At 43.6% G+C, this 284,331-nt stretch overlaps 13 protein-coding genes, 1 long non-coding RNA gene, 1 other non-coding gene and 1 pseudogene across 28 annotated transcripts; 8 read left to right on the forward strand and 8 right to left on the reverse strand.

Annotated features, from left to right (window-relative positions):
* Positions 1–1,253: 1,253 nt before the first annotated feature.
* LOC115193849 (uncharacterized) lies at positions 1,254–5,768 on the forward strand. The gene is made up of 2 exons (XR_003878245.1): positions 1,254–1,613; positions 4,659–5,768. It is a non-coding gene; the product is annotated as an uncharacterized LOC115193849 (long non-coding RNA).
* Positions 5,769–21,254: 15,486 nt separating this feature from the next.
* LOC115193851 (uncharacterized) lies at positions 21,255–26,794 on the reverse strand. Its single transcript, XM_029752935.1, has 5 exons — positions 26,662–26,794; positions 22,542–22,820; positions 22,316–22,410; positions 21,512–21,719; positions 21,255–21,422 (listed from the first exon to the last, which is right to left on the reverse strand). Exons 2-5 carry the CDS (start codon positions 22,817–22,819, stop codon positions 21,272–21,274), a joined length of 732 nt encoding a protein of 243 aa, XP_029608795.1. The 5' UTR covers position 22,820; positions 26,662–26,794; the 3' UTR covers positions 21,255–21,271.
* Positions 26,795–26,962: 168 nt separating this feature from the next.
* Positions 26,963–51,009, forward strand: LOC115193850 (lymphoid-specific helicase). Of its 4 annotated transcripts, XM_029752933.1 has the most exons (24): positions 37,904–38,135; positions 38,436–38,586; positions 40,150–40,250; positions 41,748–41,869; positions 41,969–42,091; positions 43,655–43,696; positions 43,798–43,822; positions 43,944–44,005; positions 44,109–44,150; positions 44,291–44,515; positions 44,598–44,780; positions 44,932–45,075; positions 45,214–45,410; positions 45,517–45,613; positions 45,710–45,871; positions 46,017–46,159; positions 46,291–46,435; positions 46,645–46,728; positions 46,847–46,966; positions 48,577–48,693; positions 48,809–48,968; positions 49,698–49,794; positions 49,901–49,977; positions 50,231–51,009. In XM_029752933.1, exons 3-24 carry the CDS (start codon positions 40,226–40,228, stop codon positions 50,323–50,325), a joined length of 2,487 nt encoding a protein of 828 aa, XP_029608793.1. In that variant the 5' UTR covers positions 37,904–38,135; positions 38,436–38,586; positions 40,150–40,225; the 3' UTR covers positions 50,326–51,009. The 4 variants fall into 4 exon arrangements, with proteins under 4 accessions (XP_029608794.1, XP_029608793.1, XP_029608791.1 ...); XM_029752934.1 differs by lacking the exons at positions 37,904–38,135; positions 38,436–38,586 and adding an exon at positions 26,963–27,051 and having other exon boundaries at positions 50,231–51,005; XM_029752931.1 differs by lacking the exons at positions 37,904–38,135; positions 38,436–38,586 and adding an exon at positions 39,732–39,913.
* Positions 51,010–55,906: 4,897 nt separating this feature from the next.
* LOC115193467 (calcium homeostasis modulator protein 3-like) lies at positions 55,907–56,691 on the forward strand (annotated as a pseudogene).
* Positions 56,692–57,310: 619 nt separating this feature from the next.
* calhm2.1 (calcium homeostasis modulator family member 2, tandem duplicate 1) lies at positions 57,311–59,548 on the forward strand. Its single transcript, XM_029752936.1, has 3 exons — positions 57,311–57,511; positions 57,832–58,460; positions 58,689–59,548. The coding sequence occupies exons 2-3, from the start codon at positions 57,915–57,917 to the stop codon at positions 59,100–59,102; spliced, it is 960 nt and encodes a 319-aa protein (XP_029608796.1). The 5' UTR covers positions 57,311–57,511; positions 57,832–57,914; the 3' UTR covers positions 59,103–59,548.
* Positions 59,549–60,442: 894 nt separating this feature from the next.
* Positions 60,443–74,562, forward strand: LOC115193853 (RING finger protein 122). The gene is made up of 6 exons (XM_029752937.1): positions 60,443–61,613; positions 68,833–68,989; positions 71,222–71,264; positions 71,673–71,714; positions 71,876–71,958; positions 73,017–74,562. Exons 1-6 carry the CDS (start codon positions 61,589–61,591, stop codon positions 73,135–73,137), a joined length of 471 nt encoding a protein of 156 aa, XP_029608797.1. The 5' UTR covers positions 60,443–61,588; the 3' UTR covers positions 73,138–74,562.
* Positions 67,406–67,462, reverse strand: LOC115195023 (U7 small nuclear RNA). The gene has a single exon (XR_003878564.1). It is a non-coding gene; the product is annotated as a U7 small nuclear RNA (small nuclear RNA).
* A 3,431-nt stretch (positions 74,563–77,993) lies between the features above and the next one.
* pcgf6 (polycomb group ring finger 6) lies at positions 77,994–85,555 on the forward strand. Of its 2 annotated transcripts, none has more exons than XM_029752940.1 (11): positions 77,994–78,057; positions 78,306–78,490; positions 78,664–78,763; positions 78,869–78,965; positions 80,918–80,973; positions 81,074–81,133; positions 81,347–81,467; positions 81,721–81,748; positions 81,963–82,061; positions 84,738–84,824; positions 84,940–85,555. In XM_029752940.1, exons 2-11 carry the CDS (start codon positions 78,329–78,331, stop codon positions 84,988–84,990), a joined length of 861 nt encoding a protein of 286 aa, XP_029608800.1. In that variant the 5' UTR covers positions 77,994–78,057; positions 78,306–78,328; the 3' UTR covers positions 84,991–85,555. The 2 variants fall into 2 exon arrangements, with proteins under 2 accessions (XP_029608800.1, XP_029608798.1); XM_029752938.1 differs by having other exon boundaries at positions 77,995–78,155.
* A 534-nt stretch (positions 85,556–86,089) lies between these two features.
* inaa (internexin neuronal intermediate filament protein, alpha a) lies at positions 86,090–89,928 on the reverse strand. Its single transcript, XM_029752946.1, has 3 exons — positions 88,139–89,928; positions 86,887–87,011; positions 86,090–86,701 (listed from the first exon to the last, which is right to left on the reverse strand). Exons 1-3 carry the CDS (start codon positions 89,207–89,209, stop codon positions 86,485–86,487), a joined length of 1,413 nt encoding a protein of 470 aa, XP_029608806.1. The 5' UTR covers positions 89,210–89,928; the 3' UTR covers positions 86,090–86,484.
* On the forward strand, positions 89,112–115,959 carry nt5c2a (5'-nucleotidase, cytosolic IIa). Of its 5 annotated transcripts, none has more exons than XM_029752942.1 (20): positions 89,112–89,136; positions 93,145–93,263; positions 93,924–93,962; positions 101,187–101,260; positions 102,670–102,787; positions 103,105–103,200; positions 103,337–103,428; positions 105,447–105,504; positions 105,593–105,686; positions 106,331–106,384; positions 106,509–106,592; positions 106,677–106,718; positions 106,855–106,962; positions 107,083–107,149; positions 109,070–109,240; positions 109,360–109,411; positions 111,831–111,891; positions 112,017–112,193; positions 112,389–112,621; positions 112,906–115,959. In XM_029752942.1, the coding sequence occupies exons 2-20, from the start codon at positions 93,166–93,168 to the stop codon at positions 112,955–112,957; spliced, it is 1,770 nt and encodes a 589-aa protein (XP_029608802.1). In that variant the 5' UTR covers positions 89,112–89,136; positions 93,145–93,165; the 3' UTR covers positions 112,958–115,959. The 5 variants fall into 5 exon arrangements, with proteins under 5 accessions (XP_029608802.1, XP_029608803.1, XP_029608801.1 ...); XM_029752943.1 differs by lacking the exon at positions 89,112–89,136 and adding an exon at positions 89,160–89,183; XM_029752941.1 differs by lacking the exon at positions 89,112–89,136 and adding an exon at positions 90,019–90,099.
* Positions 115,960–118,314: 2,355 nt separating this feature from the next.
* Positions 118,315–120,778, reverse strand: borcs7 (BLOC-1 related complex subunit 7). The gene is made up of 5 exons (XM_029752947.1): positions 120,606–120,778; positions 119,593–119,655; positions 119,427–119,470; positions 119,228–119,248; positions 118,315–119,117 (listed from the first exon to the last, which is right to left on the reverse strand). Exons 1-5 carry the CDS (start codon positions 120,735–120,737, stop codon positions 119,066–119,068), a joined length of 312 nt encoding a protein of 103 aa, XP_029608807.1. The 5' UTR covers positions 120,738–120,778; the 3' UTR covers positions 118,315–119,065.
* Positions 120,779–121,509: 731 nt separating this feature from the next.
* On the forward strand, positions 121,510–124,757 carry cyp17a1 (cytochrome P450, family 17, subfamily A, polypeptide 1). Its single transcript, XM_029752949.1, has 7 exons — positions 121,510–121,903; positions 122,173–122,311; positions 122,493–122,722; positions 122,826–122,912; positions 123,084–123,472; positions 123,567–123,670; positions 123,789–124,757. The coding sequence occupies exons 1-7, from the start codon at positions 121,589–121,591 to the stop codon at positions 124,067–124,069; spliced, it is 1,545 nt and encodes a 514-aa protein (XP_029608809.1). The 5' UTR covers positions 121,510–121,588; the 3' UTR covers positions 124,070–124,757.
* Positions 124,758–130,652: 5,895 nt separating this feature from the next.
* On the reverse strand, positions 130,653–147,029 carry wbp1la (WW domain binding protein 1-like a). 2 transcript variants are annotated; one of them, XM_029752951.1, is made up of 4 exons: positions 146,694–147,029; positions 133,726–133,823; positions 133,082–133,246; positions 130,653–131,448 (listed from the first exon to the last, which is right to left on the reverse strand). In XM_029752951.1, exons 1-4 carry the CDS (start codon positions 146,726–146,728, stop codon positions 131,333–131,335), a joined length of 414 nt encoding a protein of 137 aa, XP_029608811.1. In that variant the 5' UTR covers positions 146,729–147,029; the 3' UTR covers positions 130,653–131,332. The 2 variants fall into 2 exon arrangements, with proteins under 2 accessions (XP_029608811.1, XP_029608810.1); XM_029752950.1 differs by having other exon boundaries at positions 133,726–133,828; positions 146,694–147,022.
* Positions 147,030–168,297: 21,268 nt separating this feature from the next.
* fbxw4 (F-box and WD repeat domain containing 4) lies at positions 168,298–192,696 on the reverse strand. The gene is made up of 9 exons (XM_029752952.1): positions 192,338–192,696; positions 191,236–191,331; positions 189,044–189,229; positions 188,663–188,795; positions 188,159–188,244; positions 178,310–178,375; positions 171,395–171,535; positions 168,587–168,728; positions 168,298–168,490 (listed from the first exon to the last, which is right to left on the reverse strand). The coding sequence occupies exons 1-9, from the start codon at positions 192,520–192,522 to the stop codon at positions 168,359–168,361; spliced, it is 1,167 nt and encodes a 388-aa protein (XP_029608812.1). The 5' UTR covers positions 192,523–192,696; the 3' UTR covers positions 168,298–168,358.
* A 21,634-nt stretch (positions 192,697–214,330) lies between these two features.
* On the reverse strand, positions 214,331–220,200 carry fgf8a (fibroblast growth factor 8a). Of its 4 annotated transcripts, none has more exons than XM_029752955.1 (6): positions 219,856–220,200; positions 219,350–219,505; positions 219,212–219,248; positions 217,976–218,156; positions 216,097–216,203; positions 214,331–214,750 (listed from the first exon to the last, which is right to left on the reverse strand). In XM_029752955.1, exons 2-6 carry the CDS (start codon positions 219,379–219,381, stop codon positions 214,466–214,468), a joined length of 642 nt encoding a protein of 213 aa, XP_029608815.1. In that variant the 5' UTR covers positions 219,382–219,505; positions 219,856–220,200; the 3' UTR covers positions 214,331–214,465. The 4 variants fall into 4 exon arrangements, with proteins under 4 accessions (XP_029608815.1, XP_029608813.1, XP_029608814.1 ...); XM_029752953.1 differs by having other exon boundaries at positions 219,350–219,472; positions 219,788–220,200; XM_029752954.1 differs by having other exon boundaries at positions 219,350–219,514; positions 219,788–220,200.
* Positions 220,201–241,626: 21,426 nt separating this feature from the next.
* On the reverse strand, positions 241,627–262,009 carry slc2a15a (solute carrier family 2 member 15a). Of its 2 annotated transcripts, XM_029752958.1 has the most exons (13): positions 261,699–262,009; positions 258,201–258,263; positions 257,900–257,998; positions 249,798–249,958; positions 248,620–248,744; positions 248,201–248,346; positions 247,734–247,866; positions 247,319–247,506; positions 246,239–246,349; positions 245,956–246,057; positions 245,451–245,526; positions 243,942–244,069; positions 241,627–243,460 (listed from the first exon to the last, which is right to left on the reverse strand). In XM_029752958.1, exons 1-13 carry the CDS (start codon positions 261,756–261,758, stop codon positions 243,206–243,208), a joined length of 1,647 nt encoding a protein of 548 aa, XP_029608818.1. In that variant the 5' UTR covers positions 261,759–262,009; the 3' UTR covers positions 241,627–243,205. The 2 variants fall into 2 exon arrangements, with proteins under 2 accessions (XP_029608818.1, XP_029608819.1); XM_029752959.1 differs by lacking the exon at positions 258,201–258,263 and having other exon boundaries at positions 261,699–262,007.
* Positions 262,010–284,331: the final 22,322 nt, after the last annotated feature.

A 284,331-nucleotide genomic window follows, 5' to 3' on the forward strand; every position in this document is an offset into this window, starting at 1 on the left:
TCTTACCGGACGTAGCTATTCTGTCTTGTCAATGCACGAAAAACCCAGCCAACTGTATATTATCTGTGTTGTCGTTCAGCCACGACTCGGTGAAACATAAGATATTCCATTTTTTTATGTCCGGTTGGTAGGATAGTCTCGAACGGAGCTCATCCAGTTTATTCTGCAGTGATTGCTCGTTGACCAATAGAACGGATGGTAGAGGTGTGTTACCCACTCGCTGACAGACTCATTAAAGAACAAATCTTTGTCCAGTTCGAGATGAGTAATCACTGTTCTGATATCCAGAAGCTCTTTTGGGTCATAAGAGACGGTAGCATCAACATTATGTACAAAATAAGTTAGAAACAATTTGAAAAAACACCCAAAATAGCACAATTGGTTAGGAGCCCATAAAATGGCAGCCATTCTTGAAAGGAACATCACCGTGCACTTTCACCTCCCTGTGAAGTTCATCGTAATTTATTTCATCTGTAGCCTAATAACCCAATGTCTATTCCACGTTGGTTCGATGTACTTTCGTTGAAATTACATGGAAACAATGTTGATTCAAGCAGTGTGTGCCCAATGGGAAACTGCATGCCTTCCCGACGAGTCGTAGTGGGAGGACCACACAGCATGTTATCATGTGACTCCAAGTTTACTTTGATATGATGGTTATTATATCAATATTTGCGCATAAAAGCATTTCCACTGACATTTATTGTATAATTAATTTTACAGACACAAAGAGATCCCACCTTGTCTATCCTATTTTGTTTGATCAACGTTTGGAAGGTTTACCGACAGATTTCCTGTTTCCATCAGGCCTGTCATGACATTTTTTATCCAACATGTACTTTACTCACATAAGAAGGTTGAATGGAAAGCTGGTTAATGTTAAAGCCAGACTGTATTGATATCCGCTGACATATAACATCTCAACAAAACAATGGATCCGTAAATATTTTACTACACTTCTAGCCTGCTACTGTACCATTGTTAATCAATGATCAAGTGAGACATTTGAAAACATTCCAGAAATATATGTATGAATTTCCAGTCTTGTCGTTTGTTGCTCCTGTCCTGATGTTATTAGATTATCATATTACTTAGAAATATTATTGACACATTTGGATACCATCCAGTCTCCCCTTATTAAAACAAGTCTTATCCTGTTTTTCTTCTATCGGAAAACGAAACAAGGTGATGGAATTCAGACACACCCATACACTTGCTGCAGTCAGCTAGGCCACAATACAAGACTTATCCTTTAAACTTTTCTCTCTCTTTCGCTCTCTCTGCAGAGGGATGAGGGGGTGGATTAGCTTTTTGTCTGTTGAGACACTAATGATACTTACCATGAAGCTTTTCTTTGTTCTGGGTTGAACAAACTAAAGGCTTGTAGTTGTTGGGATAAATAAGCCAAGCATTTGAGTGATTGTTGGGAGGGAAATGTTGAGTAGATTCTAAATATACTAAATTCCTTTTAGAGACAGATTAGGCCTTTGTGTTTTGACATTTTTGCTCCAGTGCTGGCCATTAACAGTGTTTTGGTAAGGGACAGGTGGAGAGGTTAGAGGAGAGACAACACAGGGGTGAAATCCCTCCAGGGTGTGGATGGAAATGAGTGGGTGAGTACTGATAAAGCTTGTATTACTGGATAAGGATAGCCCATCCTTTTCCACCCTTTACCATACCTTCTCAGAAGCTGTGATTTGCATCAGATGTTAAGGAAGGGGATGCAATGCAATCTATATCCTACAGTAGGCTAAGTACTCATTGACCTTATAGCATTTACACACCGGGGTCACCTACATAACTTCTGAAGTCACACTGTCATCAGTATAAACCATGTAATTGCTGGGCAGATTTCTTATGATGATGTAATTGATGACTTTGCATCAGGAAAGGCAGAAAGGTCAGGGTTTAGATGGCAGTTGTGCAATTTAGTTTGTGTGTTTCTTGTTTGAAGTGCAATAGTGTAATAATCAGGTTCTCTTCTTTATAAGTGTGTTATTCTATTTGTGTATTTGTGTGACATAGGATTTGTGCAATTTAGTTGTATTTGTGTGTTTTTTTGTTAGCAACAGGGTAATAGTGTAATAAGTAGTGCCTAAACAGGAATACTTTCCCACATACATTATTGTGATGGGAAATCAGACATACCCATCTTTCCCATGTCCTCGTCTATCCTCTGTGATATTTTTTAACACGTGGAAAAACAAAAGCGCTCCACTCACTGTTGGGGACATTGTCACAAGTGAAATAATGAGATGTACAAGCGAGTGTTGGAGCCAATACAAATAAGATTTTGTTCATGGTGTCCACAAGATAAAACTATTTATGCATACTGATGCAGAGTTAGCAAAAAAAATGTTTGCTTGGGATTTTCTCGACTGGACTTGTGCGAACGGTCTTGTTGGTCTTGGATCTGAATGGGAACTTTCTCTGCAGGCTCGATACTGATCCTTTCCATGTGTTATATAATATAGACTTTTAAGAATTTGCACAGGCTCATCGCATGCTGTTTTGGACAATCTTATGCATTATTTTGAAATGTCATAACAGGGGTTCCTTTTCAGTCAGCAGATGAAGAAAAATACAAACAACATCAACCTGGGGCCTCAATAACACCTCAGAGCCAAGTACAGAGCAAGGGCCATGTTCAGTCCACCTACAGTATATTAGACATGATTTTTTTTATTTCACCACTGTTGATACGTGTGCTACTACAGATGTAGGATCTTAATTTGATCACCCTGTTGCAGGAGAACTTGTAGTGTATTCGAGATTTCAAAAGGTGTCTGAAGTTTGTAATTTCCCCTTTGACATTTCAGACTTAATTTCCCCTTACGAAAAATGTATCAACCCCCTACAAAAATGTTAATCAATAATAATACACATAATGCTGCAGGATCATTTTTCTGCTGTAGCAAACCGGCTCAAATTAAGATTTTCCATCTGTAGGCAATCACATGGCGTCTGGATATTATAGGTGAATGCACCAATTTGTAAGTCGCTCTGGATAAGAGCGTCTGCTAAATGACTTAAATGTAAATGTAATGTTATTGTTCTGATAGCCTACAGTTACTATATTAGTCACGTGTCGAATTCTGATGACACGTGCTAAAGGAAATGAAGACTAATTATCCAAAGCAGAGGTTAATAATATTCAGGTTTCAGCAGTGACACATTCAACTGTTGTTTCTTCCTGCCAGTTTCATTCCAACCATGACATCACACGGATCAGGTTTACTCAAGCATTAAAACATATATCTCACTCCATTCCCTCAGACTCTTCTATCCTGAAGAGCTCAGACAGGTCTCTCTGTTACTTTTGGCTAAATGTTGTACCATGTGGGTTTGGTTATCACTGTTACTGTTATATAAAGTTCAAGACACTTGCTTTACGGTATGAAATGGCCTGATTAAAAAATGTAAGGGGGAAGAATTGTCAGATTCACACTTCCGAAATATTCCTAGTGCTGTTTTTAATACAATAACATGAGAAGGGATGAATAATATACAATTTGAATACAAAACACGTTTCCCGTATTTGCAGACTCAGTTGGAGCCATTGAGCATGCCACTCTCCAGACATGACTTATCTGAAGGGCTTGTCAGAGCTACAATGTGGGCCACTGATAAACTACACTGACGGTCAATGGAAGTTGGGGTAACATTGTAGATACTGAGAGTCTATTGAAGAAAGACCTCCTGTTATAAGAGAATTGACTTTCCAGGAGAAAATCTGTTCCTTCACTATATTGGCGCAGGGAATTAATGGGCAACAAAGTACAAAGGTGAAGACAACGTTCTACTTTTAAATTGCATGAGCTTGTCTGGCCAGGTATTCTGTAATTAGGTGTTGAACCCCGGGAACTGAAGATGTCTGAGGGGATGCCAGATATCTGAGAGGATGCCAGATATCTGAGGGGTTCCAACAGAGATGTGATTCCAGGAAAGAGGATCTAAATGAAAGAGTAGAAGAGCGCAGCCCCTAAATGTCGGGTCTTGACGAATCACATTCTCAGAAATGCTGCCATCGTGCTTATCTTCATAATGAGCCGCCAAAAATGGTGGCATCTCTAAACTGTCTATCTCTAGCCTTATTTTGCTGTTTTCCTCCAACTAGTCAGCTTTAACAGTCTGTCCTCTGGTAACACTAGCCCACGAATAAATAGTTTTCATTAAGGTTGGCGTGAGAGGACGACAGGGCAAAGGTTCTGTAATATTGTTCCAGTTAATCCGTACTTCTGAGAATCCTACTTCTGAGAAAACACTAGAGACACTAAAGTTTAGAAGCTGTATATCTTGGCGTTTCTATAAAATGATTACAGTCGGAGAAGATTCTTGGATAAATAAAACCACATGGGTCTCTAAATGTGCCCTGTTCTTTTGAATGAATACTTCTTTAGCTGATGAAATAATACAGGCCCATCTGGGTCGGATCAAAAGGGATGATTTATTCAATTAGACCTGTCTCCACCTTTTTTCCAATCTTTTTGTTTCTGTGTTGTCCCTGAGTTTGGTGTAGGACTCTGAAGCACACGCCATGAAGAGGATACACAGTGTTCACAGGTGGCATGGTTGAAACTTGTACACATTTAGTCCCACAAGACCCTGCCATTGTTTCACTGTGTTGCTCTTATTGTATAATTTCCTTTTTTCCTCAGATCTTTCCTACATGAGGTCAGCACAACAGCTACTGCGGAAACGTATGGTGGACAGCACGTTCACTGTTCCAGACCCCCGGCTGCCCTTTTCATCACGAGCAGAGAGCCGTCCTCCCACCTGATCCACTGCTTTTGTCTATATTTCCTTTGATTGAAAGACTTTGACAAAGACATCAATGGGACAGACACCAAGTGAAAGCATAAGGGCACACTCATCCACCTCCACTCCTGCAGTATGCCAATGACATGGCCTTCCCCACACACATCTAAGCCTTTCGCTTTGTCACTAACATTTTGTTTCCCCCCCCCCCCCTCGTGTTTGGAGGACGAGGGAGAGACATCATCTGTGATCATATCTGCTTGTTAGAGTCCGACTGATTTTCTTGGGAGCGCTTTTGGACAATTACTGGATGGACATAAAAGGATCTGAATGCTGACTAACCTAAGAATGACCCATTTTAGGGTAATTTGCTTCTGGTGGTCAGAGGATCAAAGAGAAGGGCCATTGAGTTGTTTTAACGAGCCCCCACCCCATCAACGTTTCCACATAAACTATGTTTATTTCAATTTACTGTCAATCCCCGATTACCTTCTTGGATGTCCTTTTTTTTTTTTGGTGTTGACTTAACTTACTATGTTTGGCAGAAACTTACCGGAACTGGGTCAAAGAGGGGGGGTTTGGGGGAGAGGGAGGGTTGGTTTTATTCCAGATCACGCTCTCTTGAGTAGGGGGATGACCTCAGTAATCTGATTATTGTCTCTGTTATCATAAGGCATTCCGACTACTTTTAATAAATCTGACTGCGTGCCTGCAATGGCTTTGCAGCTAAACAAACGTATTAGGTGTGCCTGAACTCTAGTAAAGTCATAGAGGCTAAAAGCACTGGGGTGCATTGTTGGACAGTGACGCACCTTTAACCTGAAGCAACAGGATATGGGCGTATTATTGTAGATGTCAGTCTAATATGTGACAATTCATTGTCAGGGTAATGGTATTGGCAAATCATCACTAAAGCGGTATGACTCATATGTCAATCAAGGCAACAACCTTAATCAGATAATATACTGTGTGTTGTTTGATTCATGATTTTATGTGAACAAAATGAGAAATGGTCATAATAGCGCCCACATATTCTTTAGTGGAAATGAAAAAGGTCTCTCTTTTTGACAGCACACTTGGAATTGGACACAGTTTTGTATTTAATACCCACTGATAAAAGTGTGTGTTGATTTGGAATTATAGCCGCTTCTGCCCAAATACCAGTTCAAGTTCTGATCCAGCCCTATTTTGTCTTGAACTTTACACGGCATTTTGAACTGCATGTGGCCTTTATGAGATTAGGTTATGCACACATGATAAAGATTACAAATGTCAACAAAAAAATGGTTGTACTTGTTAAGGCGTGTGTGACTTGTGCTGTGTCTTTCAAAGTACTTATAGTGCAGTGTTTTCCACATGTGGACAGTTGTAATTCATCATTGTCACTACCATTATCATTATCACTGGGAAATAATTGGTGGTCTGACACTCAAAAAAACAAAAGTCCTCAGCTTTATCAATGAATGATAGGGCAACATTTTGATCTCTGGCCGTCTGTGGCCAAGAGAACATGGTCTTAGTTCAATTCTATGAAATGATTTAGTATTTTGTCATGTTGAGAGCTCTAGAATATCACAGCGAGATGAAACTAGTATTGCTGCATCCGTTTCATGAGTTTCACAGACACAGGAAATTGTTTATTTGTCTAGATAAGCCAGAAAATGTGACGTGTCATTCCCTATGCAAATGTGGGGTCTGAAACCTGACACTTCAAGTCAGCCCAGCTGGGAGAGTGGGAGTGGAGAGCAGCTGGGAGAGTGGGAGTGGAGAGCAGCGAGATGGGGCTTTCTTGTACTATAAGACACGAGACCCTACGATGTTCACAGAGCGCTTTGTACCAAAATGTCAGTCGGTACCAGTCCAGAACCGCTCAATGTCTCCCAAACAGGGAACATAACATCTAAGAGCTTTTAAAGTCTTTATAAGCATAAATAATTTGACCTAGCTAAACATTTTAATGCATTAACAGCTAGCACTCTCTTCGATACATTTATTGTTTTATTCAGATTTTGTGAGACATTAACGATATGACCTGAGAAATCCTTCAACATGACATATTTCAGGAGATATCCCATCAGAGAAACAAACAGTGACTGAGGAAGCAATTGTAATAATTCGCCAGGGTACACCAAGGTCAACCCCCATGATTCACACAGTGAGACACTGGCAAGGAGTCTTATGTAATACTGTCATGTATAGATTACAGTGTATTTACTCCTCACACCTTGAATATCACATCGCCACATGAACACTCTCCCCTGTAATTTGAGCCTGCTCGACTCTCCGACAGTGTCTCTCAGACAGTCTATACTTACTGTGGTTGACTTGATGGAGGAGGCTTGCTTCTTAGCCTCTAGATTTATGATGAGGAGGGATGGCCTTGATGTGTCCACAACAAAGACCCAGACAAGTCGTTTCTTGCATGTTGCTCTCTTGGTTGAGTGTACAGCGAGAACAACTATGTCAAAATGAATGCACAATGAGCCTTTGATGAAAGTCATTGCAACATGACGGGTTGTAGGAAACTTGGTGTTAACGACATTTGGTTCTATTTTTAACAGTAAAGCTGAGAAACAGTAGCTCCATACGTCTCAAAGGGTATAGGAACATGTACAGGCCTTTTCTTTATAAAGCACAAAACGTCCCACACTAAGGAACAAAAAGAAAACATAGTTGAGGAGCCTTTTGCTAAACTAACAGATGGCAAGATGAAATGGAGGAAATGGGTTAATGGGTAGTTTCCATATGTTTACAGCTAGCAGAGTCTCATTGATAACCTCACAGATAACCCAGGCATATTTGTGTGGGCCTGAAGCCTACACGTGCTGACCCAAGGTTAACGTGGGGATTGTAGTCTAAAACTGCCAAGTCATCCTGGGGTTATAGTATTGTTTCACAGTTGATTTCTTGTCCTTATCCCACACTGGCATGACTCACCCCGTGATATGAATATAGGCCAGGGTGTGATGTGGGGGATTGTGTATTTTCTGATATCTTACCAAAGGTCTATTTGTGGTTGAATGGGGTGCCCACTGTGTCGATAGACCACAAACCACAGTTAATAATGCAGAGCCCGTATAACATTACTAAACATACCCTTCCTTATGCACTTTTCTTTCCCTTGGATATCAGATAATCTATGCCTTTTCACCTTTGAAAATCCTTTTAGATTGAGCAACATCAGGGATTGTACAAACATGGGCATACCAAACTCAAACAAAAAGAGTTTTGCTCTTGAGGACCTCTTCACCACAGATTTTCACAACATCGTTAGCTAAGCCTGGGCCCAACACCGAGGAACACAGCAGCAGCTAGTTTACACCATTTACAAGTTTCCACAAACATTCTCCTTGTCAAGTAGCCTATCACCTGAAGTCTAACTGTCAGTGATTGAACAATCGACTGATAAGGTTAACGACCAGAAATAACAATAACTGTAGCGACCCTGTGTTTATAAACGTGAATATTCACTTTGCTTTTGTGGCAGAGCCGGTGCCACACAGGGCTACGGGAGAGAAGGCTCCACAGAGGAGCTCACTCTCCTTGCCTGTTTCGTTAGTTCACTGATCAAAGCCGGTTGCAGACAATGATCAGTTAAGGGGAAATGGGATTTTCAACATTTTAATGCCATATTTATAATGATATAAAATATATGCAATGAGTTTTCCACCAACAGGTATCTGTGCCAATGCACCACACAACTAATAAACAAAACATACTGACACGGTTTGCGTTTTTAACACCACAATAAATAGACTATGTCAATCTCGACAAACAGAAAATACATCCCTCCCTACCTTGTAGGCTTACCCAGTATTGAAGGCTTGGCTTGACATTCTCCTGTCACGTCCTGACCAGTATAGAGGATTATTTGTATTATTTGGTCAGGGCGTGGCAGAGGTATGTTTGTTTTGTATGGTGTTTTTTTGTGTGTATAGCTTAGAGGAGTGTGTTATTTATGTGTTCCGGGGTTTTGTGGTGTATGTTTTAGTATGAGTAGGTTCTAGGTTAAGTTTTCTATGTGCAGATTTGGTTGCTGGACTCTCAATTGGAGGCAGGTGTTTCTAGTCGCCTCTGATTGGGAGTCCTATAAGTAGGTGTGTGTTTTGTTTGTCACTTGTGGGTAGTTGTATGTTAGCACTGCTTTTGTTTAGCCTGCTAAACTGTTCCTGTCGTGAGTTTTGTTTGTTTTTTCCTCGTGTTCTCATTTAAAATAAAAGATGAGCACGCGATCCGCTGCATATTGGTCCACTTTGTCCGACAGCGATTTCAACATATCTTCTGACGAAGAGGTTTGTGACATCTCCGAATGTCATGAAACTTTGTGGTGTTTTGTAACAGATGTCTCTTTCCATTCATCAAATTTGCCTCTGCACTGTTTTGATTGATTGATTTTATTTGTCAGTTAAGAAAATACTATACACAAATAATTTTTACAGTGACCGGGATTGCACATTAAAATCAGTATCAGGTATGTAGTAAGACCCTGATGCAGACAACGTTGAATTAACAATGGTTTAGTAATCCAACAGGGGCAGGCAATAGACAGGACAAGGGAGTCAGGGGTCAGTAAACCATACTGTCTACTGTCTGAGTCAGTTGAAGCACACTACCTTCATATCGTAGGCTAAAGCTTAGTAATGGCCACACCAAACCTTCAAAGATTTCTAAACTTTATTAGGGTAATAGCAGAAGTAAGTCAAGCCGTTGTTTATAGTGAAAATAGGAGCAGACTATTATATTGCGGCAAACGCAACATTTCATTTGGAACTTAATTTGTCCGAAGAAAAATGGCTCAACAGAATTAAACAAAACGACTGGCGAACTGGTTTAAAACTTCAAAGGTTTAGAACAGCCTATATTGCAGCAATTGCCTACCATTCCCAACAAATGGCAGAAGTAGGGTAATGTTATTTATTTTATAACAGACCTACTTATATATATGTATATAAATAAGTAGCTGTCATGTCCTGACCAGCAGAGGGAGTAATTGTATTGGTTTTGGTCAGGACATGGCAGAGGTTTTGTGTTGTGTGTAGGTTGGGTGCTGGACTCTCAATTGGAGGCAGGTGTTTCTAGTTGCCTCTGATTGGGAGTCCTATAAACAGGTGTGTGTTTTTCTTTGTGTTTGTGGGTAGTTGTTTTTGCACTGCGTTTTTTTAGCCTGCAAAACTGTTCCTGTCGTGTTGCTGTATTTTCTTGTTTTCCGTGGTCAAGGTCCTTTAATAAATATGTTGTTGAACACGCAACCCTTGGTCCATTCCTGACGACAGATGTGACAGTAGCACACAAATAAAAAGACAGATCAAATTTAATTTTGCCAATGGAAATGCCTTAACAGAATTAAACAAAACAGGTTTTGTATATTTAAAGACCTGGTTTTGACTAATAAGTAGGCTTACAATAATAACAATGATAAAATAATAATAATGATAAAACAAATTACTATAAATGTAAGTTCCAAAATTGCATCCTACCTGAATAGAGTAGCACAGTAGCCTGCATTCTTCTCATCTTAGTCCACTACAATATTAAAACTTATATTAAATTCCCCCTGTAGGCTTTTCACTTTAGGCATACTCTTTTTCCTAACTTTTGTTTTACTTCAATGAAAAAGGCCTCCATCTTCTCAATCAACAGTTTCCTAGGCCAAGGCTCCTCTGTTGCTCTCTCTGTCCTCAGCAGCAGGCGCACGTGAGCGCAAGGCATGAGAGAATGGTGCTGATGCGCAAATTCAGGTTGTAGGTTATGATAGACAGCCTCTCCTTGTCACGGTTGTCGTAAGAACGGGACCAAGGCGCAGCGTGTGTAAAGTTCCACATCTTTATTCCAAAGTGAAACTTCGCAAAACAAAATATATCAATAAACAAACAACGAAACGTGACTTCGTGGTGCACATGCACAAACACAAAACAATATCCCACAAACACAGGTGGGGAAAATTGCTACTTAAATATGATCCCCAATTAGAGGCAACGATTACCAGCTGCCTCTAATTGGGAACCATACCAAAACACCAACATAGAAATGTTAAACTAGAACGCCCCCTAGTCACGCCCTGACCTACTACACCATAGAGAAACAAGGGATCTCTATGGTCAGGGTGTGACACTCCTGGACAATTTGGTCTGCTGCAATTTTAGTTATTGGCTTTTCATTTTAAAAAATTGGACAAATGTAGGCAATTACCAGCTAAGGAAAACTCGGCATGTGTTAAGCTTTCCTGAATAACTGGGCCTGCCTGGAGCATATGTGGCCACATTATTATAGGACAACTTGGGAGAATGACAATCTGCAACAGACAGTGCATTCAGTATCAGAAGAAAAAATACAGCCCGACTGCCTTTTTAGACCTTCTAAACTGTTGAGAGTAAACCCACAACTAATCAAAATCGAATGAAACATTCAAATCACAGGGCTTTTGCGCCGTTATTCAAATTACATTTTCACCGCAGCCTAGTAGGCTAGAATGTTGCACTCACTTGAAAACAATAATGCATTTATTCATTGTATTGTTGTGTTGTAGGTTATTCTGGGTAGGATCATTGTATTGTATGTAAACACGATCAATAGGGGAGATTTTTGAGTCGTGTGTCTCATGTCTTCACTTCTTTTATGTGCAACTATGCACCTGGCCTCTCTGCTGCCTATCAGCTATTCCAATTTGTTCTGGTTGATTCATATAAAAAAAATTATGCAGCTTTGAATGTTTTCATGTTTGGTATGATTGCTAGTTAGCCTATTGCAGAACTGGACAAATGATTAACCTACTACTATTGTCACTATGAATGGTGGATGCAGGGCAGAATAGTCCATTAGACTGGTAGACTATACTGACCTCTGGTATAGTAAAAGTTAGCATGTGGAAAAGCGTAGTTCACAAGGGATGTACCAAAACTGTCACGGAATTCGTCGTGGTGTTGAAGGGAAGACCAAAATGCAGCGGGTATATGGATACTCATTCTTTTAATGGGAAAAAAACGAACAGCATCCACAGGAAAAAAAAAACTAAACAATAAACCGTACTCACGACTAACAACAGTGTGGCAGGCTCAACAAGCAGTGCTCACAAACAATTCCCCACAAACACAGACAAACACACCCAACTAATATAGGACTTCCAATCAAAGGCAACACCACACAGCTGCCTTCAATTGGAAGTCCACCCCAATTAACTCTACATAGAAACACCCAACCTAGACAGAACATAGAAAACACAACTCCTTCTGCCACGCCCTGACCAAAACTTATACACCTACTCCACCTGCTGGTCAGGACGTGACACCAAAACATCTTGATATATGGGAGGCGCATGCAGGCAGATGGGGAAATTTGGCTAGGATAGAATAAATTAGTAAAACCTGCAAAAGAGCGAATGTACACTACCTGTCACAGGCGTCGTAAGGGACAGACCAAGGCGCAGCGGGTATAGTGCTCATCTTCTTTTATTTTATTTTGAGTGAACACTTAAACAAAACAATAAACGACACGACAAACAACAGTTCTGTAAGGTACATAGACTATACAGAAAGCAACCACCCACAAAACACAAGTGAAACGAACACAACTAGATATGGCCTCCAATTAAAGACAACAACAACCAGCTTCCTCTAATTGGAGGTCATTGCCACAAACCAACATAGAACTAGAACACTAGAATAAACATAGAAATATAAAGCATAGAACAAAAACCCAAAAACATCAAAACACGCAATACAAACACCCCCTGCCACGCCCTGACCAACTACAATGACAAATAACCCCTTTTACTGGTCAGGACGTGACAGTACCCCCCCCCCCCCCCCCCCAAAGGTGCAGACCACGAATGCACCTCAAAACAAAACCCACAAAAACAACCCCAAACCTAAAGGGAGGGAAGGGAGGGTGGCCACCGTCAACGACGGTTCCTGTGCTACACCCCCCCTTCCCAATCCTCCCACCACGGAGGTGGCTCTGGCCGTAGCTCCCGTTCAGCAGACTCTGGGCTGCACGGCATCGCTGGACGCCCCGGGCTGAGAGGCGTCGCTGGAGGCCCCGGGCTGAGAGGCGTCGCTGGAGGCTCCTGGCTGAGGAGCGTCGCTGGAGGCTCCGGGCTGAGGAGCATCGCTGGAGGCTCCTGACTGGGGAGCGTCGCTGGAGGCTCCGGGCTGAGGAGCGTCGCTGGAGGCTCCTGACTGGGAAGCGACGCTCCCCAGTCTGGCGGATGTCTTTTACCTATCCTTACCACCTGTGGGCGGCCCGTCAGGAAGTCCAGGATCCAGTTGCAGAGGGAGGTGTTTAGTCCCAGGGTCTGATTTGAGGGCTCTATGGTGTTGAACGCTGAGCTGTAGTCAATGAATAGCATTCTCACATAGGTGTTTCTTTTGTCCAGGTGGGAAAGGGCAGTGTGGAGTGTGAGCCATGACTAGCCTTTCAAAGCACTTCATGCTACAGACGGGAGTGCTATGGGTCGGTAGTCATTTAGGCAGGTTAACTTAGTGTTCTTGGGCACAGGGACTATGGTGGTCTGCTTAATACATGTTAGTATTACAGACTCGGACAGGGAGAGTTTGAAAATGTCAGTGAAGACACTTGCCAGTTGGTCAGCGCATGCTCGCAATACATGTCCTGGTAATCCGTCTGGCCCTGCGGCCTTGTGAATGTTGACCTGTTTAAAGGTCTTACTCACATCGGCTGCAGAGAGCATGATCACACAGTCTTCCGGAACAGCTGGTGCTTTCATGCATGTTTCAGTGTTATTTGCCTCAAAGCGAGCATATAAGTAGTTTAGCTCGTCTGGTAGGCTCATGTCACTGGGCAGCTCTTGGCTGTGCTTCCCCTTGTAGTCTGTAAGGGTTTGCAAGCCCTGCCACATCCAACGAGTGTCAGAGCCGGTGTAGTACGATTCGATCCTAGTCCTGTGTTGGCGCTTTGCCTGTTCGATGGTTCATCAGAGGGCATAACGGGATTTCTTATAAGCTTCCGGGTTAGAGTCCCACTCCTTTAATGCGGCAGCTCTAGCCTTTAGCTCAGTCCAGATGCTGCCTGTAATCCATGGCTTCTGGTTGGGGTTTGTACGTACGGTCACTGTGGGGACGACGTCATCTATGCACTTATTGATGAAGCCAATGACTGATGTGGTAAACTCCTCAATGCCATCGGAGGAATCCCGGGACATATTCCAGTAAGTGCTATCAAAATAGTCCTGTAGCTTAGCATCTGCCTCATCTGACCACTTTTTTACTGATCTAGTCACTGGTGCTTCCTGCTTTAATTTTTGCTTGTATGCAGGAATCAGGAGGATATAATTATGGTCAGATTTGCCAAATGGATGGCGAGGGAGAGCTTTGTGTGCATCTCTGTGTGTGGAGTATAGGTGGTTCAGAGTTCCTCTTCCTCCGGTTGCACATTTAACATTTGGTCAAACGGATTTAAGCTTCCCTGCATTCAAGTCCCCGGCTACTAGGAGCGCCGCCTCTGGGTGAGCGTTTTCTTGTTTGCTTATGGTGGAATACAGCTCATTCAATGCTGTCTTAGTGCCAGCCTCTGACTGTGGTGGTATGCAAACAGCTACAAAGAATACAGATGAAAACTCTCTCAGTAGGTAGTGTGGTCTACAGCTTATCATAAGATACTCTACCTCAGGCGAGCAATAGCTCGAGACTTCCTTAGAGATCGTGCACCAGCTGTTGTTTACAAAAATACATACACCGCCGCCCCTTGTCTTATCAGACGCCGCTGTTCTATCCTGCCGGTACATCGTATAACCAGCCAGCTGTATGTTGATGTTGTCGTCGTTCAGCCACGACTCCGTGAAGCATAAGATGTTACAGTTTTTAATGTCCCGTTGGTAGTTTAATCTTCCGCGTAACTCGTCGATTTTATTGTCCAAAGATTGCACGTTTTCTAGCAGAATGGAGGGAAGTGGGAGTTTATTCGATCGCCTACGAATTCTCAGAAGGCAGCTCGACCTTCGGCCCCTCTTTCTCCGCCTCTTCTTCACGCAGATCACGGGGATCGGGGCCTGTTCTCGAGGAAACAGTGCATCCTTCGTGTCGGGCTCGTCAGAGTCGTGAAAGGAAAAAGAGGATTCTGCTCTACTGGTAATCGCAGTCCTGATATCTAGAAGTTATTTTCGGTCATAAGAGACGATAGCGGCAACATTATGTACAAAAGAAGTTTAAAAAAGAAGTTACAAACAATGCAAATAAACAAACAAACAAAAAACAATCGGCTGGGGGCACGTAAAACATCTGCCATCTTCTCCGCCGCCATCTTACATTCTATCCTATTCTACTGTATCTTAGTCTATGCCGCTCTGACATTGCTCGTCCAAATATTTATATATACTTAATTCCATTCCTTTACTTTAGATTGTGTGTATTGTCAGATATTACTTGTTAGATATTACTGCACTGTTGGAGCTAGAAACACAAGCATTTCACTACTCCCGCAATAACATCTGCTAAACACATGTATGTGACAAATGAAATTCGATTTGATTTAACTTAAATGAGTTTCTTAATGACACGTTTGCTGTAAATGGTGTATTTTATTTATTTTTTATTTTTATTTAACCTTAATTTAACTAGGCAAGTCAGTTAAGAACAAATTCTTATTTACAATGACGGCCTACGGTGGTGTAGATTTAAAGACAATAGACTTCTCTTTGAGATGCTCAGCTATATAGAACTAATAACTAATAATAATATTAATAATTAAGTAGGTATTGGATATGTGGCCATAATTCGTGCTCAGGGGAAAATCCTTCAGATTCCCATCTTTCAATGAGAAACTGATTTTAATTATATCTGATAGGTGTGTTGTAACTGTTACCAAATAATTAAATTAACATATTTTGCTAAGACTGTGGTAGTAGGGTGACTGCGCTAGTCTCAAACACAGGCCACCAGTACCAATGACAAATGTCCTAACCACTGTCCCAATAAGGGACATCTCTAGGATGTGCTTGTTGGGCCAGTCTAATTAGGCCCTGCTCTGTCCTGTCCAGAAAAAACCCTACCCCCTTCTCCCTAGGTACTTGTGTAACAATAGGGTGAATGTACTTTGAAATAAATCTCAGCTCATTTAAAAGTGCACTCAGAAAGCCTTCATTAATTATAGTGATTCAGGAGTATCATTAAAATAGGTTAAAATGCCCCACAAACATTAGACAACTATACTGAAAGCCCTTAAATTGCTGAAATAATTAGCCCTAAATCATGTCAATGATAAGAATATTCAGATTAACCGCTACATGATACAGACATGGTGGTGTTGCAGGAACGTCGGACTACTGTGAACCAAGAAGTTGAGTTTAAATCTCAGGTGAGGACATGTTGAATAATAATTATTGTATTAACGAATACGAACAATGTAATCATCTATGTCAAACTGTGTGAAATATGTGCTGTATGTTGAAAACAATTTATGTTGAAAGCACTGTGTGTGAGTGTCTCTAACCTTACCAACAGACAGAGAACTAAGACTAGATAAGTGGTTCACCAATTAGGGCCTTGATTGACTTGGCAACAGTAACAAGGCGTGATGTGTAATGAAACAAACTTTTTTGGGGAGAACGTTTCTTTGGCAGGCAAAGTCCTGACCGATACGCAGAAATGTTCTTGCAACGTTCACATGAAACGTGTCTTGAAAATTAATATCTTATGTTCTGAGAACATTACAACCATGTTCTGTGTATGTTTTGTGGGACTTTGATGGAATATTCTCCTAACCCTCAGAAAACTGGACACATGAATGTTCTTGCAACGTCCCATGAAACGTGTCTAGAACATTAATATTCGATATTCTGAGAAAATTGTAACCGCATTCTGGGTATTATTCTGTTTGACATTAAGGGAATGTTTTCCTAACTCTAACCCCAAAACATGCTAAAAAGGTTCTCAGAAGGTTTTTGCTAACATAGATAGAATGTTCCCTTAACTAACAGAATACTGTACACTCAAACATTAGGGGAACATTACAAAAATATTCTCTCTCCTTAAAATTGTTAGCTGGGGCTCCATTACAGCCCCATCGATGTGGATGGGGGAATCGTCTCCCCTCCCCTGTAGTCCACGATCAACTCCTTGGTCTTACTGACGTTGAGGGAGAGGTTGTTGTCCTGTAGGATGTCTCATCGCCGTCGGTGATCAGGCCTACTGCCGTCGTGTCGTCAGCAAACTTGATGATGGTGTTGGAGTCATGTGTGGGAGTACAGGGACTAAGCACGCACCCCTGAGGGGCCCCCATGTTGAGGGGTCAGTGTCACAGAATCCCCCTGTAGAACTAATTTCCAGTGTGTGTGTTGCTTGTTTACATCTGGCTGGCACCATGTAGTCTAGCTCTCCCAATCACGTGAGAGATATCAATCCCCCCTAGCTCGTGTCTTCAGCCAATCAGACACTCCCCAACCCACACTCTGCAGATGCAACTCAATATTAGGATGGTGTTCTTAATGTCTTGTGCAATTAGTCCTTCCTATTGTGCTATTGTAGTTTTATGCTGTAATGTTTAGACACGACAGTCAGTCAATCACTGAACGTGTGTGTGAGCCATGCAACGCTACTAGATAAACAACCATCAACTCAATCTGTGTCTGAACATTACTTTATAATTCATATTGAACATATGGAATATTACAATGGCGAGATGGATTACAGCAAGAAAATGAATGTTTGGCTGACTTTTTCTTCGAGGCAAGGAAAGGATTTTCCCTTGTGAGTAGAAAGCTAGAGGACATTCTATTTAATTCAAGGTGATGTCTAGTCCCGGTTAAGAAATAGCTGAGGAGCTAGGCCTGATCAAGATAATCAACTCGGTGTCTCCCCCAACTGTCAAGCGCACGGTCACAGATGAACTTGTTGACAGCCATCCAGAGCTGTTCAATGGAATCAAAAAGCTGAAATATTTCCAGGTAAAACATCACATCACACCCACCATGGATGACATCATCCACGAGCTCATCGGAGCCACAGTGTTTTCCAAGCTGAACCTAAAAGCTGGATATCACCAACTTGAACTACACCCCAGAAGCAGGTACATCACCACATTCACCACTTATCTAGGCCTCAGGAGGTATAAATGTTTGAACTTTGGTATCTCATCTGCTGCAGAGGGATTCCAGTATGCTATCTGTCAGACTCTCCAAGGCATTGCAGGTGTGAAAAACCTCAGCGCCAACCTCTTTGTGTATGGAGCAACACAAGCTAACCACGGTAACAGCCTGAGAGCACTGTTCCTGAGGCTCGAGGAAAGCGGACTGACTCTCAACCCGCAAGAAGTGTGAATACAATAAATCCAGACTGGAGTTCTTTGGGTTCATCTTCTCTGCTGGCGGCATCTCAGCTGTCCCGAAAAAAGTCACTGTTATTCACCAGGCCAGCAATCTCCAAAATGCAAGTGAAATCAAGAGTCTTCTCGGCATGGCCAACTACTGCTCAGGTGTTTCATCCAGGATTATGCCACCATCACTGCACCAGTACGGCAGCTCACAAAGAAGGAAGTTCTGTGGCAGTGGGTTGAGGAGCAGGAAATAGCGCTGAAAAAGCTAAATGAAGGTTTAACCAGCAACACCACCATGTCATACTTTGATCCACAGAAAAAAACAGAGCTCATTGTGAACACCAGCCCGGTCGGACTGGGTGCCAGTCCGACCGGAAACACAGGGGAGAGAGACGCGCCATAACATACGCCGGCACGCTCAGTAACGTGGAGAGATGCTACTTGCAAACACTATCCATTGAATGGAGTTGTGAACACTTCCATCTGTACATATATGGCAACCCATTCACTCTGGTAAGGATCACAAACCACTGGAGATGATCTGGAACAACCTGAGGTCAAAGCCACTTGCTCGGATCGAAAGGTGGGGACAACGGCTTTATCCATACAACTACAGAGTTGAGTACAGAATAGTAGCCGACAACCCACATGTCCCGTCACCCACTCCCAGCAAAGACAGCTGACAGCACACAAGCAGAGAAAGTGGCAGAAGAATGTCAACTTCATGGCACAGCACACCACACCCAAAGCAATGACACCAGAGGAAATCAAAACAGACTCAGAAAGACCCTACAAAAGGTCAATGCCCCTATCAGAGAAAATACATGGCACACAATCACAAATGACACACCGCACGCTGCTATACTGACACAATACCAACAAGTCAGTAGTGAGCTCACTGTGTCAACCAACGATGACAGCATCCTGCGAGGCAACAGGATCGCCACAACCACAATATTATCATTTGGATAGTGTTATGATAAGGGGTCATATGTCTTGTCCAAACAAAGTACATACTAATTACATGCAGATGTCTTCAGTTACTAATAGGTTATAGTATCATGAACGTAGCCTATGATGAACATTTACTATGGAATATTTACAATAATAACCAACAACCTAATATATTTTGCTTGTATATACTGCACCTCAGTAGATCAGGAATTTTTATACAGAATGCACTTCACAAAGCTCTTTAGATATTACTTTATGGTTTGTTGTTCACAGAAATGTGCATTACGTAGAGAAAGTACAATGCGTTAAAAAAAGCATGCATAACAAAAAAGAGAGACTTAGAACTTCTTACACAATCTCAGAATGGTAAATTAGATGAATGCTGAACCAAGTGGTGTCACAGTAGAACAAATATTGAACAGTGTCCACAGCAGGTGAAGTCCCTAGTGGTTCAGCCAAATCAAATGCAACTTTCAACACCCACCTTGTGGTACCATCTTGTGGTAAAGAGAAGACATTACAGTTTTTTTTTAAAAACTGCCTATGAGTATTCAGCACTAGTCCCATTGTGATTTTGTAAAAACAGTAGGCTACTACTGTATTGGAATAGTTATTCTGTGTTGGAATAATTATTTCACAAACAATATGCTAATACAGAGTTGACCTGTAGCTACTAAATTTTCTTTGAGAGCTGCAGTGGGCTACACATTATTAGGCAAGTGGTGTGATATGGTGATTGGTATCATCATTGTAGACTTCTAAACCCTAAGGGAAGTGTGGAACTCTAATGGCTACTTGAAATACACAAATATATACAGTGCCTTCAGAAAGTATTCACACCCCTTGACTTTTTCTATATTTTGTTGTGCTACAGCCTTTAAAATGGATTAAATTGAGATGTATCATTGGTCGACACATAATACCCCATGTCAAAGTGGAATTGTTTTTTCTCAAAACGTTCAAAATTTTTGCTAATTAATAAAAAATGAAAAGCTGAAATGTCTTGAGTCAATAAGTATTTGTTATGTCAAGCTTAAATAAGTTCAGAAGTAAACAAGTCACATAATAAGTTGGAGGTTTTCCAATGCCTCGCAAAGAAAGGCACCTATTGGTAGATTGGTAAAAATGTGAAAGACAGATATTGAATATACCTTTGAGTATGGTAAAGTTATTCATTACAGTTTGGATGGTGAATCAATACACCCAGTCACTACAAAGAGACAGGCGTCCTTCCTAACTCAGTTGCCGGAGAGGAAGGAAACCACTCAGGGATTTCACCATGACGCCAATGGTGACTTTGAAACAGTTATAAAGTTTAATGACTGTGATAGGCGAAAACTGATGGATCAACAACATTGTAGTTACTCCACAATAATAACCTAAATTACAGAGTGAAAAGAAAAAATAATATTTTATTTTGTACAAGAACTAATGGGGAAACTAGAGGGTTAAATAGGGAACAATAATTATGAAATGGAAATCAGGTGTGTACAATGAAGACAAAACAAATGGAAAAAGAAAACATGGATCAGTAGCAACTAGAAAACCGGCGACGACGACCACTGAACGCCGCCCGAACAAGGAGAGGGACCAACTTCGGCGGAAGTCGTGACAGCACAGGCAAAATCCTAGAGGAAAAGCTGGTTCAGTCTGCTTTCCATAAGACTCGGGGACAAATTCACCTTTCAGCAGGACACTAACCTAAAACACAATGCAAAATATACACTGGAGTTGCTTACCAAAACGACCTTGAATGTTCCTGAGTGGCCTTGTTACAGTTTTAACTTAAATTGGCTTAAAACCTATGGCAAGACATGAAAATGGCTGTCTAGCAACGATCAACAACCTACTTGACAGAGCTTGAAGAATGAAAATAAGAATAACGTGCAAATATTGTATAATCCAGGTGTGCAAAGCTCTTAAGAGATTTACCCAGAAACTCACAGCTGTAATTGCTGCCATAAGTTATTAACATGTATCGATTCAGGGGGTTGAATACTTATGCAATCAAGATATATTAATGTTGTATTTGTCATGTATTTTTTTATACAAAAGTTAGAATTGTTCCTCCACTTTGACACTACAGAGGATTGTGTGTAGGTCACTGACAAAAAAAATGACAAATCAATTTTAATCCCACCTTGTAATACAACTAAATGTGGAAAAAGTTAAGAGGTGTGAATACTTTCTGAAGGCACTGTATTTACATAATGTAGGCTAGGTAGTTAATGAATTGTCTCTGGTCTGGTCAGTAGGTCACCCTTAAAATGTCCATTCTAGTTTTTTTTAAATGTGTTTATTCTTTTTCATCAGCAGTGGGTTCCATCTTTGTAGTCTTTTTGACTCTTGTGAAAGTCAATTCGGATTTGTTTGTGAACTTTATCCCCTCTCGGAACTTGGTAATTCCAAGTTTCTCGAATGAGATTCTCTTCAACTTTACAGAAGACCTGGAAGAAAACACACAAAAAGATACTCAATATTACACCTGCACTATAAACCAGACCTTATAAAGCTTATCATACTTTGTTTGACTTACCCTCTCTTCGCTGCTCCTACAAAGTTATTTCGTTTATCTAGATCGAAAACGAGAATGTCCATGGGCCCATCCTCTTGGTTTAGAACAGCTTGGAAGTATTTCCCCCCCATCTTCCCCATCTTCATCTCAGAAACGTCTTTGATGGTTCCACACGCAGTGGTACCTCTCCGGTTTGTCTTTTTCACAGGAGTAGTTGGAATGTTTGAACCTAATAAAAACAACAACACATATCATTTTCCCCAGATGCCATATCGGTTTATGATTTAGCTCCATTCCACTCATAGCAGTTTTAAATTGCAGGTTTTGCCTCAAAGTTTTTTTGGGGCTGTTCTACATATTAGGTTCACTTTAAATGGGACATTGAGTCCTCTAGTTTACATTAGGCTATTCATTACATGATGTGTATTCTCTTCTGGTGGACAGATGCACATAACATAAAAGGTCGACAGACTGGGATGCGACGACTAACAAGCAACTCTGTTCTGGTACTGAATAGAACTTAATCAAGCATCTGATGCAATTACGTGATATTTATAGTTCTGGTTGTCTGAAATGACTTGATCTGTAACCCTTTACAAATTAAAATGACAAGCTAAAGGTGTGTATATCCATCTTGGGGCTTCCAAGCGCAGAATATTGGTGTCAGACATTTGAACTACAATTCCTCTAACGGTGGTGGGGTTGGAGTAGGAACATGAGTGAATAGATAGATCATTAGAAAGGATTTATTCATAGAATACATAGACCATGATTCAATCGATCTGTGCAAAAATAATGGAAATGTATGCTTTAAAATGGTTCTACCTGATGTGGTTGGGCCACGGGTGTGGACTGTGGACGAGGCAGAGGTTGGGACAGCGTCTGGGGGTGCTGGGCTACTGGGTGCCGGAGCTATGTCACTGTTGTCATTAGATTAGATTAGCAAACGTTATTATGCTTTAATTAGGAGATCCCAACCATCGTACATACAAAAAACAGGGCTACATTGTATAAAAATGTGCTTAATAGTGCATAATATTGTGCATAATACATGTCTTTGATTTCTCCCAGTCTGGAGAAGTTTAATCTGATGTCTGGCTTCTGCAACAGGGTCAGGAATCTAGTGCATTTCTCATCTCCTCCTTTCAATATGAGTGTATCCAGCAGACTGATGATGGATTCTTCTGGATTTAATTTACTGCCATTTTTAAGGTTCCTGTATTCGCGTTGAGTCACCAGGCCCTCCTGGTCTACATACTGAAGGATGAAACTGGCTTCCGCTGACAAGATTTCTGTCAGAACTGTCTTTATTTTTCTCAATTTATCCATGCTGGATGAGAGAGAGAGAGAGAGAGAGAGAGAGAGAGAGAGAGAGAGAGAGAGTTTATTTTAGAATCTCCTGTTTAGTCAACGAAATGGGAAGAAACTAAATTGAAGAATTTAACTTAATAAAACCAACATTTGCTATATGATTGGAATCTGTCCCTGACTGAGTCTGTAATACCAACATGTTTCAAGCAGACCACCATCGTCCCTGTGCCCAAGAACCCTAAGGTAACCTGCCTAAATGACTACCGACCCGTAGCACTCAAGTCTGTAGCCATGAAGTATTTTGAAATGATGGTCATGGTTCACAACACCATTATCCCAGAAACGAATTTGCATACCGCCCAAACAGATCCACAGATGATGCAATCTCTATTGCACTCCACACTGCCCTTTCCCACCTGGACAAAAGGAACACCTATGTGAGAATGCTATTCTTTGACTACAGCTCAGTGTTCAACACCATAGTGCCCTCAAAGCTAATCACTAAGCTAAGGACCCTGGGACTGAACACCTCCCTCTGCAACTGGATCCTGGACTTCCTGACGGGCCGCCCCCAGGTGGTAAGGGTAGGGAAGAACACATCCGCCACGCTGATCCTCAAAAAGGGGGACCCTCAGGTGTGCGTGGTCAGTCGTTTCTGATATTGCTTTATAACCCAACCCTGATCTGTACTTCTCCACAACTTTGTCCCTGACCTGTTTGGAGAGCTCCTTGGTCTTCATGGTGCCGCTTGCTTGGTGGTGCCCCTTGCTTAGTGGTGTTGCAGACTCTGGGGCCTTTCAGAACAGGTGTGTATATATATACTGAGATCATATGACACTTAGATTGCACACAGGTGGACTTTATTTAACTAATTATGTGACTTCTGAAGGTAATTGTTTGCAGCAGATTAAGGGGCTTCATTGCAAAGGGGGTGAATACATATGTACGCACCACTTTTCAGTTGATTTATTATTCTTTTTTTTTTAAACAAGTCATTTTTTTCATTTCACTTCACCAATTTGGAGAATGTCCATTACATGAAATCAAAATAAAAATCAATTTAAATTAAAGATTGGAATGCAACAAAATAGGAAAAACGCCAAAGGGGATGAATGCTTTTGCAAGGCACTGTACATTGACACCCCCCCTCCATTTGTTTTGTACACTGCTGCTACTCGCTGTTTATTATCTATGCATAGTCACTTCCCCCCTACCTAATGTAGAATTTACCTCGACTAACCTGTACCACCACACATTCACTTGGTACTGGTACCCCTTGTATATAGCCTCGTTATTGTTATTTTATTGTGTTACTTTTTATAATTTTTTACTTTTGTTTATTTGGTAAATATTTTCTTAACTCTTTCTTGAACTGCACTGTTGGTTAAGGGCTTGTAAGTAAGCATTTCACGGGCCTACAGAGTGGTTAGGTGGTCTAAGGCACTGCATCACAGTGCTAGCTATGCCACTAGAGATCCTGGTTCGAGTCCAGGCTCGGCCGCGACCGGGAAACCCATGTGGCGGCGCAAAATTGGACCAGCGTCGTCCAGCTTAGGAGGGTTTGGGAGGATTTGGCTGGCAGGGGTGTTCTTACACCTGGCTTCCGGGTTAAGCGGGCATTGTGTCAAGAAGCAGTGCGGCTCGGCTGAGTTGTGTTGCGGGGGGTGCACGGCTCTCGACCTTCGCCTCTCCCGAGTCCATACGGGAGTTGCAGTGATGGGACAAGACTGTAACTACCAATTGGATACCACGAAATAGGGGAGAAAAAGGGGTAAAAAAATGAATAATAATAATACAATTTTGAAAAGTAAGCATTTCACGGTAAGGTCTACACTTGTTGTATTCGGCGCATGTGGCAAATAAAGTTTGATCTGATTACTTCGTGGATAAATTTTCAATTCAGAAAGGATGTTTACGAGAAAAAAAATATTTGACACTTCTATGTTTTCTCAATGACATTCAAATCAGCATTGAAAAAAGGCACAAGTTTAAGTTTGTTCCACCTGAGCGAATCTGACCACAAGTCAGAGACCACTATGATGGCACACCAAATGTGTTTGATGGATTGTGGGAAAAGAACATGAATAGGCTTTTGTAGGCTACAGTTCAAGCTATGGCTTCCAATCGTACCTCTGCTGTCGTTATCCAAAGATTATCCAACATGAATAAACGGTTGGAGGTAAGGATGACAGCAGTGATATCTACGGCAATACGGATATCACTTATTATTGATCAAAGCATGCCATTCCATGAGCGCAGCATTTATTTTCAACTCGAATCAATGAGCCCAATCAGTCATCCATAACAACAAAATCATAAACAACAGAGTAGGGATGTCTAATAAGTCCTTAGTTTTGGGGTCATGCTCAGGTAAAACAATTTAGCTAATCTATACTTCCATATTTCCAAGTCTTGTTTTTGAAGATCAAGGGGTATAACATTTATTGGAATGACTGGGATTCTGATAGACTTTGGTTTTTAATGTAAAGATATAATTTAATCGTATTATTATATGTAGTAGAAAGCAAAGGATTAGAAGAAGCCTACATAACCAACCCATAAAGTAACATCCATATATGGCCAGCAATGTAAACGTTAACATTGATTTATCCTGCAATAGATGTCGTTCAATTGGTAACATACATGTTTGTCTCCTTCTAATGCCTCTTAAGGGGAAAGTAACAGAATGTAATCAGATTACATTACTGAGTTTGGGTAATCCAAAAGTTACATTTACATTTTAGTCATTTAGCAGACGCTCTTATCCAGAGCGACTTACAGTAGTGAATGCATACATTTCATTTCATGCATTTTTCTTTGTATTTTTTTATATTTTTTTGTACTTTTTTTGTACTGTAGTTACGTTACTAATTACAATTTTGGACAGGTAACTATTAACTTTAACAGATTACATTTAGAAAGTAACCTTCCCAACCCTGCATGTAGGTAGGGGTAAAAAAACAACCAGTTGAGAGCTGCACGCTCTTGCTGAGTGCAGATGATATTCCACTGAAACTAGGCTGTATACAGCTTGCATGTGAATACATTTCACATGCTTTGCGATTGTGTAGGCTACTTTGTGCATGATTTCTCTATTGTACTACACAATTAATATGTCGTATACCTCCACTGCACTTGATACACAACAGAAGGGATTATTAAGAAGTGAGTATAGGCAATGCCCACTGAAAAAAAGTGGGCATATAGCTTCCACTACACCACCGGCCCTTTGTGTTTTACAAAAAGCACTCTCCTCCATGAATGAATTAGTGCACTGTTATTACAGTTGCTGTCCTTTCAGCATCACGACTCTGTCACATACTGAAGGCCTAGGTACAATAGGTTCGCCACTGCGCAAACATGTCTACAATAGATATAAAGACTGTTACAATTTCCCCGTCTCACCTTTACTAATAGTGAGCATGCAACTTTCCAACAATCCCCCCACTCTTCCCTGCCAGCAAGTCAAGGAAATTGGGAGAAAGTTTGAGGATATTTTTCAATGAAAGTAAAGGACAATGATGTTATGACTAAAGCTGGAATCCCATGTCTCAATAGGTGATAATACATAAATGTTTCCAGAAAGGAGTGTGGCCTTTATATTTGGCCTGACGATGCGCTTTTATGCACTGACTGAATGGAAGCTGATAATTATGAGTTTTTTACTGTGCTGGTCTCTGGGAGAATTTACAAATCCTCACTAACACCAAGTAAAAATGTATCCGACACCGAGACAAGACCGTGACATCAATATGTGGCCTTGAGACCGGACTCAAGGAATACTACAACACTGCCGAGAAATGTATTATGCTATATTGGATAATATGTTGGCCTATTGGAGAAATATTAGGGGGTCTTACCTTGAAGAAAACGTATAGGGACTGCAGAACGATATGCTGTGTAGGTTATCCTATCTTGCCTTTGTGTGACAATACCCTTTTACTTTCATTATCTTTGAAACGGCGCCTAACCGGAAATAGCCTATTCGTTTTTTTTCGTGCTCATGAGTAGAATGGTGCACCCCGTACAATAACAGCAATCAGTCGATATAATCTAGAACTATCATCAGAAATCACGCGATATGAATCAGACAGTGGGTCGCCGCCTGACCCACTAGTTGGTCAGAAGGTTCAAATCAGTGTTTCATATCGTGGTGTTGATGTACTGTATTGACAATGACACAACGCAAGATCACATTTCCAGCATGGGCGACAACCAGACCTCCCGTGCCCGCCATAGGAAGCAAAATGGTAACGTCTATGAATCAATTATAAGTGAGCATTGCATTTAAAGCTCTGTAATGAATAAAAACATTTAAAACGTAGTTTTAAAAGTCAACTCTGAATGAGCTCCAGCCAGTGACGGTTCTAGATCATTTCAACTGGGGGGGCCAAGCTGGGGCCAGTTGTACTGTTAGAGGGGCCAGTTACATTAGACGTTATTGTTGTCCTATCGTTTTCTTCACTGCATTGCAGGCATTAGCAGGCAAAAGACCATGTTCATAATCTCATTCAACAAGTTATTTGCATTTTCTGTCTAATAACGGATGTAAAAAAAGAAAGATAGCAAAAATGTGTTATGTAAAAATTATTTCATACTCCACACAAGGGGGTCCAAAATCGTTGTCACAGGGGCACTTTAGTATTGCCAGTGTAACAGTATAGCTTCCGTCCCTCTCCTCGCTCCTACCTGGGCTCAAACCAAGAACACATCGACAACAGCCACCCTCGAAGCAGCGTTACCCATGCAGAGCAAGGGTAACAACTACTCCAAGTCTCAGAGCGAGTGACGTTTGAAACGCTATTAGCGCGCACCCCGCTAACTATAGCCATTTCACATCGGTTACACCAGCCTAATCTTGGGCGTTGACAAGCTTGAAGTCATAAATAGATCAATGCATTACGAAGGGCTGTTTGAATGAAAGCTTACGAGCCTGCTGCTGCCTACCATCGCTCAGTCAGACTGCTCTATCAAATCATAGACTTAATTATGATATAATAACACAAAGAAATACGAGCCTTAGGTCATTAATATGGTCGAATCCGGAAACTATCATCTCGAAAACAAAACGTTATTCCTGTTAAATTGCACAACCTTCAATGTCATAATTACGTAGAATTTTGGCAAATTAGTTCGCAACGAGCCAGGCGGCCCAAACTGTTGCATATACCCTGACTGCTTGCAATGAACGCAAAATGACACAATTTCACCTGGTTAATATTGCCTGCAAACCTGGATTTCTTTTAGCTAAATATGCAGGTTTAAAAATATATACTTCTGTGTATTGATCTTAAGAAAGGCATTGATGTTTATGGTTAGGTACAGTCGTGCAACGATTGTGCTTTTTTCGCAAATGCGCTTTTGTTAAATCATCCCCCATTTGGCGAAGTCGGCTGTCTTTGTTAGGAAGAAATAGTCTTTACAGTTCGCAACGAGCCAGCCGGCCCAAACTGCTGCATATACCCTGACTCTGTTTGCAAGAGAAGTGACACATTTTCCCTAGTTAAAATAAATCCATGTTAGCAAGCAATATTAACTAAATATGCAGGTTTAAAAATATATACTTGTGTATTGATTTTAAGAAAGGCATTGATGTTTATGGTTGGAGCAACGTGTACCTAAGCGATTATATGCAACGCAGGACAGGCTAGATCAACTAGTAATATCATCAACCATGTGTAGTTAACTAGTGATTATGATTGATTGATTGTTTGTTATGAGATAAGTTTAATGCCAGCTAGCAACTTAACTTGGCTTCTTACTGCATTCGCGTAACAGGCAGGCTCCTCGTGGAGTGCAATGTAAAGCAGGTGGTTAGAGCGTTGGACTAGTTAACCGTAAGGTTGCAAGATTGAATCCCTGCGCTGACAAGGTAAAAATCTGTCGTTCTGCCCCTGAACGAGGCAGTTAACCCACCGTTCCTAGGCCGTCATTGAAAATAAAGGTCAAATTTTTTTTTTTTAAATCGGCCAAATCGGCATCCAAAAATACCGATTTCCGATTGTTATGAAAACTTGAAATTGGCCCTAATTAAATCGGCCATTCCGATTAAATTGGTCGACCTCTAGTCTACTGACATTTTCAACATGTCCCTGATTGAGTCTGTAATACCAACATGTTTCAAGCAGACCACCATAGTCCCTGTGCCCAAGAACACAAAGACAACCTGCCTAAATGACTACAGGCCCATAGCACTCACGTCCGTAGCCATGAAGTGCTTTGAAAGGTTGGTAATGGCTCACATCAACACCATTATCCCAGAAACCCTAGACCCACTCCAATTTGCATACCGCCCAAATAGATCCACAGATGATGCAATCTCTATTGCACTCCACGCTGCCCTTTCCCACCTGGACAAAAGGAACACTTATGTGAGAATGCTATTCATTGACTACAGCTCAGCGTTCAACACCATAGTACCCTCAATACTCATCACTAAGCTAAGGATCCTGGGACTAAACACCTCCCTCTGCAACTGGATCCTGGACTTCCTGACGGGCCGCCCCCAGGTGGTGAGGGTAGGTAGCAACACATCTGCCACGCTGATCCTACACACTGGGTGGGTGCTCAGTCCCCTCCTGTACTCGCTGTTCACCCACGACTGCAAGGCCAGGCACGACTCCAACACCATCAATAAGTTTGCAGACGACACAACAGTGATAGTCCTGATCACCGACAATGACGAGACAACCTATAGGGAGGAGGTCAGAGACCTGGCCAGGTGGTGCCAGAATTACAACCTATCCCTCAACGTAACCAAGACTAAGGAGATGATTATGGACTACAGGAAAAGGAGGACCGAGCACGCCCCTGTTCTCATCGAGGGGGCTGTAGTGGAGCAGGTTGAGAGCTTCAAGTTCCTTGGTGTCCACATCAACAACAAACTAGAATGGTCCAAACACACCAAGACAGTCGTGAAGAGGGCACGACAAAGCCTATTCCCCCTCAGGAAACTGAAAAGATTTGGCATGTGTCCTGAGATCCTCAAAAGGTTCTACAGCTGCAACATCGAGAGCATCCTGACTGGTTGCATCACTGCCTGGTATGGCAATTGCTCGGCCTCAAGGCACTACAGAGGGTACTGCGTATGGCCCAGTCCATCACTGGGGCTAAGCTGCCTGCCATCCAGGACCTCTACACCAGGCGGTGTCAGAGGAAGGCCATAAAAATTGTCAAAGACCCCAGCCACCCCAGCCATAGACTGTTCTCTCTACTACCGCATGGCAAGCGGTACCGGAGTGCCAAGTCTAGTACAAAAATACTTCTCAACAGTTTTTACCCCCAAGCCATACGACTCCTGAACAGGTAATCAAATGGCTACCTGGACTATTTGCATTGTGTGCCCCCCCCCACCCCAACCCCTCTTTTTATGCTGCTGCTACTCTCTGTTTATCATATATGCGTAGTCACTTTAACTATACATTCATGTACATACTACCTCAATTGGGCCGACCAACCAGTGCTCCCGCACATTGGCTAACCGGGCTATGCATTGTGTCCAACCCACCACCCGCCAACCCCTCTTTTACGCTACTGCTACTCTCTGTTCATCATATATGCATAGTCACTTTAACCATATCCACATGTACATACTACTTCAATCAGCCTGACTAACCGGTGTCTGTATGTAGCCTCGCTACCGTTATAGCCTCGCTACTGTATATAGCCTGTCTTTATACTCTTGTTTTATTTCTTTACCTACCTATTGTTCACCTAATACCTTTTTTTGCGCTATTGGTTAGTACCTGTAAGTAAGCATTTCACTGTAAGGTGAAATGCCTGTTGTATTCGGCGCATGTGACAAATAAACTTTGATTTGATTTGATTTATTTAACAGTCTGATGGCCTTGAGATAGAAACAGTTTTTCAGTCTCTCGGTCCCAGCCTTGATGCACCTGTACTGACCTCACCTTCTGGATGATAGCGGGGTGAACAGGCAGTGGCTCGGGTGTTTCCTATCCTTGATAATCTTTTTGGCCTTCCTGTGACATCGGGTGCTCTAGGTGTCCTGGAGGGCAGGTAGTTTGCCCCCGGTGATGCGTTTTGCAGACTGCACCACCCTCTGGAGAGCCCTGTGGTTGTGGGCGGTGCAGTTGCCGTAACAGGCCGACAGGATGCTCTCAATTGTGCATCTGTAAAGTTTGTGAGGGTTTTAGGTGGCAAGCCAAATTTCTTCAGCCTCCTGAGGTTGAAAAGGCGCTGTTGCGCCTTCTTCACCACACTGTCCGTGTGGGTGGACCATTTCAGTTTGTAAGTGACGTGTACGCCGAGGAACTTAAAACTTTCCACCTTCTCGGCTGCTGTTTCCTGACGTTCACGATCATCTCCTTTGTTTTGTTGACGTTGAGTGAGAGGTTATTTTCCTGGAACCACATTCCCAGAGCCCTCACCTCCTCCCTGTAGGCTGTCCGATGTTGTTGGTAATCAAGCTGACTATTTTTGTGTCGTCTGCAAACTTGATGATTGAGTTGGAGGCGTGCTTGGCCATGCAGTCATGGGTGAACAGGGAGTACAGGAGGGGGCTGAGTAGGCACCCTTCTGGGGCTCCAGTGTTGAGGATCAGCGAAGTGGAGGTGTTGTTTCCTATCTTCACCTGGGGGCGGCCCGTCAAGAAGTCCAGGACCCAATTGCACCGGGCGGGGTGTTGAATGCCTTGGTGTTGAATGCTGAGCTGTAGTCAATTAACAGCATTCTTACATAGGTATTCCTCTTGTCCAGATGGGATAGGGCAGTATACTGTGTGATGGCGCTTGCATTGTCTGTGGACCTATTGGGGCGGTAAGCAAATTGAAGTGGGTCTAGGGTGACAGGTAAGATGGAGGTGATATGATCCTTGACTAGTCTCTCAAAGCACTTCATGATGACAGAGGTGCGTGCTACGGAGAAATAATCATTTAGTTCAGTTACCTTTGCTTTCTTGGGTACAGGAACAATGGTGGACATCTTGAAGCATGTGGGGACAACAGACTGGGATAAGGAGAGATTGAATGCTCTGTGGACGCAGCTAGGGATGCCGTCTGGGCCGGCAGCCTTGCGAGGGTTAACATGCTTAAATGTCTTACTCACATCGGCCACGGGGAAGGAGAGCCCACAGTTTTTGGTAGAGGGCCGCATTCGTGGCACTGTGTTATCCTGAAATTGGGTGAAGAAGGTGTTTAGCTGGTCCAGAAGCAAGACGTCGGTGTCCGCGACATGGCTGGTTTTCCCTTTGTAGTCCGTGATTGTCTGTAGACCCTGCCACATATGTCTCATGTCTGAGCCGTTGATTTGCGACACCACTTTGTCTCTATACTGATGTTTGCCTGTTTAATTGCGGTACGGAGGGAATAACTACACTGTTTGTATTCGGCCATATTCCCAGTCACATTGCCATGGTTTAATGCGATGGTTCGTACTTTCAGTTTTGCCCGAATGCTGCCATCTATCCACGGTTTCTGGTTATGGTAGGTTTTAATAGTCACAGTGGGTACAACATCTCCAATACACTTCCTGATAAACTCAGTTAGCGTTTCAGTATATTCGTCAGTTTTATTCTCGGAAGCTACCCAGAACATATCCCACTCTGCGTAATCATGAAGCGTGGATTCTGATTGGTCAGATCAGCGTTGAATAGTGTTTAGCACGGGTACTTCCTGTTTGAGTTTCTGCCTATAGGAAGGGAGGAGGAAAATGGAGTTGTGGTCAGATTTGCCGAAAGCAGGGCAGGGGAGGGCCTTGTATGCATCCCGGAAGTTGGAGTAACAGTGGTCTAGTGTTTTAGCATTGAAAATGTTTGCTGGAACTTTAAAATGTTCTGCATTTTATTTGGGAGCAGCACAGAGGCACCCAGGTGAAAGCGTGTTGTCTTGGCCTCACACTGCCCAAGAAAAGCAAGGGCCTCTTCAAAAAGCCCCAGCTCTCGCTGGCAATACAATCAGTCAATCAATCAAATGTATTTATAAAGCCCTTTTTACATCAGCCGATGTCACAAAGTGCTATACAGATACCCAGCCTAAAACCCCAAACAGCAAGCAATGCAGATGTAGAAGCACCGTGGCTAGGAAAAACTCCCTAGAAAGGCTGGAACCAAGGAATAAACCTAGAGAGGAACCAGGCTCTGAGGGGTGGCCAGTCCTCTTCTGGCTGTGCCGGGTGGAGATTATAACATAAAGAGATGGCCAAGATGTTCAAACGTTCATAGATGATCAGCAGGTTCAAATAATAATAATCACAGTGGTTGTAGAGGGTGCAACAGGTCAGCACCTCAGGAGTAAATATCAGTTGGCTTTTCATAGCCGATCATTCAGAGTTAGAGACAGCAGGTGCGGTAGAGAGAGAGAGTCCTTCCTAATACAAAAGGCCATTGTGTAGATCTGCCTGTATAAGGTGCCTCTCCTCCGCTGCCCTAAGGCACATGTTATGCAGCATCACTGCATGCTGCTTTGCCCGGAGCAGACTGTCCCCCATGCTGTTGGACACCTGGGACCAGACTGGATGGTCTTGCTGGAAACTCTTAACACATTCAAAAAGTGAATACTGGAACATAAGAATGTGGGGAATGGTCAGAGACGATCTGTAGAACACTAATGTCATATGGGTTGCTATTTTGTGATGTCATTAAAAACGTTATAGAGGAAAAACTGTAACTTGAAAAGTATACACACTATATGTATAAAGTTATCATCCAATATGTTGTGCATATAATGTGAAAAATGGTGAAAGTATTTTTAAGATAGGGACATGATTTTAGGAGCCATAAGAGATAATAGTGTTACATAACTTTGTACAAGTAAGTAGCCACACCCCGAGTGAGGTCAGAGAGCGTGTCAGCCTGAAGGAACGAGCCCCTTTTGACCAGAGTGCATAAAGGCTTGGAAAAGAAATCAACCTCCAGACCAGAACATCGCCAGGCTGCAGCTGCCCGTGTAAAGTGGTTTGAACCCATAATACCAACATGAGGGGGTGAACAAAACTACCCTCTCAAACAATCACTGGTACAGCTGATTAGCTGTCCTGTGTCAAGTTTTTTAAATATATATATATATATATATATATTTATTTTTGTCACCTTTATTTAACCAGGTAAGCTAGTTGAGAACAAGTTCTCATTTACAACTGCGACCTGGGCAAGGTAAAGCAAAGCAGTGCGACACAAAAAACAACACAGTGTTACACATGGAATAAACAAGCGTACGGTCAATAACACAATAGAAAAAAAGAAAGTCTATATACAGTGTGTGCAAATGGCGTGAGGAGGTAAGGCAATAAATAGGCCATAATAGCTAAGTAATTACAATTTAGCAGATTAACACCGGAGTGATAGATGAGCAGATGATGATGTGCAAGTAGTGATACTGGTGTGCAAAAGAGCAGAAAAGTAAATAAAAACAGTATGGGGATGAAGTAGGTAGATTGGGTGGGCTATTTACAGATGGACTATGTACAGGTGCAGCGATCGGTTAGCTGCTCAGATAGCTGATGTTTAAAGTTAGTGAGGGAAATGTAAGTCTCCAGCTTCAGCGATTTTTGCAATTCGTTCCAGTCACTGGCAGCATAGAACTGGAAGGAAAGGCGGCCAAAGTAGGTGCTGGCTTTGGGGTTGACCAGTGAGATATACCTGCTGGAGCACGTGCTACGGGTGGGTATTGTTATCGTGACCAGTGAACTGAGGTAAGGCGGAGCTTTTACTAGCATAGATTTATAGATGACCTGGAGCCAGTGCATCTGGCGACGAATATGTAATGAGGGCCAGCCGACTAGAGCATACAGGTCGCAGTGGTGGGTGGTATAAGGGGCTTTGGTGACAAAACGGATGGCACTGTGATAGACTGCATCCAGTTTGCTGAGTAGAGTATTGGAAGCTATTTTGTAGATGACATCGCCGAAGTCGAGGATCGGTAGGATAGTCAGTTTTACTAGGGTAAGTTTGGCGGCGTGAGTGAAGGAGGCTTTGTTGCGAAATAGAAAGCCGATTCTATATTTGATTTTGGATTGGAGATGTTTGATATGAGTCTGGAAGGAGAGTTTACAGTCTAGCCAGACCCCTAGGTATTTGTAGTTGTCCACATATTCTAAGTCAGAACCGTCCAGAGTAGTGATGCTAGTCGGGCGGGCGGATGCGGGCAGCGAACGGTTGAAAAGCATGCATTTGGTTTTACTAGCGTTTAAGAGCAGTTGGAGGCCACGGAAGGAGTGTTATATGGCATTGAAGCTTGTTTGGAGGTTAGTTAACACAGTGTCCAAAGAAGGGCCAGATGTATTCAGAATGGTGTCGTCTGCGTAGAGGTGGATCAAAGAATCACCCGCAGCAAGAGTGACATCTTTGATATATACAGAGAAAAGAGTCGGCATGAGAATTGAACCCTGTGGTACCCCCATAGAGACTGCCAGAGGTCCGGACAACAGGCTCTCCGATTTGACACACTGAACTCTATCTGCGAAGTAGTTGGTGAACCAGGCGAGGCAGTCATTTGAGAAACCAAGACTATTGAGTCTGCCGATAAGAATACGCTGATTGACAGAGGCGAAAGCCTTGACCAGGTCGAGGAAGACGGCTGCACAGTACTGTCTTTTATCGATGCCGATTATGATATCGTTTAGTACCTTGTTGAGCATGGCTGAGGTGCACCCATGACCAGCTCGGAAACCGGATTGCACAGCGGAAAAGGTATGGTGGGATTCGAAATGGTCAGTGATCTGTTTATTAACTTGGCTTTCGAAGACTTTAGAAAGGCAGGGCAGAATGGATATAGTTCTTTAACAGTTTGGGTCTAGAGTGTCACCCCCTTTGAAGAGGGGGATGACCGCGGCAGCATTCCAATCTTTAGGGATCTCGGACGATACGAAAGAGAGGTTGAACAGACTGGTCATAGGGGTTGCAACAATGGCGGCGGATAATTTTAGAAAGAGAGTGTCCAGATTGTCTAGCCCAGCTGATTTGTACGGGTCCAGGTTTTGCAGCTCTTTCAGAACATCTGGTATCTGGATTTTGGTGAAGGAGAAGCTGGGGAGGCTTGGGCAAGTAGCTGTGGGGGGTGCGGAGCTGTTGGCCGGGGTTGAGGTAGCCAGGAGGAAAGCATGGCCAGCCATAGAGAAATGCTTATTGAAATTTTCGATTATCATGGATTTATCGGTGGTGACCGTGTTACCTAGCCTCAGTGCAGTGGGCAGCTGGGAGGAGGTGCTCTTGTTCTCCATGGACTTTACAGTGTCCCAAAACTTTTTGGAGTTAGAGCTACAGGATGCAAATTTCTGTTTGAAAAAGCTAGCCTTTGCTTTCCTGACTGACTGCGTGTATTGGTTCCTGACTTTCCTCAACAGTTGCATATCGCGGGGACTATTCGATGCTATTGCAGTCCGCCACAGGGTGTTTTTGTGCTGGTCAAGGGCAGTCAGGTCTGGAGTGAACCAAGGGCTATATCTGTTCTTAGTTCTACAGTTTTTGAAAGGGGCATGCTTTTTTAAGATGGTGAGGAAATTACTTTTAAAGAACGACCAGGCATCCTCGACTGACGGGATGAGGTCAATATCCTTCCAGGATACCCGGGCCAGGTGGATTAGAAAGGCCTGCTCGCAGAAGTGATTTAGGGAGCGTTTGACAGTGATGAGGGGTGGTCGTTTGACCGCGGACCCATAGCTGATGCAGGCAATGAGGCAGTGATCGCTGAGATCCTGATTGAAAACAGCAGAGGTGTATTTGGAGGGCAAGTTGGTCAGGATAATATCTATGAGGGTGCCCATGTTTACGGATTTAGGGTTGTTCCTGCTGGGAGGAAGCTTCTGATGTTAACAAGTATATAGAAAAGCTCATTTAAGAGCGACGGGAAGAATAATCTATTCTGTAGTTCTGTTCAAGGCTACATGACAAGTCATTGGAAATGACTACATGACAACTAAGGAAATTGTGACCTCTTGTGGACAATCAGAGCCATACAACGGGCCGCGGAAAGGCCCAGCCAACCCCTTTTCCAAGAAGCCTTGGCTCCGACAAGTAAACGGAGAACCAAGGCATTCTCACGTAAATACATTCACGATTTCTTACTCCATGTGTGCAGCGGTTTGTGTAGAAAACATATGGTTACTGTGAGAGTAGTTTCTAAATGTACCAAAGTATTGTGTCTCTGTCCCTCTCTGCCCCCCCCCCCATATATTTTGTGACAAGCCGTCATATTGTGTTTCTATCATATTAAGTTTCTAGTCAATAACTTATACAGTGTCTCTGTGTTTATCCTGTGTTATTATTTAGTTAGCTAGTAAATAAATCATTTTTACCAATTTGTGTAGTGCTGAATCATAAGTAAGGCTTGGGTTTTTGCAGATGCAAGGAGGATACAGCGTTGGCGCCGCCAAGGGATGGCCAGGGGGGGCCATGGCCATCCTGATACAATCGCTGGCCCCCCACTGGCCCCCCCTCGCCAGTCGCATATGCATAATATGCTTCTGAGTATGCATAATATGCTTCTATCTGATATTTTACATGAGATACTATTAATTTAAATCAATAATGTATATTTTTCATAATAGTCCAGATGGCAGTCTGCCTCATGGACAGCAGCAGCTGAGCTCAGCTTTGTGTCTCTGGTGGCATCATCAGAAGCTAGCCTAGCTGGCAGCTGCCTGCAGAGTTGAGTTGAGACGGGTAAGTAAGTCATACAATACTACATATAGTAAAAAAAAAAGTATGTATTCAGTAAACTGTTCGTTTTTTGACGATGTCGAATTACCCAGCTAGCTAGTATATGTTAGTTAGCTAATTAAATTAGGTATTGTGGGGGGGGGGGGGGGGGGGGGCTTAGCTAGTTAGTTTATGCCTGGCTTAAGGTTACTCTGCAGCATAGTGAGTGTTAGCTAACTATAGTTAGAGTTATCACAGCTTTCTAGAACGATTTTCAAACCTCTTGATGAATTTAGGACTGGCAGATCATCTAGCTAGCTGACATTATGGGCTGGTATAGCGTTAGCTTACTAGCTACGATTAGTCACTGTAGCTATGTCAATTTCCAGACAATGAAGAGAAAGTCCACAGATATCTCTTATTTCTTTTAAGAAGAAAAGTAGTACAGGGGAGACGCAGCCGACAGGGGAGCAGCAGCAGAGGGTTAACGTTAGTGAGGATGCAGTTGAAGATGACGATAACATCATTGAGCAAGCCAATGAACAGGTAGAGGCAGCGAGTGAGCATGACAGAACAGAGGCAGAACATGACAGGCAGCATCAGTGACAGAGCACAGTAAAGAACAACAGACCGCAGCATGGCACGAAAGTGCGGAACAGGCAGCAACAACAGTCACAGAGGTTGACAACCATGCGAGGCAGGACTCAGCTTGAGCTATTCAACCCGTTCCTGGACCAACAGGTGAAGTTGTGACAGTGCCCCTGATATTGAAATGGATGGCTAGAGAGTAACGTTATCTGGATAAATGTATGGTTATAGCGTGTCTACATTGAGTTATGAGTCATACATAATCACATTAAGCCTTCTGATTCATGTTTATTAGTAGTTGAGTTTGAATAGTCTGAATAGAATTGTCTATAGGCCGATATTACAAATGTAATCGGTAATTACTATGGAGAGGGGCTAGCTACTTATATTATTATTATTGTTATTATTATTTTAAAATCAGAATAACAGATTTTGCCTCTTCTTTCATCCTAGATATCTCCCAGTCAAGAGCAGAGGGGCCCAAACAGCCACATCTGAAGTTTTTCCCGCAGACGGTACAGTACGCATAAATGGCTGGAAAACGCTCAGAGTAAAGACTCTGCCTACTGCTATGCCTGCCGGCACTTCAGTCTCCCCTCCTCAGGTGATTCAGTGTTTACATCTGAAGAGGGGTTAAAAAATGGGGGAAAAGCAACTTACAAAGATGGGGATTTGTAGGCCATGCTAAATCAGAATCACATACTAATGCTATGTTAAGTGTAGAGTCAAGACAGGCTAGGGCCATAAATCTTTATGATTTTGTGGATGTGTTTGCCAAAAGACACAGCAACAGGCGAATAAAGCTGTATTGAAAAGAATGTAGCCTAATAAAGCAGGGATATGAGTAGGTTGTGAGTAGGCTATAGTAAAATGTACATTGTCCATTGATAATGCTTTTTTTGGTTTTGTTTTTCATTTTTGGCCATAGCCTACAACATATTTGTTAACAAAAAGACACAGCAACAGGTGAATAAAGCTGTATTATTTTTTTTTAGCCTAATAAAGCAGGAATATGAATAGGTTGTGAGTAGGCCATAGTCAAATGTATATTGTTGTCCATGATTATGCTTTTTTGTTTTGTTTTCCATTTTGGACTTTATTTTTATGCCTTTATATAATATTTTTGTTTACAAAACACCTAAATAAAGCTGTATTGAAAATAATTTCAGGCCTCTGTGTGGTGTTTTTAAACTTTTTAAACATTAACTGTAAAATAAGAAACCAAAGTATATCAGTATGCGATTCCTTAATAACTCTCATATTGGCATAGTTTTCAACTAGCCTATATACTACAACAGCATAATGGAATTACTGTGAAATTCATTTATGGCTTTTGGTTTTGGTGTGCCACCCCAAGATTTTCAGTGGCCCCATCTGGCCACCCCATGAAACATTTCTGGGGGCGCCACTGCAGATAGAACAATGGGTTAGTTATTTAAAAAAAACTTTGACCGTACTCTGCGGAACCGGTATCTTTGGTCAGTCGTGTCAGAGTTCGCGGGAAATATTAATACATTGGATTTTAGATATATGATCCTAAGGGGTAGATGTTTCATGAAGCGATTTCATATCTCAATTCTGAACAATTTTATTGCGAGTGAAAATGTAATATGATCTTACTCATGATCATATAATCAAGTCTTCTCTCTTTCGATGTTCTGCAAACCAAAAATAGAAATACTGTTGGGTTTTGCAATATATCCGATCCCCCTGTCTTTAACATTAGTTTCATCCTCTTTGGCGCGAAATTATGAAGCCCCGCCTCCTTAATTCTACAGTCAGTCATCACACACAGACAGATTGCTGCATGCTTGTGTAACTTGTTTTTATAACTTGCTATATCTAGCTAATTCTTCCTAAAATAAATATCCCAGGGAAATAGTTTATTTTGCGACATATCTAGTTTGGCAGTTTTTCCCCAATATGAGTTGGTAAGTCCTGTTTTGTTTCAAAACGGTCTTTGTGCATGCAGCTACCGTTAGATTTAACCTAGGGCTTGGCTAACGTTAGTAGCCCTAGCTAGCTAACGTTAAATCGCTATGACGTCGGTAACGTTAGTGGTGTTTCGTAGCTTCAAGGCTAGCTCGCTGAACTTCTTACTTGCCATACAATTTACACATGCACGGTTATTTGTATCACTCTCATTCATGTAATATTTAATCAACAGCGTACAGGAAGAAACCCGAAGCACGTCTCCTCATTGTCCGAAGCCTAACGAATCTGAAGAACCGCTGGGTACAGCTATGGAGGAGACTTTGCCTGAAAATGGTAAGTGAAGACACTCATTCATTGGCCATCGGTGGCTTACTAACTTGTAGTAGCTACTACCCCTTAAAGGTTGCCTCCTAATGACAATTCTTCCCTTTAATATAAATTATAACCATATACGATTTATATAGAAAAGTATGTGGACACCCCTTCAAATTAGCCGATTCGTCTATTTCCACCACACCGTTGCTGAAAGGTGTATAAAATCGAGCACACAGCCATGCAATCCCCATAGCCCAACATTGGCAGTAGAATGGCCTTAGTGAATAGCTGTGACTTTCAATGTGGCACCATCATAGGATGCCACCAAGTCAGTTCATCAAATGTTTTGCCCTGGTCAACTGTAAGTGCTGTTATTGTGAAGTGGAAAAGTGTAGGAGCAACAACGTCTCAGCTGTGAAGTGGTAGGCCACACAAGCTCACAGAACGGAACCACAGAGTGCTGAAGCGTGTAAAAATCACCTGTCCTCGGTTGCAACACTCACTACTGAGTTCCAAACAGCCTCTGGAAGCAATGTCAGCATAAGAACTGTTTGTCAGGAGCTTGTCAAAGGAGGCGTTTACATGTCAAAGGAGGCATGCACAAGCCTAAGATCACAATGCGCAATGCCAAGCTTGGCCTGGAGTGGTGTAAAGCACGCCGCCATTGGACTCTGGAGCAGTGGAGTGATGAATCACTCTTCATCATCTGGCAGTCCGCCATTCGAATGTGGATTTGGCAGATGCCAGGAAAACGCTTCCTGCCCCAATGGATAGTGCCAACTGAAGCTTGGTGATGGAGGAATAATGGTCTGGGGCTGTTTTTCATGGTTCGGCCTAGGCTCCTTAGTTGCAGTGAAGGGAAATCTGAATGCTATAGCATACAGTGACACTCCAAATAAAATTGTATTTGCCACGTGCCGAGTACAGTAGGTGTTACCGTGAAATGCTTACATACAAGCCCTTAACTAACAATGCAGTTCAAGAAAGAGTTAAGAAAATATTTACTAAATAAAGGTAAAAAGTAATGCAATAAAATGACAAGGCTGTATGCAGGGGGTTCCGGTGCGGTGGGACATTCTAGAAGATTCTGTATTTTGTGGCAACGGTTTGGGAAGGCCCTTTCCTGTTTCAGCATGACAATGCCCCGTGCACAAAGCGAGGTCCATACAGAAATGGTTTGTCGATCATGTGGAAGAACTTGACTGGCCTGCACATAGCCCTGACCTCAACCCCATCGAACACCTTTTGGATGAATTGGAATGCTGACTGCATGCTAAGCTTAATGGGCCAACATCATTGCCGACCTCACTAATGCTCTTGTGGCTCAATGGAAGCAAGTCCCTGCAATTTTACAACATCTAGTGGAAAGCCTTCCCAGGAGAGTGGAGGTTGTTATAGCAGCAAAGGGGGGACCAACTCAATATTAATGCCCATGATTTTGGAATGCGATGATCGACAAGCAGGTGTCCACATACTTTTGGTCATGTAGTGTACTTTAACCATATCCCCACTCAGCAGCTGCAAGTGTGGAAGCTGAAGCTGTAGTGTCTGCAGTTGTCATCACAAAAGAGATGGAGGAAGAGGAGAAGCAGTTGATGGAGAAAGGAGAGAAACAAGAAGAGGAGATGATGAAAAAGGTTAGTTTTTTTGCTGTTGAAAAACAACATCTGAACAACTGTAGTGATGTTGGGGTAATGTTTTCAATGGCCAACATTTGCTTTCCCCCCCCCCCCAAGGCTCGAGAAACTCGGGAGAAGGAATCTCATGACATTCGCTTCAAGAGACTGCAACACTTGCTGGAGAAAAGTAACATCTATTCTAAATTCCTTCTTACCAAGATGGAGCAACAGCAGCAGGAGGTAAGTCCTAATACCAGTGGAGTGGAATATTAGCAGTACCTCTTGCACAGCTTATTGTACAACTACTACCTATCCATAGATGTGATTTGATCATGTGACAGGTGAACAAATACGAATGAGAACAGGAATCTAGGCAGTCACTACCTAAGCTCCTTAGCTTTGCCGTTTCCAGGCCTCCTTTGTGGTCATGTTCATGCATAACTCTGCTGTAGCTATCCTTAATTGGTGCATAATTGCTTTCCAACTCGTGTGATTGTCTGAAAATGCATAGAAACCCATACAGTACCAGTCAAAAGTTTGAACACACCTACTCATTCAAAGGTTTTTCTTTATTCTTACTATTTTCTACATTGTAGAATAATAGTGAAGACATCAAAACTATGAACGAACACATGGAATCATGTACTAACCAAAAAAGTGTTAAACCAAAATATATTTTAAATTTGACATTCTTCAAATTAGCCTTGACAGCTTTACACATTCTCTCAACCAGCTTCACCTGGAATGCTTTTCCAACAGTCTTGAAGGAGTTGCTGAGCACTTGTTGGCTGCTTTTCCTTCACTGCGGTCCAACTCATCTTAAACCATCTCAATTGGGTTGAGGTTGGGTGATTGTGGAGGCCAGGTTATCTGATGCAGCACCATCACTGTCCTTGGTCAAATAGCCATTACACAGCCTGGAGGTGTGTCGGGTCATTGTCCTGTTGAAAATCAAATGATAGTCCCACTAAGCGCAAACCAGATGGGATGGCGTATCACTGCAGAATGCTGTGGTAGCCATGCTGGTTAAGTGTGCCTTGAATTCTAAATAAATTACTGACAGTGTCACCAGCAAAGCACCATCACACCACCTCCTCCTTCATGGTGGGAACCACATGTGGAGATCATCCGTTCACCTACTCAGCATCTCACAAAGACACAGCGGTTGGAACCTAAAAAATCTAATTTGGGCTCATCAGACCAAAGAACAGATTTCCACCAGTCTAATGTCCATTGCCTGTGTTTTTTGGCCCGAGCAAGTCTCTTCTTATTATTGCTGTCCTATAGTGGTTTGCAGCAATTTGACCATGATGGCCTGATTCATGCAGTCTCCTCTGAACAGTTGATGTTGAGATGTCTGTTACTTTAACTCTGAAGCATTTATTTGGGCTGCAATCTGAGGTGCAGTTAACTCTAATGAACTTGTCCTCTGTAGCAGAGGTAACTCTGGGTCTTCCTTTCCTGTGGCGGTCCCTGTGAGAGTCAACATAGTGCTTGATGGTTTTTGCGACTGCATTTGAAGAAACTTTCAGTGTTCTTGAAGTGTTCCGTATTGACTGACCTTCATGTCTTAAAGTAATGATACTGTCGTTTCTCTTTGCTTAGTTGAGCTGTTCTTGTCATATGTTATTTCATAGTTTTGATGTCTTCACTATTCTACAGTGTAGAAAACAGTAAAAATAAAGAAACCCTGCGCAATGAGTAGGTGTCCAAACTTCTCACTGGTACTGTATATTTACCCAAGTAGTCTGAATAGTATTTGAAAAAGCCGTGTCTAACTGTACATTTTCCCTATAAACCCAGGAAATGCTGAAGAAAGAGAGACTGGAAAAGAAGACACAAAAGGTGAGTGAGTTTTCCATTCCTATGAGTGTTTTTTGTTATGTTTCTGTGATTTACTGCTGCCAGCAGCTCCTTAATAAACATATACCATTTTCTTGTCACAGGGCACTGGCAAAAAGACTGGGAGAGGTAGGCAGCACTTGTGTCCTGTTACGTTGCGTCATGAACACTGAAATCCTCTAGTTGATGTAGAAAGCACAATTTTATATTGACGATATCCGACTCTTGAATTTGTCTTTGTTTCTTTCAGTTGAAAGAAAGAAAAGGGAGAGGGAGGAAGATTACAAAATTGCTGATGTCATGTCTAAAGAGGTAAGGGTGTCCGTCTCTTTTTGAAATGTAGACGAATGCCTTTTTCACGCTATTCAACCTTTTTTTTTTTGCATATGTCATTATTTTTTACTTTTTGTTTCAGGAAATTATGTCCAAGGCCAAGAAACCTAAAGTGGAGGACGAGGTAAAGGACTTTTGTTTATACACCGCAAGGAGCATTTTTGAACTGAATGTTACTCTTAGACTCAAGAACTTGGGAGAGAGTTGATGAGTCCTAGATGTCCCAGATGCTCTAATGTCAATATATCTGTCCGTGAATAACAGGAGGTCCTTGGGAAGAAGAAACTAGAAGCGGAGGTCATTGAAAAGATGAGTGACTCAAATGCTGACATCAAGGGCCGTCTGTCGGAGGCTGTGAGAGACAATGCCAAACAACTGCTGGACCCAGACAGGAAAGTGAACGGGCAGGCCGTGCCCGCCCAGCAGCCCCTGCTCTTCACTGGGGGAGTCATGAGGTCGTACCAGATAGAGGGCGTGGAGTGGCTCAGGGTAAGTGGGCTGTTGATTATGCCCATTTTGTTTGATCATAGAGATATTTCGTTATTACCTTGGTGTATTTTGTTTTCTCCAGATGTTGTGGGAGAATGGTATCAATGGGATCCTGGCAGATGAGATGGGTCTGGGGAAGACCATCCAGTGCATTGCCCATGTGGCCATGATGCTGGAGAGAAAGGTGATGGGACCCTTCTTGGTGGTGGCCCCCCTGTCCACTCTGCCCAACTGGATCAATGAGTTCAAGCGCTTCACACCAGAGGTAAAAAGAGAAAAGAACACTCCTCTAAAAAAAGAACTATTCAAAGTATTACAGAAGTTGTGCAATTGATACCATTTGAAAGTGAATATGCCAATCAATTACTTTTTTATTTTTTTAACTGTTCAATTCCTTGTTCATCTTGAATTGTCAGGTGTCAGTACAGCTGTACCATGGGCCTGCTAAGGAGAGGATGTTGTTGTTAAAGCAGATTCATAAGCCTCAGGGGCCTCACAAAATGTGCCCTGTGGTGGTGACCTCCTTTGAGATTGCCATGATAGACAGGAAGTTTCTGCAGGTAGGCTCAACTCCCCTACTCATATCATGTAAGAGTTGCATGTAAGTTGCATGTCTAAATTTGCCTTCCTCAAGTTGTGCAACCTATTTAACCCATTCAGCATCTCACTGATAACCCCCTCTTGCTGTTCCTCCCCAGCGCTTCCAGTGGAAGTACCTGATCGTGGACGAGGGCCACAGGATCAAGAACCTGAACTGCCGACTGGTGAGGGAACTGAAGATGCTGCCCACGGACAACAAACTGCTCCTGACAGGCACACCACTGCAGAACAACCTGGCTGAGCTCTGGTCACTGCTCAACTTCCTCCTGCCTGAGGTTTTTGACGACCTCAAGAGGTAAGGGACATGTCTGTCTATGTTTGCCTCTACTGTTGGAATGGGACTATACAGTATGTTTTTATTTAGCCTTGTAAACTTAATTGCACTTTACTTATCTCTACAGCTTTGAGTCGTGGTTTGACATCGACACCATCGGATCGAATGCAAAAAAAGTTGTGGCTAACGAACGAGAGCAGAACATCCTGCACATGCTCCACCAGGTAAGCCCTCTGACTGACTAGCTCTGCAATTCACTGGGAAAGGTAAAACGGTTAAACCAGTAGGGAGATTGTTCATAAACTCTCTTTCATTTGCAGATTCTGACGCCGTTCCTGCTAAGAAGACTGAAGTCTGACGTGGCGTTGGAGGTGCCGCCCAAGAAAGAGATTGTTGTGTACGCCCCACTCACTGCCAAACAGGAGTCTTTTTACACTGCTGTGGTCAACAAGACCATTGCCAAAATGCTGGGCCGGGAGAAGGTAAGACCTTCAGTTCACTGCTACACTGTCATATGGTTAAACTATAGAAAAACAAGGGTATAGAATGGGGGAAAAATATTGCCGACATCTTCTGAGGCCATGCTTTGTTTTGAAAGATGTTTCTAAGAGACGTGTCCCCTTTCAGGTGGAGGCCCCAGTGGTGCTGACGACCGATGGCAGGCCTAAGCGTAGGACCAGGAGGCCTGTGGACTACAAAGAGACTGATGGTGACACGCCCTATGACCTGGAGAAATACCTGGAGATGGTTCAGAAGGAGGCAGAGCTGAGGTCAGAATCTGTATAATTTCTACATTTTTGTCAATGTCAACCGCATTTTAATGTCACATCTTAATATAAATGAATCATAAAGAGATTCTCCCCAACAGTGGTGTAACGTGCTGCCTATCTCTCCTCTCCAGCCCCACCCCGGTGGTGGACGTGCAGATGCCCCTGGACTCCCAGATCAACCTGAAACTGCAGAACATCCTCATGGTGCTGAAGAGGTGCTGTAACCACCCCTACCTCATAGAGTACCCACTGGATCCGGCCACTCAGGAGTTCAAGGTAGAGGCCCCGCTGGATTTCAATGGCTACTGGCACAAAATTATGTAGAAATGACACGGCCTATGAATGTTGTGGGTGCATTCATGACTTCTCATCGTAGCTAAGTAGAGACTTTTGTCAGAGCGTTTAGGGAGTTGGCCTGCCATCTGGTGTAGCTCATTTGTAAATGCGTTGTCTTGTGTTTCACCCTCAATCTCTTTCCCCTGCAGGTTGATGAGCAACTGGTGCAGACCTCTGGGAAGTTCCTCATTCTAGACAGAATGCTGCCAGAGCTGAAGAGGAGGGGACACAAGGTAAACTGAAAAATTCTTTGTCAAGTGTTGGATTTTAATACCCCAACCTTTTTGCTTGAATATGTATTTATTGAGAGATGTTTGTGACCACTTCTGACTCAACATTGCGGACGAACAGGTGCTGATTTTCAGCCAGATGACGTCCATCTTGGATATCCTAATGGACTACTGCTACCTGCGTGGTTACCAGTACAGCCGACTGGACGGGACAATGGCTTATGCCGACAGAGAGGAGAACGTGAGTAGCGGCAGGGTCTACTCCCCACAAAGGAATTACCCTTAACCTCTCTCGGGTATGTGGGACGATTTCGTCCCACCTACGTAACAGCTACTGAAATTCCAGTGGCGCGATTTTTGAATCGTTAGAAATACTATTACTTCAATTTCTCAAACATATGACTATTTTACAGCTATTTAAAGACAAGAATCTCGTTAATCTAACCCCACTGTCCGATTTCAAAAAGGCTTTACAACGAAAGCAAAACATTAGATTATGTCAGCAGAGTGCCCAGCCAGAAATAATCAGACAGCCATTTTTCAAGCTAGCATATCATGTCACATAAACCCAAACCACAGCTAAATGCAGCACTAACCTTTGATGATCTTCATCAGATGACACACCTAGGACATTGTGTTATACAATACATGCATGTCTGTTCAATCAAGTTCATATTTATATCAAAAAACAGCTTTTTGCATTAGCATGTGACGTTCAGAAAAAGCATAACCCCCGCAAACTTCCGTTGAATTTACTAACAGTTTGCTAAATTACTCACGATAAACGTTCACAAAAAGCATAACAATTATTTTAAGAATTATAGATACATTACTCCTCTATGCACTCGATATGTCCGATTTTAAAATAGCTTTTCGGATGAAGCACATTTTGCAATAATCTAAGTACATAGCCCGGCATTACAGGGCTAGCTATTTAGATACCCACCCAGGTCAGCCTCCACCAAAATCACATTTCCTATAAGAAAAATGTTCTTACCTTGCTTGTTCTTCATCAGAATACACTGCCAGGACTTCTACTTCAATAACAAATGTTGGTTTGGTCCCAAATAATCCATCGTTATATCCAAACAGCGACGTTTTGTTCGTGAGTTCTAGACACTATCAGAATGCTTCTTCACGGTCCCGCGCATGGCGCATTGGCGTGTCAAAAATGTCTAAATATTCCATTACCGTACTTCGAAGCATGTCAACCGCTGTTTAAAACCAATTTTTATGCCATTCAACTCGTAGATTAGTGATAATATTCCGACCGGGAGTATGCATTGAGCCTAAACAGCCGAATAAAATTTCTCCTCAGAAGCGACTCATGCACGCGCCTCATTCAAAGGTCCTCGGAGCAGCCACTTACAAAAGGTGATAATGTGTTTCAGCCTGAGGCTCCCTCGTAAACCTTCAGTTATTTCCCGGGCTCTGAGAGCCTATCGGAGCCCTGGGAATTGTCACGTTACAGCTAAGATCCTTACTTTTCAATAAAAAGATGCAAGACGCACGACTCCTTGTCAGACAGGGTACTTCCTGCTTGAAACCTTGTCAGGTTTTTGCCTGCCATAGGAGTTCTGTTATACTCACAGACACCATTCAAACAGTTTTAGAAAATTCAGAGTGTTTTCTATCCAAACCTGAACAATAATATGCATATTCTAGCTTCTGAGTTGGTGTAGGAGGCAGTTAAAAATGGGAACATATTTTTTCCAAAATTCTCAATACTGCCCCCTAGCCCAGACAGGTTAAAGCACTCTGCCATGAAGCAGTCATATAGCTCTTATAATCATGTGGCAGTCTCTCTCCTTTCTTGTGCTGTGCAATTATCCCTCCATATTTTCTTTGCAGATGACAAAGTTCTCGTCTGACCCAGAGGTGTTCCTCTTCCTACTGAGCACCAGAGCAGGTGGCCTGGGCATCAACCTGACTGCTGCTGACACGGTCATCATCTTTGACAGTGACTGGGTAGGTGTAGAACTCTTGCTCTCTGGATGAGCGCAACAAACGTTGCCTACTACTATTTGTTTGGTACTGACTGGTCTTGTGCCATACGATAATGAATGGACTCTTCTTCTGTCAGAACCCCCAGGCAGACCTGCAGGCCCAGGATAGGTGCCACCGTATCGGGCAGACCAAACCCGTGGTGGTGTATCGCCTGGTCACGGCCAACACCATCGACCAGAAGATCCTGGAGAGAGCCTCCGCCAAGAGGAAACTGGAGAAGATGGTCATTCACAAGAGTGCGTAGAGTACCACATCCAGGACACAACTATTACACTGAGGGAAATCTAAAACCCACATGAATGGAAGATGTATTAAAGCAGGGATGGGCAACTGGTGGTCTGGCCCCCCTTTTGTAGGCCCATGGACCAAGTTAAAATGGTAGAATACACATGGTGCAATTTAGAAATTTGGTTTTGAATCAGCAGGTTCTCTTGTCAGTCACTAACGGTCACTCACCCTTGTCAGCGAACATTTTTTAGCTGGCAAGACTAATTTACCAACCTATCTAAACTTATAGTAATCATGGTCAAATACCAACCAGGGGGCCCCCATTGATTTGGTTAGTCACACTCACTCAGATGTCATATTAAAAACTGCAGACATTTCTCCACCCTATGGCAAAATTTGTAGAATTGCAGGAAATGAACTCAAACTTAATGTTTATATCTGCTGTCAAGAGGGGCCGCTAAAATGTTTTGCTAACAAGGGGTGGGCGGGCAATAATTTTGCTATGGGCACCCAAAATGCTAGGGCCGGCTCTGACTGCACACGTGGCTATGCAGACCCGCGAGCCACTGCTGCCGCTCATGAGGAGTTCAGATTTTTATTGGCGGCCCCCACCCCCATCAGTTGCCCCTCCCTGCATTAGAGATGCTAAATATTTCAGAACTGAGTATTGTAGCGGTGATGTTTATTATTTTTATGTGCATGTGTTCATATTTTTGTACTTTTATTATTTTTTTCAGACAAATTCAAAGGAGGAAAAGCTGAGCTCAAACAGACGAAGAGCTGCGTTGACTTGTCCGAGCTGATGGATCTTCTCAGCGCAAGAGATTACGAGAAGTACGAGATTGTCGATCAATGTTCATTTTGAAACTCGCTAGAGGAAATGTCAAATGTATAGTAAGTTGGTCGAAGTCTATTGTTATTTAATGACCGTCTTCCTCAGGGAGGTGAAAAGCACCAAGGGGAAGGTCATTAGTGACAGGGACCTGGAGTTTCTGCTGGACCGCAGTGACCTACTAGGTGAGTTCTATTAAAAACACCTACTGTCATGGAATGGGATGTCGTTGTGCTTTCTAGAATGTAACGTTGTCATACATGCTTCACAATATACTCAGATCCTGTGTCCTTTGTCAGCATGCTTTACCACTGTAGAGCTCCAGTGCCGTCCCCTGTAGAATGGCCCCCCGACGAGCCCTCAACATCTATTGTCAATATAAACCTAGCTTTTGTTTGGGCTCAATTGTATGAAATGTAATCATTTGGCTCCTTCCAGATAAGGCCAAGAGGAGCTCAAAACAGGAGAAGGTTGGAGTCTTCAAGGTTATCGAAGCCAAGGAATCATCTGAGATCAACTTGACCAGTGTTTGAAAGAAGTCGAGCTACTCCTAAAGGCATAACCAAAAAGCTCTTGAGCTAGATCCTAATGGTCCACAACACTGCTGTTGGTTATAATACTGAGACTGAAACCAGAGGACTTACTCAAGCCGTCCTCCTAAAACAACTGTTTTTATACTAGAAGAAAGAGTATTTCACTGTAAAGTTTATGCGTCTGTTATTAACTGCCTTTTTGTTGGAAGTTTATTTTTGTTGTAGAGTTTGTCAAATACTGTTGGTTATAGTGGAGTCTGTAACCAGGGAGACTGAAACCAGTCTTCCAGAAGCTGTTTATATGTAACAAAGTATTCTTGCAGCTTTGACATCTTTCTTACCTGCCATTGTTATTATTTTTGTTGTGGAGTTGGATACTGTTTGGACTTTTTTTTTTAACCACTTTAGGTGCAGTGATTCATTCACTTGGAAGTCATTTTTTTTTTGTAAAAACCCCATTTTTGCATTGGAACCAATTTACTTTTCACAATACATGCTAAAGTAAATGCTGTACTCATATCTTATTCAGTTCACAAAATGGGTTAATTGATACTGTATGTTGGACCAGAACTCCAAGCACTTTTATGTAAGGAAAGGTATTTCTTTACAAGCTGAGACCGTTCCCTTTTAATTGTTTTGTATGCAACCCCTCTTCTAAAAAATAAACAGTATCTCCTGAATGGGTTATGGTCATGCGAGTTCTATTCCTTATAATAGTGGAACGTGGTGCCGCTTACTTAGACGGTCTGTCAGTAGGCGTGTGCCAAAAAATATGAATGTGCCTTTTGAAAAGGCTATGCATGTTTTCACATACACGTACAGTGAGGGGGAAAAAGTATTTGATCCCCTGCTGATTTTGTACGTTTGCCCACTGACAGAGAAATGATCCGTCTATAATTCTAATGGTAGGTTTATTTGAACAAACCCAGAAAAATGCATGTCAAAAATGTTATAAAATGATTTGCATTTTAATGAGGGAAATAAGTATTTGACCCCTCTGCAAAACATGACTTAGTACTTGGTGACAAAACCCCTTGTTGGCAATCACAGAGGTCAGACGTTTCTTGTAGTTGGCCACCGGGTTTGCACACATCTCAGGAGGGATTTTGTCCCACTTCTCTTTGCAGATCTTCTCCAAGTCATTAAGGTTTCGAGGCTGACGTTTGGCAACTCGAACCTTCAGCTCCCTCCACAGATTTTCTATGGGATTAAGGTCTGGAGACTGGCTAGGCCACTCCAGGACCTTAATGTGCTGCTTCTTGAGCCACTCCATTGTTGCCTTGGCCGTGTGTTTTGGGTCATTGTCATGCTGGAATACCCATCCACGACCCATTTTCAATGCCCTGGGTGAGGGAAGGAGGTTCTCACCCAAGATTTGATGGTACATGGCCCCGTCTATCGTCCCTTTGATGCGGTGAAGTTGTCCTGTCCCCTTAGCAGAAAAACACCCCCAAAGCATAATGTTTCCACCTCCATGTTTGACGGTGGGGATGGTGTTCTTGGGGTCATAGGCAGCATTCCTCCTCCTCCAAACACAGCGAGTTGAGTTGACGCCAAAGAGCTCCCTTTTGGTCTCATCTATATAGCCCTACTTACATCAGCTGATATCTCAAAGTGCTGTACAGAAACCCAGCCTAAAACCCCAAACAGCAAGCAATGCAGGTGTAGAAGCATGGTGGCTAGGAAAAACTCCCTAGAAAGGCCGAAACCTAGAGAGGAACCAGGCTATGAGGGGTGGCCAGTCCTCATCTGGCTGTGCCGGGGGGAGATTATAACAGCACATGGCCTAGATGTTCAAATGTTCATAAATGACCAGCATAATAATAATCATAGTAGTTGTCGAGGGTGCAACAAGTCAGTAACACAAGAGTAAGTCAGTTGGCTTTTTCATAGCCGATCTTTGAGAGTATCTCTACCGCTCCTGCTGTCTCTAGAGAATTGAAAACAGCAGGTCTGGGACAGGTAGTACGTCCGGTGAATAGGTCAGGGTTCCAGCAGGTCTGGGACAGGTAGCACGTCCGGTGAACAGGTCAGGGTTCCATAGCTGCAGGCAGAACAGTTGGAACTGGAGCAGCAGCACGGCCAGGTGAACTGGGGACAGCAAGGAGTCATCAAGCCAGGTAGTCCTGAGGCATGGTCCTAGGGCTCAGGTCCTCCGAGAGAGAGAAAGAAAGAAAGAGAGAATATTTAAATTCACACAGGACACCGGAAAAGACAAGAGAAATACTCCAGACTGACCCTAGCCCCCCGACACATAAACTACTGCAGCATAAATACTGGAGGCTGAGACAGGAAGGGTCAGGAGACACTGTGGCCCCATCCGATGAAACCCCCGGACAAGGCCAAACAGGTAGGATATAACCCCACCCACTTTGCCAAAGCACAGCCTCCACACCACTAAAGGGATATCTCCAACCACCAACGTTCCATCCCGGGACAAGGCCGAGTATAGCCCACAAAGACCACAACACTTTCACCCAGTTGTCCTCTGAATCATTCAGATGTTCATTGGCAAACTTCAGACGGGCATGTATATGTGTTTTCTTGAGAAGGGGGACCTTGCGGGCGATGCAGGATTTCAGTCCTTCACGGCGTAGTGTGTTAACAATTGTTTTCTTGGTGACTATGGTCCCAGCTGCCTTGAGATCATTGACAAGATCCTCCCGTGTAGTTCTGGGCTGATTCCTCACCGTTCTCATGATCATTGCAACTCCACGAGGTGAGATCTTGCATGGAGCCCCAGGCCGAGGGAGATTGACAGTTATTTTGTGTTTCTTCCATTTGCGAATAATCGCACCAACTGTTGTCACCTTCTCACCAAGCTTCTTGGCGATGGTCTTGTAGCCCATTCCAGCCTTGTGTAGGTCTACAATCTTGTCCCTGACATGCTTGGAGAGCTCTTTGGTCTTGGCCATGGTGGAGAGTTTGGAATCTGATTGATTGATTGCTTCTGTGGACAGATGTCTTTTATACAGGTAACAAGCTGAGATTAGGAGCACTCCCTTTAAGAGCGTGCTCCTAATCTCAGCTCGTTACCTGTATAAAAGACACCTGGGAGCCAGAAATCTTTCTGATTGAGAGGGGGTCAAATACTTATTTCCCTCATTAAAATGCAAATCAATTTATAACATTTTTGACATGCGTTTTTCAGGATTTTTGTTGTTATTCTGTCTCTCACTGTTCAAATAAACCTTCCATTAAAATTATAGACTGATCATTTCTTTGTCAGTGGGCAAACATACAAAATCAGCAGGGGATCAAATACTTTTTTCCCTCACTGTGTAAAAACAATGTTTGATACATATGTCATGGTTGGGGATCAATAAGTGACCCACCAAACAGTTCACATACTTAATCAGAGTAAAACAGCTGTAGAAAAGACCAGTGATGGAAAACGTACTCACTTGTCATGCTTGAGTAAAAGTAAACATGCTTAATTGAAAGTGACTCAAGTAAAAGTGAGTCATCCATTAAAATACTACTTTAATAAAAGTATTTGGTTTTAAATATACTTAAGTATCAAAAGTAAAAGTATACATTACAAATTCCTTATATTAGCCAAACCAGATGGCACCATTTTCTTATTTTAATGTACGGATAGCCAGGGGCCATTTGTGTTTAGTGAGCCCGCCAGATCAGACCAGGGATGTTCTCTTGATAAGTGCATGAGTAAAAAGTACATTATTTTCATTAGGAATGTAGTGAAGTAAACGTCAAATATAAAGAGTGAAATACAGATCCGACTTATAAATAGTAAAGTACAGATACGACTTAAGTACTACTTTAAAGTATTTTTACTTAAGTACTTTACACCACTGGAAAATACTGGACCTGACAAGAGCACAGCAGTCATTAAAAGCACGTTCTGTCATTCAAAGGTCAGTAATTGTTAAACAGTGTTGAATTCGCTTGCACCTGCTCAGTAGGAGCTAGTGAACACACCCTCCATTCTCTCCTAAAGCCTCTGGTGTCAGGGTGCTCAGCCTTGCACATTACTGGGGTGTGGTCAAAGAGGACACTAACCTGGCTGGTGCATTTTCAACCTCTCTGCTCGGACACTTAAGACTACCTCTAAAAAAGCACCCAAAAAATACTAGTACGGCACTGACATTTTGATTCAACACTGGAATTCAGTTGATTCTTTAGTAAGGACTATTTTGTGGTAGGGCAAATCTTACCTACTTGTTTTTAAAATAAGGTGTTTACGGTTACTTTCGTACAGTATCTCTGTTCTAGTGCCTATTTTGACAGTGTTAACCTAGTTGGACCACTTTGCCGGATCATTGTCATACGTGTCCCATAAGCCTTCGGTCTACCTAAACCATGGAACGTCTGAAGTTAGTTCTGCAGTATTTTCAGTCCAACTCTGCGTCGTACTGGCCCTGATCTGCATCGTACTGGCCCTGATCTGCATCGTACTGGTCCTGATCTGCATCGTACTGGCCCTGATCTGCATCGTACTGGTCCTGATCTGCATCGTACTGGCCCTGATCTGCATCGTACTGGTCCTGATCTGCATCGTACTGGCCCTGATCTGCATCGTACTGGCCCTGATCTGCATCGTACTGGCCCTGATCTGCGTCGTACTGGCCCTGATCTGCGTCATACTGGCCCTGATCTGCATCGTACTGGCCCTGATCTGCATCGTACTGGCCCTGATCTGCATCGTACTGGGCCTGATCTGCATCGTACTGGCCCTGATCTGCATCGTACTGGTCCTGATCTGCATCGTACTGGGCCTGATCTGCATCGTACTGGCCCTGATCTGCATCGTACTGGTCCTGATCTGCGTCATACTGGCCCTGATCTGCGTCATACTGGCCCTGATCTGCATCGTACTGGCCCTGATCTGCATCGTACTGGCCCTGATCTGCATCGTACTGGCCCTAATCAGTGTGAACCTCTAAACCAGCTTTGACTTCAACTGCCCCTGTATTCCACAATATAACAAACTCTACACACTGGGGGTGATGTTTGTCCCACCTTTAATATTCTTCTTCCTGGGAATCTTGGTCAGTCGACACACGGGAATCATGATGGAAGAATGGTTGAGACCCATTGGGAAGAGAAGCAAAGATCATGCCATTGTCAAGGGAGTTTTCAAGTGCTGCTGTCAAACCACCTCATGTTCCTGTGTTTACTACCACCATTACCACTACCATCACAGCTTTTAGTCCAAAAACTACAACTACTTCCTGTAATTATTGGGACGTTATAACCCTCTGCAGGTACATGTTCTTTGCCATGATGCATAGGGCTCTACTGGCGCCAATGGTGTGGATTCTGGTCACTCTGCTGGATGGGAAAATCTTCATCTGTGCTTTCAGCATGAGTGTAGACCCCAAACAGTTCTCTGGTAGCTATAACCACAACACCTTTTAATGACAGTATAACCTTAACTAATAGCACTGACTGTATCTCTAACTCTGTCTGACCCAAGCCCTCACCCAGAGTAAAACTAGTCTTGTCCAGTCTAGTCTTGTAACATTCTAACTTGGACTCAAACACTAACTTTAACTTAGTTGTACTCTATTTTTCCACAGGCATGCCCGACAACACTGGCCTGGACCTGGTCTAGCTCATGGCCAAGGTGCCTTGCAAAGAGGACATGGTCTTCAGGAATATCACATTCCGTAAAGCTGTTTCACGCTACGCGCACTGCTACTCCCAAGTGAGTGTACTCCCATTTTTAAATAACCCTGAAACTCATGTCTTTACTTTGCGTATTTGAGTTGATGGGTTTAATATTAAAATCAGCAAAAATGTGGTTGCACTGTTCAGGTAGGTAGGCTTTTGTTAGTTACTTGCACACTCAAATCCTACTCCTAAATGCGGTGGTGTCCAAAACAATCGTCCTGATGACTAATGTCCTCCATTCTCTATTCCGAATGCCAACGCTTTATACTATACTTCCCTGACAGGCGATTGGATGGTCTATCCTCCTCTTCTTCATTCTTTTGGGTGCACTGGGCCGTCTCATCAAGCCCTGCTTCGATGACCATGCCACCAACCTCCAGACACGCTACTGGAGCAACTACCTGGACATCGAGCAGAAGCCGTTCGACGTGACGTGCGCGCTGCGGTTTTGCCCGCAAGTGCGTGGTGCAGTTCTTCGAGGGCATGCGGGAAGACGCAGTGCTAAGACTGCCTCTCTCACCCGAAGTCAGGTACAGGAGGAAAGGAGATATGGTGGAAGAGGAGGAGGAGAGACTCCATGGGATTACCACACAGGAACAGATGGATCAGCTGCTTCAAACATGGTTCCAGTGTAAGCCTGAGCTGGATGTCACTAGAATGGCCTACAGGCCTAGAGTGTGTGTCACCTGGGAGGACCACAATGGAAAAACCCTCTACTCAGACGTTTAGACGTGTGTGTGTGTGTGTGTGTGTGTGTGTGTGTGTGTGTGTGTGGGTGTGTGTGATTGTGTAAATAGTACTTATTCGCTTATTACTGTTTTCCACGGGCTGCATACTATACATTCAACACAATTATGTCTAAACTATTCATTAGAGAGTGGACCTTGAAACTATATGCCTGGGCGTATTTGAATGTGCTGGGATTTAGACTGACTTGTTCTGCATAGTTCGTTTTACATACTGCTCAACTCCATGGATATCAGACAGATACAAATTAGAGATGGACTGAGTTATTCAACACTTTACATTCTGCTATTTATTCTTCAAAAGGTACCTGGTACTAATGGTGATAGAGTTAATGAATCCCAAAGTAATTCATTGGTTACTACTGTGTAATTATCATTTTACCATACATGTGTTTTGGTAAACAACTGGTCATTTCTGTACTGTAAAATAAAGTGCAATTGAATGTTGTTTATATTTTATGTGTAGTTTCTTAGATGTAGTCAGTTGCTCTGAGATAGTAGTCAGCTTGCAGCCACCGTGTTGCTCTGTGATCATTCAACACATGTTTTCAGTTTAAAAAAAGAAAGTTTTTTTCCACTGGGAGAGGAAACCAGAGGGCAGATCCTGACGATGAGTCACCACTGAACATGCCCAGACCCCAGACAACACACACGAAGAGTAATGTTTCTCCCCCCGAACCTACCAGCGTGGACTCTTTGGTACTTTAGAAAATCATATACCCATTTTTGCTTTTACTCACAGATTTTGTTTTTCAACCGTTCTACACAAAGAATGTACCTCAGATACCTCCCGGCTATAGAATGTAAGTTTGCATGACTTCATTGATTCCAGATTTTCTTCTCTGTTCTTTTCCTGTGGAATCACATGGCTTGTTTTAAGGCTTTAGCTCTATACGGCTTGTGCTAGTATGAACCAATGCTAAAGTTATGCAGTTGATCTGAGTCAGTTTCCCAGGAAATAATGTTATGTTCTTCGATAAAATGAAATCCATTAGTCAAGGAAGTAGGCATTCCCAGTTGTTGCATCCTCAATGACCAATGCATGGAATGCTCTTATCACCAGATTATCTTACTGGGCAGCTCAAATTACAAAGATCTCATGTATCTCCCTCACTTTCTATAGCGTGACTCCCCAGTGTGCAAGCTCCAAAATAGGAAAACCCTCCATTGCTCTCCAGTGTCAGACAACACACCAAACATTTCAAAATGGCTGCTCTCATCACAGAGAACTTCAAGTTTGTCTCGCTCTTCTTCAAGAGCAAGGACGTAATGATCTTCAATGGCCTGATAGCCCTGGGCACGGTGGCCAGTCAGACCATGTACAACATATTTGCCTTCGACTGCCCGTGCTCCTCCGGGCGGAACTATCTCTATGGCCTGGCAGCCATCGGGGTGCCCGCCCTGGCATTCTACCTTGTTGGCATCATGCTGAATAAGAGTACCTGGGATCTGGTGTCTGAGTGCCGCCTCAGGAGGTGCCGGAAACTATCGGGGGCGGCTGCCTTTGCCGTCCTGGGCACTATCATTGGCAGAGCGGCCGTGGCTCCCGTGACGTGGACTGTCATCTCACTGTTACGTGGGGAGGCCTATGTCTGTGCCCTCAGTGAGTTTGTGGACCCTTCAACCTTGGAGGGTTTTCCCTCTGGACAGGGGTTAGAGGTCATGGCCAGGTTTCCCTGTAAGGCCACGGTCCCACAGGAGATGCAGGGTTTCTGGGCGGAGATTGAACGCCGGCTGAAGTACGAGTCTCAGGTATTTAATTTGATCTAAATCCACTATTCCATTTTCTTTTCCTGTGTGTTTGATAACACTATGTTTGTGGCATTATAGCTGGTGGAAAGAGGAAGTACAAATTCAAATGATTTATCACAGTGTCATTACATTAAAAGGCTTATCATTGCCCTTATGTTTCCTGAATTTGTTTCTTGGCTGTTTGGCTTCTCTTCCTGTGGTGATTTGTCATGGTGTTGTTCCTTTCAGCTGCTAGGGTGGCTGATGGTGGCGGGGATGGCAGTGGTTCTGTTCCTCCTGCTGTGCATGAAGCGCTGCTGCTCTCCCCTGGGCTACCAACAGGAGGCGTACTGGTCCCAGTTCCGCTCCAACGAGCACGACCTCTTCCAGCGCACGGCCGACGTGCACTCCCGCATCCTGGCTGTTGAGAGTGTGAAGAGCTACTTTGGCTTCGTGGCCCTGGAGAAAGAGGAGAAACAGCAGCTGGAGGAGCACCAGAATGCCAGCCCCATCTCTAGTACAGAGTGGAACCGGATCACTGGGATCTGCTTGTACAGAGAGAAAAAAGGATTGCCCCTCTATAGCCGCCTCAACAAGTGGGCCCAGTACAGTATGGAGAACAACATAGACGCCATGGAGAAAGAGATGGACACTCTGAGCTGACTGGCACTGGACACCCCAGTGTTCTTCAGCCCTGATCCCGGGAACCCACTGGGAGTGCAGGCTTTTGTTCCAGCCCAGCACTGACACATTCAACTAATTAACTTAATAGTCAAGTCCTCGATTAGTTGAATGAATCAGGTGTGTAAGCACAGGGCTGGAGCAAAAGCATGCCCACCTGATGTGTCCCCAGGACCAGAGTTGAAGAACACTGACCTAGATAGATTAGTCTTTTACTTGTATTATCCCACATTTATATTTATAACACCCTTCGGCTAGTGATGGCACATGATAACTATTGGAAGTAAATTGGAATGGACTCAAATATGGATTGAACGAATGTTCTCAACGTTACACTGTCATTGTTCCCCGTTTACTTCTGTTCTCTTCCCATTTTCAAATGGTTGTAATGGTTGATAAAGGACGATAGTCCAAACTATTTTTTCTGAGTTTGTGTTTATATGCTTATTGTGTCTAGTTCAGGGTCCATGTTTAACAGAACATTTTATGCAGGTGTTTTACCCTCCCTCTCAATAAGAGACAAGCTCTCAGACTAGATGGCCTATTATTGTAACATCCTGCACTTCCAAACATCAGCTCGCAGACAGAGCACCTTTTTCTCTGTCAGGATTCAGTTCTGTTGCTTTTGTCTTCGTAATTTTCCATAAAAACGACCTATTGTGCCTGTCGTCCTGAGTATCTCTAAGATAGTCGCTAAATCTGTCTGTCTCTGTCTGTGTGTGTGTATTTATCTCTTTGTTTATCTGCTTGTCTGTCTGACTATCAGATTCACTGGCTGCCTGATTGTCCGACTGTCAAACCCATCTGAATGTCTGCTTATCTGTATAGGACAGTTATCTGAACTCATCATGAGAGGCCTCAGTTGCTCGTGGGGCTACCCACATCCCCTCCCCACCCCCCCGGCCCATCCCTTGTCTAGGAGCTGTTCATGTGTACCTATCTGTTTGCCTGTTTGTCCTCGTGTCTGTCTGTCTGTCTATGTTACCGTGGTCGAGTTCCTGCCCAACTGCATTGCATCAACCGATAGTTGCGTGCCACCACTGCCACGTCATTGACTGTGCAGTCAAGCATCAGATTGCTATATCGTATGATGTGGTTAGCTGATATGTTGAATATGTATCCATGCGTTGTAAGCTCTGGCATGGCGTCCGCAATGTAGTCGGCCAGGAACTCAACCCATCTGTCTCCCCTGCTTGCCTTCCTGCCTGTCCGCCTATACGGCCCCTGCTCTGTTGTCACCTAGTAATAGCATATAGCTGGAAAGAGGGCGGGGGAGGGAGGGAAGTAAAATGAGAGGGAAAGTGAGCAAGGCAGAGAGAAAGGAGGGGGCGGGTGAAAGCGGAGCTGTGATGCAGACAGCGAATCACATGAGCAGGGATATGTTTACAAACGGAGCTGAGGAGGCGTGCTCACTGGCTCCTTTATGAGGAAGCAGGACTGAGAGCCAAGAGAGAAAAAGAGAGACTGGGACCAGAGGAGAGGTGCTGCCTGGGTTAAACTTAGGCTCATTTTCTCTCTCTCTTTTTTTTCACCTCCTCTTTGTCTGTTTTGAAGGAGGGGGGGGGGGAGCAGATGGCTGGGGCTGACAGAGCAGAGAGCACAACGCCAGTGCGGGCATGAGGAGCTGCTTTCACAGGAACACTGGGCACTGCAGGGAGCCATTCACGTCTTTCCTTTGTTTCCCATAATTGGCAGAGGCAGGTTTCAACAGCAAGAGAGGAAATCTATGTCGAGAGGAAGGAGGAAGGAGGAGGCAGAGAGAAAGAGAGAGAAGGAGAGTAAAACTGAGGACTTCAGAGGAGCAGGGGAGGTAGGGGTAAGCCTTGTGACAATGTTTCTCTCCTTTTGGACTATTAACAATGACATTGACGTGTCTTTAACCTGCCAGGTTTGGATGTTTATATCCTAATATAAACAACGCTATGATCCGGATATCGTTTTGTTTAATTGAAGAGTGGAGCCATTGCAATACGGCTATATTTGATTCCACAATACCTTGTTTTGAGCTTGATTTGGATTTTAAAAAGTAGCTATCAATTCCTGATGACATTGTTGCTTGATTATTCACATCATGCTTACCTAAATCATCACAAAGGAGAGTGGATTTCAACAATGAGTGACTTGTTTTTGTAATGTTTTACTGGAAACAGACCATCATCCACAAGAGAGTTTCTTGAGGAACTGAGAGTTTTATCCCAAAGGGATTGACTCATAGCCTACAAACACAACAAGGATTGAGTAATCAGTCCTTTTCATTGGGGACAGGAGAGTTTGAATTCACGTCATTGTCTGGAAGCCAGTGACTTATCTGGGGACAATATCCTCGATCTGTCTGCACCCCAACAAACAAAGACCTAGGACTGGTTGTGACCGCAGACACAGTGACCCTAGTGGTCGTGAGTGACTTCAGACGTTTTGACCCCAATCCACTGATTCCCTGGGTCTCTGGCCATCTGGAAGCTGATTTCATGCACCCGGTCCGGTGGTGTAACGGTGAGTATGTCCTTCCAATGTTTCATCGCGTAACAATGACCTTTGTGTTTGCGGTGTAACAATGTATCGTCACGTTACAATTGGTTTGCATCTGAGTGGATACGACTCTTATGGTCCTGCCTGTTTTGTGTGCCTTTCTTTTTAACGCTGAGCCCTAAACACTCTCCCAGACATCATGTGTTCACAGAGTGGCCTACCTCTTAGAGCTTGACTATCAATGATTTACTAACATCCTCCTAAGATTACAGATGCCCCCCACCCGTCTAACCCAAACCCAGCACTCCACCCCCCTCAGAGACAGAGCCGGTGGAATGGCCCTTCTGGCCTGACCTTCACACAGGCAAAGAGGGACCTTTGACCCAGAAAGTACTCTACTCATTGTGGGACTATGGGTGGCATTAGACCTTAGGGTTGCTGTCTGACGGTTCTGCTGATGACGGTCTGAAATGGCTGCATGGACTGAAAGAACCCAATTCCCCATCTCCTCACACACACACACACACACACACACACACACACACACACACACACACACACACACGCACACGCGCACACACACACACACACACACACACACACACATCTAAACGTCTGAGTAGAGGGTTTTTCCATTGTGGTCCTCCCAGGTGACACACACTCTAGGCCTGTAGGGCACTCTAGTGACATCCAGCTCTCACACACACACACACACACACACACACACACACACACACACACACACACACACACACACACACACACACACACACACACACGTCTAAACGTCTGAGTAGAGGGTTTTTCCATTGTGGTCCTCCCAGGTGACACACACTCTAGGCCTGTAGGGCACAAATTATGCAAAGGAGGTGGCAAACAAGTCAGACTGCTCAGTTGATTGGTTGACATACTGTAAATTGAGAAAAGTTGTGACTAAACTTTTAAAAAAAAGAAATAAATTATATTACCGAACAAAGATAAATAACATAAAACACAATGTAAAAAAACGTTGGAGTACCTTAAATGATATCATGGGCAGAAAACCCAATTAATCTCCATCGTTCATTGAAGTTGATGGGTCATTTATAACAAAACTTTTCGATTTTGCCAATCATTTTGATGCCTATTTCACTAGTAAAGTGGAAAAACTTAGAAGTGAAAAGACAACATTGAATAGTGAACTATCATATTAAGATCTAATAATGAAATAGAAGGAATGCTGTTTTGAATTTGGTCAAGTTAGTGTGGGAGAGGTGGGAAAACTACTGTTATCCATCAATAATGATCAGCCACCAGGTATAGACAACCTTGATGGGAAACTATTGAGAATGCTAGCAGACTATATTGCCACGCATATTTGCTATGTCTTTAACCAAAGCCTAAAAGGAGTGTGTCTGTCCACAGGCATGGAAGGAAGCTAAATTAATTCCTTTGTCTAAAAATAGTAAAGCTCCCTTTGCTGGTGCTAACAGCCACACAATCAGTGTGCTGCCTGATCTCAACATGTACTGCACTAACTTAGATGATTGATGATTGGTTAAAAGACATTGATAATAAGATGATAGTTGGAGCTGTATTGTTAGATTTCAATGTAACCTTTGATGTTATTGATCATAAACTGTTATTGAAAAATCTCACTTGCTAACAGGAAGTCCCATTGAGACCAAGATCTCCTTGTCACGCCCTGACCTTAGAGAGCCTTTTTTATTCTCCATTTTGTTAGGTCAGGGTGTGACTTGGGTGGGCAAATCTATGTTTATATTTCTTTGTTGGCCTAGTATGGTTCCCAATCAGAGGCAGCTGTTTATTGTTGTCTCTGATTGGGGATCATACTTAGGCAGCCTTTTTTCCCACCTGAGATTGTGGGATCTTGTTTTTGTATAGCTGCTGTGAAGCCTGCAGAATGTTACTTTCAGTTTTGTATTTTGTTGTTTTGTTGGTGTCCATCTAATAAAAGAAAGATGTATGCTTACCACGCTGCACCTTGGTCTAATTCTTCAATCTATGGAAGCAGGCGGAGGCAGCGAGAGGAACGGCGACGAGATCATGAATCAAGGAGACGCCGGAAACCCGAGAGGCGGGGGGGGGGGGGGGGGGGGGGGGGCACACGGGGTGGCGAGCGGAGCAAAGGTGGGAACAAGAACCAACTCCCTGTAATTACGATGAGGAGTTGGTCATGGTTCAGATACCATGCTTTGCGGAGATACGCAATGTGTCTCCAGTGCGCATCCAGCGACGATCTACGGTCTGGTTCCACCGGCAACGATCCACGGTCCGGAGCCTCCGGCGACGATCCACGGTCCGGTTCCACGGAAGTGGGGGGAGCCTCAAGCGGAGCGGGGTCTGCGTCCCACACTGGAGCCTCCACTGAGAGGAGATGCCCACCCGGACCCTCCCCTATAGGTTCAGGTTTGCGGCCGGAGTCCGCACCTTTGGGGGGGGGGGGTACTGTCATGCCCTGACCTTAGAGACCCTTTTTTATTCTCTATTTTGTTAGGTCAGGGTGTAACTTGGGTGGGCAAATCTATGTTTATTTCTTTGTTGGCCTAGTATGGTTCCCAATCAGGCAGCTGTTTATCGTTGTCTCTGATTGGGGATCATACTTAGGCAGCCCTTTTTCCCACCTGAGATTGTGGGATCTTGTTTTTGTATAGCTGCTGTGAAGCCTGCAGAACGTTACGTTCGGTTTTGTATTTTGTTGTTTTGTTGGTGTTCATCTAATAAAAGAAAGATGTACGCTTACCACGCTGCACCTTGGTCTAATTCTTCAATCGACGAGCGTAACACTCCTTTACAAGGGTGCCCTGCATTTTACAATTTACACGTTTTATAGAATACAAGCAACAGTTAAAATACACAATCTCAAACACAATCATAGTTAACATCTACATCTCTCAGCTACCAGGTCTTCAATTAATACTCTAAACTGCCTGAGCGGCTATAAAACATTTAATTTCAACAAGATCTGCAGATTGTTCCAGCAGTGGGGTGTATCAACACGGATCTACATCACCTGCCATCACATGGTTGGAGAGTTATTTATCCAATAGAACCCAGAGAGTGTTCTTCAATGGAAGCTTCTCTAACATCAGATATGTACAGTGAGGTGTCTCTCATGGAAGTTTCCTTGGGCCAGTACTCTTCTCTATTTTTACAAATGATTCCACACTCTATATGTCAGCACCCAAAGCCAGTGAGCTCCCTGAAATTCTAAGTAAGGACTTAAAGTCAGTATCAGAATGGGTGATTAATAATAAACTGGTCTTACATCTAAAACTAAAAGCGATGTATTTGTTTCAAAACATTCTCTAAGACCTGAACCTCAACTGGAGTTGTATATTAAAGGGTGTGACTATTGATCAAGTTGAGGAAGCTAAACTCCTAGGTATAACATTGGATGGTCAATTATCATGGGCAAGTCATATTGACATACAGTTGAAGTCAGAAGTTTACATACACTTAGGTTGGAGTCATTACAACTAGGTTTTCAACCACTCCACACATTTCTTGTTAACAAACTATAGTTTTGGCAAATCTACTTTGTGCATGACACAAGTAATTTTTCCAACAATTGTTTACATACAGATTATTTCACTAATAATTCACTGTATCACAATTTCAGTGGGTCAGAAGTTTACATACACTAAGTTGACTGTGCCTTTAAACAGCTTATAAAATTCCAGAAAATTATGTCATGGCTTTCGAAGCTTCTGATAGGCTAATTGACATCATTTGAGTCAATTGGAGGTGTACCTGTGGATGTATTTCAAGGCCTACCTTCAAACTCAGTGCCTTTTTGCTTGACATCACGGGAAAATCAAAAGAAATCAGCCAAGACCTCAGAAAAAAAATTGTAGACCACAAGTCTGGTTCATCCTTGGGAGCAATTTCCAACGCCTGAAGGTACCACATTCATCTGTACAAACAATAGTACGCAAGTATAAACACCATGGTACCATGCAGCCGTCATACCGCTCAGGAAGGAGACGCTTTCTGTCTCCTAGAGGTGAACATACTTTGGTGCGAAAAGTACAAATCAATCCCAGAACAACAGCAAAGGATCTTTTGAAGATGCTTGAGGAAACAGTTACAAAAGTATCTATATCCACAGTAAAACGAGTCCTATATCGACATAACCTGAAAGGCCGCTCAGCAAGGAAGAAGCCACTGCTCCAAAACCACCATAAAAAAGCCAGACTACGGTTTGCAACTGTACAAGGGGACAAAGATCGTACTTTTTGGAGAAATGTCCTTTTGTCTGATGAAACAAAAATAGAACTGTTTGGCCATAATGACCATCGTTATGTTTGTAGGAAAAAGGGGGAGGCTTGCAAGCCGAAGAACACCATCCCAACCATGAAGCACGGAGTTGGCAGCATCATGTTGTGAGGGTGCTTTGTTGCAGGAGGGACTGGTGCACTTCACAAAATAGATGGCATCATGAGGGTGGAAAATGATGTGGATATTTTGAAGCAACATCTCAAGACATCACTCAGGAAGTTAAAGCTTGGTCACAAATGGGTCTTCCAAATGGACAATGACCCCAAGCATATTTCCAAAGTTGTGGCAAAATGGCTTAAGGACAACAAAGTCAAGGTATTGGAGTGGCCATCACAAAGCCCTGACCTCAATCCTATAGAACATTTTTGGGCAGAACTGAAAAAGCGTGTGCGAGCAAGGAGGCCTGCAAACCTGACTCTGTTACACCAGCTCTGTCAGGAGGAATGGACCAAAATTCACCCAACTTATTGTGGGAAGCTTGTGGAAGGCAACCCAAAACGTTTGACCCAAGTTAAACAATTTAAAGGCAATGCTACCAAATACTAATTGAGTGTATGTAAACTTCTGACCCACTGGGAATGTGATGAAAGAAATAAAAGCTGAAATAAATCATTCTCTCTACTATTATTCTGACATTTCACATTCTTAAAATAAAGTGGTGATCCTAACTGACCTAAAACAGGGAATTTTTACTAGGATTAAATGTCAGGGATTGTGAAAAACTGAGTTTAAATGTATTTGGCTAAGGTGTATGTAAACTGCTGATTTCAACTGTAGTTGTTGTGAAGATGGGGGAGGGGTATGTATGTTATAAAAATATGTGTTTTTGACACAAACATCAACTGTACTAGCTGTTCAGGCTCTGGTCTTGTCCCATCTTGATTACTGTCCAGTAATATGGTCAAGTGCAGCACAGACAGACCTAGCAAAGCTGCAGCTGGCTCAAAACAGAGCAGCACGTCTTGCTCTTAAAGGAAAACTCCAGCCAAAAACGATCTTTTGGTATTTGCTTCATTAGTCCATTGTTGATATATTCCCAAACTGTTTTGCATGTCAGCAATGAAGTATTCAAGATGCATACCCCACAAGACATGACACCAGGGGTCTCTTCAAAGTTCCAAAGCAAAAATGTCTAAAAACATGTTTTTACTTTTTCATTATGGGTTATTGTGTGTTGAAGTGGGAGAGAAAAAATATATATTTAATCCATTTTGAATTCAGACTGTAACAACAAAATGTGGATTAAGGCAAGAGGTATGAATACTTTCTGAATGCACTATACACACACTCACATCCCCAGGCCGATGAACAATCCACATGAAAAAAGACTATAGTATAATATGGCATAAATACTGTAGTGTTGCTATCTTTGTATACAATAGTATTCACTGTAGTGTTTTGGTGGACTTTACTGCACTGTAGTGTTTTTACAGACATGACTGTAGTATTTTACTATAGTGTTTTTGTGGACATGACTGTAGTATACTGTAGTATTTACTATAGTGTTTCTGTTTTACTATATTTGACATAGAAGTGGGGGCTTTCTCCTTGATGAAACCTACTGGACAAATACTAAAAGAGCAAATGTACCATAACCTGTTGGGAACACAATATATCGTCTATTCTTGGCATGTAGGTTTCTTACTAATGGGTGGCACAAATTGGGATATGGGGGCGGAGATTGGGAGGGGTATATGCAAATCAAATACTGTAGTATTACTATAATTTTAAAAAATATAATGTTTTTGTGGACACTAGTGCTTTTGCAGGCATTACTGTAGTATTTACTATAGTATTCTACAGTATACTATAAAATGATATAGTAAGTACTACACATGCTCTATGGATACTATAGTGTGTAGTATGGTATTCTACAGTATACTACAAAATTATATAGTAAGTACTACACATGATTGAGGGAATCTACAGTGTGGAGTATAGTATTCTTCAGTATACTACCGTTTACTACAGAATTCTATAGTAAGTTCTATAATAAACTGTAGTATTTTTGTATGTGGGATGTGTAACACATTCCAGTCCAACAAAAAGGAGGTTGTATTTCCTATGTAATTGCTTTTAGATGTTTAATTATAGGGATAGAGTTTGTGTTTAAAGGACCATGAATGGAGAGAATATGTGGTTGTGGAATATTTCTGTGCTGGAGACATTGGTTATGGAAATGTTTCGTAACAGATTAGCCTCCAAGGAATGTTACTAAAGTGTTTTTCTTGTTGTCATTATGGAGTGCCTGGCTGCTGGGGTGGCCTTCAGACATGGGACACACACACACACACACACACACACACACACACACACACACACACACACTGGAGCTGGTCCAACACACACCCCACTCCCACTGACAGCTCACTTTTCAGTTGAAGTAACTTAGTACTTTGTGTAAAGTTTGTGCAACTCAATGAAGTTCAACAATGGAAGTAGTGTTATATTGATATTTGAAACAAGAAGCTGCTGAGTGGCTAACAGTATGCAATATGCATGCCCAGCCTTGGGAGCACACATGCAATAAGATTAACCACAAGTCCAGTGCTGGCCAGACAGACAATGTGCAGCCTACTTCACAGTATAAAATAATACAAAACATGTATGCTAATAAGACATTCCAAATTCCATATTTCATTTGATTCAGTCTGTTTCAGATGTAAAACATCCTCTGTGCACTTAGTATATGAACACACCAACACACACACACACACACACCACTTAGTGTTTTGAAATGCCACATGTAAAACATACTAATTCCTCCAATGTAAAACCTCCTCTCTACATTTTAAATGAAACACACAGTCACTGGAATGTGCTTCAGAATCCATTATTGAGAATGACGCACGCACTGAACTCCTCTTGTCTTTTGTGTGTGAGGACAGAGGGGCCTGTAGAGTTTGGTCATGTAGACTCAAGGCTCTCTGTCTTCTTCCTCTCTCTGTCTTCCTCCTCTCAGGATGTCTGTGCGGTTTAAGATCGCAGATCTCAGACCCTTACGGCAAGATGCCATCGGAAGACATCTACAACCTGCCCCTCAATGTGTACGTCATCATCCTGGGCATCGGCCTCTTCATCTTCATGCTCAGCCTGATCTTCTGCTGCTACATGTTCAGGTGAGGCTTACTGCACGGCAGTGATCACCTACACTCTTGGGGAAAAAAGGGTTCAAAAAAGGTTCTACGGCTGTCCCCAGATGAGAAGCCTTTTTGTTCCAGGTAAAACCCCTTTTTGGTTCCAAGTAGAACCATTTGGGTTCCATGTAGAACCCTCTGGGGAAAGGGTTATACAGGGAACCCAAACAGTTCTACCTGGAAGCAAAACGGTTCTAGCTGGAGCCAACAAGGATTCTTCAAAGGGTTCTCCTATGGGGACAGCTGGAGAACCCGTATAGGTTCTAGATAGCACCTTTTTTTCTGAGACTGTAGGGGCAATATCATTAAGCAAGGTCAATGAATTATGGGCTTGGTACTCTCAGTAACCCATAGTCAGCTGTAGTTTTCTTTATAGACCACAACGTTAAAGAGCTATGTTTTTGTCAATGTTTGCTCAGCTGGCTAAATTATTGATCCTTCTTTGGGAAGTACAACCCTGAGGCAGACACAATTATTATATTTTTATTTTACCTTTATTTAACTAGGCAAGTCAGTTAAGAACAAATTCTTATTTTCAATGACGGCCTAGGAACAGTGGGTTAACTGCCTTGTTCAGGGGCAGAACGACAGATTTTTACCTTGTCAGCTCGGGGATTCAATTTTGCAACCTTTTGGTTACTAGTCCAACGCTCTAACCACTAGGCTACCTGCCGCCCCAATCAGGTAGTACAATAGGTTTTAAATAACAATGTGACCAATGCTAGGTGTTGAACAACCTCATGACATCATCAGCTGCCAGGCTTTTTGCTAAGACTGTGTTTCCACCTGGAGCAAAATGTGTTTTTTGGCCAAGTCTGAGGCAATGTTTTCTATACTTTCTTGTTGTCCAGATAAAGAACCAAAAATACATATGGAAATTTGCTCCTAATCAAGTACTTTGCAGCTGTAGCACAGCTAAGTGTAGACACATTGTGACTTGCATTTGACATTCATGTGAATACTATAGGGAAAACTGGTCTCCATCCTGACACATTGGGCAAGATGAGACATGATATGATAGAGAGATGAGATATACTGAAGAAAAATATAAAAGCAACATGCAACAATTTGAAATATTTTACTGAGTTACAGTTTATATAAGGAAATCAGTCAATTGAAATCTAATCTATGGATGTCACAACTATGAATACAGATATGCATCTGTTGGTCACAGATACCTTAAAATAAGGTAGTGGCGTGGATCAGAAAACCAGTCAATATCTGGTGTGACCACCATTTGCATCATGCAGAGCGACACATCACCTTCACATAGAGCTGATCAGGCTGTTGATTGTGGTCTGTGGAATGTTGTCCCACTCCTCTTCAATATTGGTGGAAACTGGAACATACTGTCGTACACGTCGATCCAGAGCATTCCAAACATGCTCAATGGGTGACTTGTCTGGTGAGTATGCAGGCCATGGAAGAACTGGGATATTTTCAGATCCTTGCGATATGGGGTCGTGCATTATCATGTTGAAACATGAGGTGATGGTGATGGATGAAAGGCACGACAATGTGCCTCAGGATCTCCTCCCAGTGTCTCTGTGCATTCAAATTGGCATCGGTAAAATACAATTGTGTTCATTGTCCGTAGCTTATGCCTGCCCATACCATAACCCCACCACCATGGGGCACTCTGTTCACAACGTTGACATCAGCAAACTGCTCACCCCCACTACGCCATACACATGGTCTGCGGTTGTGAGGCCGGTTGGACGTACTGCCAAACTCTCTAAAACGACGCTGCATGTGGCTTATGGTAGAGAAATAAACATAAAATCATCTGGCAACAGCTCTGTTAGACATTCCTGCAGTCAGCATGCCAATTGCACACTCCCTCAACTTGAGACATCTATAGCATTGTATTGTGTGACAAAACAGCACATTTTAGAGTGGCCTTTTATTGTCCCCACAGCACAAGATGCACCTGTTTAATGATCATGCTGTTTAATTAGCTTCTTGATATGCCACACCTGTCAGGTAGATGGATTATCTTGGCAAAGGAGAAATGCTCACTAACAATGATGTGAACAAATTTGTGCACAAAATTGGATGGAACATATGGAACATTTCTGGGATTTTGTATTTCAGCTCATGAAACATGGGACCTACGCTTTACATGTTGCGTTTATATTTTCATACCAGATCAATCTAATATAGAATTATGTCAAAAATAATTTTTGAAAATCCCTTTTTATAATTCTGTTTCAGGTTAAGGCGACAAGGCACAAGGGAGCAATACGGATATAATGAGGTAAGTTCATCTTGTTTGAATAAAACCTTTTTTGTAAAAATGTTTTTTATTTAACCTTTATTTAACTAGGCAAGTCAGTTAAGAACAAATTCTTATTTACAATGACGGCCTAACCCTGCCAAACCCGGACAACGCTTGGTCAATTGTGCGCCGCCCTATGGGACTCCCAATCACGGCCGGATGTGATACATCCTGGATTTTCTGTAGTGTCAGACATACAGACACTAAATAAAACTCTTCAAAAAAGTTGTACATTTCTCAATTCATGATGGCTTTGATCTTTTGCTTCTTGGCATCTTTGGATCGGCAGATGTTGATGTATTTATATTCATTTATAAAGCTGCTCTTTTGTTTTTCTTTTATGGTATAAAATAGTTCTCTGTCATATATATGCATCTTTGTTTCTAGGTTGTTTTGAAAGGAGCAGGAAAGAAACTGAGTCTTCTTGGAGTAAGTTGATTTCATTGGTCCAGCTATGCACTTTCCAAATAAGAACATTTTGTTTCAGCAGGGGGATAGAATATTGGCCTTGGCATTAGAGGGTTATGGTGGGGAGTGAGAGACTTTGTTTTTTGAAGGAGTGTTGACGTGATCTCTTTCCCATCCTACAGCAGACCTGTGCAGTGTGCTTAGAAGAGTTCAAAAGCAGAGACGAACTTGGAGTGTGTCCCTGCTCACATGCCTTCCACAAGAAGTAAGTCCCTTCCCACAGTCTTGGCTTTGATGGCATGAAGTGAACAGCTGAAGGTATAGTCAGAAGGAAGACATCAAAAGCAATGAAACACTAAAATTATAATGTAAAAAAACAGAGACAAAAACCATGACAAAGCCCTCCAGGTGTAGTGTCAAAGTGACAGGCATTTACTGTCTGTGTGACTTTGTCATTTGACTATATGAGCCTGTTTACCCCTAACGCAAGCCATCTGCCTCTCCCTAGTCCAGAGGTGTCAAACATACGCAAGCCCATTCAATTTGGCCCACGTGTGTTTTGAGGTTTTTTTAAAATTATTGAGTGTGTAACAATTGCCGGAAAGAGCATAGAAAATTCCCAAAACAATTTCTTTCAAATTTCGACGGCGATGAAATATAACACATTTTCAGTGCCGCCTCATTGAAGACTGAATGTGGCCCCCGTGGCAAAATGAGTTTGACACCCCTGCCCTAGTCTAATGACTTCTCTCACAGGATATGTTTGACATGTTAGTAGCCAATGGCCTATATAGTAATATGCAGGGTGGTGTGTACAGTTTAACCTTCCCTGAATTGTTATATTATGAACTGTCTACAGTGTTGTTACAATGTACAAATGGCAAGGGGAAATGAATAACCAGATAAATATAGGTTTTATTTACTTTGGTGTTTGTGCTCCATCGGTTGCCCTTTTCTTATCGCAGCAGGTCACACATATTGCTGCGATGATCGCACACTGCGGTATTTCACCTAACAGATAAGGGAGCTTATCAATATTTGATTTGTTTTTCAAATTCTCTTTGGATCCTAGGAATCTAAGGGAAATATGTGTGTCTCATATCGTCATACATTTGTCCGAAGGTGCAGCTCAGTTTCCACCACATTTTGTGGGCATTGGGCGCACACTTCTTCTCTTGAGAGCCAGATCTGCCGATGGCGGCCTCTCACAATATTTTCCTCTGTTTTCTGTCAGTCTCTCTCTCTCTCTCTCTCTCTCTCTCTCGCTCTCTCTCTCTCTGTATGTCTATAATATAATACCTTCCCTGCTCTGCCCCCACGCAGGTGTCTGTTAAAATGGCTGGAGATCCGCAGTGTCTGCCCTATGTGCAACAAACCTATCTGCCGTTTGCAGCCAGACCCCCCACAGGGTGCAGAGGGGCCCCAGAGGCCAATGGAGGTGTGAGAGGAGAGAAGGACCCCACCACAGCACCTCAACACCACTAACTACAGTCCCAACCTGTCTCTTCCAGACCGCCCGACCCCTAAAAATCACACCCTGGTCCAGGTGAAGGGAATCGGGCATTCCATCCTGACCTCTCCCATATATCCCTATCCTAGTTCTGACAGACTATTTAAATCCACTCCACTCTTTGAAGGTGTTAGAGCCCTGCAGGTGTGTGTGAGATAAGACTTTAAAGTGGAACTCATAGAACAATTTTGGGGGACAAACTGACAAACTGTCAGTACCCTCCATCCCATGTTACCAATTGAAGACAGGGTGTCCACTCTGATTGGTCGATGAGTAACATAGGACCTGGATGGAGGTGACACCCACATACCACGCCCATAGCTGCCAATATGGGCCTTTGAGGTATCCAGCTATGACATAGGGTACAGTGACCCTGTCTCTAAATAACACATCAGGGTCATTCTTGATTTGCAGTGCCTTTTGGGCATGGCATTTTGGAAGACATTTACTTAATTTTTGTTTAATTGTTTTTATTTAAATGTATTTGGGTACATCTTCCCATTCTAAATAAATGAATATGGCCGATTAATGACTTTAAGTAATTTTGACGATAACCTTGTGCCACCACTAGGAGTAGTAACACCAATGATGCCATTATCGTATGTCAGAAAGTGCAACCATTCTGCCTGCGCTGTCGGTTGAGGGACGGGCATCGCGTAGGAGTGACCCACCTGTCGGAAGACAATGCAATGTTGGTAATACCAATGACACATTTTTTGTAATTGAGGACTTTCTTAAATGGAGACCACAGCTGCTTAAATCTAATGTCATTAACCCTTAATTTTCTAAAGTTATATGATTAATCACTCACAATGTAATTTCTCTTCATTTAAATTGATTAGCCTAACACTAATGACACTTTATTTAGACACACCATATTATAACACTCTAAAAGGATGTGAATAGCTAACAACTTTCTTTAATATAGACTACTCCTCCGATAAGAGTTTTTCCTAGAGGGAATGCTCAAGGTCCTTGTATATCTTTTGTGTAATGAGTAATCTCAGAAACCCAGAACGAAAATCTTACGTAATTACGTCAGATGCTCAATAGATTCTGGAGGAGAGGTATGAGGAAAGATACTAACACGACTAGCGAAGTCTCTTTAAACAATGCATTAAAGAGACAGTTTTGCAGTAGAAAGGACTTGCATTATGTTTTATCATTAATAAACAGTTCAATATAAACAAAACATGTGTATGATGTGTAACTATTTATCATCAAGTGTTTTTCATGGTTGAAAAGCTGAGGGACGCAAATGCCATCGCAATTCAATTAAATATATAGTCTTTAAGTTATTTCTAAGGAATTGTTTTGTATTATAACTGACTTTCAATAAAGTGTAGTGTTTCAGTGATATTGAGAACTCTGATGTCATTCATTCTTTAGCATTAAGCATGCAAATGTTGTATATTCAGCTAACCCTGCATGACCTTAGCTGTGCTCCACTGAATGCACTGAACTATACTGAACAAAAATATTAATGCAACGTAAAGGGTTGGTCCCGTGTTTCATGAGCTGAAAAAAAGATGCCAGAAATGTCCCATACTCACAAATAGTATTATTTCTAAAAACAATCTGTGCACAAATGTTTTTTTACCTCCCTATTAGTGAGCATGTTATCCTTTGTCAAGATAATCCATCCATCTGACAGGTGTGGCATATCAAGAAGCTGATTAAACAGCATGATCATTACACAGACACAGCTTGTGCGGGGGACAATAAAGGCTACTCTAAAATGTGCAGATTTCTAACACGACACAATGCCACAGATGTCTCAAGTTTTGAGGGAGCATGAAATTGGCATTTTAACTGCAGGAATGTCCACCAGAGCTGTTGCCAGAAAATGTTAATTTCTCTACCATAAGCCGCCTCCAACATCGTTTTAGAGAATTTGGCAGTGTGTCCAATAAAGCCCTTTTGTAGGAAAAACATATTCTGATTGGCTGGGCCTGGTTCCCCAGTGGGAGGACCTGGCTCACAAGTGGGTAGGCCTATGCCCTCCCATGCCCACCCATGGCTGCGCCCCTGCCCAGTAATGTGAAATCCATAGACTGGGCCTAATGAGTTTATTTCAATTGACTGATTTTGCTTATATGAACTGTAATCTTTGAATTTGTTGCATGTTGCATTTATATTTTTGTTCAGTATAAGTACTGCTTGACTACTGTGAACAGAAAATAGATTCATCCTAAATATCCACAGCCAAGATGGGCTGGATTTATAATATTATGTCCTTGCCTTCAAGTTTGTCTTCACCTTCATCTTCAAACATTCAATGTAATGGTCAGTGGATACAAACTCTGAACCAAGATTGAACCATGATTTTGTAGTGAATTCAATTTTGGAATATTTTTTTCCTTCCTGACTTGACTGTTCTAAGCGTCTTGAGACACTTTCCAGTATCCAATCATACATAATCAGTGCAGCTGGATCCAAACCTACTCCAACCAATTATTATTTTATTTTTTATTTTTATTTCACCTTTCTTTAACCAGGTAGGCCAGTTGAGAACAAGTTCTCAATTTACAACTGCGACCTGGCCAAGATAAAGCAAAGCAGTGCGACAAAAACAACACAGAGTTACACATGGGATAAACAATAGTACAGTGAATAACACAATAGAAAAATCGGTATACAGTGTGTGCAAATGAAGTAAGGAGGTAAGACAATAAATAGGCCAATGGTGGCAAAGTAATTACAATTTAGCAATTTACACTGGAGTGATATATGTGCAGATAAGGATGTGCAGGTAGAAATACTGGTGTGCAAAGGAGCAGAAAAACAAAAACAAATATGGGGATGAGGTAGGTAGTTGGTTGGATGGTCTATTTACAGATTCGTTCCAGTCATTGGCAGCAGACAACTGGAAGGAAAGGTGGCCAAAGGAGGTGTTGGCTTTGGGGATGACCAGTGAAATATACCTGCTGGAGCGTGTGCTACGGGTGGGTGCTGCTATGGTGACCAGTGAGCTGAGATAATGTGGAGCTTTACCTAGCAAAGACTTATAGATGACCTGGAGCCAGTGGGTTTGGCGACGAATATGTAGCGAGGACCAGCCAACGAGAGCATACAGGTCGCAGCGGTGGGTAGTATCTGGGGCTTGTGATAGACTGTATCCAATTTGCTGAGTAGAGTGTTGGAGGCTATTTTGTAAATGACATCGCCGAAGTCAAGGATCGGTAGGATATTCAGTTTTAAAAGGGTATGTTTAGCAGCATGAGTGAAGGAGGCTTTGTTGCGAAATAGGAAGCTGATTCTAGATTTAACTTTGGATTGGAGATGCTTAATGTGAGTCTGGAAGGAGAGTTTACAGTCTAGCCAGATACCTAGATAGTTATAGTTGTCCACATATTCTAAGTCAGAACTGTCCAGAGTAGTGATGCTAGTCGGGCGGGCGGGTGCGGGCAGCGATCGGTTGAAGAGCAGGCATTTTGTTTTTCTTGCGTTTAAGAGCAGTTGGAGGACACGGAAGGAGTGTTGTATGGCGTTGAAGCTCGTTTGTAGGTTTATTAACACAGTGTCCAAAGAAGGGCCAGATGTATACAGAGTGGTGTCGTCTGCGTAGAGGTGGAGCAAAGAATCACCCGCAGCAAGAGCGACATCATTGATATATACAGAGAAAAGAGTCAGCCCAAGAATTGAACCCTGTGACACCCCCATAGAGACTGCCAGAGGTCCGGACAGCAGGCACTCTGATTTGACACACTGAACTCTATCTGAGAAGTAGTTAGTGAACCATGCAGGGCAATCGTTAGAGAAACGAAGGCTGTTGAGTCTGCCGATAAGAATACGGTGATTGACAAATCAGGAGCACCAAGGGGTGATGGATGATAATTAAATATGGTACTTGAATAGTGGACAGGAATGTAGGAATGAGAAGGCAGGAATGAGAAGGGAGATGAATGCCTGTGCTGCTCAGACTTGCTTCTGTCAGATTCAGAGATGTCCCACTCAACATGCTCCAGCACAACACTCCCTGAACACTCACACAATAATTGTGATCTCAAAGCAGACAAGGTAGATGTAGGAGTTGATACACAGTATGTTAAGTGTACATAAACCAGTTTGCATATGATTTGAAGGCTTTAATTGTTGAATCACAATCCAAATGGTACCACACACCATAAGGAATAATTCCTGTATACATTGAGTCACTGAATCCCTGTTTTAAAATATGAGAGATGCAACAACCAAGTGAAATACTGAAGCACTTCTATCTGATGGCATATGATATGAAACCATGAGGACTTTGCTGTTTGCAGGACTGGATTCTGTGCTCCCTGCTGGTCAGGGTATATTATTGCCATGCAACCATTCCTCATGTTTCCCTGTGTCTTGCATGGGCAAATTAATAGTTAGAGATTTTAAAGACCATTGCCTGACGGCACCCGATCCATAAACTTAGATCCACGTATAGCTACCAATAGTAAGTCTATAGGAGATACGTTTGATAAAACTTAAATAAACCATAATGTAAAAAATAAACACATTATTAAGTATGTTCTAATCCAGGGCTCTCCAACTCTATTCCTGGAGAACTAACCTCCTGTAGGCTTTCCCTCCAACCATAATCTAGCACACCTAATACAAATAGCTAGTTGATAAACTGAACCAGGTTAGTTACAACTGGGGTCGGTGCGAAAATCTACAGGAACAGGGTTGGAGACCCCTGTTCTAATGATTAATTTATGTCATATTAATGAATATTCCTTCATTTGATGCACGATAAGTGACTGTGCTCCATTCTATACGTTCTATTTCTAGGGGACTCTGCTCAGCTTGGATTTCATTGGCTAGTTTCACCACCATGGCGCCAACCCGGAAGTTGCTGAAAGTCGAAGGACAACAAAAGTAGCTAGCTAGCAACTGTTACATTTGGTTTTGTTAGTTTAATTTGTGCTAACGTTAATGGTTAAAATACGGATGTGGTTAATCGGTAGTCCGTTAAGGTAAAGGTAGGACTGTTATCATTGTGTATTCCTTGAGCTTGCAACCGTAGCCAGCACGCTTGCTAACGTTAGCAACACTGCCCCTCAACGGACAGACCAGGGTCAGGTGAATATCAAATTATTGATTAATTGAAAAATTTATTCGCGTAGAAATCAACCCAAATTGCAGTAACATGGAGGACCGGACCAAGGAACTCGAAAGACCAGGTTGCTTGAGTGTCGGTCAGAATTCAGAAGAGGCGACACCAACCGATGGTAGCCGCCAGAACAGTGTTGACAACGATGGCTCGGAAGACCACGATGGGACATCCAATAATGTTGACTCCGAGGATGAGGTACAGTACTGGAGACTTGGGCAATATCTAACGTCAGTGTTTCTTATATTGCTAGAGTGGCGAGTCATAATATACTGTTATGAATATGGTAACGTTAGTTACCTGGTAGTTACAAAGGTTTGTACTCTGTAAATGTGGAATGACATTCTGCATGTTTTTGCATCTTTTCACAGCCTGAACTTCCTCTTAATCAATTCTACCCATATATCCGCTGTGCTCTCTGCTGCGGATTCCTCATCGATGCCACCACCATAACAGAGTGTCTGCACACTTGTGAGATACAATGATTGAGATGAAAATTCCTGAAATATGAATGCAATCACTTCAGTCTCATCACATTAGTCATAACTGCTTTCTTATGCGTTTTCCCTTTCCCAGTTTGTAAAAGCTGCATCGTGAAGCACTTCTTCTACAGCAACAGGTGTCCCAATTGCAGCATTGTGGTCCACCAGACACAACCACTGTACAATATAAGGTAAACATGCCTGCCTCTGATGTCTAAGAGCACACATGCTCTTGTCTTGTTCAATTGAATCAGAGGTTTTGAATTTGAAGACATTGGTTCATGTTATTTATGAGAGTTGTTCAAAAAGAGCGATCAAAGGTTGTTTTTCTGCTTGTCTTCATTAGTGTTCTTTTTAAGGTGATGTTTCTATGGTTACCCTCCCTGCTGGGGAGTTACCTGGTACACAATGTCCTGGTGTGACGCACAGGTACTGATGTGTCTATCAGTAGATGCCACTTTTATTCATTCCAAGCACACACGCTTGTCTCCTGAACCTCTGTGCACAACTCTGCCTTCTGCGCAGTCCAAAGGGACACAAATGTTCAGATGACTAATATGCAAACTAGCCAAGAGTCGTCTGTTCTTACGACCAATCGATTGGTGGAAATTTTAAAACATGTATTTTTACATATATGTTTGAATAAAATCAACTATATCTAGGCCACTGAGCTTGCCTGATGCTTTAAGCACTGTGATTTAAAAATGAAGACACAAATTACTAAAGAGGGAGCCAGAGATCAATCCTGTTGCCCCCTGGTACTGGCCTTCGCAGATACTGCATTATGCTCCTAAAGTTGCCGGTAATAGGCTACACCAGCGGTCGGCAACCTTTTCCATTTGAAGTGTCATTTCTACTGATCTGCGTGCCGGTTATGATTTTCACATGCACATTTTTGTGGAACAGTTTAATTTAGTTTATAATAGTGTTCATATCTCAAAATGTAATGTGGTTAATCAAATTCTATCTTAATGAAAATGATACAAATCTAAAAGTAATTTATATTGCCCATATGTAAAAATAACCTACATAAGCCAGCAAAACTTTGCAGGCCGCAGGTAGAAAATATCCTGATTTTAAAAATAAGTATCCTATAAATCCCATTGGCTGCACATGGCCTGTCTGCAAGGAACTTGAAACATTGTATTAACATGGTCAGGCCTGAAGCTCCTTGCAACATTGTATAAAATATTCTGGGCCCTCGGTTTCCCAGGCCAGTGAGCTCCAGACAGACAGACACAGGTGTAGGCTATTTTGCACAAGGGATAAGAATTAATCAGGTAGGCCTATTTTATTATGTTTCCACCGGATCAAAGCATAACATTTTGGTATGCTGAGTGGTACTCGAAAGGGATAGAGCTGGAAAGATTTTTTTTTTTTAAATAGGCTACGTTGAGGAACTATTGTCATTCTCAATGGATGTAAAAACAGACTTTGTTTACCTGCTGTTTGAGGCGAGAAAAAAAAGTTGCTTTGAGGAGCTCTGCAGTCATGGTGAGTTAAGGCAATCAGAAATAGTATCAGATCCCCAAATGGGCACACTTATAGGTCTACATTGCGCGCAGAACAAGTAAACTAGTCTACTTTTATATGCGTAATCAGGTGCGTGTCCACTCCTACAATGACAACGGCAGGACTGTAATAATAATAATAATAATAATATATTGAATGCATTAACAGAAATTACCGTAACCAAATAAACATTGTAGATTAGAAATGATGGGAATTAATGGTAAATGTACTACTGGTGATACTGGTGTGCCATGCCTGCGGCCTCCGCAATGGATCAGTCCCCTCTGACAGGTGTGAATCAGACAGGTGTTTCGTGTGCCATAATTTGTTTATATACATTTGCCACTGCTCAACTAAAAAAAATTTGGCCGACCAACAGCCTATCGACCAAACAATCGACCAGTCGACTAAATGGGTGCAGCCCTAGTGCAAACTCATTTTAAATGAAAACGTTGCCACGATAAAGTGACATTTTCACTGAAACGACGTGTGCAGAAGTCCGCTTTGCAGCAGATAACTATAACTCTCCCATTGGCCCATTATCAATGAATATAGTGATCTATAGGCTAATACCCAGTTATACACAGGTATGTAAATACTTACTGTATGGTGGGTATTTCTACCTCCACAGACCTGACAGACAGTTGCAAGATATTGTTTACAAGATGCTGCCACATCTAGAAGAAAGTAAGTATCCACAAGCCTTCCATTTCTCACATTTTCCCATGTCAATCTTTTGTTTGGCAGTTTAAATGAATATTGTTCTTACTCTTTATTTTCTTTGCAGTGGAGAGAGCAAGGATGATAGATTTTTACAAACAGAGAGGGCTGGAGGTGCCTAAACCAGGTATAAAATACTTATTTATTTGTTGTTGATGTTAATTGTTTTTGGCAGATATGTGATGGAGCTTTGTTTATATGAAGGGTTTGCGTATTTGAAGACTGAAGACAGCCTCTACCTCTGGTGTTAGCCATGTGTCAGTCTCTTGTCTGTCTCATTGCTGTGTGTGGAACATTCCCCTAATGCTACTGTAACGCTCGTCTTTCTCTGTGACCTCAGTGGTGGCGTCCCCCGCTGTCCCTGTGCTGAAGAACCAGAAGCAGAGGAGGGAGTTGCTGCCCCAGTCTGTCTTCACCATCCCTCCTGAACTGGATGTGTCTCTGCAGCTGGAGTTTGTGGGGTGAGTCTCTCCCTAGCATTAGTATCTTCTATTTGAGGGATGGGGCATATTTAGTAAGAGATTTTGAAATGTTATTGTTTATGTTTGTCTCTGTTCATTCTTTTCTCCCCAGTAGATGGTGCTGGGGTGCTACATTTCTTCCATTGTGTGAATAGGCACTAGGGCGAACATTTCAAGTTATGAGATTGATGGTTAACTTTACAGCAGGGATTAAGAAAATTCTATGTAATGTTGTGTTTTTGTTTTGATCCAGAGCGGAAGAAGGCATAAACAACTATAAGGTAATTACTGCTGACAAGCTCTTTTCTTGAGTTTTAATGACAGTTGTATAAGACTGTTAAAATAAATGACAGTAACAGCGATAATGCTGCTATACACTATATAGTAATGGTTATACATAAACTAATGTTGTGAAATGGAGTTGTTTTAGTTATATTGTTATAATGCTCAAATGAATAAGGGATTGAAATCTGTAACACTGGTGTACCTGGCCAGCCTTTGGAGAGGCGGTACGTGCGAGTGTCGGGAGAGGCCACTGTCCGCCATGTGGAACTTTTCATCAGGAGGAAGATGGAGCTGAGTCCCACCTGCCAGGTCAGTGGGAGGAGTTTCACATTGACTTTACCAGGATGTCTGATGAGGTTATGAACTATTTCTGAAAGGGAAACCTGGCAAGATGCCAGAAAGAGAGAGGCATACATTTGTACACGCGGTATATCTGCTCGTTATGTGAGAGTGCTCTCTGCTTCAAGAAAGAGGCATGTTTAAATGTCATTGTGTGTATACCGGTGTGCGAGGAACCCATCTCAATCGCATCCCCTGAAATATACCTTAGTGGCCTGCATTGTTGCAATTCCAGGGCACTCTAGGGCATCCGGGCTAAGCAGCTAAGTGAGAGGTCGATGCACCTTAAGCTCACCCAAGGACAGAGCGAGAAGAGTGTTCTTTTGTCTAATATGAAAGTGCAGAGTGTAACAACACAATCAGGGAGCAGAGCTACCTGTACATAGCGTGTTTAGCAGTAACACACTTGGACAGGGATTATAGGCTTAGGGTGATTTCTTGGCACTCACCGGCCTCGTCTGGGGAAACGTGGGGAGGAAGAGTTGCAGAGGACAGAGGAAGGGTAGCTAAGCCAGAGCTCAGCAGTGGTCTGAGTAGCAGGAGAACAGATTGTAAGCACTGTCACAAAAGCATTGACGTTGTCCAGAGTTCTGTTCATTTTTATTGAGGTCAGTTCTAAACTGACCTCTAAATGTGATTATTCAGGAATACTATTTCTGTGTCTTATTGAAATTGATCAGTAGCCTTTTTTCAGTTTTCATTTGCACATCCCAAACTGCAGCTACCAGTTTCCCCTCAGATATGCCCCCCCATTACATTGGAGTCATGTAGCAGATGCAGTTTTCTAGAGTGACTTACAGGAGCAATTAGGGTTACTTGCCTTGCTCAGGGGCACATTGGAGGATTGTTCACATAGTCTGCTCAGGGATTCGAACCAGTAACATTTCGGTTACTGGCCCAACGCTCTTAACTGCTAGGCTACCTGCTGACGACTCCCATCTACAGCTGAAGTGGGAAGTTTACATACACTTAGGTTGGAGTCATTAAAACTCGTTTTTCAACTACTCCACAAATGTCTTGTTAACAAACTATAGTTTTGGCAAGTCGGTTAGGACATCTACTTTGTGCATGACACAAGTCATTTTTCCAACAATTGTTTACAGACAGATTATTTCACTTATAATTCACTGTATCACAATTCCAGTGTGTCAGAAGTGTACATACACTAAGTTGACTGTGCCTTTAAACAGCCTGGAAAATTCCTGGAAAATTCCAGAAAATTATGTCATGGCTTTAGAAGCTTCTGATAGGCTAACTGACATCCATTGAGTCAATTGGAGGTGTACCTGTGGATGTATTTCAAGGCCGGCCTTCAAACTCTGTGCCTCTTTGCTTGACATCATGGGAAAATCTAAAGAAATCAGCCAAGGCCTCAGAAAAAAAATGGAGACCTCCACAAGTCTGGTTCATCCTTGGGAGCAATTTCCAAACGCCTGAATGTACCACGTTCATCTGTACAAACAATACTACGCAAGTATAAACACTATGGGACCATGCAGCCGTCATACCGCTCAGGAAGGAGACGTATTCTGTCTCCTAGTGATGAACGTACTTTGGTGCGAAAAGTGCAAATCAATCCCAGAACAACAGCAAAGGACCTTGTGAAGATGCTGGAGGAATCAGGTACAAAAGTATCTATATCCACAGTAGAACAAGTCCTATATCGACATAACCTGAAAGGAAGAAGCCACTGCTCCAAAACCGCCATAAAAAGCCAGACTATGGTTTGCAATTGCACATGGGGACAAAGATCGTCCTTTTTGGAGAAACGTCCTCTGGTCTGATGAAACAAAAATAGAACTGTTTGGCCATAATGACCATCGTTATGTTTGGAGGATAAAGGGGGATGCTTGCAAGTCGAAGAACACCATCCCAACCATGAAGCACGGGGGTGGCAGCATCATGTTGTGAGGGTGCTTTGCTGCAGGAGGGACTGGTGCACATCACAAAATAGATGGCTACATGAGGAAGGAAAATTATGTGGATATTTTGAAGCAACATCTCAAGACATCAGTCAGGAAGTTAAAGCTTGGTCGCAAATGGGTCTTCCAAATTGACAATGACCCCAAGCATACTTCCAAAGTTGTGGCAAACTGGCTTAAGGACAACAAAGTCAAGGTATTGGAGTGGCCATCACAAAGCCCTGACCTCAATCCTATAGAACATTTGTGGGCAGAACTGAAAAAGTGTGTGCGAGCAAGGAGGCCTACAAGCCTGACTCAGTTACACCAGCTCTGTCAGAAGGAATGGGCCAAAATTCACCCAGCTTATTGTGGGAAGCTTGTGGAAGGCTACCTGAAATGTTTGACCCAAGTTAAACAATTTAAAGGCAATGCTACCAAATACTAATTGAGCGTATGTAAACTTCTGACCCACTGGGAATGTGATGAAAGAAATAAAAGCTGAAATAAATCATTCTCTCTACTATTATTCTGACATTTCACATTCTTAAAATAAAGTGGAGATCTGATCTAAGACAGGGAATTTTTACTAGGATTAAATGTCAGGAATTGTGAAAAACTGAGTTTAAATGTATTTGGCTAAAGTGTATGTAAACTTCAGACTTCAACTGTATGTTATCGCTCAGTGTATCACTCTCATATGATGTCATGCAGTCTGTCGAAATGATATGATGTTGTGGTGCAGGTGGATGTTGTGTGCGGAGACCACCTCCTGGATCGTTACCAGTCGCTGCGAGAGGTTCAGGGCTCCATGGGAGACAATGCTCTACAGGTGGGTCCACTCAAGACCCTATGTACTCCGAGTCGCTCTCTCTGGAAATAGCCCTGATATCGTTAGCCTCCATTTATGAGTTTGTGTGCTTATTTTCTTGTGTTTTTATTCCCAGGATGGTATTTTGGTTCTCCACTTTGGACTGGTGCTGCCTGCTCACATGTGATGGGAAAGTGGGATGGATGTGATCCTGATATTAATGCTGACCTTCAGGGAACCACGGTCTTCATTGTTGTTACTAATGCCTTACAGAATCAAGTCTTCTCCTCTGCCTACTTGCCTGACTATTTTCCAGATGCCTTCTTCTGTAAATTGTTTTGGTTATGTTAGGTTATAGTTTTCAGTCTGAGAGACTGAAGTGATTTTCAGAGGGCTCAAAGAGAAAAAGGACCCGTCATGCTACTACTACCAAAATCTCATTTTGAAACACTAGTTATGAGTTTCATGTACACTGTATCTGTAATCTGTACTGTTTCCTTATTTTACATCATACATCATTTTAGAGCTTTGAACATTTGTACAGATTGTCTGTACACTCTTAGTGTCACTTCATGTCATTGTTTTGAATATTGATTAACCATTCGAGTTTTTCCTGACCAGAGTTTAGAGACACACAGCTGTTACTTGAAGATAATTCAAACAGGCCTTTTTGATACAACCAGTACAACAAGTTGGGATTTGATACATGCAGTTTCTCAATATTAACACTAATAAAATACTATGCAATATTATATACCCATTGTGTTTTATTGGGCTACATTTCGCATTAGCCGGTGTGTATATGGTAATTATGTGATTCTGATTTCTTGTCACGTGGATATGCTGAAGATGTTTATGTTTTGACCTGTAATGTGGCTCTGAAGAAGGAACGTGACTAGGGGTGAGGCTTGATCTGTTCAGTGCAGTGTCATACTCTTAGTCACTGAGCTAGGACTAACCCTGAGCTCATGCAGTAGCCAGAGCCTTTCAGAGAGGGACAGGGAGGTTATGGGAAGTCTTCACTCTGCAGTAACTAAAATGAGAATAACGATGTGTTTGTCTTTAGCAGGTTGTCGGCATTGAAAGGATGATTTTCAAGTTGATCCAACTGCCAAGCCAATTAGCTGTGTAGAGTTAATATCCTCTCTCAGCTCAGTGTGTGGCCTGGATCTATATCCAACATATTTTCATCCTTCCTGCTCTACTCGACTCGGTGGGGGATCTGAGAGAGCAGTGAAAAGACTTCCCAGTCATTTATTGACAATGTTCAATAAATAGGGACAAAATGGTTACAGTACACTTTTAATGGCTTCATCAACAGAGCCCCAACTCACAAAAATATTAGCCATGAACTGTATTTCCATGGCATGACAACGAACAACAGAAGAGTTGGCTAAAACACAAACAGATCTGGCAACCAGGCTACAAAAATATATACATTTCGTTAAAATATTCTATTTGTTTACATTACAAAATGATCACTCCTTTCAACTACCTACCTACCTTCCATATATCATATTACTAACAAAGATGATCTCGAATTCCACTATTTTAATTGAAACTGGAGAGTGTAGCCGTGCTCAGCGGCACATAAATTATTACTGTGATGCATTAAGATAAACAGTACATTTGCTCTGTGCCTGTAGATAACTGGCTCGCAAGCTCTGAATTGATGTTGTCTCTAGTTGTTTGAGTTGATATCTGCTTCATCGCTCTTCTCCACTTTTTCCTCAGTGATCTCCTTGAAGCCATCTTTCTGAGCAGCCTCTTTCTCCTTATTGGTACTCCGTGCATAGCTTGAGGCACGTGGCTGGTATCCAAAGTGACTGGTGCCATGGTTTGAGGCGCCGAATAATATTCCTGTGCTAAAGTGAGTTTCCTCTCCCTCCAGCAGTTTTCTGAGGGTCAAACACAGGTCAAAAAGTATTTTGTCAATACATTTATAGCTGAGAGTGATTAGTGACTAACATATTGTAACATTATTTTTGAAATAGTATGGAGGGCAAGGGCATATTCCCATAATGGGAGTCACTAAGACTTTGCTAACAGGCCCTGGTCACAGGTCCTGGTAGACGTAAATTACCTGTAGGCAGCTATTTCAATGTCCAGAGCCATTTTGACATTGAGCAGATCCTGGTACTCTCGAAGATGCTGAGCCATGTCATTCTTGATGTTCCGCAAATCATTGTCCAGGTGCCCAATGGTATCCTGTTTAGGTGAAAGGTAGAAACAAATTAGACCTTAACATCTCCTTTGCAGAAGGCCTCTCAGTACTGAATGTCATTACATGGACCAAGGAAAAAAACTTTGTCCAGATGGGAATACTTAATCTATATCCTTTCCTTGAGTCCTACTCTTGGTTTAATCTGAATTTCCAGGTAACCATATGCATTGAATTATCTATAAGGACACAGTAGCCTGTGTTCACTTGTTGGTGGCAAGGAAGAGGATTTGAACGCTTGCGCAAGAGGTCAAAAACGGATGACCACTAATCCGATTTAGGGTAGTATAAATACACGGGGTTCGTTCAGGATAATGCACTGCATTTGGTGAGTCTACTCTACGGGGTTGAAGCTAGGTTCGTAGACTACTCTGACGCCGACGTGCCGTTATGTTTCCTGTCATGTCAAGCAGCGTGATAGTGATACACTGAACAAAAATATAAATGTAAAGTGTTGGTCCAATGTTTCATGAGCTGAAATACAAACCTGCACCCCTGCCCAGTCATGAAATCCATAGATTAGGGCCTAATACATTTATTTAAATTGACTGATTTACTTATATGAACTGTAACTCAGTAAAATCTTTGAAATTGTTGCATGTTGAGTTTATATTTTTGTTCAGTATATATGATGAACACATGACATCACGTCACACGAGCCCCCGCGGGCTCTCATGGTCAGTCTTATAAGACTTTCTCAGCTGGACAGGACACGACAAGACATACAGCTGTGATGATTCAAGCAGAAGGTTAACGTTGCTGATATCTGCTAGAAATCCTCTTTATTTTGAGAGCTCGTGGGCGATCCTGCCACTTCGTGCGGTTGCAAGTTTAGAGCATTTCAGAACCATGGACAGGGAAGGTTGACTTCCAGATGTCATCCCAGAACACACAACAGTCTCAGAATAATAACAATGTTTTAAGATGCAAAGACGGCTACCCATTGCATTATAAATCATGTATTGAAATGTGTTTATTTACAAATAATTTGCGTAATCTTACTTTTCCATCACACATGATGTTCTCACTTCCCCAACACAGGCGCACATGTGCAAGGAGGGGTGCGTGTATGTGTGAGAAAAAGAGCTGTCAAGTGCAAACAAACGTATTTTACCTGCAAACTTGCGATTTCAAGATTGTGTCCATCTTCTGTCTCTCGAATCTGCCGTTCCAAAGACTCGTTCATGCCACGTAGGGTCTCCAACTCAATTGTCTTGGACTGCAGTTGTCTCCTGAATTCGTTGATCTCCTCCCTGCTGGCCCGCATTGCCTCATTGCTCCTGGTGGCCTGCTCGTTGAGATTGGCAAACTTGGATTTATACCACTCTTCCGCGGAGTGCAGGTTCTTAGAAGCCAGAGTCTCGTACTGATTGCGGATCTCTTTCAGAGCCGAGGTGAGGTCGGGTTTGGCCAGCTCTACCTCGACTGACACATGAGCTGCCTGGACCATACCGCTCAGTTCGGCCACCTCCTCGTCGTGGACCTTCCTCAGGAAGGATATCTCATCCAGGAGGCCCTCCACTTTGCGCTCTAGATCCAGCCGCGCCATGGTGGCGTCATCCACGTCCTTTTTGAACGACCGCAGGGTCTGCTCAGCCTCCTCGCGCGCCCTTATCTCCTCCTCATATTTGGCCCTAAGCTTGTGCAGGTCTTCTTCTAAGTTGTCCCTATCGATGAGAATGTGGGCTTTCTCGCTGCCGATCTCCTCCACTTGCGCGCGAAGCTCGCGCATCTCCTGCTGGTATAGGTCCGCGATGCGGGATGGCTCGTGCTGCCTCTGGCGCAAAGTCACCAGCTCCGTCTCCAAGACTTTGTTCTGCTGCTCCAGGGTACGCACTTTCTCGATGAACATGGCGAAGCGGTCATTGAGACCCTGCAGTTGTTCTTTCTCATTGGTTCGGGTGACTTTCAACTCATTACCGAGGGCGGAGGACTGAGTCAATTCGAGGCTGTCACCTGGAACCGTCGAAAAGGAAGAAGACTGACCGGTCCTTCTGTAGTAGCCCAGCGATGACGCACTGCTGCGGGGGAGAGACACCGCAGACCTGTAACTGGTGGAGGACACAGAACTGCGGGAGGAGGCGGAGGGACTGCTCATACGAGAGGTTGAGGGTGAGAAACGAGGAGCGTCCCCGAAAATCTTTCGGTAGGACGACGAGGTATAGTGGTCAGATCCGTAGTTCATCTTTGCGATTGGCAAGAGAGGCTTTGGAAAGCTTTGGCTGCAGTGCTTATATAGGTTTTGGCAGACTGACCCAATACACACGGAGTTTTACATTATCCCCATAACATAAGCGCATGATAGACGATTTTCTAAAACGAATCTATTTCAACAAAACGTTAATAGGCCTAGACTAAAATATATGTTTTTTTTAATGCATGTATCTTTTCTCCTATTATGCGGTGGAGGCTATATTCCTTTCCCCGAGCATCGATGGAACTGTCCACTTGGTGCTGTGCTGATGTCAGAGTATTTGTAACTAATCGTGCAGGTGTGAGCTGCTGCAGCCTGCGAAACTAGACATCTGTCTTTTGGCTCTATAAACTATATGGACAACTCGTTCGGCTTAGCAATATGTTTTACATCACTGATTCTGGTCGTGCGTCATGACGCTGTTGAATTGCCCCACAAATATGAATTCCCCGGTATATCACCATGCATGCACCTCATGACACCGACAGATGGAGACGTAGCCTTATATTTTACCTTTTCAATGGGATTCAAAATGTGATATGTTTACCTTGGAAGGGAAATAGTTGTGCTGCAGGCTAATAGCAGTGCTTTTACGCACAGTCTGCCCACTTTCCCTATTTTTTGCACAGATTGCTCATATCTTATGCAACCGTGAGATCCTGTCATTGGCATCAAGTCGATCTGTGAACTCTGATCTGAATGGGGAGAGGTCAGATAGACCTTCAATGACGCCTACAAATAAGAATGTTCCAGTAGGCCTATTATTATAACATCTGTATATGGACTGTTCATTCTATGTATTGCATTTCTATATTCTGCACCAGGCTTCGCGCATGCTCTGTGAATCATTAGCTACCCACTCAATATATGCAACAAGACTGGTGAGTAGCTTGTCTCATCCTGTGATTCTAGCATAAATAGCAGCCTAACAACGTGGTATATAAACGAAGCATACACGACATGCAGATATGTATTGATTATTCTCTCGAGTGTGGACTAAAAGAGCCGGCTGCACTAAGCTGATTTGCTTGCTTTTAGCTTAGCTAGCAGCTGTCGTAGTTGATGGGGGGATAGAAAGTCTTGATTCGTCCCGCAACGAGCTATTATTGAACAATGGTTCGTTGTTGGACGAAGCAAATAAAGTAATGTTCCGCTAGCTGTCAAAATATCTCTACCTAGCAAACTTTAGCTGACTTGGTATTGTTGCCTGTTAGCTAGCTCTAGAAAAAGTGACTTCTCATGTGACAAGGAGTTGTCATGATCGAACAAAAAGATATGGGACTGAGTCGGACTCAGAACAGGCTAGCTACATGGGTAGCTAGCTAGCCCTAGAAAGCTCCTCCCTGTGTTCCTCTATCCATTAGCTGGCAACTTAGCTAGCTAGCTGTTGCAGATTTAGGCCTATAGAAAATTGCTTGTTTTATCGAGTAGTCTGATTGGAGATCATACCTCAGACGCTGTGAGACATGCAAGCCGAGGGCCGGATGTCGAATGGTGCCTGAGTGGATGCTGCGTGAGCTCCACGCCACCAACAACACAGGTGGTGAAATTCGATTTTGAATTAGAAAAACAAATTGTCCGCCCAATGTGGAAAGTTGTCTAAGGCTTCACACACAAACACATTAAATACCGGGCTCGAGTTAGTTTTGTTTATTTTAAAGGGCGAGCGAGAAATAACCTGTAATATTGGTCGCCAGTTGGTTAAGGTTAGTCTTCGGGAAGCATGACATCTAGCTGGTGCGAAGGACCAGTACACGGGTGTTGTATTGAGATGCTTCCCGCTCGGCAGCTGTATCACGTTGTTACCGGATGTAGTTAACATGGCCAAATGTTTCCCTCCCAAGTTTTTTTAAAATTCCAAGTAGGATATCAGCCTTCATGAGAAATAACTTTGGTAAATAATATTGGTAACCACCTGGATGTGACAGGGATGCAGTCTACTCAGTGGGAGAGCATGCATGGCAAGTCGGTGTGGGACAGTGTCCTTCACCCTCGCCTGCCGAGTAACGTTACTACTTTCCCGCAGTTCTGTTAACGTTACAGAGCGGGAAGTAGGTACCTAGCTAGCTAGTGTAGCCAATTAAGCAAGATGACAGCTACATTTGTTGTAGTAATTTATTACAGAACATTTACAAGTATGTCATTAAAATTGTATCCAAAAAGAATAACTTAGCGAACTCTGCCATCTTCGACCACTACGATTGTGGCTAAAGTGGTAGCCTATGTTGCGCGCTAACGCTTCGAACACACCGCCAGTATTTGCATTTTGGTACACCAGGATTACATTAATTTCCAATGAAACGCTGCGTACTATTTAGCGCCTTTTGTGCAAAATAGTAAATTGTACGCAGCATCATCTGGATATGTATGCATCAGAAGTTCAACGTTCACCTTCTGCTACCATTTCTGTCAAGCCGTCTACGCATACCAACGCACTGCAACCCGCCTTCTGCAACGCTATGCTGCAAGGCAAACACAGCGTTTCATTGGAAATTAATGTAATTCTGGTGTACCAAAATGCAATGACGCTGTCGGTGTGTTCGGTCCTGGGCTCCGCTTTTACGTACATTCATCATTAGAACCTTTGTATGAGCATCGTTACATCTCCGAGCTGTTTCCCAAAACCATTGTTACACATGCCTTAAAGGCACACTTACACATCGATCACACCGATAGTGTCATTGCATTTTGGTACACCAGAATGACATTCATTTCCAATGAAACACTGTGTTTGCGTTGCAGAGGCAGTTGCAGTGTGGTGCATATGTTGGATTTATCGAACTTATGTGTTGAGGGTTTGACAGAAATGGTAGCAGAAGGTGAATGTTGAAGATTTGTTGCATGCATCACATTTTTGTTTATATTTAACTAGGCAAGTCAGTTAAGAACACATTTTTATTTACAGTGACGGCCTACCGGGGAACAGTGGGTTAACTGCCTTGTTCAGGGGCAGAACAACAGATTTTTACCTTGTTGACTCGGGGATTCGATCTAGCAACCTTTCAGATCTAGCAATTACTAGGCTACCTGCCACCCGGATACATATGCAGATGATGCTGCCTACTATTGTGTGCAATGACACAGTCAGTGTATTCGAAGCATTAGCAAACGTTCTCTCTGCGTGGTGTTTTGGGAAACATGTTATATCTTCGGCCGTGGTAGGAAAGATGCATGGTTAAAACTCATAAGCCTAAATTCCATTGCTATCGGGAAACCAGGCCCTGGTCCAGAGCTAGTGACAGATTAAAGCTCTGGTCCAAGGCATTAGTGCAGCTGTGCACATACCATCTGAGACGTATGCGCTTTGAGATTCACTTTCAGTGCGCACCAGGTGTAGCTGCATGCTATGCTTCTCGTGTTATCAGCCGATCATTTGATTTTAACATTGGATGACCCAGATTCCATTATCTTTCCAACTAGGCTACTGTCGTACACCAGTAGTTAGTTCCATAGCTGTTCTCGTACGTTTGTACACTTTGTTGATGAACCTTGTTGAAGGAGCTTGCTGCATGTTCTTGCATTGTTATGTTCAGCTGCCCTTATTTGAGGATGTCTGTGTTTAGACTTGCACAGAGGGATTAACTGCGATTCCACTGTAGTAGAGCCTTATTATTGTTAGAAACTAGTCTACTCCAAGGCTCAGAGTACAAACAAGCCTGCCTCGTGATTTTCGGAAGGCCATGATTTCCCTGAAGACCATGTTTAAAAAAATAAAATAAAAAAATCCTCAGTCACAGTCAATAATAAGTATAATTTCTTAAATGATTCAGTTCAGCCTCAAACTCTTGGAATACTTCTCATCTGAGCATGGGAGGAGCTTAATTGAGGTCCCTTCAACCTAGACAAAAGGGCAACCCCATTTTACTGCTGCCGTAGTTCCAGTGACAACATACCGGTCCCTAAAGCCTATTCACTTTGATTCACAGAAATAATTCAAACGGTTCAAGATGACGTCATGGAGCGACCGCTTACAGAACTTTGCAGACCTCCCAGCCAACATGGACGGCTTGGCCATGAAGAAGTATCGGCGTGAGGCCTACCACAGGTACAGAATAAGGATGCATAACGTGTCACAGAAATGTATGCTTTGTGGGAAAGTCTTTCCATTTCATCAGAGCAAGATCCCGTCAGGTTAAGGTCATGGCGATTAGCCTGAGTGCTAGTCTGTTTCTGCTCTCTTGCCAACTCCTTCTCACTCATTGTCACGCCAAACATGACAATGAGTGACGAGGGGTAGGCGTGATAGCACGAACAGATCTGGGACCAGGCTACATGGATATATTATTGCTTATGTGCAACGTAGGCTAATTTATCTTTTTAGTTTTCAAATGTTATTGAAGGTGTGTGAAACACACGTACTCCCGATTCCGTACAACATTTCAAGTTGAATAAATTGATGTATAACTATGTAGTGTAATAAACATGTAAGAAAGGTCTTTTGGGTGTCGATATCGTGTGGCCGGGTAACCATTTCCGGGTAAAAAGTCTGGTGGTGTTGTCATGGTGTAGTGTCTTCCTTCCTCATTCTGTGGTTGAAAATCGACATACCCTTTCCACATAACATAACAGGGGCACTGTCAATGCAACAAGTCTAAAAGCAGTGTAAGAACCACCTGATCTATGTGGCGTGCATCACTGGAGCGCAGGCTACGGCACATTCACATTCAGTGGTAATGCTATCGCACATGTATTCTCTATTACAAAGCTTTCCAAGGGAACTGGCCCAATACCATCCTGCAATGAGGTACGCCAAACTTTTGTTGAACCTCAATACTGACTGAATGACCCTTTTGTACATGATGTGTATTTATTCTCCATTCAAACTCCATGTGTCCCATGTTCATACTGACACTAGCCCTCTGTGTGCTGGGTAGGTCCCTGAGGGTGGGTGGTAGTAGGTGGTCATGAGTTCTTGGTGTGATCTCTCCTCTTCCCCCTCAGTCTGCCCTTCATTCCCCCTCTCTTACCGCATCACGCCTCACCCGCTCCTAACGCCACCTCCCCATCGCCATCAGTCTGAAGTCTTATCCCATAACATCTGAATAGAAACTTCAGGCCAGAGTAGTGTTGGAGGAGGGCAATTCCACAATAAAAAGGAATTGCGCCTGAGATTACGATTTTTCACTTTAAAACGTATGCCAAACAAAAACCATTGATTTTCGAAGTTTAAAAACCATTAAACTCTATGCACAATGACTACTTTAAAAGATTTACACAGTAAATAAAACATTTAAAGATGAAAAGTTTGGTAACAGAATTACGGTAAAATCTCCCTCAGTTTTATTCTGTTACCAAACTTTGTATCTGCACAGTTCTTGCTGTAAATGTGTTTTTGTAAAATTTTCTCAAGAACTTGTTAAAAGTAGTCCTTGTGCATAGAATTCTATGGTTTGTTAAACTTTGAAAGCAATGGTTTTTGTTCGGTATGCATTTTAAAATGAAAAATCTGAGTGAGTGAAATTCTGTTACAATGGAATTGCCCAGGAATAGTATGGCTTTGTTGGAGCGAGGGAGTATCTACAATGTTATTGCCTACTTTGCTTCCTATTAGATATATTCAACTGATCATCTGCATCATTTTCCTTGGTGCATTTTCAAGCATCTGTTGTTTTAAAATGGTTTTCACATTTTCATTGTGTCTGAAATGTAAACTTCACTACAGGTGTTTCCTGTTGGTCCGTACGATGTAGGCTTCTCATAGTGAAAATACCTAGTGTCCGAATAAATACAAGACGAGCCGAGAGTGCCTCTTAAATGGCATCAAAAAGGCCAGTGAACTTCAATGTGTTGCGTTGTTGCAATATTCACACTAGCCCAGCACTTAAAATGCATGTCCAACACATTGCTCCATTCTAAGTGATGTGGAGGCCGAGATATTGGAGCCGCCGTGTCCTTCGGTTGGTGTGCTACCTTCTGTTCTCTTTTGAATCAAAATTAGCTGTAGTGCTGTGAAATGATTCCTTCTTCCTCTGTTGCTTTTTTTGGAATAGATGTCAGGCAAGAGTTGACTGCACAGACTCTGGAGTGGTTGCCAAGGCCTTTCAGTATGCCCATGGGCACCAGCAGCAGACAAAGCACTTGCCTAATTCACTTTCACTGGAAAAGAGGATTACCTGAGCCCTTCATTGTATCGTGGATTGCTTATGTTATAACGGAATTGACTCAACGTAGCAGTGTGTAAGCACATTTGTGGGCCTATAATTCAATACAATGATGCCAGGTTTCAGGGGAAATCTGAGGAAGGCTTTTGAAGTTTGAAGTTCAGATGTGTGTAGCAGACTACGTAACAAATGTAGAAATGGATTTGCATGCCATTGATTTCTTTTTGAGTTTGAGTGATACATGGTTGTTTATTTCAATCTAGACATTAGGCTAGTCTCCAAACAAACCAAAGCTGTGTTTGAATACTCATACTAACTGTACTATTTGTGTCGTAAATTGAGTATGTAGTATGCTTATTGGTCATAGCACGGATATAGTTAGTATGCCAAAAGTCCCCGATGTCATACTGAATTCGCCAAAATATGAAGTATACAAGCAGTGGGCACTATTTCCGCGCTTTTAGGGCCCATAATACAATTCTTCAGAAAATGGGCGTGGATTCACAACGTTATCAGATTTTAAGAAAATGGCGGAAAATATGCTGCCGATGTCCAACGAGAGCGGATACAAATTCATTGCTTTAATTAATTATGACAAATGTTGAGCAATGTAATAAAGTAATGACTTTTCAAATAAATTACGTTACATGTTATGTTGGCTGACAATTTGTTAGCTATCTTTTACGAACCACATAGCATGACAGCAGTATTTACCGGTATGTTAGCTAGTTACCGTCCTAACGTTAGTTGGCTACTAATATATCAAACTTGACAGGCAGTATATTAACTATAATCGAACTAACTACCCAACATTTATTGACTTGATTATTAAAATCATTCTTAGCTAAGTGCTATAGTCGGTTTGTTTTCTCAATGGACATTGTTAATTCTGGCTATCTACTCCGATTTCAGAGCACTCGTCTTGAGTGTGCCAGAGTGCAGTTTTGAACGCTCAACAGCCGTTGAATATATGGCCAGTGTCAGTAAATGTCGGCAAAAAAATGGTCATTAAATTGTTGCCAGCAACATAGTTACAGTCACCAACACTCTGGATAACATCCAAACAGCGTAACCGTCTCTGCTAGGGTGAGTAAAATGGTCAGAGTGAGGTGTTCTCTAATTTGTTTCTGGAAATGGCTAGCAAGATAGCTAACTGGCTAACGTTAACTATTTGTGTCTGGAAATAAACTCAGCAAAAAAAGAAACGTCCTCTCACTGTCAACTGCGTTTATTTTCAGCAAACTTAACATGTGTAAATATTTGTATGAACATAACAAGATTCAACAACTGAGACGTAAACTGAACAAGTGACGAACAGAAATTTAATAATGTGTCCCTGAACAAAGGGGGGGGGGGGGGGGGTGGCTGTGCCAGATTTGCCCGTTCTTGCTGTGAGATGTTACCTCACTCTTCCACCAAGGCACCTGCAAGTTCCCGGACATTTCTGGGGGGAATGGCCCTAGCCCTCACCCTCCGATCCAACAGGTTCCAGAAGTGCTCAATGGGTTTGAGATCCGGGCTCTTCGCTGGCCATGGCAGAACACTGACATTCCTGTCTTGCAGGAAATCACGCACAGAACAAGCAGTATGGCTGGTGGCATTGTCATGCTGGAGGGTCATGTCAGGATGAGCCTGCAGGAAGGGTACCACATGAGGGAGGAGGATGTCTTCCCTGTAACACACAGTGTTGAGATTGCCTGCAATGACAACAAGCTCAGTCCAATGATGCTGTGACACACCACTCCAGACCATGACAGACCCTCCACCTCCAAATCGATCCCGCTCCAGAGTACAGGTCTCGGTGTAACGCTCATTCCTTCGACGATAAACACAAATCCGACCATCATCCCTGGTGAGACAAAACCGCGACTCATCAGTGAAGAGCACTTTTTGCCAGTCATGTCTGGTCCAGCGACGGTGGGTTTGTGCCCATAGGCAACGTTGTTGCCGGTGATGTCTGGTGAGGACCTGCCTTACAACAGCCCTACAAGCCCTCAGCCTATTACGGACAGTCTGAGCACTGATGGAGGGATTGTGCGTTCCTGGTGTAACTCGGGCAGTTGTTGTTGCCATCCTGTACCTGTCCCGCAGGTGTGATGTTCGGATGTACCGATCCTGTGCAGGTGTTGTTACACATGGTCTGCCACTACGAGGACAATCAGCTGTCCGTCCTGTCTCCCTCTAGCGCTGTCTTAGGCGTCTCACAGTACGGACATTGCAATTTATTGCCCTGGCCACATCTGCATGCCTCCTTGCACCATGCCTAAGGCACGTTCACGCAGATGAGCAGGGACCCTGGGCATCTTTCTTTTGGTGTTTTTCAGAGTCAGTAGAAAGGCCTCTTTAGTGTCCTAAGTTTTCTTAACTGTGACCTTAATTGCCTACCGTCTGTAAGCTGTTAGTGTCTTAATGACCGTTCCACAGGTGCATGTTCATTAATTGTTTATGGTTCATTGCATGGGAAATAGTGCATGGGAAATAGTGTTTAAACCCTTTACAATGAAGATCTGTGAAGTTATTTGGATTTTTACTAATTATCTTTGAAAGACAGGTTCCTGAAAAAGGGACGTTTCTTTTTTGTTGAGTTCAGCTAGCAAGATAGCTAATGTTAACCAGTTAGCTTGGGTGCTTGACTGCCGTTGTGAGGTCAGAACGCTCGGATCAACCCTACTCCTCGGCCAGAGCATCCAGTGACACGCTCCTAGAGCAAAACGCTCTGAATTTACGAACAGACAATCTGACAATGCTCTGGAGCACACTCTGGCACTCCAGACTGAATTTACGAACACACCCGAAATCGTTCAAATGTCTAGCTAGTCATTTGTTATGCTAACAAGCTAGCAAGAGGTTGCATAGCAACAGCATCAATTTCCATTAGTCCGGCGAAGCACTAGTACGCTAAACTGAAAAGATACCATTTGTTTACAGTATACCTAAATGAACTAATAGTATGTAGTATACAGTATTTTAGCATGGGTATTCGAACACAGCTCAAGTCGTTTCAGGAAGTGGGTTACTGCTGACACTGACACAGCAGGGATGCAAGACTATGGGACCTTTTGTACAGTGGTTCTTCCTTTCTTTGTGGATTTCTGCTAATTTCCTTCAAACTTAGCCAAATTATTTTCAAGCAAACACCAATTATTGTTCATGTATAAGCCTACATGTAAACAATGCTAAAAATTGTAAAAAGTAAAAAATCTTACTACAGTGCCGTGAAAAAGTTTGTCCCCTTTCTGTTTTTCTCTATTTTCTGATATTTCTGATACCGAATGTTATCAGTTCTTCAACCAAAACCTATTATTAGATAAAGGGAACCTGAATGTACAAATAACACAAAAATATGATACTTATTTAATAAACATTATGCAACACCCAATGCCCTGTGGGAAAAAATAATTTGCCCCCTTACACCCAATAACTGGTACTGCCACCTTGAGCATTTGTGGGTTTTCGAGCATGAACTGCTCGTTTCAGGTCCTGCTGCAACACCTCAATCTGGTTTAGGTCTGGATGACTAGGCCATTCCAAAACTTTTACATGTGTTGCTTTTCAGCCATTCTGACATAGACTGACTTGTGTGTTTTGGATCATTGTCTTGCTGCATGAACCAGCTGCGCTTCAGCTTCAGCTCAAAGACAGATGGCCTGACATTCTCCTGTAGAATTCTCTGATACAGAGCACAATTCATGGTTCCGTCAATAATGGCAAGTCATCCAGGAGAAATGCATCCCCAAACCATCACACTACCTCTACCGTTCTTGACTGTTGGTAGGATGTTCTTACTGTGGAATGCAGTGTTTGGTTTTTGCCAGACATAGTGGGACCCATGTCATTCAAAACGTTAACTCAAGTTTGCCAAAAATCCCCTGGAAGCACCTGGATGGTCATAAAGACTCGGGGAAGAATGTTATATGGACAGATGAGTCAAAAGTAAAACTTTTTGGACGACATGGGTCCTGTTATGGACAGGGATTTTTCAGCCATTGAAATCCTTGGGCGGGCTGCCTAAAAAAACAACAACTTGTGAACGACTAAAACCAGATAGAAAGTATGGGGGGAAAAAAAAAGATAATGGACCTGTACACAAACCATTAAGAACACCTGCTCTTTCCATGTCCTAGACTGACCAGGTGAATCCAGGTGAAAGCTATTATCCCTTATTGATGTCACTTGTTAAATCCACTTCAATCAGTGTAGATGAAGGGGGGGAGACAGGTTAAAGATTATATATATTTTTTAAGCTTTGAGATAATTGAGACATCGATTGTGAATGTGTGCCATTCAGAGGGTGATTGGGCAAGATAAAAGATTGAACTGCCTTTGAACGGGGTATGGTAGTAGGTGCCAGGTGCACCGGTTTGTGTCAAGAAATGCAACGCTGCTGGGTTTTTCACGCTCAACAGTTTCCCGCGTGTATCTAGAATGGTCCACCACCCAAAGGACATCCAGCCAACTTGACACAACTGTGGAAGCATTGGAGTCAATGTGGGCGGCATCGCTGTGGAACACTTTCGACACCTTGTAGAGTCCATGCCCCGACAAATTGAGGCTGTTCTGAGGGCAAAAGAGGGGTGCAACTCAATATTAGGAAGGTGTTCCTAATGTTTGGTATACTCAATGTATATTTTTTTATAATATATTATTTGAGAATTAACAATCACCAAAATTAAAGCTAGGTAGTCAGGGTGGAATGGAAAATTCCCTAAACAATGAATTTAGCAGCATTAATTTTATCTTTGTGCAAAAGAACACAGCATTAGCCATTGCAAAATACATAGAATTGCAGGAAATTAGCTTAAAAATTGCAGCATTTTCTCTCTGCTCCATGGCTAAATGTGTAGTAGAATTGCAGTAGAATCTACACCGCAAAGATGGGGGGCTTCTAAAAGGTTCTCTAAAATCCAGTTGTGTCAACGGGCCGACTGCATCTATTGCCACGCCCCCTGTTACGCCCCCACCTAATCCTCTTTTTGATCCAGAGAAAAAACCTTGATGTCTGGCGAAAACCAAACGCTGCATTCCACAGTAACAACCGCATACCAGCGGTCAAGCATGATAGTGGTAGTGCGATGGTTTGGGGATGCTTTGCTGCCTCAGGACCTGGATGACTTGTCATCCTTGAAGGAACCATGAATTGTGCTCTGTATCAGAGAATTCTACAGGAGAATGTCAGGCCATCTGTCTGTGAGCTGAAGCTGAAGCGCAGCTGTCATTCAGTAAGACAATGATCCAAAACACACAAGCAAGTCTACATCAGAATGGCTGAAAAGCAACAAATTTGAAGTTTTGCAATGGCCTAGTCAAAGTCCAGATGTAAACCTGATTTTAGGTGTTGTGGCAGGACCTGAAACAAGCAGTTCATGTTCGAAAACCCAAGAATGTTGCTGAGTTAAAGCAGTTCTGCATGGAAGAGTGGGCCAAAATTCCTCCACAGCGATGTGAGACTGATCAACACCTACAGGAAGTGTTTGGTTGCAGTCATTGCAGCTAAAGGTGGCACAACCAGATATTGAGTGTAAGGGGGCAATTCATTTTTCACAAGGGGAATTGGGTGTTGCATAACATTGAGTGTAAAAAAATATGCAACAATTGAGAATCAGAAAAGGGGCAAATACTTTTTCACAATACTGTATATGAAATATGGACAATTTTTCTCCAACTTTGTAAAGATCTGCGTAATCCTCACTGTGAATGCATATTTTGTATGGACACATTTAGAGTTGCTACTGCAGTGCTCCACTTCTGTACTGTTGAACTCAGGACCCAGTCCTTTACTATCATCTGTTTTCATGCAAAGTATCCTCTTTTAGGATATGTTCATCATCAGAACCTCTGACTGACTAGATACTCTACTTCCTTTTCAGAGTTTTTGTGAACAGAAGCTTGGCAATGGAGAAGATTAAGTGCTTTGGTTTTGATATGGACTACACTCTGGCAGGTAGGTGTACACTGAGTGTACAAAACATTAGGAACACCTTCCTAATATTGAGTTGCACCCCCTTTTACCATCAGAACAGCCTCAATTCGTCGGGGCATGGACTCTACAAGGTGTCGAAAGCGTTCCACAGGGATGCTGGCCCATGTTGACTCCAATGCTTCCCACAGTTGTGTCAAGTTGGCTGGATGTCCTTTGGGTGGTGGACCATTCTCAATACACACGGGAAACTGTTGAGCGTGAAAAACCCATCAGCGTTACCGTTCTTGACACACTTTATACACATGCAACTGGGACCTACTACCATACCCTGTTCAAAGGCAATTCAATATTTTGTCTTGACCATTCACCATCTAAATGGCACACATACACAATCCATGTCTCAATTGTCTCAAGGCTTAAAAATCCTTATCTAACCTTTCTCCTCCCCTTCATCTACACTGACTGAAGTGGATTTAACAAGTGACATCAATAAGGGATCATAGCTTTCACCTGGTCAGTCTGCGCCATGGAAAGAGCAGGTGTTCCTAATGTTTTGTACACTCAGTGTGTGTGTGTGTGTGTGTGTGTCCATGTTTATGTGTACTGACAATGTGTGCATGTTTAGAATGCCATGCGTACAGTCGCCTGCTCAAATCAAACCAAAGTTTATTGGTTGCGTACACAGATTTGCAGATGTAATCGCAGGTGCAGTAAAATGCTTGTGTTGGTACAGTAGCTTACTCCCTTGCATGTAGGAGGTCTCGATATAGCCTAGAACCTCTTGTGGGCCAGCTCTGCTTTTTGTGACACGTGTAGCCTGGATGACATTGTTTGTGCCTTACACAGATGTCACCCTCTCAACCAGTAACCCCCCCCCCCACTCCGCTGCCCTCCTTTGGGTCTCTGAAGGATAACTGTAACCCAAGCGGCTCACATCGCCTGTTTATAGAGCCCCGTCACCGTCCCATAAACAAGTGCTGCTAAGGGGTTGTGTTTCCACACAGTGAGTGGGGAGAAACAACCCCTGGGGGAGGGGGGATAGGGCTGTGGGAATAGCGCCAGGAACTAAAGGGTTTTTGACATGCCAACCGCTACAGGTCATCTGCTTCCATAGCCACTATCTGCAGTGCAGTCGAAGCACTCTTAGTGTGTTAGTGGGTCGTGTGTGTCGCGCATGTGCTTACATGTGTTCTGGATGTGCACGTTATTCACTTAACATACCCATACCAGATTTCTTTTAACAGTCCACAGAGGACACGTATAAATCCCTCCCTATGTTCCAGTGTGTAGGCCCTATCTTGCTTTGTCAGTCTGGCCACGTAAATCTGTCTCCCTCTCTATGAACACGGAGAGACCGCGTTGTAGCTCTCTCCCAGTGAGTATATCACCCTGTGTTACAGTAGCTCTATCCCTCTCCCTGCTTACTGCAGTGTATAAATCACCTGAGTACGAGTCGCTGGGATTTGACCTGACCGTGGAACGTCTGGTCCACATCGGTTACCCACAGGAGCTGCTCAACTTTGTCTACGACCCCGCTTTCCCCACCAGGTCTGTCCGTCTGACATCACACGTTCACATCAGTTAGTTATTAGTAAGGTCAGACTGAATTCTTATGAATACCATTATAGAGTTGTCTTTGATTTGATCAATTCTAATTATTTCTTTGTTTTCTAACAGTACTTGGTTTGAACGGATTTCATTTCACAAATATATGATTTAAAAAAATAACTTAGGGTCTTGAGGAAAATACTCCCTTTCGGTCTGGCCCAGGTTAAAAGTTACACATCTCAGTTAGTAAACCTTTTTAGAGATCGATGGCTGTCCCTCCCATCTCACACACATCTCCTACCACCCTCTGGTTCCAGAGGCCTGTTGTTTGACACGATGCACGGGAATCTGCTCAAGGTTGACGCATACGGCAACATCCTGGTCTGTGCCCACGGCTTCAACTTCATGAGGGGGTGAGTTCTGCTGCTCGTAACGATATCACACTCGCACCAAACATTTACCATGTGCTCATGCCAAATACCCTCATATTGCACATACACACACACCGTATAGTCATATCATTCTCATTTAATCACTCTGTTCCTTTAGGCCTGAGATCAGGGAGATGTACCCCAACAAGTTTATCCAGCGTGGAGACACTGACCGCTTCTACATTCTGAACACACTGTTCAACCTCCCTGGTGAGAGAGCAGTCTTCACCCCATTTTTTGGGGGCAAGGATCTCTCGCGACCCCACTCCAAATCTAATGGCACAACCTTTCAAATCTGTCAATTTCAAATAACCTTAAATTCTTAACATTTTCTAAATGAAAATAAACCAATAAATACAATTACTAAAAAACAAATTATCTTAATCAAAAACGTTTATGTGCTCTTATTTCTTTTGTTCTTGCATTAAAAAAAATAATACAAACGTAAAAACAATTTGGGCGACCCCACTGACCCCGACTTTGAATACTACTGCCTTAGTGACATTCACTGAACTGTGTTCACAGTCTCTCTGATACTGTCCACATTACTGCTCCAGAGTACTGCTCAAATACAGTGAGGGGGAAAAAGTATTTGATCCCCTGCTGATTTTGTACGTTTGCCCACTGACAAAGAAATGATCTGTCTATAATTTTAATGGTAGGTTTATTTGAACAGTGAGAGACAGAATAACAACAAAAGAAATGCAGAAAAACACATGTCAAAAATGTTATAAAATGATTTGCATTTTAATGAGGGAAATAAGTATTTGACCCCTCTGCAAAACATGACTTAGTACTTGGTGGCAAAATCCTTGTTGGCAATCACAGAGGTCAGATGTTTCTTGTAGTTGGCCACCAGGTTTGCACACATCTCAGGAGGGATTTTGTCCCACTCCTCTTTGCAGATCTTCTCCAAGTCATTAAGGTTTTGAGGCTGACGTTTGGCAACTCGAACCTTCAGTTCCCTCCTCAGATTTTCTATGGGATTAAGGTCTGGAGACTGGCTAGGCCACTCCAGGACCTTAATGTGCTTCTTCTTGAGCCACTCCTTTGTTGCCTTGGCCGTGTGATTTGGGTCATTGTCATGCTGGAATACCCATCCACGACCCATTTTCAATGCCCTGGCTGAGGGTAGGAGGTTCTCACCCAAGATTTGACGGTACATGGCCCCGTCCATCGTCCCTTTGATGCGGTGTAGTTGTCATGTCCCCTTAGCAGAAAAACACCCCCAAAACATGTTTCCACCTCCATGTTTGACGGTGGGGATGGTGCTCTTGGGGTCATAGGCAGCATTCCTCCTCCTCCAAACACGGCGAGTTGAGTTGATGCCAAAGAGCTCCATTTTGGTCTCATCTGACCACAACACTTTCACACAGTTGTCCTCTGAATCATTCCGATGTTCATTGGCAAACTTCAGACGGGCATGTATATGTTATTTCTTGAGCAGGGGGACCTTGCGGGCGCTGCAGGATTTCAGTCCTTCACAGCGTAGTGTGTTACCAATTGTTTTCTTGGTGACTATGGTCCCAGCTGCCTTGAGATCATTGACAAGATCCTCCTGTGTAGTTCTGGGCTGATTCCTCACCGTTCTCATGATCATTGCAACTCCACGAGGTGAGATCTTGCATGGAGCCCCAGGCCGAGGGAAATTGACAGTTCTTTTGTGTTTCTTCCATTTGCGAATAATCGCACCAACTGTTGTCACCTTCTCACCAAGCTGCTTGGCGATGGTTTTGTAGCCCATTCCAGCCTTGTGTAGATCTACAATCTTGTCCCTGACATCTTTGGAGAGCTCTTTGGTCTTGGCCATGGTGTAGAGTTTGGAATCTAATTGATTGATTGCTTCTGTGGACAGGTGTCTTTTATACAGGTAATAAACTGAGATTAGGAGCACTCCCTTTAAGAGTGTGCTCCTAATCTCAGCTCGTTACCTGTATAAAAGACACCTGGGAGCCAGAAATCTTTCTGATTGATAGGGGGTCAAATACTTATTTCCCTCATTAAAATGCAAAGCAATTTATAAAATTTTTGACGTGTTTTTCTGGATTTTTTTGTTGTTATTCTATCTCTCACTGTTCAAATAAACCTACCATTAAAATTATAGACTGATCATTTCTTTGTCAGTGGGCAAACGTACAAAATCAGCAGGGGAACAAATACTTTTTTCCCTCACTGTACTCCACTGGTGGTTGTTCCATAAGTTAGTGTGTACCTTGCTCCCCCTTCAGAAACCTACCTCTTTGCTTGTCTGGTTGATTTCTTCACCAACTGTCCCAAATACACAAGGTGAGTATGCTGCTCTCCCTCAAACGGAATCATTTTGAATGATTATCAGACAGTTTGGGATTTCTAATTCAAGTTATTGTGGTCCCAGCTGCGAGACTGGCTTTAAGAATGGAGACCTCTTCATGTCCTACAAGAGCATGTTCCAGGATGTCCGTGATGCTGTGGACTGGGTCCACTTGAAGGTACAACAACCTCCCTCCCTCCCTCACTTCCTCTTCTAAATCCATTCAAGTATTTTTCACTGAATATGGTTATATGCACACAGTAATACGATTATTGTGAATAGTCAGATTAATATAATAGTTTGATTAAAACGTTTACATGCTTTGCAAGAACGATTTCCCTAATAATCCTGTTTCCATGGACGCTAATGGGACTTTGAGAAATGCAGAAAAAGCACTCAAAGTAAACGTTGTAAAGCAGCGACCATGTTATTTTTGGGAAGCTTATTTGATTCTGAGTTCGGACATATAAAGTTTATGTGAAAACTATTTCTAACATGTATACTTCACTCGCGCTTAAAGGGAGGCTTGCACTGCTGGTGCTGCCACATGCACAGATCAAATACACTGCCGGACCTCCGATTAAGCGGTTTACGTGTGCTAGTAATTGGAAAGATTGCTCAGGAAACCAGGTGTTTTAATGGGCGTATGCTTACTTTGATATAGATAAGCAAAGTAAGGTGTGTACATGACAATTGCCATACTCGGCCTACTGCCATAATCTGTTTTTAATATTGGGTTATTCGTGTGCATGTAAACATACTCATTGTATCTGTTATTCCTTCTATTCCCTGTCTAAATGTTTTGTCGCCTGTTTTCATCAGGGATCTTTGAAAGAAAAAACGGTTGAAAACCTGGAAAAGTATGTGGTCAAGGATGTAAGTAAACTTCACATTCATTTAATTGCATATGACACATTTTCAGTGACCTTGTCTTTTTTAACACCTGTAAACGTATCACTTAAAATGTCATTTGCTTTATTTATTTTTTTCTTCATTAAAGGGGAAGCTCCCTCTACTCCTGAGTCGGATGAATGAAGTGGCCAAGGTGTTCCTGGCCACCAACAGTGACTACAAATACACAGAGGTGAGGCCTACCGACTGCACTGTACATAACACCATACACAATCAATAAACAACACGTATAACGTCTCTCTGTTTATCATTTCAGAAAATAATGACATACCTGTTTGACTTCCCACATGGTCCAAAGGTAAGAGACTGAATTGTCTTGTTTAGATTCTTGTTGCTTCCTTTCAGACCAAAGAACTCTAAGAGAAGAGGGGTTTAGGGGAGGCGGCAAGTTGCTGAAATGGAATAGAGGTTCAATGTGTATGTTTGTGCTGCAGGTGGGAATGCCCCATCGGCCCTGGCAGTCCTACTTTGACCTGATCTTAGTAGATGCCCGCAAGCCCGTGTTCTTCGGAGAGGGGACAGTGCTACGGCAGGTCGACACAGTGAGTGTGTGTTTGGGCTCAAGAATGCGTTAAACTGTCTAGCCTGTGTGTGTGTGCATGTTTTTGCGTGTTCATGTTGGCATTGCCACAATGACCTTACCAGAGTGCTTGCTGTTGCAGACCACAGGCCGGCTGAAGATTGGCACATACACAGGACCGCTGCAGCACGGAATCGTGTACTCTGGAGGTAACGTACTCCTGACATATCTCTTATACAGTGCATTCTGAAAGTATTCAGACCCCTTGGCTTTTTCCACATTTTGTTATGTTGCAGCCTTATTTTAAAGTTGATGAAATAGTTTTTTCCACTCATCACTCTACACAATACCCCATAATGGCATACATTTTTGCAAATTTATTAGAAATAAAAAACTATCACATTTACATAAATATTGAGACCGTTTACTCAGTACTTTGTTGAAGCACCTTTGGCAGCGATTACAGACTCGATTCTTCTTGGGTATGAGGCTACAAGCTTGACACACCTGTATTTGGGGAGTTTCTCACATTCTTCTCTGCAGATCCTCTCAAGCTCTGTCAGGTTGGATGGGGTGCGTCGCTGCACAGCTATTTTCAGGTCTCTCCAGAGATGTTCGAGCGGTTTCAAGTCTGTGCTCTGGCTGGACCACTCAAGGACATTCAGAGAAGTCCCGAAGCCACTCCTGCGTTGTCTTGGCTGTGTGCTTAGGGTTGTTGTCCAGTAGGAAGGTGAACCGTCTCCCCGGGTCCTGAGCACTCTGGAGAAGGTTTTCATCAAGGATCTCTCTGTACTTTGCTCCGTTAATCTTTCCCTCGATCCTGACTAGTCTCCCAGTCCCTGCCGCTGAAAAACATCACCACAGCATGATGCTTCCACCACCGTGCTTCACCGTAAGGATGGTGCCAGGTTTTCTCCAGACGTGACGCTTGGCATTCAGGACAAAGAGTTCAATCTTGGTTTCATCAGACCAGAGAATCTTGTTTCTAATTGTCTGAGTTCTTTCGGTGCCTTTTGGGTAAACTCCAAGCCGGCTGCATCTACCTTTTACTGAGGAGTAGCTTCCGTCTGGCCACTCTACCATAAAGGCCCTTTTGGTGAAGTGCTGCAGAGATGGCTGTCCTTCTGGAAGGTTCTCCCATCTCCACAGAGGCACTCCGGAGTTCTGTCAGTGACCATTGAGTTCTTGGTCACCTCCCTGACCAAGGCCCTTCTTCCCAGATTGCTCAGTTTGGCCGGGCAGGCAGCTCTAGGAAGAGTCTTGGTGGTTCCAAACTTCTTCCATTTAAGAATGATGGAGGCCACTGCGTTCTTGGGAACATCCAATGCTGCAGACATTTTTTGGTATTCTTCCCCAGATCTGTTTCTCGACACAATCCTGTCTTGGAGCTCTAGGACATTTCCTTCGACCTCATGGCTTGGTTTTTGCTCTGACATGCACTGTCAACTGTGGGACCTTATATAGACAGGTGTGTTCCTTTCCAAATCATGTCCAATCAATTGAATTTACCACAGGTGGACTCCAATGAAGTTGTAGAAACATCTCAAGGATGATCAATGCAAACAGGATGCAAATGAGCTCAATTTCGAGTCTCATAGCAAAGGGTCTGAACACTTATGTAAATAAAATATTTATGTTTTTTAAAAACCTGTTTTCACTTTGTCATTATGGGTTATTGTGTGTAGTTTGATGAGGATATTTGTATTTATTTAATCCATTTTAGAATAAGGCTGTAACGGTTGAAATTGTGGGAAAAGTCAAGGGGTCTGAATACTTTCCGAATGCACTGTATATACAAATATCGTTCATAAATTAGGAATTTATTGTTGACACAAACATGTAAGTAGAGCTTCCATACTGTCTCATTTCCCACAGTGTACGTGTCTGTTTGTAGCCTGTAAGGATACTCCATTTAGGGGCCAGGGGAATTTACAAGGAGCCAAACATCAATAGCCCTGTTCGAATCATTTGGAAATGCATTCTAATCACTGATATGACATGACCAACCCTTTTCACCTATCACTATCGGGTGGTAGTTGAACCTCTAGTGATTACTCAGAGGAAGGAAACGGTCCAATGCAAAAGTATTCCAACAAGGCCTTAGTTTTCAGTTTTCTCTCTCCTCAAAGGTTCCTCTGACATAGTGTGTGACCTGCTGGGGGCCAAAGGGAAGGACATTGTATACATTGGGGACCACATCTTTGGGGACATCCTCAAGTCCAAAAAACGCCAGGGATGGAGGACCTTCTTGGTGATCCCTGAACTGGCTCAGGAGCTGCACGTGTGGACTGACAAGAGCTGTGAGCTTAACACACCCATGTCATAGTTACTGATGCTTGACAACAGTATTTGGGTATATTTGTGCGTCTTTGTGCACTGTTGTGCATCTCTTACAACTGTGTGTGTTTCTGTGTTCCAGCTCTGTTTGAGGAGCTCCAGTCTCTGGACATCTTCCTGGCAGAGCTCTATAAGTGAGTGTCTCTGCCTCGTCTACACAGCAAACTGAACCACATCCTGCCAAAACGTAGGCTCAAGGTTGACACACTAAATTAGGCATTGTTTTATCGACCAAATGTCAAAATCAAATCAAATTTTATTTGTCACATGCTTTGTAAACAACAGGTGTGGACTAACAGTGAAATGCTTAATTACAGGCCCTTCCCAACAATGCAGAGAGAAAGAAAATAGAGAAATAAAGGAAAGTAAAACACGTAATAATAGATACACAATGAGTAACGGTAACTTGGCTATATACAAGGGCTACCCGAGTCGATGTGCAGTGAGTGGTATGAGGTAATTGAGGTAGATATGTACATGTAACTACAAATAAAAGTGACAGATAGTAAACAGTAACAGCCGCGTATGAGATGAGTCAAAAAAGTTAGTGCAATTAGGGTGATTGCAGATAGTCTGGGTAGCTGTTTGGTTGGCTTATGGGTATAAGCTGTTCAGGGTCCTGTTGGTTCCAGACTTGGTGCATTGGTACTATGACTTGGGTGGCTGGAGTCAGATAATTTTTAGGGCCTTCCTCTGACACCGCCTGGTATAGAGGTCCTGGACAGCAGGGATATTTTCAGCCTCCTGAGGGCGAAGAGGCGTTGTCGTGCCATCTTCACGACTGTGTTGGTGTGTTTGGACCATGATAGATCCTTATGGATGTAGACACTGAGACACTCCACTACAGCCCCCTCAATTTGAATGGGGGCGTGCTCAGCTCTCCTTTTCCTGTAGTTCACGTTCAGCTCCTTTTGTCTTGCTGACGTTGAGGGAGAGGTTGTCATAGCATCACACTGCCAGGTCTCTGACCTCCTCCCTATAGGCCGTCTCATTGTTGTCGGTGATCAGCCCTACCACTGTTGTGTCATCTGCAAACTTAATGATGGTGTTGGAGTTGTGCGCGGCCACGCAGTCGTGGGTGAACAGGGAGTACAGGAGGGGACTAAGAACACACCCCTGAGGGGCCCATGTGTTGAGGGTCAGTGTGGCTAATGTGTTGTTGTCTACCCTCCCCACTTGGGGGGCGGCCCATCAGGATGTCCAGGAACCAGTTGCAGAGGGAGGTGTTCAGTCCCAGGAATCCTTAGCTTAGTGATGAGCTTGGAGGGCACTATGGTGTTGAACGCTGAGCTGTAGTTAATGAACAGGATTCTCATGTAGGTGTTCTTTTTGTACAAGTTGGAAAGGGCATTGTGGAGTGCAATTGAGATTGTGTCATCTGTGTATCAATTGGGGCGGTCATAGTGTTGATGTGAGCCATGACCAGCATTTCATGACTACAGATGTGAGTGCTACGGGGCGATAGTCATTTAGACAGGTTACCTTGACGTTCTTGGGCACAGAGGCTATGGTGGTCTGCTTGAAACATGTAGGTATTACAGACTGCGTCAGGGAGAGGTCAGCGCATGCTCTGAGTACGCGTCCTGGTAATCCGTCTGGCCCTGCGGTCTTGTGAATGTTAACCTGTTTAACCCCTAAGGTCGATGTGCGCGCCTCTGCGGAAAACTACTTAGTATAATACAAAAATCCCTATAAAAATATGTCAGTTTAAACTAGAGATTTCTGTTTGTTTGTTTTTTTGCATTGGATGCGTCTCAATCCACCGCAACCGGCTATGTAACACTTTCAGTCACTAAAAGGTGACAGAAAGTGCTTCTTGACACTGCTTCTTGACACAATGCCCACTTAACTCGGAAGCCAGCCCCACCAATATGTCGGAGGAAACACCGTACACCTGGCGACCGTGTTAGTGTGCTCCCGCCACAGGAGTCGCTAGAGTGCGATGGGACAAGGACATCACTGCCGGCCAAACCCTCTCCTTACACGGACGACGCTGGGACAATTGTGCGCCGCCCCATGGGTCTCCCGGTCGCGGCCGGCTGCAACAGAGCCTGGACTCAAACCAGGATCTCTAGCGGCACAGCTAGCAACTGCGATGCAGTGCCTTAGACCACTGCGCCACTCGGGAGGCCGATAGGATAGTTTTGAACGGAGCTCATCCAGGTTTTTCTCCAGTGATTTTATTTACTCGCCGCCGTAGCTTCATCAGGGTGCCCGCACATCGGCCTCTATATTGCAGTCTCTTTCTCTTCCCGGGTGTCTGGGCCTGGTCAGGGGGTGAGCAGTATGTCCTGTGCAGGTGAATCAAGGTTAGTGACGTCCAGAAGCTTGTTTCCTATGACTGGAAAAATGGCGGAAACATTATGTCCAAAAAAAGTTACAAGAATCGCAACAAAACACACAAAATAGAAGAATTGGTCAGGAACCCGTAAATCAGCCGCTATACATTCCGGCGCCATTCCTATTCTACTATAGAATGGTGAGACAAGTACAAATGAATATAGCTTGACTCCACCAAAGCCCAATCCAATAGAACTGTCTCTCTGTCCACAGAAATCTTGACAGCAGCAGCAACGAGAGACCTGATATCAGTTCCCTCCAGCGCAGGATCAAGGTACACACAAGCTGGCACCACGCACATATGCATACAACACATACCCAAACGTACACATAGCATACAGTCCACACAACCTCTAAATCTTCTCACTTTCTTTCTTCTCTTACCCTTGTCCTCCACAGAAAGTGACCCATGACATGGACATGTGCTATGGGATGATGGGCAGTCTGTTCCGCAGTGGCTCCAGACAGACTCTGTTTGCGTCACAGGTGATGCGCTATGCTGACCTGTACGCTGCCTCCTTCATCAACCTCCTCTACTACCCATTCAGCTACCTGTTCAGAGCAGCACACGTACTGGTGAGTTCAGCTAATGTTGTCTCATAGGACATCCGGATGTAAATTCCCTCGTTAGATACAAAAGTTAGGACAAAACGGAGGAACGTTGTTTGTCTGTATGAAGACAATACATTGAGAGCAGCACTACTATGGGTTGCTTTTTGTTCTCTGTGTGGATCTGTATAACACTTCCTCCCTCGTGCCCTTCTCTCCCAGATGCCCCATGAGTCGACGGTTGAGCACGCCCACGTGGACATCAACGATACCGAGTCGCCCCTGGCAACGCGTAACCGCCACTCCGTGGACCTGTTGGAGTTAGACTGTAAGAGGCACCAGCTGACCCGCTCCATAAGTGAGATCCAGCCCCCAAACCTGTTCCCACAGACCCCCCAAGAGATCACCCACTGCCACGACGAGGATGATGACGAGGAAGAGGAAGAGGAGGAAGAGTAAGCAGGGAGAGGAGGCTCGCCAAAGGGTAGACTTTTGCTTTAGGGACAGATCTAGAATCAGTTTAGTGTCTAGTGGCAAATTCCTACTACTCCAGGTGTATATCGCATAGTGTTGTGTAGCCAGCTAGGTAACTGAATATCCCCAGCAAAGGGATTGGAGAGGCTCAGTAAGTGTCAGGATTAGGGTAAGGGTTACACAGATTTTAGTTGTACCGTTTGTATATATTTATCAGCACAGGCTATGTAAATGTTGTTTGTTTTGTTCTTTTTGCTTGGTGAAGTTTCCAGAGAAGTTTCCAGATGGAGCTCTTCGGACCACACCTAAGAGACTGATGGTGACTTGGCCCCCCTAGCATGCCTGCACTGACCTGGCATCATTATGCAATCAGTATCACATACATGAGCCGTGCACGTATAGCCTTGAAAACCCCACCCTAGGCAACACAGTGACTAGGGTCTGGTTTCAATGGTGGACTCTTTTGGCATAGAGCAGGTATGGGCCACTTTGATCGGTGTGGGGGCCACATGAGGCGCAGTTGCTCACAGGTCTGCATACCCACATGTGCATAGCCCTTTTCCCACCACATTGCGAGCAAAACATTTTTGTAGCCCCCCTCTTGACACCAAAGAGTTAATTTTGTGCAATTCTACACATTTTGTCATGGGGTGTAGAGAAAATGTTGCAGTTTTAAAGCAAGTTTGCTGCAATTCTACACATTTTGCAGGGGGGGAGGTAAATTGATCCAAAGGCCTTCAAAAGGGAACGGCCCGCCAATTGACAATTCCCTGGCATAGAGGAGCTACGTCACTGCCTATGTCGATAAGGGAGGGAAAAATCTGCCGCTTTCCCAACAAATCACGCGGCAGACATGCCAGAATGTCACGATTCAAAACCAAGGTTTGCAGGTAAAAACTTTGCAGTGCTTTTAGTTAAGGATGCAAACGGGCCACGTGAAATTCACTCATTTAAAAAGAACCTCTATGATCTTCATCTTGCTAGCTACTATTTTGTATTTTATTCAAGTTGATAAAGTTGTGACGTAGGCAATGATGTAGTTCCTCTATGCCAAAAGAGTCCATAATTGAAAGCAGACCCTAGCCTAGGGTCGGATTTTCCAGTCTAATGCACATACGCTGCCCTGCTACTGTCCCTTAGCTGTGAGTGGTGTGCCTTTTTAGTTTGTTTTACTGAATGAAACTGTTCCCTTGGTTAAAGATGCACTATGCAGAAATCGCTCTGCCATTTCCTGGTTGCTCAAATTCTAATAGTTTGCCTAATGTCAGTATATGTGACGAAACAAGCAAGTTTAGTGTATAGAATCATTGTACCATGTAAACCGGAGTGAAATATATTTTCCATAACCAAGAATAGTATATTCAGCTGTTTTGAAGCTGGTATACAAAAGACACAAGCGAAATGTCAGCACGGTAAGCATAGAAATAGGGCACATAGAACAGATCTACCGCTTTTTAGGCTTGCTTTCGATGAGAATGACAGATCTATAATTCACATTTCTATGTGAATTTGTTTGAGGTCTCCCAAAAATTACATATTGCAGCTTTAATGTTTGAACCACCTAAGGAACAATATTATAATTTATATCGGGTCCTATTTGCACCAGACTTTCTGGTTATAGAAATGCTTTTCTCTAAACTGTTATAGAATCATATTTTTATGAAAACGGAGAGCATGTGATGGCTGCATGTGATGGCTGCTGTGGAACAGTAGAAAAGTTTTTGTGATCATACGCACATCCTTAAAAAAACATAGGTGCTGGGCTAATAAAGAATACTTGTGAAGAACAGGAAGGCCTGCACACTGTTTACGCTCCCAAAAAAGCGCTGAATTGGGAGCATAAACTGTGTGCGGGCCTTCCTGTTCTTTGCTGTGGTACAGTACACATCTGTCTGAGGAATGTGACAAATAAAAGTGTCACGTTACGTGACGTTACACAGCAACTGCAGATCCAGAGCAGCCTGCAGAAGTGACAGTTCTCCTTTCGGCATCTGGTTACCTGCTCTAGTTACCAGATTCCTCTTACTCATTTACCATCCCCCACTGAATGATAGACTACATTTCCCAGAATTCAGTTGTATTCCATAGCTCAGCCAATCAGAGTCCCTGTCTCTACTAAGTGCCCTACACATTATAAAGATTATGGCAATAATATACCCTGTATTATCATTTTAATTCAGACCATTTCTGTATCATGAAATACTGTGTATATCAGCCCTATGAAACTGTTATTGCCTTAGTCTGTTCTGGATTTGTGAGACAATGTATATACAAGATAAGTATATTTTTGTGTGTCTTTTGAAAAATGTTGGAAAGGGAAGACAGTCTTGGTAAAAGCTGCTTGTGTTATTTACTGTAAAAGTGTTCTGAAGGGCTTTGATGTTGTAGGCCTCTTCTATGCGCATTTCAAATGGCTGTAGTTCAATGACATTGCCTCAGTTCACAGCATGCTCCCGGAGTATCTATATCCAGAGACAATATCATGCCTAAAACTCATCAAATTGCAGGCATTTTGTTGAAAGCCTGAAAAACATGGTATTGAAATGCATCTGCGCTTCCGCAGAAAACAGGCTTAACAACTGTAAGTATTCAGCTGCATGAATATCTTTTTATAAGATGTGAAATTCTGCACTGCAAGCGTCATTTTCTTATTTCTGCAATAGTATAGTCTAACCGAGTGTCTCTGGGCGTACGGTTATGTATGAGTGTTTATGGTTTATTATGGTGCATAGCAGGACCCATAAACTGGTCCAAGTTGCCCTCACATTGTTTATTTCTAACCCTCCCCCCTAATGTGGGTCAAAGGTCTTACTATGCCCATAAGCTATGTGCTTATATGATTGGCTGTTTGTTTGTTTTAATAACTGTTACTGTACAGTCTTGTCCTACTGTATGGAACTGGACTGACTCCGTCTACTGGAAGTTTGAAAACTACCATTAACTCAAATGTTTAAATTCAGAAGTCCCTTTACCTTGTGGCGGATTTACCTACTGTATAAAAGCAACGCTAACTGCCAATGAATGTCATGCTGTTATTTTTAAAAATATGTTTTCCTACTTTTTAAGATGTATCATTTTTGTGCATGATCTGAATCTGTCAAGTTTGGAGCTGCTTTTTGAATTCACTGTGGAATGTGAAACTACTTCCAAAAGTAAACCGTGCCAATGGATTTAAAGCAATTTATGAAAATGTATTTTCTTGAAAACATTTTGTGCATGTTCTGCAGTTGCTGTTTAAGTGTGGAATTTGTCTCTGAGAATGTTACTTGGGGGAATATCCATTTTGATGTTAAATAAAATGTAATGTGCAGTCGCAATAGATTGGAATTACTGTGTTATGTCAAACCTTTTACTCCATTGAGTAGCTTACAATATTGTATCAACAGGGGGACACAAACATCTGAGAAAGAGCAGGGATAGTCTGTGGACTATTCAGGTGCTGAGGTGACAGCAATTTCTAGGGTTATTGATTGCAATTGAGGTATATGACATAGAAATAAGCAGGTCATTATACATTTATTTGTACTTTACTTGAAATTTCTCATGTCTAGTTTAATCAAAGATAGTGTCTGCACATTTGCTTCAGCAAACCTTTATATAAGAGGTAGGTGACAGGAGGTTGGTGTGCATATTAATCATTGCAGCCTGTTAGGCCCTGACAGGCCTTGGGGCTGATAAAGTGGCATTGTTCTTCCCTCAGCAAGAACATTCTCAAGGTTCCAGATCTTGGCTGGAGTAGTTGCATGGAGCTCAAATGGAGGGCTCGTCCCCAACACGCAAACCTCTCTAGAGCCCTCGAGTCTCACCACTTCTTTCCTAGTGTGCATGATATAGCACATGCACAATACACGAGACTTGCAACACTTTACTTGGCCCTTGTGAGAGTAGTTCATTGAGATGAAAACCTCCCCTTGACGACGCTCAGGGTCACGGTCTAGGACAGCCAGCTGCTTAGCCTTCGAAGGTTGCTGATACTGTCGCCATGGCAGCCTCTTTTATGCCAAGTTTGAGGAAGTTTAAAGACCACTCACATTTCAATGTAGCGTTTCACCTAATGTACCCTGACTGCTAGCTCTAATACCACTATTAGCAGGCTAATGCTTCCTTATTGAAATTGTATGACTTCTCATCCCTTATCCAAACTCTATCTACTACTCTGTGTGCTCTCTAAAGCCCTATTTATACCTGGTTCTAACATGCATCCTTTGTCCTGATCTTGTCCACATTGTGATTGTACCAACATTTTTACAGGTGTAGATTAGGAGATGGAGCTCCTGATCACCTCCAGAGGTAGTCCGACCCAGATTGTCTGGATATCGAAGAGGTCTGAACAGTAAAACCATTTAAATCATCATTATCCAGCTCTTTAAAGTCATCAACAGATGATGCCATTGATTTATGGCTTCTATGTGTCTTAAAATAAATATTATTTTGAAATAATTTGCATACAAGGAGGGACCAGGATATCTGGTCACAATGCAGACACTGGACAGATGACACATTTTACTGCCATGTGTCGATGAAATGGCTACAATGTGGACATACAGATTTCAAAATGTATAGGCAAAATATCTACTTTAATATTTTCACAATAGGCTAACATCAATCAATATTAAGTATGTTATAGATCCAGTGTAAAAAAAACAATTCATGTTGAAATTACATTATTCCGAAACACCCCTACTGTGAAGGAAAATATTCTGATGTATACACTTTTTGAACTTTTCCCGTTGAAAAACATTATCCCACATATAAATATAATGTACACACACAAGGGTAAAAAATGTTTTGAGCAAAATTGTTTTTTAGACATGTGCAAACCCCATGGGCCTTTTCTCAATTAGATGTCCTCGCCTCCTGCGTCCTCTCACCTCCTTTTGAAAAAGGTCAAAGGTAATCGAGGAGAGTTGGCGTGAAAAATGAATGTGGATGGAAAACCGCTTGCTTTAAATTTTATTTAACTCGGCAAGTCAGTGAAGAACAAATTCTTATTTACAATGACGGCCTACCCCAGCCAAACCTGGACGACGCTGGGCCAATTGTGCGCCACCCTATGGGACTCCCAATCACGGCCGGATGTGATTCAGCCTTGATTCGAACCAGGGACTGTAGTGTCGCCTCTTGCACTGAGATTCAGTGCTTTAGACTGCTGCGCCACTCGGGAGACGAACCTTCTCCCCTCGCGCATCCTTAGGCAATGATGTTTACGGGGTTGATCCCAAAATAAGTATGTTAAGTGATTAAAACAAATTCAGTTGTGCAAGACATTTTATAGATAAAACAATGAGTGGCATATATATATATATATATTTTTTTTTTTTGGTGTGCCTCTTTCTCCTCTGAAAAGCTGATTCAAAGGTGTGGCAGATATTCTAAACTCTTCTGTTGTAGGATACACGAGTATCCTCAATGAAAGGTAGGTGGGGGAGGACACTATTCTGTTTGCCTAATGAAATGACACACTCCTCAACCACTTATTGGTTTCCAGGTCACAGAGGGGAGAACGGTATTTTGCCCAAACAAGAATCTCCAATGGAGTAGGTCATTGGTCTGATGTTGCATTCTGATGTCATTGACCTCCCCCTTTGCTTGCAAGAATAAAGACCAAAAGAGGAAAGGCCACCAATTGAGATGTGCCTTTTGTTAAGTAAATCAGGTGATAAATGAGCTAAAATGGAGACTGGAGTAGGACTTTAATAAATAAGAGTCACTAATATGCAGGATAAGAGCACCATATGCTGGTATGCATATTCTTAAGAACAGCATGTACCTGGGGAGACATCCAGGCAGCATCCAGTCCAAAAGGCCAGGGGCTACATCAGGAAGGTGCAAAGTCAGAGAACATTCTGATAGAATTTACCCTTTGCCAAGTCCCGCCCCAGAGTTTTGGCCAACCAATCACAGTGCTCCAATGGAAAGCAACTGCTGTGGAGTAGGACACCTCATTCAAGCTCTTGTTTCAAACACATGAAAGCAGTGGGAAAACGTGATTTTTCTTCAAAAACTGTTTAAAATGGCTAAATAAATTAACAGTGCACCAGGAGGTACTGTGATTCCTGTAATGCGGAGCCTGTTGGAGTATTTTATACAAAATTATACATTTGTTACATTGTTTGTTAGCTCAGCTGGTTTGGTTCCTGTGAAGCAATTGTAATGACAGTCCACCACAACATACCTGAGAGTTTTCTGATTAGCAAGGAGTAGTCAGTGTTTAATTTCATTGTGTATTAAAAACACTGTTTGAGATCATTGTAGGGGGGGGGGGGGTTCTCCACTAGTTACAATGAGGAATTGGGCTTCCCGGGAAATGTTGTCCCAAGATTGCAACAGGGGGGGGTTCTGCACATATTTTCTCACAAGAAGCAACATGGTAACAGACAGGAGCAGCTCATAGTCTTTCATTTAAGTGTCTCAGTGCAGACACTTCACTTCAGTAAATGCCTCAGTTGATCCTGAAGGTTTTTGGAGTGTTCCACACTGTAGAGAAAGCAAGGGAAGATATGGTCGATTGCGTCATCAAGTAGTGTTATGACTTTGCATTTGGACAGTGATGCAGATCGACAAACAAAGTTCATATTTTGACTTACTTCTTCTGGATGGCCTCTTGTCTGGAAGATAAAACAAAGAGTCATTTAAATTATGATATTGTCATCTCCCTAGTCAATGTTTATTATCCAAGCATAGCAATCCCCACAAATGGCACATGAGAATCAATTCTGAACTATCATGTTTACTGGATGCAGCACATTGGTCTATCTTGTCCAAAATAAACTGGGGATAACTTACTGATATTGCAAATGGGTGGTGATGATGGACATTTTTCTCAAACTCTGTAAAACAAACAAATTGTGTTTTTGTAGTTCGACAATATCGGTGCTAGATCAGGGTGAACACGGTTAGTTTCTGTTAGTTGAGCGACTGTAGTGTGGACCTGGATCCCAGCACTACTTACATCCTCTGAGTGCAGAATGGCATCCTCCTGAATGACCATGTTTCTGGCAGCCTGTCCCAGGAGCTGAAAGAGACATTGAGTAAATAGTTTAAAGTGGCTTCCTTTCCTCACCTCCCTTCATTTTTAAAATGTTATTTCACCTTTATTTAACCAGGTAGGCTAGTTGAGAACAAGTTCTCATTTACAACTGCGACCTGGCCAAGATAAAGCAAAGCAGTGTGACACAGACAACAACACAGAGTTACACATGGAATAAACAATAAACAAGTCAATGACACAGTAGGAAAAAAAAAGAAAGTATATATACAGTGTGTGCAAAAGGCATGAGGAGGTAGGCCATAGGAGCGAATAATTACAATTTAGCAGATTAACACTGGAGTGATAAATGAGCATGATGATGATGTGCATGTAGAGATACTGGTGTACAAAAGAGCAGAAAAGTAAATAAAATAAAAACAGTATGGGGATGAGGTAGGTAGATTGGGTGGGCAATTTACAGATGGACTATGTACAGCTGCAGCGATCGGTTAGCAGCTCAGGTAGCTGATGTTTAAAGTTGGTGAGGGAAATAAAAGTCTCCAACTTCATAAAGATATAGTAAGAAACTGGACCAGTGAGAATGGTAGCCATAGTTCCAGACATAAATGAGAGGCAAGTGAAATATTTAAGAAAATGACATAAGGAATTTAGATAGTGGGTCGGGCATATTGAGATGCACCCATCATGTGATGTAGCTGCTATGGAAATGAGCTCGCTAGCTTTGTCCAGCCTAATTTACTAAGTAACGCTTCATTAAAAACTGACAACCAGACAATTGTCATTTGATACGCCATTTGCAACTTCAAACAGATGTAACAATCTTAATCTTGCTAACAAAAGAACCTTAGCTAGCGAACGTCAGTTGGTCAGCGATTGAATGGCTTTTCTTGCTAGCTAGTTAGCGTTAGCTGTCGTCGTTGGGCAACTAGCTAGCAAGGTCTCACAATAAGGTGCAAACCGATTTCCAGCTTTACCTCTTGACTCCGTGATCCCTTTAGCACCTGGCGAGTCAGGGCGATCACATCCCCGCTGCAGGAGCCCACTTTATCGGACAATAATCCTTTGACAGATTGACCAAACCGTGGTTGTGGCTCCGCGGAAGCCATTGCAGCAAATATTTTTTATAAACAAACCAAGATAGACCACACAATGTCGTTTCCAATCGCAGCACATGAATCATAGTGGGCGGGACAAGCTTGGGGTTGGGCAGAGCCAAGCACGAGCTAGCAAGATACTATTGGCGCATTTTATGGATATATTTGCATTTTCTAATAGGAAACGCCTACTTCGAAACTTTGGCAAAGGGTAAAGTCTCCGAAACGTCGTCCACTCTATTCGTAACAAATTCTAGTTTTGAGAACGTCATCTTCTCTCACTGCCGGCCACTGGGCGTCCTCTTCATCACCATATTTGGTCGTGAGTGGAAACGCCAATCGGATGCTTCAGATTTATACATCCGGTGAAACATCTGGCTCATTGTTCTATCGGTGATTGCAGTGTTATGACTACGGAATTGCAGCTTGTCACGAAAACGCCCACTCTTAAACAGCCAAAACATCTTTGAAACCCCAGAAAATAATTGTCAAAAAGTCCATTGTCATTATAAGGTTAGGCTATTGGCGTCTCCTGCCTATAATAGGCATTCCTTTATGCATAAAACATTAGTTAATTAATGTATTAATTGTTGTATTTCGTTAGCCTATTATAGGCTATTTGCAACAATATATATTATTTTATCAAACATCTTTAGTGGGATTAATCAAAGTTAAACAAGCTTATCTTGTTTAAATTGGCATGAGCTGTTAAAGATATCTAAGCTTAAAATATGCAAGGTCAAGGTATGGCACTGAAGGAGCCGTATAAAACCCCTCTGCTCCTCAGTGCTGTTGCTATCGACGTTCAGTGACGCTCTGAGTCTCTGATAACGACGCTGGCCCCTCTCGGCCCAACATACAGCATGGCGTGGTTTTTGTGCATGTGTGTATTCTCTGTGGTCGGGCTGGGTCTACTGCTCTTGCAGGAGAAACTTCGAAGGTCCCTGGAGACCAGAGGGGGCCCCCCGGGCCTGCCCGCGTTCCCACTCATCGGGAGCCTGTTGAGCTTGCGAAGCAATCAGGCACCGCATGTCCTCTTCCAGAAGCTGCAGCAGAAGTATGGACAGACCTATTCTCTCATGATGGGCGCACACACAGTCATCGTTGTCAACCACCACCAGCACGCCAAAGAGGTCCTCCTTAAAAAGGGGAAAATCTTTGCAGGGAGACCCAGAACAGTGAGTGGTTATTTTTTCTTGAACATGTTTTATTCTATTCTATATGATGGAGACAATTTAGTCAGCCTGATCATTTATTTCCTGATTATTTGCTTGTCTTTGATGCGTAATAACATTGATATAATTGTGCCTGAAATGTACATTAAAATAAATGTAATGTGTAATGCAGTGAATTTTTACAGTTAACATTTGTTACATAATCATTGATTGGCATTACTCACTCCTTATGCTCTCCTAGCCTACATAATACAATCTTTGTTCTTAACAAGGTAACCACAGACTTGTTGACGAGGGACGGTAAAGATATTGCCTTTGCAGACTACGGTGCCACTTGGAGATTTCATCGTAAAACAGTGCATGGAGCCTTGTGTATGTTTGGTGAGGGCTCTGCCTCCATCGAGAGGATTAGTGAGTACCAAAAAATGTTTATATCCTTTATAACAATTTGTTGTTGAATCTGAATCAATCTGAATCTGACCACTCTGATTCAGGTGTACTGAAAACTAACTTTGTCTCTCTCTCTCTCTCTCTCTCTCTCTCTCTCTCTCTCTCTCTCTCTCTCTCTCTCTCTCTCTCTCTCTCTCTGCAGTCTGTAGGGAAGCCCTCTCCCTGTGTGACACTCTGGGAGAGTCAGGCAGAGCATCGTTGGACTTGTCCTCAGAGCTGACAAGAGCTGTCACCAACGTGGTCTGCTCTCTCTGCTTCAGCTCCTCCTATTGCCGCGGCGACCCCGAGTTTGAGGCCATGCTGCAGTTCAGCCAGGGCATAGTGGATACGGTCGCTAAGGACAGTCTGGTGGACATCTTCCCATGGCTACAGGTACAGTGCAACTTGGTGTTTATAGCCCCCTGGATGGAATGGACCAGCACATCTCTCAGGTTTCCTCAGTGCCTCTATACACGTCTTCTTTTCTCCCTCCTAGGTCTTCCCCAACGCAGACCTGCGTCTCCTAAAGCAGTGTGTGTCAATCAGAGACAAGCTGCTTCAGAAGAAATACGAGGAACACAAGGTAGGCTACAGCAAGTGGGTACAGTAGGTACTTTCCTCTATATAAATAGAATATAGATGAAAGTATCTATTGTACCTCATCATTTTTTATGAATATCAGGGAAATACCAGTTGCAGCAGGCTACAGTTGGCCATGGTGTATGGCCGTGCTTTACGTTATCTTCCTCAACAGTCAGACTACAGCGATCATGAACAGAGAGACCTGCTGGACGCCCTGCTAAGGGCCAAACGCAGTGCTGAGAACAACAACACCGCCGAGATCACCACGGAGACAGTGGGCCTTAGTGAAGACCACCTGCTCATGACCGTGGGTGACATATTTGGAGCCGGAGTGGAAACTACGTCAACGGTCCTAAAATGGGCAATTGCCTACCTCATCCACCATCCACAGGTACAAAAGCGAATTCAGGAGGAGCTGGACAGTGTGGTGGGGGGAGACAGACCCCCCCAGCTCAGTGACAGGGGGAGCCTGCCCTACCTGGAGGCCACCATTAGAGAGGTGCTACGCATCCGACCTGTTGCCCCTCTACTCATCCCCCATGTAGCCCAAACAGACACCAGGTACACACACTCATTACTGTTTTGATCTAAAGACGTTTCTTTGTACTGATAGCAAGTTCACTCTGTTCTGTTTCTGTATGCATTTAATTTGCAGTATTGGCAAGTTCACTGTCAGGAAAGGAGCTCGCATCATCATCAACTTGTGGTCCCTGCATCACGATGAGAAAGAGTGGAAGAACCCAGAGATGTTTGACCCTGGTGAGAATGTCTCAAGTTAATAGACTATTTATACCTCATTCTCTGTGTATTAATGTCTTCAGTCCTCCCTGTGTCCTCAGTTTTCTCTGTCTCAGTCTTTTTCTCTGTGTCTCCACAGGTCGCTTCCTGAACAAGGAGGGGACAGGCCTGTGCATCCCCTCACCCAGCTACTTGCCGTTTGGGGCAGGGGTGAGAGTGTGTCTAGGGGAGGCGCTGGCTAAGATGGAGATCTTCCTCTTCCTCTCCTGGATCCTACAGCGTTTAACTATGACCGTGTCCCCGGGCCAGCCACTGCCCAGCCTGGAAGGAAAGTTTGGGGTGGTCCTCCAGCCGGTCAAATACAAGGTCAATGCCACACCAAGAGCAGGCTGGGAGAAGAGCCATCTCCAGACATCTTAGACCCCCACCCTTACCGAATGACATGCATGAGTGTTAATGTTTAAACACTAATAGTGGTGCATTCGAATTGGCCTTGGAATCTCATAGCTCCAGTTGGTGAAGTTGTGAAGACGATATAAATGCGTTCTAGTGCTTTTGAGGTTGGTACAACTCTACAATGAATTAGATATTAGCTAGAGGGCTAAGCAAGATCACGTTGCTAATAATAGCTGACATTGATAATGTGTCAAACCATAGACTGTATGGGTCAAAGTAGCTTCTTTATCCACATAGCTAAAGGCTTTGTAAACGCTTTGTTTTACCATCTTTTGGTCGCAAAGGTGACAGGTCATTGATGAAACGTCAGAACTCGATGATACTCAGGTATCATCATTCTGGCCTAAGTTTCTCACTTGGAACTTGGAGGGCATTGACTTGTAGGGCATTGTACTGGCTATTTTGGAGTCGGGAACTCATATTTCCACAATTCAGAGAGCGCTCGAATGCACCATAGAACATGGAAACAAGCGTGAACTAAGGTTGTGATATATTACGCAGAGACAGCCCTTGTAATGACTGCTATTTTTCACGGATGCATGTGTATTGATGTAGAACAACGCTGTATATTTTTTGCCTTAATGAGCTGTACTAATGTACTACTGTTTTAAATAATACTGTCTTTTAGTGATAAATAAAAAATCATATAGCACTCTGTTCTTGATGTTTGGTCAATAAAACTAACCACAGTATTCCCAGCTACGGAGAAGATCCAAGTGAGAGTGTCCCCTTAGTTGCGCTGGCGTCCTAACAATATACTGTCCTTCCAAGTAAGACACACTCACAAAATGGCCTCACTGACGAATAAATGTCAACAGCATAAAGCACATGTCATATTCAGCATTCTTTAATATCCATTCATTTGGCTGAGGTTTTGTACAAAAGATTAGCAATGAAATATAAATTGCAAATTCCTTCAGCAGATGATAACAAAGACGAAAAGAACAAAATGCAATTTAGCACCAAGGGCTTCTTTAATTGGAAGAAACCACTGATCTTTAAAAATTCAAATATATTGGTATTTTTCTTAAATAATTCCGTATTTCTTCTAAAATACATTGAAATTGAAAAAAATAACTGTCTACACACCTTGTAATTGGATTTACAACATTGCAGAACCCACTTTTTTTAAGGGAACCTTAACCAAATGGCATTAACATAACTATTGTCACCCTGGAGCAAGTACTTGGTTGTCCACAGCCTTTGGCCAAGATAACTACCGAAAAATGCTCCTTGTAGCAGCAACTTTCTACTGCCAATTTCGCCCATTCTTCAGTTGCAAATTGTTACAATAATTGAATGCTGTTGTCAGATCTTGCCATAGGTATTAGATGAGATTCAGATCTGGACTCATTGCTGCCACTACAGAACATTCCAGCATTTATTCTTCAACCATTTCTAGGTGCTTTCTGATGTGTGTTTGGGGTCGTTGTCCTCCTGGAAGACCAACAACTTTCAGCAGAGACCCAGTTTTTGAACACTGGGTTGAATATTGGACTACAAGCCCTTTGATAATCCACTGACGTTTCTGCATAGGCTTCTGTTTTTCAACACCAAACCCACCACTGGTATGCATGGCCAGAGCTCTATTCTCATGTCATCTGACAATAGCACCGGTTCCAATCCAAGTGCCAATGCCGTTTATCAAACTCCAGGCGGTGCTAAAATCAAATTACATAAAACTAAAGTTCTTTGGCCAAGCATACCAGTGGTGGGTTTGGTGTCGAAAAACTGAAGCATATGCAAAAAAGTACCTTATACCTACGGTAAAATGCATCTTTGATGTTATGAGGCTATTTTGCATCCACTGGTCCTGTGGCCTTTGTTAAGGTCAACGGCATACAGTTGAAGTGGGAAGTTTACATACACTTAGGTCGGAGTCATTAAAACTTGTTTTTCAACCACTCCACAAATTTCTTGCTAACAAACTATAGTTTTGGCAAGTCGGTTAGGACATCTACTTTGTGCATGACACAAGTAATTTTTCCAACAATTGTTTACAGACAGATTATTTCACGTATAATTCACTGTATCACAATTCCAGTGGGCCAGAAGTTTACATACACTAAGTTGACTGTGCCTTTAAACAACTTGGAAAATTCCAGAAAATTATGTCATGGCTTTAGAAGCTTCTGATAGGCTAATTGACATGATTTGAGTCAATTGGAGGTGTACCTGTGGATGTATTTCAAGGCCGACCTTCAAACTCAGCGCCTCTTTGCTTGACATCATGGTAAAATCAAAAGAAATCAGCCAAGACCTCAGAAAAAAAATGTAGACCTCCACCAATCTGCTTCATCCTTGGGAGCAATTTCCAAACACCTGAAGGTACCACGTTCATCTGTACAAACAATATTACACAAGTATAAACACCATGGGACCATGCAGCCGTCATACCGCTCAGGAAGGAGATGCGTTCTGTCTCCTAGAGATGAAGGTACTTTGGAGCGAAAAGTGCAAATCAATCCCAGAACAACAGCAAAGGACCTTGTGAAGATGCTGGAGGCCATAATGACCATCGTTATGTTTGGAGGAAAAAGGGGGAGGCTTGCAAGCCGAAGAACACCATCCCAACTATGAAGCACGGGGTTGGCAGCATCACGTTGTGGGGGTGCTTTGCTGCAGGAGGGACTGGTGCACTTCACAAAATAGATGGCATCATGAGGCAGGAAAATTATGTGGATATATTGAAGCAACATCTCAAGACATCAGTCAGGAAGTTAAAGCTTGGTTGCAAATGGGTCTTCCAAATGGACAATGACCCCAAGCATATTTCCAAAGTTGTGGCAAAATGGCTTAAGGACAACAAAGTCAAGGTATTGGAGTGGCCATCACAAAGCCCTGACCTCAATCCTATAGAAAATTTGTGGGCAGAACTGAAAAAGCGTGTGCGAGCAAGGAGGCTTACAAGCCTGACTCAGTTACACCAGCTCTGTCAGGAGGAATGGGCCAAAATTCACCCAACTTATTGTGGGAAGCTTGTGGAAGGCAACCCAAAACGTTTGACCCAAGTTAAATAATTTAATGGCAATGCTACCAAATACTAATTGAGTGTATGTAAACTTCTGACCCACTGGGAATGTGATGAAATAAATAAAAGCTGAAATAAATCATTCTCTCTACTATTATTCTGACATTTCACATTCTTAAAATAAAGTGGTGATCCTCACTGACCTAATACAGGGAACTTTTACTAGGATTAAATGTCAGGAATTGTGAAAAACTGAGTTTAAATGTATTTGGCTAAGGTGTATGTAAACTTCCGACTTCAACTGTAATTAACTTTACCCAGTAGCACACCAGGACATTTTAGATAAAAACCTGTTTGCCTCTGACAGGAGGCTGGCACTTGGCCACACGTGGATCTTTCAGCAAGACAATAACCCCAAGCACACATTAATATCCACAAATAAATGGTTAATTGACCACAGAATCAACATTTCGCAATGGCCATCTGTCTCCGGACTTGAATCCCATTGAAAACCTGTGGTTTGAATTGAAGAGGGCAGTCCATAAGCGCAGACAAAGGATATCAATGATCTGGAAAGATTCGGTATGGATTGATGGTCTAAGATCCCTCCCAATGTGTTCTCCAATCTCATAAAACATATTATAAAAAGGCTCAGTGTCGTTATCCTTGCAAGGGGAGGGTGCTAGTGTATTGAAAACAGGGGTGCCAATTATTTTGAACCCTATATTTTAGCATAGGTCATTATTAGCTTATTTATTTTATGGTCTTCATCAAGGGTGCCAATAATTATGGTCTATTTAGAACTCTGGCCATGTACACTTGAGACACCTCACTTTTGTTTCTCAGGGGTAAGTAAGGTTGAAAATACTGTATCCCTGAAAACCAGAAACATCCGCTTTCTACCGACTCAGCAGAGAGTGGTCTGTCTATGGATGCCACATTCAGAGCTTTGCATTCAGAGCTTTGCATATAGAATAGTGAGACTAGCCATTGCTCATTTGTCATATGGTATAGAGAACTACAAGGTAGCATCACTCCTGCAATACAACATTTGCAACAGAAAACAGTTTTTAAGTACACCAGTGGATACAGGCAGGGGCGCAACTTTCACCTGGGACATGCCCCCCCCACCCCAGTTTTATCATTGGAATGTGATACAAAACGAAGAAAAGGTATGCTTTAGGACCATGCGGACTCCTCCGAGCTGTCGGTAGGCTGTTTGGAGTGTTTATCCGACTGGATAAAAATAATAATAGTAATAATAATAATAATATTAATAACAAAAATGTCCCCCCCACTTCTAAAACCAAACTTGCTCCGATGGATACAGACGTTGAAAGAGTTAAAAAGCTTCCGCATGCTCCAGTTCGGCTAGCCGAACGAGTGGGCTCACATACTCCCTTAAAATATCTTCACTTGAAAAACTCGAAAAAGCGGCAGTAGTACTGTTTGTCCATCTTGAGACGCCGTAGCCAGTATGCACTTCCTCATAATAGTCAGAATTAATCTAAGATAACTCAAGAAATCTGTCATTCATTTTGACGTTTTTTCAGAGGAAAACTTAGTTGTGCAATTTTACATCTAACTAAGATGTTTGGTGCAGTATTCTCAAGTGAGCTGATCGTGGAGACACCAGAGGGAGCACGCCCCCATCCACACTGACAGGGCCGCAGTGGAGGTGAAAAGCTTCAAGTCCCTCAGTGTACAAATCACTGACAATCTGAAATGGTCCACCCACACATATAGTGTGGTGAAGAAGGTGCAACAGCGCCTCTTCAACCTCAGGAGGCTGAAGAAATTCCCTAAGACCCTTACAAACTTTCACAGATGCAACAATGAGAGCATCCTGTTGGGCTGTATCACCGCCTGGCACGGCAACTGCACCGTCCACAACCATATATATATATATATATATATACACACTATATTTATACTCTGGACTTTGCTCGCCCTAATATTTATATATTTCCTAATTCCATTCTTTTACTTTTAGATTTGGTTGTATTGTTGTGAATTGTTAGATATGACTGCACTGTTGGAGCTAGGAACACAAGCATTTCGCTACACACGCAATAACATCTGTTAAATGTGTGAATGGACCTATTTCTCTATTTGGATTGGTGGATACATCTCATTATTTTAATATCGTTTTCAATATTGTTGACGTCAACCACCTGTTTTCAATGGAGAAAGACGCTCATGTCATGAATATGCAAAATTATCTTTAGACAACTTCGATATAAAGTGTTTTTTCTCAAAGTTGCCGAGATGTCACGTGTCCTACCTTCTTTTAATAGTACACTAGTAACAACCTAAGCATTACGAAACTTTTATCAAATAAACCTCACATAGTCTCTCATTGACCTCCATACAAAAACTCATCGCTTTTGTGAAAGAAACGAAACATCGCAACCTGCTGGAGAAGACAGCTTTTTGGCCAAGTTGGGCTTCGCTTCTACAAATAAAGGTTGATTCGCTACCACACACACATCGGAAACTCTGTGAAGTTAATTTGGAGCGAGTTAAGTAATTACATGTTTAATTTCATTAATAAGACCCATGTATCTACAATGAAATATGTAATGTTGTTATTGTTATTGTTATTACTCAAATGAAAACAAAACTGCTGAATTAGTCTTTCTTCATTCTCTCTGGTAAATGTTGTATACACAAAAACACATATTGGAAATCTGTTCCCAAATCAATATATTTTTACATGAAATCCAATATTTTATAAAATCTCTAGAATTAGTCAAAAACAAACAAAAAAAACGTATTCTTACAACACTACCATAGGTTTATACAATTGTAACCCCTGACCTTATTCTATTTATTTTAACTTTTGAAACTCAATTAATGTGTAGTGAATGTTTTTATATATATATTACTTCAATGTTCTTTTACATTTCTTTAGAGAATTATTGTTATATATATATAGTAATAATAATAATAATAATAATAAATAAACCCACATCGGAAGTACAGTCATGGCCTAAACAGGACTTCTGTGAGGATGGGAGCTGCTCTACTACTCTATAGAGATGTCTGAAACACAGTTCCCAATAAGGCTACACAGTATTAATCAAAGCATTCAATCATTTAATATATTACAGAAAGGCTACTTAACAAGACTTCGTGATTCCTTAGTAAAAGGGAGTTCTGAAGACACATTACAATAACCGAGACACATTAAACCGATCATATTCACGGTTTCAAACATTAACTTCCGCACTGCATAGGTGTGTGAATTCTTGTGCAATAAATGTGGTGTCTCTTTAACATGAGGTCAGATGATGATGCTCCATGTTAATCTAAAAATGAAAAATAAGAATACCTTGTAATCCTTCTTGGCGCATCTCTCTTGCTTTGTTCATTCCGGTTGTGTATATTCCTACATCATATGTTGATGTTAGGCTGTGTATCTCATTTAGTCATGTATGTCTTGTCTGAATAAATAAACGATAAATATATATATATATATATATATATATATATAAAACAGCGGCCTCTTGTGTTTATATATATATATATATATATATATATATATATATATAGAAAAAAAACACAAGAGGCCACTGTTATGCCTGAATTCGACCCAAAACCAATGAGGAAGTCTGCAGTATTGAAAGCGGTTCTATGAAACCAATTTGTACCTCCAGCAAAGCCCTCAACAGTGCCAGCCCGCTTTTAGTTTCTATTCAGTACGACATGCCATAAATTCACCATTTGAACTGTGCAGAACTCTGTAATATACTGGCCTTTGTGTGGCTCAGCAGTGAGACTCCAGGCTTTTAGGGTCAGTGCATCACCACCTTAAAATAGGGCTACATATGACACGGCTGCATTACAGAGGAATGCACATTGTGATGCAAGCATTGTGCTACTTTCTTCTAAGGAGGGACACATTCACAGGCACACACACACACCTCTCACTCACAGGTTTGGGGGATCAACTCTGAGTCTCTATGTCTGTGTGTATATTGGTGTCTGTGTGGATCTGAATCTGGGGTCTGCATCTATCACAGATGTTCTCTTCCTCCTCCCTTCTCAGCATGCCTCTTCCTCCTCCCTCCCAGAGTTCCTGGTTATCACACACCTCGATTGGCGAGTCGCCTGTAAAGCGCAGGTACCTGCCCAACGTCGAGTTATTGTTGTCAGGGAAACCATTGCCATGCTCCCCCTGTGTAGACACGGGGGGCGGCAGTGGGGGTTGTGTCTGGGGGTGTGGTGGTGGTCTGGGGGAAGGATGAGGGCAGTCAGGGTGCTGGGTGGACAGAGAGGCTAACTGGAGGGGGACTGTAGGGAGGGGGAGGAGGGGCAGTGCTGTCAACTACCTCCTCATAGGTTGGTAGCATGTAGTCAGGCAGGAATCCTATACAACGAGAGAGGGAAGGAGAGGATATTAATTGAAATGTCTTGATATACAGTACCAGTCAAAAGTTTGGACACACCTACTCATTCAATGTTTTTTCTTTATTTGTTCCTATTTTCTACATTGTAGAATAATAGTGAAGACATCAAAACTATGAAATAACACATATGGAATCATGTAGCAACCAAAAAAGTATTAAGGGAAAGGGAGATACCTAGTCAGTTGTACAACTGAATACCTTCAACTGAAATATGTCTATTACATTTAAATTAAACAAATCAAAATATATTTTATATTTGAGATTCTTCAAAGTAGCTACCCTTTTCCTTAATGAGAGCTTTACACACTATTGGCATTCTCTTAACCAGTTTCATGAGGTAGTCACCTGGAATGCATGTCAATTAACAGGTGTGCCTTGTTAAAAGTATGGTATTTCTTAATGTGTTTGAGCCAATCAGTTGTGTTGTGACCATGTAGGATTGGTATGCGGAAGATAGCCCTATTTGGTAAAAGACTAAGTCCATATTATGGCAAGAACAGCTCAAATAATAAGCAAAGAGAAATGACAGTCCATCATAACTTTAAGACATGAAGGTCAGTCAATAAGGAAAATGTAAAGAACTGCCGTTGCAAAAACTGGCTCTCATGAGGACCGCCACAGGAAAGGAAGACCCAGAGTTACCTCTGCTGCAGAGGATAAGTTCATTAGAGTTACCAGCTTCAGAAATCGGCAATTAACTGCACCTCAGATTGCACCTCACAGAGTTCAAGTAACAGACACATCTCAACATCAACTGTTCAGAGACTACGTGAATCAGGCCTTCATGGCGGATTGCTGCAAAGAAACCACTACTAAAGGACATCAATAAGAAGAAGAGAATTGCTTGGGCCAAGAAACACAAGCAATGGACATTAGACCAGTGCAAATCTGTCCTTCGGTCTGATGAGTCCAACCGCCGTGTCTTTGTGAGACGCAGAGTAGGTGAACGGATAATCTCTGCATGTGTGGTTCCCACCGCGAAGCATGGAGTAGGAGGTGTGATGGTGTGTTGGTGCTTTGCTGGTGACACTGTCAGTGATTTATTTAGAATTCATGGCACACTTAACCAGCATGGCTACTACAGCATTCTGCAGCGATACGCCATCCCATCTGGTTTGCGCTTAGTGGGAGTGCTGCATCAGATGACCTGGCCTCCACAATCACCCGACCTCAACCCAATTGAGATGGTTTGAGATGAGTTGGACCGCAGAATGAAGGAAAAGCTGGCAACAGTTGCTCAGCTTGTGGGAACTCCTTCAAGACTGTTGGAAAAGCATTCCTCATGAAGCTGGTTGAGAATGCAAATGGGTGGCTACTATGAAGACTCTAAAATATATTTTGATTTGTTGAACACTTTTTTGGTTACTACATGATTCCATATGTGTTATTTCATAGTTTTGATGTCTTCACTATTATTCTACAATGTAAAAAATAGTAAAAATAAAGAAAAACCCTTGAGTGAGTGTCCAAACTTTTGACTGGTACTGTATTTACACATTATATTGACATGTAGGCCTATAGTACTATGTATTGTACCATAGTCACTGTGCTGTGTCACGCATACAAACGCTACAGACAGACACAGGCACTCACTGAGATAGAGGGGGAGATGCTGTGTGTTGTTGTGGGCCTCTCTGTATACAATAAGGTTGATCTCATTCTGTCTCCTCTGCTGCTGGAAGCTCTGCTTGTACCGCCGGTGCTGAGACACACAGCAGCACATTAATATGATGATGAGAGTCCACACCAACCAGAACCCTGAAAACAGAGCTAAGTGTTAATGCAATGGCATCCATTTTCAACAGATCTGTAGGTCTCAAACCTCTGACACACACACACCTCAGTGCTCAGGATCATTTGTTAAGCGCAACATAGGCCTAAACAACAAATGAAAAACTGTACCAGAGTAAGTACCTTTAAAGCCCATGCAGTCAGTCTTGAGTTATTATAAAAAGGGACTGCACCAGTAACATGAGACTACAACCCTGCCTGTAAACAACTAGAGCTACCCTCTCACAGTATCAATTTAAGAGTTACACAACCTACGGAGACAGAGGATAGACAGGGAATACGATATGAGGAGAGGATAGAGGGGGAGAGGAGATAGCAACAGGCTCACACAAATAACTCTGGTTAGGCATACACTGTATGGAGGAGAGGAGACATGGAATAAATAGTACAGGGAGAGAAAAGACAAGGGTGAAAGGGGAACAGAGAGAAGGAAGCTGGTAACTCACACCAGAGCTCATAGTAGTAGCTGCAGCACTGAGACTCTCCACAGCAGTGGTCTGATTCACACACATAACTCTGGTTGTTGTCTCCATGGCACACCAACCTGCTCTAAAAGAAAAGCACAGAAACGTACATCATTGATTCATGATTTTCCATTCTAACATTGAGAATCAGGTTTTCCGCACGACAAGCGGTACCGGAGTGCTAAGTCTGGGACCGAAAGGCTCCTGAACAGCTTCTACCCCAAAGCCATAAGACAGTTAATTAAATGGCTACCCGGACTTTCTGCTTTTCACCCCCTACATACATTTACGTATTACCTCAATCAGTCACCCACCAAACCATCATGTACATATTACCTTACTCAATCAACCACTCCAACTACCTAGTACCCCAGTACACTGACTCGGTACCGGTACTCCTTGTATATAGCTTCGTTATTGTTATTTTATTGTGTTATTTTATTATGTTACTATTTTCTTTTTATCTATTTGTTAATTTTTGTACTTTTTAACTGCCTTGCTGGTAAAGGGCTTGTAAGTAAGTATTTCACGGTAAAGTCACACTTGTTGTATTATGTGCATGTGACAAATAAAATTTGATTTGATTTCCCAACAGCATTTCAAGTCTAAGTTCAATGTTAGAACATTCGTAGGAGCATCATTAAATCTCCGAGCATTTTCCCCTAAACTAGGGGTACTCAACTACTATTTTAGAAGGTCCAGTGACACAAATTTCCTAGGTGGCAAAGGTCCGGATGGATATCGCCCTTTATCGGCGCTGTGGTAATAAACATAGTCATCTACGTCTTAGGAAACATGTTGTTATATAAAATGTACATTAAATACATTAAATGAGACTAAGAATTTGAATTAATTACAACTTCTTTCAAATGTAAACATGTGCAACATTGCATCAACATGGCTGACGAACAAAAGTGGTTGCAGAATTGTCTATGCAAGAAAGTGCACTGTGAACCATTGTACATGGGCCTTGAATATATTATATATACTGCTCAAAAAAATAAAGGGAACACTTAAACAACACATCCTAGATCTGAATGAAAGAAATAATCTTATTAAATACTTTTTTCTTTTCATAGTTGAATGTGCTGACAACAAAATCACACAAAAATAATCAATGGAAATCCAATTTATCAACCCATGGAGGTCTGGATTTGGAGTCACACTCAAAATTAAAGTGGAAAACCACACTACAGGCTGATCCAACTTTGATGTAATGTCCTTAAACAAGTCAAAATGAGGCTCAGTAGTGTGTGTGGCCTCCACGTGCCTGTATGACCTCCCTACAACGCCTGGGCATGCTCCTGATGAGGTGGCGGATGGTCTCCTGAGGGATCTCCTCCCAGACCTGGACTAAAGCATCCGCCAACTCCTGGACAGTCTGTGGTGCAATGTGGCGTTGGTGGATGGAGCGAGACATGATGTCCCAGATGTGCTCAATTGGATTCAGGTCTGGGGAACGGGCGGGCCAGTCCATAGCATCAATGCCTTCCTCTTGCAGGAACTGCTGACACACTCCAGCCACATGAGGTCTAGCATTGTCTTGCATTAGGAGGAACCCAGGGCCAACCGCACCAGCATATGGTCTCACAAGGGGTCTGAGGATCTCATCTCGGTACCTAATGGCAGTCAGGCTACCTCTGGCGAGCACACGGAGGGCTGTGCGGCCCCCCAAAGAAATGCCACCCCTCACCATGACTGACCCACCGCCAAACCGGTCATGCTGGAGGATGTTGCAGGCAGCAGAACGTTCTCCACGGCGTCTCCCGACTCTGTCACGTCTGTCACATGTGCTCAGTGTGAACCTGCTTTCATCTGTGAAGAGCACAGGGCGCCAGTGGCGAATTTGCCAATCTTGGTGTTCTCTGGCAAATGCCAAACGTCCTGCACGGTGTTGGGCTGTAAGCACAACCCCCACCTGTGGACGTCGGGCCCTCATACCACCCTCATGGAGTCTGTTTCTGACCGTTTGAGCAGACACATGCACATTTGTGGCCTGCTGGAGGTCATTTTGCAGGGCTCTGGCAGTGCTTCTGCCTGCTCCTCCTTGCACAAAGGCGGAGGTAGCGGTCCTGCTGCTGGGTTGTTGCCCTCCTACGGCCTCCTCCACGTCTCCTGATGTACTGGCCTGTCTCCTGGTAGCGCCTCCATGCTCTGGACACTACGCTGACAGACACAGCAAACCTTGCCACAGCTCGCATTGATGTGCCATCCTGGATGAGCTGCACTACCTGAGCCACTTGTGTGGGTTGTAGACTCCGTCTCATGCTACCACTAGAGCGAAAGCACCGCCAGCATTCAAAAGTGACCAAAACATCAGCCAGGAAGCATAGGAACTGAGAAGTGGTCTGTGGTCCCCACCTGCAGAACCACTCCTTTATTGGGGGTGTCTTGCTAATTGCCTATAATTTCCACCTGTTGTCTATTCCATTTGCACAACAGCATGTGAAATTTATTGTCAATCAGTGTTGCTTCCTAAGAGGACAGTTTGATTTCACAGAAGTGTGATTGACTTGGAGTTACATTGTGTTGTTTATGTGTTCCCTTTATTTTTTTGAGCAGTGTATTTAAAAAAAAAATTAAGTGCATGTATTGTGGAGTACAAAGGAGAGTTGAACAAAAATAATCATCTGAATGCACAGATTATCACTGTGGGCCATGCAATATTCATGTATATGTCACGCTGGGCCTTGCCCCGCATTAATGAGAGAAATTACACTTTCTGTTTATCACACCCTGGTCTGTTTCACCTCTTTGTGCTTGTCTCCACCCCCATCCAGGTGTCACCCATCTTCCTCATTATCCCCAGTGTATTTATACCTGTGTTCTCTGTTGCCAGTTTGTCTTGTCTTTTCTTACCAGCGTGATTTCCCATCTCCCTGCTTTCTCAAGTTCTGTTTCCTAGTTTTCCCGGTTCTGACCATTCTGCCTGCCCTGATCCCGAGCCTACCTGCCGTTCTGTACCTGCCTGACTCTGACCCAGTTACGAACCTCTGCCTGTCCTGACCCCAAGCCTGCCTGCTGTTCTGTACCTTATTGACTGCCCTGGATTACGGACCTCTGCCTGCCTTTGACCTGTCTTTTGCCTGCCCCCTGTTTGGGTCAATAAACATCTGTGACTCTAGCTGTCTGCATCTGGGTCTTATCCTGAGTTCTGATAGTATGAACTGGCCCTGACTAACCCAGCAGACTCAGACCAGCTCCACAATGCTGTCTCACCGCAAGGAGCCACCATTGGAAGACACAAGGAGTTTTTTATTTATTTATTTCACCTTTATTTAACCAGGTAGGCAAGTTGAGAACAAGTTCTCATTTACAATTGCGACCTGGCCAAGATAAAGCAAAGCAGTTCGACAACATACAAAAACACAGAGTTACACATGGAGTAAAACAACATACAATCAATGATGCAGTAGAAAAAAAATAAGACTATATACAATGTGAGCAAATGATGTGAGATAAGGGAGGTAAAGGCAAAAAAAGGCCATGGTGGCAAAGTAAATAAAGTATAGCAAGTAAAACACTGGAATGGTAGATTTGTAGTTTGAAGAAAGTTCAAAGTTAAAATATAAATAATATGGTGCAAAGGAGCAAAATAAATAAAATAAATAAATACAGTAGGGGAAGAGGTAGTAGTTTGGGCTAAATTATAGATGGGCTATGTACAGGTGTAGTGATCTGGGAGCTGCTCTGATAGCTGGTGCTTAAAGCTAGTGAGGGAGATAAGTGTTTCCAGTTTCAGAGATTTTTGTAGTTCGTTCCAGTCATTGGCAGCAGAGAACTGGAAGGAGAGACGACCAAAGGAGGAGTTGGCTTTAGGGGTGACCAGAGAGATATACCTGCTGGAGAGCGTACTGCAGGTGGGTGCTGCTATGGTGACCAGTGAGCGGAGATAAGGGGGGACTTTACCTAGCAGGGTCTTGTAGATGACTTGGAGCCAATGTGTTTGGCGACGATTATGAAGCAAAGGCCAGCCAACGAGAGCGTACAGGTCGCAGTGGTGGGTAGTGTATGGGGCTTTGGTGACAAAACGGATGGCACTGTGATAGACGGCATCCAGCTTGTTGAGTAGGGTATTGGAATCTATTTTGTAAATGACATCGCCAAAGTCGAGGATTGGTAGGATGGTCAGTTTTACGAGGGTATGTTTGGCAGCATGAGTGAAGGATGCTTTGTTGTGGAATAGGAAGCCAATTCTAGATTTAACTTTGGATTGGAGATGATTGATGTGAGTCTGGAAGGAGAGTTTACAGTCTAACCAGACACCTAGGTATTTGTAGTTGTCCACAAATTCTAAGTTAGAACCGTCCAGAGTAGTGATGCTGGACGGGCGGGCAGGTGCAGGCAGCAGTCGGTTGAAGAGCATGCATTTAGTTTTACTTGTGTTAAGGAGCAGTTGGAGACCACGGAAGGAGAGTTGAATGGCATTGAAGCTCGTCTGGAGGGTTGTCAACCTCTTATGGCTAGGGGGCAGTATTTTCACGGCGGATAAAAAACGTACCCGATTTAATCTGATTATTACTCCTGCCCAGAAGCTAGAATATGCATATAATTATTAGTTTTGCATAGAAAACACTCCAACGTTTCTAAAACTGTTTGAATGGTGTCTGTGAGTATAACAGAACTCATTTGGCAGGCAAAAACCTGAGAAGATTCCAAACAGGAAGCGCTCTCTCTGACCATTTCATGGCCTTTTTGATCATCTCTAACAAAAACAGGGGATCTCTGGCATGACGTGACACTTCCTACGGCTCCCATAGGCTCTCAGAACCCGAGAAAAAGGTGAATGACGTAATTCCAGGCCCTGGCTGAAAAGCATTAGCGCATTTGCTAAGTGGTCTATCAGCGGACAATGGGACTCAGGCTCGTGCACGAGACGACCCAGTGTTTTTATTCTTTCGTCTTTTAACGGATACAACCACTCCCGGTCGGAATATTATTGCTTTTTTACGAGAAAAATAGCATAAAAATTGATTTTAAACAGCGGTTGACATGCTTCGAAGTACGGTAATGGAATATTTAGAATTTTTTTGCCACGAAATGCGTCGTGCTCGTAACCCTTCTTTACCATTCGGATAGTGTCTTGAACGCACTAACAAAACGCCGCTATTTGGATATAACTATGGATTATTTTGAACCAAACCAACATTTGTTATTGAAGTAGAAGTCCTGGGAGGGCATTCTGACGAAGACAGCAAAGGTAATAACATTTTTCTTATAGTAAATCTGACTTTGGTGAGTGCTAAACTTGGTGGGTGTCTAAATAGGCTAGCCCGTGATGGCTGGGCTATCTAGTCAGAATATTGCAAAATGTGCTTTCACCGAAAAGCTATTTTAAAATCGGACATGGCGATTGCATAAAGAAGTTCTGTATCTATAATTCTTAAAATAATTGTTATGTTTTTTGTGAACGTTTATCGTGAGTAATTTAGTAAATTCACCGGAAGTTTTCGGTGGGTATGCTAGTTCTGAACGTCACATGCTGATGTAAAAAAGCTGGTTTTTGATATAAATATGAATTTGATTGAAGAAAACATGCATGCATTGTATAACATAATGTCCTAAGGTTGTCATCTGATGAAGATCATCAAAGGTTAGTGCTGCATTTAGCTGTGGTTTTGTTTTTTGTGACATTATATGCTAGCTTGAAAAATGGGTGTCTGATTATTTCTGGCTGGGTACTCTGCTGACATAATCTAATGTTTTGCTTTCGCTGTAAAGCCTTTTTGAAATCGGACAGTGTGGTTAGATAAAGGAGAGTCTTGTCTTTAAAATGGTGTAAAATAGTCATATGTTTGAAAAATTGAAGTTTTCGGATTTTAGAGGAGTTTGTATTTCGCGCCACGCCCATCATTGGATATTGGATTAGGTGTTCCGCTAGCGGAACGTCTAGATGTAAGAGGTTAATTAACACAGTGTCCAAAGAAGGGCCAGAAGTATACAGAATGGTGTGGTCTGCGTAGAGGTGGATCAGAGATTCACCAGCAGCAAGAGCGACATCATTGATGTATACAGAGAAAAGAGTTGGCCCAAGAATTGAACCCTGTGGTACCCCCATAGAGACTGCCAGAGGTCTGGACAGCAGGCCCTCCGATTTGACACACTGAACTCTGTCAGAGAAGTAGTTGGTGAACCAGGCGACGCAATCGTTTGAGAAACCAAGGCTACTGAGTCTGCCGATGAGGATGTGGTGATTGACAGAGTCAAAAGCTTTGGCCAGGTCAATGAATATGGCAGCACAGTATTGTTTCTTATCGATGGCAGTTACGATGTCGTTTAGGACCTTGAGCGTGGCTGAGGTGCACCCATGACCAGCTCTGAAACCAGATTGCATAGCGGAGAGGGTGCGGTGGGATTCAAAATGGTCGGTAATCTGTTTGTTGACTTGGCTTTCGAAGACCTTAGAAAGGCAGGGTAGGATGGATATAGGTCTGTAGCAATTTGGGTCAAGAGTGTCACCTCCTTTGAAGAGGGGGATGACAGCAGCTGCTTTCCAATCTATGGGAATCTCAGACGACACGAAAGAGAGGTTGAACAGGCTAGTAATAGGGGTTGCAATAATTTCGGCAGATAGTTTTAGAAAGAAAGGGTCCAGATTGTCTAGCCCAGCTGATTTGTAGGGGTCCAGATTTTGCAGCTCTTTCAGAACATCAGCTGAATGGATTTGGGAGAAGGAGAAATGGGGGAGGCTTGGGCGAGTAGCTATGGGGGGTGCAGTGCTGTTGAATGCAGTAGGGGTAGTTAGGTGGAAAGCATGGCCAGCCGTAGAAAAATGCTTATTGAAATTCTCAATTATAGTGGGCTTATCGGTGGTGACAGAGTTTCCTATCCTCAGTGCAGTGGGCAGTTGGGAGGAGGTGTTCTTATTCTCCATGGACTTTCCAATGTCCCATAACTTTTTAGAGTTTGAGTTGCAGGAAGCAAATTTCTGTTTGAAAAAGCTAGCCTTGGCGTTACTGCAATGTCTTATGGAGGGTCTCCATACCCTAGCAGAACGCCATGACCAGGCGTTCGATACATTGCTGGAGCAATTCCGCAGATTCCCTACTGGGCAGCGGGTCACACCAGTAATCTCCCAGCCTACCCCAGTGTCCCGAGAACGCTGCTTACCTCCTCAGGAGCGCTACGCTGGCTTTTCTCTCCCAGCGCTCCCTCATTTTCACGCTGCAGCCTTCTTCGTTCCCCTTGGACCGCTCAAGGATAGCGTATCTCAATGCTGATGTCCGGGGGGCACTCACCTGGGCTACGGTGGTGTGGGAGCAACAGTCCGCTGTCTGCCTCAGTCTGGAGGAGTTTGCGGCGGAAGTGCGGAAGGTGTTTGATTCTCCGTTGTCCGGGAGAGAGGCTGCTCGTAAACTGCTCCGCCTACTAGGGATGCAACAGTACAGTGGGATCATGGTTCGGTATGTATCATGTTTTGTGGGCCACGGTAACGGTATGGTTTCGGTATCTTTATATTTAAGGAAAAAAATAAACACATCACCCTTTCTGCAACACGTAGCTCTTCATCTCCCAATCCAGTACATAGAGAACCGTCACAGTGAGGTAGCTTTGAGTTGATCTGGAGGTCCAGCTACCAGTGGAGAGAGTTAGATAGGGTGTCTGTGTCAATTCCTTTTCAATTTCTCTCTGTGATGTTTCATAGAGTTTGGGAATTACTTTTCTGCTGAAATGTGTGTGGGAGGGGACATTGTAATGCGGTTAAATTTTTTCCATCAGGTGACGAAATCCTGAGTCTGTAACCACCAAATAGGGCTGCAAATCTTTGGCTATGAAAACCCCCACTGCTTTCGTTATTTCTTTATGTTTTTCAGAATTTGTTGAAAATTATTGTTGGAAGGCAGCAGTGAGAGATTGTGTTTTCACTAACAAGTGGACTCTCCTTGCTCCAGGTCCACCTGCAAGGGATAGGCCGGGTGATGGCGAGTAAATGACACATGTTAGAAGTGTTTCCACTCGAGTAGCCGACAGTGACAAAAGCAATGCTTGCAGACTGTACTTTCTTTGTTTATGGTCTTCTTACCCTCGTCATCATATTGATTGTTGAATCCAAAATGTTCTCACACAGCAGATTTGAAAGGCGCCGGTGCCTCTTAAAATTTGCTTCTCTCTGTCTCGCTAGTGCTCGCCATTGTCACGTTGGCGCTGAGAGAATATTCGTTTTTAGTTTCCCCTCTCTTCATGGGGCCCCTTTAGGGAGGTTTCCTACTGAGATGTCATTGCAAATCGTCCATTGGTTGTTTAAGGTGGAGAGGGTTGCGGTCACTGCGGTTGCCACATTTTGAGACATTGCTGTGGAGTAAAGTTTGTCAGCTCTCAGGAGCCCCCTAACAGCCTGGGGCCCCAAGCAGTTGCCTGCCTTGCCTGTTCACAAGGTGCGTGTCTAGTTCTGTGGATCTGAATATACAACGTGTGTGTAGTCTGCAGTGCAATAAGCAACTTTTAGAAATTATAGGAAAATGACAGGCATATCGTAATTCCGCGGTCACGTGTGAGTATTGAACCATAGGGTGCGTACCATTGCATCCCTACCAGCTACGTCACGACTTCCGTAGTGTGGCAGACTACGCGGTGGATTTTCGCATGTTGGCGGCTGAGAGTGCCTGGAGCTCGGAAGCATTGTTCGGCATGTTCCTTCATGGATTATCGGAGGTGATCAAAGATTAGCTTGCAGCCCGGGAGCTGCCCATGGACCTTGACTTCATCATAGTCTTGACCATCCGGATTGATGGGTGGCTTCGAGAACGTAGGAGGGAGAGGGAATCTGTGCCCTGTCGCCCCCTTTCACCCTTGATTCCCACCTCGCCTCCGAGGAATCCCGGAGACCCCCGAAGTCTACATGTCCAAGTGAACCCAACGTCACCCGAGTTCTCTCGGGAATTACAGGGGGCTGCTTGACTCGCCTCCTTCGGTGTCCATGCACCTGGGCAGTGCTAGATTGACTCCGACTGAGCGTTTATGCTGACTCCACACCCAGAGCTGTCTATATTGTGGAGCTACGGGACATTTCTTAGCTACCTGCCCATTAAAAACCCAGGCTCATCAAGAAGGGGCGAGTACTCTGGTGGGCCATACAGATAACTTTTCCTCTCCCCTTACTCGCACCCCTTTCTATGCCATCCTGCTGTGGGGGAACCTGTCACACAGCCTTGGAGGACCCACAGGCTGTTGGTGAAAGACTGACAGTACACACAACTCGCATAGAGTTTCGGTTACCCTACCGGGACCTGGGAAGATGCAGTAAATTTGCACAACACGACTAAGCCAATTTTGCGAGAAGAAATAAGAAACAGTGCGTGGTCGTCCTCCCACGGTGACCTACGCAGAGGGAGAGGGATATAATCCATACTTTCAACCGTACTGATGGTCTGAAAGGTATGAGGTAGAACTGCAGAATAAAGTCGACTACAAATACAAAGTTGCCAATGTCTTTGCAATTGATACAAACAAGCGACGTATAAAAAAATATGCTTCAAATGAAAACCGAGATCACAGCACTAAAATATAAACATCAATCATATTGAAATACATTTAATGTTCAATCAATTGAGTTCTATTTTGCTACTTGTAGACTACTGTCTGTAATTTATCTCAACATACACTGCTCAAAAAAATAAAAAATAAAGGGAACACTTAAACAACACAATGTAACTCCAAGTCAATCACACTTCTGTGAAATCAAACTGTCCACTTAGGAAGCAACACTGATTGACAATAAATTTCACATGCTGTTGTGCAAATGGAATAGACAACAGGTGGAAATTATAGGCAATTTGCAAGACACCCCCAATAAAGGAGTGGTTCTGCAGGTGGGGACCACAGACCACTTCTCAGTTCCTATGCTTCCTGGCTGATGTTTTGGTCACTTTTGAATGCTGGCGGTGCTTTCACTCTAGTGGTAGCATGAGACGGAGTCTACAACCCACACAAGTGGCTCAGGTAGTGCAGCTCATCCAGGATGGCACATCAATGCGAGCTGTGGCATGAAGGTTTGCTGTGTCTGTCAGCGTAGTGTCCAGAGCATGGAGGCGCTACCAGGAGACAGGCCAGTACATCAGGAGACGTGGAGGAGGCCGTAGGAGGGCAACAACTCAGCAGCAGGACCGCTACCTCCGCCTTTGTGCAAGGAGGAGCACTGCCAGAGCCCTGCAAAATGACCTCCAGCAGGCCACAAATGTGCATGTGTCTGCTCAAACGGTCAGAAACAGACTCCATGAGGGTGGTATGAGGGCCCGACGTCCACAGGTGGGGGTTGTGCTTACAGCCCAACACCGTGCAGGACGTTTGGCATTTGCCAGAGAACACCAAGATTGGCAAATTCGCCACTGGCGCCCTGTGCTCTTCACAGATGAAAGCAGGTTCACACTGAGCACGTGACAGACGTGACAGAGTCTGGAGACGCCGTGGAGAACGTTCTGCTGCCTGCAACATCCTCCAGCATGACCGGTTTGGCGGTGGGTCAGTCATGGTGTGGGGTGGCATTTCTTTGGGGGGCCGCACAGCCCTCCATGTGCTCGCCAGAGGTAGCCTGATTGCCATTAGGTACCGAGATGAGATCCTCAGACCCCTTGTGAGACCATATGCTGGTGCGGTTGGCCCTGGGTTCCTCCTAATGCAAGACAATGCTAGACCTCATGTGGCTGGAGTGTGTCAGCAGTTCCTGCAAGAGGAAGGCATTGATGCTATGGACTGGCCCGCCCGTTCCCCAGACCTGAATCCAATTGAGCATATCTGGGACATCATGTCTCGCACCATCCACCAACGCCACGTTGCACCACAGACTGTCCAGGAGTTGGCGGATGCTTTAGTCCAGGTCTGGGAGGAGATCCCTCAGGAGACCATCCGCCACCTCATCAGGAGCATGCCCAGGCGTTGTAGGGAGGTCATACAGGCACGTGGAGGCCACACACACTACTGAGCCTCATTTTGACTTGTTTTAAGGACATTACATCAAAGTTGGATCAGCCTGTAGTGTGGTTTTCCACTTTAATTTTGAGTGTGACTCCAAATCCAGACCTCCATGGGTTGATAAATTGGATTTCCATTGATTATTTTTGTGTGATTTTGTTGTCAGCACATTCAACTATGTAAAGAAAAAGTATTTAATAAGATTATTTCTTTCATTCAGATCCAGGATGTGTTGTTTAAGTGTTCCCTTTATTTTTTTGAATAGTATATTTCATGATGTGTAGCCTAACATGCGCTCAATGATGTGCGGTGATTTAGTGCATTTTTATCGGGTAAGCATTAGAATAAGCTGCCTCAATATTTGCAGCCGTAGGTGGTCATATCACTTCAGGAGCTAATCCATCGTCTGTATTGTGAAATAATTATAATGTTAAGGAAATGCTAGATCCTTTCTTCAGATCCTGTCAACACACGCTCCAACAACGCACAAGCGACCGTTCTCTCTGTGTGGTGTTTTGGGAAACGCATGTTATCTTCGGCTGTTGTAGGAAAGATTGTAAACCTAAATTCCATTGCTATCAGAAACCGGGTCCTGGGCAGTTAGTCTACATCCTAGCTATTATTGTAATGAGCTCCGCCTCCAAACAAGACCTAATTTCTTTGGTCCGGACCAGACCAAATCTGAAACAATCATAGACGTCTATGTTTCACAAGTTTGAACATCACAGTAGAGTACGGTACATTATACTGTACTCTACTCTAGTGTGCTCTACTGTACTGCACTTTACTGTACTCTGCTTTTCTTTATTGTAACATTACTGTACTTAGTATTAGGATTCCCATTAGCGGTATTATTTTATAAGGATCCCCATTAGCTGTTACCAAGGCAGCAGCTACTCTTCCTGGCGTCCAATAGATGAAACATCTCATCAAACAAAACATTGAGCATTATACAAATTTACATTGCTCCATTATAATATTACAATACTACATTACAAAGAATAATGTGTGGGTGTGTGTAGAGTGTGTGCTTTAGAGTGTGTGTGTGTGTGTGTGTGTGTGTGTGTGTGTGTGTGTTTTCTTCTCTACTGTACTCTACTGTGCTCACCAAACTTGTGAAACATAAACATCTATGATTGGTTCAGATTTGGTCTGGCCAGGGTGAATGATAAAATTTCAAATACTTTTCAACGTCTATGGACGTCTGGTGTTGGTCGGTGTTCAGTGGGTGAGAGTGCTTGTTACATTAAATGGAAAGAGGGTAGCTGGTAGGTGTCATGGTAGGTGTCAGTAAGAGCCAGGAGAGGTGACATTAACTGGAGAGAGAGAGAGAGAGAGAGAGATAATTATGAAAAAGAGAGCAGCAGAGAGATAGAGAGGCAGGTAGGGGTTGTCCAGACAGTTCAGTCTTGCTTTGACCACCAGATGACAGAAAGCTGAACATAACAGTATGCCATTGTAGCCAATTCAATTGCAGTAATACCATTACTGATTTTTCAATCCCTTTTTTAATCACCTAAAAATTCCTAAACAAACTTGATATCAGCAAAAACACTAACTTATTGGTAGGTCTACCTTTACTTGCTACATCTGTGAACTTTCATTATCCTCCCTCCTCATGAGGGAGAGAAATTAGAAAATATATTTGGTTTTTGATAACGGAACTACAAGGCACAAGGAAGCCAAGGTTTCTTAAACTTACAGAGACAAATCATTTCTCCAAAACGAAATATGTGTTGATTTTAGTTGGCAGGCGTCTTTACTTCAACATTATTGTGTTTTGATGTATTTCAAATACCTTGTAAGACTTTTTCTGGTAAATGTTTTCTAAAACCCCTTTTCCATCTCTTTGACCAGAAATCAAAGCCTTTGTTTATTCCTAATTTTTAGGACAGAACATTTTTGAAAAATGTATGTATCCCTTAATTTCTCCAATATCAACTCTTAGCTTTCATTTGACACCCAATTTGACATACTCCTATGAACTTCACATGTTCGTGCTCATGGGTCCTTTCAGATGGAAATGCCCTGTGTTAGCGTACCTGTGTAATTTCCAGCAACAATGCCATGGTCCCATCAATGCTCTCGGCTGGGATAACAAACCCAACAAAATATGCAGGAGAGAGGAAGAGGAGGGAGGCGACCAAAGGAGGGCAAGTCAGGAAGAATTTTGTGTTGAGCTTTTCCTTTTTTTGCACTGCATGGATCACTGGAGTGGTTGAATGCAGCATTGCTGTATGGTACACTCAAAATGTCTTGTCGTTGTGTTGCCAGCAGCACAGAGTGAGCAGCAACCCAAAAGAGGTCTTGATTTAAATGCAACAGAACCCGTCTGGATATAGACCCCCAATATGGTGCCAGGGAATGCAAGTAAACAGGGCAACAGAGGCCAGTTTAAGACCCAAGCCCCTTCTCTCACAGTCTCACATAGACACACGCACACCCTAACCGACACTCCCATGTCTGACCTATGTAGTCACAATTTTAATTGCAGCCTCGAAAATTGCAACTGCAGTTTGACAAGTAGATGTCACGCAATCACAACAACTGCCAAGCAGCCCTGAATTTAGATTAGCCTCACTCCTGTATAGTCTATTACTGAAACACGCTGGCCCGACCCGAGGTGTATACTACGAAGGAAGCTAGCTCAAGGTTTTCTAAAGCTAGCCAGCTACAGTTAGCTTCACATTCCAGCTCCAGCTTAATCTGTACTTCGACTATGGATATTGCTTGCTTATCAATGCACAAGCAACTTTTTTGCCACTCCTATCGATAAAATAACTGTATTAAGTAGGGTTGGGGAGTAAAAGACGGTAACTGTAATCCTTTACGTTACCAGTAAAAATATTGTAATCAGAATACAGGTACTTTTGAAAAAAACTAGATGATTACTTCGAGGATACTTTTAAATTCAGAAAGGATGTTTGCGGAAGAAAATCTTTGACACCTCTATGTTTTATCAATGACATTCAAATCAGCATTGAAAAAGGTGCAAATGTAAGTTTGTTCCACCTGAGCAAGTCTGACCACAAGTCAGAGACCACTATGATGACACACCAAATATAAAAAAATACCCCCCACCAAAAAAAGTAAGAGATAAAAATAACAAATAATTAAAGAGCAGCAGTAAATAACTATCTATATACAGGGGGTACCGATACAGAGTCAATGTGAAGGGGCACCGGTGTCGAAGTAATTGAGGTAATATGTACATGTAGGTAGAGTTATTAAAGTGACTATGCATAGATAATAACAGAGTAGCAATGCAAATAGTCTGGGTAGCCATTTGATTAGATGTTCAGGAGTCTTATGGCTTGCGGGTAGAAGCTGTTTAGAAGCCTCTTGGACCTAGACTTGGCGCTCCGGTACCGCTTGCCATGAGCTTGGCCCCAGTGATGTACTGGGCCGTACGCATTACCCTCTGTAGTGCCTTGCAGTCAGAGGCCGAGCAGTTGCAATACCAGGCAGTGATGCAACCCGTTAGGATGCTCTCGATGGTGCAGCTGTAAAACCTTTTGAGGATCTGAGGACCCATGCCAAATCTTTTCAGTCTCCTGAGGGGGAATTGGATTTGTTGTGCCCTCTTCACGACTGCCTTGGTGTGCTTGGACCATGTTCGTTTGATGGTGATGTGGACGCCAAGGAATTTGAAGCTCTCAACCTGCTCCACTACAGCCCCGTCGATGAGAATAGGGGCGTGCTCTGTCCTCCTTTTCCTGTAATCATCAGGGTTTTAAGCTGCCAAAATGGCACCAGGGAATCCAAATGGATGTATTTTATTCCAAAAATGTGACCGACTGACTCAAATTCGGTCTTATGTAGAAACATTTTGAACTTGAGACTCAGAGCTTAAATGGTATATCATACACTACAGTTGAGGAACAATGGGAAAGTAGTTATGCTTCTAAACTTCTAATCCCACTTTTGAGAAAATTGACCTTAAATGTTTGGGTACATCCACTAGAGAGCTCTTCTTTGTCTACACCCATTCAGCTTCGTTCACACCCTCTTAAGCCTTAGCCCCACCCATCTCTTTAAGGATTCACATGTGAGGCCATGTGCTATGCAGAGTGAGTACAGTAGTGTACTAAACAACCAAAGATTTCAAGACTTAAGGCTGGTTTATACTACTTCTGTAGACAGCTGTCGCAGTGACATCATGAACATTCTATTGTCATCCGACATCGAACTCATTGTCGTTCTGAAAAAGTATAAACACAAATCGACAGGCTGCATGACATCAGCAGCCTTGTGGTCCAAAATAGCATAACTGGTGTATTTTAACACCAATAAACCCATCCGCTCAAAAAAATATTGAATATATGTCAAGCTAGCAAACCAGGCAACTAAAAGCAACTTTCTAAACAATGTTTTGGTTTGTTTCTAGCTTGTTATCACAGGAAAATAAACTCACAACAATATCATTATTTACAAGTTAATGGCAAATATGCCTAGTTTCCTGAAAAGAGTCACAAATGTGGAGCGTTAAAACTAAAAGTGGATTTACCTAGTTCGGTGAAGACCCAAGGACTTTCAAGAGTTAACGAACCCTGGGAACGGTGTTAGGATCTCATGTTTTTCTACTTTAACTGCAAAGTTAGGTATAAGCTTGTATAGTAGAGCTTTGTAAACAAAAAAAGAGTCATGAAGTGATCTCCGGAACTTTAATGAGGACCAGCCAACCTTTTGATACAGGATGCAGTGATGCGTATTAAAACGATCACCTGTGATAAGGCGAAGGGTGCTATGGTAGACGGCATCCAAAGGATTAAGAGTAGTGGTTGCTGCATTCCGATAAATAGTGTCATTGTAGACCAGAACTGTCAGGAATGTTGACTGTACAATATGCATCCTGCTGTTCAGGGAGAGGCATTATCTGTTTCTATAAAATCAGCTTTTTAAAGCCTTTTAATCTCAGCCTCTTAACTAGCTCATCCGTATGTTTTTTAAACATCAAATTATTATCAATCCAAAAGCCCAGATATTTATAGGCGGGAACCTGCTCGATGAAAGAAACATCCCATGCATAAACGTGTAAGCCATCTGAAATATTTCTACGAGAATTAGAAAACAGCATATGTTTAGTTTTTCCCACATTAAGTAATAATTTTAAATCAACAAGGACTTTCTGCATGGCAACAAAATCAGATTGCAGCTTCAACATAGCCTGGTCAGCTGTAGAATAGGGTACATAACAGTGTCTTCTGCATACAGATGAATGTTACATGTTTTGCATATAGTTCTTTGTGATATTATTTATATAAATAGTAAAGAGGACAGGTCCCAAAATCGACCCCTGCGGGACACCTTTAGTAATATCGAGACTACATCAGAAAGCACACATTGGCCTTACTGACAGGTTGTTTCCTATTTCAGACAACCTTCGAATGAGTTGGGGATGGTATCAAAAACCTTGGATAAGTCTATAAATATGTCAGCACTGTGATTCCTATGATCTAAGCCAGGGGTTCTTAAACTTTCAGTCTGGGACCCAAATGAGAAATTCTGTATTTCCTGGGACCCAAGCTTATGAAAATATGCAACTATACAGAAATATTGGTACATTTCATTACCCTTATGCCTAAAACAAATGCAATATAGACAAAAATAAAGAACTATGAAATTAAATATTAATATAAATAGCTATTCATGTTTATTTTTCCCCATTAAAAACACTTTTACATATCTGTCTAGGTTGGAACTGTTGCTGTTAAAATACAATAAATAATTTCCATTCTGAACTGGAATAAACTGATTGATCACATCACACAGATGAAAAACAGAACACACACACAGGATTTTTGATAGTGCAACCCTAAGTAACAGTACAGATGAAAAATGATCTGGCCTACTGTACATCTTACTGTAGAAAGTATTGTTGAAAAAAAGTCTAATTTTGAACTGTTGCTGTTAAAATACAATAACTATTTGTTTATTCAGAACTGGAATCCCACAGGTTGAAGTTTTCAACAACATGTCTATTCTGGGCTCTGTTTTTGACAGTGTAACACAGACGTCATGCTCAGCATTGAGTCTATTTCTGTACATGTTTTTTAAGTATGTCAGAGTTGAGAACCCTGACTCGCATAGGTATGTGGTGCCAAACTGGACCAGAACATCTACTGCTTTCTCAGTCAGACAGGAGACCGCTTCCTGTTGTAGATGAACAACCCAGAACTGTGTGTGTGTTTGCCTCAAAAAAGATCTTGCTTCAATCAGTTTATTCCAGTTATTATTATTGTATTTTAACAGCAACAGTTCCAACCTAGATTTGTTTCCAACAATAATTTCTACAGTAAGATGTACAGTAGGCCTGATCATTTTTCATCTTCATCTGTATTTACTGTTACTTACGGTTGCACTATTAGTAGCTTGCTAGCTTTCTTTGGCTAACATTAGCTGTTAACTGTGTACAAGGCCAGGTGATTGTTTGAAAGAAACTCACCTACTACTGTTGACTAACCCCATTCCGTAGTTGCGCAAATTTGTACGGCATTCAAACGAGGCTGCAATGAAAACTAATGGGACTGTAGCGAATGTGTTGGCTTCAAAATCTGGGGTGTGAACTACGTTTCTATTCAAGCGTTGATTGACATGGTAATACCCCTATAGTATTGGAGAAAAGTTTTTAAAAAACGGACCCCTCTGATGCTGTACGTTAAATTGTGACGTGTCATGACGTACAGCAAGCATAATAATCATTCTGTGTTGTACAGCCTCTTTCCACCAGGTGTAGCGCTTCTCTCGCAGATTAAAAACAAGACAGGGACAGGGTAAGGGGATACCTAGTCAATTGTACAACTGAATGCATTCATTTTTTTGCGTCATTACTGCAAGCCAATTTGACTCTCAAAAGCCTCTGTTTACGTCTGAAGATATCTTTAGCGCCGCCCTAAAAACCCCAGTCAAATTCGACAAACCTTCAAATAGGTATGTAATGACACATTATATAAACTCTTTATTAGAGGTCGACCGATTATGATTTTTCAACGCCGATACCGATTATTGGAGGACCGAAAAAGCCGATGCCGATTAATCGGCCGATTTAATTTTTTAAAAATTATTATTATTGATTTATTTTTATTACAATTTGTAATAATGACAATTACAACATTACTGAATGAACACTTATTTTAACTTAATATAATACATCAATAAAATCAATTTAGCCTGAAATAAATAATGAAACATGTTCAATTTACATTTACGTCATTTAGCAGACGCTCTTATCCAGAGCGACTTACAAATTGGTGCATTCACCTTATGATATCCAGTGGAACAACCACTTTACAATAGTACATCTATATCTTTTTTGGGGGGTGGGGGGGGGGGGTAGAAGGATTACTTTATCCTATCCCAGGTATTCCTTAAAGAGGTGGGGTTTCAGGTGTCTCCGGAAGGTGGTGATTGACTCCGCTGTCCTGGCGTCATGAGGGAGCTTGTTCCACCATTGGGGTGCCAGAGCAGCGAACAGTTTTGACTTCGCTGAGCGGGAACTGTGCTTCCGCAGAGCTAGGGAGGCGAGCAGGCCAGAGGTGGATGAACGCAGTGCCCTTCTTTGGGTGTAGGGACTGATCAGAGCCTGAAGGTACGGAGGTGCCGTTCCCCTCACAGCTCCGTAGGCAAGCACCATGGTCTTGTAGCAGATGCGAGCTTCAACTGGAAGCCAGTGGAGCGTGCGGAGGAGCGGGGTGACGTGCGAGAACTTGGGAAGGTTGAACACCAGACGGGCTGCGGCGTTCTGGATGAGTTGTAAGGGTTTAATGGCACAGGCAGGGAGCCCCGCCAGCAGCGAGTTGCAGTAATCCAGACGGGAGATGACAAGTGCCTGGACAAGGACCTGCGCCGCTTCCTGTGTAAGGCATGTTCGTACTCTGCCAATGTTGCAGGGCATGAACCTACAGGATCGGGTCATCGCCTTGATGTTAGCTGAGAACGACAGGGTGTTGTCCAGGGTCACGCCAAGGCTCTTAGCACTCTGGGAGGAGGACACAATGGAGTTGTCAACCATGATGGCGAGATCATGGAACGGGCAGTCCTTCCCCGGGAGGAAGAGCAACTCCGTCTTGCCGAGGTTCAGCTTGAGGTGGTGATCCGTCATCCACACTGATATGTCTGCCAGACATGCAGAGATGCGATTCGCCACCTGGTTATCAAAAGGGGGAAAGGAGAAGATGAATTGTGTGTCGTCTGCGTAGCAACGATAGGAGAGACCATGTGAGGATATGACAGAGCCAAGTGACTTGGTGTACAGCGAGAATAGGAGAGGGCCTAGAACTGAGCCCTGGGGGACACCAGTGGTGAGAGCACGTGGTGCGGAGACGGATTCTTGCCACGCCACCTGGTAGGAGCGACCTGTCAGGTAGGACGCAATCCAAGAGTGAGCCGCGCCGGAGATGCCCAACTCGGAGAGGGTGGAGAGGAGGATCTGATGGTTCACAGTATCAAAGGCAGCAGATAAGTCTAGAAGGATGAGAGCAGAGGAGAGAGAGTTAGCTCTAGCAGTGCGGAGAGCCTCCGTGACACAGAGAAGAGCGGTCTCAGTTGAATGGCCAGTCTTGAAACCTGACTGATTTGGATCAAGAAGGTCATTCTGAGAGAGATAGCAAGAGAGCTGGCCAAGGACGGCACACTCAAGAGTTTTGGAGAGAAAAGAAAGAAGGGATACTGGTCTGTAGTTGTTGACATTGGAGGGATCGAGTGTAGGTTTTTTGAGAAGGGGTGCAACTCGCTCTCTTGAAGACGGAAGGGACGTAGCCAGCGGTCAAGGATGAGTTGATGAGCGAGGTGAGGTAGGGGAGAAGGTCTCCGGAAATGGTCTGGAGAAGAGAGGAGGGGATAAGGTCAAGCGGGCAGGTTGTTGGGCGGCCGGCCGTCACAAGTCGCAAGATTTCATCTGGAGAGAGAGGGGAGAAAGAGGTCAAAGCATAGTGTAGGGCAACGTGAGCAGGACCAGCGGTGTCGTTTGACTTAACAAACGAGGATCGAATGTCATCAACCTTCTTTTCAAAATGGTTGACGAAGTCATCCGCAGAGAGGGAGGGGGGAGGAGGATTCAGGAGGAAGGAGAAGGTGGCAAAGAGCTTCCTAGGGTTAGAGGCAGATGCTTGGAATTTAGAGCGGTAGAAAGTGGCTTTAGCAGCAGAAACAGAGGAAGAAAATGTAGAGAGGAGGGAGTGAAAAGATGCCAGGTCCGCAGGGAGGCTAGTTTTCCTCCATTTCCGCTCGGCTGCCCGGAGCCCTGTTCTGTGAGCTCGCAATGAGTCGTCAAGCCACGGAGCAGGAGGGGAGGACCGAGCCGGCCTGGGAGGATAGAGGACATAGAGAGTCAAAGGATGCAGAAAGGGAGGAGAGGAGGGTTGAGGAAGCAGAATCAGGAGATTGGTTGTAGAAGGATTGAGCAGAGATGATAGGATGGAAGAGGAGAGAGTAGCAGGAGAGAGAGAGCGAAGGTTGCAACGGCGCAATACCATCTGAGTAGGGGCAGAGTGAGTAGTGTTGGAGGAGAGCGAGAGGGAAAAGGCTACAAGGTAGTGGTCGGAGACTTGGAGGGGAGTTGCAGTGAGATTAGTTGAAGAACAGCATCTAGTAAAGATGAGGTCAAGCGTATTGCCTGCCTTGTGAGTAGGAGGGGGGGACGGTGAGAGGGTGAGGTCAAAAGAGGAGAGGAGTGGAAAGAAGGAGGCAGAGAGAAATGAGTCAAAGGTAGACGTAGGTAGGTTAAAGTCACCCAGAACTGTGAGGGGTGAGCCATCCTCAGGAAAGGAACTTATCAAGGCGTCAAGCTCATTGATGAACTCTCCAAGGGAACCTGGAGGGCGATAAATGATAAGGATGTTAAGCTTGAATGGGCTAGTGACTGTGACAGCATGGAATTCAAATGAGGAGATAGACAGATGGGTCAGGAGAGAAAGAGAGAATGTCCACTTGGGAGAGATGAGGATTCCAGAGCCAACACCCCGCTGACCAGATGCTCTCGGGGTATGCGAGAACACGTGGTCAGACGAGGAGAGAGCAGTCGGAGTAGCAGTGTTTTCTGTGGTAATCCATGTTTCCGTCAGCGCCAAGAAGTCGAGGGACTGGAGGGTAGCATAGGCTGAGATGAACTCTGCCTTGTTGGCCGCAGACCGGCTAGTTCCAGAGGCTGTCGGAGACCTGGAACTCCACGTGGGTCGTGTGCGCTGGGACCACCAGGTTAGAGTGGCAGCGGCCACGCGGTGTGAAGCGTTTGTGTGGCCTGTGCAGAGAGGAGAGAACAGGGATAGGCAGACACATGGTTGACAGGCTACAGGAGAGGCTACACTAATGCAAAGGAGATTGGAATGAACACTCAATGACACTCAATGACACTCAAATATAACTTTCCAACTCCCACTTTAGAAATTATAATTGATGTAAACTACAGTGGTTCAATGTTACCAGGAATAGGCTCAAACTTAGTTTAGTCAGCTAGATAACTTGGTACAGTATTCTTCCAGCTTCTTCCAGTGCACATTTATATTTTTTTACATTTACGTCATTTAGCAGACGTTCTTATCCAGAGCGACTTACAAATTGGTGCATTCACCTTCTGATATCCAGTGGAACAACCACTTTACAATAGTACATCTATTTTTTTGGGGGGGATGGGGGGTAGAAGGATTATTTAATCCTATCCCAGGTATTCCTTAAAGAGGTGGGGTTTCAGGTGTCTCCGGAAGGTGGTGATTGACTCCGCTGTCCTGGCGTCGTGAGGGAGCTTGTTCCACCATTGGGGTGCCAGAGCAGCGAACAGTTTTGACTGGGCTGAGCGGGAACTGTGCTTCCGCAGAGGTAGGGAGGCGAGCAGGCCAGAGGTGGATGAACGCAGTGCCCTTCTTTGGGTGTAGGGTGTCCTATGACGTCGTAGCTAACTAGAATGCTAGCATCCAATAACACACGGTTAGCACCAATACTTGGTTACAACAAACTACCAATGGATCATTCGTGTCCGTGTCTGGTACCTTTCATAACGCAGAAGTGATTAAACGTTGGCTAGCTAACACAAAGTCAGTCCTGCTAGCTACACAAGTGGACACACATCTCGAATGTTCAGAAAGTTAAGCTTACGTTGCAAAAATCTTGGGAAAATCTTGGTATAAATAATGCAAAAACAAAGTGTTGGAGAAGAAAGTAAAAGCGCAATATGTGCCATGTAAAAAAGCTAACGTTTAAGTTCCTTGCTCAGAACATGAGAACATATGAAAGCTGGTGGTTCCTTTTAACATGAGTCTTCAATATTCCCAGGTAAGATGTTTTAGGTTGTAGTTATTATAGGAATTATAGGACTATTTCTCTCTATACGATTTGTATTTCATATACCTTTGACTATTGAATGTTCTTATAGGCACTTTAGAATTGCCAGTGTAACAGTATAGCTTCCGTCCCTCTCCTCGCTCCTACCTGGGCTCGAACCAGGAACACATCGACAACAGCCACCCTCGAAGCAGCGTTACCTATGCAGAGCAATGGGAACAACTACTCCAAGTCTCAGAGCGAGTGACGTTTGAAACGCTATTAGCGCGCACCCCGCTAACTAGCTAGCCATTTCACATTAGTTTCACCAGCCTAATCTTGGGAGTTGATAGGCTTGAAGTCATAAACAGCGCAATGCTTGAAGCACAGCGAAGAGCTGCTGGCAAAACGCACGAAAGTGCTGTTTGAATGAATGCTTACAAGCCTGTTGCTGCCTACCACCGCTCAGTCAGACTGCTCTATCAAATCATAGACTTAATTATAATATAATAAACACACAGAAATACGAGCCTTAGGTCATTAATATGGTCGAATCCGGAAACTATCTCGAAAACAAAAAGTTTTTTCTTTCAGTGAAATACGGAACCGTTCCGTATTTTATCTAACGGGTGGCATCCCTAAGTCTAAATATTGCTGTTACATTGCACAACCTTCAATGTTATGTCATAATTACGTAGAATTCTGGCAAATTAGTTCGCAACGAGCCAGACGGCCCAAACTGTTGCATATACCCTGACTCTGCGTGCAATGAACGCAAGAGAAGTGACACAATTTCACCTGGTTAATATTGCCTGCTAACCTAGATTTCTTTTAGCTAAATATGCAGGTTTAAACATATATACTTCTGTGTATTGATTTTAAGTAAGGCATTGATGTTTATGGTTAGGTACAGTCGTGCAACGATTGTGCTTTTTTCGCAAATGTGCTTTTGTTAAATCATCCCCCGTTTGGTGAAGTCGGCTGTCTTTGTTAGGAGGAAATAGTCTTCACAGTTCGCAATGAGCCAGGCGGCCCAAACTGCTGCATATACCCTGACTCCATTGCAAGAGAAGTGACACATTTTCGCTAGTTAAAAGAAATTCATGTTAGCAGGCAATATTAACTAAATATGCCGGTTTAAAAATATGTACTTGTGTTTTGATTTTAAGAAAGGCATTGATGTTTATGGTTAGGTACACGTTGGAGCAACGTGTACCTAAGCGATTATATGCAACGCAGGACAGGCTAGATAAACTAGTAATATCATCAACCATGTGTAGTTAACTAGTGATTATGATTGATTGATTGTTTTTTATAAGATAAGTTTAATGCTAGCTAGCAACTTACCTTGGCATCTTACTGCATTCGCGTAACAGGCAGGCTCCTCGTGGAGTGCAATGTAAAGCAGGTGGTTAGAGCGTTGGACTAGTTAACCGTAAGGTTGCAAGATTGAATCCCTGAGCTGACAAGGTAAAAACCTGTCGTTCTGCCCCTGAACGAGGCAGTTAACCCACCGTTCCTAGGCCGTCATTGAAAAGAAGAATGTGTTCTTAACTGACTTGCCTAGTTAAATAAAGGTAAAAAAAAAATCTGCCAAATCGTCATCCAAAAATACAGATTTCCGATTGTTATGAAAACTTGAAATCGGCCCCAGTCACATTGCCATGGTTTAATGCGATGGTTCGTAATTTCAGTTTTGCTTGAATGCTGCCATCTATCCACGGTTTCTGGTTAGGGTAGGTTTTAATAGTCACAGTGAGTACAACATCTCCAATACACTTCCTGATATACTCAGTTAGCGTTTCAGTATATTCGTCAGTTTTATTCTCGGAAGCTACCCGGAACATGTCCGCGTAATCATGAAGCGTGGATTCTGATTGGTCAGATCAGCGTTGAATAGTGTTTAGCATGGGTACTTCCTGTTTGAGTTTCTGCCTATAGGAAGGGAGGAGGAAAACGGAGTTGTGGTCAGATTTGCCGAAAGGATGCATCCCGGAAGTTGGAGTAACAGTGGTCTAGTGTTTTAGCATTGAAAATGCTTGCTGGAACTTTAATATGTTCTGCATTTTATTTGGGAGTAGCACAGAGGTACCCAGGTGAAAGCATGTTGTCTTGGCCTCACACTGCCCAAGAAAAGCAAGGGCCTCTTCAAAAAGCCCCAGCTCTTGCTGGCAATACAATCAGTCAATCAATCAATCAAATGTATTTATAAAGCCCTTTTTACATCAGCCGATGTCACAAAGTGCTATACAGAAATCCAGCCTAAAACCCCAAACAGCAAGCAATGCAGATGTAGAAGCACCGTGGCTAGGAAAAACTCCCTAGAAAGGCTGGAACCTAGGAATAAACCTAGAGAGGAACCAGGCAGTTAACCCACCGTTCCTAGGCCGTCATTGAAAATAAGAATGTGTTCTTAACTGACTTGCCTAGTTAAAAAAGGTGAAAAAAAAAAAATTATAATAATAAATCGCCCAAATCGGCATCCAAAAATACCGATTTCCGATTGTTATGAAAACTTGAAATCGGCCCTAATTAATCGGCCATTCCGATTAATCGGTCGACCTCTACTCTTTAGTGTTCTATTTACATTTTAGAGGTGATAAGTTGGACAGATCGAGCGAAAAAAGCCGGTTCCCCACACGGCTATTCTCCCCCTTTCCTTATCACTCAGTAGGTTTCGCTTCCCCACCCGTCATTTTTAAAAAGACCCGAGGGAGCTCATTGCCTTCTTCAATCATGCAGAGACGGGCAGCATCAAGGTCTCGTCATTGATTTAGCAGGAAAGGGGAGAAATTGTCCTTTACAATGGTATTCATATTACAGTTGACCTGGAAGTATTACGGTTTTTGGGCACTAAAATAAGGTAAATTATATGTTACAGCATGATGTACAAAAGTGTGTTAGCTAACTATAGTATATGAGAGAGTACTCCCTTATTTCTGCTTACTTACTTTTCCACAATCGGAGCACTGTTTCCTGAAGCATTCTTCACTGTTCTGAAAGAACTCCCTGGGTTTACCCTCATGCTGTGGATGTTTGGACAGGACGTGTCGTTTTATTAATTTGTTCGTATTGAGAGACTCATTACTAAGCACTTCCCCGTACAAAACACATTGTGGACGCTCCTCGTTATTTCTCAAAGTTTGTATGAAACCAAGAGAGAGAAACTCATCTCTGTCTTTGCGTTTCATGATGACTGAGCTCAGTCAAAACTAGTGGCTAGCTTGAGTCCATTTGATGACAGTGGTGAGTGATGGCGAGTGGGAATGATAAATCAGTGGCTGACAGCGTATCATCTGTTGCTGAACGACAGCGCTGCAGCGTGTGGGTCAAGGAGTGATTTTCAATAAAACTGCAGAAAAAAATTATCCTGTAAACCGCAAAGCACACGACATCTCCCACTTGCGCAGCTGCCAAACTGAGCAGAGACCGCTGCTAAGCAGAGAGCGCGCTGAACAGTGAGCACAGTTGCACTTTGCCAAATCAACTCCAGTAATCAATTATATAATTATACATTTACTCTGACATGTTGCGACCCACCATTGCGACCCACTTTGGGTCTCGATCCATACTTTAAGAAAGGATGATCTAAGCTATTTAATATATCATTTAACACATTAAAAATATAATTTGAAGTTAAAGTTAGTAGCTGAGAGTTTGCCAGTGATTCTAAAATTTTTGCAAGAATAAAAATTGGACGGTAGTTATCTAGGTCAAAAGGATCCCCACCTTTGTAAAGGGGAGGACATGCGCCGCCTTCCAGATCTTAGGCATAGCACCAGAAGCAATTGTTAAATAAAAAATGTAGGTCAAAGGTTCTACAATAAGGGACCAGAAATCTGCAGTAAAAAGGGATCAAGCAAATTAGCTCCTGTACATTTTGTAGGTACATTTTTTGCAAAGGCACTTAATACTTAATACGGTCAACTGCCCGGCACCCTCCACAGCAACCCGCCAAAGCCCCCACCATTTCTCCTTCACCCAAATCCAGATAGCTGATGTTCTGAAAGAGCTGCAAAATCTGGACCCATACAAATCAGCCGGGCTAGACAATCTGGGCCCTTTCTTTCTAAAATTATCTGCCGAAATTGTTGCAACCCCTATTACTAGCCTGTTCAACCTCTCTTTTGTATCGTCTGAGATTCCCAAAGATTGGAAAGCTGCCGCGGTCATCCCCCTCTTCAAAGGAGGGGACACTCTTGACCCAAACTGCTACAGACCTATATCTATCCTACCTTTCTAAGGTCTTCGAAAGCCAAGTCAACAAACAGATTACCGACCATTTCGAATCCCACCGCACCTTCTTCGCTATGCAATCTGGTTTCAGAGCTGGTCATGGGTGCACCTCAGCCACGCTCAAGGTCCTAAACGATATCGTAACCGCCATCGATAAGAAACAATACTGTGCTGCCGTATTCATTGACCTGGCCAAAGCTTTTGACTCTGTCAATCACCACATCCTCATCGGCAGACTAAATAGCCTTGGTTTCTCAAATGATTTCCTCGCCTGGTTTGCCAACTACTTCTCTGATAGAGTTTAGTGTGTCAAATCGGAGGGCCTGTTGTCCAGACCTCTGGCGGTCTCTATGGGGGTACCACAGGGTTCAATTCTTGGGCCAACTCTTTTCTCTGTATACATCAATGATGTCGCTCTTGCTGCTGGTGAGTCTCTGATCCACCTCTACGCAGACGATACCATTCTGTATACTTCTGGCCCTTCTTTGGACACTGTGTTAACAACCCTCCAGACGAGCTTCAATGCCATACAACTCTCCTTCCGTGGCCTCCAACTGCTCTTAAACACAAGTAAAACTAAATGCATGCTCTTCAACCGATCGCTGCCTGCACCTGCGCGCCTGTCCAGCATCACTACTCTGGACGGTTCTGACTTAGAATATGTGGACAACTACAAATGCCTAGGTGTCTGGTTAGACTGTAAACTCTCCTTCCAGACTCACATCAAACATCTCCAATCCAAAGTTAAATCTAGAATTGGCTTCCTATTTCGCAACAAAGCATCCTTCACTCATGCTGCCAAACATACCCTCGTAAAACTGACCATCCTACCGATCCTCGACTTTGGCGATGTCATTTACAAAATAGCCTCCAATACCCTACTCAACAAACTGGATGCAGTCTATCACAGTGCCATCAGTTTTGTCACCAAAGCCTCATATACTACCCACCACTGCGACCTGTACGCTCTCGTTGGCTGGCACTCGCTTCATACTCGTCGCCAAACCCACTGGCTCCAGGTCATCTACAAGACCCTGCTAGGTAAAGTCCCCCCTTATCTCCGCTCACTGGTCACCATAGCAGCACCCACCTGTAGCATGCGCTCCAGCAGGTATATCTCTCTGGTCACCACCAAAGCCAATTCCTCCTTTGGCCGTCTCTCCTTCCAGTTCTCTGCTGCCAATGACTGGAACGAACTGCAAAAATCTCTGAAACTGGAAACACTTATCTCCCTCACTAGCTTTAAGCACCAGCTGTCAGAGCAGCTCACAGATCACTGCACCTGTACATAGTCCATCTATAATTTAGACCAAACAACTACCTCTTCCCCTACTGTATTTATTTATTTTGCTCCTTTGCACCCCATTACTTCTATTTCTACTTTGCACTTTCTTCTACTACAAATCTACCATTCCAGTGTTTTACTTGCTATATTGTATTTACTTTGCCACCATGGCCTTTTTGCCTTTTCCTCCCTTATCTCACCTCATTTGCTCACATTGTATATAGACTTATTTTTCTACTGTATTATTGACTGTATGTTTTGCTTTATGCTGTATGCTTTGCTTTATCTTGGCCAGGTTGCAATTGTAAATGAGAACTTGTTCTCAACTTGCCTACCTGGTTAAATAAAGGTGAAATAAAAAAATAAAAAATGGTCCAGACTTCTGTTCAGGATGCAGTCTCACCTTACGGATCAAAGGGGCAGATGGATGTTTACCTAAGAGGCCCTTTATGATTGAATAAATTGGGCTCATTAGGCCTACCAATGATTTTATCTGACACTGTGTGCAACATAATTTGAAATACAGTACATTGCTTCTAACATTTTCTCACATGCTGCATGTATTTCGAAGTCCTGCGAATGTCACTCTGTGTTCATCACAATCCTGCCACTGCCCAAATACATACCTGTCACATGTCTATTATACTGACCCACCACACCCACAGTTCAATATACTGACCCACCACTAATATTCAATCTGCCATACATTCACCTGTAGGTGGCAGCATGGAGTTTCAATTTAATTCCCCATACTGGCAGTCTATGGGTATTATTGGGTATACATACAGTATATTGACTCATTGGGGAGTCCTAGGGGTTTAGACCATTTAGCACTTACAAGTTTGCCCATGTTAATTTTTCCATTTTTGGGCGAGTGCTCTCAATTGATCCCTGACTAAGTGTAGCCTACACATAATATTTTATGGATGGAGCTTTGGGTTCATTTCTGGATGACTTGATTGAGATTGATGCCATGTCTCATTCTCCTGGAGTCTATAGGAAGTGTATGTGGGATGACGATCAATGGCTGGAGAAAAAAAAGGTCATGGTGCAATTCTATCACCTTAGAAACAGGCAATACATAAGGCAATACGTAATGTATTCAATTACAAAAAAACAAGATAGGCCTACATGTTTGTTATAGAAATCTCTCCCTCTCTCCCTCCCTTCCTTCCTCTCTCTTACACTCCCTTTTCCTTCTCCCGCCTTGGATCCCTCTGTCTCTCTTTCCCTCCATCTTTCCTTCCCTCTCTCTCTCTCGCTATCCATCTCCTCAGGGGAAGCTCTTTGAACCTTTCAGCCCAGTTAAAGGGAACAAAAGGAAACAAATCACATTGTTCTTTCAAGAATTTTTCTTGTTCACTGCCTTTCATTGCCTCTTTTTTAGGCACTTCTCTCATTCAGATCCCAAAAGTCAATGGTTCTTTACATCCCGATTTGACAAGTAAGGAGGATACAAACTAATCCCCTTAATCTGGCCTTTCTCCCGCGCGCAGCCACAGGGAGAGAGGGACCACAGAGAGTAATCCTGTAGAGGGCACAATAGGATTAGGCTGCAACTCTCAGAGTGACAATCAGGTATCTACTGAGTGATCTGCAAAGTAGGGCCGACTTTCTTAAATTTGACTTATTTTGTCAGGGGGGGGGTCTTTCTTTGAGGGCTAGTAGAAGTCCCTCTGACAGGACTGTGTTCCTCAGCCCAGGGACCCGTGGATGACTGACAGGTGAGGGCAAAGTTAGAGTTGGGGGTGTTTGGGGTGGAGAGGTTGGTGTCATTCACATTCTGGTACAAACAGAGGCACACACACGATTCATTTTAGTGAAACCATTTTCCTTCAGTAAATGTTAAAGTGGGTTCCCTCCGTCTTCCTTAAGAGCAAACACATGGGAATGGGTCGCTGCACAAAGGGAAGGGTTCTAGGAGCACAGATGTGCCTCTTCCCGATGGTGCCAGCGAATTTCCCAAGGCAGAAGTTGAAGGCCTTCCTTTTTTAAAAGTTCACATTTCTGATGCATTGCGTTGACAGGCCGGTCCAAACAGTTTCTTCAGCTCGACAGGAGCATCAAGGAAACCTGCTTTCTCTCTGTCCGACAGGCTGGACAAGTTGAGCCACAGGGCTCTCTCCCCCACCAATGCAAGGTTCATGGCACGGCCACAGTCTTGAATGTCGCCTCTGGAGGTTGAGGTCTGTGACACCACAGTCTCATCCCAAAGGTCTGGGTTACACTTGCCGATAGCTAGGAGACTATGCATCTCCAGCATCAAATCGGCTTGGTAGGCCAACAGTATGGACGTAACATTCAACGGCCATAATTAACATGCGGTAGACATGTAGACTTTTTGGTCGATGGATGTGGAAAAGTGGTCCGTCTTATCAGGGAGGGAAGTGCCTGTCAGTGACGAGGCGCCTGGGGTTGAGGTGGTTGGCCAATGACGGCTCGATCACCAGTGGCTTGCCAAGGCCCAGATCCTCTATGTTCTTGACATTCATGTTGGCAAAAAGTCCGGTTTGGACCTTGCCGGTCAAGGGTTTGTCCCAGTTACGTTTGGCTTGCCTAGGACGGTGCGAGAGGGGAGTTTCCTCCATTCATACCAGTCCCTCTCTGTGCTGCCACCCACAATGGGTTCGGGCCACTCAATGCTGAGTCTGGCCACTGCCCGTTTTGAAGATGTTGATGAGCAAATATCTGTCATCTGCCATCAATGCCCTGCTAAGGGTGGAAGAGGGCCTAAAGGTAAGGGTTTGCGCCTCCATGTCCTCTTCTGTGACTTGAGGTCAGTCATGCCCTCACCATTGTACTCGTCGATGACAAGATTCCCTTCAACCTCCTCCAGGGCCAAGCCCTGGAAGAGTGGGTGAAGGTCTTCGGGGTAGCCGTCCAAGACGTCGGCTCATGAGTGCTGGGTCTGTGAGGTAGCCTCCCCGCTTGAAGTCAGTGTAGGAGACTAATCAAGCTGGGCTGCTCTGAACACTCTTCAACGGAGGGTGTTAGCAGGAAAGTATTTCCTCCGAATCATGGACGCATGACTCGGAGTCAAAGAATGCCGCTTGTTAGTGTTTTCGAGCACAAGGCAGACGGCACACAGGGGGTGCGTGTCTTTGCGTGATCTGGTTTCCCAGCATGGACACGGATTTTCCGTTGCTGGGGCAGGGGCCGTCGCCTTGCTCGGTACCCCTTGGGCCGGGCTAGCAGGCTCCATGGCTCCAAAAAACAGCTCTTCTGAGAACAAAGTGAAACTTAACTAGCGGTCTCCACGTGGGCTAATAGCCTAGCTAGTTAGCACGATGCTAGCAGGAGTAAGATAATCCTTTAACAATATGAATTTAGCTAGCATTCACCTCATGGGCTAGTAGCCTAGCTAGCAGCACACTGTTTGCCAAAGGAAGATAGTACTTTGTTAGTCTTCCAACGAACAAAAGCGTGTCTCTCGACAGATAAGCAGTATAGCTAGGACAGTCTGTCTAGTCAATGCGGCACGGTAGTGGGTTGAGCTAAACGAGATAGCAAACTAGAAGCTAGTTGGTAGGATAGCCAGCTTTGCAGCGAACAAGCCAGGTTAGCTAAGCCTTGCAGCTAAACTAGCGAAGTCTCAGTAGCTAGCCATGTGAGGCTAGTTACGACAGGAGACTAAGGGAAGAAAAAGCGGAAAAGCTCATTCTTACCCGAAGCAAAAACTTTCCTTTCGGTAAAGTCACCCGGCACCGAAGACGAGAGCTGAACAACCTGCACTCTGAGTTATGACCTAGCGGCACACCTGCGAACAGTTAAGCAAGAAACATGGCTCAAGTCGTGCTGAGGAGAGCTTAGAGAAGTGCTCTTCCTGAGGAAGAGAGGTGAGAATGACCAGAAGTTGGGCATGTGGCTTCTTATAATGAGGGGAGGGGTCACCTCATTCGCCACTCGACCTGTCTGTCTCTGAAAGACGTGTGTGATTGGTTCTTCGGACTTCTGAGATTCAGGTGAATCTCACATGTGAAAACTGTAGTAGTGGTGTCATGCATGCATTTACTCTCATCACCTGTAGATGGCAGCATTGGTATAAAAGTCATAGAATTCCAACTGGTTTTCTTTCTAAAATGTTATTCAACTGGATGCTAGAGCTCCAGCACCTTTTGGTACATAAAAGGTTTTTATTGTCCATTTAACAGACAGCCCATTTATAACAGCTCAACCACCTCCCCAAAACCAATCTCAACCCTGGTATGATGCTCTTATGCTCAGCCCAGCATTGCTCTGATATCTGATCCTCTCTGTGGTTGTATCCCCTGAGCCCAAGGAAACAGGGCTCACCTCCACTGAAAGGGAAGCCATTCCTTCCATTCAAGTCCAATGAACTTGGCCAAAGAAAACACTGTGTGATTCTTCACATGTTCTCGTGTTACTCTGCTAGTCTTGCTAAGTGCTGAGGATAAATTACAGGTTATCCATTGTGAGAGAGAACTAAGTCAAAGGATGGTGGATTGCTCTGTGAGACAGGTGCCAGTGGGTTACTCTGTGTTTATCTAGTGGGAGAAGTAACAGTAGTGGTACGGAAATTACAATTCTAATTGGTCAAACCATATTGTGTTGAAAACAGTTCAACGTTGTTCCTTCACACACACACAGCCTGGTTTGTTCCATCAGCTCTTATCTGCTAACATGTTTTGGCATTAAGCTAATGCTATTTAGTGCAAGTCATGCTCCACTGCAAGGTAGATGCAGTACTAGACTGTACTTTATTTCCACATCTGTCATCTGCATGATCCAAGTGTGTGTGTGATTTACGTCTTAAAGCAGGTCGCCACTAACCCACAGACGCATCCTGATGCTCTGCATATGGTTCCCTCAGCTAAATATACTGTGTGTCTCGGCTGGCTGTGTTTCAGTGAGGTCACGACGGTTTGCCCTCTTCATACTTGCTAGATGTCAGATTGAGCCTCAGACTCTTCATTTGGAGATCCTGCTAAACAAACAGCCACCAATGCCAGAACATTTAGCAACATCTAATGAGTGTATCTAAATGTAGCATTCTGCTAGCCATACTTTTCTTACTTCACAAGCCATTTACTAACAATGTGTACTGGTACATTTAACTTGAATTAAAATCCTTATATTTTGTGTTGTTGTTGTTAGACCTGACAACACAAGAACAAATAACTATTGATTTAATCATTTCTGTCAATGGACATGTTGTTACATCCATGTCTGAAACAGGAATCATATTGTTTAGATGTAAATTACAGTGGTACAATTTGTACAACAGTAGCTTTCTAATTCATGATGTAACTGAATATGATGTCACAGAAATGAAGGCATTGTGGCAGACTTGAGTGAGGGGAAATCCTTTGTCTGCCTGCTAAGCTCCCATCACCTGTGACTGAGAGAGGTTTGTACAGGTGCCCTCTGCACCCCCTCCTCCTCATCCATTCCCACCAAACTGACACTACTGAGGGAGAGGGGCAGGTATAGGCAAGGTATACATCACTCACTCCTGAGTCTGTATGTGAGCCCATGGTTTGTGCAAGTGTAGCTAGGTGAGTGTGGTGTGCGTATTGGTGTGTGGGCTCTTTAGGTGTGATGAGGGATACCACAAATACCCTTCGTGTGACCCTCAGCCCAGCCCCCTCTCCACCACTTCTGTCCCGCCAGGGGGGGGTCGTCATTTCAACCTCTTCCTGAGAGCGGGGTAGGTGGGTGGGTGGTGGGGTTGGTTGAGACACTGTGTTGAGTTTGTGACAGAACCTCAGACAACAGCACTGCATCGTGGGTACCAAGTAGTGTGGCCTAAAGGCTCTTCAGTCTGGGGCATCCTCAGTGTGTGTATGTGTGCTTCCTCACACATACACGGTCAGGCATTTCATATCAAGCCACACAGTAGGGGAAGGACGACATTGTAAACAATCAAATCATCATCATCAGTGCAAAACCAGTGTATCTAGCCCTTTCATGCAGTGTTTCAGTCCACTCAGTTACAGATAACAAAACACTGGCCACACTACTGACCAACTTCTGTGGGGCAGTTATGATTAATTCAACTCTGCAGTCTCCGGGGGCCACATCTCCTGCATGGTTGTGCAATGTCTGTACGCAGCATGGCCATTCCTCTTATCTGCTACTGTGATATTAGCTAATGGACTGCCCCACCTTGCATATGATCTAATATATGCCATTAATGGCCAGCAGGGAGGATCTCCGGGAATTCACTGTGGAACCCTGCCAAATGCACACACCCCAATCCCCAAGTCACCCTCCCACCCAAGCACAACACAGAATAAACCCCCAACTATCTCTCCCCACTGACCATATGAATCCGAAGACGCATTTCTATCTACAATGAATGACACACCGCCAGGTGTACGTGGGGTTGGGATATGCTTCTAGAACTTTGATATGCCAGATGTGTGTATATTTTATATCTGTTCATCAAATGAATCCTTACATTATAAGATGTGGATTTTCTAAGCTCAAACACTTCAATCCATAAAACTGACTGATCACAGGTGTTGAGGTCAAATTAATGGAAACCCAAACACTGTGTTTCTATGTTACTGTCAGTGGCTAATATGGTTTTATCCCCTCAAAGCAAATGACAGAACCCACAGCCACTCAAAGTGTAAGGTGGAAACACCTCCCTGTGTGTTCTTCAATGGAAGACTTATCTAGGTTAGGGCTTTAGCCTGTTTGTGTGTGTCTGTGGGCCTCCAGGCCACTGGATTAGTCCTGTAACAACAGGTTATTGCATGCCCTCTAGTCCAGGATCTGTGTTGCCCTGGCAGAAGTTTATATGTTGGTATCAGTGTGGCGTATCCCCATATTTGATATTTCTTGCATGGACATTCCCAATGGTCTTTGTAGCTCAAGAGTTCCAGTTATTACAGAGAATGAAGCCATTTACTGTCAAAAACATAATTTATTGTTTTAAATCCTAACAGCTGTCTGTAGGAGTGGGTGTTATCTGCGAGGCCGGGGGCCCTGTTTGAAGTCCAGAGAGTGCAGTGCTGTGGCGAGGGCAGCGTACAGGTGAGAGGTGTTGAAACGCAGGCAGTACACTGGGCTACTCACAGCAGAGGACAGCTGGAACATCTGTGGCAAGGACAACAACAGTCATAAATGGCACTCACCCACACACATTTGATTACGCACGCACACGCACGCACGCACGCACACACACACACACACCTCTAAGCAGCGGGTTTGCCGCTTATCCCACGTCCGTATGACGCCATAGTAAGAGGAGCCACTGGCAATCATGTGATTCCCGTCCGTCTGGATGCAGTAGAGGGCACTGTCGTGAGGCTCCTCCCACTCCATGACACACTTCCTGTTGGGACAGGAGGAAATGACATCAGAGAATGTTGAGGAAAAAGTAGACATCTGTTTCATTTGCAATACAGCATTAATTTTGTTCAACTAACGTTGATGAGCTATGATAAAAGGACCACTGCAACACGGTGCAGAGTGTGACTGGATTTAGGAGAGTGTACTCTGAAGAATTTTAAAGAAGGCAAATGGATGTGTGCATGTTATGAGGAAGTTACATTTTGTATGTTGGTGTGCGTTTTGTGAGGATGCCGAAACTTCATCTGTTGTCAACGGAAAGGCGCTGGGGTGTTGGAGCGCTGGCTGGGTTTGCAGTGGGGAAGGAGGTGGTGGTAGGGGAAGTATTTTGGGGGTTCTGCCAATAGAGATCGATCATCCATTAGTGCCTCATCAATAAGTGATGCACAGGGACCGAGAGCAGACAGCAGGGCAGCAGAGATGTCTGGAGTCACTCTCACACACACACACGTATGCACATACGCAAATACACACAGGCGCACACACACAGTCTGTTCATCCTAATTTTAGCAATCCAATGAGTGCGAGCTCAATTCACTGTAATTAGCCAGGTTTCCATCCAACCAATTAATAACCTGACACACAAAAAAAAACTCACGGCAGGCCTGATGGTTAACAGCTAATTTGTTGGCAAAATTTCCTAATGCCAACTCGAAACAATACGCTAGACAAAAAATACATTCTGCGACAATTGCGGTGGAAACACTGTTATGAGCAACTATTGATACAATAACCATAATGTCAAAGAAAACATATGCTACATTGCAGCCTATAGCCCACCACGTGGAAACGCATGAAGAGTTTATAGGCAGATGAAATAAGTTATGATGAACTTCGTGGTTGTAAGTGTGTGACGAGCTTCATGCAAATTTCCAATAAATATCTAGTGTATTATTTGAATGCTGGTGACATGACGGTCGGTGCTACGCTTGGTTAACATTATCGAAAAAAAAAAAAAAGGGATCTTTCTCTTATCATATAACCTTCCCTGTTGACTTTATCAGCAAACAGTTGTCTACACTAGAAAGCATGAGCAAAAACCAGATTGGGAAAGTTTGCTATTTATCTCAACAGTTTTTGTGACAAAGCCATCGGTAAAGAAAACGCAATGGAAACACAATGAACTTCAGATTTTTATTCGCTACTTAGTTTCTAAGCGCCAAAAGTGCTTTTAATGTGCACTACATCACCACGCACAGCTTTTTATCCGCAACAAGTCAATTTGATGGAAACACCTGGTGGGAAAATGCACTTCTTTTAATGCGCATTTTAGAATATTCACATGAAAAGCAGATCGCAAATTGGATGGAAACCTAGCTAGTGTGTCCTAAAAGGTTGAGAGACACCAGATATAGACAAATATAGCTCTGATTCGACCAGACTCAAAAGGACTGTCGCCATCACAAATCTACTTTGCCTGTCTTGGCATTTGAGGTAAAGACATAAAATAATATTGAGTGTGTGTCTGAGAGAGTTTGAGCTGTGTCGGTTTCTCGGAGTGTGTTTTTCTGGGACAGTTTGAGACAAGAGTGCATGAGGTAGACTAGGCCAATTGGGCTGACTCCTCTTTCTCTCTCTTTTTCCCTCTCTGCCAAACCTATAGCCGACGTGGTGTGTGGTTAGTCGGACGAGGTGAGAATGCAACAGTTTGTGAACAAAACGCACACACACTGACCATCTCATCCAGAGAATGTCACAGCCACGACACAAAAACATAGCTAAATAAGACAATACCACATCGCACGAGAAAACTATTTGCCATGATCCAATTACAAAAAGCCACACTATAAATACAAAGAAACAACCCCAAAAAGATGATGAAATGCCCCAACACACAAAAACACAAAAACTCACATATTCAACAAGACCATGAGATGATCGATCAACCTGATAAAAGACACTACGTACATCCCAACAACACCACACAACATAAAGCCATAACAAGAGACAACACCAAGACAACACTGTATTTCAGACAGAGAACAAAGTGTGTGTGTGTTGGGCATGTGTTTTTGTCCGCTGGTCAGTTACCCTCAAGGCGTCTGCGAGACTCAAAGTCCTGCTTTCAGCGGGAACCCAAGGTCCAGACACCCTGCACCTCCTCACTGTCCCAGGGAGCCTCCTGGTGGTGCTGTGTGTGTGAATTATTGATGTCTAAAGAGGGACCCCCCTCCCAGCTCAACCCCCCAGAGCTGACAGACAATCAGCTCTTATTTGTGTTACTTGACTGACCCACGCCACCCCCACACACACACACCCAAATAAAAAGGCACCCTCCCTTCTGATAGCAGGACCCTGCTTGGTTTGTCGTAGAAATGTGCAAGGGTCCGCATCATTCAGGTACCGCCCAGATTGGACTGGGTGGGGATATACTGTGCTCTTCCTTTTTGGAAGATGGAGGGGAGGGGAATGATTGCACTGTGTTGCTAGTGCTGTTATGTGTGCTGTGTTGACTCATCGCACGTGTGTGTAGATGTGTATGATGAAGCCGTGATGCTATTCTCGTTTTGGTATGGCTCAGAACGCCTCTCTGCCAATCATAATGCTTGACCGGAGTCTACATTTTGACAATTTATACATAAATACGAACAAAATGATTGATTGACAGCTTAATATATGGACTAACTGACTGACAGACTGATGGCGTACCTGGGGCTGAGGCGAAGGTCCCAGGAGCGGATGTAGGTGTCGTAGCCACAGGTGAGCAGCTGGACAGGCGACTCATAGACTATATCCAACACACCTGCACCCCGACGGAACTCTGAACCCAGACAACACAGCAGCTCACACCTGAGAGACAGGGAGAGGGAGGATGGAGAAATAGGGAGAAAGTAAGAAGAAGAAAGATGAAGACAGAGACAGTTCAGGAGTTCTGCACCTAAGATCACAGGCATGTTACACTGTATCAATACTATAAATGCCTGCTGGCTACTGACTACTAATATGTCCAATACAGGATGTCCTTAGTGCTTCAAATGAGGATGTGCAGTTTTCACTTACGCCCCTAAGCAACCATGAATAATAAATGGAGCCCTTACTCATTGATGTAAGGTATAACTCACCTTAACCCATAGTGAGATGGATAAAACACTTTTCACCTGTCTCGGTCTTTATAGCGGTTGATCCTTGATACACCCCTAAGCTCTCTGTGTGTATCTTTATATTCCCATATACTACCCTTCTCTCTCCATCTCTATATTCCCAATCCCACTGGCTCCAGACCACCCAGAGGAGATCAAAGTCAACACCTCTCTATCTGGGAGAGGGCTCTGAGACTGATTACAAGGATCCCCCCATGCTACAACACCGGGATGGTGAGGTGTGTGTGAGAGAGAGAGAGAGAGAGAGAGAGAGAGAATGAAAGAGAGAGAAGACATCGTGGTGTATGAATGCACAAAGGATGTGTAAGGTGTGTGTATGGGCAGTACCATGCTCTTGTGATCACAGTCCTCCGTTGGCTGCCCACTCGGCGGCTCTGATTCTTGGAGAATAACTTGCCCTCCGCAGGGCGGATTATTGCAGAATAACTGTCTCTTTGTTGCGGTTTAATTCCCTCCATGACCGTGACTGTGTGTTACTCGCAGACCTTTGATACCTGCTCCCTAGCAACCATTTAAAGGAGGCCACTGGCCCTGGTGACTGCACTCCCTCCCCCTTCTCGCTCGTGCCCCCACTGCTCCAAACACCAGGGGCAGACTGGTAATCCGCAAGCCTCACCCCAGGGGGCCATCTTATTGGACGAGAGCTTTCTCAGAGCTGGGGTCTAAGCCTGGCCAATGGGGAGTCCGTGATGGGGCTCTCTCTCTGGGATACGTGTCTGTGTGGGGTACCGATCCCTCATTTTCTTTTTACTGCTAAAACCCAGAGCTTAACACATGTCGGACAAAGAACACCTATACCACTCAAGCCACACGTGAATAATTGACTCATAACTCAAATGTGTCTTATAGACAGCCCCTACACCACTCAACCGACAAGGCAATAGGCCAATCAAGTCATTATCTAAATACAATGTCTCACAGACAAACCCAATTGTGCTGATTGCACTGAAGGTCTTCGTGGCCCTCTGAAAATGTCAAACACCAAGGTGAGACGATAAAAACCCAGATCCCTGAAAGCGGTCTTCACATCTGCGTCGAGAACTTAAAGCCATAATAGCACTGTGCGGTGGATGGCGAGCAGCAGAACAGCCGGGATTCTCAAATTGTTAGGTCACAGGAAGATTACAGGACGGAGCATAACCATATAATCTGTCAGAAGTACTGTATCTGCTAGTGCGGCTGCCGCTTGCCTTTGAGCTGCGGCTTGATTGTGTGATCTGACAATCTCATGTCTGGGTCCACACCATCACATACTTGAGTCAGGTCCAAAGCATGCCTGAGTGGAAAGTTACATGGTTGAGCCTATGAAATAACCCTGACGAGTCGTTACCGTCACATACCTACCTGAGTCTGTCCGAATGTAGCCTGTCACATTCTTGAGTCTGTGAAATCACAGGGATGAGTCAATACCGTCAGATGTTAGAGTCACTGTAGAATAGCTAGGACTCCATCATACACCAGAAAGTGGTATATATATATATATATACCACTTTTATATATATATATATATACCACTTTTTTTATATATATATACCACATCATACACCAGAAAGTGGTATATATATATATATATATATATATATATATACACTGCTCAAAAAAATAAAGAGAACACTAAAATAACACATCCTAGATCTGAATGAATGAAACTTTGATGTAATGTCCTTAAAACAAGTCAAAATGAGGCTCAGTAGTGTGTGTTGCCTCCACGTGCCTGTATGACCTCCCTACAACGACTGGGCATGCTCCTGATGAGGTGGCGGATGGTCTCCTGAGGGATCTCCTCCCAGACCTGGACTAAAGCATCCGCCAACTCCTGGACAGTCTGTGGTGCAACGTGGCGTTGGTGGATGGAGCGAGACATGAAGACCCAGATGTGCTCAATTGGATTCAGGTCTGGGGAACGGGCGGGCCAGTCCATAGCATCAATGCCTTCCTCTTGCAGGAACTGCTGACACACTCCAGCCACATGAGGTCTAGCATTGTCTTGCATTAGGAGGAACCCAGGGCCAACCGCACCAGCATATGGTCTCACAAGGGGTCTGAGGATCTCATCTCGGTACCTAATGGCAGTCAGGCTACCTCTGGCGAGCACATGGAGGGCTGTGCGGCCCCCCAAAGAAATGCCACCCTACACCATGACTGACCCACCACCCAAACTGGTCATGCTGGAGGATGTTGCAGGCAGCAGAACGTTCTCCACGGCGTCTCCAGACTGTCACGTGCTCAGTGTGAATCTGCTTTCATCTGTGAAGAGCACAGGGCGCCAGTGGCGAATTTGCCAATCTTGGTGTTCTCTGGCAAATGCCAAACGTTCTGCACGGTGTTGGGCTGTAAGCACAACTCCCACCTGTGGACGTCGGGCCCTCATACCACCCTCATGGAGTCTGTTTCTGACCGTTTGAGCAGACACATGCACATTTGTGGCCTTCTGGAGGTCATTTTGCAGGGCTCTGGCAATGCTCCTCCTGCTCCTCCTTGCACAAAGGCGGAGGTAGCGGTCCTGCTGCTGGGTTGTTGCCCTCCTACGGCCTCCTCCACGTCTCCTGATGTACTGGTCTGTCTCCTGGTAGCGCCTCCATGCTCTGGACACTACGCTGACAGACACAGCAAACCTTCTTGCCACAGCTCGCATTGATGTGCCATCCTGGTTGAGCTGCACTACCTGAGCCACTTGTGTGGGTTGTAGACTCCGTCTCATGCTACCACTAGAGTGAAAGCACCGCCAGCATTCAAAACTGACCAAAACATCAGCCAGGAAGCATAGGAACTGAGAAGTGGTCTGTGGTCACCACCTGCAGAACCACTCCTTTATTGGGGGTGTCTTGCTAATTGCCTATAATTTCCACCTGTTGTCTATTCCATTTGCACAACAGCACGTGACATTTATTGTCAATCAGTGTTGCTTCCTAAGTGGACAGTTTGATTTCACAGAAGTAAGATTGACTTGGAGTTACATTGTGTTGTTTAAGTGTTCCCTTTATTTTTTTTAGCAGTATATATATATATATATATATGTATGTATGTATGTATGTATGTATGTATGTATGTATGTATGTATGTGTATATATATATAGATACGTACGTACGTACATACATACGTACGTACGTACGTATGTATATATATATATATATATATATATATATATATATATATATATATATATATATATATATATATATATATGTATATATATATATATAAAATGCTACTAGATCCATAAAAACAGGTACTATTTACTACAAGTTAGTTAATACTATTCTGTGGCTGATTTGATTGCATGTCAAAAGGCAATATGAGGGTGAGCGCTCTGGCTAGGATGAATAGTGGCTGGTGTGTGAGAGAGAAAAAACATCTGTAGCGAAAAAGGTAGTCGTACTCAAACCATGAAAAGGAAAAACCCAAGGAGGCCGAGATGCAAAAATATACTTCATTTAATCCATGCTCGAGAAAATACAAAAAGGTGAAAGTGCAAAGTGCTAAACAAAAAAAGGAGCAAATGATTGCATGTCACCAAGGGTGATGTCTACAATATGGACATGTGGGAGTTCAGAGATCAGTAAGGTGCACTTGGGAGATAGATCACATGGGCAGTATACCCCAGAGAGTGGAGAGAGGGAACTGCTGCTCTCACACCAATGTTCTGTGACCCCACTCAAACTACAGAGTAGCTAGTGCCACTGACCCAGGATGAGCCAGAATGTGGGACTTAATTAGCTGGGATATGGGGTTGACATGAGGCAAATCACATTCCCAGTAATTGAGGAAATGAACTGAAATTCGACTGAAATAAAATGTTGAATGCTCATGTTTGCCTGGGTGGAAAATCGGTTTTCAGTTAATAAATAGTGAGAATTTGAGATAAAATGAAGCCCAACACTGAATTGATTTTGGAAGGTGAGTTGACTGTTCGCCATAGGGGGGGACTGACTGACTGTTATGAGAGTAGTGACTGTCTGTGATACACAGGGAGAATTAGTTAGTCCTGATTTAAGCCTGTCTGGTCTCACTGCAGGAGTCAGGTTGGCTTTCTGGCCACACACAGTTTGTGAAAGGATCCATTAATGAATTTAAACAGGAGAAGCTAAGGGGATTCTCTCTTGGTGTGTGGGGGGGGGGGGGGGGGGGGGCTATAGAAAAGCAGTATGGGTGGGAGAGCTCTTGTAAGGTTAAGTCTGGTGTCTAAACTGGGCCTGGGGACGTCCGCGCTGGGAAACAGCCACTCCTCTGAAAGGATGTCAGACAGGTAGAGAAAGAGTCCTGCTGGGGTTTTCAGACCCTAAAACAAACAGTGGGGACTCAGGGAGCTGGGAGAACTGCTGGACACAGAACTGGGCAGGAATGTACGGGCGGAACAATGGCCACCTTTAAATGTCACACGCGTTCTCTCCAAAAACAATGCCCGTGCAATTTGTATAACAGAGCGACCTCCCAAAGCAGACATTTAACCCCCGCTTTTCAGAGCGGAATGCCAGGAATCTGCCAGGCGATTGTGGGGACCCTTTGACGGGAATCTCGGAGCGATGGTTGGGGTTCTTTGATGCTTTTTCCCTGTTTATCCATGAGCGAAGGCACCATGAAAAGTTGGGGTGCGCTCAAAAACGCCACTTGTGTGGGATCCCTCTGTATGGGTGATCATAGGCTTTGTGCCATCGAGATGAAAAAGACACAGAATTAATTGCAATGGGAGAAAAAAGAAATGTGTTAAATTAAATTAAAATCAAAGCCACAATGGGTGAATGGTCAAGGTTCCTTTGCCTCACATAAGTGGGAAGGTTCTGGTTTTGCATGGCAACTCTTAGAAGGGTCAACAAAGAGAAACTGATTTTTAATGAGCCTGTTATAGAATAACGCCACATGTGTCATAAAACAAGGTCATGCCTCATTCAGGTCACGATTTCTTGAAAAACAATTAAAAGAGTAAAATAGTTGTTTTGTGAAACTAGATGAATCACATAAAGCACACCTACCATTGTAATAGACGGAACACACTCATCCCTTTCTTCCTCCCCTAGCTTCCCTCTTTCCTCTCACCTTTTTCTCCCTTTCTCTCCATCTATATTTCTCCACCTCTTTCCCCCCCTCTTAAAGAAACTGGCAGTCCATTGACCTCAGTCACATCCTGTGCCACTATTTTCCACCATCGGATGACAAGTCATTCCTGGAATCAGCAATATGTTGTGGTTCCTGTCTTGTTCAGATCCTGAGGCACTCAGCTGCTTTACTGGCTATGTTTGGTGCTGCAGGTGTAACAGTGTCTTGGTTGTGATCTTTTCTCTCTGATGTGTCCGCTGTCAAAGGGAGTGTGGCCACACTAATGCACAGGGTTGGGTTGGGATGCTGCTGGTAGTCTTAGGTTGGGGTGGATCGTGATGGTGGTGGGTCTGGAGAGGTTGAATATGTGCTCTATGTGTGTGGTGGGGTTGCTGTGTGTGTGTGTGTGTGTGTGTGTGTGTGTGTGTGTGTGTGTGTGTGTGTGTGTATCTGTGTTTGTGTGTGCGCATGTGCATCTGAGATATAGGAAATAAGAGAAAGTTACAGATACACAGAGTGCCCCCATAACCCTCATCCTGCCGTCATCGGTGTACAGTATGTGCCCTGCCCTCTCCCAGACCACTTTTTGTACCTCAGCTGATTACCAGACAGGAAGTCACAATGGGGGACACAGATCAGCCAGGCCACTTGTTCCAATCATCATACTACAGCAAAGACATCTGATTTTTCAGGACTGGGACTTAAAATATTTACTCCTAAACTGAGAAAAAAAACACAAACCACACTACCTGAATACTATACTACATGTACATACTACACAAGGACATGTTGTTCATGTTTTCTAGCAAGAACGAGCTCTGCTCTGCTACACTGTGTCAATATATTTTCGGAACACCTGCAACGCACAAATAACTTCCCCTCCCTTCTCCCCTTCCTCCCTTCCCCCGTTTCCCCAGCTCAAATGTCCATGTCATTTGGAGCAGGAAGCGCCTTTCTCTGTCCGGCCCGGGACGTGTCAGAAGGTTTAATTCGGCAGGTAAAGCTGGGAATTACAGCGGCCTGTCAGGGCTGTATCAGGTTTAAGCTTGGGCTTTCAGTGCCAGGAATTCTCCCAGCCCCCCTTTGAACTTCTCAAAGCAAAGGCTTTTAGACGGAATGATGAAACAACAACTATCATTACAGCCAGGTTCCACTTTCACTGCAGTGATCAGTTATACTGACAGATGGGCTAGGATGGGAGGTCTTGGAATACTTGGGTTGGTAAGAAGTGGGTTGGTAGGAATACTACTGGTGGACGATGAAGGGCTCAACTCTAAATTTCTATACTGTATAGGAATGTAGTTAAGATGCTTGGTCATAGTGTACTGTTGTTTGTGGGTTGTGTGTGTGTGTAGTAAGTGGTGTGTAAAGTCTGTGTGAATCAGTGGAGTGTGTATCTGTGTTTGTGTGTGTTGTGTAGTTAGTTACCTTTCAACATCCCAGATCCGCAGAGGAGAGAAGTTCGCACAACAGGCCGTGCCGGTCACGAAGGAGCTGTGGAGGAGACAACAGAGGAACGTTTAGGAAAACTGGGAATACTGAGACACCTCAAAGGACAAAGCTAAAGCGTGACACCCTCAACAGTCTCCGGTCAGAGACACACGTTTATTGTTTCAGCGGTGAGAGAGAAAAGAGGAGAAACTAAAACACTCCTTTGATTAGACTGACAGGTCGGAAGTAGTGGCCTAGGTATGCATGGGAGGGACAGGGGTGAAAGGAGAGGAGAGGAGGGGTGTAGTAGGGTCTGTGTGTAGAGGGTGGTGTGGGCCAAAGGGGAGAGGGGCAGTAGGGGGGCTTCTGTTAGCTCTGCCCAGGTCTGAGGCTTTGGGCCTCCTGCTGGTTTGACTGACAGGGGAAGGTCCAACACCCTGGGGCACAACCACCATTTGATTTTCTTTTTACTTTCTTTTGTACCACTTATTCATTTACTATTTTTCCGTTTTACTTCACAGTTTCCGCATCAACTGCTTTCGCATACAATCTCAAGAAAGCACGGCAGATCTCAAATGAAAAACGGTGGGATAGAATAGCCAGAGAGAAGGACAGAGAAGTAGACAGATAACTGTGTTGAAGCAGTGGTGGGTGGTTTGGTTGGCGTTTCTTCCTCTGGCGGCTGGGTGGGTTGGCAATGGGGTAAGGGTGGCGTGGAGGCGCTTTGGCGTTGAGACAGGGGTAACGAGGGGCGTGAGCGGGGCACGGGAGGGTGTACTGAGGCACAGGGGCAGCTGTCAGGCCCGTTAAGCGGAGAGGCCCGTTAGCGAAGCCCCTGTTAATTAGTGTTGGGTAAACTCATTTGGTCCAATCAGGGCGGCGGGCCCTCAGCGAGTATGACCTCTGAACCCTGGTGACACAAGATACAATAGGGTTAAGGTCACACTCGCTGCCTGGCCCTTATTACTCTCCATTACTCACATTACTCATCCCTCACTGGGCTCTGCTCTGCTGGGGGAGGAAGGGGGGTACACAGCACAGACATACAATGAACCGGTTCTGTCCCCCCGAGCACTGGCCTGATCTAGGGTCAGATCACTCACTGATATTATAGCTGCTAAGGTCAAAGCCTCTCTCGCCTGATGTGGGACAGGTGCCCCCTCCCTAAAACCCCTCTCCCCCCAATCACGGCAGGGTAGCCTAGTGGTTAGAGCGTTGGACTAGTAACCAAAAGGTTGCAAGTTCAAATCCCTGAGCTGACAAGGTACAAATCTGTCGTTCTGCCCCTGAACAGGCAGTTAACCCACTGTTCCTAGGCCATCATTGAAAATAAGAATTTGTTCTTCACTGACTTGCCTAGTTAAATAAAGGTCAAATAAAATCACCTCCCTGAGATGCTACTACCACCCCCATCCTGAAATCACCCCCATCTCTGTAACCCCCCCAACCTTCTCCCTCTACTTCCCAGTCCACTCCTCATTATAAGGACATGCTGGGCCTCTGCTGCCGTTTGGGTAACCTCATCAGCTGGCTGCATTATCTAAGGGGCTGTGTGGCAGGGTCACACAAACTAACTCAGCCCCCATTGGGAACACACACAATCACAGACAAGCGCACACACAGACAGAAACACGCACGCACACTGAGCCCCCGCTGGGAGAAGAGCCCAACAGTACCAACATTGTTAGCTCCAAATCAACAAGCTGACCGCACAGGGCGCTCCACGCTTTCCCAAGACCACCGCAAACGCTCCACTTCTGTTAACCCATCCCCATTCTCAGCCCAAAAATCACTTCTCGTTTCCTAACAAAGAGGTGAACAACAGCCTGGTCTAGGAATCTAGTCTAACAAATGACATGTTATGATAATTTTTTCTCAGTTAATAGGGGATTCTCCAATTGTTTTCCTTAGAAATTTAAAAAGTTACCTATTTGAACCTGCTTGGAGTCATACTACAGTAAATCAAGTCCAAAAGTCAAACACATAGAAAGTAAATTTAGTGGCAAACACCAGAAAGTAAATGTATGGACTTAGGAAGCAGAATTTGACTCAGTGTTCTAATGATATGTCCGTTCTACAGCCTGTGGGTTAGTGGTGTACTTTGGTGTCGGGCTGCACATTCTAAGCCACCAGTTTGGCTTTAGCATTTGGCTTGCATCACTAGGTACTACAAAAGGATACAATTTCCATGTGTAGGACTTTCAGCTTACTACCTAAACAGCTGTACTACACCAAATGGAACAACTACACTCCAGTCTTGCAACGTTTATTCTTCTGAGAAACAAGGGTAACAGATACACACTGTCAGTTGAATTTCTCCTTGGCACTATCGCAGCTTATGGCAAAATAGAAAAGTGAAGCGTATTGCAAAATACAAAAAAGTGAAGCTTATTGTTTAAAATGGGATATGTGGCTATCTGACATCAAAATAAAATGTTACATTTGACCTGACTCCAATTCTTTCGCCATTGCCAAAGATTGGCACCACTTTCGTGAAATTCAAAGAATCCCACACAAACCTATCGCATGAACAACAATACTCCAAACAAAACAAGTCAGTCACCATTTATCTAAACTAAACCCCAGCCAATTACAGAAGAATAGGCTAAATAGCAGAGATGAACATAGACCATGCAAGCGCTGGGAATGTAGAGGCATGGCGATGGACTCCAGGGGCGATTTAGCTATGCCCTCTGCCCCCCTTCTCCTCCCCCTCCCCCCCTCTAGGCAAAAAGAGGTTGTTAATTTGTTGCGCTTGACCCCCGGCTTTGTGCTCGCCGTGTATCTAGTTTGTAAAAAGTGCTTTTATCTGCTCTCTAAATATGTCTGAGCTCAAAGGGTTATGATGCTTTTATATCAGCCGGGAGGGGGACAATGGCAGGGGCTCGCCAAGACCCCCCCCCCAATACCCCACCCCCTTGGCCCTTTTGGCTTCTGTTTGTGTCCCCTCTGTCTGAGGTCACCAGGACAGCACCAGGACATTCCACACATAGCCCCTCTGCGCTGCTCTGCTCAGCCGGCTGGAACGGAACAGAACAGCCCGCCACCATGTATTGAAAACACCATCCGGTCTCGCTATACTAACGGCTATCCTCCAACTAACAACAGCTCAACATTAAAGTTCAGATGACGCCGATTATGAGTCTAGTGGATTTCTAGAATGGATTACAACAATAGACTATGCCATTTAGCAGACTCTTTTGTCCAAAGCGACTTACAGTCATCGTGCATGCATACATTTTACGTACGGGTGGTCCCAGAAATCGAACCAACTATGCTATGCTCTACCAGCTGAGGACCAATAGACAGACACAAATGAGGATTCATTCATTGTGGTATGTGTCAGCTCAGCTCCGGTTCCCTTGAATGATCAGAGACCTTGTCACTCATCTTCTTCTCACTCAGAAAGATGAAAGGAGCGACAGTCATTAGGATACTGGATTATAGAACCAACATCCATTCAATTGACCATTGAACCATGTCGGCAAATTGATGTCTGTGTGCAAAGAAACAAAACAAACATCAATGCTTTCAACAAACAATCAATTCAACCTAGACCATCGACGAGAAGAGGGATATTTCAATGTTGATAGAACACAATTCATTCAATAACAGAATCTGATATACCAACCCATGTTGACTGGGCAGTTGTATGATTAACCCAATTTATGCCATGATGTCGATCACGAGTAGTGTTGTTTCCATTCTGTACATTGAACAGCAGGCCTAGTCTCTCAGGTAGAGCAAGTGAACCCGAGGAACACCTGTATGAGGTGGTGTGTAATGAAAGGCCTGTGTGAGTTGTGTACGTGTGTGTTTGTCAGGTATGTCTGAGGTGCTAGTATGTGTATGTGTCTGTAAAATGAATTTGAGCAGTGTGTGCGCACGTGTGTGTGTATGAGGTGTGCACATGGGTATGTGTTTGAAGTAGCTTAGGAGTGCCTGTGTGTAAATTTGAGGTACCGTGTGGGTGTCAGGTGTGTGTGTGTGTGTGTGTGTGTGTGTGTGTGTGTGTGTGTGTGTGTGTGTGTGTGTGTGTGTGTGTGTGTGTAATGAGTGGTTCAGAGGAGCTGTGATTATTCTTGCCTCCTGCAGTGCGGGTCCTCCGGCTCTGTGGGCCCCAGAGAAAGCGCCCTGTATTTAGCGTGTGGGAACGCACATTCTGCCCCTTATCGCTGCATTGTTGCAGCCTCTCTCTTTTCTTCTCTTTTTTTAACTAATTGAATTCTTGACTCCTGAGCCACAGGCCCAGCCTGTGAGAGACGAAAGAGAAAGACATGAATTTCAGCCTTTTTCTTGCGGTTGAGTGGGGCAGAGCAGTGGGGGTAAAATCAGAGGTGGGGGGGGGGGCTGGAGGGGGCGTCTCCCAGTACTTTGATACTAGAGGTCAGAGGTCAGCCTCCCTCCATGGTGAGAAAGTGGCGAATCGGGGCGGTTTATCCAACAATCATTTTCTTTGGAAACGTTCAAAGGCATTGCCCCTGCAACATCTTTGTAGTTGTGCTTGAGGAATTCTAAACAAAACAAACCCAGGAAAAGCGCCCCTTTCTCACCTCTCCTCAGGGTGGCTTCTCCCTCCAGTGGCTTCCAGCCCCCTCCCCTTTACGAGTGGTCCGTATAACCCCCCCTCCATCCCCCCCAATCTTGCCTACATACATTGTGTAACTGCATTTTGGCACTGAGAAATGGATTGATCTCATAGGCTCTTTGACACCGAGCGTCAAACCCTAATTGGTTCTTTGGAGTGGTCTGTTATTGGCTATTCCGTTCTGCTAACCCTGTAACACATGCACACAGGTGATACTCTGGGTGTGTGAGTGACAGCTTTTGTGGCGAATCTCTTATGGAAATACAGTTGGGTCATTCTCACGAAACAAACATTTGAGCCAAAAATTCTCAGGTGTCATTTTAAATGATTAAAAAAATGTATATATCTTGGATCACTGAGATTAGGATCTGTACTTATCTATTTCATAATTATTACTATGTTTTTTTGATAAGATATTAAGCATTCTACCACCATTTCCACAAAATTCTCATTACTGCAACAGTCCAAAAAAGAAATCAATTCATCATCTTTTTAACATTGCTCCCCTAATGAAAAGGCCTGAGTTAATTATAACACTGAAAATGCACATATTTAAAATTGTATCATAAAATTATTATAAAATTTAAGACTTTTTCCCAATTTGAGCTTTTTAGCCATTTTGGTAATGAGAAGGCCAAGCAGGGTAAAGGGGGGTGTTTGAGAATAAGAACCTCATTCTGAAGGCATATAAGCGAATGAATTAACTTAACTTCTACTACTCCTCTAGATGATGCATCACGGGTGAATAAAACTTTATTTAAAAACTGATTGGAGTTTTTACAGGAACTTGAAAAAGTGTCACGTTAATGAGACATGTCCACAGACTCTGTGTTTGTACGTAATAAATAGTATAGTTTAATGTAAACTTCAACTAAAATAACATTTTTTGGATTTATGGGTAAACTATAGCAACATAGATTATGTTTCATGAGAATCACGCACTTATCTGATTAACACCAGAGTTCCAGCCAATCAATTTATCAAATTGCATTTGTATGGCTGCAGTTTTTCAAAGAGCCTATATTTGTAACAAAGAGTCAGACTTAAACCCTCAAAAAAACACAGAGGTAACAACGGCAAGAATTCCCTAGGAGGGGGAAACCTTGCTTTCATTACATTGTTCCTAGACCATTTCCTTACTCTTCCTACAGAGCAGCAATACAGCAGCAATAAATAGTATCATCACTCAATAAAACAACATATGGTACGAAATCCAATCAGTCGTGACTCCATGCTCTCTCCCATCGAACAGTGTGATCTGCCACGACAGCTCCAGCGCTCCTCAACCTGTCCGGTCTTGTTGGCCCAAGCCTATTTGCAGGAAACACCTCAGTCAACTACTAACCACCTGCCCGCTTCTTTATAATTCAAAGAAACTGTACCAAGAGTGGAAAGAGAGGGTGAGAAAGGGAGAGAGGAAGAGAGAAAGACAGAGATAGAGACATGGTGGGAGAGTGGAAAAGCCCGTATTTGGACCCATGTCCACCCTCATGCTCTCTCACTAATACTGCAAGTCCTCATATCTAATGTGTAGTCTTGGTACAGTGTTGGGGAGTAAGTCTGTCCCTGTCAGAGTCAAGTCTAAGACTGGATTCGACCCCTCTTACTCAATTGCTAGTCAATGACAGAAAACCTCTAGGACATGGATCCAACAGAGCCCAGTCCTATTCCAGTAACCATGTGCCATATTTAAAAAGATTTAAAATAATAATAAATAGTGGGTTAACTGCCTTGTTCAGGGGCAGAACGACAGATTTTTACCTTGTCAGCTCGGGGATTCAATCCAGCAACCTTTCGGTTACTGGCCCAACGCTCTAACCACTAGGCTACCTGCCTCCCCAGGTAGCCTATATGAGGTGGGCCTCTGGACAGATACAGTATCACAGAGTGTGGTGTGGAAAGACATTCGATTGAAAAAAGCATGAAAGAAAGGACCAGATCTACTGCTGGGATCAATCTCGCTCAACGTAGGCAGGGACCAACACGGAGTCACATCAGCATTGGCATTTCAACGCAGGGGTCCCGCGAGATTTTTTTGTAGAATGACTGTGAGAAGATCATTTCTGGTAGAAGGACATTCTACTCCAAAATGAATGACACCATCTGAAATATAATTTTCCCTTTAAAAGCATTATAATTTGTAGCCCAAATGATGCAACATAGCGGCTTTAAATCGATAGGCTGGAGCATGGTGTTGCCCATCTGCATTTGTCTCCGACTGAACATTTTAGAGGGTCTTCTCTTGGCTGAAGCGACAAAATGTTGCTGTTTTAAAGTTCATTTCCTGCAATTCTACACATTTTCCCATGGGGCGGGAGAGAACATTTTAAAGTTCTAAAGAGCGACTGCCTTTAAAAACAACTTCTCTTTTTGAAAACAGCCTATGTGGCATCGATATGAGTCCGAATTTACTACAAAGTGTAAATAAAATCATTTTGATCATAAAGTCAGTCTCGTCCAAAACGGCGATTTGCGAAATGATAGGAACAAAATGGTGCGTCATGGAATGAAGGGTACCGTAGCCGTTTTCCTTGGTTTGGGTTTATTTCAATCCTGCCCACAGCTTGCAGCACACAAGTAATCATCACTTCGGAGTGCAGCTGCACACGACCTGATCGTAATGCCCATGGTCAAAAAGATGTATAGATTTTTTTATCATACCACCACTGCTAAATTAATATAGGGCAACACTGCCATTGGGTAATATCAGTATAGTTGTGGTAGTACCGACCACAAAAGTGGATATGGTTAGCAGGGATTCAATTGGGCAGGGTCCCGCCGAGCCTGAGACCCGGCACCTACAGTACGATCAAAATGAGAGCCAGGCAAAACTGAGACCCGGTACCTACAGTACGATTAAAATGAGAGCCAGGCAAAGCTGAGACCCGGTACCTACAGTACGATTAAAATGAGAGCCAGGCAAAACTGAGAGCCGGTACCTACAGTACGATCAAAATGAGAGCCAGGCAAAGCTGAGAGCCGGTACCTACAGTACGATCAAAATGAGAGCCAGACAAAGCTGAGAGCCGGTACCTACAGTACGATCAAAATGAGAGCCAGGCAAAGCTGAGAGCCGGTACCTACAGTACGATCAAAATGAGAGCCAGACAAAACTGAGAGCCGGTACCTACAGTACGATCAAAATGAGAGCCAGGCAAAGCTGAGAGCCGGTACCTACAGTACGATCAAAATGAGAGCCTGGCAAAGCTGAGACCCGGTACCTTTTGGTTATTTGAATTATCTAATGAAAAATTGTTGACCCCATTTAATTTTCCACAGCTAACAACAAAAGTAAGCAACAGCAAAATCAGACAACACCAAAGTAAAATAGTTTACCTATTCAATTGTTCAGCCTGTCGCATACTATGCAAAAAAAATATATTCCTCTTGAGGCGCATTCAAATTGCAAGTGCCGCACTCAATGACAGCATAACAGATATTGTTATTTGTGGCTTAGTTGGTACAGCATGGTGCGTGCGACGCCAGGGTTGTGGGTTCGATTCCCATATGAGACCAGCACGAAAATGTATGCACTCACTAGTGTAAGTGGTTCTGGATAAGAGCGTCTGCTACATGACTCAAATATAACATTTAGAAAAGCAACCCTAAAGTTGTAGCTACAGTACGGTACCAACACTACAGTTAGCAATAGCATGGCAGGCCCCCGCTCTACTCTTTGGATTCCTTGAGCGTGAAGCAGGGACAATTACATTTAAAACACAAGGAGCCCCCTTCCCCCCCACCCACCAAATCAAAAACATGCTGCTTCCACCATTTTGCTCCCTGTCGCTTTCAACTGTCATTTAAAACAAGATCAAACTAAAACTTTCAATGCCCCTAACTGACCCTTAATGGGTAAACGATAGCGCCTGTGTCATGCGACACAGTTGGTAGAGTGGAAAGGTCTACCATAAAGAGCTAGGTTATTAGATTGATTTTGAGCCATTTCCTTATTAACAAGACCTGTGTCATGCAATCATTTTAAATGAATTGGCGGTGCCATCACATGTAATATTTCACAAAGCACTGACTAAGCGATGACATCTCTCTCCTTGTATCCTCCTAGCTCCAGGAGTGATGAGGTTCCAAGGGGATAGGTGGGCTTATAGGTTTGTCAGCGAGTCGACACCTCAGTTCCAGGGGTCTATTAATTAACCAGGTCATTGGTCAGTGTGTGGAAGGAGCAGGTTCATTATGAGGGGGCAGCAGGCTGAGGCACGGCTGCTATTTCAGCCAGCAAATTGGAGAATTAATGATGTGAATAATCGCCCCATACTCTCAGATCTAAAGTTCTGGCTGAGCAGACAGGGCCACCGGGGCTCAACGTGAACGTGTGTGTCTGTGTGAGAGTAATATATACTGAAGGAGTGTGTGTGACAGAGCGAGCGAGTGAGTTCATACTGTCTGTGGCTGTGTGTGTTTCTACAATAAAAGTGTGCGTGTGAAGTTGAGTTTATACTGAATGAATGTATGGCCGGGGTCAACGAGCAGAAACAGCCAGTCTCACTACAGTTTCAGTCTTCCAGGTCTACCTGAAAAAATTCCAGTCAATTCATGGAAATGTAATGCATGAACAATCCACCCAGAAGATGATGGTGTCTCTGATTGCCTGAATTGAAGAGAGTTGACCAGGGACCTGTCAGCCGAGGAGAGCTGCCCTTTGTTGCTGTGACTCATAGTGTTTCCACTCTGCTGCGGCGCTAAGGCCAGTTTGATGGATCAGCTGCCTGCCGGTCTGGGGCAGGTGGTGAAGCAGGGATACTGTTACAGCCTTGTGCGTCTGTGTGTCATTAAGGGTGTCCCAGTGTGTGTGTTCGCTCGCTTGTGTGTGTGTACGTATGTGCGCGTGTGCTTTCTTTCGTGTGTGTGAGCATCATTACGTGTGTGGGTGTGTAGCAACATGGCTGAGCAATCAAAGGGCCTATGAAGACGCTTTGCCTTGATATCCTGTTTTTTCCACCTCTCTCGATCCCTCTTTCACTGTTCCCCAGACCACCTGAGGGAAATAAATATTGTCCTATTCAGTAACAGAGGACAATGAACCCACCACTCAGGTTAATCTAGCCCCAACCTCAACTCTCACCCAAACCGGTGGCTGACACCTGTTTTCATGCCAATGGCAAAACTGAAGTCAGGGTGTCGTACTGACTGATGGGGGTTGTCCGGGGGGTCAGGACTCTACCTTTTGTGCACTCATGTATGATGTTAGTGTAGCTGTTTGACTGTTTTGGGACATTCTAGGCATGTACATTACGTACCTCTGTGTGGGACTAATAGCCACAGACCACACCCTGTCGTTCATAGGGATCGTGTCTCTGGGGCAGTTGGAAGAAAAAGTCCAAATCTAAAAGGAAACATTAAGAAAATACTAACATTAAAACCATAGTTGTCTGTGGTTGACAGTACACCCTAATACGCAACAGAGGCTGCATACCCACAGGCAAGCCAATTCTGAGATTTTCCCACTAATTGGTCTTTTGACCAATCACATCAGATCTTGTTCAGAGCTGATTGGTCAAAAGATCAATTAGTCAAAAAAAGATCAGAATTGGGCTGCCTGTGTAAATGCAGCCAGGGTGGAACACACAGTGTGTAAATTTAGCCAGGGTGGAACACACAGAGTTAATGATTTCAATTTATTCGCCAAGCTTGCATTTGACACACACTTTGGTTGCCACCCAATGTGAAACTACAGTGGAGCTCTATGTCAGCCAGTATCATCTAAACAAACTGACACATTGGGTGCTATTAGTGTGTCTCACCCGGGCTGTTCTGTCTCTGGAGCCGCTGACGATCAGTCCTCCTCTGCAGTCCAGGCAATTCACCTCCTGGTTGTGACCTGAGTACTCCATAGAGAAGCCATTCCTCCTGTGGTGCACCAGGATCTTACCATCACTGAAAGAGGCAGATAATAGTTCACTATAACAGACATGAGTACATTAAATGGAATATGATATCTTTGACTGAGAGTGTGCTTCTATGGCCGTGGGTCTGCAGTAGTGATGATGCTTCTATGACCTTTAGTTGAAGCACATACACAGTAAGAATGGCAAGTGAGTATTGAAGCAACATGATAGACTGAACTTCAACTACTGATATTATTCCTTTCAGGAGTTTGAGTCAAGGTGATTACTGCTGATTACCTCCCTCCACTAACGAGGTGTGTGTCAGTCACAGCAAATCGACACACGTCTTCCAGGTGTCCTGAGAACAGAGCCATGGGGCTGCGCTGGAGCTTCCCCGTGTCCGGCCTCAGATGGTACGCTCCGATGTCTGCAGCCTGAGACAGATACAGCACATCCCCGTCTAGCTGTATCCATGGCAACAAGCTGTAGGGGGAACACACAATCAAATAATGGAAAATACTCTGACATACAGTACTAGTCAAAAGTTTGGACACACCTACTCATTCCAGGATTTTTTCTTTATTTTTACTGTTTTCTACATTATAGAATAGTGAAGAAATCAAAACTATGAAATAACACATATGAAATCATGTAGTAACCAAAAAAGTGTTAAACAAATCAAAATACATTTTATATTTGAGATTCTTCAAAGTAGCCAGCCTTTGCCTTGATGATAGCTTTGCACACTCTTGGCATTCTCTCAACCAGCTTCATGAGGTAGTCACCTGGAATGCATTTCAATTAACAGGTGTCCCTTGTTAAAAGTTAATTTGTGGAATTTCTTCTTAATGCGTTTGAGCCAATCAGTTGTGTTGTGACAAGGTAGGGATGGTATACAGAAGATAGCCTTATTTGGTAAAAGACCAAGTCCATATGGAAAGAACAGCTCAAATAAGCAAAGAGAATCGACAGTCCATCATTACTATAAGACATGAAGGTCAGTCAATGTGGAAAATTTCAAGAACTTTGAAAGTTTCTTCAAGCGTAGTCACAAAAACCATCAAGCGCTATGATGAAACTGGATTTCATGAGGACTGCCACAGGAAAGAAAGACCCAGAGTTACCTCTGCTGCAGAGGATAAGTTCATTAGAGTTAACTGCACCTCAGATTGCAGCCCAAATAAATGCTTCACAGAGTTCAAGTAACAGACACATCTCAACATCCTGTTCAGAGGAGACTGCGTGAATCAGGACTTCATGGTCGAATTGCTGTAAAGAAACTACTTCTAAAGAACACCAATAAGAAGAAAAAACTTGCTTGGGCCAAGAAACACCAGCAATGTACGTTAGACCAGTGGAAATCTCTCCTTTGGTCTGATGAGTCCAAATTTGAGATTTTTGGTTCAAACCGCTGTGTCTTTGTATGACGCAGTAGGTGAACGGATGATCTCTGCATGTGTGGTTCCCACCGTGAGGCATGGAGGAGGAGGTGTGATGGTGCTTTGCTGGTGACACTATCCGTGATGTATTTAGAATTCAAGGCACACTTAACCAGCATGGCTACCACAGCATTCTGCAGCGATACGTCATCCATCCAGTTTGCGCTTAGTGGGACAATGACCCAACACACCTCCAGGCTGTGTAAGGGCTATTTGACCAAGAAGGAGAGTGATGGAGTGCTGCATCAGATGACCTGGCCTCCACAATCACCCTGAACTCAACCCAATTGAGATGGTTTGGGATGAGTTGGTCCGCAGAGTGAAGGAAAAGCTGCCAACAAGTGCTCAGCATATGTGGGAACTCCTTCAAGACTGTTGGAAAAGCATTCCAGGTGAAGCTGGTTGAGAGAATGTCAAGAGTGTGCAAAGCTGTCATCAAGGCAAAGGGTGGCTACTTTGAAGAATCTCAAATACAAAATATATTTTGACACTTTTTTGATTACTATATGATTCCATATGCGTTATTTCATAGTTTTAATGTCTTCACTATTATTGTACAATTTAGAAAATAGTAAAAATAAAGAAAAGCCCTTGAATGAGTAGGTGTGTCCAAACTTTTGACTGGTACTACATGTTTTTCTACATCTCACTTCAGACTTCACAGATTGAGGTGGCACAATGACTAAAATGAGAGCATGATCCTCTCTAGTTGAAACCTTGTGAATGGTAATCTAGGGATAGACTGTAAGCTAACCATTGACTCTCTGGATAGTGCTTACTGCTACTCCTAATGAGCTTTTCAGCCCCAACATCTAGAACTATAAGCTATTCAGCAACCATTTTCCAATGTTTAATACCTTTTACTTGTATACAGCTTCATAAAAAAAACTAACAATAACTCTCCAGGACCTCTTTTGCAACTTTTTCTCCCTAAACTTTCACCTGCCAATCCCTGTCGTGTGTTCAGTGGCGCAAGAGATGAGATGGATTAGGGAAACTCCTGAACCTACACTGTGGTGCCATGATGCCAAAACTCACAAACACACTCACTTAATCCTCCATTTGAGCATGACTTCCTTTCTGCAGATCCCATGGCACCAGTTCTGAGATACCTTCACTCTGTCCTTCAGCGGGATGTGGGGATACCTGTAACATGGATAGTGAGGTGATAACACAATTATAACCCCTGAGGAACACCACATAAATAAAACCTCCGAACGGACAATGCACACAAACATTGCCCAAAAGGCATAGAATTACAGCATTGCGTGCTGTATATTAGCAGATTTGATGTGAATATCACAAGGAATAGCAGGAGGCCTCAAATAGACCCATATTGTCATACTTGAACCCAACACTGTCGTCCAGAACATTAGCATATGTGTTCACATGTGTTCAGGAGGCCTGTGCCAGAGGGGGTGGATGTGGGCTGGAGGAAACAGCCTGCTTCTCTCACAGAGCTGTGGGATGTGGTGTCCTGTAGCGCTCAGCAGGATTACCAAGTTTATTTACACTGCTGTTAGGCTGCATCTCAAAGGAGACCCATGGTTTGATAAGAGTGGCTGTCACTGTGGCATAAGTAGCTGTGCTGGGGAAGGCGGCAGTGATGCCAGAATGGCTCAGGTCCAATTCACAATGTTAGGTTCTCTAGACCAGTGTTTCTAGACCAGTCAGTCAGACTCAGGGCTTCCACAGCAGCAAGTGGGAAATAGGCTATATATATATATATTTCATACAATGAATGTATCCTGAAAAACAGTGTCGTCATGTCAACATAACTGCAGTCATTGGCCGAGGATATTCTCAGGATTATGTAGCAGCATGACTGTGTGCAATAAGGAATGTGTTATTATGCAGGAACAATTTATTTGTAAACGCCGTTCAGATATCTATAGCAAGTAACCACGAGGCTTTCTGTATGCGTTTTTACAAGACGTAAACGTTTTCTTTGGGCACCATGCTGAAACATAGCCCATTCAGTACATGCTACAGCGTTGCATAATTTTGCATCAAGAAGGATAGCGGTGTGAATGGCAACAACTGTAGCAAGCCGCGTGGAAGTAGATGTAAACAACTCTTGGGAAGTCATGATGTTCATCGTGAAACAACCACTGTACCCTACTTACTGTACGAATAAAACAATATATCTTACACATCTGCCCCTTGTCGTGTAATTCCAGTGTTTATGAACTCTTTTGCTATCTTCCTCCATACGGCGTCACGATTTGCAAAATGGTAAATTGTTTTACAAACTTGAGAAAGGCGACTCAAAGACTTGTATTCCAAATATGACATAATGTGGTAGAGCACAACCTCTGGTAACTGGAATAAGAACATTTTAAGTCTCTTTTCCGTTTCTGTATTGCCCTGTATCTTTCTCTAGGTGTATTGCCTCTTCTATGGTAGTTCTTAAAAAAAGGGTTTAATAGCGTTAAACAGTAATCCATGTTCTTAGAGCGCGTGAAAAGAGAAGATACAGGAAGCCATTCCAAAACAGCGACAAAAGATCACGTGGTGACGTCGTGCGACGTAACGACGTGTTATATAACTATATATAAAATAAAATACAGTTGTATTTGTCACAGGCGCTGAATAGAACAGGTGTAGACCTTACAGTGAAATTATTACTTACAAGCCCTTAACCAACAAAGCGGTTTTAAGAAAAATAAGTGTTAAGTAAAAAATAAATAAAAATAACAAATAATTAAAGAACAGCAGTAAACAGTAGCGAGGCTAGATACATGGGGTACCGGTATAGAGTCAATGTGTAGGGGCACATGTTAGTCGAGGTAATTGAGGTAATATGTACATGTAGGTAGAGTTAAAGTAAAGATGCATAGATAATAAACAGAGAGTAGCAGCGGTGTAAAAGAGGGGGATGGGGGGCTGACAATGCAAATACTCTGGGTAGCCATTTGATTAGCAGTTCAGAAGTCTTATGGCTTGGGGGTGGAAGCTGTTAAGAAGCCTTTTGGACCTATACTTGGCGCTCCAGTACTGCTTGCAGTGCGGTAGCAGAGAGAGACTGACAAACAGCTTCTATCTCAAGGCCATCAGACAGCTAAACAGCAATCACTGACTCAGAGGCTGCTGCCTACACTGAGACCCAATGACTGCCCACTTTAATAAATGGATCACTAGTCACTTTATACAATGCCACTCTAAATAATGTCACTTTAATAATGTTTACATATCTTACATTACTCATATCACATATATATATATATACTGTAATTTATACCATCTATTGCACCTTGCCTATGCCGCTCGGTCATCGCTCATCCATATACTTACATGTACATATTCTCATTCACCCCTTTAGATTTATGTGTATTAGGTAGTTGTTGGGGAATTGTTAGATTACTTGTTAGATATTACTGCACAGTCGGAACTAGAAGCACAAGCATTTCACTACACTCGCATTAACATCTGCTAACCATGTGTATGTGACAAATAACATTTGATTTGATTTGATTTGAGAGAGCAGTCTATGACTAAGGTGGCTGGAGTCTTTGAAAATGTTTAGGGCCTTCCTCTGACACTGCCTGGTATAGAGGTCCTGGATGGCAGGAAGCTTGGCACCAGTGATGTACTGGGCCGTACGCAACTACCCTCTGTAGTGCCTTGCTGTTAGAGGCCGAGCAGTTGCCATACCAGGCAGTGATGCAACCAGTCAACATGCTCTCGATGGTGCAGCTGTAGAACTTTTTAAGGATCTGAGGTCCCATGCCAAATCTTTTCAGTCTCCTGAGGGGGAATAGGCTTTGTCGTGCCCTCTTCACGACTGTCTTGGTGTGTTTGGACCATGATAGTTTGTTGGTGATGTGGACACCAAGGAACTTGAAGCACTCAACCTGCTCCACTACAGCCCCTTTTCCTGTAGTCCACAATCATCTCCTTTGTCTTGATCACGTCGAGGGAGAGGTTGTTATCCTGGCACCACACGGTCAGGTGTCTGACCTTATCCCTATAGGCTGTCTCATCGTTGTCGGTGATCAGGCCTACTATTGTTGTGTCGGCGGGAAACTTAATGGTGGTGTTGGAGTCGTGCCTGGCCATGCAGTCATGAGTGAACAGGGAGTACAGCAAGGGACTGTGCACACACCCCTGAGGGGCCCCTGTGTTGAGGCTCAGCGTGGCATATGTGTTGTTACCTACCCTTACCACCTGGGGGCGGCCCATCAGGAAGTCCAGGATCCAGTTGCAGAGGGAGGTGTTTAGTCCCAGGGTCCTTAGCTTAGTGATGAGCTTTGAGGCCCCTATGGTGTTGAACGCTGAGCTGTAGTCAATGAATAGCATTCTCACATAGGTGTTCCTTTTGTCCAGGTGGGAAAGGGCAGTGTGGAGTGCAATAGAAATTGCATCATCTGTGAATCTGTTGGGGCAGTATGCAAATTGGAGTGGGTCTTGGGTTTCTGGGATAATGGTGTTGATGTGAGCCATGACCAGCCTTTCAAAGCACTTCATGGCTACAGACGTGAGTGCTACGGGGCGGTAGTCATTTAGGCAGGTTACCTAAGTGCTCTTGGGCACAGGGACTATGGTGGTCTGCTTGAAACATGTTGGTATTACAGACTCAGTAATGGTCAGCACATGCTCGGAGTACCCATCCTGGTTCTCCGTCTGGCCCTGCGGCCTTGTTAATATCAACCTGTTTAAAGGTCTTACTCACATCAGCTACGGAGAGCGTGATCACACAGTCGTCCGAAACAGCTGATGCTCTCATGCATGCTTCAGTGTTGCTTGCCTCTAAGCGAGCATAGAAGTAATTTAGCTCCTCTGGTAGGTTCATGTCCCTGTGCAGTTCGCGGCTGTGCTTCACTTTATAGTCTGTAATAGTTTGCAAGCCCTACCACATCCGAGGAGTGTCGGAGCCGGTGTAATACGATTCAATCTTAGTCCTGTATTGATGCTTTGCCTGTTTGATGGTTTGTCGGAGGGCATAGCAGGATTTCTTATAAGCTTCCGGGTTAGAGTCCCGCTCCTTGAAAGCGTCAGCTCTACACTTCAGCTCAGTGTGAATGTTGCTGTAATCCATGGCTTCTGGTTGGGGTATATACGTACAGTCACTGTGGAGACGACGTCATCAATGCACTTATTGATACAGCCAGTGACTGATGTGGTGTACTCCTCAATGCCATCTGAAGAATCACGAAACATATTCCAGTCTGTGCTAGCAAAACAGTCCTCTAGCTTGTCATCTGACCACTTCTTTATTGACCAAGTCATTGGTGCTTCCTGTTTTCGTTTTTGCTTGTAAGCAGAAATCAGGAGGATAGAATTATAGTCAGATTTGCCAAATGGAGGGCGAGGGAGAGCTTTGTACGTGTCTCTGTGTGCGGAGTAAAGTTGGTCTAGAGTTTTTTTCCTCTGGTTGCACATTTAACATGCTGGTAGAAATTAGGTACAACGGATTTAAGTTTTCCTGCATTAAAGTCCCTGGCTGTTTGCTTATGGCCGTATATAGCTCATTGAGTGCCGTCTTAGTGCCAGCATCAGTTTGTGGTGGTAAATGGACCGCTATGAAGAATATAGATGAAAACTCTCTTGGTAAATAGTGTGGTCTACAGCTTATCATGAGATACTCTACCTTAGGCGAGCAAAACCTCGAGACTTCCTTACTATTCGATTTCTTGCACCAGCAGTTGTTTAAAAATATACACAGACCGCCACCTCTTGTCTTACCGGAGGCGGTTGTTCTATCGTGCCAATGCAGCTTAAAACCTTTCCAGCTGTATGTTATCCATGTTGTTGTTCAGCCACAACTCGGTGAAACATTTCTAGATATTACAGTTTTTAATGTCCCGTTGGTAGGATATTTGTGATCGTAGGTCATCTATTTTATTATCCAATGATTGTACGTTGGCTAGTAATTCTGATGGTAGAGGCAGATTACCCACTCGCCGTCGGATCCTTACAAGGCAGCCCGACCTACATCCCCGATATCTCTGTCTCTTTCTCATGCGAATCACTGGGATTTTGGCCTTGTCGGGTGTCTGAAGTAAATCTTTCATGTCCGACTCTTTAAAGAAAAAACCTTCTTTCAGTACGAGGTGAGTAATCGCTGTCCTGATATCTAGAAGCTCTTTTCAGTCATAAGAGACAGTGGCAGAAACATTATGTACAAAATAAGTTACAAATAACGCAAAAAAACACACACAGTAGCACAATTGGTTAGGAAACCGTAAAATGGCAGCCATCTCCTCCGGCGTCATTGGTTGACCATATATACAGTATATATCTTTTTTCAGATCTCTCCAGAGATGCTCCATCGGGTTCAAGTCTGGGCTCTGGCTGGGCCACTCAAGGACATTCAGAGACTTGTCCCGAAGCCACTCCTGCATTGTCTTGACTGTGTGCTTAGGGTTGCTGTCCTGTTGGAAGGTAAACCTTCGCCCCAGTCTGAGGTCCTGAGCACTCTGGAGCAGGTTTTCATCAAGGATCTCTCTGTACTTTGCCCTTTTCATATTTCCCTCAATCGTGACAGGTTACCCAGTCCCTGCCACTGAAAAACATCCCCACCATAGGGATGGTGCCAGGTTTTCTCCAGACGTGATGCTTGGCAATCAGGCCAAAGAGTTACATCTTGGTTTCATCAGACCAGATAATCTTGATTCTCATGGTCTGAGAGTCCTTTAGGTGCCTTTTGGCAAACTCCAAGTGGACTGTCATGTGCCTTTTGCTGAGGAGTGGCTTCCGTTTGCCACTCTACCATAAAGGCCTGATTCCTGCAGAGATCCTTGTCTTTCTGGAAGGTTCTGCCATCTTCACAGAGTGATCATCGGGTTCTTGGTCACCTCCCTGACCAAGGCCCTTCTCCCCCGATTGCTCAGTTTAGCCCGGTGGCAAGCTCTAGAAAGAGTCTTGGTGGTTCCAAACTTCTTCCATTTAAGAATGATGGAGGCCACTGTGTTCTTGGGGACCTTCAATGCTGCAGAATAGTTTTGGTACCCTTCCCCAGATCTGTGCCTCGTCACCATCCTGTCTCGGAGCTCTACGGACAATTCCTTTCAATCACATGGCTTGGTTTTTACTCTGACATGCACTGTCAACTGTAAGACCTTATATAGACAGGTGTGGGCCTTTTCAAATAATGTCCAATCAATTGAATTTACCACAGGTGGACTCCAATCAAGTAGAAACATCTCAAGGATGATCAATAGAAACAGGATGCACCTGAGCTCAATTTCGACTCTCATAGCAAAAGGTCTGAATACTTATGCAAATAAGCTATTTCTGTTTTTTATTTTTAATATATTTTAATACAAAACCTGTTTTCGCTTTGTCATTATGGGGTATTGTGTGTAGATTGATGAGGATTTATTTATTTCAATCCATTTTAGAATAAGGCTGTAACGTAACAAAATGTGGAAAAAGTCAAGGGGTCTAAATACTTTCCGAATGCACTGTAGTTCCACTTTGACATTATGGGGTATTGTGTGTAGGTCAGAGACAAGGCATCTCTATTTAATCCATTTTACATTCAGGCTGTAACACATCAAAATGTGGAAAAGTGACTACTTTCTGAAGGCACTGAATACTGTGTATATACATTTTTGCTCAATCTGATTGGGTGAGCCTGGCTCCCCACTCGTTCCTATGCGGCTTTTCCACAGTGCCCTATAGCATTTCAACAACTTCTTTTAAGTTCATTTTGGTTTTATTCAGCTTTTTTCTTGTGTGTGTGTGTGTGTGTGTGTGTGTGTGTGTGTGTGTGTGTGTGTGTGTGTGTGTGTGTGTGTGTGTGTGTATGTGTGTATGTGTGTGTGTGTATGTGTGTGTGTGTATGTGTGTGTGTGTGTGTGTGTGTGTGTGTGTATGTGTGTGTGTGTGTGTGTGTGTGTGTGTGTGTGTGTGTGTGTGTGTGTGTGTGTGGTCGGCGAAGGTGGCCATGTCCCTAATTGTTCTCTGACAAGGGACTTTATGAGAAGTGTTTAATTGATTCAGCAGCTTTATCCACTAAATCAGAATTCAGGCTTCTCATTGCTCATTGCTCATTGGCCTCTTTAGCTTTCCCCTTGTCTTCCCTCATCTATTGGCCATTCTGGCTGGGCATGAGTTCCCCGGCAGCAGACATGCTCCGTGGCTTGCGGAATGCCCCTCGGCCCCTCAGTCATTCTCATCTCTCCATGCCTCTTCTGTTCCGTGGCGTATTGACTGACCCAGTCTCTCTGATGTTTTGTTGTTATGTTTTTTTTGTTTGGGGAGCTTCTTGTCATTATTGGCAGACCCCTATCTCATGTCGGTATTCAAAGCTGTCATTGTCTGACATGTTTTTCTATTACAGCCACAATGGTCAGGGGTTATAGTATGTGATAGGTCATTTGATCAGAGGTCATGGTGTGTTGATGGGCTGAAATGTAGCTCCTAGGTGGTGGTTTCTATTTAGACCAAAGTGACCTCATCTCATTCAGCGTCGTGACTGTGTTGCTCACAGAGAGGTGACCGAACTGCGACCAAGTTCCTCGCAGTAACTGGACGGCGACCAGGTCAAACACAGGCGACCAGGTCACACCACACCGCTCACTGCGACTATAGGACCATGGGACCACATCCTACAACATTATGATTTAGAAAACAACAATATCATTGACTCTCTGTACGTATCTGACTAATACAGTTTCTAAGCAAAAGCACCTGTGGTTCTTGGGATGATGCTAACTGTGAAATACTAGAATAACATGAAAAAGAGTGCTGTGGGAAAGGCTTTATAATGCAAGGAGCAATGGTTTTAAAATGTTCAAAGTGTTGTTTTATCTCTGAACAAGTTTATATGACATTGTAAATCATGTGAACATAAACCAAAGAGAACAACTTCTGCTAAATCGATCTGCATGCTAAATATTTCTCCTTTCCACCTGCAGTACCTTATTATCAGATGTGCATATAGTCTTATAATGATACATCTATCTGCCTTCCTTAGCAATCTATGTCCAGAATTTAACATGCTGTTCACAAAAAGTTGTACAATGGTGAAATTACTACTAATATCGACCATTCAACTGTACGTAAAGCTTACCGTAACCGTTTAGTGTCAGTAGCATCAAGTTGTGCACATTCACATCACGAGGGTGCTCTAGCCTTCAGTTACAACTGGCAGCCCCAAAAGTCTTTGATCAGCTGTGCATAACAGCACATCATTGAAATATGCAGATCTTTTTAGAGACGTGTCCTCTGTTGAAAGCTGCACACTCTGAAAGGCCATGTCCCAAACACTGGGACGTCTAAAAAATCATTTATGGTTGGGTTTCCAGCTGAACTGACATGGCTAAAAGGAAATGAAGAGGTTGGGAGGAGGGAGCTGGGGAGCGGAGGGGTGCGCCGGGGGGGCCAGGGGGGTCTTCCCTTTTGATCTTTTTAGGGCAGAGAGGGGGGACTCTCCCTGAGCTGGCAAACACATTTAGCTGGTAATTGTTCAGATCATTCTGACAATCAGTCTTGGACAAACAAAAGTTTACAGCTCCAATTGGAAAAGTAAACAGGTCTCCTGTACGGCCTGTATATAAACAATGAAACTGTCGAGTTGGCACTCCACTTTGATCAGTGTTTGCATTTCAATTATCCAGCTTGGTTTGGCTGCTGGTTCTTCCCTAACATTGCAGGAAGAATAAGGACATGGATTTAAGGGAATCTCTGTCACTTGAAAGGAAAATCAATGCAACTAGTCTTCTAGGCTCTAAGAATGAAATGCAATGAGGAGAAGGGGAGTTAACTAACCTCACTCTGTTTCTGGACAGTGTCAAACACAGAAAAAGACTCACTGATTGATTGCTGCTTATTGTGCGTTTCCTGATTTGTGTTTTTGTTATATTTTCTATATTGAGAAAAATAGATGGTAAACATGCCATGGAAATAAAGCTATATGAACAACCCCCAAACTGCATCCTAATGTAAGGACACACCTGAGACCCAGGACACCTAAACCCCCCATAGGCCTCACAGTATGTATCTCCAGATCAAGGTAAGATAATGAAGGTAAGTTTGTGGTATCTGATCGTTCATTAAAGTCTGTTTAACCAAGGCAGTTTGTGTCAGTTTGCGGCAGTGCTGGTTAAGACAGCAGGGTCGCGCTCCCCCCTGCTAGTCTACGGGGGGGGGGGGGGGGGGGGGGGTTCAGGACAGGGGCTAAATTGCTCCCGAAGCAAATTAAGAGGGTAGCTCTGTTTGTTTATCTGCTCAATAAAACGGATGAAAGCAATTTTACCCCCTTCTTTTGGAGCAGAATTGCTCTGCATTTGCATGGCATCGCAGGCTACACAGAAGGTGTGACTTTTCCCACAACCTACTCCTTCCCCAGGGTCCATTGGGGCTTTACTGTCATAGAAGGTGTGGGCAGACTAGAGAGTCAGTGGGCAGACAAGAGAGTCACTGCAGAGAGCCCAGGGGGACAGAAACCCTGTTAATCCATCATGGAAGGACTCAATCAGATTACTGTCAAGTATTGTGAATAGACATTTTAACTCAGTCCTCAAGGGTGGAAGAGCATTTCAACACCTAAGCACTGACTTAAACAGTTAAGATGTGAGGTTAGATATAGTAATAGATACGGTAATGTGTTTCAATTAATCTACAGGGATCTGTTTTGAATCTACAATGAACAGATTCCTTGAAGTATGAGCTGGGAAGCCTGATTATAGCGTCAACAGATATGGCAGTTCTGCTTCTAACTCTTAAGTAACTTTGCAGTATTTTGTTTTTTTGTGTGTGTTATTTCTTACATTATTAGCCAAGAATGATTTTTGTGTTATTACATACAGCCGGAAATAACTTTTGGATATCAGAGCGGTGGTAACTCACCAGCATTACGACCAGGAACACGACTTTCCCGAATTGGATCCTTTGTTTGTACCCCCAGGGCAATTTAACTTATTCCAGAGGCTGCTCCACCGCCGGTGGAGAACAGGAATTCGGAGTGGACTTCTAGTCTGACTCAGGAGGCATGCACACCATCCACTGCTTCAAGTATCTTACTCACTAATGTTCAGTCTCTGGATAATAAAGTAGACAAGCTCAGGGCGAGGATCTCCTTCCAGAGAGACATCAGGGATCGTAACATACTCTGTTTCACGGAAACATGGCTCTCTCGGGATATACCGTCCCTGTCCATATAGCCATCTGGGTTCTCAGTACATCACGCAGACAGGAATAAAGAACTCTCCAGGAAGAACAAAGGCGGGGGTGTATGTTTCATAAATACAGTTGAAGTCGGAAGTTTACATACACCTTAAGCAAATACATTTAAACTCAGTATTTCACAATTCCTGACATTTAATCGTAGTAAAAATTCCCTGTCTTCGGCCAATTAGGATCACCACTTTATTTTAAGAATGTGAAATGTCAGAATAATAGTAGAGAGAATGATTTATTTCAGCTTTTATTTATTTCATCACATTCCCAGTGGGTCAGAAGTTTACATACACTCAATTAGTATTTGGTAGCATTGCCTTTAAATTGTTTAACTTGGGGTCAAACGTTTTGCGTAGCTTTCCACAAGCTTCCCACAATAAGTTGGGTGACTTTTGGCCCATTCCTCCTGACAGAGCTGGTGTAACTGAGTTAGGTTTGTAGGCCTCCTTGCTCGCACACACTTTTTCAGTTCTGCCCATACATTTTCTACAGGATTGAGGTCAGGGCTTTGTGATGGCCACTCCAATACCTTGACTTTGTTGTCCTTAAGCCATTTTGCCACAACTTTGGAAGTATGCTTGGGGTCATTGTCCATTTGGAAGACCCATTTGCGACCAAGCTTTAACTTCCTGACTGATGTCTTGATATTTTGCTTCAATATATCCACATCATTTTCCACCCTCATGATACCATCTATTTTGTGAAGTGCACCAGTCCCTCCTGCAGCAAAGCACCCCCACAACATGATGCTGCCACCCCTGTGCTTCATGGTTGGGATGGTGTTCTTCGGCTTGCAAGCCTCCCCCTTTTTCCTCCAAACATAACGATGGTCATTATGGCCAAACAGTTCTATTTTTGTCAGACCAGAGGACATTTCACCAAAAAATACGATCTTTGTCCCCATGTGCAGTTGCAAACCATAGTCTGGCATTTTTATGGCGGTTTTGGAGCAGTGGCTTCTTCCTTGCTGAGCGCCATTTCAGGTGATATAGGACTCGTTTTACTGTGGATATAGATACTTTTGTACCTGTTTCCTCCAGAATCTTCCCAAGGTCCTTTGCTGTTGTTCTAGGATTGATTTGCACTTTCGCACCAAAGTACATTCATCTCTAGGAGACAGAACGCGTCTCCTTCCTGAGCGGTATAACGGCTGCGTGGTCCCATGGTGTTTATATTTGCGTACTATTGTTTGTACAGATGAAAATGGTACCTTCAGGCGTTTGCAAATTGCTCCCAAGGATGAACCAGACTTGTGGAGGTCTACAATTTTTGGGGGGAGGTCTTGGCTGATTTCTTTTGAGTTTCCCATGATGTCAAGCAAAGAGGCGCTGAGTTTGACGGTAGGCCTTGAAATACATCCACAGGTACACCTCCAATTGACTCAAATGATGTCAATTAGCCTAACAGAAGCTTCTAAAGTCATGACATAATTTTCTGGAATTTTTCAAGCTGTTTAAAGGCACAGTCAACTTAGTGTATGTGAACTTCTGACCCACTTGAATTGTGATACAGTGAATTATAAGTGAAATAATCTGTCTGTAAACAATTGTTGGAAAAATTACTTGTGTCATGCACAAAGTAGATGTCCTAACCGACTTGCCAAAACTATAGTTTGTTAACAAGAAATTTGTGGAGTGGTTGAAAAACAAGTTTTAATGACTCCAACCTAAGTGTATGTAAACTTCTGACTTCAACTGTAACTACTCATGTTGTGATTGTGATAACATACAGAAACTCAAGTCCTTTTGTTCACCCGACCTAGAATACCTCACAATCAAATGCTGACCTTATTACCTCCCAAGAGAATTCTCTTCGGTTATAGTCACAGTCGTGTCTATTCCCCCTCAAACCAATACCAGGACACCCCGAAAAAGATCTACACTGGAGTTTATGCAAACTGGAAACTACATATCATGAGGCCACATTTATTGGATTTAAACAAAGCAAATTTGAGGAAACCGCTACCGAAGTTTTACCAACACATTGATTGTAGTACTCACATTGGGAAAACATTGGACCACTGCTACTCAACTTTTCAAAATGCCTACAAGGCCCTCCCTTCGGCAAATCTGATCACGACTCCATTTTGCTTCTCCCTTCCTATGGGCAGAAACTCAAACAGGAAGTACCTGTGCTAAGGTCTATTCAACGCTGGTCTGACCAATCAGAATCCATGCTTCAAGATTGTTTTGATCACGCGGACTGGGATATGTTCCAGGTAGCCTCTGAGAATAACATTGACGAATAAGCTAAACAACTTCTTCACCTGCTTTGAGGATAACACAGTGCCACTCAGTGGCCAGCTACCAAGGACTATGTGCTCTCCTTCTCCGTGGCTGATGTGAGTAAGACATTTAAGCGTGTTAACCCTGCAAGGCTGCCGGCCCAGACGGCATCCCTAGCCGCGTCCTCAGAGCATGCGCAGACCAGCTGGCTGGAGTGATTACGGACATATTCAATCACTCCCTATCCCAGTCTGATGTCCCCACTTGCTTTAAGATGTCCACCATTGTTCCTGTTCCCAAAAAAGCAAACGTAACCTATCCAAATGATCATCGCCCTGTAGCACTCACTTCTGTCATCATGAAGTGCTTTGAGAGGCTAGTTAAGGATCATATCACCTCTACTTTACCTGACACCCTAGACCCACTTCAATTTCCTTACCGCCCCAAAAGATCCATAGATGATACAATCGCCATCTCACTGCACACTTCCCTATCCCATCTGGACAAGAGGAATACCTAATTAAGAATGCTGTTAATTGACTATAGCTCAGCATTCAACACCATAGTACACTCCAAGCTCATCATTAAGCTCGGGGCCCTGGGTCTGAACCCCGCCCTGTGCAACTGGGTTCTGGACATCCTGACAGGCCGCCCCCAGGTGGTGAAGGTAGGAAACAACACCTCCTCAACACAGGGGCCCCACAAGGGTGTGTGCTCTGCCCCCTCCTGTACTCCCTGTTCACCCATGACTGTGTGGCCACGCACGCCTCCAACTCAATCATCCAGTAGTAGACCTGATTACCAACAATAACGAGACAGCCTACAGGGAGGAGTTGAGGGCCCTCTCACTCAACATCAACAAAGCAACAGCAGAGGGAGCACACCCCTATCCACATCGACGGGACCGCAATGGAGAAGGTGAAAAGCTTCAAGTCCCTCGGTATACATCACTGACGATGTGAAATGGTCCACCCACAAAGACAGTGTGGTGAAGAAGGCGCAACAGTGCATCTTCAACCTCAGGAGGCTGAAGAAATTTGGCTTGGCCCCTAAAACCTTCACAAACTTTTACAGATGCACAATTCTGATCACCGAATGGTACAGCAACTGCACCACCCGCAACCGCAGGGCTCTCCAGAGGGTGGTGTGGTCTTCCCAACATATCACCGGGGGCAAACTACCTGGCCTCCAGGACACCTACAGCAACCGATGTCACAGGAAGGCCAAAAATATAATTTAGGACGTCAACCACTCGAGGTCAGTATAGGTGCAACAAAGCTGGGACCGAGAGATTGGAAAAACAGCTTCTATCTCAAGGCCATTAGACTGTTATATAGCCATCACTAGCCGGCTTCCACCCGGTTACGCAACCCTGCACCTTAGAGGCTGCTGCCCTACATACATAGACTTGGAATCACTGGCCAATTTAATAATGGAACACTAGTCACTTTAATAATGTTTAAATAATGTTTACATACTGCTTTACTCATCTCATATGTATATACTGTATTCTATTCTACTGTATTTTAGTCAATGCTCAATCTAATGTTTATATATTTCTTAATTCCATTGTTTTACATTTAGATTTGGGTGTATGTCACGAGTTGCTAGGAGTGGTGGTAGGAGTCAGGCGCAGAGAGCAGAGGTAAGGAACTTGGTGTTTATTAAATAAAACACAACACAAACGACGCCAACACAACCGGCGTGGAAAAAATGCAAATTGCCCAGAACAGGTGCATAGCATGAATATAAGATAATAGTAGTAGATCGCCAGCACATCCAAATACAAAAAACACAACCTGACGCTAAATAATCCCGCACAACACTGGGCGGGCTAACCAGGCTTAAATAACCAAAATCAATAAACCAAATGAGGGACAGGTGCAAACAATAAGACATACCAAACGAAAAGGAAAAAAGGATCAGCGGCGGCTAGTAGGTCGGTGACGACGACCGCCGAGCGCCGCCCGAGCAGGCAGGGGAGCCACCTTCGGTGGGATTCGTGACAGTACCCCCCTCCTGACGCGCGGCTCCCGCAGCGCGCCGCCACCGACCTCAAGGGCGACCCGGAGGACGAGGTGCAGGGCGATCCCCATGAAGGCGGTGGAACTCCCTCAGTAGTGGGGGGTCCAAAATGTCCCTCCTGGGTACCCAGCACCTCTCCTCCGCGCCGTACCCCTCCCAGTCGACGAGGTACTGTAGGCCCCCCCCCCGAAGTCTGGAGTCCAGAATGGCGCGTATCCTATACGCCGGGGACCCCCCAATGTCCAGCGGGGGGGGAGGAACCTCCGGCACCTCACCTTCCTGCATGGGACCAGCCACCACCGGCCTGAGGAGAGACACATGAAACGAGGGGTTAATACGGTAGTAAGATGGAAGTTGTAATCGGTAACACACCTCGTTTATCCTCCTCAGGACTTTAAACGGCCCTACACACTGCGGACCCAGCTTCCGGCAGGGCAAGCGGAGGGGCAGGTTTCTAGCCGAGAGCCAGACTCGATCCCCCGGTGCAAACACAGGGGTCTCACTGCGGTGCTGGTCAGCGCTCTTCTTTTGCCGTCCACTCGCCTTGGTGAGTGCGTCCTTGACGGCTCTCCATGTGTCCTTCGAGCGCTGCACCCAATCCTCCACCGCAGGAGCCTCGGTCTGGCTCTGGTGCCATGGAGCCAGGACCGGCTGGTAGCCCAACACGCACTGGAACGGTGACATGTTGGTAGATGAGTGCCGTAGAGAATTTTGGGCTATTTCTGCCCATGGCACGTATCTCGCCCATTCTCTGGGCCGGTCCTGGCAATACGTCCTTAGAAACCTACCCACCTCTTGGTTCACCCTCTCAACCTGCCCATTACTCTCGGGGTGGAAACCCGAGGTCAGGCTGACCGAGACCCCCAAACGTTCCATGAACGCCCTCCAAACTCTGGACGTGAACTGGGGACCCCGATCAGAAACGATGTCCTCGGGCACCCCGTAGTGCCGGAAGACATGGGTAAACAGTGCCTCCGCAGTCTGCAGAGCCGTAGGGAGACCGGGCAACGGGATGAGACGACAGGACTTCGAGAACCGATCCACAACGACCAGGATAGTGGTGTTCCCCTGAGATACGGGAAGGTCAGTGAGGAAGTCCACTGACAAGTGTGACCACGGCCGCTGTGGAACGGGGAGGGGGTGTAATTTCCCTCTAGGCAGGTGTCGAGGAGCCTTGCTCTGAGCGCACACCGAGCAGGAGGAAACATAGAACCGCACGTCTTTACCCAAGGTGGGCCACCAGTATTTCCCCCTCAGGTTCCGCACTGTCCTCTCAATCCCAGGGTGACCCGAAGAGGGGAGATTATGGGCCCATCGAATCAATCGATCACGGAGACCAAGCGGTACGTACTGAACACCTGCCGGACACTGCGATGGTGCAGGTTCCGACCGTAACGCCCGCTCGATCTCCGCGTCCAGCTCCCATACCACCGGAGCTACCAAACACGACGCCGGAAGAATGGGAGCCGGATCGATGGCCCTCTCCTCGGTGTCATATAGGCGGGACAGTGCGTCGGCCTTCGTGTTCTGTGAACCTGGCCGATAGGAGATCGTGAACCGGAAACGGGTAAAGAACATGGCCCACCTGGCCTGACGCGGATTCAGTCTCCTAGCTGCCCGGATGTACTCGAGATTACGGTGGTCAGTCCAGATGAGGAAAGGGTGCCTAGCCCCCTCAAGCCAATGTCTCCACACCTTCAGAGCCTTGACCACAGCTAACAACTCCCTGTCCCCCACGTCATAGTTCTGCTCCGCCGGCCCCAGCTTCCTAGAAAAGAAAGCGCACGGGCGGAGTTTGGGTGGCGTGCCCGAGCGCTGTGATAGCACGGCCCCCACCCCAGTCTCGGACGCATCCACCTCCACTATGAATGCCAAAGAGGGATCCGGATGAGCCAGCACTGGAGCAACGGTAAACAGCTCCTTCAAGCGACTGAACGCTCTGTTCGCCTCTGTTGACCAGCGCAAGCGCGCCGGACCCCCCTTCAGCAGTGAGGTAATGGGAGCCGCAACTTGACCAAAGCCCCGGATAAACCTCCGGTAGTAATTGGCAAACCCTAAAAACCGCTGCACCTCCTTTACCGTGGTCGGAGTCGGCCAATTACGCACGGCTTTAACGCGGTCATCCTCCATCACCACCCCCGAGGTGGAAATGCGATACCCTAGGAAGGAAACGGCTCGTTTGAAAAACTCGCATTTCTCAGCCTTGACGTACAGGTCATTCTCCAGCAGTCGTCCAAGCACCTTGCGCACCAGGGAGACATGCGCGGCGCGGGTGGCGGAATAAATCAAGATGTCGTCAATATACACCACCACCCCCTGCCCGTGCAGGTCCCTGAGAATCTCGTCAACAAAGGATTGAAAGACGGCTGGAGCATTCTTTAACCCGTACGGCATGACGAGGTACTCATAGTGGCCCGATGTGGTACTGAATGCGGTTTTCCACTCGTCTCCTCCCCGGATACGCACCAGATTGTAAGCGCTCCTGAGGTCCAGTTTCGTGAAAAACCGCGCGCCGTGAAATGATTCCACCGCCGTAGCGATGAGAGGTAGTGGGTAACTGAACCCTACTGTGATGGAATTTAGACCTCTATAATCAATGCACGGGCGCAAACCTCCATCCTTTTTCTTCACGAAAAAGAAACTCGAGGAGACGGGTGACATGGAGGGCCGTATATACCCCTGTCTCAGAGATTCCGTGACATATGTCTCCATAGCCAACGTCTCCTCTTGTGACAATGGGTACACATGACTCCTGGGAAGTGCAGCGTTTACCTGGAGATTTATCACGCAATCCCCTCGTCGATGAGGTGGTAATCGGGTCGCCCTCTTTTTACAGAAGGCGATAGCCAAATCGGCATATTCTGAGGGAATGCGCACTGTGGAAACCTGGTCTGGACTCTCCACCGTCGTCGCACCGATGGAAACTCCCTTGCCGAGTCTGGACCATACCACACTGCGTTGGCCCACTCCAGGGCACGTCCCGTTAAGCAGGAGACGAGGACGCTTACGCTCTCCTCTCCCGAGGGAGTTGGATGAACGGTAGCCAGGTACAAATCCAACTGTAGCAGGAACCCCTGGCACCCAGCCGCCGCTCCATCGTACTCCCTGGGGAGAGCCAGGCGTAGGGCTCCGGGTCCGGACGTCGGTGGAGGGGTAGATGGTGGAGGGGGATTTGGGGCTGGGGATGCGGTAGGGAGGCCACTCCTCTCCCATCGGTCCATCCTTTCCATCATCTGCTCCATCGCTGAGCCGATTCGGTGGAGGATGGTGGTATGGTGAAGGACCCGTTCCTCCATCGATGGGAGAGGAGGGGAGGCTGCTCCTGCTGACTCCATAGCTGGTGCGGGATTCTGTCACGAGTTGCTAGGAGTGGTGGTAGGAGTCAGGCGCAGAGAGCAGAGGTAAGGAACTTGGTGTTTATTAAATAAAACACAACACAAACGACGCCAACACAACCGGCGTGGAAAAAATGCAAATTGCCCAGAACAGGTGCATAGCATGAATATAAGATAATAGTAGTAGATCGCCAGCACATCCAAATACAAAAAACACAACCTGACGCTAAATAATCCCGCACAACACTGGGCGGGCTAACCAGGCTTAAATAACCAAAATCAATAAACCAAATGAGGGACAGGTGCAAACAATAAGACATACCAAACGAAAAGGAAAAAAGGATCAGCGGCGGCTAGTAGGTCGGTGACGACGACCGCCGAGCGCCGCCCGAGCAGGCAGGGGAGCCACCTTCGGTGGGATTCGTGACAGTGTATTGTTGTGAATCGTTAGATACTACTGCACTGTTGGAGCTAGGAACGCAGGCATTTCGCTACACCCACAATAACATCTGCTAAATATGTGTATGTGATTTGATTTTGATTTGAACCCTGCCATGCTAACCTGTGCCTTGCTCTATACAGCGTTCCAACATTAGACCAGGCCCCGCTCTGCCATACAGAGCTCAACCAAAAGGCCTTACTCTGAACACACACCAGAACGATGGGTGGCCAAGTGCAACTGAGTGCCTCTGACCAGAATATCGGACGTCGTCTTGTGTTCATTTCCCTCCGATTCTACACTGCTCGGCAGATGGAACAGCTGCCTACTGCGCTTGGCCGTCCCTCGTTCTGTTTTATCTTTTCCAGAGATGCATCACCAGGTCTTGTTCTGCCATGCAGAGCTGCGTCAAGAGAGCCTTCTGTAGCAAGAGACTTCAGCTTAGTCTGATAAGCGGGAGCAAGGGCAGCAGAAGGGGTCGGAAGACAACTTGTTGGAAGGAACTGAATCCCTGTGGCGAAGGAGTTGTCAGAACCCAATGTCCCTCACTCAGCACAGCTCTCCACCCATGAGGACACTGTCAGCAAACAAACAAACACACATCGGAGCTGTCCAATCAGATTATAAACACACACACACACACCAGGGCTGTCCAATCAGATTAAGACCTGGGGTGTTAAAGGAGTGAGATGAAAGAAAAACAGCCATCTGCATACGAGGAGACACTGAGAGACATTTACTGAACCTGGAGAAACCAAAAGCCTTAATTAAACAAACACACTGCTATCGTCTCTGGAGGACCAACCAGTAGAAGACCAACACACTGCTATCTGCTAAAGGGCTCCAACATCAATGACCTGCTGTAGTCTCACACTGCTTGCTATAGACTGCTGCTTGGCGTTCGAGGGGGCTAAGAGTTGCATTCCAAACAGGGCAGAGCAGGAGGAAATCTATACCTAACTCTTTATCAAACTTTACAGATATATACTGCTCAAGAAAATAAAGGGAACACTTAAACAACACATTGTAACTCCGAGTCAATCACACTTCTGTGAAATCAAACTGTCCACTTAGGAAGCAACACTGATTGACAATACATTTCACATGCTGTTGTGCAAATGGAATAGAAAACAGGTGGAAATTATAGGCAATTAGCAAGACACCCCCAATAAAGGAGTGGTTCTGCAGGTGGTGACCACAGACCACTTCTCAGTTCCTATGCTTCCTGGCTGATGTTTTGGTCAGTTTTGAATGCTGGCGGTGCTTTCACTCTAGTGGTAGCATGAGACGGAGTCTACAACCCACACAAGTGGCTCAGGTAGTGCAGCTCATCCAGGATGGCACATCAATGCGAGCTGTGGCAAGAAGGTTTGCTGTGTATGTCAGCGTAGTGTCCAGAGCATGGAGGCGCTACCAGGAGACAGGCCAGTACATCAGGAGACGTGGAGGAGGTCGTAGGAGGGCAATAACCCAGAAGCAGGACCGCTACCTCCGCCTTTGTGCAAGGAGGAGCAGGAGGAGCACTGCCAGAGCCCTGCAAAATGACCTCCAGCAGGCCACAAATGTGCATGTGTCTGCTCAAACGGTCAGAAACAGACTCCATGAGGGTGGTATGAGGGCCCGACGTCCACAGGTGGGGGTTGTGCTTACAGCCCAACACCATGCAGGACGTTTGGCATTTGCCAGAGAACACCAAGATTGGCAAATTCGCCACTGGCGCCCTGTGCTCTTCACAGATGAAAGCAGGTTCACACTGAGCACATGTGACAGACTTGACAGAGTCTGGAGACGCCGTGGAGAACGTTCTGCTGCCTGCAACATCCTCCAGCATGACCGGTTTGGCGGTGGGTCAGTCATGGTGTGGGGTGGCATTTCTTTGGGGGCCGCACAGCCCTCCATGTGCTCGCCAGAGGTAGCCTGACTGCCATTAGGTACCGAGATGAGCTTCTCAGACCCCTTGTGAGACCATATGCTGGTGCGGTTGGCCCTGGGTTCCTCCTAATGCAAGACAATGCTAGACCTCATGTGGCTGGAGTGTGTCAGCAGTTCCTGCAAGAGGAAGGCATTGATGCTATGGACTGGCCCGCCCGTTCCCCAGACCTGAATCCAATTGAGCACATCTGGGACATCATGTCTCGCTCCATCCACCAACGCCACGTTGCACCACAGACTGTCCAGGAGTTGGCGGATGCTTTAGTCCAGGTCTGGGTGGAGATCCCTCAGGAGACCATCCACCACCTCATCAGGAGCATGCCCAGACGTTGTAGGGAGGTCATACAGGCACGTGGAGGCCACACACACTACTGAGCCTCATTTTGACTTGTTTTAAGGACATTACATCAAAGTTGGATCAGCCTGTAGTGTGGTTTTCCACTTTAATTTTGAGTGTGACTCCAAGTCCAGACCTCCATGGGTTGATAAATTGGATTTGCATTGGTTATTTTTGTGTGATTTTGTTGTCAGCACATTCAACTATGTAAAGAAAAAAGTATTTAATAAGATTATTTCATTCATTCAGATCTAGGATGTGTTATTTTAGTGTGCCCTTTATTTTTTTGAGCAGTGTATAATCTTTGAGTGCAAGGTTAGAGGACGAAAACATTTCCCACTTTACAGTTCACATTTCTAAGATCAACTCATGGAAACGACATGATGTATGCATAAAGCATTTGAAGGCTGGGAAGGGATGACCTTCTGTGTTATATATCATTAGAATGCTGATGTGATCCAAGTGCCCTGTGTGTGTGTGTGTGTGTGTGTGTGTGTGTGTGTGTGTGTGTGTGTGTGTGTGTGTGTGTGTGTGTGTGCGTGTGTGCCTGTGCGCTTGCGCGCATGCATGAAGCGACTTAAGCTATCTCCAGTGTGTGCCTGAACGATACTCCCACTTCCCAAGCAGAGGCGTGTATTCATGATGCCAAGGGAAACCCCCAAAAAACATATAAAATGATTTATCTTTCGTCTCTCTGTTTCATCATTTTCCTTCAGCTGAATGTATCTGAGCGAGCGAAACAGCGACCCTTTGTCTCTGTATGTGTAGGCCATCAATCTGATGCTGTCTGGTCAAAAAGAGTATGACATTGTTGCTGCCCGTAGCATTGAATGCAAGGCAAGCCAGTAAGCATTTGGCCTCCCTTGATAAAAAAAGTATAAAATAATAGCCAATCAGCGTTGTGCTAAACTGAGAGCTCATCTGTGAATGGTCCTAAAAAAAAGCCGGTTTGGATTTGGCTTCACTCCTATCACATCGCATTGACAGAAATACGTAACTGACAGAAACTACTTGAATTGTTGCATCTCAATGTGTTGTTGTCCTCTGGTGGCTAGCTAGCTAGTTAAAATTGACCCTTTCCTAAATTAGCCATGGATAGCGATAGGGATTTGGACTTAATTCTCTGTACTGGCCAATGATTATAATGTCGATTCTGATCCAACCATAAATGCATACATTGTGCCCCATGACTGAGAGGATGGAAGTTCAATATGTAGTTAGCTGTAGAAGGCTAATGTTAACTAGCTAACGTTACCCTTGAAAGGAGGTAAGCATTTAAGACAGGTAACCTAGGATGACCAAAAATAAAAGAGTGATAGACAATTTCGTCAACATGAAAGAGAGGAGGATGGCATTGGCGTTTGTCTACACGTAGGATGAGTCAACATGTTTTTCTACTTGAGCGAACGCACACACATACCACCAAAAAATATCTAAATCATGGACAGCTCCATCATATTTAGCTTATGTCGATTGGACTAAATTGTTTTTGATATCTTTTAGTTGTCACTGTAGTAGACTAAGCTTGGGGGATTTGATGATGTTGAAATGGTGCTGGAATAGTGGAGGCAGCTCCTGTTTTCTTTGCGACTTGCGGTAACTCTCTGTGGTTCTAAAGCAATAGTTGTTTAGTAGTTCAAAAATGTCGGAAACATTAACTTACTTCAACATGCTGTAGGTCATGTAACTGTTTGTTACATGCAATAAATATGCTTTGTGGACTTCACCAGACAGAAGTTGCTCTCCAGTTTTGTGATGAATCAAATGTACGGTTGAATTTATTCTGCCACTGTGTCTACTTATTGTCTCGGCCTTAGGCATACAGTATTTATCACGGTGGCAAGACATATGAACTAACAGGTTATAGAAGGAACAATGCAATTATCACAACACATAGGTTGCAATATGGCTTTTTTTTCTGGCTTCTCCAGTGATTTTACCCACACACCCCTGCTGTTCCGAAGGTGGTTGGTTCAAAGTGTGTAAAACAACCACATAACAAACAAGAGTTTAATATCAGTATTCTAATGTACATTTATTACACATTTTAAATAAATAATCCATCATTAAAATTATTTGTACACATCCTTAAAATAAAAATAGATTTATATATGTATAAAAACAGACAGGGTAACAAAAACAAAGGGGGTTTCCGACATATCAATGCATTTTTACACCTCTAATTTACAGTTATAACCATAGCAGGAAACCTGTGATTATCAATATAGCTGCCACATTTTCCATTGTGTGTACTTAAAGCTCTGTTTGCTTTAACTGTGTTTGTCTCTATAGAATTCCCAAAGTAGCAAGGTCACACCACAGCATTCAACAGAGGTGTTGGGTCTGTGTGTGATACTGAACGCAACGTTACTCAACATGGCGCTCCTGAATGCAGCATTGATGCTGTGTGTGTTTGTGTTTGTGTGTGTGTGTACTGTATGTGTCTCTGAACGCAGCATTTTCTGGCAGTGCGGTCGATCAGGGCCCTTCAAGTCTCTTGGAGCAGCAGGTGTGAGTCCAAACGACTCTGAACAGTCAAACAAAAGCGAAAACACAACCCAAAATACAGAGAGACAATACAAAGTCCACGCTTTACTAAAATGTCAGCACCCAAAATGTCAGATGATGAGTTATGTGCATCTAAAGACAACACATCAGTACTAAAAGTATCAGGTACAAAAATATATTTGTTATGGGTTTTTTCTTTAAAAAATTTACTTTTTGAAAAAAATAGAAAAACTACATGTTAGGTATAGTAACGCTCAGTACAAAAAAAATGTCTCTAGAGGTTTTGGAAAGAGGAGTTAATTCTTGCTTCAGTCAGTGTTTATTATCCTCTGTCTCACCCTCTCTGCCCCCCTCAGCCTTCGGCTGAGTAGCGTGTGCGTTTAGTCCTGGGGCTGAAGGGGTAGTGGACGAAGTCAAAGGCCTTGTGCTGGGCCGGATGAGTGGGATTGGATCCCCGAGGCAGTCGTTTCATAAAATGGACCTCGCGTTGGTGCTGCCGTGTTTGCGAGCCTTTCCGGGGGCGTCCACGTCTGGTGAATGCCATGTACCAACCCTCGAAGCGTGCGTTCCTCAGCGCCGTGTAGTTATTCTCCAGGACAATCTCTGAGAAGATGCAGTCGCGGCCTTGCCCATTTTTCTTTGAAAGACAAACACACACACACACACACACACACACACACACACACACACACACACACACCAGGTCAGTCGGAGCATCTGAGGGAGCTTTCTATGAAGATTTACAGATAGGAAATATCAGATGTAAGAAGGCTACCCCGAACAGTATGTCCCTGCGCACACACACACACAAACACGTGTGCACGCAGCGCTCTCCACACGCATGAAGCATATGCTACAGTCATTACAGGCTCAGATCAGAGAGAGGGGATGACAGTAAGCAATGAGTCTCCCTCCTCAGTAAACACAGAGACGCATTCATGAGGACCACTCAAGAGTTAGCAGCCTAAGACATGCCATCATAGCAGAAATACCTGAGGAGTTCAAATTCTTTATCAGCTTCATGTGTGGATTTCCTTCTACTTAGCACTACACTGTCTCGTTTGTGGCATGGCTGAATCGAACCACAGAGGGCTCATCGACTTTAATATCAATCAGTAGATCCTGAAATAAACGACTCTAGTCTCCCTTTGGTACAATCAAATACACGGTTGTCTTGCATTTATTCTATCTCTACATTTTGAGAAATGGTACGACGGGGTGGATGTTGTTTCTGTTGATCTAGTATTCTACATTGAGGGTGGGGGGGGGGGGTTGTCCTCTTGTACTATGAGCAGTTGCTAGGCCCTGGTGTCCTCCCACAGCCCCTCCAGCCCAACCTCCACTGGTCTGTGACACGTCACACACCGGCAACACTAACGTAGCTAACCCTGCTCAATAACCTAGCTGGACAAAATGGGCTGTTAAAAATAAATCTAGCATCGCATGCAGCCAGAAAGCAAGTGCAACATACACAAATATACACATACAGTCGTTCAAACACACACACAGGCTGTTGCTGGGCCGGTATGGCAGAGAGAGGCAGCTCAGGGCAGATGGTGCACCTGGCAGGGTTCTGTAGGGGGGCGGAGATGGCAGCCCTGTTTATTAGCCAGCACAGCGAGAGAGGAGCAGAGACACCCTCAAACCCACAATACGCTACACAGAGGAGGTGACTTCCAACAACATACAATGACTCTAACCTTCTCCCATGCAGAACATACCAGAGGTGGACAGTCCTGGAGCTATAGCTGTAGGGAACCACCAAACAGATCCATAACCACACTGAACTATGGTGAGAACTGCTGCCGAGTCGCCATACAAAACCACAAGTCTTAGAAAACCCAAACAGAACTACAATATAATCAAACCTTGGAACCACAGCCTAAGAAGCTTGAAAACAGAGCCAATGGAAAAGGGCAGCACACTGGCATTACCATAGATCATAACCCCCAGTGCAGTGCACAAAGGAATTTTTCTCCTTACCTTCCCGATCAGCTTTCCCTTCTTGTTCATGCAGATGTAGAATCCTGTCTCTGCTCCTTTAATCCGCACGCGACTTCCAAACGTGTCTGTCTCTACGACGAGTTTGGCTGAGGAAACAAAGGAGTTTTATTATGAACCAGGGCTTATGCACTGTTAGTAATAGGATGTTGCTTAAAGACATGGTTAAGCTGATTCAGTTTCTATTTTTACAAGAGAAAATTCTATATATCACACACACACACACACAAAACCTGTGGGGACCATTCCTGAGGATTTATGCGAGCTTAAAATCTTGCAGAATCATAAAAACATGTGTACCTCAATTCTTTGAAAACTAAAGAGGCCATCCTGGAAGGACTATCAACTTTTTTCTCTAAATCTGTACTCCCGTCACACATAAGCACCACATTCATCTCTATCATAGATCACGCTTGGAGACAGATGGACATAAATAGAAGTGTGTTAAATGGCTTATCTTAATATGTGTTTATAGATGCTGTAAGTCACAACTGCTTCTATGATTGATAACACCGATATCCTTATTTTCCAAACTAAAATATGTTTATCTATTTTGTTGTTGCCTTCCACGGAGGCACACAATGCCTACCTAGCCATTATAAATAAACTTTTCAAAGGCTCACTAAGAGTTATGATTTAGTATTTTATTAGGGTCCCCATTAGCTTCTGCCAAGGCAGCCCCTACTCGTCCTGGGTTTCCCATCCCCCTACCTACATGATGATGACACACATTCCTGGACCAACATTTGGAGAAATGAATAACCCTTGGTGCATCTGATCATTTTACTGCTCAACCTCTGTTCTTGTGATACACAAATCAAAATTCAACAGAAATGTATTTTCAAAATGTTAGCCACTTGTAAGTCCCTTAGAGATTCTAACCACTCTCTGGTCCATGCACACCCAAGTGGTCATTGAGTTACTGCTATAGTTGAGGTTGTGGTTAGATGGTTGGTGTGGGGCTAAACAATAAACGCCTCATCCAAGCCACAGCTTTAGACCCACACATACAACCTGCTACCATGGTACAGGTGGTACTGGCATAGGTGACCTCCACACCCTCTGCTGCAAACCACAAACACACACACAAGTGTATTCACACACCACATTAGACAGGACCTACTGCAGCATACACACAGAGTCAAAGGTCCAGTTTGCTGCCTAATTATGTTTAAATCTAACACCATTTAATGGCAATGGGAATAGCCCAATGAAAAATCACAAAAAAATGGACTTCATTTTAAAATATAAAATCCAAGTTTGAAAAATATAGTTCATTTGTGAATATGCAAAGATAATAGAGAAGGCTAAATGTTGACTGGCTGGCAAGGGGAAACTGCGTAAAATGCAGGCGGGCTGGTTGAAAATTCGGCGGGCCCTATTTTGGTTCTGAAGCTGGTCAGAGGAAAGAGAGAGCAGGAGAGCTATGCAGGAAATGTTCATTCAGGAGGTTGAAGGATGATTATTTCTAATGGCTCTTCCAGACATGAGTCTCTCTGGAGAATCACCTACAGCACAATCTTCAATCCATTTGACAATTTTGTCGGTCAGCGGCCTCTTCTTAGCAATACCAGCTGATACAGTAGCCGTGTTATTTACTGTCAAAAACGACAGAAAAATAACTTCTGTAGAATTCACAGTAAGCATGTGGCTCTTGCACATGATAGTTTGTTAAGCCAAAATTGGCCTTTAGGCCCTGTGCCTATATAGGCATAGCCTAAGCCTGTTGTAGACATACGTTTATTTTAGTAGGTTAGTTTAGAGTTTTATAAATAGTAATAATGGATTTCGGCAAGTTAAAACCGACCAAAAAACGTGAGGAACTTGAAACAAATCCATAAAGTTTGGATATTGAGCTTACCGTGTATGTCTCCATCTTCTGCCATGGCGTTGATCTTCTTGTTGGGCAGAACCTGCACGTGCTTCCCGCTGGTTCGGCTGTAAAGTTGATAGGTCCGAATTAACCTGCGGCTCACACGGTCTGTCACCTTGCTCTGCTCGCTTACATGCTGCGTGAAATTAGGCGGGGACTGATTGGTTACCTGTCAGAAATTAAATGGCATCACAATCAGTATTTGCAAAAATTGCTTCAATGTAATTACAGTAGCGTATGTACTAAGCAATAATAGCATCATTATTTAGCTCTAAAACCAACAGAAGCCAGTTTGGAGAGATGTTTCCCATGTTCTTTAGGTCTACTTGCCATTATTGGCTATAATAACACATAACTTTATAACATGCAATAGACCACATGAATATACCGCCGATACAAAGGCCTACAGTTCCTTAAATTATGCATGCATAATTAAAAGCATGAAAACCTAGAAATTAAAAAGAGCGCGCAATCTGCAACAGCTTGTGCGTAAAGTGAGTCGAGGTAGACGCTAAAAAAACATGTCCAAAATATCAAACAGGCTATAGCCTACATAATACATGTTTATTATTTCCCTCACATTAAACGGAGCAAATGGACATATTCATGCCTATATTAAAAGCTTCCCTATTTGACACTTAGCCATACGCCCTCATTCTGTTCCAAGGAGGACAACGAAGGAATGAACTTTGGCCTTTATATTTGAACCCCACGACATTTTTCACAGACTCGCCTTTCCCCACGCGATGCCCATTCTGTGCCCACGCATCCTGCGCGAGGGCAGTATGTTCGCAACATATACCGTGCCAAAATGTGACGCGGGCGGCATGCAGCGCGCCCGCTGCCCCTTGCGCGGTGGGACACATCTGATGTCTCGTTATATCACAAATTATATGATCTCTCGTCTCTCTCTCCCTCACTGCTCGCTATTATTACACCGTGCTTTCAGCCCCAGAAACCTAACCATATGTTTTAACAGTGACATTTGATGTAGGTTAGTTATACGAATTTTCAAGATGCGTAAAATAATGACTTGTCATTCAAGGAGATTTACAATTGTATCCAATAATCCACTGATAGACTGAACAGTTTGTAAATGATTGGCAAATTAACCGAAAACGCGTGAGATATTTAAAATCATAATCAAGAATGCTATATTATTTTCACAATGCCTGCTGATATACAAAATATTTGGGCTATTTCAAAGCATGCATATGAACATACCTGAGCATAGTAACAGAATGCGAAGAAGTGTAGGAACCTGGAAAAAAAGAGAATAATTAATGAGTTATAATATATTAGGGCACATTAATGAAACATGAATCAACAGAAGTATAACTGAGACTCGCAGGAAATACTCACAGATAACTCAACCGGGAAGGGAGGCGTCGCATATTGATTGTGTTGATTGTTCCTTCGACAAATACAGACCACAGGGCTTGCAGTGTTCCGAGGTTATTTGGTGAAGGTAAACTGTGTGAAACACTGGTTTCGGTTGCAATTGATTAAGTCGTCGCTCTTCAAAAGCTTCATTAAAATCCCAAACGATCAAAGATGGTGGAAGAAGTGGTTAAGCCTATTATATGTTTTGTAAAAAATGTGTGTACATTTCATGTCAAATACATGTCCATAGCCTGTTTTGGCAAGGCTGGCGCTCACAACTGATCGACAACCTTGACAGTATAATGTGAAACTGTGACAATGATAATTGATAATAATGATTAATGATAATTGATTATTGATAATAACTGTCTATCTGTCAGGCGGCCCTCTCGACTAGCAACGTATAAGTGCACTTACTTAGAAGAGAGGTGCATTCAAGTTTTGGCAAAGAAAGCGCTGGATGAGTTTCCTAATAATAAGGATACAAATGCAAGGTCATCCGATGCCAATGAAGATGACAGTTAATTTGCTGCAGATAGCTATCTCTTTGTAATTCCTTCAGAGAATCCTCAATCGCTATCATCCAGTGTATCCTGTTGTAGAGAGTTTATATCTGGCTTCTGCGTGGTGGATAACGTGCGCGTCCCGGGCGTTCAGAGCGGGTGATGTTGCTTCAGTGTTCGGTAGTGCAGGACTGTCTCCCATCTACTCCCATCTACTCCCATCGCAGGCTCCAATGTCAACCCCTTGTTCGCACTCACACCCCTGGTTAAAATGGAAGGGCGATCTGCGAGGAACAAGCCCCCTTTTTCTGCAGAACAAAAGCGTCCCTCCTCCCCCTGTGTTTAAAACATATCTTCACCTGAGGAAAAGTAAACACTTGCGGAGAAGCAGGAGTCTTGCGTACCTAGCGCGCAATGACGCTTCTACACCGAAACGACCCTCTGAATTAATGAAATCAAAAACGAGTTAAAGGAACGTTCCTAGATTATCCTAAAAAGTATATTCCAAATTGAAAGAGAAAAATCCAAACTTAAAATTGCAGTCCATTTTAGGACAATAGCCTCTTTCCATCAATGCGAACGTTATGCAATAGCCTAGTTCACAGCTACATTATGCCTAGATGTAATGTTTTTCGTTTTTTGGATGAAACTGGGATATGTCACTGGGATTAGCTGTGGATACTTTTTAGCAGTGTCTCTTGTGTATTGCCGAAGAAAAGTGAGAGACTGGCATATTAACAGGATTACAGGCGATTAACGTTTTTTTTAAACACCCCCTCCTTTCATTTGATAAAGAGAGACCATTCATCTCCACTTGCCTAAACGGCCGCTTCTCACCCGATGCTCCTCATGGGCTCGTAGACATTGGGGATTTTAACGAAGAAAGCTAGGGTAGATTAACAAACATTAGGCCACATGAATATCTTTGCAAAATGTAACCTTACAGTATAACTGCAAACTGAAGCGATAGCCTATTGAATAGCCTATCCAATTGATCATTCAGTCGCACTGTCCCGAATGCAACAGACTTCTTCAACGAAAACTCACTTCATTATGAGAGAAATCAGACAGAACAATTATTAATCGTTGTGGACATTTCGTGTAAGAGGACTTTCTCACCTAGGATGGGTAAATGGGCCATTAGAGGCCAAGTGTTCAAATGAATCACTCAATTCATTTATTTGGGTTAAGTGAAGCGTCGAAGACCCCTTAAAGGGATAGTTCAGGATTTAGGCACTGAAACACTTTATCCAGCCTACTTCTCCAGTCAGATGTTTTATTTTTTAATTTTAACCTTTATTTAACTAGGCAAGTCAGTAAAGAACAAATTCTTATTTACAATTCTTATTTACCCTGGCCAAACCCGGACGACAACGGGCCCAACTGTTCTGCCAATCACAGCAGGATGTGATGCAGCCTGGATTCGAACCAGGTACTGCAGTGATACCTCTTGCACTGAGATGCAGTGTCTTAGAACACTGCACCCCTCACGAGCCCAAATAAACTTGTTGATACCATTTTTATGTCTTTGCATTCAATATGAAGGAAGTTAGGGGTAGTTTTCCGAGCCAATGGTTAGTCCTAGCTTAGCACAAAGACTGAAAGTATCGGAGTAGCCTACACCCTGAAGACTTACAGTCTTTTCACTAAGCTGTGTCCTTCATACTGGATGCAGAGTCATAAAAATGGTATCCCAAAGTTCATCTGACCTTGGGGAAGTAGATAAAGGGCTTCATTGACAAAATCCCAAACTATCCCCTTAAATGCAGACCCCACCCCACCCTTTATTACATGGGACCCTTAGAATATATCCATCACCAGGAAGAACCTCTGGTTTATTGACTGCCTGCCATTAATTCGGTTGTGGTCCAGCAAGCACAGGCGTTTCAGGTGGTCAGATCCAGGGTTTGGTTTCAGCCACGTGATGATCAGACTGATGCCCAGAGCCCCGCCACTCTTTTAATGTTTGATTGACATCATTTGACGTTTGTTAGCTCTTAAATGAATGTGTAGGGCCAACCAGTAGCCTAACTTTACCCCTGGCTACAGTCATATCTTTGTAATTGTTATTATGAAAATAAAAATGTATAGCCCACAGTAAAAGCATTGTATGCGTTCGATATTGAATTGCACTGGTGTCTAATATTGATCTGTTATGTGTTGTCTGTTGAGTAAATCAATCCAATAAACAGACTGAATAGGCAATAAAATATTTGGACTACACAGAGACTACAAATGTTTTCAATCCCTCTTTCAATCAGGTGCCGCATATCATGAAAGTGAGTGCGCACTAAAATATTATTGATTTTCATGGAGGACTATTGAAGCACTCTATAATGGATGGACTTAACACTGTCATTGACAAATCACACTATCATTTGTCCTTGTCAACCTGCCAGCAGTTACTCATATGAACCACCAGGGGGCACCATGTCTGTCTACTCTACTACATTGGTACAAGAAAGACATATTATAGTAGGCCTAGCAAACAACAACAGATATTTATTGAACTAACACAGTCTTTAGTCTCTAAAATCACCCTAAATAATGGTCAGCAATATTATACAGAGGTGTAAGGACTGTTAAAATGAAAGGGTTTATGTATTTGATGAGCTCTAATTGAGGGCAATTTCATTACGCTGAACTTTATTAATCTGTGAGTATTAGGCCAAGCCTAAGTCTTGAACTGTCTGACTTCTCATTGCTAGTTGCTTTGTATTTATGTTCCCTTCCCATCCTCCCATTAGCATTGTCTTCTTGTTCTCTCTATCTGTGTGTTTGTGTGTGTTTGTGCGTGTACAAGTGTGTGAGATGAGCGGCAGGTAGCTGCCACTGCAGCCCGGCACAAGGCCTGCCTGCCCTCCCCTTAACCCCAGGAGCCCCACATCCATCAGCAGCCCTGTGGGGGTCCCCACTACCATCCCTCCTCCACCACCTCTCTCTCGCTCCCTCTTCACCACACCACTACCTCTCTCCCCCCACCTTCGCCCTTATCCTTCACTCTCCCCACAACCTCTTTTCCCCTCCTTTGTTCTCTCCTCCTTCTCTCTCCCGCTATCTCTACTTTCCTTTCCATCTATGCCATCACTTAAAGTGGATGTGATACAGGGCCCATAAGACCTGAAATATTTAATTGCTAAACACACACCTTCCCTCAGTTTTTCTTACAAAGACAAACATCATGTTCACCCAGGAGGAACTAGAAACTTGCTAATCATCATGTCAGCTCTCTTCTCGTGAGAAATTGACACAAAACAGAAACTCCATGAGAACTTAAACATTCATTAGACTATTTATGAAAGGACAGAGGATATAGATATTCAAGGCGGGTAGACTGAGGTAACAGATCATTAATCCTTGTTTTATCATCCTGGCCAATCAGAAGTGCTAAATTTTCCTCATCCACAGAAGTCATCAGAAGTCATAATATACAGCTCAGCGTTCAACACCATAGTGCCCACAAAGCTCATCACCAAGCTAAGGACCCTGGGACTAAACACCTCCCTCTGCAACTGGATCCTGGACTTCCTGACGGGCCGCCCCCCAGGTGGTAAAGGTAGGCAACAACACATCTGCCACGCTGATCCTCAACACTGGGGCCCCTCAGGTGTGCGTGCTTAGTCCCCTCCTGTACTCCCTGTTCACTCACGACTACGTGGCCAAGCATGACTCCAACACCATCAATAATTTTGCTGACGACACAACAGTAGTAGGCCTGATCACAGACAAAGCTCATCACTAAGCTAAGGACCCTGGGACAAAACACCTCCCTCTGCAACTGGATCCTGGACTTCCTGACGGGCCGCCCCCCAGGTGGTAAAGGTAGGCAATAAGGACGAGGTCAGAAACCTGGCAGTGTGGTGCCAGGACAACAACCTCTCCCTCAATGTGAGCAAGACATAGGAGCTGATCGTGGACTACAGGAAAAGGAGGGCCGAACAGGCCCATTAACATCGATGGGGCTGTAGTGGAGCGGGTTGAGAGTTTCAAGTTCCTTGGTATTAACATCAGCAACACATTTTTATGGTCCGAACACACCAAGACAGTCGTGAAGAGGGCACGACAACACCTGTTCCCCCACAGGAGACTGAAAAGATTTGGCATGGGTCCCCAGATTCTCAAAATGTTATACAGCTGCAACATCGAGAGCATCCTGACCGGTTGCATCACCGCCTAGTACGGCAACTGCTCAGCATCTGACCGTAAGGTGCTACAGAGGGTAGTGCGAACGGCCCAGTACATCACTGGGGCCAAGCTTCCTGCCACCCAGAACCTATATACTAAGTGGTGTCAAAGGAAGACAAAAAATTGACAAAAACTCCAGTCACCCAAGTCATAGAGTGTTCTAGTCCCGTGTGGCTCAGTTGGTAGATCATGGTGTTTGCAATGCCAGGGTTGTGGGTTTGATTCCCACGGGGGACCAGTACGGGGGAAAAAAATGTATGAAATGTATGCATTCACTACTGTAAGTTGCTCTGGATAAGAGCGTCTGCTAAATGACTAAAATGTAAATGTAAAAATGTTCTCTCTGCTACCGCACGGCAAGCAATACCATAGCGCCAAGTCTAGGACCAAAAGGCTCCTTAACAGCTTCTACCCCCAAGCCATAAGACTGCTGAACAATTATTCAAATGGCCACCAGGACTATTTACATTGACCCCCCCCCCCCCTTATTTTTACACTATTGCTACTCGCTGTTTATTATCTATGTACAGTCACTTTACCCCTACCTACATGTACAAATTACCTCGACTAACCTGTACCCCCACACATTGACTCGGTACCGGTATCTCCTGTATATAGCCTCGTTATTGTTATTTTATTGTGTTACTTTTTATTTAATTCCATTAGTTTATTTAGTAAATATATTGAACTGCATTGTTGGTTAAGTGCTTGTAAGTAAGCATTTCACGGTAAGGTTGTATTCGGCGTATGTGACAAATAAAATTCGATTTGAATATGCATGGCAGCCTCTTGTCAGTCATAGCTCCCATCATGCTGTTCTCAAACCTTAGGTATGCAATACCATAGTTAAAACCTAATACAAAACCTTAAAAGCTATAGTAATAAAGCATAAGTTCACTCTGAAATCGCCTATAGACCTGCAGTCACCCAACCCCAGTGACTTTCTCAGCCATCCTGCTCATTAGGTGTGCTTTTCAACTGTTTATCCATCTGGAGAGAGAGAAGGAGAGAGAGAAGGAGAGAGAGAGAGGTCTCTCCCTGGCATCTACTTATTGAGCGCCCCAGACAGCAGCTCCATTCCCAGTCTCAAAGCCAGGGGTGCTTTCATAGCCCCGTTGGGTTCACCCAGATATATGTGTTTTCACTGAACACATGCTAGTAATACGTATTCCATATGAGCGACCAGCAACACCATTGTTTTAGCATCTATAGCACGGGAGTGGGTCCTGCACTTTGTTTTAGCAGTCTCCCTCCTCATGCCAATAGAAATGGTGTATGAACCAGTTAAACAGACCATAACAGACCCGGCTCGCTAAACAGTGCCCTAGACTAGTCTATTCCTAGTCTATTCCTAGTCTATTCCTAGTCTGTTCCTAGTCTATTTTTATGTTGTATGCTCTATTCCACAACATTTCTATGCTGTTTCATTGTTTACTCAGTCTTTGTGGGATCTGTGGTCTCTGAGAGGGGAAAGTATTTATAATGTTAAAGGGATACTTCAGGATTTTGACAATGAGGCCCTTTATCTACTTCCCCAGAGTCAGATGAACTCATGGATATCATATTGATGTCTCTGTGTGCAATTTGAAGGAAGTTGCTGACTAGCGCTAGCGCAAGGACCGGAAGTCTATGGGCATCTGCTAGCATGCTAGTTAGCATTGGCTCACAAAACTACCTCTAACTTCCTTCGTACTGGACACAGAGACATAACAATGGTATCCACAAGTTCACCTGACCATGGGGAAGTAGATAACGGGCGTCATTGCCAAAATGCCTAAGTATCGCTTCAAGGTGTGCTATAGCTGTACACTAGGATAGACAGAAGGTGACCTCTGACTCCTGATTACACACCACTCTCTCACACACACTTCTAATTACACATGCTGACCCACACACACTCTCAATTACACACTGCCCTCTGACACGCACTCTCCAGGCGCCCCTGCCTATTGGCTCCAACCCTCACCCTAACCCCACTTCTACTGACCCAGACATGCTAGGTCCCACAGAGAGGCGACAGTTCTGCCCCTCTGTCATAGATGTAGTATTCACTTCATGCATGTATCACACCTATCGCACGGGTGCTCTCGAGTTCTAGCATGTTTCATACTATAAATATTCAGTCCACCATGTGCTTCCCCACACGCTTAGCATTGGAGTCTAGCATATTGTACACACCTTCAGTTCAGTTTTCACACGTGTGGCTATGAAGCCTAACGTGTTTCCCAACATGAGCATTTAGGTCCACTTCATGTCTCGGACACACAAGCTTAGCGTTGGGGGTCTAGCACGTTGGTGGTGGGAGTGATGGGTTTGGATGCCCTCCAAGCATTGCCATGTTCTCAGCGTCGCGTTCTCAGAGCGTCCACACAGGTCCCTATGAGTCTCTGGGCTGCTTTTCACATCTCTCGTCTGCTAACACCATCCACGCTGCTACGAGCGCGACACAGACACATGGCTGGGAGGTAGTAAAATACCTGGCAATCTGCCGCTGCTGAGAATTAGAGGGGCTGAGTGAGTGAATGTCTGAGACCCGCTGCAAGACCAGACTCAGCTTATGCACAGACACAGGCACAGGCACAGACACACACACAGTCCTTATCCCCTGGGCCGAGACGGGACATAAAAACACATCTAATGCCACAGGAAGAAGAGAATTCGAAGGAGTGAGGTAGCCGGGGCAAGGATGGAGAGTCCGGCCTTTATGTGGAAAGGAAAAAAGCGTGGGAAAATGTTCCCACCAGTTGGCAAATTGCATCGCGCAGACCTGCGTGGGTTTAAGGCCAGGAGCGGCGGAAGCCTGATGGTCTCTAGTGGTGCTCATAGTGTGAGGTGGGGGGAGAAGTATTCCTGTGATTAAAATCCCAACTGTGCCTGAAGTTCCTCATTCAGACTGACCCTCCATGCTAGTGGCCTGGATGTGTATGAGAGAGACTGACCCTCCAGGCTAGTGGCCTGGATGTGTATGAGAGAGACTGACCCTCCATGCTAGTGGCCTGGATGTGTATGAGAGAGACTGACCCTCCATGCTAGTGGCCTGGATGTGTATGAGAGAGACTGACCCTCCATGCTAGTGGCCTGGATGTGTATGAGAGAGAGTGGGAATAATTCTCTATGGATAGGTCTCTATGGATGCCTAACCAGAGGTTTCTCTGTGAGGTGTGTGTGTGTGTGTGTGTGTGTGTGTGTGTGTGTGTGTGTGTGTGTGTGTGTGTGTGTGTGTGTGTGTGTGTGTGTGTGTGTGTGTGTGTGTGTGTGTGTGTGTGTGTGTGTGTGTGTGTGTGTGTGTGTGTGTGTGTGTGTGTGCGAGAGTGGGGGTTAACATAGAGTTTATATAGTCTCTCTATGCCCTGCTAGTTTGCGTGTGTTTCAATCATGCACAAGCAAACACACACACACACAACATATAGTGTGTTAAAGTGATGATGCTTCAGAAACTGCATGCGAGAATCTGACACAGTGCTACCAACTCAAACCACTGTGAATCTAATCAATTCATCAAGCTACAAAGAATGCAGTACGCCGGTATCCTCTGATATTAATTCAATTAAAAATTAATATTTTCTAATGGAACATAAGACTTGATGGTAACCCTGTCTGTCCTAATGGTGGACGATGTGAGTCAAATTGAATTAAGCCAGATGAACAAAACGTCCAGTAGAGAGAGCACACCATTTCAGCTCACTTGTCCTTATTCAACCCTTTTATACTGGAGCCATTGTCTCTGTGTGTGTGTGTGTGTGTGTGTGTGTGTGCGCGCGCGCGTGTGTGCGTGCATGCGTGCGTGTGTGTGTGTGCGTGCGTGCGTGCGTGTGTGTGTGTGTGTGTGTGCGTGTGTGTGTGTGTGTGCATGAGGGAGAAAAAGAGAGACAGAGTGATGTCCTGTGTTACTGGGTATCGTCAGTTATCCTCTGATAGAGATTATTTGGATAAAGAGACTCAGTCATTACTTAATATGTTGTCTCACAGACAACCTCTCAGATACCTAGCTGAAAGTGTCAGATGAGGTCATCAGATGAGGTCATCAGATGAGGTCATTTAGTTTGTGTTATGTAGTCCTCTCTCTCTTTCTCTCTCTCTCTCTCTCTCGGTCTCTCTCTACGTATGCACCTGTCTCCTGAAATGGGTGGGATATCCTGCTGTCTCATAAAAATCCCCAAAGTAACATTGTTAACTGTTTAACAAAGCCAATAAATGTGAACAAAACTCTCTCCCTCTCCTTTTCCCTTTCTCTCTCTCTCTCTCTCTCTCTCTCTCCTGTCTGTCCATGGTGCAATGTGGTTTACACAGACAGAGCGAGGCCAAACCAACGGTGGAGGAAAGGGAGAAGCCTGAAAGTTAGAGGGGATGAAAGAGAGGAGGAAGGGAGGAGAGGGGATGCCACGTCCTTTAGGGACTCTGACGCTTGTCTGTTGCCTCAGCCAACTCCAAGCCAATCCCCCTACTCCACCCATTATCATATCCTCTCCTCCACATCCCTCTTCGTCCTCTCATTGCTTTTGATTCAGTGGCAGTTCAACGTTGCTGAAGATGCCACTTTTCCGCTCACTATTTGATTTGAAAAGCCCACCGAAGCAAAATGTGTCGAAGACCAAGCAGGTTTGGGGGGCGCTACTGAACAGAAATGTAAATTCAAGAAAATCAGCTTTGAAAAGAAATGCCATTTCTCAAATGCATCTCCTGAATTGTGTGGGTGTGCTGTACATGTGACGGTTAAACACTGAACCTGAATCTCTGAACTCTGGAACAGCGCCACAGTTAACACCCTAGGATTTTTTCCCTCCAGAAAATGAGAGACAATACGTCAGAGATGAATTAACAGGGCGGAGGGAAAGTCCCACCATGACAATGACATTAGAGGGCTTCCCTAACTGGTCGGAGGTCAGTGCAGTGACAGTGTTCACATTCCTGGGAGGCCAGCGCGGCACCATATGGGCAGAAGAGAGCTGAGTGGAGGAGCATGTGTGATGTCTCTGACAGACGCCGGACAAGCTGCATTCCTCTACGGCAGGGGACACGGTCCCCAAATGTCACAGAGCTACCCCAAATGTCACCTACTAAAGACCATGTGGACAGTCATGGATGTACAACTAATAGAATGTAAATCTTGTCATTTTAGCTCCCGCTGTAACAGAGAGGGACCCCCATTTATGTCATCCAGGGACAGAACGCAATATCACATGCAAAAGTTCATGTGGGCAGCAATCATAGAAACAAAGACTGTAATTGCTTGTGTCTAGTCACAAATTAGGCTTTAAATGTTTCCTTTGCTTTACCAATGTTCAACAGTACCACTATCTCCAGACTAGCGCAGGACACATATCACTACAAAGGGATTGGGATTTTCAATGGCCACAACATAGCACCATATCAATTTGCTCGGAGAACTCAGAGAATACTGTATCTTATGACCTCACTCACGGAAACATTCAGAGAAGGACTGAAAGAAGGAGTGTGAGGGAGGGATGGGGGAGGGAGAGCAATAAGTAAAGTGAGAAAGGGAGGGGGGGTTAAGTAGAGTGAGTGAGTGACTGACAGCAGGGAAGGAGGGAGAAAGGGAGCGAAAAGAGGGATCGGCGAGTGAGGGAGTAAATTGAAAAAGCAGAGGGGAGCAGGGTCTTGCAGGAATTTGGAGGGAGAGGGGAGTTGAAAAGAGAGACGCAGCATGTTGAGAGCTGCTGTGTTTCAGTGGTCCCCTTCAAAGAGAAAGGCCTGATGTCTTTACCATGCGCTTCAGGACTGCAGGGTAGGGCCAGTGGGGCTGAGGCTCAGGCAGTCTGAAACACCACACAGTCTGCAGCCTACACACTCTACATGAACCTGCACAGAGCAGGCATAAGGCATACATGCATTTGGGCTCAATAAGGATGACATAATGGCTGTGTGAGGGGTTTTCGTGCAGATTGCTGCGGTGCTATGCTGAACTGAGCTGTGCTATGCTAGGCCTTTGTGAAATCCAGAGGAGGCAGGTGGGAGTAAATAGAATGAGCTCATTGTAATGGCTGGCATGGAATCAATGGAGCGGTATCAAACGCATCAAGCATATGGAAACCACATGTTTGACTCCGTTGTATAAATTCCATTCCAGCCATTACAATGAGCCTGTCCTCCTATAGGTCCACCCCTTCCAACTATCCCCTCCAGTGTCCCTCCAATTGTAAAACCCAGTTGTTTAGTGCGTCGTCATGGCAACTTAATGTTACCTCCACAGACAACCTGGGGAACTAATCACGGCTGCCACCCGGCAGGCCGCACGCCTGTACGCCCCAGGGTCTAACCTTTGACCTATGAGGGCTGGTGTGACCCTGTGGGCAGGGAGCGAAGGGTGGGGTTCAGGGTCCTAAAAGGGGTTGGGTTGTGGGTGGGGTATAGAACTGTAACCACTGCATTAGCCAGTAGGCTACTAGAGAAAATACATATTTTATTGGATCTGATATTCTATTGGATCTGGGGTTGAATTGAAAATAAACATACGGAAACTGAGAAACTCTCGTAGAATAACATTTCTCATTTGTATATCATGAATAGAATTTCAGGTCAGTTGCAATCCAGAACTGAGCCCAACCCTGCTAAAACCCTTGCTGTTGCTAACACGCAAAGCTACGGCACTCTTACCAGATCATTTCCTTAAGAGCTAACTGTCATGTCATCAGTGTCATCCTTAACCATGCTATTTTGACCTTTCAAATGACACCGGTTCTGTCATAGCTGTGGGAAGTAGGGGTGCTGAGGGCAGCACCCCCTGAAAGATCAACAAATAAATAAATAGAAAAAAATATATATATATATCGATATTTGTGTATATTTTTTTCACACAAGAAGCGCACTGGGCCTTTAATAGTCCTCTATTAGCGGACCAATATAGCTGTCTGTAGCGTGACAAAGAATTCACCCCCCCCCCCAAACTTATTCCTGCAGCTTTTACAGTATGTAATATTTATGTGCTATTGTGAATGATTTATATTGAATTTCCTCCCATCGCTGTTGTTTATACCTAATTAGGTAAACAGTCTGTATTTTGAGCTGTGGTGGAACCTTGAGGAATGTTCTACGGCTGGGGTGGGGGCAAAGGGTGGAAGACAGCCGACAGAGCGCACATTCCACCAGCAACGTTCTCTGTTTTCTCCCCTCAGGCGTCAATCAGGTGTGTTATCTTTGTGTTCCCCGCGGCCCTGTCGGTGTGGCCGTCACCCCTCTGCGCTGACAGGGGACCCTCATATCTGAGGCCCGGATAGCACCCGGACCCACAGAGAAATATCCTCAATGTCCAGCGAGACGCACTGACCGATCTCCCCTCATCTCCCCCAACACACAAGCCATCAGGGCCCTGCCTATACCCCCCCCCCCCCCCCCACACACATCAATACAGCCTCTAACTAAGTACACACACTGTCCTAATTCATCCACATATTCCCACCTCCCCAAAATATCTATAGTAACCCAACCGTATCAGTCAGTGTTTCCTGAACAGTTAGTTCCCTATAGGTTGTGGAGTAAAACAGGCTTTCGGTGGGTCAAAGCAAAAAGGTTTGGGAACCAATGGCCCACCCTACTCACTCTGCCACCAGTCCCCCTCCCTCTCCCCCCGACCTCATTCCCCCAAAAAACCTGTCTGTCCCTCCTGTTATCAGAGAACTGAAATAGCCACAAGAGTCAATGAGAAGCTTTGTCTGACACTTGCCCTGCTGCAACCTCACATGAAGTCCACCACTTCATGTCATTTAGGTCATAATGGACAATAAGACATATTCTAAACTGTTACACTGATGTCTTTTAAGGACATTATGTGTACTGTCACACATTTGACTCTCACCAGGGACTAGAAATGTTCCTATGAATCCATGAAGTACAATGACTTACTTTCTATGTAAATCAGTTAGTATAATTTGTACAAAAGTTACTTAAATGTCTACTCGAAAACAGTCAATGCAATCAGGAAAGTAAACAATTATTTTATCCTTCTCTAAGTCATGTCTGAGTTGTGTCTGTGAGTCATGTCTGTGAGTTGTGACTCTAGGGGCCTCTGTGATGAAGTAGGTTTGGTGGTTTGAGAGTAGGTTGGGGGGGGATGTTGAGGGGACCAGTTGATACATTTGATGTAGGACGTGCTGGCTCTCTGACAGGAGCTGTCGCTGGAATAGCAGGGGGGGTCCTTATCAATCAACCCCCCCCATCCGCCAATCAAACAGCTTCACCGTGACAACCACAGCCCTGCTATCTACCCAGCTGTCTCTCCCTCTCTTTCCCAGCCTGAGATGGGCTTGTTAGGAGGGAACGAGTCATAGAGCCACAACCATAATGGTTTGCCCTAGACAGCCATTTTTAGAAGGGACAAGATAGGGCCCGATAGGAGTTATGGGGAGAATAGATGAGCAATACATGAGCTACACATACTCCCCAGTACACTCTCTGTGGCTCTTTGAGTGCTTCAGAGGGAGAAGGCGACCTGTTGCCTTTTGTTTAACAGTAGCAGAATGAATATGCAAAGCAGAGCTCATAAATAGAGGGCTGAAAAGCCCCCCTGTCGAGAGCAAAGCCCTGCTCTGAGGCTGCATCTAACCAGGCCACGGCAGGGACCACACTCACACACTGTCCTGTCCGCACACACAAAGACAGCCTGTGACTCTGTCACTGTCCACTCACACAAACACAGGCATCACTCAATCAGGGAGAGATTGAGGGGCCCTAAGGGAAATCATATGAAAGAAACACAGCACAGTGTGAGAGAGTGTCATGATTTCCCCAATATAACTGAGTGATTGAGCTCTTTTTATTGTAGGGTGCTAGGGGCTGGTGGTAGTCCTATTGGTGGTAGGCCTATTGGTGGGCATATGGTCATCAGGTGTTTGGTATTGATTGTGTGTGTGTGTGTGTGTGTGTTTGTGTGTGTGTGTGTGTGTGTGTGCGTGCGTGTAGAAGAATGATTGTGATGTTTGTGTGTGTTGCTTTCATGCGCGTATGTGCGTGTGTGTGTGTGTGTGTGTGCGTGCGTGCGTGCGTGTAGAAGAATGATTGTGATGTTTGTGTGTGTTGCTTTCATGCGCGTATGTGCGTGTGGTGTGTGTGTGTGTGTTGAGGGAAAACTCTGTTTGTCTCAGGGTCGAGAAGCAATGCCAGCCCATATGGGTGTCTTTTTTCTGAGGTTAGCTCTGCTCTCTCTCTCCTTCCCTCCATCCAGCCCTCTTTCCCTTCTGGTAAGGCTCAGTAACCATTATGGCTATGTGATAGTCACTGTCACTGCTGTAATCATCATAGTTTTGGTTGTTTTCAACAGACAGAAAACAACAGGTTGTCCTACAGGGTGATTTGGACAAATTGCGATGAGATGTCTTCGCCTCTCCGGGAGTGAAAAACATTGGTTAGGACACAAGAGAGTTGGATGACAATACTAACTGAGGTGGAGGACAGAGAAACTCCGATTTATTTCCTCTACGGTGTGTCTCGCTGCTCTTCTATCTCGTCGGGTTTCTGTCGCACAATTAAAGAAACTAGAAGTGATGACCAACGGATGAATATCTAACATGGTCGAATACAACAAGTTTGTTTATTGACAGAAAAGAACCCCTTCTTCTGAAAGCTACAGACAGACAGTAAAAGAAGAAAAACACATTTGAAAACATTTCGAACAAGGCTGTACCAACCATTTTCACCAGTGTGAAGTTTGAACCTGCCTACGGTGTATTCTGTATGGTATTCCCATGATGGGGAAAGAAAGGTGATGTATTCGGGCAACAGAAACAGAGAACACCATGCTGACTCTACCGGTTAGCTGTGGCTCATGACTTTATACAAGCAAAAGCGTTGAGCACACCTCATCAACCACAGGGTCTAAACTCTGACCCCCACACCATATGTCCACATCTCAACCTACCACTGTCAAAACCCCTAATAACACAGCATACCCTCATAGGTCGACCAGGTTAACCACACTCGATCAAAACCTTGACCACACTTAACGATCACTACCATACACGGTTAACTACGAACGGTCAAAACTCTGACCGTGTTTTATCATGATGGGTAAACCCTACGGCACATGGTTAACCCTGCACAGTCAAACATCGGACCACATTTTTTATCCTGATAGGTTCTAGGTTGGCCCTACACTGTTAACCCGGTGATGTTCAACCACGTTTTACGCCCCGTTTCAGTCACAGGTTAACTCAGCTCGACTACAGCCTCTTTTGTGCGCCTCTCTCTTTAGGGCCGTAAATAGCCTTACAGGGGCCAGCGCTCACCGCGGAATCACACAGTCACAATGCAAACCGGGAAACTGGCGTGTATTGTTATTCGTAGGGGGAGACACTCCGGCCCCTTTGACGGGGGGGGACTCCGTCATTACAGGTAGTTGTGAACTGTCACCACTCGTTGAGATTAGGCCCAGTACACAACAAGAAATAGAGACACAATGACTTCAAATAGGTTTGAAGATAAACTCCCTTTAGAGTGGAAGAAAAGGCAAGACAAGCCACAGAGATGGGCACCTCGTGTATTGCAGCCGGCTGTATATTGGTGCATTGTTTTTTACCCTGGTAAATGAAGAAAGATGGCCAATACCCCGATCACAGAATGATGCTGAGACTCCGATTTTTCACTTTGAAATGTACGCCAAACAAGAATCAATGATTGCCAAGTTAAACAAACCATACAACAGAACGACGGCACGAGCAGCACAAACCGTCATTCAGTTACCAAACTTTGCATCTGCTCTGTTCTTCAAGTACATGTGTTTTAGTCAAATGTTCTGTGGAAATGATTAAAAGTTGTCCTTGTGCATAAAGTTGTTTATCTTTGCAATCAATGTTTTTTGTTTGGCGCACATTTTAAAGTGAAACATCGGAGACTCAGCATCATTCTGTCACCATGGGATTGCCCAGGTGTCTCCCTGCATTTATGAGTGAATGGCGGAGAGCCGGGCTGGTTATGTCATGACCCCACAGGGTAATAACGACGTGAAGCAGGAACACAGGGCCAGTGTAACGGTAGGCCTGCATTCTGTGCATACTGAAAACAAGTGTCGTATACTGTACATCTAGGGTATTCTTTTCAAAGGCAAGAAACTGTAGTAATTGGTTGATTCAAGAGGCTAGAGTGATAAGGAGCACTGACCAAAGTATGAAGGTTGATCTCGGTTGTTTCTCTGTAAATGGTCCAGGTGCTGTCATACTTGTCGCCCCGTCACTCCCAGGTTCCTCCACTAAACCCGGCATGAGAGTGTATGTGGTGCCCTCTAGTGCTCGGCTGTGCTTGGTGCCTCTGTGGCAAGGAGGCAGGCTTGACTTACTATAGGAGCACTTGGGCAACAGTAAAGGTCCATTTGAATGACAGCTGATAGCACTGAATATATATATATATATATATATATATATATATATATATATATATATACCAATATACCATCAAATAAACCCACACAAGCATTGGTTGATGAATCGAAACGGAACAAAAATGAAGCGGGTATTGAGATTGCTACATTTACCCACTAATCTTGTAAGGACTTGAAAGCTACAGCATGACTCCAGGAAAATAAACACAACTGATGTAACAACAGAACGAGAGGCAGAGGCAGCAACAAATACCTTTATTTCAACCCTCTTGTAGCTTAGAAATAGGTTTATGTTATGTACAGTCCAAGCTCATAGCATAAGCGATATTTACTAGTAAGTACTAATATTTCATTCACTACAATAACCCATATAATAGCATTATTTCCGGCTGTAGGCTACTGTATGACATAAAGCATGACCTCTAACCTTCACCGAACAGACTCACTTTACAACCAGCAGCCATGAGATGAGACAGACACCAACAGGTAGAAACGCCCTGACAAACACACATCAGACAATGAAAGGGGCCAATCAACATCTTAGGGCTTTAATCATCTCTAGGAATAAACATGTGAACATGCCAGAACACCAGAGAAACCAGCTCTGCCCCCTAAAAGCCTGAAACCTGCCCGGGATGCTTATTGGTTTCCACACTGGCATCAGCAGTGCTGTTTGTGGCCCTCGGACAGGGCTGGATAATTAGCACTTAAAACAACCTCACTGTGGCCCCGGGGAATACACCTCTGGACCCCGCTCTAGTGTGTGTCTCTCTCTCTCTCTCTCTCTCTGTGTGTGTGTGTGTGTGTGTGTGTGTGTGTGTGTGTGTGTGTGTGTGTGTGTGTGTGTGTGTGTGTGTGTGAGGCATGAGAGAGTGTATGCATGTACGTGTGGGTCACAAGGCCGTGGTAAACGGGAGAGAATAGACCCAGGCAGTAACACACTTGGAGACCCAGTAGCACAGAAGTGCCACATTTAGCGGCTATCCGCTACCATGTTGACAAATGGAACAGTCTAATAAAAAGCATGAGCTGGCGCACACCCAGAGTAAATTATTTAGTGTAGAGGTGCGGGGAATAAACTGTAAGCTATAAACAAAGAGTCACACACTCCATATGTTTAACCTGTGATGCCGAAACATTGGTGTTTTTTTTACCCAATAAATTACCGGGAGGTTATACATCTGGAGTGTAAAGTATGACCTCTCTTTGCTTTATAGCTGACAAATGGAACCGTAACAGCTCTGACACAATGAGAAGAGAGAAAGAGGGACAGACAAAGAGCAAGAGAGAGAGAGGAAGAGAGAGAAAGAAAGAGAAAGGGGAGAGAGAGAGAGAGAGAAAGAGAGAGAAAGGGGAGAGAGAGAGAGAGAGAGAGAGAGAGAAAGGGGAGAGAGAGAGAGAAAAAGAAAGCGAGAGAGAGAGAGAGAGAGAGAGAGAGAGAGAGAGAGAGAGAAAGAGAGAGAAAGAGAGAAAAGAGAGAGAGGGAGAGAGATAGAAATGTAAAGTAAATATTTTATGGATCCCTGGATTCCTATGTCTTCCCTGCAGAGAATGAGGCTGTACAAAGTGGGTATTGTGGACAGATAACATTAGGGGTAAGATGTTGGAGATAAGGAGTAGTTCACTATTTTACAACATGCTGTTAGATGGTTGCTCACCCTGAAAGTAGGCTATGGGTCAGGAGAAACTGTAATCCACAGTTCAGTTTTCATTAAACAGTAACTACAGTCTTCAGCTAACTTTAGCCACCGCCAGCTAAAAATCAATGGAAGTGATGGGGGCACGTGATCCCCTGTGACCAAAATCACCTGAAATCATCTCAAATCAACTCCATATTTGGTTTGATGTTACTTAAAGGTGATTTGGACATAAAAAACAAAAACATGTTCACATGCTCCAATCATTACCATTGGGTTTTAGCTCGCTGTGGCTAAAGTTAGCTGACGTTTATAGTGGCTTTTTAAAGAAAACAGAATCATGGATTGCAATTCCTCATGGCCCATAGACTACTTTCAGGTTGAGGAACCATCTAACATGATGTTGTAAAATAGTGAACTACTCCTTTAATGGGACATACTGTTACATTGGGGATGGGGTGTAAATGGGCTAGCTAGATAGTGATGAGAGCGTGTGAATAGTATTACTTATAATTACAGTATGTTGTAGCTAGGCCTACAGGTAAAGCATGGAGCTTGATTAGCAAAGTTTGATGAAAATTGTCCAAAATGACCTTAGATTGTAAAACTATGTCCCTGCTCCATCTCCACCTCTCCTCCTTCCACTTTTCTCTTTCTCGCTTGCTCTCTCTCTCGCTACCTAGCTACCTCTCTTCCTTTCACCTGTCTCTCTCGCTGTTTCTCTCCATCCACCTAGCTACCTCTCATCCTTCCACCTATCTCTCTCTACCTAGTTACCTCTCTTCCTTCCACCTCGCTCTCTCTCTCCCCCCTCCACCTAGCTAACACTCCTCTTCCACCTATCTCTCTCTCTCTCTCCACCTAGCTACCTCTCCTCCTTCCACCCATCTCTCTCGCTCTCCCTCCACCTAGCTTCCTTTCCTTCTCTCCTTCCTACTTCCTCTGTCCTATAGTCTTAATTGGAGCCAGCGAGAGCTGCCTAAATCGCATTAACAGAGCTGTGTGGGGGGCTCATCCATCTTTTTTTATTACGGCATGACAGGGCTGGCCGTGGAGAGCCCCTTCCATTTGTCACCAGCCTCGTTCGCTGATAACGGGCATTTGTCACGGCGTCGCCTGCACGTTAATGCCATCAGCGTTGGTGACAGCGGCGCAGCAAGGGAGTCACGGCGACACACTCATCCGTCAGCGGCAGGCTTCCACAGCCACAGGGACACACAGCAATAAGGCTCCTCACAGAGCTTATGAAGTCAGGGCTGCTGCCATTAATTACACTGCTGCAGAGAGAGCGAGCAAGAGAGAGAGAGACAGAGAGAGAGAGAGAGAGAGGGGGGAGAGAGAGAGAGAGGGGGAGAGAGACAGACAGAGAGAGAGAGAGAGAGAGACAGAGACAGAGAGAGGGAGCGAGTCAGAGAGACAGAGAGAGGGAGAGAGAGTGAGAGAGAGAGTGAGAGGGAGTGAGAGAGAGAGAGAGAGAGAGAGAGAGAGAGAGAGAGGGAGAGAGACAGAGACAGAGAGAGGGAGCGAGACAGAGACAGAGAGAGAGAGAGAGAGAGGGGGAGAGAGACAGAGACAGAGAGAGGGAGAGAGAGTGAGAGAGAGAGTGAGAGGGAGTGAGAGAGAGAGTGAGAGGGAGTGAGAGAGAGAGAGAGAGAGAGAGGGAGCGAGACAGAGAGAGTGAGAGAGAGCTGTGTAATGTAGTGTGTTTGTATGCAATGCATACATGCTTGTGTTTGAGTGAGCTACTGCAGTGAGAGTGAGAAAGTACATATGAACATGTAGTGATGTCTGTAAGAATATACTACTGTTTATATAGAATATAGAATAGAGTACTGTTTTGCCACATTATACTGTAGACCACAGTCCAACATAATTATAACAGCAATTATCTTTCTGGCCACTGGGCGTCAGAGTTGAGTCTGCCCTGTCAGTTGAGAGACAGTAGGTTCCTCTACTAATTGGACAGAGGTTGTTGCCTCTGAACATCCTGTTGGGAGAAAGGAACTCTATCATGAGTGTGGTGTCACAGTGAAATATCTCCCCCTGTCTGGGCACAAGTCCACATGTTACAGAGCCAAGCATGAGTCAGTCAGTTGGGGATACCCTCTGTCTCTTTTTGCCTGGCTAGGGAGCTGCTTGAGAGGTAGAGACATCCCAGCTAACAATTCTAGGGGAGAGAACGTTTTTGTAATGTTACCCTAATGTTTGAGTGTCAAGTTTTCTGTTAGTTAGGGGAACATTCTATCTATGTTAGCAAAAACATTCTGAGAACATTTTTAGCATGTTTTGGTATTAAAGTTAGGAGAACGTTCCAATGTTCTCAGAATACACAACATTAATGTTCTAGACACGTTTTATGGGACGTTGCAAAACCATTAATGTGTCCAGTTTTCTGAGGGTTAGGAGAATATTCCATCAACATTCCACCAAACATACATAGAAAATGGTTGCCATGCGCTCAGAATATAAGATTTTAATGTTCTAGACATGTTGGGGTGGCAGGTAGCCTAGTGGTTAGAGCGTTGGGCCAGTAACTGAAAGTTTGCTAGATTGAATCCCTGAGCTGACAAGGTAAAAATCTGTTGTTCTGCCCCTGAACAAGGCAGTTAACCCACTGTTCCTAGGCCGTCATTGTAAATAAGAGTTTGTTCTTAACTGACTTGCCTAGTTAAATAAAGGTAAAATAAAAATGTTGCAAGAACATTAACGTGTCCAGTTTTCTGAGGGTTAGGAGAATATTCCATCAATGTCCCACAGAACATGGTTGCCATGTTCTCAGAACATAAGATACAGTATTAATGTTCTAGACACGTTTCAAAATTATGTTTCATTACACCTTGTTATTGATCTAATCAAGATCCTGTTTGATGAATCACTGATCCATTCATAGGTAAGGGATACTCACACATACCCACAGTGCTTCTAGCATTTTTAACTTTTTTAGTTTGACATACATGATTACATTATGCATGTTTATTTACACAGTAATTATTATTCACATGTCCTCCCCTGGGATTTGAACTGACAACCTATTGAATTACCGTTGTCTGAGCTTTCTGCTACGCTACCATGTCATCTACCAGTTAACTGGACCGTTCTCAGCATTGATTTGATTTAGGCCTACTTATTTCAGCAATTTAAGCGCTTTCAGTATAGTTGTTTAATGTTGGTGGTGCATGTTAACCCTTTTCTGATACTCATAGTCCCGAATCACATGTTGGCAATAGTTTTTCTTGAGTTTGTTTTTAACAGAGCTGATATTTACTTCAAAGTGCATTCATCCTATTGCCTTACACCTATCAAGTTGTTTCAGATCTAACCAATAAACACACGTCCTAGAGACATTTCTTATTGGCAAAGCATGAAGAGCGTTCGTCGTTGGTGTTGATGGCCTGGGTTTGAGACCTGGTAGGGGAGTCACCCTACTCTCACATTCTTAGCGAAATATGTTAATGTAATTATTTGGCAACAGTTACATTACAACACACCTATCTGTTCTATTTAAAATTACTTTCTTAGTAGGCAGGTTTATTCGACAAAAGCAATGCGACATGTGTAATGAAAACGGCAGCTAAACAACATTTTTATATGTTCGACAGTTGTGAAATTGTCTTTCGTTAAACTTTCGTTATTGCGATAAATGATGATGGAAACAGTGTTTTTCGAATAAATGTTGATTGCCGAATCATTTTGAAGTTGTCAACGCGTAACTATTAAGCTCCACTCCACATTTAATTATAAATGCCTATTGTTTAAACTATGAAAATAATGTTTCTTTGCAGGATAAGGATTGTCCTGACTTTCAAGAATGGCTGAATTGCTTCCCCATCAAAATGGCTGATGCAAGTTTTACCATCCAATTATTTCAGATCTACAGGAGTTTCACTGTAGTAGCCTACGGACCGTGGCGAAACATTGGCACATGACAATTATAAGAATATACCAAATAATAGTCAATTCTTGCATTCTATCCATGCTGAACTTTTGCGGGCTAGCTGAGACGTGAACCCGATAGGTGGGTGAGCATACAGGCTGTCGCCAATTTATTAATGCGCAATTTGCCTAAATGTATAATGGCAACACTTCAATCACTTTTTATTTTTATTCGAGGTGTGACGTCATAACGTCCAGCTGTTTTTATCGACGCAAGACAGTTTAAAGAAAACGCACCGTAGGAGGCAATTGTCGCATCTATTTTCTATACAAACTATACATCTGTAGGATTTCCCCTTGAGCACGAATCATGACCACATTTCCACTACCTCATAAATGATCAGTATTTATTCATTCTATATATCGGAGTATCTCAAAGAGAACTCTATCGTCTTTTTGAAATCCACACCAAATATACCATGTAGAACACACGTGTCATTGATAACTAATTTTAATTAGATCAGACAGGTGTCTAGTAACTGTTGCCAAATAATGACAAACACCCTATCCACTGTCCCAATAAAGGATATCTCTAGGGCATGTGCCTATTGGGCCAGTACAGTTGGTCCCTGCCCATAAGAAACCCTAACCCCTCCTCCCTAGGCACTTATGTAGATGAAACAAATTGACAGGAAAGCAATAGGCTGAATGTACTTTGAAGTAAATCTCAGCTCTTTTCAAAGTACACAAAACAAACTATTTTATTAATCATAGTGATTCAGGAGTATCATTAAAACAGGTTAACATGCCCCACCAACATTAGACAACTCTACAGAAAAGCCTTAAATAGCTGAAATAAACCAATCAAATCAATGATGAGAATAATCAGATTAACCAATACCTGACACAGACATGGTGGCTAGCGGGAAGATCTGAATGTGGTGAATTAAAGAGGTTGTCGGTTTAAATCCCAGGTGAGGACATGTGGAATAATAATGACTGTATGTCACGTATGTTGAAAACACTATGCTAAAAGCACTGTGTGTGAGACGGTATCCCTGACCTTGCCAACAGACAAAGAGCTATAAGTGGATCACTGGTTCACCAATGAGGGCCTTGATTGCCTTGGCAACAGTAACATGGCGTGATGTGAAATTAAACATGTTTTTTTTTAGAGGGAGAACGTTTCTTTGGGACCGTCAGGCGACGTCCTGACAACTGATACGCAGAAATGTTCCTGCAACGTTCACATGAAACGCGTCTAGAACATTAATATCTTATGTTCTGAGAACATTACAACCATGTTCTGTCTTTGTTTGGTGGGGCGTTGATGGAATATTCTCCTAACCCTCAGAAATGTGGACACATGAATGTTCTTGAAACGTTTCCATTAAACATGTCTAAAACATTACTATTGTAAATTCTGAGAACATGGTAACCACTTTCTGGGTAGGTTCAATTTTACATTAAGGGGACGATCTCTTGGAAACATTTCTTGCACATCATGGGCACATTCCTATGAAAACATCAGTTAGTGACCTAATGAGACTCTTAACGGAACGTTCTCTAAAGTTGTGGGAACGTTTGTTGTTAGCTGGTATGTGCAATACATCTGCAGAGCTTGCCAGGGAAGTTAGACATGCTGCACAGAACACTTGACACAATACTGGTTGTAACATATCCCAAACAACCCCAAACCCCAAAAGTACATTATCAAAACTTATACATCATGTTTTGTGTTAAATTCTAATGACTAAAACAAAGTGAATGTCTCTCCTGAGATTTATTAGACAATAAAAAGGATTGCTCTGACACAAGTATATAATTGATCATTTACATCATAAAGCTTTGCATATTATTACTTTGATAAAATATTTGAATGTACACAGTTCAAATACAGTTACATATTAGAAAATAAACTCTGGCTTTTGATAAAACCATACAGTATGTATAAAACACATCAAGCTACACCTTTCTGAGAAATGTACAGATCTGTCAGTCTTGATATAACCCACACCCTTTAAATGACTGCAAAATAACAAAGGCCTGATTTGGAATAGGAAGGAAAAGGCAAAAAGAAAGCATATGTGCAGTATATTTATGTGTGCCTACAGTATGTGTGCATGTCTCTATTACTGCATGATCTCAAAATCACAGCTTAATCTAAAAGTTAATCAGTACGACATGATATTGTATCCTACACTTCCCATGATTTCTTTGTGGCAGCCAATCCAGCTTTTTAACCTATCAATGGTCATACTGAAGGAAAAAAAGTTTTGGGATGCAGCCAGCCTCTCTCTCAGAGCCACTATCAGGGGACGGAGGAGGAGCTGTCAAACTCCAGCGATCCATTCTCCAGGGTTCCGTATCCGTTCATCTTCCTCAGTTTGAGCTGGTCGAGATGGCCCAGGCCCTGGGTCTCTGGCACCGCCTCCTTGGAGGCGAACATCTGGCTGATCTCCACAAACGTCTTGTTCTTGGTCTCGGGGATGACGAAGAACACAAAGGCCGCCACCGCCAGACACACGCAGCAGAACACCAGGTAGCAGTAGGACCCGGCGGACATCTGACACCAGGGAGGGAGGGATGGACAGACAGACACAGGGTTTTACGATTGTAATATTCATAGTTCTTGACCCTGATTTGTGTTTTTTTTTGCACAGGCATTGGTCCTGAGGAGCAAAGGTGTTGGGAACCAACGCCATGTCAAGTAAAGCCACGTAAGGAAGAAGCAGCGCCATGCTGAGTGCCAGGCAAAGTAGAATACCACCCCCGGGCAACACACATATACACGAAAGGCTGGAAGCAACACAGTGTCAGCTGCACTGCAGAGCCCCTGGAGCAGGCGAGGGGTTAAGTGCCATGCTCAAGGGCACAACGGCAGTAGGTGGCACCTGAAGGTCTGATGCCAGCAACCCTGATGCTGCCATGTTAAGTAGGGGCACAGCCAGGTCAAGTTAATTGAGGGCAGAGGGCATATTATTAAGTGAGGACAGAGGCCATATGAAGCGAGGACAGATTAAGTGAGAGCAGAGGCAGTTGGTTACCTGTAGGAAGGGGAAGACGAAGCCCACTGTGAAGTTGGAAATCCAGTTGAGAGATCCTCCCACAGTGTAGGCTGCTGGGCGGTGAGACTGTTTAAACAGCTCTGCCGTTATCAGGAAAGGAACGCCCGCTACAATACATACACTGACCGTTAGTACACTGCGCACACACACACACACATTCCACCAATCATTTCAGCCCATATACAAACATAGACTATGTAAAAAACACTGACAGGTAGAGTGATAAAGGGGCTTTAGGAAGAGCTCTTTATCTACTGTAGCTACATATCCAGAAAGTAAGGAAGGGGGTATACATAACAACTTCATGAGAATCAGTCATAACACCTTCATTAGTGTTGCAGTATAATTCATAACAAACTTCAACAGCATTCATACAGAGTTTTCAAAATAAAAGTCCCCCTGGAATAAAATGTTAATCTTCCAATTTATATTTTTTACTGTCACAGTACCTAAACCCCTGACACACTATTCACACACCAGGCTGGGAGCAGCACACCGTCACCCTTACAGTATTACTGCTGTAGCAGTTTAGGGGTTAAATGAACTGCTTAAGGCCACAATAGCAGTAGGGGATGGCACCAGCCCTAGGTGCAGTATCTTTCAAATATATAAGCTAGCTGCGTTTGATTGAGCTTGCCTGGCGCAATGGAATCAATGGAACAGTCCCAAAAGTGTAAACCCGACCTGCCAATCTGGCACTCCAGGCAGGCTCAAGAAAACGTTCAGGCGAACTATTTAAACCCAGCTCTGGATGGCACCTGAGCAATTGTTTACCATTGTAATGTGGTAGTAAGCAATCTAATCCCGTTTGGTCACAAGTGATGAATATGCAACGCCTTGTGTTACTACACTGCTAATGACCCATTGAATGAACATGAGCCCAGGCTGCCTTATTTGTGCATAATTATTCGTGCCTCATCATTGTGGGTGGCGGAGGAATAACACTTTTCGACTGATGAGGAGTTAGGCCCCCGATTCATTATTCATCTTGATTTGCTGTTGAGCGGCAGCATTCATCACCTTTCTGACCAATGAGGCGTGATGAGGCCTAATTAAAGACAGGATCCTAGACAGAATGAGCCAATCCACTAAGGACCAGAGGGGGATGTAGTCGGTTATGTACATACATACGTCCCTCTACAGAACACTCTCTCATTTGTCTATCTTATAGGGGATAAAGACTTTATCATCATCACACACAGGCAGATAATCAGGAGGTGAGATCAAGGCCATTAGCTGCATTTACAAGCGCTCAACTTTGACCTCCAGAGGGCGCCATTTCAATACACACCAGGGGGTCGGAAACCAGCATATCTGGCAACACACCCCGGTGTATCCCTGTGTGAAGCCTGGATGTGTGTGTGTGTGTGTGTGTGTGTGTTTGTGTGCGCGTGCCTGCATGTGTGCTCTCTGCTCAAATGAATGGAAAGTAAATTGATAATTGAAAGGGGAAGAGTAAGATAGAGTAAGTAGAAGAATGCAGCTCACCTGGCCCAATGCAGAAACCAGCGATGATGCCGACCACACATCCAACACTGACATAACGCATGAATGGTAAGTGAACCTGTAAGCATAGTGTAGAGGAAGACATAAGACTCCATGACCTAACTTAGTCAGTATATTCCATACGGAGATTTGTATTCTAGTTCGCCACATATCCCTCTTAAATCTCCACCCGGTACAGCCAGAAGAGGACTGACCACACCTCGAAGCCTGGTTGCTCTCTAGGTTTCTTCCTATATGTTCCTGCCTTCTAGGGAGTTTTTCCCTATCCACTGTCTCTGCATTGCTTGCTCTTTGGGGTTTCAGGCTGGGGATCTGTAAAGCTCTTTCTGACAACTGCTGAAAATGGCTTTATAAAATACATTTGATTGATTGATTAAAATATACTAAAGTACTCTCTGTCGTATCAGAAGGATGAGTAGAGTAAAACACAAATGCAGTGCACCCTACCTCCCACCCACACGCACACACACATACCACAAATACACACCTGTAGAACAAGGGAGAGAGTGATCCCAGCGCAGCAGAATCCCATGACTAGAAACCCCCCGATGATGAGTGGTCTCCTGCCCAGCTTCTCTATGGTAAAACACTACAGAGAGAGAGAGAGAGAGAGAGAGAGAGAGAGAGAGAGAGAGAGAGAGAAGGGGCAGAGAGAAACACGAGATACAAAGAGACAGAAAGCAACAAAACATGAATAACACAACCATTAAAAGAGACAACTATGACAGGGCAAGCTTACAACCAATCCCATGTCTCCTCCATAGACTCACCCCGATGAGGCCGGCAATGATCTCGATGGCTCCTGTACCCACCGTAGTGTACTGGATCTCTGGGTCTGGGATGCCCGCGTTCTTAAAGATGTCGTTGGTATAGAACCAGAGCTACAATAGAGAAAGACACTTTTGAGCTTGAGGGGCATGGTCACAAGTGGGACAGCCTGGCACAGGTGGCACAGCATGGGCACAGAGTAACAGTGGACAACCACTCACATTCAATTGATTTCAATTTGGGGCTTTAGGGAGGTTAACCTTAGACAGGGGGGTAATCAGGATTCGGAGCAGTTGGAGGTAGTAAGAAACCAACACACACAAGTCTACACACCCATTTAACACACTCCTCTCTCCTGCTGCAGTCACAGAACAGTGGCAAGGCTTGCCACCGGTCACCTCCACTTAGCCTACAGCTCACCTCTGGTATCTGCCTGATACCATCATCATCACCATCACCACCGTCTTCATCCTCACTACCTGTGTTTCAGAGCTGCCTCAAATAGATTGCCAAAGCTAATTAGCTGCTAAAAATACATTGCAGAGATGAGGCTGCTAATGAGTTCAGCTCTGATGGGTAAAATGTGCACTTGTTGGCCCCAGTGTCCTGGTAATCATTTGAATAATGAATGCATCTCAGTAGCATAATTCAGGAAGGGATTTAGCTAATCGTATTGCTGTTAAATGATGACTCGTAGTTTTGGGTTCTTCGCCACATGATCACACGAGGCTTGTAAAAGAGGAGGAATCATTAATTCTGCCTTTCAACTGAGCCTCTCGGTGTGGTGGGCCCGACTGTAATGGGTGAGAGGGGGAAGAAGGTGAGAGAGGGAGGAGCTCGGGGGGAAAGGGAGAAGAGGGCGAGAGAGGGACAAGAGGTGGAGTGTAGGAGAGAGAGAAGGTGAGAGAGTAAGGAAAGGACATGCGAATGGCAGAGAATGAGCAGGGGGTGACGGGGGTGAAAACGGGTGAAAACGGGTGAAAAGAGAGAGGTAGAGAGAGGAGTGCTAAAAAAAGGAGTAACAGAGGGATAGAGGTATGAGAAGGAGGGGAGCACCATAGCCAACAGCTGAGTAATCTTACAGCGTCTATACCGGAGAGCTGCATGCCGATGTTGATGACCACCACACTGAGCAGCTGCCAGCGCACCAAAGGGTCCAGTATCAGTCGCCATACCGACACCGTCTCCACCGACGACAGAGAGCGCTGCTCCTCCTGCATCTCCTCGATCTCTGACTGAATGTTACACTTGGCCCGGTACCACTTCAACGCTGACGTAGGAAATAAAACAGGAAGTTACACTTCAACCAGGCAATGACAATGCTTTTGGTATCAAATGAAAATGAAATACGACTCGAACTTTGTCATTGATGGTTAACTAAACGGTTTGACGCATGATTAGACAACATTGCCACAGGAAATAAGCATAGCCCTGAGGTTACACTATTCACACACTTAGTATGTGTCCCTGTCTCAATGCGTCGTCTAGCATGCTGACCTATGATGGTGGCGTGGACATTGTGCTTCTCAATCAGCAGGTATCGTGGGCTCTCCGGAAACCATGGCAACAGCATCAGCTGGATGAAGGTGGGTATCACTACCAGGGAGAGAAACAGGGGCCAGTGATCCTCCTGTAACCATGAGAAAAACAACTCACAATCATCACCTACATGACGTACAGCTGTACACCAGTGGAGGCTGCTGAGGGGAGGACGGCTCATAATAATGTCCGGAACGGAGCAAATGGAATGGCATGGAAACCATGTGTTTGATGTATTTGATACCGTTCCACTCCGCTCCAGCCAATACCACGAGCCCGTCCTCCCCAATTAAGGCGCATCCGACCTCCTGTGCTGTACACACATAACCCCAAAAACGCAACACGCAAACCATTGAAAATGAATCCATCTCTAAACTGATGAACGCCAAGTGTAAAGCTTTTCCTGGAAATGGTATTTGGCGTACCTTCCCCAGAATTTCATGTAGACCCAGGATCTGGGCCGAGAAGACCCCAGCACAAATGAAGAGGCTGGGCACGAGCCCCAGGAAACCACGCAGGTTCTTAGGAGCTATCTCCCCCAGGTACATGGGCACCACACTCAGAGAGATACCTACACAACACAACGATAACGACGTGGACGTTTTTTCACCGACCAAATTCAAGAAAAGAAACAACAGTGAGCAAACATTCACTTTCTTGTTATTGCTAGGTTCATAACCTTGCCCAGCTACCGTGCCACGTTTATAACCATATGTATACATTCCTGACTGATTAAACCGTGACTCATTCCTGAACCTTGACCCTTATCCTAGAACCTTAACTCTAACACTCTAACCCTGAACCTTACCCTTCTCACTGAGTGGACACGCTGACGTGTTCGTACCTGAGTGGATCCCTGTGACGAAGCGGCCAAAGATGACCATCTCTGGAGAGCCACAGATCCTGCTGAAGCCCATGAGAGATCCAGCGATGAACACCAATACCGTCGAGTTCACCACTGTGCCTTTCCTACACGCACACACGCACACACACCACACACACACACACACATTATGGTTGGCTCTGTCCACCATTAAAAGGTGTAGATTAGAAGAACTAGCTAATTAATGTACCAATGTATGAAGCGGTGCATAAAAGCATGTGGGCCAGAGGCGATAGCAGGTGCACCTTCATTACTTCTATGACATAGAGTAGTAAAGTCTCCCCCTGATATACAGTCAGGGAGGGCATTTTGAGTTCTGATCGCCCATAAAACACCGTTGGGTGATGAAACTGATCAGCTCATAACTAGGCTCGTAAATTGTTCTCTTTCATTTGCATGTAAATGTCCAGTCAGATCACGTGAGTCCTTTAGATAAATGAGATCTAAGCCTGCACTGAATACAAAACACTCTTTAGAGAGCTGGCAAGAGGGGACAGAGATTGCACCGACTGCACTCCAAAGGGTATAGGGGACAGAGAGTGTGCACTTTAAAGGGTAGAGGGAACATAACGAGTGTAGCACATTGGGTAGCTCGTACAAAGAGTTTAAACTCTAAATGGCAGTGTAACTAAACACTATGCACTCTGAAAGGCAGACAGGATGAACAGTGTGTACTCTGAAGGGCAGAGGAGAGCAAAGGAGGGAGGGCATGGTCATCCCTGGGGTCAGAGGGCAGAAGGTCACTCAGGGGTGATAGATGAAGGCGCTGCTCTAATGCCCTCAGTTGTGTGTGTGTGTGTGTGTGTGTGTGTGTGTGTGTGTGTGTGTGTGTGTGTGTGTGTGTGACTAGCTCAGAATGCCAGGGAGGGTGGCAGGGTAGCAGTGCCCAGAGCTCCAGATGCTGCATTGCATCTCTGAGGCTGTTCATGTCAGCTGGCCAACAGCCACCCTGCAGCCACAGTGTCTGGAGGTCTCAGGCATTGGCCTAAACCAAAACAAAGGTCTTCAAAGGACAGAACTTTCCAAATCTCTACAGATGAACACTGACTCGAATGGGGAGCAGAGAATATTGTGTAAAACCTGTATAGGAGTGTGTGTCACTGGGAGTGTGTGTATGGGGGGGCGTGTGAGGGTCTCACCTGCCGAACCTGGTGACGAGCATGCCCACCATGAGGGATCCCAGTAGACCCCCAATGGCAAAGACAGACACGGTGAGAGAGTACATGAGGGTCAGAGCCTCCCCATCCAGCCCCGTACCATTACGACTCACTGACGTCCTGTTGTAGAAGTCTTTAATGTACTGTGGGAAAGAGAGAAACAGAGAGGGGAGAGAGGAATGGGAACCATATAACAGTATTACTACTGTTAATCACTATGATTTATTTCATGTGTTCCTGTGCTCTTGCTTTGCCAGTGTAAGATACCTATCATGCCAATAGAGCTCATTGAGTAGAATTAAATTGAGAGGGGCAAAGATGTTATCGCATAAACTTCGTGTGACACAATTCAAATGACTGTATGACACACAGTATGCCATAAACCATACAATGTGTTACATAATGTCACTAAGTGTCATGACTTCCGTCGGAGTCGGTCCCTCTCCTTGTCCGAGCGGCGTTCGGCGGTCGACGTCACCGGCCTTCTAGCCATCACCGATCCACTTTTCATTTTCCATTTGTTTTGTCTTTGTTTTTTACACACCTGGTTTCAATTCCCCCATTAACATGTTCATTATTTAACCCTCTGGTTTCCCCCATGTTTGTGTGCGTGTTTGTTTTATTGTAAGGCTGTATTTGACGGCTGGTATATTGTTACCGGGTTTTGTTATTACGCCCGTTTATTTCGTGGTACCGGTATTTTTCCAGCACCATAGTATTGTGTTTTTACTGGTGTTTTTTCTTGTATTAAATACCTTGTCCAGGCATCTCAGCTCTCCTGCGCCTGACTCCTTTCACCAATTACCCACAGCCTTGACACTATGACCTCAATTTGTTACCAGCATCAAACTGTACAAAACACTATCTAACTATCATTCTTACATTCCCAAAATGCCAAAGCCAATGAGAAAGCCCCACTTACATTTAATCCATCTCTATCTGGCCAATGAGAGCCTATAGAGGGGAACGCAGAATCACAACCAAACTGGGAGTCCTTGTCATGTGGCCCGTGCTTCTCCTCTCTCCCTGGCATTTTCAGGTCACAGACCAGGACTAATTCAATTCCACTGCTATGTCCTTTTTTTTTACCTTAACCTCTTAATCTACAGTGTGGCCAATTCAGGATCAATTCAACCACTCACATACTCAGGCGAGGAACAGTGAGAAAGGAAGAGAACTTGCACTGTGTGTGTGTGTGTGTGTGTGTGTGTGTGTGTGTGTGTGTGTGTGTGTGTGTGTGTGTGTGTGTGTGTGTGTGTGTGTGTGTGCGTGCGTGTGTGTGTGTGCGCGCGTGCGTGCGTGCGTGCGTGCGCGTTCTGATGATAGTAATCGGACCTTAGTGTATTTCAAACATACAAACAGAAACATTTTGGTCATGCTCTACTTCACAGTTCACTTGACCAGGTATTAAAGCAATAGATCTGGTGGCAGTGTTGCAACCATATCTCTACAGTTCCAACGATAGAATTGGAACGTACAACTGTTGGCTAAGCTTTACTTTACAGTCCAGCTGTTAACCTAACATTTTACTGCAGTGGTCTAAATCAGGGTCACACAGAGTCTTTCTTGGTAGTCTTAAACAAATTGACTTTGGGAAGAAAAGTTTACACCTCACACAGATGGTAATAGTCTTAAAATAAGAAGACACCTTTACCATGTCAGATATAGAGTTGAAATGTATTCCATTTTGAGTTTGCGTCCCAATAATACACTTTATATACACTGAGTGTACAAAACATTACATAAAGAACACCTTCCTAATATTGGGTTGCAACCCCCCCATTCACCCTCTGAATGGTACACCTACACAATACATGTCTCAATTGTCTCGAGGCTTAAAAATCCTTCTTTAACAAGTGACATCAATAAGTGACGAGTGACAAGTGACGACACACAGCTGTACATTTCAATGAAACATGGTGAAGCTCCAAAATTGCCCTCGCTAGAAGCCTGTGTTTCAGACATAAGGAAGTGGATGGCTGCAAACTTTCTACTTTTAAACTCGGACAAAACAGAGATGCTTGTTCTAGGTCCCAAGAAACAAAGAGATCTTCTGTTCAATCTGACAATTAATCGGGATGGTTGTACAGTCGTCTCAAATAAAACTGTGAAGGACCTCGGTGTTACTCTGGACCCTGATCTCTCTTTTGAAGAACATATCAAGACTGTTTCAAGGACAGCTTTTTTCCATCTACGTAACATTGCAAAAATCAGAAACTTTCGGTCCAAAAATGACGCAGAAAAATTAATCCATGCTTTTGTTACTTCTAGGCTGGACTACTGCAATGCTCTACTTTCCGGCTACCCGGATAAAGCACTAAACAAACTTCAGTTAGTGCTAAATACGGCTGCTAGAATCCTGACTAGAACCAAAAAATTTGATCATATTACTCCAGTGCTAGCCTCTCAACACTGGCTTCCTGTTAAGGCAAGGGCTGATTTCAAGGTTTTACTGCTAACCTACAAAGCATTACATGGGCTTGCTCCTACCTATCTTTCCGATTTGGTCCTGCCGTACATACCTACACGTACGCTACGGTCACAAGACGCAGGCCTCCTAATTGTCCCTAGAATTTTTAAGCAAACGGCTGGAGGTAGGGCTTTCTCCTATAGAGCTCCATTTTTATGGAATGGTCTGCCTACCCATGTGAGAGACGCAGACTCAGTCTCAACCTTTAAGTCTTTACTGAAGACTTATCTCTTCAGTAGGTCCTATGATTAAGTGTAGTCTGGCCCAGGAGTGTGAAGGTGAACGGAAAGGCTGGAGCAACGAACCGCCCTTGCTGTCTCTGCCTTGCCGGTTCCCCTCTTTCCACTGGGATTCTCTGCCTCTAACCCTATTACAGGGGCTGAGTCACTGACTTACTGGTGTTCTTCCATGCCGTCCATGGGAGGGGTGCGTCACTTGAGTGGGTTGAGTCACTGACATGGTCTTCCTGTCTGGGTTGGCGCCCCCCCCCCTTGGGTTGTGCCATGGCGGAGATTTTTGTGGGCTATACTCGGCCTTGTCTTCGGACGGTAAGTTGGTGGTTGTAGACATCCCTCTAGTGGTGTGGGGGCTGTGCTTTGGCAAAGTGGGTGGGGTTATATCCTGCCTGTTTGGCCCTGTCCGGGGGTATCATCGGATGGGGCCACAGTGTCTTCTGATCCCTCCTGTCTCAGCCTCCAGTATTTATGCTGCAGTAGTTTATGTGCCGGGGGGCTAGGGTCAGTCTGTTTCATCTGGAGTATTCTCTTGTCTTATCCGGTGTCCTGTGTGAATTTAAATATGCTCTCTCTAATTCTCTCTTTCTCTCTTTCTTTCTTTCTCTCGGAGGACCTGAGCCCTAGGACCATGCCTCGGGACTACCTGGCATGATGACTCCTTGCTGTCCCCAGTCCACCTGGCCATGCTGCTGCTCCAGTTTCAACTGTTCTGCCTGCGGCTACGGAACCCTGACCTGTTCACCGGACGTGCTTGTTGCACCCTCGACAACTACAATGATTATTATTATTTGACCATGCTGGTCATTTATGAACATTTTAACATCTTGACCATGTTCTGTTATAATATCCACCCGGCACAGCCAGAAGAGGACTGGCCACCCCTCATAGCCTGGTTCCTCTCTAGGTTTCTTCCTAGGTTTCTGGCCTTTCTAGGGAGTTTTTCCTAGGGAGTTTTTCCTAGCCACCGTGCCTCTTTCACATGCATTGCTTGCTGTTTGGGGTTTTAGGCTGGGTTTCTGTACAGCACTTTGAGATTTCAGCTGATATACGAAGGGCTATATAAATAAAATTGATTTGATTTGATTTAAGGGATCATAGCTTTTACCTGGATTGGCCTGGTCGCTCTATGTCATGGAAAGAGCAGGTGTCTTACATGTTTTATACACTCTGTGTGTATCACAGAAGACTGAAATATAACAAAACGGTTGACATAGAAACATGTTTATTATTTAGGAAATTAGGAAACGTTTTAATAACATTCCACCCATGAGCCCACTAGAGAGTGATTTGGTCATTTAACTGCAATTAAAAAACACATGGTAAAATTGTAATTACACTCTCTACTTCCTTAAAAGTGTAACGGAGTGTTCTGATGGGTGTTAAAACATAGGAACCCCGTGTAGAACAGCATGAAATTTCAACATAAGATTGACTTACAGTACCAGTCAAAAGTTTGGACACCCCTACTCATTCAAGGGTTTTCTTTATTTTTACTATTTTCTACATTGTAGAATAACAGTGAAGACATCTAAACTATGAAATAACACATGGACTCATGTAGTAACCATAAAAGTGTTAAACAAATCAAAATATATTTTAGCCACCCTTTGCCTTGATGACAGCTTTGCGCTCTCTCAACCAGCTTCATGAGGTAGTCACCTGGAATGAATTTCAATTAACAGGTGTGCCTTGTTAAAAGTTAATTTGTGTAATTTCTTTCCTTCATAATGCATTTGAGCCAATCAGTTGTGTTGTGACAAGGTAGGGGTGGTATACAGAAGATAGCCATATTTGGTAAAAGACCAAGTCCATGTTATGGCAAGAACAGCTCAAATAAGCAAAGAGAAATGACAGTCCATCCTTACTTAAAGACATGAAGGTCAGTTAATCCGGAAAACCCATCAAGCGCTATGATGAAACTGGCTCTCATGAGGACCGCCACAGGAAAGGCGGTCTGCTGCAGAGGATAAGTTCATTAGAGGTACCAGCCTCAGAAATTGCAGCCCAAATAAATGCTTCACAGAGTTCAAGTAACAGACACATCTCAACATCAACTGTTCAGAGGAGACTGCAGGAATCAGGCCTTCATGGTCGAATTGCTGCAAAGAAACGTAAGTAGAGACTTGCTTGGGCAAAGAAACATAAGCAATGGACATTAGACCAGTGGAAATCTTTCTTTTGAGATTTTTGGTTCCAACCTCTGTGTCTTTGTGAGATGCAGAGTAGGTGAACGGATGATCTACGCATGGTTCCTACCATGAAGCATGGAGGAGGAGGTGTGATGGTGTGGGGGTGCTTTGCTGGTGACACTGTCTGTGATTTATTTAGAATTCAAGGCACACTTAACCAGCATGGCAACCACAGCATTCTGCAGCGATACGCCATCCAATCTGGTTTGCGCTTAGTGGGAACTATCATTTGTTTTTCAACTGGACAATGACCCAAAACACACCTCCAGGCGGTGTAAGGGCTATTTGACCAAGAAGGAGAGTGATGGAGTGCTGCATCAGATGACCTGGTCTCCACAATCACCCGACCTCAACCCAATTGAGATGGTTTGGGATGAGTTGGACCGCAGAGTGAAGGAAAAGTAGCCAACAAGTACTCAGCATATGTCGGAACTCCTTCAAGACTGTTGGAAAAGCATTCCAGGTGAAGCTGGTTGAGAGAATGCCAAGAGTGTACAAAGCTGTCATCAAGGCAAAGGGTGCTTACTTTGAAGAATCTCAAAGGAAAAATATATTTTGATTTGTTTAACACTTTTTTGGTAACTACATGATTCCATATGTGTTATTTCATAGTTTTGATGTCTTCACTATTATTCTACAATGTAGAAAATAGTAAAAATAAAGAAAAACCCTTGAATGAGTAGGTGTGTCCAAACTTTTGACTGGTTCTGTACATGGGAATTGATCCACATATTATTGTCTCGCTCGTTTCTAGTGGCTAGTTTAAAAAAGAACAGTGTGGGTTGCAGTCACTCCTTGTCCATAGACTACTTTCAAAGTAAGATAACAAATATTTGTATATGTACATTTATGTAAATATTATTTTACAGTTCTGCTATTTACCTAGTATTATGTCTTAGCAAATACTGCACCAGCCAACACCAATTGAAACAAGAATATAAAGCAAGCATTTTACTGCTCCAAACCCCAACAGTCAACACCGGTAACCAGTGGCCTGTATTTGGGCTAAAGGGACAAAGAGACAATACCCAATAACCCCAACAGTGACACTATAGCGGTGGGATAAAATTAGCATTAGCTTTGGGCTGTAGAATATAGTTAGCATTATCTTTATGCTGTAGGATATATTTGGCATTAGCTTTGGAGAGATTGGTTCTACAGTCATTCCAACTGCATGGCCTCAACTGCATTCCTTCTGATAAAGAGCAGCCTGGTTCCTCATTCAATCCACATTCCTGATGACAACAAACCCTTCACAGATGCACACACAGTTTAAACTATCTCACACTGACAAATCATTTTCATTTTAACTATCAGTGTAAAAATGGAGGCTAAGCATCAGACTTTCACATTTTTTTACTCATCATGGTGAGCAATATTAGATACAGCATTGGGGGTCTCACTCTGATGTACATGAGGGTAAGAGCGTAAAAGATACAGTGCATTCGGTAAGTATTCAGACCCCTTGACTTTTCCCGTATTTTGTTACGTTACAGCCTTATTCTAAATGGATTAAATTGTATCTTTCCCCTCAATAATCTACACACAATGACAAAGCAAAAACAGGTTTTAAGAAGTTTTTGTAAGTTTAAAAAAAATTCAAAACTGAAATATGACATTTACATAAGAATTCAGACCCTTTAGTCAGAACTTTGTTGAAGCCCCTTTGGCAGCGATTACAGCCTTGAGTCTTCTTGGGTATGACGCTACAAGCTTGGCACATCTTTATTTGGGGAGTTTCTCCCATTCTTCTCTGCAGATCCTCTCAAAGGCTGTTAAATTGGATGGGGAGCGTCACTGCAAAGCTATTTTCGGGTCTCTCCAGAGATGTTCGATCAGGTTCAAGTCCGGGCTTTAGCTAACTCAAGGACATTCAGAGACTTGTCTCTAAGCCACTCCTACGTTGTGTTGGCTGTGTGCATAGGGTCGTTGGAAGATTGGAAGGTGAACCTTCGCCCCAATCTGAGGTCCTGAGCACTCTGGAGCAGGTTTTCATCAAGGATCTCTCTGTACTTTGCTCCGTTCATCTTTCCCTCGACCCTGACTAGTCTCCCAGTCCCTGCCGCTGAAAAGAGTTCAATCTTGGTTTCATCAGACCAGAGGATCTTGTTTCGTATGGTCTGAGAGTCTTTAGGTGCCTTTTGGCACACTCCAAACGGGCTGTCATTTACCTTTTACTGAGGAGTGGCTTCCGTCTGGCCACTCTACCATAATGGCCTGATTGGTGGAGTGCTGCAGAGATGGTTGTCCTTCTGGAAGGTTCTCCCATCTCCACCGAAGAACTCTGGAGCCCTTCTCTTGCTCAGTTCGGCCGGGCAGCCAACTCTAGGAAGAGTCTTGGTGGTTCCAAACTCCTTCCATTTAAGAATGATGGAGGCAACTGTGTTCTTGGAGACCTTCAATGTTGCAGATATGTTTTGGTACCCTTCACCAGATCTGTGCCTTGACACCGTCCTGTCCCGGAGCTCTATGGACTATTCCTTCGACCTCATGGCTTGGTTTTTGCTCTGACATGCACTGTTAAATGTGGGACCTTATATAGACAGGTGTGCCCTTCCAAATCATGTCCTATCAATTGAATTTACCATAGGTGGACTCCAATCAAGTTGTAGAAACATTTCAAGGATGATAAATGGAAACAGGATGCACCTGAGTTCAATGTCGAGTCTCATAGCAAAGGGTCTGAATACTTATGTAAATAAGGTATTTGTGTTTTTTATTTTTAATACATTTGCAAACATTTCTAAAATCATGTTTTCGCTTGGTCATTATGGTGTATTGTGTGTAGATTGATGAGGAAAAAACTTGATATGACCCATTTTAGAATAAGGCTGTAACGTAACAAAATGTGGAAAAGTTAAAGGGTCTGATACTTCCCAAATGCACTGTATATGTGAGATGTATACTCATAATTCAAACTTCATAAATCAAATTGATGTCTGTGGGACACAGCCCATAGTCACATAGTCATAGTCACATAGTCAATAATGTAGACTGGTGAAAGTAAACTGAATTCTAAATTAAAATGTAACTTCAACGATCACGCAAATCTCCGTTTACATCAACAATACATGATTTGGGTGAGATTCCGGGTTCCACAAGTAAGGAGTTGGCCGCAGCAGAGTATTCAATACAGGAAAGTATGGGATGTACAATGCAGATAATATGAGTGTAGTTCAATGGCCTTACCACTGCAGGGGAGTTGACCACTGCCAGGTTGTAGCCATAGAGCATGGAGCTCCCAAAGGAGGTGAGGAACGCTACTGCCAACAAAGATGAAGTCAGGTGCTGCAGAGAGAGAGAGAGAGGGATAAAGGGAGATTATCTCAGAGAAAATGTGTACAGTAAACTTGTCATAAACCAACATCTAATGTTTTATTATTTGGTTTGTACTCCAGCCTTTGCTCTTGAGGAGTTCATTTGTTCTGTTATTTATAGTCAAAGGTTTAAGATTTGTGTGAATATGAATGAGGGTCAAAGTTGTCTTTACTGTTGGGCTCTCATTCATCTCTTCTATGGCCTTTAGTTTGGAGGAATCCATGGGTCTGAGGAACTGTTGGTATAAGCCACATTAACCTTTAACATGTTAATTATTTGACTGTATCTGGTGGAGAATCTGGAGAATCTACACACACACACACACACACACACACACACACACAACAGGGTATTACTATACGTGTGAGGACTTTTTGGGGACCAACAATTGGTCCCATTTAAAATTCTATTTTCCCTAACCCTAACCCTAACCTTAACCCCTAACTCTATATTCTAACCCTAACTCCAAACCTTAAGCCTAAAATAGCCTTTTTCCATGTGAGGACAGGCCAAATGTCCCCACTTGAATACAGTGATGATTATTATTGGGATACTGATTTTTCTTCAGGAAGCTACAAAACACCATGAATATATTTGGGCCAATCTCATGTGGAAATGCCAATATACATGTTATTCCTCAGCCTGGTCTCATAGACTAGACGCATCATAGTAAAAGTAAATTAGTATGATATGTTATGTTTGGTACGGTTACATACACTCTTAGAAAAAAGGGTTCCAAAACGGTTCTTCCGCTGTCCCCATACGAGAACTCTTTTTGGTTCTAGGTAGAACCATTTTTGGTTCCAGGTAGAACCCCTTTGGGTTCCATGTAAGGAATCCAAATGGGTTCTACCCGGAACCAAAAAGGGTTATTCAAAGGGTTCTCCAATGGGGACTGCCGAAGAACCCTTTAGGTTCTAGATAGCACTTTTTTTCTAAGAGTGTAAGACAGAAGGTTACGTCTGGCAACCTAAAGGTTGCATGTTCAAATCTCTTCACGGACAACTTTAGCATTTTAGCTAATTAGCACATTTTCAACTACTTACAACTTTTTAGCTACTTCACAATTACTTAGCATGTTAGCTAACCTTTCCCCTAACCTTAACGCTTTTAGCTAACCCTTCCCCTTACCCTAACCATAACCCTTTAACCTAACTTCTAACCTTAACCCTAACCTTAAACCTAACCCCTAGCCTAGCTAACGATAGTCAGCTAGCTAACATTAGCATTAGCTACCTAACTACCTAGCTAACATTAGCCACAACAAATTGGAATTCGTAACACATCATCCGTTTTGCAAATTCTTAACATATTGTACATTACATAAATTTGTAACATATCATACGAATTGTAATTCGTAATATATCATCCGAAATGGATGATGAACATCCACAAATGAATACATATCATACGAAATGTAACATATTATACTAATGGAGAGAATCAGATTTACGTAGAGTATAATACGAAATACTCTTAGACCAGTTTGCATTAGTCAGAAGTTAGGGCCAGATGCCCATCCTACAGTTGAAGTCAGAAGTTTACAAACACCTTAGCCAAATACATTTAAACTCAGTTTATCACAATTCCTAACTTTTAATCCTAGTAAAAATTCCCTGTTTTAGGTCAGTTAGGATCACCACTTTATTTTAAGAATGTGAAATGTCAGAATAATAGTAGAGAGAATTATTTATTTCAGCTTTTATTTCTTTCATCACATTCCCAGTGGGTCAGAAGTGTACATACACTCAATTAGTATTTGGTAGCATTGCCTATAAATTGTTTAACTTGGGTCAAATGTTTCGGGTAGCCTTCCACAAGCTTCCCACAATAAGTTGGGTGAATTTTGGCCCATTCCTCCTGACAGAGCTGGTGTAACTGAGTCAGGTTTGTAGGCCTCCTTGCTCGCACACACTTTTTCAGTTCTGCCCACAGATTTTCTATGGGATTAAGGTCAGGGCTTTGTGGTAGCCACTCCAATACCTTGACTTTGTTGTCCTTAAGCCATTTCGCCACAACTTTGGAAATATGCTTGGGGTCATTGTCCATTTGGAAGACCCGTTTGCAACCAAGCTTTAACTTCCTGACTGATGTCTTGAGATGTTGCTTCAATATATCCACATAATTTTCCTGCCTCATGATGCCATCTATTTTGTGAAGTGCACCAGTCCCTCCTGCAGCAAAGCACCCCCACAACATAATGCTGCCACCCCCGTGCTTCAAGGTTGGGATGGTTTTCTTCGGCTTGCAAGCCTCCCCCTTTTTCCTCCAAACATAACGATGGTCATTATGACCAAACAGTTATTTTTTTGTTTCATCAGACCAGAGGACATTTCTCCAAAAGTACGATCTTTGTCCCCATGTGCAGTTGCAAACCATAGTCTGGCTTTTTTATGGCAGTTTTGTAGCAGTGGCTTCTTCCTTACTGAGCGGCCTTTCAGGTTATGTCGATAGAGGACTCGTTTTACTGTGGATACAGATACTTTTGTACCTGTTTCCTCCAGCATCTTCACAAGGTCCTTTGCTGTTGTTCTGGGATTGATTTGCATTTTTCTGCCAAAGCCATGACATAATTTTCTGGAATTTTCCAAGCTGTTTAAAGGCACAGTCAATTCAGTGTATGTAAACTTCTGACACACTTGACTTGTGATACAGTGAATTATAAATTCAATAATCTGTCTGTAAACAATTGTTGGAAAAATGACTTGTGTCATGCACAAAGTATATGTCCAAACCGACTTGCCAAAACTATAGTTTGTTAACAAGAAATTTGTGGAGTGGTTGAAAAACTCGTTTTAATGACTCCAACCTAAGTGTATGTAAACTTCCGACTTCAACTGTATGTATACATTACCTTTCTTACTATACTAGCCTAATGGAGACTAAGATTAGTTGAAATGCTTTCTAACAAGTTGTGATGAAGTGGAATGGATAGGAGAAAGCACAGGGGCTCAAGCCACAGTTCAGAATAGAACAGTAACGTTCAATCAGCAGTCAGGAAGTGTGACTGTACTCTGGCCCAGAACCAGTGGAACGCAGTGCACGATGGAGGTGGACTTCACCCAGGTCAGGTCAGGGAACTTAATTTGGGCACTAAGTGGTCAGATGCAGTCACTTATAGGCCCACCGCACACACGTGAGAAAGGTTGTGTAGACTAGACATTGTCTTGTGACATGTAATGAGTGCTAACCTCCTCTTCGGAGGACAGAGGCATGATGTTTAAGTAAAGATAAAGTATTTTCTTGTCAGTCATAATATGGGTTCTAACGTTACTATGTAAAAGAAAAACAGGTTTAGGTGCATCTAGCCTATCGCTGACAGTGATTGCTCATGTAACATTTAGGCGCCTATGTTCGTACAGAGCAATGTCAATTTACAGATGTCAATATGTCAGTCATATTTTAATTCAATATAGTGTAGCGCGACCCTGTGTTTATATGCGCGGGTATCGACTGTCACTTGGACATGCTTTCGTGGCAGTCGATGCCGCGCTCATAAACACAGGGTCGCTACAATAAATATGGAACATCGTTGATAACAAGTTTATAAATAAAGTATTGCATCCAAGATAGGACATTAGGTAAAGAATGTGAACTTTTATGAATGACATATCAAAATCAAACAGAATAGCAGGTCATTTACAAAAACAAACTTGCATGAAAATCTTACCGACGTTATTTTCCCTGGTGGCGTTATTAAAACTTCTTCAGCCATGTATGAATCTTTCATTAAATATTTCCTCTTTAACTTTCGGCGGTAGGAAAAGAAAGATGCTCGAACTACTTTTTTCTTAAAGCTACCGGCATCACAGCAAAACTCATTTTGAGAAGACAGGCGTGGTCATAGTTGAGACTAAAAAACAACGCAGTTGCAGGTTATAGGGTCGCCTTTTTTGTTAATCTATAGCGTGTCGGCCCTTTCCTTCGGGTAGTGATGCCCTCCGCTCCGGTTAAAAAGTAGGCTAGAGACCAGTGTCATCACATGATGGCGAACAACGTGATGCCTAGAGAAAGACATGGTGAAATCAATTAGCTAAGTGAATTTACAAAGCCCGAGTACTACAGCAGACTACTTATAGACCCAACCGTGAGTTACAGTAGTAGCTGACAAATATGAGGACAGCACTCAAAACTGATACGCTTCCTGTCTCCTGTTAGCACTAGGCCTAAATATGTTATAATAAAAGCCACATGCCTATTACTACGTAGGCCAAATAACAGTCACACTAATAGATCACATCCCACACCTACTCATTCAAGGGTTTTTCTTTATTTTTACTCTGTTCTATATTGTAGAATAATAGTGAAGACATCAAAACTATGAAATAACACATATGGAATCATGTAGTAAACAAAAAACAAATCAAAATATATTTTATATTTGAGATTCTTCAAAGTAGCCACCCTTTGCCTTGATGACAGCTTTGCACATTATCTGCATTAATACACAATCAAAGGTTAATACATAATCAATTAATACACAATTAAAGGTTCTGAACATAAGACAGGGAGCATTACAAGTGTTCTCAGTTTTTAGTTTTGTACTAAGAGTTTTAAAAATGTACAACTTATATTTGAAATTTGTGCCAAAGTGATACATTTTTTTAAAAAATGTATAATTTCAGAAGTAGGTTTTTTGAAAAGTATGATATTATGTCTTACCATTGTCTGACCAATGTCCTTGAGCAATATGAGACAGGAGATATTGTGTGAGTTTGGAGGCAAATCTGTGCAAAAAGAGACATATTTCAGATCAATTCTATCTAAATGTGTAATGATGAGTAGGCTTCTGAAAAACACTAGACTCAACCATCTTTTATATTTTATTAAGTGGCGGTCTGTTTGTGGTAAAAATGTCAACTCCTTGTCACTCAAAATAAACATTAAATACAGTCAGTTTGATGACATTTACCCAGAAGGCACTGGACACTGGACACATTCCAGTGTTCATTGTAGTGTACCACTTACAGTAAGTACCCCAATACATTGTAAGTGGTGTATTGTGAAGATATTGGAACAAAGCCACTGTATTGCTGCTCAAAACTTAATCAACATCCTATGCTTTTGATTTCCAAAATAAACCATATCTATGTTATTATGTGGTTTAGCATGAGTGAAAGCAGGATGGATGTAAAAGTAATGATCTGTCATGTCCACATAATAACTTCTGTATATTATATCTGAAAGGCTATCTCACATACATGCTCAAACACAGTGGTCATATGACTCCAATCTACCACGTCATGCAGTTTTGGAAAAAATCAATTATGAATTTACATAATACTCCATTCATAGAGTCAGAGACAGCCCCCATACTGTACTTCCCGATACTTCCCACCGGAGTGGCCTCATACAAGAGCTGGGCAATAAGGACAAAAATCCATAATGTGATACATTTGCTGAATTGATGCAATAATGCTAAAAAGAACGATAGGTTTATAACATTAATGTGCACCACAGTTTTCTTTATTATTATCCTTTAAACTAGGGGAGAGCCGGGATGAAAGTAACACGGGGCGAAAGTAACACGCCTATTTTTTCAGATAAGACAGTAGCTAGAATGACATAATGAAGTCCGCACTTTCCTAATGCAGAGGACAAGCTCCTTGCAACAAAAACCGTCCAGTTCCACCATGTTTCGCAGAGTTATCAACAAAAAGTGGTTTTTGAGCGATGTAAGTAAAAAAAAATGGGCCCAGATGTGTTTTTAAGTTGTAGAGCTGTGTTTAGTTTTTTAAGGTTCCAAATATATGTCATTTTCTTAACCCATCTAGTGACTAAATGACAGCATAGGTTCTATGCTAGCTAGTCTTAGGTATTAGCTTGGGAGAGGTTAAAGGAGAGACGGGTGGGACGAAAGGAACACAATGTTAACCGATTACCTGGAATACAAAAAAAAAGCACAGGCCATTGTCTCTAGTTCATATTGCTTTTATAATTTTAGCAAAATATCAACAAGTGACTGATATTGTTGAATGTTTGAAAATTATACAGTAGCAGTCAAAAGTTTCTTTATCTTTATTTATTTACTGTTTTCTACATTGTAGAATAATAGTGAAGACATTAAAAATATGAAATAACACATATGGAATCATGTAGGAACCAAAAATGTGTTTAACAAATCAAAATATATTTTATATTTCAGATTCTTCAAGGTAGCCATCCTTTGCCTTGATAACAGCTTTGCACACTCTTGGCATTTTCTCAACCAGCTTCATGAGGTAGTCACCTGGAATGTATTTCAATTAACAGGCGTGCCTTGTTAAAAGTACATTTGTGGTATTTCTTTCCTTCTTAATGCGTTTGAGCCAATCAGTTGTGTTGTGACAAGGTAGGGGTGCTATACAGAAGATAACCCTATTTGGTAAAAGACAAGAGTCCATATTATGGCAAGAACAGCTGAAATAAGCAAAAAAGCAAAAAGAACTTTGAAAGTTTCTTCAAGTGCAGTCACAAAAACCATCAAGCGCTACGATGAAACTGGCTCCCATGTGGACTGACACAGGAAAGGAAGCCCCAGAGTTACTTCTGCTGCAGAGGATAAGTTAATTAGAGTTAACTGCACCTCAGATTGCAGCCCAAATAAATGCTTCACAGAGTTCAAGTAACAGACACATCTCAACATCAACTGTTCAGAGGAGACTGCGTGAATCAGGCCTTCATGGTTGAATTGCTGCAAAGAAACCACTTCTAAAGGACACCAATAAGAAGAAGAGACTTGCTTGGGACAAGAAACACGAGCAATGGACATTAGACCGGTGGAAATCTGTCCTTTGGTCTGATGAGTCCAAATGTGATGTTTTTGGTTCCAACCGCCGTGCTTTTGTGAGACGCAAAGTGGGTGAATGGATGATTTCCGCATGTGTAGTTCCCACCGCGAAGCATGGAAGAGGAAGTGTGATGGTGTGGGGGTGCTTTGCTGGTGACACTGTCTGTGATTTATTTAGAATTCAAGGCACACTTAACCAGCATGGCTACCACAGCATTCTGCAGCGATACGCCATTCCATCTGGTTTGCGCTTAGTGGGACTATCATTTGTTTTTCAACAGGACAATGACCCAAAACACACCTCCAGGCTGTTTTACCAAGAAGGAGAGTGATGGAGTGCTGCATCAGATGACCTGGCCTCCACAATCATCCAACCTCAACCCAATTGAGATGATTTGGGATGAGTTGGACTGCAGAGTGAAGGAAAAGCATCCAACAAGTGCTCAGCATATGTGGGAACTCCTTCAAGACTGTTGGAAAAGCATTCCTCATGAAGTTGGTTGAGAGAATGCCAAGAGTGTACAAAGCTGTCATCAAGGCAAATGGGTGGCTACTTTGAAGAATCTCAAAGGTAAAAATATATTTTGATTTGTTTAACACTTTTTTGGTTACTACATGATTCCATATGTGTTATTTCATAGTTTTGATGTCTTCACTATTATTCTACAAAGTAGAAAAGAGTAAAAATAAAGAAAAACCCTTGAATGAGTAGGTGTGTCCAAACTTTTGACTGGTACTGTATGTGACACCATTCGAATTATGCCTTAATAAATTGACTTCAGGGATCAGCTTCTCACACTTTATGATTCTGAGGGTCAGTTATCTTGTGTCAAGCCATGGAAATGTGATAAGCATGATGCGTTTGCTGTTTGTGAAGAGAATAAAAACCTTTATTCTATCGAGACACGAGGAGCGCACATGATAAGGAAAGATGGAGCGTACCTGATTGGTTAAGCTAAGCATGAATAGTCATTGAAAATGGTGAAAAACCTCCTACTACATTCCCATTGAAGTGAGATGAGAAAATCATGGTTAACATAGCTATTATGTGATCCATTTTAGTCTGATTAATATTGTAAGGCAAAATATTCTGGTTGCATATCATTGTGATGTTGGTTAATCTACATACATTTAGAACCTACAGTAATGCATTAATTATTCAAATCGACACAAACATGAAATTATGGCTGACAGTATCAAGGCACAAGGCGAGACCCAGATGCAGACACAGGAGGCAGATGGTTAGAGTCTTTGATATTTATTAACAATCCAAAAAGGGTAGGCAAGAGAATGGTCGTGGACAGGCAAAAGGTCAACACTAGTTCAGAGTCCAGGAGGTACAGAGTGGTAGTCAGGCTCGAGGTCAGGGCAGGCAGAATGGTAAGGCAGTCGGGAATGGAGTCCAGAAAACAAAACCGGGAGGACTAGCAAAGAGCAATTGAAAGCAGGAGCACAGGAAAACACGCTGGTTGACTTGAAAACATACAAGACGAACTGGCACAGAGAGACAGGAAACACAGGGATAAACACAGGGATAAATACACTTGGGAAAATAAGCGACACCTGGAGGGGGTGGAGACAATCACAAGAAACAGGTGAAACAGATCAGGGCCTGACAGACATTACGTTTGTAGAAAGTGACGAGCATTACAAACCAGGCTGTGTTTCTTCCGCCTCACTGGCAGGTATAAAATAAATGTTGTAGAAGTTCAGAAACTCTTCCTACACCGTGACTTATTAAAAAAATGTGTTACTGCCTGATTCAAAATGGAATAAATGGATTTATTTTCTCACCCATCTACACACAATAGCCGAAAATGACAAAGTGAAAACATGTTTTTAGAAATGTTTGACAATTTATTGAAAATGAAATACAGGAATATCTAATTTACATACAGTTGAAGTTGGAAGTTTACATACACTTAGGTTGGAGTCATTAAAACTAGTTTTTCAACCACTCCACAAATGTCTTGTTAACAAACTATAGTTTTGGCAAGTCGGTTAGGACATCTACTTTGTGCATTACACAAGTAATTTTTCCAACAATTGTTTACAGACAGATTATTTCACTTATAATTCACTGTATCACAATTCCAGCGGGTCAGAAGTGTACATACACTAAGTTGACTGTGCCTTTAAACAGCTTGGAAAATTCCAAAAAATTATGTAATGACTTTAGAAGCTTCTGATAGGCTAATTGACATCATTTGAGTCAATTGGAGGTGTACCTGTAGATGTATTTCAAGGCCTACATTCAAACTCAGTGCTTCTTTGCTTGACATCATGGGAAAATCAAAAGAAATCAGCCAAGACCTCAGAAATAAAAATTGTAGACCTCCACAAGTCTGGTTCATCCTTGGGAGCAATTTTCAAACGCCTGAAGGTACCATTTTCATCTGTACAAACAATAGTATGCAAGTATAAACACCATGGGACCACGCAGCCGTCATATCGCTCAGGAAGGAGACTGGTGCACTTCTCTCCTAGAGATGAACGTACTTTGGTGTGCAAATCATTCCCAGAACAACAGCAAAGGACTTTGTGAAGATGCTGGAGGAAACAGGTACAAAAGTATCTATATCCACAGTAAAACAAGTCCTATATCGACACAACCTGAAAGGCCGCTCAGCAAGGAAGAAGCCACTGCTCCAAAACCGCCATAGAAAAGCCAGACTACGGTTTGCAACTGCACATGGGGGCAAAGATCATACTTTTTGGAGAAATGTCCTCTGGTCTGATGAAACAAAAATTTAACTGTTTGGCCTTATTGACCATCGTTATGCTTGGAGGAAAAAGGGGGACGCTTGCAAGCCGAAGAACACCATCACAACAGTGAAGCACGGGGGTGCCAGCATCATGTTGTGGGGGTGCTTTGCTGCAGGAGGGACTGGTGCACTTCACATAATATATGGCATCATGAGGCAGGAAAATTATGTGGATATATTGAAGCAACATCTCAAGACATCAGTCAGGAAATTAAAGCTTGGTCGCAAATGGGTCTTCCAAATGGACAATGACTCCAAGCATAATTTCAAAGTTGTGGCAAAATGGCTTAAGGACAACAATGTCAAGGTATTGGAGTGGCCATCACAAAGCCCTGACCTCAATCCTATAGAACATTTGTGGGCAGAACTGAAAAAGTGTGTGTGAGCAAGGAGGCCTACAAACCTGACTCAGTTACACCAGCTCTGTCAGGAGGAATGAGCCAAAATTCACCCAACTTATTGTGGGAAGCTTGTGGAAGGCTACCCGAAACGTTTGACCCAAGTTAAACAATTTAAAGGCAATGCTACCAAATACCAATTGAGTGTATGTAAACATCTGACCCACTGGGAATGTGATGAAAGAAATAAAAGCTGAAATAAGTCATTCTCTCTACTATTATTCTGACATTTCACATTCTTAAAATAAAGTGGTGATCCTAACTGACCAAAGACAGGGAATATTTACGAGGATTAAATGTCAGGAGTTGTGAAAAACTGAGTTTAAATGTATTTGGCAAAGGTGTATGTAAACTTCCGACTTCAACTGTAAGTATTTACACCCCTGAGTGATTCTAACAATACATGTTTGAATCACCTTTGGCAGCATCTCTTAAAACCTTTGCACACCTGGATTGTATAATATTTGCCCATTATTCTTTATAAAATTCTTCAAGCTCTGTCAAATTGGTTGTTAATCATTGCTAGACAACCATTGTCAAGTCTTGCCATAGTAGATGTCATCTGTTACTGCAGTAGGCTAAATCAGGGTCACCCAGAGTGATTATTCGTAGTCTTAGACAAAATATACTTTGAAACAAAAGCATACACCTCACACACATGGCTAAGGGCTTAAAAATAGAAGACACCTGTACCACGTCAGATATATAGTTTACATTAATTCCATTTTGAGTTTGCATCTGAATATTACACTTTATATATATCAAAGAAGTCTGAAATATAACAAAACTGTTTGTCATAGAAACACCAGATTTTCGTTGTGTTTAAAAAAAAATAATCTCTATTAATTATGAAATTATGAAGAAAAAACCCCAACATTCCACCCATGAGGCCAGAGATGGCGCTTTTGGTCATTGACTGCAGGAAAGGGCTACGTCAAAACTGTAACTCGGCCACTCAGGAACATTCACTGTCTAATTGGTAAGCAACTCCAGTGTAGATTTGGCCTTGTGTTTTAGGTTATTGTTCTGCTGAAAGGTGAATTTATCTCCCAGGCTTTCCTCTAGGATTTTTTTCTGTGCTTAGCTCCATTCAGTTTCTTTTTTATGCTGAAAAACTCCCCAGTCATCAACGATTACAAGCATATCCATAACATGATACAGCCACCACTATGCTTGAAAATTTGGACAGTGGTACACAGTAGTGTGTAGTATTGGATTTGCCCCAAACATAAAATTAAATTAAATTAAAGCTACATTTTTTGCAATATTACTTTAGTGCCTTGTTGCAAACAAGATGTTTTGGAATATTTGTATTCTGTACAGGCTTCCTTCTTTTCACTGTGTGAATTAGATTAGTATTGTGGAGTAACTACAATGTTGTTGTCCCATCCTCAGTTTTCTCTTATCACAGCCATTCAACTCTGTAAATGTTCTAAAGTCACCATTGGCCTCATGGTGAAATCCCTGAGCGGTTTCCTTCCTCTCTGGCAACTGAGTTAGAAGGAAGCCTGTATCTTTTTAGTGACTGAGTGTATTCATACACCATGCAAAGTGTGCTTAATAACGTCACCATGCTCAAAGGGATATTCAATGTATACTTTTTGTATTTTTATCCATGTACCAATAGGTGCCCTTCTTTGCGAGGCATCGGACAATCTCCCTGGTATTTGTGGTTCAATCTGCTGTTTGAAACTCACTGCTCGACTGAGAGATCTTACAGTCATAAAAAAATCCTGTTAAACACTAATATTGCAATGCAACTTATTATGTGACATGTTAAGCACATTTTTACTCCTGGACTTATTTAGGCTTGCCATAACAAAGGGGTTGAATACTTATTGATTCAAAACACTTCAGCTTTTCAATTGTAATTAAATTGTAAACAATTTAAAAAAAATACATAATTTGACTTTGACATTATGGTGTATTGTGTGTAGGCCAGTGACAAAAAAAATCTAAGTTTAATCCATTTTAAATTCAGGCTGTAACACAACAAAATGTGGAACAAGTTAATGAGCGTGATCTCTGAGTAATTATGGGAAAAAAACAAAAAGTGTTACTTTCGTCCCGGTTCTCCACTACTACTACTAGTTTGATGGTTGTAGCCATCAATTCTCCCATTAACGTCACCCATATTAGCAAACTTATTTCATTTCAAACTTGACATTTCTCTAGTATAGGCCACTTATTATCATGAACAATATCAGCAAAATGCCTGCGATAAATGATCGGTATGGTCGGTGTCAATAACAGTTTTTTTCAATCCCTTTGGTGCAATTTTCACAAGTAAGGTTATGTTTTGGGCTACATTTTTACAACTCTTAAATGTCCAGTGCAGTCAAAAATTTGATTTTCCTGTGTTTTATATACAGTACCAGTCAAAGTTTGGACACACCTACTCATTCAAGGGTTTTGCTTTATTTTTACTATTTTCTACTTTGTAGAATCATAGTGAAGACATCAAAACTATGAAATAACACATATGGAATCACGTAGTAACCAAAAAAGTGTTAAACAAATCAAAATGTATTCGATTCTTCAAAGTAGCCACTCTTTGCCTTGATGACAGCTTTGCACATTATTTGCATTAATACACAATCAATTAATACACAATTAAAGGTTCTGAACATAAGACAGGGAGCATTAGAAGTGTTCTCAGTTTTTAGTTTTGTACTAAGAGTTTTAAAAATGTACAACTTATATCTGAAATTTGTGCCAAAGTGATACATTTTTTTAAAGTATCATTTCAGAAATAGGTTTTTTGAAAAGTCTGAGATGACATCTTACCATTGTCTGACCAATGTCCTTGAGCAATATTAGACAGTAGATATTGTTTGAGTTTGGAGACAAATTTGTGCAATAAGAGACATATATTTCAGATCAAATCTTTCTAAATGTGTAATGATGAGTAGGCTTCTGAAAAACACTAGACTCAACCATATTTTATATTTTATTAAGTGGCGGTCTGTTTGTGGTAAAAATGTCAACTCCTTGTCACTCAAAATAAACATGAAATACAGTCAGTTTGATGACATTTACCCAGAAGGCACTGGACACTGGACACATTCCAGTGTCCATTGTAGTGTAAGTACCCCAATACTGTAGTGTAAGTAGTAGTGTAAGTACCCCAATACTGTAGTGTAAGTAGTAGTGTAAGTACCCCAATACTGTAGTGTAAGTAGTAGTGTAAGTACCCCAATACTGTAGTGTAAGTAGTAGTGTAAGTACCCCAATACTGTAGTGTAAGTAGTAGTGTAAGTACCCCAATACATTGTAAGTGGTGTATTGTGAAGATATTGGAACAAAGCCACTGTATTGCTGCTCAAAACATAATCAACATCCTATGCTTTTGATTTCCAAAATAAATCATATCTATGTTATTATGTGGTTTAGCATGAGTGAAAGCAGGATGGATGTAAAAGTAATGATCTGTCATGTCCACATAATAACTTCTGTATATTATATCTGAAAGGCTATCTCACGCACATGCTCAAACACAGTGGTCATATGACTCCAATCGACCACGTCATGCAGTTTTGGAAAAAATCAATTATGAATTTACATAACACTCCATTCATAGAGTCAGAGACAGCCCCCATACTGTACTTCCCGATACTTCCCACCGGAGTGGCCTCATACAAGAGCTGGGCAATAAGGACAAAAATCCATAATGTGATACATTGCCTGAATCGCGATAAATTACCTGAATTAATGCAATAACGATAAATAGATTGATAGCTTTATAACATTAATGTGCACCACAGTTGATAACATTAATGTGCACCACAGTTGATAACATTAATGTGCACCACAGTTTATAACATTAATGTGCACCACAGTTTATAACATTAATGTGCACCACAGTTTATAACATTAATGTGCACCACAGTTTATAACATTAATGAGCACCACAGTTTATAACATTAATGTGCACCACAGTTGATAACATTAATGTGCACCACAGTTTATAACATTAATGTGCACCACAGTTTATAACATTAATGTGCACCACAGTTTTTTTTATTATCCTTTAAACTACTACTACTAGTTTGATGGTTGAAGCCATCAATTTTTTATATATATATATATATATATATATATATATATATATATTTTTTTTTTTTACCTTTATTTACGGCCTACCAAAAGGCAAAAGGCCTCCTGTGGGGATGGGGGCTGGGATTAAAAATTAAAATAAATTAAATAAAAATATAGGACAAAACACACATCATGACAAGAGACACAACACAACACTACATAAAGAGAGACCGAAGACGACAACATAGCATTGCAGCAACACATGACAACACAGCATGGTGGCAACACAACATGACAACAACATTGTAGCAACACAACATGGCAGAAGCACAACATGGTAGCAGCACAAAGCAAACAGGGTACAAACATTGTTGGGCACAGACAACAGCACAAAGGGCAAGAAGGTAGAGACAACAATACATCACGCAAAGCAGCCACAACTGTCAGTAAGTGTGTCCATGAGTGAGTCTTTGAATGAAGAGATTAAGATACAACTGTCCAGTTTGAGTTTGAGTTTGTTGCAGCTCGTTCTAGTCGCTTGCTGCAGCGAACTGAAAAGAGGAGCGACCCCAGGGATGTGTGTGCTTTGGGGACCTTTAACAGAATGTGACTGGCAGAACAGGTGTTGTATGTGGAGGATGAGGGCTGCAGTAGATATCTCAATTGTCCCATTAACAGTCACCCACATTAGCAAACGTATTTCTCTAGTATAAGCTACTTATCATGAACGATATCAGCAAAATGCCTGCTATAAGTGATCGTTATTGTAGGTGTCGATAATTTGCGGTTTATCGTCTCAGCTATGTGTGGGATAATGAAATATGACCGTTGACAGTGACAATGTTCATTGCATACAAATCAGTAGGCCTAAATTATAGCATAATAAATAAATAAACATCAATACTATCATAATCAACGTTGACATCATTAAGTAAGTGTCTGTAAAAAAAAGGTTTTAGCTAAAATGATTGTCCTTTTCAATACCACATTTCAGTAGTCTCCTTCTGTTTGCTGTTCAGCTGTGCACAAACTAGGCACAAACAAACTTTTTAATTAGCACTTGAGCCTGTAACCTCAGGGCAGGAGCTTAAATGAGTTGGACACATCGGAATGGGTCATTCAGGACTTTCCCTGCCGTTCTGTTGACTGCTCTTGTGTGGTGTTGTGGGAGTTGTGTCTGTTTGTGTCCTGTTATCTTGCTCCCTTGGATCACGACTGGACAGTTTATTTTTTATTCTTGACTGTGATGTGCTTGAACCGGGACTCGATGTTCAACGTTAAGACGTGATTGAAAGTAAGCCGAATAGTGACGGAAGAATGAGATGTGGAGTCAGAGGAGCTTTGTTTAGTTAGTTCTGCCGAGGAGGATGCCCAGGTATCTGATAAAATAATGGGAAAAAATACAAATTGATTAGGGCCTTCAGTCATCCCCGCTAGTCTCGAATCAATCCGTAACTCACTGTTTCCTGGTTACGACCTGTTCCCCAATCTGTGCATGTGTGTCTTTATATGTGTGTGTCTTTATACAGTATATATGTGTGTGTGTGTGTGTGTGTGTGTGTGTGTGTGTGATGGCGCCAAGTTACCATGGAGATGTAGGGAGATCAGTGTCCCTGCTTGCCATTTCAGTCACTCAGTTAACGGAAGCCCTCTCATCAACCCTCTCCCATCCCTCCTATGAGTTCTCTTCTGGCTGTGAGTTGCAGCATGCTACAATTAGATTGTGGGCAGTGTGGCTCTTGTTAAGCTCATAAGAGGACTGTGCTCATGTACTCAGCGAATAAAAGTGTATTACATTCCTATTCATTTAAAACCAATAAGATCTGAGCTGCATTTCATTCCATGCACAGGTCACACTCTTCACTCCATCCGAGATTCCTGAATAGGTATAAGCAATAACGCCACCTAGTTTGCGCCATATTGGTTTTACCTATACAATCCTATTCTTGCTGAAGATGAATGGGCAAGCATAGAAGGTAGAGGAGCATGTTTTTGGAGTGAACCACAGCCGTGTTGATATTTCCCACACATTATGAATAAATTAATATATTGTGGACAGATGCATTTAACATAAATGGCATTTGTTGACACACTGAGTCACTCGCGACATTCGACTTACATCCAGATCGCCAGGACGTCGGGAAATGCCTTCAAAACCGTCCGCTAGAGGCAATGGTGAGCGCTATTACCATCAAGTAGGCTTGCAGCTTGCGAGGGCGTTGTGGACGGGGATGCCAATGGGCGTAAGCCGTGAGCTGGGGCTCAGAGGTTGCGCGTTCAATCAGTGCCAGGCACTACTTTTTTTTTACTAGATTTAACTGCCGAGTTGTTTCTGTTGTAACCCTATCCCAAACCTTAACCCTTACCTTAACCATTCGGAATGAATGCCTAAGCTTAACCGTCAAATTTTACATTTACCCCCCCTAGAAAAATATAATAGTGAAGTCAAACCTTGTCAACCCGTGATATCTTGTTGGGGATACGACGACTAACGAGGAACTTTATTTTCCAGTACGTAGATTTTTTTTGTCAGTGATCATTTGGACATATCACGATTTTACAGGTGTTCGTAAATGTCTATGGGACATTTGACCCGAAGACTGGCCCGAAACTGGATGAGAGTTTCCGGTTAGAGGCGTGGCAACTTCATTAGTATATTTTCTAAGACATCTCCCCCAGAACTTAATCCAGCATCTGATACAATTATGCAAGATTTTAGTTCTGTCTGTCCAAGATTATGGATATGAGAGTTAAAGGGGGCTGAATGCACCGATTCTGCATGTTTTTCTGCTGCTCATTAAGAAAAAATGGATTTGGGTCTTTGAGCTTTGGTTCGAGGTAGCAACAACATAGCCACTACCACTTCCTCAAAATAGTCAGAATTAACTAACATAAATTGTTTTGCCAAGGAGGTTTTAGTTGCGCAATTGTACATCTAGCTAAGGTGTTAAAGTACAGTATTTCTCAAGTAAAAAAATGTGCATGAAAAAGTCAATGAACTGCAGACAGTATCAAGTCAGCTGCTGGCTGTGGTCAGGACTGATTTCTGAGAACATGTCTACATCTTCATCATCAGCAAGCTGTCAAACTATTATGAATAAAGCACAAGCTGCTACAAGTGGTGCCCAAAATCACTACTAGCTAGCTAGCAAAGTTCCATCTCTGTGGTTGTCAATTAAGCTAGCTAGTAGTAGCTAGCAGGCACATTTGAGCAGGCAGGACACGTGCTTTTCAAGTCACAGGCAAGTGGCAGTGTGTGTGCTTCAGAGCCATTTTATTTTTTACAACTTAATCAGTATCAAATCAAATGTTATTTGTCACATATGCCGAATACAACAGGTGTAGACTTTACCGTGAAATGCTTACTATGAGCTCTTTCCCAACAATGCAGAGTTAAAAAGCTACAAGCTACTTTTTAAAAACACAATAAAATAACAATAACGAGACTATATACAAGGAGTACTGGTACCGAGTCAATGTGCAGGGGTATGAGGTAGTTGAGGTAATACAGTGCCTTTGGAAAGAATTCAGACCTCTTGACTTTTTCCACATTTTGTTATGTTACAGCCTTATTCTAAAATTGATTAAATTAAAAATTTTCCTCAGCAATCTACACACAATACCTTATAATGACAAAGTGAAAACAGGTTTTTAGACATTTTTGAAAATGCATTTCAAATAAAAAACAGAAAAACCTTATTTACATAAGTATTCAGACCCTTTTCCTTGAGACTCAAAATTGAGCTCAGGTGCATCCTGTCTCCATTGCTCATCCTTGAGATGTTTCTACAACTTGATTGGAGTCCACCTGTGGTAAATTCAATTGATTGGACATGATTTGGAATGGCACACATCTGTCTATATAAGGTCCCAGAGTTGACAGTGCATGTCAGAGCAAAAACTAAGCCATGAGGTCGAAGGAATTGTCCGTAGAGCTCCGAGACAGGATTTTGTCGAGGCACAGATCTGGGGAATGGTACCAAAAAATCTCCGCATTGAAGGTCCCCAAGAACGCAGTGGCCTCCATCATTCTTAAATGGAAGAAGTTTAGAACCACCAAGACTCTCCCTAGAGCTGGCCGCCCAGTCAAACTGAGCAATTGGGGGAGAAGGGCCTTGGTCAGGGAGGTGACCAAGAACCCGATGGTCACTCTGACAGAGCTCTGGGAGATAGTAATTTAGTTCAGTTATCTTTGCTTTCTTGGGTACAAGAACAATGATGGACATCTTGAAGAAAGTGGGGATAGCAGACTGGGATAGAGAGAGTTTGAATATGTCTGTAAACACTCCAGCCATTTGGTCTGTGCATGCTCTGTGGACGCAGCTAGGGGTGCCGTCTGGGCCAGCAGCCTTGTGAGTCATGAGCGGCCACGCAGTTGTGAGTGAACAGGGAGTACAAGAGGGGACTAAGCATGCACCCCTGAGGGGCCCCCGTGTTGATGATCAGCGTAACGGATGTGTTGTTGCCTACCCTCACCACCTGTGGGCGACCCGTCAGGAAGTCCAGGATCCAGTTGCAGAGGGAGGTGTTTAGTCCCAGGGTCCTTAGCTTAGTGATGAGCTTGGAGGGCACTATGGTGTTGAATGCTGAGCTGTAGTCAATGAACAGCATTCTCATATTGGTGTTACTTTTGTCCAGGTGGGTAAGAACAGTGTGGAGTACAATGGAGATCTGTGGATCTTTTGGGGCGTTATGTGAATTGAAGTGGGTCCAGGGTGTCTGGGATGACAGCACCGTCTCACTGTCTGGAGGCTACAATTGGATAGAGTGCAATCAGCGCAGCTGTTTCATCTCGTTAGTTGGCAAGTGAGCATGATTGTAATCCAAACCCTCATGTACTGTATGTCGTGCTGACCTCAATTACACAAATCTCACAAAATATTTATGACCTAAATTATCCTGATTTTGGCACTGGAATAAATGTTTCTGACTAATATCGATGCCACATGGGCCATTTTTCAGGGCAGGGTTCAGACCCTGGGCCCCGAGCTTAATGATGAGCTTGGAGGGCACTATGGTGTTGAATGCTGAGCTGTAGTCAATGAACAGCATTCTTACATAGGTATTCCTCGTGTCCAGATGGTAAAGGGCAGTGTGCAGTGTGATGACAATTGCATCGTCTGTGGCTCTATTGGGGCGGTAAGCAAATTGAAGTACGCCTAGGGTGTCAGGTAAGGTAGAGTTGATATGATCCTTAACTAGCCTCTCAAGAGAGTTTGAATATGTCTGTAAACACTCCAGCCCTGTTTTCACCGCCCTGTGTCTCCAGACTCCATATTAACGACTGTGTTTATTGAAGAAGGGGTAGAGTTTTATCATTTTTGATTGAATATTGAAACATACAAGCTACTTGCAGTGAAGCCGCTCAACATTCACATTACATTCAGTGATCTAGCAGACTCCCATCCAGAGAGACACACAGGAGCAACCTGGGTCAAGCGCCCCGCCCCCAACGGCATGTCGTCAGATCTCCCACCAAGTCAAACCCAAGCTCCCAACCGACAGGCCACCAACCATCCAAGATCCCCCCACTGTTCCCTGAGAGCTGCCCCTCAACCAACCGATACCCCTACCCCACAATCCTCACCCCTCCCCCCTCAAGCCACTGTCCCCAATATGCCAGCAACCAACAAAATGAACAAAAGAGAAAAACAACATCAGAAAACAACAATGCAAGCAAAAGACATCAAGGACAACAAAAATCTAAACAGCAAGGCCAACTGTATGTGTTTGAGTGCATGTGTGGCACAATTGACATAGGTGTATGTGTGTACGTGTGTGTGCACATGTGTGTGTGTTTGAGTGCGAGTGTGCATGTGTGTGTGCATGTGTACGTGCGCACAAACACCTGGGCGGCATCAGCCCAGGCATTGGATGTGACAGCGTTGCCCCACTTTGTCATTCAAAATTGTGGTGTTTATTTTTGCTTTATTTTTCACTTTTATCTTTGTTCGTCATTCTGTCCCCTGCCCAGCAACTCCACTCCCACTTGTCTCCAGTTCCATATCCCAACCCTCAGTTTCCCTCAATCTATCCCAACCTATCTCTTCTGGCCACCCTCTTCGGATTACACACACACACACACACACACACACACACACACACACACACACACACACACACACACACACACACACACACACACACACCGGTAGTTAACTGTGGTTGAATCTGATTAGGGACACAAAAAAACAATATGATAATGAAGTGCCAGCTATACAGTCCTTCAACAGTGTTGTTGGAGCAGGGAGGCCCCCTAGTGGCCATGTCATTGACCTCAGTGACACTTATTCACATGCCTTGGCTGCCCTCGTATGTGTGACGACTGACGATGCAGCTTTGCGCCGCCTCACACAGTGTGATTCCATTCATTCATGTTCCCCCTTATTCTCCCACCAATGCATTCATTTGATTTTCTACTTGTTGTCGAATTTATGTTTAAACATTTCCTACCATGCTATTAGGATTATCCCAGTAATTGTAACATAATTACCAAAGTTATCTTACTCAGTGTTTCTTAATCCTGGTTTTGGGGACACAAATGGTTGCACATTTTTGTTTTTGTCATTGTGCTACACACTTTGCCTGACCACTTCTACCATGGGCAAACATGTATGGAAGGCTTTGTTAAAATCAAAATGGGTGCTGTCAAAAGGTTATTGAATTCATATAGAACGACCCACACCTGACTTCACTGTAAAGAGTAAATACTATTGTCCAGCGCCTTCCTGCCATCTCCCTGTTGTCCAGGGCCTTCCTGCCATCTCCTTGTTGTCCAAGGCCTTCCTGCCATCTCCCTGTTGTCTAGGGCCTTCCTGCCATCTCCCTGTTGTCCAGGAACTTCCTGCCAAATCCCTGTTGTCCAGGGCCTTTCTGCCATCTCCCTGTTGTCCAGGGCCTTCCTGTCATCTCCCTATTGTCCAGGACCTTCCTGCAATCTCCCTGTTGTCCAGGGACTTTCTGCCATCTCCCTGTTGTCCAGGGACGTCCTGCCATCTCCCTGTTGTCCAGGGCCTTCCTGCCATCTCCCTGTTGTCCAGGGCCTTCCTGCCATCTCCCTGTTGTCCAGAGCCTTCCTGCCATCTCCCTGTTGTCCAGGGCCTTCCTGCCATCTCCCTGTTGTCCAGAGCCTTCCTGCCATCTCCCTGTTGTCCAGGGCCTTCCTGCCATCTCCCTGTTGTCCAGGGCCTTCCTGCCATCTCCCTGTTGTCCAGGGCCTTCCTGCCATCTCCCTGTTGTCCAGGGCCTTCCTGCCATCTCCCTGTTGTCCAGAGCCTTCCTGCCATCTCCTTTGGCCATCAGACATCATACTTTCTCACAATGAGCCAAGAGGAATTCATTGGTCCAATCAGAGGTCGTCTAGATGGAATTATTACTAAATCGCAAACTTCTAGCCAGATCTGCAAGAACTGCCTATAAGCATGATATTGGGTAAGTATGTAAGCATTGGGACACAAGTCCTGTGTGCCGCACTGAACTCCATCCTCCATGTCACCCTGTGCTGCATTCCATTTTTTCCCCATGTGCTGCCTCCTCTGTTGCGTTGCCACCGGCTGAGGCCCCCAACGGTCTCCGGGGCGGTCGTTAGGGGGAGGGGCAGGAAGATGGATTACCCTCTGCTATATTGGCCATCAGCTCCAATCAGCAGCGGGGCAGGAAATGGATGGTTCTAATTTGTTCTCATTATTATCATAACAGCCATAATGCTGAGACAGACACACACACGCCGCTCGCTGTCATCACCATGCAACGCACCCATTAGTTATGTGGGTGCCAGCCTGTGTGTTGGGGGGAGACAGCCTGTGTGTGTGTGTGTGTGTGTGTGTGCGTGTGTGTGTGTGTGTGCGTGCCTGTGTGTGTGCTGCAGAGAGATGCAATGGCTGATTCACACACAGCTTAATCAGGTCCCTCCCACTCCCTTCACTAGTGTGAAATAGCGTCTAATTATTCCCTCTCCACAGAGGCTCAGAGAGAAAGAGCACATTCCGTCTCGTATAGATTAATAGACACACACTGTAAGTGATGTGATACACTCAACTTTTTCAACAACAATTTCAAATGCTGACAGAAACCTTTTAAAAGTCTAAGTTCCACTGTTTCAAATGATTTTCCAGGCAACTACAACTTTGTTGTGAATTAGCCTATTCATGCTGAATGTACTGTAGTCATTGGCATTTGAGACGGATAATGCGGTGGCCACTGTAAACCGAGAGCTGTTTTTCTCTTTGTCAGGTCCTTTGATTGACAACTGAAAAGGGCAGTTGCTCTCCTCTTAGAACCCTATAAATGGTAGGCCTTAGTTGTGTGAGTGTGTGTGCGTGTGCGTGTGTGTGTGTTTGTGTGTGTGTGCGTGTGTGTGTGTGTGTGTGTGTGTGTGTGTGTGTGTGTGTGTGTGTGTGTGTGTGTGTGTGTGCGTGTGCATGTGCGTGTGTGTGTGTGTGTGTGTGCGTGTGGCCCTCAGGGTCTCCATGGAGGTTGGGCTCTGAGATGAAAACACTGATTAGATCTGAGCCCTGATCCCTAGTCCAAATGTTAGCCTCCAGTTTACACAGACACCAGCCCAGGAAGCAGAGAGCGAATAACACACAATCAATACTGTCCATTACTGAGCTCTGATACACTTCCCAACACCCACAGCTTGTATTGCTCACAGATCTGAACTGCCCTTTCACTGGTGAGGTGCTTGTGTTTCTGTGTGTGTGCTTGTGTGTCACAGTATTTATTGAGTGGGGCATTGCCTGTTGAGTGTGTGTATGGTCTGAAGTGTTGGGTCTGTGGTGTGTGTACTCTGTTGGTGTGTGTGTTGCTGTTGGTGTTTGGTTGGGTCTCTGCCAGCCCCTTCAGTTAGGTCTACTCCCTGAAGCATGAACAGCACACAGTCAACCTGTCTCAACAGCCTGCCAGCTAATGGGCTTTGGGAGCGTTGAGTGTGTGTACAGAATACACCAGACTACCCACTGGGCACACACTGGTTAAATCAACGTTGTTTCCACGTCATTTCAATGAAATGACATTGAACCAACATGGAATAGACGTTGAATTGAAGTCTGTGCCCAGTGTGTAGGTACTATTTGACCCAGTAGAACTTCTCTGTAATCTCCAGCCTTCTGCTCTATTTCATACTGATGTTGGGAACCATGTTCTTTCTGTCCTGATAATGTAGAAGCCCAGCTTGGAATTCACCCAGTCTTCCGTTCAGCTAGGTGAATCAATAGGTACTGTGTGTGCGTGTGTGTTAAGGTCAGCAGTCACTGGCGATGTGTGTTAAGAGGCGGTGGTAGAGAGTTGTTTAAAGCCCGGACCAATTAACTTTAGCATGATGAATAAGGGGGGCGTGCAGCCTTGTGTGTGTGGAGGGCTGCTTTGTTTGTGTGGATGGCCGCTTTGTGTGTGATGACAGACTCAGCTGCTCGACTTGGGCAGGGGTGTGTGTGTTTGTGTGTCTGTGGGGGGGGGGGGGGGGTCACAATAAATCTGCTGATTGCTGGGTACACCCACCTATAATGATTATTTCAATGCACACACACACACGCACACACGCACACACATTGGAGCTGTCAGGCTGTGATCAGTCAAAGCTGGCTCTGACAAAAGACTCACACGCCCAGGACAATAACCCTGCTCATTTGCATAGAGAATGAACCCCTGCCACAGTGGGTAGAGGCATAGGGTCAAATGTCTCTACAGTGGGTGTCACTGATCTCCCAAACTTCACCCACCCACAAAATGAAGTGTCTGTCTGTCTGTCTGTCTGTCTGTCTGTCTGTCTGTCTGTCTGTCTGTCTGTCACACAGACACACACACACACACACACACACACACACACACACACACACACACACACACACACACACACACACACACACACACTGTACATAAAGGGTAGTGGGGACTGGGCTAGTTGGGTGGGCTGGTTACCACTGCTATACTGAGTGCCGTTCTACAGTATACTTGTGTTAATTTATATAGGTCACTTTGTCTGCGCAGTGTTTGTGTGTGTGTGGTGTGTTTGCGTGCGTGCGTTTGTATGTGTGTGTGCACGGGCGTGCGTGTGGTCTTGGCTGCCAAATCTCACTAGTGGGAGCACACTGCCGTTGTAATCCAATTACGGGAGCATAAGCGATTTGTTAGACAGTTCTCATAATGTTTCCCAATAAACTCTGGCTGTAATAACTGTGCCGAGCAAGAGCATAAATCTGAGAGGGTTTGGGAATACAGCTGCGCTGCACCCAAAGCCATCATCAGCAATGTGTGTGTGTGTGTGTGTGCGCGTACAGTATGTGATATCAGCACTTTCTAGTCTCTCTCTCTGAATGTCGTACTCTCATCAGAGATCAGAGTCTCTGATCTGAAGTCTGAGTATCTGCAGTTTGGGAATCTACCGTTATAGCTTGACCTATTGTCTGAGTCCCTGGTTTTGGGTTATGATAGCTCATAGTACTGAGTGGAGACTGAGAGGCAGACAGGACTGACTGTGGAGGGGACTTCCTTCCCATATGGGAGCAGCGGTCAAGGGTAGAGGAGATCAGGATGAGGGTAATGAAAAGATAGCAGCAGGGATGCTAGGGGGCTAACTCTGGGCTGATATACACTCCTTAACCCCTGGTGGGACTACATTTACCCCATAGGGTTGGAAGGGCGCTCCAGGTCCAGCCGGGAATCGTTTGGAATTGAATGGATCTGCTCCATGTTCCAAAGCCACAGGCTATTGGGTAAACATGGAATACACACAATAAACACAGGAGGCAGTCTCTTATCAACTAGAGGTCTACTGTGTGTCTCTGTATAGACTAGAGGCAGTCTCTTATCAACTAGAGGTCTACTGTTGTCAATGGTGGGTGTAGCTGGTGCATGGAAGTCAGGCGCAGGAGAGCAGAGATGAGTGGACAAAGCACTTTACTTAGGCAATGATATGAACATAACGCAACCACGTCACGAAACAAATGAAGCAGCACAAAATACAAAAGCAGCACAAAATACAAAACCCAAGAACAAAGTACCGGCTGCCACAAAGCACAGATATAACACAAAACCCGGCGCAAACCAGCCGGAAGCGTGCCAACCTCGACAATAAACAATGCCTCACACAGACATGGAGGGAACAGAGGGCTAAATACACATAGTAATGATGATGAAATGAAAACCAGGTGTGCAGGAAAACAAGACAAAACAAATGGAAAATGAAAGGTGGAGCGGCGATGGCTAGAAGACCGGTGACGTCGACCGCCGAACGCCGCCCGAACAAGGAGAGGGGCCGACTTCGGCAGAAGTTGTGACAACTGTATGTCTCTGTATAGACTAGATGCGGTCTCTTATCAACTAGAGGTCGTCTGTATGTCTCTGTATAGACTAGAGGCCGTCTCTTATCAACTAGAGGTCGTCTGTATGTCTTTGTATAGACTAGAGGCAGTCTCTTATCAACTAGAGGTCGTCTGTATGTCTTTGTATAGACTAGAGGCAGACTCTTATCAACTAGAGGTCGTCTGTATGTCTCTGTATAGACTAGAGGCCGTCTGTATGTCTCTGTATAGACTAGAGGCAGTCTTATCAACTAGAGGTCGTCTGTATGTCTCTGTATAGACTAGAGGCAGTCTCTTATCAACTAGAGGTCGTCTGTATGTCTTTGTATAGACTAGAGGCAGTCTCTTATCAACTAGAGGTCATCTGTATGTCTTTGTATAGACTAGAGGCAGTCTATAAGTGTATATCAGTAACCCCAGAGATCACCACTTATGAGAGGAAGTGCTGAATGTGTAGGGCGGGCCATGTCACCAATGACTAATCAGGAGAAATTGACCACCTGCCGGAATTTGCTGAATATAATGCCAATATACTGTGTGGTTAGAGGGATCTGGACTGCATGAGAGGTAAATGTAGGAACAATGCAACACGTTCTGCAAGAAAACAGCTAAAACTTACCCAGTGCCATAAAACCTGCTAAAGTAGACGGTACATGCAAGTGATCAATGAATCAAGGCATTCTATGCATTTTCATTGACGACAGTATTTTGACTGAGCTCCGTACGGGTTAACATGCATGTAAACAGAGTGAAGGCAAGAGATCATCTAATGAGATCAGATGCGGCTTGTCCAAAACATAGCAGAAGGCCATTTATCACTATATTCATCAAGCACCGTGTGTGGATGGGTTCATTACCATCAAATTAGTCCTAGAAATCATGGCGGAGCCCTGAAATGATGTGGAAAGACAGCACTGATAAGATTAATGATAAATACATTAGCCAAGTGCTAGCATAGCTCTGGTGTGATTGATGATGCAGTCATTAGCAGTATGGTAGCATGTAGCACTGGTAAGATAAATGATAAAAACCT

Source organism: Salmo trutta, chromosome 5 (genome assembly GCF_901001165.1).
Source record: "Salmo trutta chromosome 5, fSalTru1.1, whole genome shotgun sequence".
NCBI lineage: Eukaryota > Metazoa > Chordata > Actinopteri > Salmoniformes > Salmonidae > Salmo > Salmo trutta.

Excerpts from the sequence above, each read along its gene's own strand:
- cyp17a1 (XM_029752949.1), top strand. The coding sequence starts at position 121,589 with ATGGCGTGGTTTTTGTGCATGTGTGTATTCTCTGTGGTCGGGCTGGGT. Across the intron at positions 122,913-123,083 it reads AGAAATACGAGGAACACAAG|TCAGACTACAGCGATCATGA; the intron begins GTAGGCTACAGC and ends CTTCCTCAACAG. Across the intron at positions 123,671-123,788 it reads CCCAGAGATGTTTGACCCTG|GTCGCTTCCTGAACAAGGAG; the intron begins GTGAGAATGTCT and ends GTGTCTCCACAG.
- LOC115193853 (XM_029752937.1), top strand. The coding sequence starts at position 61,589 with ATGCACCCGGTCCGGTGGTGTAACG. Across the intron at positions 68,990-71,221 it reads TTCTGCTGCTACATGTTCAG|GTTAAGGCGACAAGGCACAA; the intron begins GTGAGGCTTACT and ends ATTCTGTTTCAG. Across the intron at positions 71,265-71,672 it reads AGCAATACGGATATAATGAG|GTTGTTTTGAAAGGAGCAGG; the intron begins GTAAGTTCATCT and ends CTTTGTTTCTAG.
- wbp1la (XM_029752950.1), bottom strand. The coding sequence starts at position 146,882 with ATGCTGCATTCAACCACTCCAGTGATCCATGCAGTGCAAAAAAAGGAA. Across the intron at positions 133,829-146,693 it reads TGTTGCTGGAAATTACACAG|AGCAGGTTGGTGTGCCATGG; the intron begins GTACGCTAACAC and ends CTTTTCTTTTAG. Across the intron at positions 131,449-133,081 it reads GCATCTCCCCCTCTATCTCA|GATTCCTGCCTGACTACATG; the intron begins GTGAGTGCCTGT and ends CTCGTTGTATAG.
- slc2a15a (XM_029752958.1), bottom strand. The coding sequence starts at position 261,758 with ATGAAAGATTCATACATGGCTGAAGAAGTTTTAATAACGCCACCAGGG. Across the intron at positions 257,999-258,200 it reads AGATGAATGAGAGCCCAACA|CACCTGACTTCATCTTTGTT; the intron begins GTAAAGACAACT and ends CTCTCTCTGCAG. Across the intron at positions 245,527-245,955 it reads CTCTCTCCCTTGTTCTACAG|GTTCACTTACCATTCATGCG; the intron begins GTGTGTATTTGT and ends CTATGCTTACAG.
- nt5c2a (XM_029752942.1), top strand. The coding sequence starts at position 93,166 with ATGACGTCATGGAGCGACCGCTTACAGAACTTTGCAGACCTCCCAGCC. Across the intron at positions 112,194-112,388 it reads TCAGAGCAGCACACGTACTG|ATGCCCCATGAGTCGACGGT; the intron begins GTGAGTTCAGCT and ends CTTCTCTCCCAG. Across the intron at positions 112,622-112,905 it reads GAAGAGGAAGAGGAGGAAGA|TTTCCAGAGAAGTTTCCAGA; the intron begins GTAAGCAGGGAG and ends TGCTTGGTGAAG.
- borcs7 (XM_029752947.1), bottom strand. The coding sequence starts at position 120,737 with ATGGCTTCCGCGGAGCCACAACCACGGTTTGGTCAATCTGTCAAAGGA. Across the intron at positions 119,249-119,426 it reads ACCACCCATTTGCAATATCA|ACAAGAGGCCATCCAGAAGA; the intron begins GTAAGTTATCCC and ends TTTATCTTCCAG. Across the intron at positions 119,118-119,227 it reads CAAGAGGCCATCCAGAAGAA|TGTGGAACACTCCAAAAACC; the intron begins GTAAGTCAAAAT and ends CTTTCTCTACAG.
- fbxw4 (XM_029752952.1), bottom strand. The coding sequence starts at position 192,522 with ATGTTCTTATTCCAGTTACCAGAGGTTGTGCTCTACCACATTATGTCA. Across the intron at positions 188,796-189,043 it reads CACCTCGTTAGTGGAGGGAG|TGATGGTAAGATCCTGGTGC; the intron begins GTAATCAGCAGT and ends TGCCTCTTTCAG. Across the intron at positions 178,376-188,158 it reads GCTATTAGTCCCACACAGAG|CTCCTTCGTGACCGGCACGG; the intron begins GTACGTAATGTA and ends TCTCCTCCACAG.
- calhm2.1 (XM_029752936.1), top strand. The coding sequence starts at position 57,915 with ATGGCTGCTCTCATCACAGAGAACTTCAAGTTTGTCTCGCTCTTCTTC. Across the intron at positions 58,461-58,688 it reads GGCTGAAGTACGAGTCTCAG|CTGCTAGGGTGGCTGATGGT; the intron begins GTATTTAATTTG and ends TGTTCCTTTCAG.
- fgf8a (XM_029752953.1), bottom strand. Across the intron at positions 219,249-219,349 it reads CCTTCCCGGTTGAGTTATCT|GTTCCTACACTTCTTCGCAT; the intron begins GTGAGTATTTCC and ends CTTTTTTTCCAG. Across the intron at positions 216,204-217,975 it reads AGAAGATGGAGACATACACG|CCAAACTCGTCGTAGAGACA; the intron begins GTAAGCTCAATA and ends TTGTTTCCTCAG.
- LOC115193850 (XM_029752931.1), top strand. Across the intron at positions 44,516-44,597 it reads AGGGCGTGGAGTGGCTCAGG|ATGTTGTGGGAGAATGGTAT; the intron begins GTAAGTGGGCTG and ends TGTTTTCTCCAG. Across the intron at positions 46,729-46,846 it reads TGAAGAGGAGGGGACACAAG|GTGCTGATTTTCAGCCAGAT; the intron begins GTAAACTGAAAA and ends GCGGACGAACAG.
- pcgf6 (XM_029752940.1), top strand. The coding sequence starts at position 78,329 with ATGGAGGACCGGACCAAGGAACTCGAAAGACCAGGTTGCTTGAGTGTC. Across the intron at positions 78,491-78,663 it reads ATGTTGACTCCGAGGATGAG|CCTGAACTTCCTCTTAATCA; the intron begins GTACAGTACTGG and ends ATCTTTTCACAG. Across the intron at positions 80,974-81,073 it reads GCTGCCACATCTAGAAGAAA|TGGAGAGAGCAAGGATGATA; the intron begins GTAAGTATCCAC and ends TTTTCTTTGCAG.
- inaa (XM_029752946.1), bottom strand. The coding sequence starts at position 89,209 with ATGAACTACGGATCTGACCACTATACCTCGTCGTCCTACCGAAAGATT. Across the intron at positions 87,012-88,138 it reads TTGAAATCGCAAGTTTGCAG|GATACCATTGGGCACCTGGA; the intron begins GTAAAATACGTT and ends TCACCTAAACAG. Across the intron at positions 86,702-86,886 it reads ATTGAAATAGCTGCCTACAG|AAAACTGCTGGAGGGAGAGG; the intron begins GTAATTTACGTC and ends TTTGACCCTCAG.
- LOC115193851 (XM_029752935.1), bottom strand. The coding sequence starts at position 22,819 with ATGGATAAATTGAGAAAAATAAAGACAGTTCTGACAGAAATCTTGTCA. Across the intron at positions 22,411-22,541 it reads CTGGGAGAAATCAAAGACAT|TGACATAGCTCCGGCACCCA; the intron begins GTATTATGCACA and ends TAATGACAACAG. Across the intron at positions 21,423-21,511 it reads GTAGGAGCAGCGAAGAGAGG|GTCTTCTGTAAAGTTGAAGA; the intron begins GTAAGTCAAACA and ends GTTTTCTTCCAG.